This window comes from Coturnix japonica, chromosome 2 (assembly GCF_054131305.1).
Source record: "Coturnix japonica strain WE chromosome 2, WE-NBRP24, whole genome shotgun sequence".
Lineage (NCBI taxonomy): Eukaryota > Metazoa > Chordata > Aves > Galliformes > Phasianidae > Coturnix > Coturnix japonica.
Genome location: NC_140664.1, coordinates 39,140,000 through 39,428,357, shown reverse-complemented (window position 1 = coordinate 39,428,357; position 288,358 = coordinate 39,140,000). Strand labels below are relative to the sequence as shown.

The 288,358-nt window shown below is 39.0% G+C and overlaps 7 protein-coding genes, 3 long non-coding RNA genes and 1 pseudogene across 23 annotated transcripts; 5 read left to right on the top strand and 6 right to left on the bottom strand.

Annotated features, from left to right (window-relative positions):
- Window positions 1-11,863: 11,863 nt before the first annotated feature.
- LOC146761781 (uncharacterized) lies at window positions 11,864-16,940 on the top strand. Its single transcript, XR_014943700.1, has 3 exons — window positions 11,864-12,026; window positions 16,400-16,486; window positions 16,818-16,940. It is a non-coding gene; the product is annotated as an uncharacterized LOC146761781 (long non-coding RNA).
- A 13,704-nt stretch (window positions 16,941-30,644) lies between these two features.
- Window positions 30,645-54,136, top strand: LOC107310132 (desmoglein-4-like). The gene is made up of 16 exons (XM_015855495.3): window positions 30,645-30,830; window positions 37,239-37,274; window positions 37,626-37,754; window positions 38,978-39,133; window positions 39,257-39,404; window positions 40,009-40,172; window positions 40,479-40,613; window positions 40,788-40,973; window positions 41,168-41,427; window positions 42,419-42,561; window positions 42,706-42,921; window positions 43,929-44,525; window positions 46,479-46,627; window positions 47,128-47,188; window positions 49,354-49,562; window positions 52,172-54,136. The coding sequence occupies exons 1-16, from the start codon at window positions 30,783-30,785 to the stop codon at window positions 53,141-53,143; spliced, it is 3,609 nt and encodes a 1,202-aa protein (XP_015710981.2). The 5' UTR covers window positions 30,645-30,782; the 3' UTR covers window positions 53,144-54,136.
- Window positions 54,137-64,993: 10,857 nt separating this feature from the next.
- Window positions 64,994-86,334, top strand: DSG2 (desmoglein 2). The gene is made up of 15 exons (XM_015855483.3): window positions 64,994-65,251; window positions 69,610-69,645; window positions 70,216-70,350; window positions 71,034-71,192; window positions 71,441-71,585; window positions 72,800-72,960; window positions 73,749-73,883; window positions 74,030-74,215; window positions 75,143-75,402; window positions 76,200-76,342; window positions 77,009-77,236; window positions 78,245-78,475; window positions 79,468-79,595; window positions 80,693-81,046; window positions 83,575-86,334. Exons 1-15 carry the CDS (start codon window positions 65,198-65,200, stop codon window positions 84,538-84,540), a joined length of 3,321 nt encoding a protein of 1,106 aa, XP_015710969.2. The 5' UTR covers window positions 64,994-65,197; the 3' UTR covers window positions 84,541-86,334.
- On the bottom strand, window positions 85,317-105,203 carry LOC146761779 (uncharacterized). 2 transcript variants are annotated; one of them, XR_014942590.1, is made up of 3 exons: window positions 105,131-105,203; window positions 87,063-87,171; window positions 85,317-85,606 (listed from the first exon to the last, which is right to left on the bottom strand). It is a non-coding gene; the product is annotated as an uncharacterized LOC146761779 (long non-coding RNA). The 2 variants fall into 2 exon arrangements; XR_014942589.1 differs by lacking the exon at window positions 105,131-105,203 and having other exon boundaries at window positions 87,063-87,312.
- LOC146761780 (uncharacterized) lies at window positions 88,319-88,672 on the bottom strand. Its single transcript, XR_014942591.1, has 2 exons — window positions 88,555-88,672; window positions 88,319-88,471 (listed from the first exon to the last, which is right to left on the bottom strand). It is a non-coding gene; the product is annotated as an uncharacterized LOC146761780 (long non-coding RNA).
- Window positions 105,204-106,337: 1,134 nt separating the features above from the next.
- Window positions 106,338-113,541, top strand: LOC107310113 (transthyretin). The gene is made up of 4 exons (XM_015855457.2): window positions 106,338-106,438; window positions 107,204-107,343; window positions 111,303-111,438; window positions 113,253-113,541. Exons 1-4 carry the CDS (start codon window positions 106,370-106,372, stop codon window positions 113,358-113,360), a joined length of 453 nt encoding a protein of 150 aa, XP_015710943.1. The 5' UTR covers window positions 106,338-106,369; the 3' UTR covers window positions 113,361-113,541.
- A 1,922-nt stretch (window positions 113,542-115,463) lies between these two features.
- Window positions 115,464-121,593, top strand: LOC107310114 (transthyretin-like). Its single transcript, XM_015855459.3, has 4 exons — window positions 115,464-115,564; window positions 117,044-117,174; window positions 119,313-119,445; window positions 121,266-121,593. Exons 1-4 carry the CDS (start codon window positions 115,496-115,498, stop codon window positions 121,371-121,373), a joined length of 441 nt encoding a protein of 146 aa, XP_015710945.2. The 5' UTR covers window positions 115,464-115,495; the 3' UTR covers window positions 121,374-121,593.
- An 822-nt stretch (window positions 121,594-122,415) lies between these two features.
- B4GALT6 (beta-1,4-galactosyltransferase 6) lies at window positions 122,416-147,071 on the bottom strand. Its single transcript, XM_015855456.3, has 9 exons — window positions 146,654-147,071; window positions 134,351-134,467; window positions 133,577-133,690; window positions 131,428-131,552; window positions 130,915-131,031; window positions 129,427-129,614; window positions 128,544-128,666; window positions 127,649-127,750; window positions 122,416-125,932 (listed from the first exon to the last, which is right to left on the bottom strand). The coding sequence occupies exons 1-9, from the start codon at window positions 146,766-146,768 to the stop codon at window positions 125,785-125,787; spliced, it is 1,149 nt and encodes a 382-aa protein (XP_015710942.1). The 5' UTR covers window positions 146,769-147,071; the 3' UTR covers window positions 122,416-125,784.
- A 16,290-nt stretch (window positions 147,072-163,361) lies between these two features.
- Window positions 163,362-164,697, bottom strand: LOC107310135 (KH domain-containing RNA-binding protein QKI pseudogene; annotated as a pseudogene).
- A 31,694-nt stretch (window positions 164,698-196,391) lies between these two features.
- Window positions 196,392-229,561, bottom strand: LOC107310103 (opsin-5-like). Its single transcript, XM_015855446.3, has 6 exons — window positions 229,252-229,561; window positions 211,527-211,614; window positions 208,769-208,931; window positions 207,573-207,700; window positions 205,469-205,803; window positions 196,392-198,315 (listed from the first exon to the last, which is right to left on the bottom strand). The coding sequence occupies exons 1-6, from the start codon at window positions 229,258-229,260 to the stop codon at window positions 197,704-197,706; spliced, it is 1,335 nt and encodes a 444-aa protein (XP_015710932.2). The 5' UTR covers window positions 229,261-229,561; the 3' UTR covers window positions 196,392-197,703.
- A 10,255-nt stretch (window positions 229,562-239,816) lies between these two features.
- On the bottom strand, window positions 239,817-288,157 carry TRAPPC8 (trafficking protein particle complex subunit 8). 13 transcript variants are annotated; one of them, XR_014942583.1, is made up of 31 exons: window positions 287,858-288,157; window positions 282,164-282,358; window positions 279,116-279,199; window positions 275,471-275,560; window positions 274,245-274,419; window positions 273,702-273,855; window positions 272,137-272,224; window positions 271,147-271,394; window positions 269,525-269,640; window positions 268,275-268,425; window positions 266,937-267,037; window positions 265,524-265,629; window positions 263,918-264,049; window positions 262,628-262,852; window positions 260,533-260,641; window positions 259,639-259,833; window positions 259,328-259,458; window positions 258,292-258,366; window positions 257,539-257,634; window positions 256,387-256,544; window positions 255,491-255,933; window positions 254,437-254,584; window positions 253,196-253,292; window positions 252,364-252,432; window positions 252,216-252,256; window positions 250,737-250,922; window positions 250,083-250,184; window positions 244,297-244,344; window positions 242,859-243,004; window positions 241,220-241,309; window positions 239,817-240,868 (listed from the first exon to the last, which is right to left on the bottom strand). XR_014942583.1 is itself a non-coding variant. In XM_015855462.3 (31 exons), exons 1-31 carry the CDS (start codon window positions 288,012-288,014, stop codon window positions 240,634-240,636), a joined length of 4,422 nt encoding a protein of 1,473 aa, XP_015710948.2. In that variant the 5' UTR covers window positions 288,015-288,157; the 3' UTR covers window positions 239,817-240,633. The 13 variants fall into 13 exon arrangements, 5 of the variants coding, with proteins under 5 accessions (XP_015710948.2, XP_015710949.2, XP_015710950.2 ...); XM_015855462.3 differs by having other exon boundaries at window positions 257,539-257,665; XR_014942581.1 differs by lacking the exon at window positions 252,216-252,256 and having other exon boundaries at window positions 257,539-257,665.
- Between the last annotated feature and the right edge of the window lie 201 nt (window positions 288,158-288,358).

Below are 288,358 nucleotides of genomic sequence, written 5' to 3'. Positions count from 1 at the left end.
ATAAACTAGTGGGGAAAGATGAGAAACATTCACAGTCAGAGCAGAGCAAGACAGCAGAGCACACAAGGATTTCTTCCCCTTCAGTTTCTCACAGAGTCAGCAAGGTTGGGCCAACATTTGGCCATCATAATACACAGTTGAGTGCATTACATTAAACCAACATCAGCTTTGGTACAAGCTAACATGCTGGGAGGTGAACTGCCACACCTGAGGAACTGGTTCACTATCACACTGGTGAGCAGCCACAGGCTGTGAGATGGGGCCGGGCTCCACAGTGATAACTTTCTAAAATGTCTCCACATTTATTTAAGCATGAGCTGTTCATTCTTCTTAGAATTGGCTAATACTAGCTAACAAAACAGGACTGAGTAAATATGGGATTCCAGCATAAACTTTATTTTTCATTCTGCATAAAATCACAGAATGTTCTGAGCTGGAAGGGAAGCTTTTGCTTTGCCCTAATTGGTTTGACTGTCTGCAGGATTCCCCTTTGAGGCGTGGTTGCGCACAGCGAACTGTGGTTAACTAGACCACGCTTCATGGCCCCGCTTTATGTCCTCTGCCTCACTCCATGCTGCGGTCACACCACAAAAGCACACAGAAATGATCTCCAGGCCATGCTGCAGGCTGCAGATGAAAACTTTGCAGCGTTCGCAGGAGGTTCAGATTTCACCCTGGCATTTTTGAAAATAGACTAGGAATGCCAGGGGTGAAATGATTTAAGATCATGCCATATTTTATTTCCTTATGTGGTTATAACCTCCAGGCAGTAAATACAGTATGCTCTTCTACTGGGTTGCTTGAAATAATTTTTTTTTTTGGCTTGTTTGAAAAATTGGCTGTGTACAACACAAATGAAACATACATGTATATAAACATGAAGATTGCTAATATTACTGCAAGTGTAAGATTTCCCACAATGCTAATCAACTACCAATTTATATATATTTAATATGTACACATATATTATATATATATATATTATACATTTTATATATGTGTATGTATGTATATATACATATATATGTATTTATTACTGAGTATGAGTCATTTATTCCAGAAATAATTCTAAATCATTTTGGTACTAGAGAAATTACTTTCTCCAGAAGTATTTCCATGTAATCAGATATAGAACAGTGATACCATTTTATTGGGTCATTTAGGACCGATAATGCAAGCAGAGTACATAGGAGCACCTCACCTTCCTAGTTCCTTAGGGCATACTCCATCTCTGTGCTTTCACCAGGGGGGCACACAGGTTCCCAGCCAGCCTGCAGCAGCACTGGTCTTGTCCCAGCCTAGCAGGGCACCATGTCAGAGCACAGTTGTTTCTCATATCAGTCTTGTGGGAATCTTCTGAGTTTCAAGGTGCTCTCTCTTTCAGCTCCAGTCATATAATTCTATGAAAGATTTTACTCCAAATGTGGTAGCATATTCTCTACAAGCTGAAGTCCAAGATGGCTAAGGGAACAAATATTATCAAAGAAGAATCCTTCCTGAGTATGATTGAACTTAGGAGATTAGAAACTGTCAAAATATTCTAGAAAAATTATTTACTTATTGGCAAAGAAGATCTTTTATTTCAGTCTAAGAGGTTGCTCTCAGAAAAGAGTTAATTACAACTAAAACTTCAGTATCACAATATTACCTATTTTTTTCACTAACATAGGAAATTAGTTTAATACATAATAAATCATCTTGAGCCAAGCAGGAACGCCATCACTCACACTTACTTCATAATCATGATCATGTTATATGTCATTGGCCACATTCACCATTTAGACAGGAAATGCTTTGAAAAATAAAAAGGAAGATGTCTCCAGAACAATTTAACTCAATTTACAGTCTTTCAAAATCTTTTGCTTGACAGCAGAGTGCTGCAGCCCTTATTCAGTCAAAATGTCTTTCACAATTAAACACTCTTGCTTCTGTAGTCATTTGTCCATGTTGAAAGTGTGCAGAAAACAATTACAGTCATAAAGACATAAATACATAATTGCTACTTATTGTTTTATAAATAACTGTAAAAGTAAAGAGTGTAACTACTTAGTGGAAAGCAACTTCTGGGAACAACTATATACACATTGGGCCTTGTATACTTATCAACTACACCCTTTTACATCAGCATAATACTACTGATTTTTTGAAAACAGCTCTTGATAGAATTGATATTAATGAAGTGAATTGAGAAACAAGCCCGCTCACCATTCTTCAAAATTTTAATATGCATGATGAAATACATTGAATTGCATAACAGTTAAGCAGAGAAAAACTTGCCATGACTATTTTCTGGTATTTTCTTGGACTGCTTTATTCAGTCAAAGCTAAGCAACAGGTAGTATCTTGTTCTGTATTTAGAGCCTCTACACTTCTGTCTTCACTATCTACCGTATCATCAACATATAAAACCACAACAAAACAGGTGAAAAAAAGTTTACCCTTTTCACTGTTTACGTTTTCCTAATGTGTTTATCATTTTCCTGATTACTATTCCCTCAAAGATGATATAAAACCCAACTCTGATTTGAAACGCTCACTTGTCCTTAATGTGGTAAAATGAAAACTAGGAGGAATGATTTAGCAAAGTAAATCTACCTCCAGCCAGTTTTACCCACACTTATTTATCTTCCTTTTTGCAGAAAACTAAATGAAAGTAACGACACTGCAATGAACATTAAACAACAAATGTATTCCATCTTCAGAAAACTGTAAAGTCTAAAAACAAGTTTTAAAAGTTTAGGATTCTTTTTCCTCCTTTTCTTCTCAGAGGCATGCAAATATGTAGCAGTCCTAAACAAGGCCAGTAGATACTCAAAAGAGCAAGGAATGTTCTGATCTGTGTTAGTGGAATGCTATGAAAACCAAGCTGCAACACGCATGGTAATGTATAAATGCTAGGAGCAATTTACTGACATGATTTCCATATACTCAAGCCCACATCTACACACACACATGCAAAATATACATTCAATTTTACTTCTACAAAGCTATGAAAGGGAACAAATTCTGTTCATCATAACAACAGTGAGTTTGTCTTCCCTGTTATCCATCAGCATATATAGCCTTTATAATTTTAAAGAAGCAAGTATTTGCAAGTATCTCTATACAAAGGTAAGGTGATCTGTAACAAAACAGAGGAAGACCCTTTTCCATGCAGTTTATGAGCTTCCCTTATTCCCACAGCATGGGTAATGTACCTCCCTAACTTTCCTTCCTTACATTTTTCTTTCCTGAGCCACCTCTTCCACCCCTCCCTGAGAAGCAGAGCCCTCTGAGAGTACCACTGTGGTTCCCTCAACAGTCATAACCACCACAGCCCTTCCAACTGCTTGACCCTTTCCTTTCACCATCACAGATAAACACACCACTCTGTTCATAAAGCTGGGATTGTTTAGCCTGGAGAAGACGAGGCTCAGGGGAGACCTCATTGCACTCTACAACTTTCTGAAGGGAGGTTGTGATGAGGAGAGGTTTGGCCTCTTCTCCCAGGCAACAAACAGGACCAGAGGAAATGGCCACAAGTTGTACCAGAAGAGGTTTAGACTGGACATAAGAAGGAACACTTTTTCTCAGAGAGTGGTTGGACACTGGAATGGCTGCCCGGGGGGTGGTGGAGTCACCATCCCTGGCAGTGTTCAAGAGGAGTCTGGATGAAGAGCTACAAGAGATGGTTTAGTGGTTTGCTCTAGCTACAGTAACAGGAGGACAGTTGGACTAGATGATCTGTAGGTCTTTTCCAACATTATGGCTCTATGATTCTATGATTCTTCTTACAAGAGATCTAAAAGGGAAGGAATATTTATATCTTAAATGTAATGAACTGGAGATGACATTTTAGCAAACCTTTCAAACAGCAGTTATCACATATGGTGCATATGGCGGCAATGTTGAGATGATTAAACGATGTTAAGGTACTGTATACTTGTACTGTGTAAGACAAAAGAAACATTGTTTGTCCAGTGCCGTTCACAACTTCTTCATGAAATTTGTAGTTGTCACAGATATCACTGGAAACTGATTAGTAAGGTATTCATAGCTAGCAGCCTCATTTAATGCCACTTTTTCTCTCTTTTTCTCATAATTCAAAATGTACTCGCTTTATGAATTTGTCACAAATGCATCTCAGTGTAGACAGCTTCCTGATTTATGTAAATCAACTTGAAAGCAGAAGCACAAATAAATTCTTTATCTGCATTTAACATTATTAATAGAAATAAAGATAATTATTTATAAAAATGTAAATAATATTTTGGTTCTAAGTTTTTTTGTATATTCATATCCTTATCATTTTCTTCCCATGAATTCTTATATAAAAGGTGTTAATGTTGGATTAATTATCAATGAGTTTAGGGAAAGACAAAAACATTTCCATGTAATTACAAAATATTTCTTCTTATTAAATGATAGTAAAAAAATAAGAAAATAGTAAGTAAATAAAAATTGCTGTTATTTCACAGGTTTTTTTGACTGAACACATTCCATTTCCATCTTCATTCGCACTATTTTTTCTTAAATTTGCACACTAGAAATGACAAGAATTGCTGTTACACCTTGGGTATACTACTGCCACAAGAAAAACTACGGTAAATGATAGAGAAAAGGGCAATAGTTGAAAACTTATGCTACAACCTTTCTTTGAGAATAAGAAGGGCAATTATTTGGTACTGATACAGTAGGCATGTATTTACACCACCAGGGTTTCTTGTTTGCTCTTGAAACTGACTCTTCAAACAGGTATCTGCCTCAAGTTCCTATCAAGGCAAAGTAGTTCGTGCCTGATAGCATCCTCTCCTTTTCTGGATCCAGTCCAATGCATATTGAAGTCATCAGAAAATAAATAAATACATAAATCTCTGGCTTGAGCAAGAGGTTAAACTGGGCTTTCTTGGGTTTATGGTATAGCCCTGGGTGAGACACAAGCCATCTGTCCCATGATTAATTTGTCTGTTTGCTACCTTTCAATATTACAGCAAGCCAAGTTAATACTGCATTTGGAGTGTGTAATTCTTTTATGCTGTATTTCAAGGAGTTCAAAGCAAAGTCTTATTTTACGTACCTGTGTATAATTATAAAACTGAGATCATAATACTTTAGAAGCAGATAAAATCAGTAGGGTACAAAAGGATATTACAAAGCTGTTGTGCTATGCTTTTTTTCCTTCCTACTAGATAATTAACTTTCTGTTTACTGTATTATCTAAAGTAAGGACTGTGTAAGATGGTGACTGGCTGACAAAGAGTAATAGTAATAATATTCATGATATTTACATTTTTCCCTTATGATGTTTAAAGTTATGATACATGATACATGGATGACACAATACTGCATTATTGTTTTTTTTTCTGGTTTTGTTCTATAAAGAAAGAAAGAATTAACTGCATTTCTGATATGAGAAAAAATATCATAAGCTAAGGTTTTTCTATCAGCATGCATTCATTTTTAGGCAGGAAAGCTTAAATTGTTGAGCAAATTCATAGGAAGATTACATAATAAAATGTGAGCTTACAAGTCTTCATTTTGGCATAAACAAAGGACAGCAACAGAAAAAGCGAAAAAAAAGAAAAAGTTGCAGAAACAGCTTGAAAATCTTATATTCTACATGCTTTTTCTATATAAGATACACCATCTGTAGTGGTTCTGAAGGAAGCCTAGCTCACTAATTATCAGATATAGGCAGTAAGCAAAATGTGTTTAAGGCATTAAACACAAGCTAAACACATGTGATTGCTACTGTTATCAAGTCAGAAAATAAATATTTGGTAATTTTTGAATGTCTTTCCTCTTCATACAAAGATCACGAAAGATACAACTTTTGATATCCTGAAGGATTTTTAATATTTCAGAAAAATATTCATCAGGAGGGGGTTTCTTATGAAAAAATGTTTGCAGACTAGTTGTTAACTTGTTGATTGGGGTCTTCACTATGATGTTACAAACCCAAGCTGAATCCATATTTTCAGAAAATCAGACAATTCATGGAACCAGGCTTGATAACCAGTTAGTATTTAATTGTTTTTACAAAGTGGACTGAGATTAGAGGGACGTGAGAAAATAAGCAAAGGAAACATTTAAACTTTGTTTCCAAAAACCCACTGCAGGTGTCCTTGTGAATTCCTGAGATGCGCTGAAGGTGGGTAATGGCAGGAGACTGAACTGACTAAATGTGTGTTTACTACATAAATACAAACTTCTGAGCTTGGAATTTAGTTTTGTTCTGCAGAGATTTGATCAGAAGTTGATGGATGCCTTATTCTAAACCAGAAGCCTGTATTTGATCAGATTAATATTGCCCTGTGTGGAACAACCATATCTACTCTATTTCCACTGAATACAGATGGTGACCCTAGATATCCTGCGTTACTCGCTCAGGTGCAGATGTCACAGACATGAAAATTTGGACTGAATGTGAATTGAATTTTTGTGACATTCATTCATATGTTAGACAAGTCTAATAAAAGGGCCTGAGTAAGGTACAGTATAAAATAACCAACTAAATAGGCTACTTTCTTGGAACATGAAAAAAAATGAGATATTTCTTCTGAATTACTCAAAGCAAGGTCTGAAATCTCACTGTTTTACATTCTTGCAAACTGTATTAATTACAGGTCTACAATAGTCAATATTCTACTGCAAATAGTATTTAAGACTTTGGAAGATCCTCTTTTCATTCAAAGTACAGTGCAGGATTCGTTTGAAAAATCTCTGATAATTCAAAGGAATGGAAAAAATATCTTGTTCATTTTAGTCCCACATCTTTGTTTGCTAAAGCTTGCACCTCTAAAGAACATTTGAACATCTAATCCTTTTGAGCCATATAGGGAAATGTATAAGCAGAGCTGGAGTAATTTAAGTGGGAGTTATCTTGCTTTACACATTCATAATGCTTTTTGCTATCTGCTTAACATGGCACATGTTTATCTGGCCCCTTGGCACATTAATTGAAGCAGCCTTAAATTGCCTTTGAATTTTTTAGCCTTACAACATGAAGGTTAAATTCAGAGATGCTAAATAAGATAAGTAAGGAACACAGTTTGGATCTTGAGAGATTTACATGCCTGGAAATTAGATAAATGCATTACTTCCAGTGTTATTTCATCTCACAACTACAGTTATTTTAAATTTACATAAAACTTAATTCCTGAAGGTGGCAGTATCACAAGCAATTCTATATATAGCCTTCAGTGCATGCAGAAATCCATAACATCACCATACAATTATAAGTGTTAATTTAACAGTAGTGCAACATATGGCCTATGAACATGTATAATTGAGAGTACATTCTGTGCTAGCATTAGGTTAGAGGTCTTCACTAGGAATTTTCAGTAACTTTCCTCTGAGATGTAAAACATGAAAAGAACATCCTTTTCCTTTGATGTCTTTTAGCAGTTCATGCCACTGTTCTTCATTAATTATCATAAGAATTGTATAACAGAAATGGTGATTTTTTAAAATACTTTTCCCGCCCAAATCTTTGTTTTAAAAAGACTCTTTTACACAAAACATACATATTAAAAAGTCAAAACATAGGTACACTCTGATCTCTGTTGAAAATCTCTGTGCCTCTTCAGAAACTAAAATGAATTCAGTAGTTCTGAAAGTGTTTTTATTTTACCTTACTATTCATAGTCAGTAGCTATGTCTGTATAGGTGAACTGAAGTGAACTTTAAGTGAACTGAAAAGAGCCAAAGAGAGGAAGATGTACAGGCCACTCCTGCAAAGAATCTCACTCTGTCCCCAAAGGAACATCAGCTTGACTCCATTTTCCTCAGAAAATGAAGGCTCTTTGGAGAGGGTGAGTCCAGCTTTTCCTGCATGGAAAAACAAGGCAAACCACTTCATGCAAGCTGGCATTGCCACATGGAGGTAAAGCAGAGTGTGGGCATGTTTCCAGGTGGTTCCTCCCAGAAGAAAAAGTTTGCATTATTTCTTAATAATGGCTACACTGGAATGCTGCAAACTAGCCCTCAGTTCATCCTCGCCATCATCCAGTATGTGCAGTGCATTTTCCAGTTGAGCAGGACCTGTTGCTACTGGCACACAGGCCTCTCTCTCCTTCTCTGATCCGGAGCAATGGCCGCCAGGTGGAGGTCAAGGAGAGGGCCCTGTATCCCCTGACCCAAAAGGCTTCCTGCTCTGTCACAGGGCATCTCCACAAATCATAGATTTTTAAAGTAGAAAAGGAGAAAAATGCCCAAAAATGTTTAAACAGCGAGAATTATATTTTTAAAAATAATAAATATTTAACTATTTAAATAATAAATACTTACCTGCTCATCACATGGTTTCCACATTAAACTCCTCTGGAGGGTTTGCTTGTGTCTTGCTCAGCCTTGCCTCTGTCAGGGATTAGACAGAGAGCTTGTGTTTCCCTCATGTTGGAACCCAGATTCTCTGCATTTCCATATCCTCCATCATCTAGCACTTCCCAAACCTGACTGAACTAGCCTAGGTGAGTCCCACGGGGCAATACTTCAAAAGACTTTTTTCTGCTTAATGTTAGTGTTACAATTTACCCTCATTATTTTTAGCTCTTACAGAGAACATTCCCCAGTTTAACAGATAAGCCAGGAAGACTTTAGATAGCTCTTTGAAACTGTGTATTTAACCTCAGTAAAGATAGTTATTGAACATTATATGCTGCTACGGCATCTCCAAAATCAGCCAAGCTGAAAATGACACCGGTGTTAGCAGTCTGTTATTTTATTGAGGTGTCCCTGATGCAGCTTGTTTTGAATTGTGTATTAAAAAAAAAGGAGAATAGCAGTTCTCTCTGGCACAGATGCAGAAATCTACTGTACTGCCTGTGGCCTCAGTCCTACCAAGGCTGAATTAGCTCATCTCTGCTGTGGTTGGACTATAGCTGGTATTGTGGCTTGGGTTTTGTTTTCACTGGGGCCATTATGCACTCCAGACATGCTTGCAGACTGAGAAAATAAAGTGATATGTTGGAGTGTATTGGAAAGAAAATGGAGGTGGCTGAATAGTATTACTTCAGCAACAGCAAGTATTACTTGCATGCCATTCTGAATAATCACCAGCATAAAGAATAACGATTACAACAAGAGTCAGAAAAATATAACACAGAGCAAAAGTTAAACCAAATGGTAATGAATCCTGTGATCCTCCACTAACTCTGAAGTAGACACAGTGAAGTCCTGAGTATAATCATATATCTAAACAAGATAGCACCCATATGAGGGAGAGTCCCCTCCAGACTCTCAGGAGCACAGCTTGTCCCAAGCACCCTTCTTGCAGAGGCAGTTAGTCTGTCTCCTGCCCCGTGGCCACTCTTCCCTGGTGACCATACCAGAGCAGGAATCCCAGTTCTGTGCTTCCTTCCACCCCTTTTTCTCTGGAAAGCAATACTTTCAAGAATCTTTTTTCCTAATTTCTACCTCTAGCTTCCATCCAGGTTATGGGTGTGTATGCCATATTTGTTTGCACGCCATTTACATCTAGCTGAACAATTTAAAAGTGATTTTTCTATCAGGGAAAATGTCCATGCAAATTTTACACTGAAAGCACTGAAGCCTCTCCAGCATTGCTATGAAGATTAAAAGGTAAAAGTCTTTATCAAAAGATAAATGGAAATGTACAAAATCTTTCTGTCATCAGTAGAAAATTTCACCATTACATCCTGTTTCTGTGCCTCCAAAAATATTCTGTGTTTTTCTGACAATATGGAAGTGGCTGGAATTCATCACAGAGATTTTCTTCAGTCAAAATTATTAACAGCACCTGATGTGCATAGACACTGGAAGTGCACGTCTGTGCTTGATGATCTTATACATGTAAACAGATACTTTCAATGAGCAAATATTTCATTATATTAATTTACAAAGACCAGTGTGTGCTACACAGGGGTTTATGTGTCCTAAAGCATGTTTGCACTTCTGCTTTTGTGTAGTTTACGCAGACAAAGCCTCTAAATGAAGCGTTTCACTTGTATCTGGATTTCCGATTGTTAAGTAGATATTGGGCCTTCATGGGAACCAAGAGCTTCAGAAAATGTTTTATAAATCAGGATGACTTGGATTGGGAGTTTACTTTGGCTTCTGTCCAAGGAGAAAGATCCAAGAGAGCCAATTACACCTCCACACCCAGTTAGAAAGTCTGCAGGTATTAAGTTGTTTGTTAAGTAGAGTCATTGCGTTAGTAATTTTAACTGTGTTTGTTCTTTGCGGAAGGCAACAGGCTTTTCCAGATCGTTTCAAAACATGGCCAGGCAAAACTTGATCTTATTAAAGCTAAGTTTCCACACAAGCTTTTGCTTCTTCCTTCTCTGGTCTTCCCTATACTTTCCAACCAAAATTATTAATATAAAATATTCTGTAAACTATTTATTTTAACAAATATTTATTTCTTATAATGCATGAGAATCCTTTATTTTAAAGAGAACAAGAAAATTCTCAGTGTCCACAGCAGATTCCTTTGCCTCCTTAGCCTGTCTTTTTATGGTTATTATTTTACTTTTGCACCTCTCTCTTGCAGAAAAGTTCTGCTAATCTTATTAAAAATAAATAAATAAATAATTTTTAAAAAAAGTAAGAAAGTAAAGAAAGTAAGAAAGTAAGTAAGAAAGAAAGAAAGATGCTTGCAAAAGATCATTAAATCAGATACATGCTCATTAAGCTTCCTTAGACTACTACGCGAAATGTTTCAGGTTCACTACTCAAAGCTGAAGCTCAATTCTGAACAAGCCTTTTTATAGATGTGTGGTCAAAAAGTAAAGATGACCAAGTAACTGTAGTAATAATCATATGTTTCAGTTCACGCTATAGTACTATACTAGGAAAATGCTCTTGGAACTTCTGAATGAGTGAAAAGGTTTAAAGCTGCTGTCTTTCCTCTGCAATAGCAATGAAACTTCCTAACTAGCATCAGTAAAGTGCAAGACATGCTTCAACTCACAGAGTTATAACTGAGGGTAGAGTTTAGTTCAAAGGATGTTATACCCTACAAGCCTAGCTTGTTCCTCTGGCTCAGTGAGACTTCTTATATGAGGAGGGAAAACAGGATTTGGTTTTGCAGAGGGAAACATTGCTTGAACTCTTACCATATTAAACCACAGTGTAATCCAGACGACGTCTGTTATGCAGGAGTATGCAGATCTTAGCAAGAGTAATCTTCCTGGCAGAGAACTCCAACGCAATGCAGTGACTTCAAACCTCCCATATATTATGGTTTCCGCAGACTACTGGCATATCTTGGTGAGAGGTGCAACTGTAACAATTGGATGCACAGGAATTGCAGGCACAACTCTCTTCGTTTACATTTGCCTTGCTTACCTCTGTGAAAATTCTGTGCAGACTGCTGTCTTAGGGAGCTCAGCTGCTCCTCAGGCTCCATAACTGTTATCAACACAGGCTGAGGCAGTCTCTGCTAGCTCTCTGAATGACTCAGATTCTCATGCCTATGTCTCCAAATATGCTCAAAAACAACATATTTCAACTCACATACATTTTCTAGGTTCAGCTGCCATTGCTGTGGATTGTGATTCATTTCCAAGTTTGACACACACAGATGCCCCTTAGTTGAATTTTTTATCTGCAATTGATGAGATAGACCTTCTTTTGCCTTGTTTTATCTCTGTAGAATTTGTCACAAATTCAACCTAAGCTTGTTTGCAATAAGTGGATTGGTAACATTCAAACATAGAGTAAGCCTTGGGACTTCTTTTTCAGTCAGTCCTTCAAACGCTTTGAAACTGTCTTATGTTCAAAGCAATAAAAGACCTGTGGAGCACGGGCTCAATGGAATGTGTGGTATTCATTGTCTCTGGAAGCTTACAAATCCTTCCTAATGAATCAGAGCTACAAAGTGATGAAGTCTTTCACATCAGAAAGAAAGAGGCTCAGAAGACAAAAAGCCTCTGCAGTTACACAAGTTACTCAAAATCTCAAGTTCACCAAACACAGATTTACTCCTTCAGTAAAATGTTTTCCTACCTAGACATCAGCACAGTCTTTGACACTGTCTCCCACAGTATTCTACTGGAGAAGCTGGCATCCTGTGGCTTGGACAGGTACGCTCTTTTCTGGGTAAAGAATTGGCTGGATGGCAGGACCTAGATAGTGGTGGTAAATGTAGCCACAAGTAGTGTTCTCCAGGGCTTGATACTGGGGTCTGTTCTGCACCCCCAGTAAGTTTGTAGATGACACCAAGATGGGAGGAAGTGTCAATCAACCTTGGGGGTAGAAAGACCCATCTGAGGGCCTGGACAGGCTAGATAGCTGGGCTGAAGCCAATGGGATGAAGTTCAACAAGACCAAGTGCTGAGTCCTGCACTTTGGCCACAACAATCCCAGGTAATGCAACAGGCCTGGGGCAGAGTGGTTGGAAGAATGTGTGGAGAAAATGAACCTGGGGGTTCAGGTGGGCAAGAAGGCCAATGGCATTCTGGCTTGTATCAGAAATAGTTTTGCCAGCAGAGAACGGAAGAGATCATCCCTCTATACTCAACCCTGGTAAGGCCACACCTCAACTACTATGTTCAGTTTTGGGACCCCCACGACAAGAAATACATTGATGCCGTGGAGCGTGTTCAGGGAAGGGCAAAAAAGCTGCGAAGGGTCTGGAACACAGGCCTTAAGATTGTTGAGTCTGGAGAAGAAAAGGCTCAAGGGTGACCTTATCACGCCCTACAACTTCCTGAAAGGAGGCTGTGGCAAGGTAGGAGTCAGCCTCTTCTCCCATGTAACTTGCAATGGGATGAGAGGGAATGAATTTGAGTTGCAGCGGGGAAGATTTAGGTTGGATAGTAGGAAATACTTCTTCTCCAAGAGAGTGGTCAGGCACTGGAATGGGCTGCCCAGAAAGGTGGTGGTGTCTCCATCCCTGAAGGTGTTCAAGGAACATTTAGATGCTGTACTGAGGGACGTGGTTTAGTGGGAAATATTGGTGATAGGTGAATAGCTGGACTGGATGATCTTAAAGGCCTTTTCCAACCTTGGTGATTCTCTGATTCTATGATTCTTAATTCCAGAATAATTTATAATAACTATAGAAAAGGACAGTATTTTCCATTTAATAGATAGGTTAAGCACAGAAGCCAAAATGTGAATATATTCTTGACTCCAGGTTGCAGAGGTAGAGTAAAGGGAGAGGGAATGAGGCATGAGTACAATGAAACCATGCAATTTTCCTTCTCAGTTTTTGGAAGAAAGGTCATTCAACATTGTTTTTATCATCATACTATGCAGAATAACTTTTCTAAGTGGGTAAATACATTTAGAGTAGATTTCTTCAGAGAGATGGAAAGCCAGCTCACTGTAGGCCTCTGTCTGATGCTCTGACATGCTAAATTTTGTCACTCTGCACTCCCTCTATAGTCACTGGGAGGAGATGAGCGTCTCCACCAAGGAAATCAGATCTTGGACGCTCTGATTCATCTTCCACAGGTGATTTCCTCTCTACTGACTGAACAGGGAGTATGTGCTCTTACTTGATTTTCTCAAGTTAGTTGCATAAAGCTGAGGGAATAAAGGATTCCTCCAGACTAGCCAGGGTATGCTAGTATATTTTTCTCTCTTTGTTCTTCCTCCTGGAAAGCAAGTTATGTTGAATTTGTATTTAAATACCTGTATTTCTTTCCGCATATGAAAGAAAAAGAAAAAAGAAAAAAGAAAAAAAAAGAATGAAACAAAAAAAAACCAACAACTATGAGGCTCAGGATGATATCCTTTTTCCAAAGAAACAGTTAGAATGTTTTATTATTATTCTCAAAAGCAATGAGACTTTTAGGAGTGCTTTGTGGTCAGTTGACCCCTTTCCTCTTTAGCCATAAATCAAATGCTAGAATTTTCAGCCTTACTGATGTGCCTAGTTTAGATGGTAGGAGTGAAAAACCCACCTCCTTGTCAGATGTATTCGTTGCTTTTCTGGGTTGTTGACTTTCTGCCTTTGGGAAGAAGGAAGATCTAGGGATTGTTCTTTGAATGTTTGCATAAGAAGAAAAGGAGAAGGGAGAGAAAGAAGTCTGTGGCCCGCTGTGTGGGGAAATTATGGAGAGTAGAAAGAAAATGGCATAGGACTGTTTGGTTATGGAGTCTACAGTCCTCTCGTCAATCATTCCTACAAACAAAACAAGTTACTTGGAGTTTGTAAATAGTTGTTGTGCAGCTTTCTCACTTCTCCACTCTCAAAGTCTACTGTTGGTAGTAGATAATCGGCCATATAGACATTTAAATTGAATTGCACAGTTCAGATGCAAAGAGAACAGAAATGTGGAGCTCTTGATTAAAAGATGGAGACTGCAGCTGAGGAAAAAATCTTGCAGTTGGGGTTGTCTTCTCCTAGAAGGAGAAGAGATTCAAAGAAAAAAGCAAAGAGTAGTCATTGCAGGAGCTGCTGATGTTACTGCTTGTGACATGGAGAAGGCCACGTGCCATAAATACTTGTGTGAGGGGAAGATTTTGACATTAGAAGACTCTAAACATGATAAACTCAGAATCTGGATCTATATTCTAGAGATAAACAGTCTATACGAACTGTGCAAATTTTTAAGGTGGAAATACAGTACGTATTAAATAAATAACCAAGGAAAGTGATGGAATACCCAGCAAACAATGTCTTTAAGTCAAGACCATGCATTTCTTTGAATTATGTACACTAGTTATATTTCTGAATTCTGTACTTTCGAATCCATGGCAAATTCAATTATTATAATGGTTTCCTCTAGCCTTAAAAAAACATGCACTTCTTGCTTTGGTGTAGCAACCTAACACAGCAGGTTGAGGGGAGAATGAATTTATCACACCAACCTATACTACTGCTCTTCAAACCACACCCCAAAGGAAAGGTGATGGAGAAGAAATTGGTGCAGTAGGTTAATGAAAGGCAACAGTGACCAATGCAAACAAAGAATTCATCTATATTGTTCTCTGTCCTTGCACCATTCACCAAAAAAAAGCAACCATGTGAAAAAGCTTGTACAAATCAAATACAAAGCTTGTGTACTACAGATTACTATTTTGCAGATATTTGAAAGTTTTCCAGGTCTCTTCCACCTCTGTAAAAACTGGATAAACCTGCAATGCATACTTTTCTGGGATAAAGAATCAAATCTGGAGACACTTAGGAAAATGCGGAGGTTTCAATGATGTATTCTCAACTAATTTTGAACTTACAGCAAAATCAGTTTTCAAAATGTTAGTTTTCTCCAAGCAAATCAGAAATTCCAAGTTTGTGCCAACAACTATAAATACATCATTTTGTGATTCAGCTACTTCTAGAGATCAGCAGCAAAGGGCAGCAAAAGTAGAATCTGTAGTGCAGGCTATTTACTTTAACCTGATAAATGTGATAAATCATGACTGGAGTTTAACAGGATTCTTAGAAACATATTCAAGAAAAAACTATTTCAGCTCTTAATCTATGCATTTCAGTGACCCAGGTTCATAGAAGAAAAATGACAGCCTGCTTTTTGCTTTCTTAATAATTTCTGTACTAAACTACTGGCCATGTGTATTTCTCAGCAGTTTCCAAAATCCAGCTATACCAGTAGTGTTGGTTGCTTTATTAGCCTTCTTATATTTTTTGACAGCGGCTAAGAAGGATATTAGGTTGTTTGAAAACGTCTTCTTTATGCAGAAAGAACCAACACCGTTCATAACACCCAAAATTCCCTTATAAGCTTATTGTAGGTGCCTAGTCTCATTATACATAATATTCAGAATTATTTATCTTAGCATAAATTTTTTCTTCGTTTACTTTTTACAAAATTTTTACATATATTTCTTTCTCCCATGTTCCTTTCAAGTCTAAAATGTCTAAGCAAAGGAGTGGGAAGCAAAGGGACTATCTCTTGTAGGCAAAATAGCATATTCCTGCATAGCATGCAGGATTGTATGCATTGCTTTCTCACTCTGTAGTTAACCTAAAGGCAACACTTCACTGCAGCATGCCTATTGCTCATGCCTCTCTATTGCTCATGGCAGACTTGCACATCTCTGATACTCAACTGAAATGGCAGATGAGGCATTCTGACTTGTTGGAGTGCTGCTTATCGCCTCAGATGTGAAGTACTGAAACTATTTATCAGTTTCCCCAGTGACTGGTTGTTTACCTAGGTGTGTGCCTGTACTCAGTGCACCATAAGACCACACCTCTCTGTTCTCACCACTCTCATTCCCTGCATAATTATATGTGCACTGTCATACTCTTGAGAAACCAAGTAGACTTTTTTTTTTATGGTTGAGGCATCAATTTTATATCTAACAATGACAAAGATGTTTAGCGCGTTTAATCTTTGCTTCTTCTGACAACATCCCTTATTCATCACAGCCATAAAGGCATAAATTATCAGTAATGATTTTTATTTTCAGAGCAAACTGCTAGTGTTAAATCCAAAATTTGGAAACTTATGCTTGTTCTTAATACTTGTCTTTTCCATCTTAGCTTCACTTTCTCACCCTATATGCATGAAGAAACCCAAATGGTTTTAAAGTATCTTGAAAGACCAGTAAGAACAATCATTGGTCACTGGTATGTCTTAGATTTTTTTATTGTATTGTGTGTGGTATTGTTCTCTTCAGGTCTGTGTTAAGTACATTCCTAGCTGAGGAGTACTGTTGCTGAAATGATAAATGGAGGAGTAGGAATGACCTCATCTGAATTCAGCCAAATAGTAGACAATATTGTCTGAAGTTACACAGATGTCTCACTATCATTTGGCAGATGCAAGGTATTCATACGTTCTTATTACTTCCATTAATTTCTAAAGATATGTCCAAGTTCACTGTCATATTTTATGCATGCATTAAATTTGACAGAAAATCAGTAATAACACCTGAAATAATCTGTGTGTCTTTCATAGCAGTGAAGAGGGCACCAGAAGTGGAAGCTCAAGGGCTTTGCAGAGGTCAGAGAGGTGAAGATCCCAGAGACAGGTGTTTGTGCAGGACATACACAACGTCTGTCTTCCTGAAAGAAACCTCCAAAAAATACCATAGGATTCAGCAGCAGTTGATGCTACTGAGGATGCATGGCAGGCGCTGAAGTAAGCGGTCCAGTTTGGGATTTGTACAACTCTAGCATGGACCACTTTGTCTAGCAAACATACACAGGTTGTTGATCAAATGGCATCAGTTACTGTAGACCTACTGGCTTCATTCAGAAAAAAATCTTCCCTATAGCTGTAACTCTTCATACAATGTTAAAGGCAGTGCTGCATTGACAGAGATGCATCTTTCCAACACTTTAAGAATTTGGAGTTCAGAAGCACAAACATTAGTTCATGTTCTGTGTATTCTGCAAATAAATTTTCACATCAACATTTTTCCACTGAAATAATAAAAACAATAAGTCTTTAAAGGGGAAAAATAACTGCAGAGGGAAAAAAATTAAATTAAAAAGTAAGAAAATATTGTTTCATGTTGAGGTCTAATCACTGTTTTTTTCTGGATTAAAGTCTCTTCAGAAGTGCAAGAATGTAAGCTGCCCAGAACTGGAAATAAGTGAAATATCAGGAAACGTCTTCAATTGTCAACTCATTTTCTCCCCCTGCTTCCACTGTCACATACTGTGTGTCTCTGAGTAGGAGAAGAGCTTCCTAGATTCAGGATGGCTGGAGACTGCATGGATCCAAACCTACTGAAATTAAGTTAAACTATCAAGCTGAGATTCGAATCAGGGGTCAGCTGCAAAACCTCAAGAAAAGGCTAAGAGTGTAAATGGCCTAAATTACTTAGCTGCCCAGAAGGGCACCCAAGACCAGCTTATTTCTCGCCTATCTCCAAAGAACAAATCCCTGCCGTGGGCACACTACTGTCTAAACCAATTCCTCGATTACCCAGATTGACAGGTAGAAATGTATTTCTGCCACACTGTAGTGGAGCAGGTTTTCAGTTCCCTTCACATCTGTATGAGCAAAGGAAGCGAGGTAAGAGGAACATCTCACTCAGTGAACAGGGGCAGATTGTCATCTCTAAATACCGGAAGCTGTGGTGGCTGTGGCAAGTGTTATCTGGGAAAACTGATGGCGCACAACAGAAAGAAAGGATTTTCAAGTGACATACTGAAAAATGCATTATTTAAACTGGAGAGCAATAAGAACTGAAACTTTGTCAGAGGGACAATATCTTTCTTCCATGTTATGTTGACCAAACTAGAAAATTAGTCTGCTGATCAAGAAGAAAAAAAACACAGTTTATTTTGAAATGCTAGAAGGACACAAGTAGAACACAGAACTATGTAACAAACCTAAATATCTGCACTGTGTACACAATTAATGGAAATTAATAGGTGAATGAGTATGTAAGGAGTATTTAAAAAGAGAAGCTTCAGTAAATGCCGAAGCAGCTGTTTGCTTGCACAAAATTTCATTTGCACTATGTAATGCTGGTAATTGCTTCCTTCTAATTAGACTTGTAATAGGTACCCAACCCAGTCTAGATGTTCTTCAGCGACTTGTCTGAGATGTCCATGGGCCAGATTGCAACAGGAGATAACATGACCAATAGAGCAACATGCAACAAGCCTGTCTGTAATTAAATGACCTGTGCAGGGGCTGTCACATCTTCAGTTCATGTACAGTTTGTAACTCAGGCCCACATAAACCCCTCCTGACTAAGTGTCCATCCAATGAAGGCACTAGGGCAAGAAGCATAAGGTTAGAAGCTCAGTCATTCTGACTTCCAAAACAGACAAAAGGAGCCATCTCTGGAGACTCGTCTTAGGACTGTCTTGAGTATGTGACACACTACTGACTGTATATATTCATGATGCTTAAACTAGGGGCGTTCTATGTCTCTAGTCTTCAGATGGATATTTATACTTCCTATTTATACTCCCTTTAGGAAAGTTTATCCACACAGCAGGCCTGGTAGGCTATGGGAAACAAGTTGCATCAGTACCAATAGCAGAGACTCAAGCCAAACTTACTAATTGCTGTTCAGTGAGTGGTGATCCACTTCAGGCCTTATTTCTTGGATTCAGAAATTTAAGAAATCTCCACCATCTGTTCTTCAGTACAGCATTAGCAAAGCCCAGCTATGGTGACATTTCCACATTTTCTCGTACAGTGTTTAAATGCCCCTGTGATAGCTCAGGAGAATAAATTACAAGTATGATTCACATAATTTTGGTCTTCATGGGTCCATATTCAAACCTTAGCTAGAATTAAATGAATTTGAGAAACAGATCTGTCCTACAGAAGTGAATTTTCTCTCACAGGACTAATCCCAAAGTTCAGCAAACTCAAAGATATTCCTTCTTGTGAATTCAGTTTGGGGTCAGTCACTTCTCGGAGATGAAAAACAGAATACAGTATGACTGGAGAGATAAAACAAGCCAATCTTCATTTTCAGCAACATACCATATTCATCCTTAATGGTACATAATGACTGTCATTTACAGGAAAGGCTGAATCTTGATTAAAAGAGAAGTTTAAAAGTCATTCTTAGAAGGTATGCGCTTCATTTTGTTGTGTAGGTCCCCATCGTTCAGTAGGTTGACAGTGAATGACATGGACAAGGCAACTAATGAACAGCTACTTGTTGCTTCTTATAACAGAGTGCACTGAGTGAAATAATCAGTCCTCATGTTTAAAACAACATGAGGAAGAACATTTTCACACTGCACATAACTAAATCTGTGGAACTCATGGCCAGAGGATGTTTAGTTGGTATAAAAGTGCTAAAATAAATTAATGGAAGAAAGGTACATCAAATACAATTAGACATAGCTGTATGGATGCAATTTCCAGCTCATGAAGTTCTTAACCACCAATGACTCTTTTCTGGGTGTTCCTTTCTGAACTTGCCTATTATACTAAGAAACTGCTGCTGGCCACTCTTAAAGTTGTTGTTTTAGAGGAAATCTTTGTCTGCTGTCTACAGCTAGTGATGCAACACATGCTTATGTCATTATCTCCACTTAACAATTCTATTAAGACATCTTCTCACAAATTTAATACTCAACCATAGAAAATGCAAAGATATCTGGCTAGATTCACTATTTTATAATATTTGTATGAGCATTTGTAGAAACAGTTTGGATATTACTAGTGCTCATATATAAAAAATAAATAAATAAATAAATAAATAGCAATGCTATTACATTAAAGGTGATACATAATATGTAATGTAAATAAAATTTAAAACACTAAAACACACACTCTCTTTTACCCAATAAACAAGAATTGTAACATCCTAAAATATTTTGTTGGCTGATGTGGAAACCCGTGATCATTTCATGAAAAGCTAATTGTTGAAATTGAAAGAACAGGGGACACTACCTAGGAATTTCCAGTATTTACCACTGGTTGCAGAATATTAAAATGTCAGTTCTCCCTCTTCAGAGGGAAAGGGAAATAATCTAAATTTTACCCAGTCACTTTCATGTCCAAGGGCTATTTTTAAGTAAAGCACTGTATTAAGGAGATATATTTGACTTTACTGTTTCCAATGGTGATATTTTAATAATGATTGCTGAACCATATGGTCCCCACTTCCTCACAACCTCAGCATTCAGATACAAGTTTCACAATGAAGGTCTTCTCTGAGTACAAAACATGAAATGCTCCCAAATGATTTGGAGAGGCAGGGCAGAGCCTAAAGCATAATCAATGTAGTAAACAGTAAAACAGCAAAAATATCCAAGCAAACAACTACCAGCTACTTTCTTCAGGACCCTGGTTCACACTGGAACAAAACTATATTCAATATATATTTTTGCTACTTGCCATACTATTCACACAAAATTCACTACCTGAGCAGTCAGATTAGACAAGAAACAGCACATTTTGCTTGTGACCCACATACCTGCTCTGAACTATCAGTTGAAAATAAGTGATCACACTTCCAGTAGTGTCATGACAGCTGGTTAGTTAGTGCTGTGGAAGCTTCATCAAAGGCAGTATGTGAAGACCACTGACCCTGCCTCACAGCAGTGTGTATGAATACCCAGCCATTGCCACCTAAAATCTATACTGAGATTTCTGGAATCACCCATAAGCATATGCCTTTAATTAGAACACAGACACATGATCCAGACATAAAGGCACTGCTTTCCTTTCCCTCATTTGTCCTTCCTTTCTCCTTCCCAGGAAGATGGACAGAGAAGACAGTAACCTTGCTAGGAGTATCCACCCAACGAAACTTCCTACTCCATCTTCTCTAGCTCCATCACAGCAAAAGCTGGAAGAAGAGTGTGCCTCTCTGTATCTCACATACATAAGGCTTGCAGGTTCAAAAGATGGCCAAAGCCATAGGTAGGCTTGGAGGAAGAGTGATTCTTAAACAGCGACAGAAATAGAGAAAGATGGGACAATATACCAGATAGCCTAAGTGAACACTTTAGTGCTAATTAAAACAAGAAACAAGAGTGCATGAAATAATAAGTTTAAAAATCATTATGTTCTGAGATATGTCTGATGTTAGCCAGTGGAGATTAGGTTAAAATGTCTTTTAAATTGCATCTGAAAACCCTGTCAATGTCTCCTTCAAGCTGCTGCCTAGGGTTAATGCTCTTCTAAGGCAGGGCATGTCAGTGTAATCACAGATGATTAGCTTTAGTGTCACTCCTGACACACAGCCCTCTTCACACTCATCATCTTCATCAGTTCCTACCTTCAGAACTCTCTCATCTTCCTATACTACTCAGCAGTTTCTCTTTGGCAAGAATGGAAAATATAAATGAAAGAAAAACTAAATGAGAGCACTATACTCCATGGGGTTGTTTGCCTTTAGGTATGTTAAGCAGTAAGGCTGGAAAAATACAACTCTGCTCAGGGTTTGGACACGGGGGATGTTTTAGTACAATCTATTTAAATTAAGTTGGGGAGTTAGTTTACTTGTATGAGTTCAGAAATTCGTTCCTGGTTTGTTCGGAGCTGATCACAGGTTTGGTGTGTAGATACTGTGTGCCCAGGCCTGCTTCTGCTCTTTCAATGCTTATCTTAAGTCAAACCTGTGGAAAGTGATACCTAAATTTTCACCACCTAAAGAAGATTCATCTTTAAACTACGTAAGCGTATGGGTTCATGCTTTAGATTGCCAGGCCTGTATTTTCTTTTCTGTGACTAATGAACTTAGATGCTTAAAATCATATTTCTTTTGAAGAGATTCTGTGATCTTGTTACCCAATATGTTTTTCTAATTAGTAGCTCTGTTTTTTAGCAGCACTAGGCTGGTTAAGCTTGACATGATTTATAGTCATGCTATTTACTTAGATGCTAGAATATGATTTTAATAGCCTATTATTCGGTCCTGCCTGACCAATCTTTTTGGTTTTTTTTGTGACAGTCTAACTGCGTCAGTGGAGAAGGGAAGATCCACTGATGTCATCTGTCTGGACTTCAGTAAGGCTTTGATATGGTCCTCCATAACATCCTTCTCATGAAATGGGAAAGATACAAATTTGACAAGTGAACTGTTCAGTGGATGAGAAACTGGTTGTGTGATTGTACTCAGAGAGTGACAATCAATCTCTCAGTGTCTATCAATGGATGGAGATTTGTGAAAAGAGGAATCCTTCAGGGGGCAGTACTTGGACCAGTGCTCTCTAACATCATCAGTAATATTGACAGTGGGATCGAGTACACCCTCAATAAGCTTGTGGATGGCACCAAGCTATGTGGAGTGGTCAATATGTCTGAGCAACAAGATGCCATTCAGAGAGACACAGACAGGCTCAAGTAGTAGTTGAAAATCATGAAGCAGATAAAATCAAAGTGCAAGGTCTATCTGGGTCTTAGCAGCCCCCACAGTCAGTAAATCTGGTGGACAAAAGGACTGAGGAACTTGGGGGTATTGGTGGATGGGAAGCTGGATATGAGCCAGCAGTGTGCCCTTGCAGCCCAGAAAGGCAACACTGTCTTGGGCTGCATCAAAAAAACGTGGCCAGCAGCGCAAGGAAGATGATCCTGCCCCCTGCACTGGTGAGACCTCACCTGGAGTACTTTTTGTGTTGTGGAGTCCTCAGTACATGGGATATGGACCTGTTAGAGCAAATCCAGAGAAAGACCACATGTAAGAGGCCATGCTTTTTTGCATTACTATCTCAAAGTTTGCTGAAATGGACAAGTTCAGGCAAGTCCTGGCCAAGGTTCCAGGGCTCCCTTTGTCTGAGACACACAGGAACCAAGGTTCGAGAAATCCCTTTGTTCAAGAGATGGACAAGACCGGGAGCTACCAAAGGGAGATAGGATGCAGATTAATGGCCCTAAGGTGGTCTTTTTGTGTGGGCCTATCTCAAGGAAGATGGCCATCTCCGAGGAATTCACATGACTCTGACCTGAGCCCTCCAGAAATGTCACGAAGGCTGGGAAGAAGTAGGATAAAAAGAGCACGTACAAACCCCGAATTTAGGTTTTTCTGACACCAGATGCCTCACTACGGAAACAAGGAGGTTTTCTGTCATCAAATGCCTCTCTACATGAACGCCTGCATGCTGAAGATGCCTGCATGCTGAAGAACCTTTTAGGTTTTCTAGGTATCTGACCTCAGATTCCTCCACCGTTGTCCTACTGCTGCCTACTGTCTCTTCTGGGATTGCTGCTCGAGACTCTGCTTCGTGAGACCTCGCTGCCCGAGACTCCGCTTCTTGAGACCTCACTACGTTGACCACCTTCTCTGCGTTTCACCGATCTGCTGCTTGCAGCCTGCTACACTGCTGCTGCTCTCCCCTACGCTTATTTTGCCCCGGACCAACGTTAACAATGTGCTACGGGACGCTGCTGCATCCAGGAGGTGACTATTACCCGCTTTAACGTAATTCTTGCTCTTTTCTACCTTTTTCTATTGCCTACTTTCCCTTCCCCATCACCCTAATTTTGATATTCTTCGCTCTCCCTTCCCCATCCCCTCAATTGTCTATCATTTCTAATAAACTGGTCGGATCAACATTTGAATGCTCTTCTTCTTAATCTCACGCCGGGCATAACATATCAAAAGAACCTATGCCTCACTCCTAAATTGGAGCGAGACACCACACAAATAGTCCAAGGAACGGAACACCTCACCTACAGGACAGGCTAAGAGAGCTGGGGCTGTTCTGTCTGGAAAAGCTCCAGGAAGACCTTCAATTATACAGCCTGGAGGATGTTCAGGGGAGACATTATCACTTTCTACATCTCCCTGAAAGGAGGTTTTAGTAAGGTAAGGGTTGACCTCTTCTCTCTGGTAACAGTGATAGAAAAAGAGGTAATGGCCTCAAGTGGTGCCAGTGGAAGTTCAGTTTGGATACTGGGAAAAATCTCTCCCCAGAGCAGTGAGGCAGTGGCACAGGCTGCCCAGGAACATGATGGAGTCACCATCTGTGGAGGCGTTCAAGATGTGTGAAGATGCAGCACTGATGAATATGGTTAGTGGTCACAGTGGGGATGGATTGATGGTTGAACTAGATGATATTAGCAGTCTTTCCAACCTTAGTGATTTGGTGATTCTACAATTTTATCAACTTTGTGCTTTGTGGATGTTGTGATGTAGAAGAAAGTCAGCTTTACACAGACAGCACAACAGAGTGACAAGTTTGGCATATGGTCTTGGGGAGTGCTTTGGCTGTGTAGCCTGTGCCCGGGAGCTGGTAAGTGTTACTATGCTCATCACAGCAGACAACTGCCAAGAGCATTAACAGTGACTTCAGTGGTGGCTATCCATCATTCAGAATGAGTCATGGTAACCAAATGCAGGCAACAACTTTCTGCAGCTAACCCTAGATGCTACTGCAAGCCCTAGAGTCATTGAATTTGACTTCACCAGAAGATAGAATTCACTAATAATAATATACATATATATAACAGAATATAAATAAGAACTTATGAATTTAAATGCTGTTCTGCTACTGGTCACTCCGAAGGTTTGACAGAGAAGGCAGACATTGTGTCCAGAGTTGGCAATATCATGACGGCATTCTCTAATCAGTCCCATTTCAACACACTCCTTTTTATTTCCTCACTCCTACTCCTTCCATCATGTTTATTTTTTCTAGTTTTGGTGTAAAGCTGTCTTTCTGATTAGGTTCCACACACATTTTCAGCATCTCAGAAATGACAGTGTTATCATCACACTTATTGCTATCAAGAGTTATTGGCAGTAACACTGAGCTGGAATGAATAGCATGCAGAAATCATCTATCCGAAGGAAGCTAAAAAAAATGCCTCAGACACAATCCAACACAATCAGATTTTAATATCCAATTTTTTTATCCAGACAAATGAATTGATAATATAATGCAAATTGACATTATTCAGGCTGATAACAAGAGGTACTTCCCCATACGAGCAACAATTTTTGTTAGGGATGTCTTCTTCTTGGGCTGAGATGGATGTTTAACTGTTTAAAATGATCGTTACAAGAGAAGTCTCTAGTCAAAAAAAAAATTTATCAGCATCAAAATTGATCCTGCTGATTTTGAAATGTGATTCTCAAAAAACATCAAAACCACAAGTATGCAACAAAAGATAGACCTTTATATTATATGCAATGCAGACCGTCTGTGTGCTTTACATTGCAAGCAGTTCCCAGGAGCTACAGCTCTATAAATTTAAAATAAAATATATTAGAGGTGAGTGCATTGTCATATGCCACCTGTCACATATCCTAAAATGTAACAGGTGAGATTCTTCCTGTCCCTGCTTTGCTTGTTTCAGAAAAAGTACTTCATCTTTCCATGCCTCAGGTTTCTCATATTAAAATAGGCCTAATTGTGTTGACTTCCTCATCCACTGCTTTGAAAGAGATAATGGTACTCCTCATTTGCCTTCTCTTGGGTATATGTATGCTACTACAGAAACTCTGTTCTTTTACCTTCCATGTGGGACCTAATATGGCATTGATAAAATAATTTAATTGTATGTTTCTGGTTACCAGAAAACAGACAATTTAGGAAAGTCTTACACCAGCTTGTTCTGTTAGAATAGAGGTCTATATTGATGTAGGAATGGCAAATCTTCCAGGTAACTTATGGAGAAACACACATCCTCTAATCAAAAAAGTAATGCCATAGTAGAAAAGTTTAATTATTTAGGTTGTTGTTGAAGGTGGAGTAGGGGGGTTGTTGTTTGTGGTAGGGTTTTTTTTATACTTCCCACACGGTAGACTTTCACTCAAGGCAATGTCTGAGAACTATTTCAAACTTCAGTTTTAGGGTGTGTTTTTGTGGTTATCTCACGTAGATCCAAGCTCTTGCTGTAGCCTGAAGGGGCTGTCCTACCCATCCTCTGCCCCTGGTTTTGCAGCATTAGCTCTTCCTCTCTGCTATCATCTGCTCTGAGGTCTATTACCCTTAAAAATTGCACAGTTTAAGCCATATAGGAAATCTGAAAATTATGTGCTGCCCGTCAGACAAGGCAATATATATATATTCTTTACAGAGGTGGATAATGCAAAATTGTATTAATGCGTATATTTTGTTCAGATAGAAAAAGAATATGAAAATTTTTAATGCAAATTAATAAATAAGAAAACATTTATAGGATGTGATCAGTACTATGCAACTGAAGAACAAATATGTATAAATCAATAATGGTGCAGTTAACAAAAGCAAAATATCTTAATTTAAAAATTCAGTTAAATATCCACATTATTCTGCTCTATATCAGTATAATAAAGTCATCGTGAATTTATGACTAAGTTAGTTCAGGGGTTAGCATCCAAGACTGTGCTATGCTGGATTTTAAAGGTGCTTTTAATTCTTTTCATGTATTTTCCCCTTAAATTCTCCTCTTCAGTTAAGGTTATGAGCTTAAGTCTTAAAACACTGAAAAATTAATGCTGGGAATGTGAAAACAAAACACCAACAACATAGGTTGAGACTCGTCAGAGTCTGCTGGCATTATCTGGAGATGAGCAAACTGTTAAGACTGGAGAAAAGAAGGCTCTGGGGATACTTCACTGTGGCCTTCCAATACTTGAATGGAACTTATAAACATGAGGGAGAACAACTGTTTACAAGGGTGTATAGTGATAGGACAAGGGGGAATGGTTTTAAACTGAGACAGGGGTGGCTCAGGTTATATATTAGGAGAAAGTTTTTCCACATAGAGGGTGGTGACCAAGGTTGACCAAGGAGGTTGTGGATGCCCCAGCCCTGGATGCATTCAAGGCCAGGCTGGATGTGGCTCTGGGCAGCCTGGTCTGGTGGTTGTTGACCCTGCACATAGCAGGGGGTTGAAACTACGTGATCATTATTGTTCTTTTCAACCATTCAAATTCTATGATTTTATTATATGAAATGCTTTCACTCCAAAAGAAAGGTGCTATTGTACCAGAGATGTAGAATGCTTAAATGCGCTCTGAAAAGAAAACATAGAATTTCACTAGCTAGGCTACACTACTCAGCCTGCCACCATGTTTTTTCTGAGTTCTTTAGTATTCCCACCTGGTAACATCGTCACTTGTCCTGAAGGGAAGGAGCTGCAGACCAGCTCTCCTTGAGAAAGGCTTTATGCAGTATCCACACTGAAGCAAAAGCTGGCAACAGATTTATGCCAGTAGGAATGCCTTATCTGCAATTCAGTAATCTCATCATCAGTGACTGCTTCCTTCTTCATGTGTGACACAAATACGCAAAAAAAAAAAACAAAAAACAAAAAAAAAAACCACCTTAATATAGCCTTTTCTTTTGTAGCCATATCACATCTTATGGTAATACTGATTCTTCAGAACATGTTAATTTACTTTTCATTCATTTTGCAAAATGATATGTAAGGTGATCAATTTTGTTCAGTTAAGAGCACTACTATAAAGTTAACAATCACAAAAACTGTTTGAAATTTGATGAAGTGAAAATTTTAGTCACGTTTTGCCATCAAGATGAGATGCAAACAGTTGTACCATTTAAACCATTCATTAAGAAAATGTATGTGGAAAGGCACAGGTCCAGAGCAGAACTGCATTATTGTTATTGCTGCTTTTACATATATTTTACACCATTAACTTTTTTGAGCATCTCCCTCTCAGTGGGTACCTTACAGATTCTGTACCTTTTTGTCCACAATTTACAGAAGAGCTCTCTTACCACATTACTTTAATTGTTCTCATAAAATCAAAGTATGAATAATATCAACATTTCATCAGAATAAAGAAATATATCTACCTTTTCCATGATTAAAGTATTTATTATTACTTCATCATGCTCTTCTTTGTAATTTCCTCCTCTTTTTTTCTAGGTTAAGCTCGTTTTTGCTCTTGAACATTGTGCACCTTGGGAAATGTTAAAAAAAAGAAAAATGGCTCTACAACGAAGTATGAAAATAAATTATAATTCTGGGTGTGAAGTAAAGTAGCTTTTTTGAGTGCAAATCAGATTTATTTGTTTTGGAAAGACTCAGAGTGAGTGCTGAATTGGAGAGGACAGTGACTGACCATTGACTGGGGACTCAGTCACTGCTGACTGGGAGCAAGAGCTCCTTGTTCCCCAGCTAAGGGGCATAGGTGAGTCATACTGTGGACTGAAATATCAGTTTCTTTATTCCCAAAGGGTTACACCAAGTGGTTTAAGATTCTCTAAGGTAGATCAAATCAAAGTGCAAGTTCTTGCAGCCCCCCACTACCAGTAAAAGCTGGAGGATGAAAGAATGGAGTACAGCCCTGCCGAAAATGACTTGGGAGTACTAGTGGATAGGAAGCTGGACATAAGCCAGCAGTGTGTCCTTGCAGCCCAGAAAGACAACACTGTCCTGGGCTGCATCAAAAGAAGCGTGGCCAGCACTGCAAGGGAGATGATCCTACCCCTCTGCTCTGTGCTGGTGAAGCCTCACCTGGAGTACTTTATCCATATGTGGAGTCCTCTGTACAGGAGAGACGTGGACCTGTTAGAGCATGTCCAGAAGAGGGCCACAAAAACAATCCAAGGGATGGAACACCTCTCCTACAGGACAGGCTAAGAGAGCTGGGGCTGTTCAGCCTGGAAAAGAAAAACTCCAGAAAGACCTTCAACAGCCTTTCAGTATATAAAGAGGATCTATATGAAGGAAGGATACAGACTCTTTAGCGGGGTCTGTTCTGATAGGACAAGGGGAAATGGTTTCAAAGTAAGAGAGGGGCGACTTAGACTTAGATTGGGTGTAAGAAATAAGTTTTTTGTGTTAAGGATTGTGAGTTACTGGAACAATGTCCTTGGAGGCACTCAGGGTCAGGCTGGATGGGGTTCTGAGCAACCTGATGCAGCTGTAGGTGTTCCTGTTCATTGCAGGGGTGTTAAATTTGATGGCCTTTAAAGGTCCTTTCCAAATCAAAAGGTTCTATGATTGCAAATTTTTTGGTAATTTTTTTTCTTAAAATATATTTTGTAATTGCAATGTGCAAATTATACTTGTTTTTTTCTTAATCTGATTTGAAATGTCATATGGCCAATTTTTACACTGAACAATCATTCTTATTTATCCCCTCTGGTAGGTCCATGTGCACTATTCTTCATAGCGAGGTATGTCACAGAGAGATATGGTGTAATAGCAGGTGGGGTTTCATTTATTATTGTATTTTTTTAATTTTGCTGTAACCACCACTGTTGTTTAATACATTTTATTATTATCTGTACATCAAATTAATTTTTCTTGTAATGAAGAAATTTTCAGGGCAAAGATAAAACTGTAATAGAATATGCATATATTACAGTTGCAAGAAATAACTTATATTCAGTGATCAGAATGGAAATACAGAACTGGGAGGAGCATAAGACTTCATCGCAGGAGATGCTGAGTAACCCTGGAGGTGCTGAGCTCTGTTTTCCCATCTTGAGTTTGGACCTAGGAGATGCCTCGCTCCTCAATGGGCTCAAGGAGCAAGAGCATGCTAGCTATATTGTACTTTTGAAAGCTGGAGCTTGTACCCTCCTCACAAGTCCACTGCCATAGTGAATATTCACATTTTTTTCCCTCTGGTGTGCCAGGAGGCAATTACAAAGCCTTCAGTGCAGCAAAAAGAGATTCACTGCTGAGTAAAAGTTTCTTCATCCCTCACGTACTTGTTCCCATGCTATCCCAAATGAGTCCCGAAGTGAGTACAGCCTCCCTTTGCTCTCCACCACCAATCACTTCAAGCAGCTCTCCCGGTTCTCTGGCACAAGGAGTGTGTTTTTCTGTCTCCTCCATGTCAGCAAGAGCACAACCCATAGGAAAGGAGAGGTATGGCACGCAAGTAATGAAAGCAGAAAGCCTCCTTTCTCTGCCTCTGAATGTTTCTTTGGTCCAAGGTGAAAAACACTTCTCCAAATAAATATGTTCATTTTTTTAATGACAAAAAAGTGCTTGAAGTACTGCATTTCTGGGGATAATGTGCATAGAACTGACTCCTTGCCTGACAGTAAACAAATGAACATGTATTTTTAACTCAATCATTTCTTAAAGTCTATATTCCCCTACAGGAATATTCATAAAGGTTCTCTGTTGTACTCAGTGTAAGGAGAAAACTGGCAAATGCATTCAAAGCGAAGATAAGTTACCATTTTAATGATTCCTTATGTTGTAATTTATAAATCACTCAGTATCTTCCTCGCAAAGCTTGCCTTCTGTTTTTAAAACGTACCCTTTTGTATCTAACAAAGGGTTTCAGTGCAATAAGCATTAAGGTGTGTCTCTTAGCTTTTACCTGGAAGCAATAATGATGTTGTAAAGCGTTTCAGATGAGACCAGCCCAGGATTTGGGGGTGGGGAAAGACACTCTGTTATACCACATCTTCAGTGCTTCCTTCAGAGGGAGGCAGAGACACCTTGAAAGGCTGAGTATAAGGACATCTACCGAGTGCCTTTTTACATAGACACCAGAGTGGGGGGGGGAGGGAAAAGGAACAGGCTTGCAACCATAACTCAGTTGGACTTGTATCCAAGAAGTCAGATGCAATGGATTGGCTCCCTCACCGAACAGCTGCTTTTCTGTTCCTCTTATTGGTAAGTCAAATTTTACAACAATATCTCGAAACTTTGTCATTGTACTGACTGAATCCTCCTCAGCAGCCCATTACATTTCTAGGTCTAAACTAATAACGCCTCCCCCTCCCCACCAGAAAATCTTGTGAATTTAGCATGAATCTCATTTTAAATCTCATGTCTAAAGATTCTATAAAAGTAATTTAGGTTTTCATTAAATGCTGACAAACATTTCTTTTGATTACAATTTCTTAGTCTTTCGATGCTTAATATATAAGTTTCCATATTTAATGCTTGACTTTTCAGGAGAACATTGTTATGGGTATAATTTTAGGAGTCCCTTTTAAAAATAAAAATTACCTGATAATCTGACTGGATATTATTTTGTTCTATGTCTATGTTTTTTCTTCAATTGAGAGAAGGTGAAGAGCAAATACGTTTTTCTAAACTGGATAGTTTCAGAACTGGATGAATCTTATGGCTATAATCAAGAGAAAAGGATGATGAAATGTAGTGAAAATTATATTTAAGCAAAAATCAAGGCTTTGTCCATTATTTCACACTACAAAGAACTCCTACCTTGCAGTGCGCGTGTGTCGGGGCAGCCATGTGCAGAGCAAGTGAATGCATGATGAAAGTGTCACTCCTTAGATTTGTTTTTCTTACTGTAGTAGGAAAGTTGTGGCTATGGTGAATCAAAATAGTTGTACAATGTGTTCATCAAGGCATGGAACTTACCGAGAAATGACTTAAAGGAATTACGGTCGCCCTTTTATTCCTGCATTGTGGGTTGTTTTTTTCGTTTTTGCATGGACTTTTTCATTCATTATCTGTGCTCCTCATTTAAATTCAGGTAGAGCATTAGGGCCCTGAAGACTGAAAAGGATAGAATTTACTATATTGTTATGTTTTCCTGTGGCTTTTGATTTACATAATGTATTAGTTTGTTAATTCTGTGTCACTGTCACCTCTGGGGCTGTGGTGGTCAGGAAAAAAGGGGTATGTTTTTGTAGCATACAAAAACCTGAGACTTGCTTAGAGAAGGAAACCCATGGGTTGTATCTTGCAGGCGTCAGTAAGGTAGAACTACCTCATACAAGGCAGCTGCCAGGAAAACAGTGACTAAACTTGGCAAAAGCAGCTGTGGTTCGGATGCGTTTTTACTTGTATAATGAAGCAAGCAGGTCTCTGAGATTGGCATGTTGCACATCGTGCTAACAGTGCCAGATTTTTATATAACATCAGTGAATATTTGTTTACTCAGTTACCTGATGTTACTTACCCTGAATGGGTTAAAGTTTAAAAAATAATTTCACTTTTGCTCTTTTATCTTTTCTCTTCAACTCTTCAAAATTTTCATTCTTTCAGTGTATTGTTTTGATTCTGACTGATTTGGGATGTGTCAAGAAAAAGGAGTAACCAAGAAAACTGACACTATGTTTGTCAATGAGTATCAAATATTCAAACTCACAGAGGAAATGATGGTTGCTCTTATTGTGTGCTTCCGTGAACAGCAGTGGTCCTGGTGGCATGTATAGAGTAATAGTATCTTTCAGCACCGTAGAGGAAAGTGATGAACAAACTGTAGAGATTAAGTATACTATGTAAATTGTTTTAGTGCAAGACTGAAAAGCAGTCTTGGCTTTTGGCTTGTTTAATATTTCATGAAAACTATCTGTCTTAGTATGTGACTTAGTATATGGTTAATAACATGTATCAAATAAAAAGTCTGTGGAGTCATACACATTTTAGCACACTAGTGCACTTTGGAAAAAAAGAAAACTTACCAGCTCTGAAACTAATAATTCTCCATATGCATTTCACCATTGGTGGGACTGATTCTGCAACCCCTGCTCACATGACTTCAAAGGCATTATTCTCATGAGTAAGGGAGTTCTCTTTGTGGTACTTGCGCCGACACGTTTTATGGAAATAACCTGTTTGATCAGGTATGACTCTTCTCCTGCCAGCCATCATGTGACAGCTAATAATTTTAAATTCACCACATCTCTCATATGCACTTTTGTCTGGCTATATTTTCCCATGTCTTATCTATGCTTTATTTTCCAGTTGTAAGGCTCTAGTTGCACCTCCGACTCATAAGCTGAGCTGTACTTAAAAATATTTAGGGGCCCAAACTTCTCCACTTCAGTACTTGTGTACCAAACATCTGTCAGGGTGTAGCCAGGAAGCTGTAAGCTACTCTGAATAATTAAAAAACAAAATGTTGTAGAAATTGAAAATAAAGCAGTTCTGCATCAGAAGTATCAACTAAGATGAACTTCTTAAATCTGCAGTTACACTCCTGAGTAAAAATGGCTCCTAAATGGCATTCAGAGCTAGAGTGTTAGCTTAGAGACTCTAATGTGTCTTAGAGTGTTAAGATATATTAGAATTCTGGCTTAATTGATAACTTTTATTGAGGAGAGCATGATTAGAGCACATCTAATCTGAAAAACTAAAATTTGAATGATAATGGCTTACAATGTCCATCAAAATCATTTTTCTACTCATTTTTCTAAAGGTTGGGCTCAGTTACTCCACAGAAATTCATTATTTCTGTATGACTTGTCCTCTGCCACTTTGCTCAGTAGGCAAGAAACAATGTCAGTGGAAACTTTCCCAAAATGGTCTTTTCTTTGAGTAAATACATTTAAAATAAATGCAATTTTGGAATGTATTCATCTGACTGACATGAATATTATTACATTTCAGATAAAATGAGAACGGGATCCTTTTGTGCTGGTACAGTACAAAAACTGACTTCATATGCTAAGGCAGAAATAAACAGAAACACCTAACTTTTGCAGAATTACAAAACAAACTGACAGAAAAGTCATCCCCCCAAATTCCCCCTTAAATCCCCCCTTAAAGCGCATTCACTAGTGACCTGCAAAAAAACAAAAAAAAAGAAAGAAAGAAAAGTACAGACAAAAACTGATCATTCTTTTTATTTAAAAGTTATCAAATAGCTTATTTTTAAGATTAGATTGAGTCTTATATTTCAGGTTTGCTTGTCATATTTAACATGCATATGTTGTCTTAAACGAGTGCAGAACGGATAATGGGAAGGGCTCATATTTCAGCTCTTTGCTGGTCCAAGCTTTGGCTGAGTAAGACGTAAAAGTCTCAAAACGCTGACACAACCAGAGCTACCATGGCACCCTGATGAGTCATATAATGTATGTGAGTTCTCAGCACTCCTCCCATCACAGCTAGTAACAATACCACCGTTGACTTCAAAGAGTGAGAAGGAGATCCAATATGAATAATGCTGGGAAGATGTTAAAGGCATGTTCAGTCATTTAGATACGAGTAGGTGGAGGAGGGAGGATTCCATAAGTGTGTATAATATAGCTTGGCAGTCAATTAATGATTAGTTAATTTGTGTTTGTAAATTACTTTGAAGATGCAAAGAACCATGCACATCCTATGGGCCTAATTCTGTTCCCAGTTACATCAGAATAAACCTAGAATAACTCCAGTGTGACTCTAAGGCACCATCTCCTATACAAGGTTCATCATAATAAAATACAGGTTTTCAGGCAGACTACTATGAGAATGATTGTCACAATAAAAATGTCTTAAGCTTGCATTTCTCCCAGCCCACACCAGAAACAGCTTGTGCAACAAGCCTCAAGTTTCTCTGCATTTTTCAGGGCCAGCACATCTTGATTTCTTGCTGGTCAGCTTGCAGTCCCAAGGTCCTCAAGATACATCCCACATATTTCAGTGCCTCATATTGTTTTAATTGTCATTAATCACTGAATCTCTGGAAAGTACAGAATGCAGACAATCAGATATTAGTTCAAAAGGGACATTTCTTCACTGTTTAGAAGAGTACCAAACTAGCTTGCAGACAGATGGCAAAATGTACTTCTTCATTGGAAACTACACTGGAAAAAAAAAGAGTTTGCATGACATAGAGATGTTAAACATTGTCAGTTGGAGTTGAGGGGAGCCTTCTAACTGCTAATGAATGGAAAATATTAGGAAGGCAGGAGATTCTTCAGACCTGGATCATGCTGAATAGAACTGTGTAAGTTTAGCTGATGAACCAGGCAACTTCATCTGGTGTCTGTCTGCCCTCAGTCCTGAAACACAGCAGTAAGAAAGAGAGTTGCTGAATAAAGACATCGAGTTTGTTCGATCAGTATTTTCAAGAAACATCATAAACTGTACTGAGGACTCTGGATTCAAAACCATCAATATTTCTTTAATGATTTTTATATTAGCAACATGTTGTAGCAGGATTTTTTCCTTCATCAGTAAGAGACAAAGCTGGAAACACGGGGCCTTAATTTAAAATTGCCAACTTTACTGATGAATAAATTATTGGAACTCCCATTATTGGAACTCCCATCATTGGTCCTCCAGTGGATGAAACTCCAGTGTAAAAAGGATATTCTTCATTTCTTGGAAGCAGAACTTCATATAGGCTAAATTAGGGGGTTTAATGAATATGCATGTCCTTAAGGAAGAGAATTCTATTTTTTCTTTACAGAGACACCCAACACAGCTTTTCAGCTAGGCCTTTTAAGCACAAAAGTGACATGACTGGATGTGAGATATCATTTTCACTGTTAAATAACAGAATATGCCATAGGATGCAGTCAGCAGACAAGATTCACTGGCATTGCAGTAGAAGGTGTATACCCATAATTTTCTGGGTCAAAACAATTGCTTGCATGCCAGAAAGGATTTCAGCCTAAGGGTGGAGAGGATTTTGCTGTACTTGCCAAAGCAAGCTCTGTTATGACAGTGCGATCAAGTGATATGAAACGTTGAATCAGTGCAATTTCTGGTGATTTTATCAGTCAGCCTCTCTGGCAAGGGTGTAATCAGCACCTTCCACTCTCCCATATTTCCCCAAGCCACAAAGGGGATTTAAAAAGTACAGGCTTTAGTTACTACCAAGGTGAAAGCACCCCACAGCTTAAATGGATTCTAATACTGCAGACTGCCTTCTCCAAGATGAGTAATGACTGCATATGGATGCTAACTGAAGATTTACAGTCACCAAGATATTAAAAGCTATACTGATGTGTTTAACACAGCATGAACCTGTCTATTTCCTTTTCAGAGACCAAAAAACAAATGTAACAGTTTTCCTGCAAAGTTATTTGCTTAGCAGTTTGTGTCAATATCATGCTCAAAGATACGAATGAACAAAAACAAAAAAATGTACTCCGTGGGTAGTCTCATAAATATCAAGGTACTATATGCAGCAAAGAGGCAGAGCCACATTATAAACTCCCTCCTTCACAGATTAATTTCATCTCACTTGATTGCATGAAAAATTATTTTAACATGAATTAAGAGAAGGATGGTCTGTGCCTATCTTCCAGTCTTGAGAGAACAGCCTTGCAATATACTTGAATTTAGGAAACTCCCATGACATGAAGTTATGAAGAAGGAAAAGTTCATAGATTATATCCACGCGATGTCTGTCCTAAAATACACAAGACAGAATGTCAGTCAAAAAAATAAATTAAAAATGAAATGAAATAACCAAACTTTACTGAGAACCTATACAAACATGGAAAATTGGTAACTGGAACCATTAGTCACAAGTTGCAAGAAAAGGCAAACTCTGCAACGACTTTTTGAGTCATCTAGGTATTTTGTTTCTCCCAGCGATGAATGAAACAAGCATCCAGTCCTGCAAATCCATGTTCTTCACCTTTCATGATCTGAAGAAAGCAGAGGTAGATCCTAAACCTAAGCTCTGAGGAGATACGTAGACTAAGTGAATTTCATTTTCACAGTTTATTTTGGAAGAAGGTTAATGAAATTGTGCTTTCTTTTAAATTGTACTAATCAAGAAATTGCATCTGATCCTCTGAACTTTATTTATTCAAGCCTTTAGGTATATAGATAGACCTCAAATCAAAGCCCACTGAACTCCAGGGAAATCTGCCTGTCTACTTCAGCTGTCTTTCCATTATACTTTAACCTCAAGAAAGCTTTTTCTCCTTTTTTTTAAATTGTATATTGAAGCATTTTAGGTCTACTGTGGACTAAGTGAGAAAAAGAAATTATTTAGAATAAATCTTGCCACCATTACTTTCTCTTTTTTTTCAGCTGAGATGGCTACAATCTAAAAATCCATGTGAAAACTGCATTTTGGTATTAGGTATAACTTGAAATTTGCTATAGCACATCTCTTCACAGTGCCCTGAAAGACAAATATAATTCTGAATGTATTAATTTTCAAGGAATTGAAATGATGGATATAGGAAAAAAAAGAATAAACAGTATAATGAAATTTACAGAAATACTTCAGCTGTGACCTAGATAAGTTATTGAAACAGACCTCAGAAAACATACTACTCTGGCTCTGCAATTCTGCAGTGTACAGTGTTTGGGTTCGAACTACTGCATTTTACCCTGCATTTTTCTATATTAATCTTTTTATCATTCTTGCAGGTACTCTTGGATTTCAGCACAGGATTTCATGTAGAGGTAATAAATATTTCTTTAGAAACTGATTTTTTATATAATGAAACATAATTTAAGAACAACATGGAAAATACTAAACAAAGGCATTTCTGAGCTTGAAGGTTGAAAATATGTTTAAATATTAAAAAGATGCAGGTAACAACATGTTCATCCCCTCAAAAGAATTTTTCCTGCACTGGAATACTTGTAAAGTATACTTGTACAGTCTTAGAGTTTGGGACTCGTTAATGTATTAAAAACATATATTATATAAAAATATATTTATTCCTACTTGTTGGGGGATGTTTTAAATATCTGAATTACTTTAAAATATATGAGGGTTGATGGTCACACGACACTGTAACTCTATCAAAGGTAAAAGAATGGAATGGAAATGGAACGGCGAGATGGAAAACATTCAGAAGACAAAAACGTGAATGGATAAAATTTGCTGCAGCTTGTAGAGAAGGAGAAGATAATTCTAAAAGGAATCCAATTGCCAAAGTAAGTAGAAAGCATAGCAGACGTGTTCATTGCCAGGGAAGCTTTTTCTAAAGACATGCTGATAAAAGACATTTAAAAGCACATTTGCTTAGACTAGTCAAAGCAAGGAACGTAGAATAAAAGAAAGGTGACTAAGAAATTCCAGCTCAGATGGGACAGTCGCATAAGGCAAATGCACACAGCTGCTGAGGATTCACCAAAAACCTCCTAGAACACTGCAGTCAGTCCTCTTCCTGGAGAGCTCCAACCATAGTCTCCTTATTGTGCAGTGTCTGTGTAGTATAAGATCAAGGTATTTTTTTCTCTCTCACACTGAGTAACAACTTGAGTGAGTACAAGTTCATGGATGGTGCCTGATTCATGCAGACAACAAAGAGCTTGGGCTCCATGTTATAAGAAGGGCATAAAAATAGTAGAGAGAGTCCAAACAAGGGCAACAAAAATGGTGAACAGTCTGGAGTCCAAGACCTATGGAAAGCAGCTGATGTCTCTTGGCTTCCTCAGCCCACAGCAGAGAAGCCATGGGGAAAGACCTTATGGCGGCTGCAGCTCCTGACAGGATGTGGAGGGGCAGCGCTGAGCTCTGCTCTCTGCTACAGCAAGGCCCATGGGAATGGCATGGAGGTATATAAACGAAGGCCACCAAAAGTCCTTCCGAAGAAGGACCGTATGTATGTTTTCATTAGTGCATTGAAATGGCACGGAGCTGTGTCAGGGGATGGGGGATTAGGGAAAGGGTCTGCACCAGAGAGTGGTGGGTATGGAGCAGGCTGTTCAGGACTGTGGTCATGGACACAAGTACTAGACTTTAAGGAGAATTTGGACAAAACTGATTTTGGCTGGTGTTGTGTTGGATTCAGTGATCCTTGTTGGTCTCCTCCAGTTCAAGATATTCTGTGATTTTATGATTCTATCCTCTCTCCACGATAGTGTCCCTCAGGAGGTACATATACAATTGGAAGTTTCTCTGCCCCAGCAGCTGCACTTCACTGCTAGGAGCCTGAGAAAGAGAAATCTTGTCCAGTACTCAAGCACAGATGTAGCTGTAGGCTGATTGTTTCGTAGAAAAGACTTAACTTTGTTCAATCGATTGAATCTTGCGATATGTGTTTGAGAGAAAAGCTGACGAAGAATTTTTAAGAAGACTAACAGTAGGGAAAAAGAGCACTGCAGGTGTTCTCTGTAAAGTTTTCAGTATAAATTACTATTATCTATTATTGCAGATTCGATCAGACTGTGAAGAGAACAATCCAGTCACATACAGCATCTCTGGAGTTGGAATTGATCGTGCCCCTTATGGAATATTTGTTATTAACCCAAGAACAGGAGAAATTAATATAACATCAATAGTGGACAGGGAAGTGACCCCTGTATTTGTCGTAAGTACACCTTGATTTATTCCCCTTTTTAATGATGGGTGTAGCTTGGAATAGGAAAAGCACAAGATTGCTGCTTTTCTTCCTTTGCTTTTGGTTTTAAAATGAGTAAATATCTTTACCTAGATACGCTGTTTTGCAAAACACTCAGTGACCGGTATGGATTTGGAACCACCTCTTGAACTTCGAGTCAGAGTTCTGGATATAAATGATAATCCTCCTATATTTGCACAATCAGTATTTACCGGATCTGTTGAAGAATGCAGTATGGACAGTGAGTAGCTATGTTATGCCTGTTATGGTAAAGTCAGTGAAGAATCCAAACTATAGTTCATATAAACCTGGTTCCACTTCAAATATTTGTATTTGCAGCCTAAATGTTGCAGCTGAAGTAGAATATTAATAAATAAGTCCCTTATTAAGCACTTAAAGTTTTAATTATTGGAATCATATTGGGATTCAGGGGATACAGGAGAATAACACTGAGTGTGTTACACTTAATTGTGGTTAACGCTCATATTTGACCTAGAAATTTTCATTCTTAACTGAGGAGATTTCTTATGTGGTTATCTACAGGCTCAGTACTCACCAATTTTGCATACTCTCTGTGGTAACTTAAGGAGTGTCAGCAAAAATCTACTTTCTTTCACCTAACTTGAGGTTTTAATGTATTTTGAATTTATTCACATTTCATCATAATCAGAACAAAATTAAGCTGCTGTTTGTCTTCATAAATGTCAACAATAAGATAGCATTCTGTCATTTTTTATGCACCAGGTATTTAGCACCATCATTTTTTTTCTTTGTCTTTTTCCCTTTAGGAACAAAGCAGATTTTATAATTTGGTTTTAATTTTTCATATTTTTTTTTATTCACAGACACACTGGTAATGAAAATAATTGCATCAGATGCTGATGAACCAAATCACTTGAACTCTAAAATTGCCTTCAAGATAGAGAGCCAGGAACCTTCAGGCCAGCCCATGTTTATTATGAACAAATACACTGGAGAACTCCATCTAGCAAATTATCTTGACAGAGAGGTACTATTTCTATTTCCCAAGCCAAATGACATGATGCTGTTGTATATCTTTAAGTGTGATATGATGCCAGGGCGCATGGGAGGGAGTGTTTCTTTTACAAAAATAAATAAATAAATAAATAATAATAAATAATTAAAAAAAAAAGAAATAAAAGAAATAAAGTAAAATGGAGAAAATACATGTTTTTATATGTGTTAAAATGAAACATCAGAGGGAAATTCCTGTATGAAAAAAACAGTAGCAAGACAGCAGTATTTATAAGATGAAGAGATTCTTTTAACAGGATAATTTCTTTTTCTGTGACAGCAACACAGTAGTTACACTTTGGTTGTGAAGGCATCAGACCGCGATGGAGCAGCAGATGGAATTTCCTCCCTTTGTAGCTGTCATGTGAAAGTTATTGATGTCAATGACAACTTCCCAACTCTTGCTCAAAGCTCTGTAAGTTCTTAAAACCAAAAGCATTGCGATCAGAAAGCACAAATCCATTTCTACTAAGCTATTTAAATTTTAATTTATTTATTTTTTTAATATCGACTGTGGACAGGACATTCTTAAACAAAATTATCTGTGGTCAGCTATCATTGCTAAGAAAGTATTTATCTGTCATTCCAGTTTTCAGCAAGTATTTCAGAAAACTCACTCAGTTCAGAAATTCTTCGAATACAAGCTCTGGATGCTGATGAAGAGTTTAGTGACAATTGGTTGGCAGAATTTTTCTTTATATCTGGTAATGAAGATAACTACTTTGAAATTGTTACAGATCCAGCTACAAATCAAGGAATCCTCAGAGTAATTAAGGTATGGATAAGTATTGCATTCAGCTGTTGAAATAATCATATTAAAATTGTTTTAATTGTTAAAAATAATAATAATAATAATAATAATTAACAGCTCTGTCAGTCAAGTATTTAAAATAGCATAGTTTGAATGCTTTAAATAAGTTTGAAGTCCAGGAAGTTTTGTTTTCTGTTTTTCCATGTTTTCTTTTTTAGGAACTGAATTACGAACACATCCCAACCCACTCACTGAGCATTGGTGTCAGGAACAGAGCTGAATTCCACCATTCTGTTATGTCTCAATATCAAGTCATTGGAACACCGCTCATAGTAGAAGTAAAAAATGTGGTTGAGCCGCCAAGATTTAACCCATCTGCAATAATCTTATCTGTACCACAAAGAACAAGGGTGAATTATGTTGTGGGAACATACACAGCCTTCGATGAGGACACAGGCACTACAGCAAATAATGTTATGTAAGCTCTGTTCTACATTACCCCTCAGATGGAAAAATTCTTCAAGATTACAATTAATAAGTAATTGGTAATCTCTATTGCAGTTGAAGAAGTAGGAGGACTGTTTACAAAGAGTATTTTAAAAACAGCAGAAAAAAAAAAGCTTAACAGAATAATAGAGTAGTATATTTTTATGCTATGATTGCTCATATTTCCCAGCATACTTTTCTTAGCTTTGTAAATGAAACAAAGATATTATTCTTCTATCAATCTGCAATTTAAATAAATCTTTGTGACCTAACGTAGGAATATTCTTTTTGTGAGATCTGAAACATTTACTAAAAATAGAGAATCTGACAGCATCTCTAAACAAGACAAGCAGTAAACCACAATAAAGGGCAATATTATAAAATCAGAATATAAGTCACTATTGGCTCACTTCATAGTAAAAATAAATAAATTGATTTTGTATCTATTTCTGCTGAAATTCAGGACAGTTTTAATAGAAAATTTGTTTTTAAATAAATATAGAAATAAATGCACCCAAATTAAAAAAAAATTAAAAATAAAATTGAAAAGTCTTCATAAATCTGAAAAATTATTAGCAAACACAACCATAGAATGTTATCGGAAGAGTCATGGATTTAGCAACTGATAGTATCATGAGTTGTATCAAAGCTTTACAGGATCCAAATAGATTACATTTACTTTTGGATTATCATATCACTTTTAAAATCTAATGGGCTCTATACACTTCCTTTATTACTGGTTATTTTATGGTGCACCTCTTTTGACATCTAAAGAAACCTTGTTTGAATAGGGTGAAATGCAATGGCATCTAGCATAGCCTAAAGAAAAGTTTTCTGAAGTGACAAGTATTATTTACAAAATGAATGTGAAGTAGACCACTATATCATATGGAGTCCATGCTAACTGAAATAATTTATTCCACTCAAATAACTAGGTCTTTTATTCAACTTTATTCTGAATATTTTTCCTAAAATAAATACAGATACAGTATAGGACGTGATCCAGGTGCCTGGTTCAGAATCAATCAAAACACTGGGGAAATCACATTAAGCAAAGTTATTGACTGGGAATCCACCTATGTAACAAATGGGCGGTACACAGCAGAAGTTCTGGCTATTACCAGAGGTAAGAAACAGATTTCTGAAACAAAACAATTCATTATATATATAAATATATATATATATATATGCAATTCCATGTTTTCCCACCTGAACTCATTGTTTATATTATCAGTATTGCCTCATGATCACAAATACCTTCTTTTTACAGGGGTTCCTCGATATACTGCCACTGGAACCATTGTACTTACAATGCAAGACACCAGAGACAACTGTCCAGCTATCAATACAGAATTAAGGAAAGTGTGTATGCATTCCCCATCAGTGATTATCACAGCAAAGAGCATAAATGATCAGTATGCCCTTCCCTTTACATTCAGCATACATGGTGAACCTCAAACCACGTGGATTATCAGATCAATAAATGGTAAACTTACATTTTATAACAGTATATCATAGTAATAAGCTCCTATCTGAGATAACAGATTAGGATACATTTTACAAGCAAAAATGTAAATTAGTCATTAAAATATATTATTCTCACTTAAATGTGATTCTGTGTTCATATGGATACACAGAGAAAATGCACATGTATATATATTAATGTTAGAATTGTATATGTATTAATGTTAGAATTGTATATGTATTAATGTTAGAATTGTATATGTATTAATGTTAGAATTGAAGGAGAATCATCACATGCATTTCATTTAGTTCTCATCTTTTAAAGGAGATGAAAAATGTGCCAATCAAAAGAAAACAGCAAAACTCTGCATGAGTCTAACTATGATAGGCAGTTCTATTGGTCTAAACCCTATGAGGCAATTCAAAAGCAATAATTTGACACCTTTTTATTTTTATTTTATCTAAGAAAAAAGTAGATAACAATATATTTTTCTAAGTATATGACAAGACTATTATGTTAATTTATTAGAATAAAAAGTTCTTAGCCAGTCTTTTTTTTTATGAGAGCCTTATGAAAATGTCAAATAAAGATTACAGGTTTTGCAGTTCATGCTGCAAATTCTTCTTGTTTATATCTCTATGAAAACACTTCAGTCTCTGAGCTTATCCAGTTTCCTCAAAGAGGAGTGAAATAGCTAATGAATTCATCAAACCTCATACTTCACTAAATGAGGAAAATCATTTGGAAGGTGTAATAATGTGCAGTAGCATCATTTATGTTTCTGAAGTCAAAAATTGATGACTAGACTGATCTAGCTGAAGTTTCCCAAAACTGAAAAACATCGGCATAGATCAAGATCATATTTCAGCTTTGAATAAGTACTGTCCGTGCATAAATAACTTAAGATCTAATATAAGAATGAAGAGCAAATCTAATGAAGAACTTACTCACTAAAAATAAAAAGATATTTGCAATATTTAGAGTCAACACCTTAATCTAAACATTTTTCTTATTTTTCCCCCCAAAAGCTTCCTCTGCAGAATTAATAAATCAGAACATGGACTTTTACCTTTACAAGATCTCTATCAGAGTAAGAGATAGCCAAGGTCGAACTTGCTCTCAGCCATATGTGATTCCTCTGCAAGCTTGTCGATGTGACAGTCGCAATTACTGCAGCAATGGGGCCACAAAAATAATTATCATTGGAGGTGGTGGTGGTAGTGCTGGTGGTGGTGGAGCTGGTGGCGCTGGTGGTGGTGGAGCTGGTGGTGCTGGTGGAGGTGGTGCTGGTGGTGGTGGAGCTGGTGGTGCTGGTGGTGGTGGTGCTGGAGGTGGTGGTGCTGGAGGTGGTGGTGCTGGTGGTGGTGGTGCTGGTGGTGACGGAAGCCAGGGTGGTGGAGGAACGGGACAAGACTATGGTGGGACTGGGTACGAAGGAGGTGGTGGCATGGACTCCTACACAGACACTGACACTGGTGTAGACACTGGCGGTTACGACACTTATACTGGAGGCACTGATAATGATTACGGCAGAAATGAATACGGTGGATATGCCCAAACTGGTTCTACCACACTTAGTGGTTCTGCCATTGGCCTGATGTTTCTTGGTGGATTAATATTTGTTTGTAAGTATAAAATTAAGAAAATGATTCTATTAACTGTTTTAAAAGTGTATATTTTCCTTATGGCTTTTTTGGTCAGTTATTTACTTGTGAACTCCCATGGTCAACTCAGAAGGAAAAAAAAAAAAAAAAAGTTTTATATAAGAATATGTTTATATATTCATATACTACATATATATATAAATTTCATTCAGAAATAATGATTCCCATCCTAAAAACTTAGGTTTTTTTCTTATGTATTATTCTGTTCTCAGACCACTAGTCAGGGTCAAAATATTTAGCAGAAGATTCAGAAGATTCTGGGCAAGAGGTGCTTCTATTACTTTACATCATTTGTAATGTTGTAATTTGTTCTGTAGTTACATTACTAAAACAAATGGATCAAGTCAGGTATGAAAAGATGCAAGGCACAAACTTCCTTTGAACTTTAAACCAGATTTCACTTGTAGAAAGACAAAGCTCATTGGCTTAATTTTTTTATTTTTTAATTTTTTTAATTAAAATTTAAATATATATATATATATTATTTTTAATTTTAAACGTTATTTTTTAAAAATTAGTCAGTGTTACTAAATAATACGTCTGTTAAAAAACAGTAATGTCTGTGATAACAGGATCAAAGCAGATCATTCATTCATTCATTCACTCGCATGTCCCGGTATTTTTGAAGAAGCATGAGTTTAAGGGAGAATAATGAGTCAACCTAGATTTTATGCAACATATGAACTTCAGCAATTACTTCCCAGGCAACCACAGTCATTCATAACTGTTCTTCTTTCGTGATATGAGTATCAAACAGTGCAGAAACACTGACTACAACAACTATGGAGACCTGATTTTTTGAGGAGGGTAGTCATATTTGGCCTTGGTCTCTAATTAGTGGGAATCAACATACAAAATTTTGAAGTTGTAAAAGGCCATCTTATTTGTAGTTCCCATGTGGTTAATGTTACAGAACAGACTACCCTTCTGCCTTCAGAAATCTCTTATAGTCAAGGGTCTGAAATAAATACATCCTTATTAATGAGGTGTGAAGTAGCACTTCGTGCACTGTATAGCCCTTTCTCTTTACCAAAGAGAAAAGTTTGGTATATTTTGTTAAAGTGAAAGTTTTAGATACTTTAGTTAGTTTGCTGTAGGCAGTTGTCTCCCTGCTAACTCTGAAGGAATACTAGGTTACTAACATAGTTATCTAGGTTAATGGGCTAAACACAACCACAGTGAATATCACAGCCCTTTCATAAAATGAGCAACGTTTTTTTTTTTGTTGTTGTTGTCATTTGTTTGTTTTTTTATGGTAGTTTTGAAAGGATTCAGCAATGCACAACACTAGTGCAAGGAATAAACATAATACATCGCATTGAGAAACCTGACTCACTCTGTCTAATCATTGGTTAAAACTGGGATTTGGAGTTTGTATTATCTTTCAAAAAAACATCAAGTAAAGGCGATGTGGTAATGCAACAGGAGAGTTAGACAAAGATCACTGCAGCCAGACAGACAGCTCTCTATTTCTATTGATTCTCTTCTAGTGTGAATTTCTTTTCAATTACAATGTCTGAAGAGAAAAACATATTCATCTGCATCAAGTATGAATATCATTGAATGCTATATATAGCAAGACTGGTTTTGTCTGTTTAATTTTCATGCATCTGCATCTTATGTTCATTCAGTTGAGGTAGAGCAAAGTCTGTTCCCAGGCATATAAGCATAAAATTGGAGTAGCAGCTCTACTCCACCCTAATTTTGTTCTACTATAAATAAAGGCAAAATTATTCTGAGTACCCAAATTCATACATTTTCAAAAGCAGCTAATGATTCTGAAAGCTAGACTTGCAGGCTGCTTAGTTTGAAACATTTTAAAAGAGACGTTTCCAAAAGTTCTTGGTCACTTGTAGCTATTTCTATGAAGAAGAGATTTCCTAAATAGCTGTTTCCTGTTTCTTTCCTGTTAAGTGATTCCAATTTTGATGTCAATGAGTGATTGTTGTGGCTGTGGACCTGGAGCTGCAGCTGGAGTTGGAACTGGATTTGAACCTGTACCTGAATGCACAGAAGGTGCAATTCATCCATGGGGAATAGAAGGTGCACAGCCTGAAGACCGGGTCAGTACATTCTGTGTTTCAAAAGTTCACAGTAATTTGTGTTTACAGAAAAGATTCCATTTGCCTAGAAGCAAGAAAGGGATGGTAACACTTTGACATCTTCTAAAAGAAGCCTGGCATTTTCAGCCATTACCAGGCAGGCATAAAAGGTGATTGATTCTTAATTAATACTTGCGGATGGAACTTTTGTGCTTCAGGTTGTAATTGGTTAGCATGGCCCAACAGTTTGATTTTGTTCCCTCAGCTGAATAATAACTGACAAGCTTTTCAAATGCAAGGTAGGGGTAAACAACAGAAACCTTCTTCTCTAATCATCTTTTACATTGACAGTGAAAAACACTTTTGGTCTTTTTTTTTTTTTTTTTTTTTATGAGCAGTAATTCATAACTATCATTGATAGTTCAGACTGGTAATTTCTTCTTAACATGATTTGCAAAGTCTTGTTTTTTATATGGGAATTTCAAAGTCATCATTCAAGGAATTAAAATATTGTTTTCCAGGATGTCTCACACATTCTTGCCCCAACAACAGCTGCTGGAGGTGATTTTGGTGAGCCTTCTGGTAAGGAGATCTTAAGATTTTCAATGTTTACTCTTGTTAAGCTATCTTTCAGTACTTCGTGTCCTCTGGCTTAAGGAGCACACTGCTTTCACAGCTACAACCCAGCCCTTCCAGTCTTGCCTCCACTGCTCCTAATCAAACTGACACTACTAGGATTTCCAGCATGCACAAAGTATCTGAGGTTTGAGCCCTGAATATGAGCAGATTCATTTCTGCAAACTACTTCCAGCTAGTAGATGGAGGCTCTTTTCATTATAACAATTTTAGAAGAAATCAATCTCAATACCAAATTAAGAAAATTTTCTTTTATAACCTACTGGTGAAAGATTAATTTCTTCCCAATTTCCAGGCTCTGCTTAGAAAAAAAGGAGAATAGGATCTGTTGAGTAGCCAGTTAATTAACTGCCTAATTGTGTGCAGCTTAGATATAGAACTGGCATATAACATAACAAATGAAGTGCTTTTGTGATAAGGTTTCTCCTGGAGTTTGTTATCCTTAGAGAGTAAGTTTCCCCACTCCTTTCAGTAAAGATGCTGGTACACATCCATTTTCTCCAGCTTCTGATAGGAGGACACTTCACTCTGCAAGCAGCAACTTCTTTGATGAGTAGATTGGCCAAAAATGTTATACTCTAGATATAAAGATAGGAGAACATTTAGGGTCATAAATGGGAAATAACAGTCTTTGTTCTCAAGGAACTTTTGCTGCTGTGACAGTTGAAAAGTTTAAGACTTTCACCTGTGATTAACTTTATTTCCACTGTTCAGTATTGCTATATTGCTACAGTGTGAGCCCCAGGTTCAAATTCTACCTGCTGAGACCAAGATTAAATGAAAAAAAAGAAAAATAGAATTTGGCCTATATTTCTTATTGTAAGTGTAACCAAGACTATTGTTTGCAATGGCTTTGTATTATATTAAACGGTAATATTTAAGATCACATTTTCATTGCTATCATACATGAAAAATTACGGAGAAGATAAAATTCTGTGGGTATGTTCTGGTTTAACCCAGCAGGTGACTCACCATCACACAGTCATTCAGCCACTTTCCCCTTCCCAGTGTGATGGAGGAAAGAATTCAAATAAATAAGTAGAACTCACGGGTTGAGATAAAACTGTTCACTAAGATAAAGGAAAATAGTTATAACTACATATATATAAGTATATATTACAAGTGATACACGTATAATTGTTCACTGCTCCTGACTGATGCCGTAGGCATACTCATATCCCCATCAGAACTCTCCTTCCACATGGTGTTATATGGTATGGAGTATCCCTTTGGCCAGTTTAAGTCAGCCAACCTGATTCCATTCCCTCCCAGCTTCTTGGGCCCTTCACTGCAAATGACCTTGGCTCTGTACAACACTGCTTAGCAAGAACTATAAACATCATCATTATCAACATTGTTATTCTCCTAGAATCAAAATATAGCATCATTCTAGATTCTCTCAAGAAAACAATTACATCTCAGCTGAAACTAAAACAGTATGATTTTATAATTTAGTGTAAAGTTTATTTTCATTCTTCATTATTAACATCAGGTATGATCAACTCTTGTTCACCTGAAACTCCATTAATATTCTAACAACTAGAAAATGTTAAAGGATTTACAAAGCTATTTCATAGAATCATAGAATCATAGAATCATAGAATCATAGAATCATAGAATCATAGAATCATAGAATCATAGAATCATAGAATCATAGAATCATAGAATCATAGAATCATAGAATCATAGAATCATAGAATGGCAAGTCTTAGATAAACTGACTTTAACTCCAGAGGGATTATATATATAGATGCATATATTTGCATAAATATCCATAAGCATTATCTTATTTGCTAACGCAAATCCCATGGTAGTATACACATACATCAGAGAGAGAAAGCTCCCCTTTTACACAAGTCAATCATTGATCTTTTAAAGCATGTATGCTCAGCGTCACAAATAAAATCCAGGTTTTAGATGTCTTCTAGTATGCACTTCATTTTTATTGCAGTTTCAATGTTTGGCACATCTGTGTAGAACTGTGTCTAAAATTAATCAAAATACCTTTAGATGATCAGTACTGTCATTACAATCCTTACAAAAAACAACTGACAAATTCTGCAAAAAAATTTGACAGAGCACAGGAGGAATAACTTATTTTCTGTTTGCAGATATATATACAAATACATATGGAGGTGGAGGAGTAGTAGCATCTGGTGTGGAAGAAACTACAGGAGTTGGTTATGGCACTGGTACTGGTTATGGAACAGCTGGAGGAATTTCTGGAACCGGGGAAGCAAAAGGATCAGTTGGAGGAACAATAAAAGAATATCGAGAAGGAGGGGTGAACATGGCTTTCCTAGACAACTACTTCTCAGAGGTAATGACATGGTCTTTTTTGGGGTTATGTCTGTGAGACTGTTGTTACACTATCCTCCAAAAGTGAGACTGTGGAAACACAAAATTGTAGAATCGCAGAAACACAGAATCATGGAAACATGGGATCATTTATGCTGGAAAAGACGTTTAAGATTAAGTCCAGTCATCAACATAACACTACCAAGTCTACCACTAAACCATGTCCCCAAGAGTCACACATACATGCCTCTTAAATACTTCCAAGGATGGTGATTCTACAACTTCCATGGAAAGCCCATTTCAATTTCTAACTATAGATAATTCAACTCTACTGAAACTTCCATGATATATAACTGGTGTGAGAAGTTAACGTATTAATACAAAAACAAAACAAAACAGGATATTAATAATACTGCTTTGGAGTTGTTGCCATAGGAGTCTTAATTACTCAGTAGGACTCCTTTTTGTAAAATTGGTGGAAACACTGTGGCTATTGGCAAGTAATTAAATTATTTCAACTTAATAAGTGACCATCAAATCTATCAGTTTTCCGCTGTTTTTCGTCTATAATTAGCCTATACACACAGATTTTACATGATTAATGGGATATATTTTTTATGATCAGCATGAAATACATGTAAGATGCAGTACTTTAATCACATATAAAACTCAAAATCATATAAAACATTAACATCTAAGAATTAATGTATCTCAAAATCTATGCAAGATTCAATGGAGGAAATGAAATAGTAGTCCTGAAGTCCTGAGCATAGATTTCATAAAGTCATAGAATCGCCAAGGTTGGGAAAGATTTACAAGATCATCCAGTCCACCCATCCACCAAGCACCAATATTTCCCAATAAGACATGTCCCTCAATACAATACTGTCATGTTTCTTGAACACCTCCAGGGACGGTGACACAACCACCTCCCTGGGCAGCCCATTCCAGTGCCTGACCACTCTCTTGGAAAAGTATGTCTTAATTTACAGCCTGAATCTCCCCTGATGCAACTTGAGGCCATTCCTTCTAGTTCTATTGCTGGTTATGTGGGAGGGGAGGCCAAATCCCACCTCAACACAACCTCCCTTCAGGTAGTTGTAGAGAGTGATAACGTCATCCCTCCTCTTCTCCAGGCTGAGCAATCTGAGCTCCCTCAGCTGCTTTTTATAACATCTGTGTTCCAGAAGCGGCCCCCCCCCCCCCCCCCCCCCCCCCCTCCTGGCCCCGGTTTTGTTGCCCTTCTCTGAACATGCCCCAGGGCCTCAATGTCTTTCTTGTAGCGAAGGACCCAAAACTGAACACAGTACTTGAGCTGCAGCCTCTGATCTCTTCCCTGCTCCTGCTGGCAACTCTGTTTCTGATACAAGACAGGATGCCATTGATCTTCTTGGCCACATGGGCACGCTGCTGGCTCATATTCAGCTGAGCATCAACCAGTACCCACAGGTCCATTTCCTCTGCACAGCTTTCCAGCCATTCTGCCCCAAGCCTGTAGCATAGCTTGGAGTTGTTGTGACCAAAGTGCAGGACTCAGTACTTGGTCTTGTTGAACTTCATCCCATTGGCCTCAAGCCCAGCAATCCAACCTGTCCAGATCCCTCTGATGGGCCTTCCTCCCCCCAGGCAGATCACCATTTCCTCCCAACTTGGTGTCATCTGCAAACTTACAAAGTACACTCAGTGCCGTCATCCAGATCATCAATAAGTATACTGAGGCCCCAGTACCGGACCCCTGATTTCTCCAAGACTGTGATCTACACAGCTGGCCTAGGAAAACTATGTATTAATTTTCTGCTTGCCCCACAAATCACCCCTTCTACTGACAGTTTCAGTCTCCCAGCTCCCTGCCTCCTCTCCCTTCTGGGCCTCCACTTTTGTCTTTCTCTGTTTTTCAACCTCACGCCTCTTTAAATTCTACTCTTTCCTTCTCTCTGTCCCCTTTATGATCATCCTGTCATCATCGGTTTCATCTCAAAGCATCAACCTCTTTCCTGCTCAAAATGGATTCTCCACTGGGCACGCCATGCCTTTCTCACTGTGGTCAACACTCACTGACCTTCCCCCTGCCCATGTTTCCTTGCTGCTCTCCTTGCTACCCTACTTCAGTTCTCTACCTACTACTTTGTCTGGACACAGCTGCCCAAGAAGGGTGCTCCTTTCCATCCATCCCACAGTGAGACATGCTGTCAGAAAACCGATACCACCATTCCTTGGCTGTCTTGTTTAGCTCTGTTTGTGTTATCCTCTCCCACCATTTCAAAACTTTAACAAAGGATTCTTTTTATCAAAATAAAAAACACTGGATAAGATTCTGGGAGCATGAAGGCAGGAAATATCTAGTAAAATTATTGCTAGGATAAATTTCTTTTATATAAAAGTCTCAAGTCTCTGCAGTAACTTTTTAATGAAATCTGAGATATTAAGTGTTTTCAGAAACAAGAAAATATGAGTAGCAAGTAGTAAAGCTTATTTCAGGGTCAAAAACATTTTGATGGTTTTTCTTTTGTCCTGTGATGTTCTTTTTTAGTTAGCTTGGCCCTACTGCAATAGGGAAACCTCACTATGGTTTCAGCCATCATTGTTAAAAACTTGACACTTTGTTTTCTTTTCCATTTTTGCAAACTACAGAAAGCATTTGTGTATGCAGATGAAGATGAAGGTCGGCCAGCAAATGACTGCCTATTAATATATGATCATGAAGGAATAGGTACTCCTGTTGGCTCTGTTGGTTGCTGCAGCTTTATTGGAGAAGATACAGATGAAACATACTTGGAAACTTTAGGACCAAAATTTAAGACTTTGGCGGAGATCTGTCTGGGCAAGGAGATCGAACCATTCCCTGATGCAAATCCACCTTGGCCGGGCATTAACGTCAACTTTCCCAACACTGAATGTGACCTAAACCTCCCACCACCTGGAACCACAATCCTTGTCAACGGATCTGCACCTATGGCTCCCCCAGTTGGCACTACCACTGTTGTTACTGAAAACACCTATACGTCTGCATCTACCGTACAGCCCCCACGGCCAATGCCTGATCCTTTGCTCCATGGCAATGTGACGGTGACAGAGACCTATGCCTCCGGTTCTCCTTCTCTTTGTGTTGATCCACTGCGTGCATCCAATGTTGTTGTAACAGAAAGGGTAGTTGGTCCTGCATCTGCCTCTGATTTGCGTGGCATGCTAGATATCCCTGATCTTACAGATGGGTCCAACGTAATTGTCACAGAAAGAGTCATTGCACCTAACTCCCGGCTCCCAGCATCTCTGAGCATTCCCGATTTGGTAGATGGGTCAAATGTGGTGGTGACAGAAAGAGTGTTCAGGCCTGCCTCTGGGATGCCAGGCAGCTTAATAAATATACCCTCAGAGTTATCCAATGCCCACAATGTAGTGGTCACTGAGAGGGTAGTGTCAGGGTCTGGGATGAGCAATGTGACAGGGGGAGGACTAGGAGGAGCCAGCCTGGGTGGACTAAGCAGCACAGGCCAAATGCTCAGTGCTGACTGTCACCTTGGTCAGGCAATGGGTACTGCATCCCCTGGCACTTCCCGGAGAAGAGTGACAAAGTACAGCACCGTGCAATACTCCAGCCAGTAAGGCTCCTGTCAGCGCACCTCCTCAGTGAAATTACCACTTGCACCAATAATTATTAGCTGCCACCCACCAAGAATATTGTCATTATTTATAACTAGCACACAGCACTGAAATTACAGGGATTCATCCTTGAGTAAGGATCTCAGAAGGATGCCCTGTTACAAGGTCAAAAATTGTCAGTGAGAGGAAAGTTGATGTTAGGTCTAAATTTTGCTCTCTCTCTGCACAGAGCTGTAAGCACGTACAAACAGGCACCAATGTTTTTGGAGAGAGATCAGATTACTAAGCAGATCCGTGAGAGGGGATCTCTGTGCGCATGCAGTATCAGCATGAATTAATGTAACATGGAAGAGTGTTAAAATACTATACTGCTCAGCGATCTCCCACTGCTAGCAGATTTAGGTTCATTGCTCCTTACTGGCAAGACAGAAAAAGATAGCAATTTAAAATTAGTCAATACAAGACTAAAAAAGCACTTTCAAATGTATCACTTTACTTTTCATATAATTCCAGGTGCGCTGCAAAATGGCACTTTGAATCATTTGTCACCAGCAAAAGTTAAATGTAATGATCATATAAACACAATATTTTTTATAGCTTACTAAAGTTCTCAGTGAAACTCACAATCTTTCATGACCTTCTGTGTTGTAAATGCTCATGACCATGAGTGTCACCAAGAATTTGCTGCAGCTGGAGCTGCAATGTTGATGCTATAAACGAACAAGTTGCTGGCTTCATCTTTTTTGACTACCATTACACTTTACTTAAAACTAGAAGGACCTTGGTGATAAACAAGAGCATTTAGTTGGATTTTTGTGCTAATCTATGACTACCATTTAAGTCTCCAACACAATGTTATTTTACGAGGACTATAACAAAACATGCCATTTCTCTTTTCAAATGCTGCCAAGAAAATAAAGTCATATGAGCTTTGTGATGTGGGGAGGCAATAGCAAGTATTATAATACTGATAGTGGTAGCTGAAGATCTTCGTGAAAAAAAGAAAAAAGAAAAAAAAAGAAAAAAAAAAACCTTGGGAACAACATGAATTTGCAAACATGCAATGCGGAGAATTATTATTTCATGTGTCAATGTGTTTTGCATTGATATTTTAAAAGTGTATTTTAATGTGTTAATTGAAAAAGTCTTTTTGATTCTATAATCTTAATTAAATCTGGCTTTTATTTTCCCACAAAAACAGCTCTAGTGGACTCTGTTATTCTAGCAATACTTTAACATACTTTACAATATGAACTGAAGGAGCAAAATACTGAAATATAGTACCTATCTCATCTTATTTCTGTATCATATGTATAGTAAGCATAGTGTATGCAACATCGCTTCAGTGTAAATACATTATAGTTATATGGAGGGATTGGCTTGTTTTGCTAAATCACCAGATCAGTGCTTTTCCTCAAGTTTTGCTACTTCAGCTTGGATGGACAGGTTAGTGAAAAGCTGAAGACTTGTCTGTGAACTTTCCATTCAACAAAAAGAAGAAATTTTCATATCCAGATTAGCCCATGTCAGAACTAGACGACAAGTTTCTGAGTTTCATTTCAGGAGCAAACTATTTAAATGATGCTTTCAGAAATGCAACCAGATCTGTTCTCAAAGACAAGATGCAGAGTCAATGCTACAGCCATTGACACCAGTGCTCCCCAGGGGCCACTGCCAAATCCAAGACTACCCTAAGAAAGGGCTCTTCCAGAACTTCAAGCTTTTCCTGGAAGCAACTGAGCATGCTAAATACTCTCTTCTTCGTATCTGAAGTAATGCTACTTCCACTTCATCCTGTAGCCTTGATTATCACTAAAATTATGTTGACTTCAGTGGAATTATTCTCTTCTATATGTTATTAACTACTGAAAGAATGGTTTCTGGAAGTGTTCTTTAAGTAAGGAAAATAGTTGCTAATATATAAAGCTGTATGTTTTGAGATCTGGATATTACATACAAAAATTCACTAAAATGCTGAAAAGATCCATTTTGTTTCACTAAAATCCTATTTACATTAAAACAACAAGAAAAAACAAGTACTTCCAATGTTTAGGGCACTCTGTACATTTAGAAAGCCTGTGCAATGTAGCCAAAGCCCATCTGAGATATTTTTAATGTAAAAAAATATATATTTTTTGTAAATATTTCCAAAATCATGATATTCAAATAAGAAATATATTTCCTAGCTGTGTTCCAAGGTTATAAATTCAGATTCCAGAAGCAAATGCCGAATCCTTTGTAGGTCCTTTACAGTAATGTTGTGTGAGGTTTGGATGTGCAAACTAACTCCGATTGCTTGCATGTTTAGAAGTAGAATGGGAAGAACAAGTACCAAAAATACTTTTCTTAAAGCACAACTTATGGTTCTGTAGTGGTTCTCTATTTTCTAGCACTGTCTTTTCCCAACTTTTTAAAAGATTGTTAGATTGTTATTTAATAAAAATTCTCAGAAAACAAAAATCTTGCTTTTTTAATATTTTCATGATTGGCCATGAAAAAGCAACCAAATAATCCCACAGTGCATTTCTGAATATTAATTTCTATTGCTGCACATTTTTTACAGGCTTTCTTAGAACTGTTTTTCTTAGTAAGTCTTCGAATGTTGAGCTTACTACAAACTGGAAAAACAGTGCAAAGATGTGAACAAATACGTTGTTCATTAATATTCAGCACAAATTCTTTTTCTAGTTTATTATTAAAAACAGCAAATAGATTTATGCTAACTAACTGACAATAATTTAGCTTCTTTTTCTTCAGCTGCAGTTTAGAAGCCTGTTTGCTGACTGGCTTTAATCTTGTTGTTTAATAAAATTAAAAAAAAACATGAATGGATTTTAGGAAAGAAAAATAACATATAATAGTGATCTCAGTCCTGCTATAAGCCATTCAGCAAAACACTCCTAATAAAGTATCAGCAGCATGTCACACAAAGTCTATAGCTTCCTTGGCAGCACAAAAAGCATATGGCAGAGGAAGCAAATAGAGCCACAAGCTGGGGATCTCAGTAGATTATTGTCTTGGGAACACTCTCTCAATCAAAACTGCCATCTTTGATTTTTTTTTTTTTTTTTTTTGCTCTATTCTGATTTTGTTGTAATAAATAACACATGCAAGCTGCTGTGAGCAACATATTGTACTACTTGCAAGATGAAAAGACCACTAAATCTAAGCAAATATCCAAAAGTTCCTACAATTTTGCTTGAATTAATACAACTACATAGTTCAGATGTTCCTTCCTACTGAGTAACCAAATGCATTTTCATTCTATTTAAAGTACAGTGCAGTGTAATTGTGTTTTTCATAAATAAAAATATTAGTTTTGCTTGTAAAAATCTCTGAATTACTCTGAAAAAATATAATAAATGATCATGTGAAACATCATATTTTGAGTAGACTGACTTGGAATTTTTTTTCATCAATTAGTGGAAAATGTAGTTTTATTTAAAACTGAAGTTTTGTGCAAACTATCCATTTTTAGTTTTCTTTCAGGAAAAAAAAAAGAAAAAAGAAAAGGAAAAAAAAAATAAAGGACTTAAAAAGTCGGGGCATCTTAAGGTAAAATTATTTCATATGTCAAAATGGTTAAGATACTTTAAGTTTGCACAGCAAAATGTTTTTTCTCACATCCCACTGGAATTCCAGTTGCCCAAGTAATCATTCTCTGTATTGTTCTTTCCCATTAGATGGCCTTCCCTGTAATACTCATCTGTTCCTCATCTCTGAAACAGTGCTTCAGAAAATCTGTAGATCAAAGAGAAGAGAACAAAAGACACTTGAACTTCAGTATATGGGCAGCCCAAGCCCACATGGACATTTGCCCAGCTGAAAATGCAAGTGGAAACCATTGAAAAGACAATTTATGCATTCTAGATACAAGTCATAAATGAAGACCCAAACACAGCCTGCAGTAAAGAATCTGGACAAGGAATTACTTAAGGTGATTTCTTAACTTATGGTTTTATGTGTCGGAGCTCAACTTTCCCAGCTGAATAATAATAGATTTCCTGCCTAATGTCTCTTTTGCCCACCTGCACCACTGACTCTCAAAAAGAAAATAGAAATATGAGGAAGAAGCTTAATTAATTGCAAACCAATAAATATCATTATTCTTCCTCATGTTCAAATGCACTTAACTAATGATGTTCTTACTTTCTTGTTTTTTTCCTCCTGATTTTGAAATACTAGGAAATGCTGTGGCAGTTTTCAGACTTTAAATATAAATACTTATGGCACTATATTGGCATGAATCAATTTTGTAATTTATCTCTCATCAAGGAATTTTAAGCTGTTTCATTACTGCCAAGGGAACAAAGAGCAACAAAAAGATCAAGTTTGTTCTTCTTTCAACTCCTTAAATAATATTTATCCAAACTGTGGAGGAGTGTTTTGTTTAAGGACTGTACAAAAATAGGAACATAAAAATTGAAAGGCCAGCCCTGTGTTACCATGAAGTACCGTCAGTCCACATGCATAGATTTTAGTATTTGCTCATCTGGAAAATTCTTCTCTGAACACACCACCAAGTTAACTCACCACCATGGGTGTACATGAGGTGCAAAGTTAATCACAGAATCATACGAGCTAGAAAGGTCCACAGTATATCATATCAACCCACTGCTAAAGCGGGTTCCCTAAAATAGGTTGCACAGGAAAGCAGGCAGGGTTTGAATATCTCCAGAGAAATAGACTCCACCCCTTCCCTGGAAGACGGTTCCAGTGTTCTGTCATTCTCTAATTTTTACCTCAAGTTCACGTGGACCTTCCTGTTTGCACCCATTACCCTTAGCCCTCTTGCTGGGCACTATTGAAAAGTACCCAGCGCCTTCCACTTGATTTCCACCCAGTAGATACTGACAAGTTCCCCTCACAGTCTTCTCTAGTTTAGGCTGAACAGTCCCAGAATACCTTACCTCTCTTTCTTTCTTTTTTAATTTTCTGATCTTAATATGTACGTATAGCAGATAAAATACAAAGGATATGAGAAAGAATGGGCTTGATGAATTTAAAAGGGGGATGTTGCAGAAAGAAAAAATCCTCTTTGCTCTCTTTCCATATGAGCATTTGGTGAATTTCAGACACTGAATTTTACTACAATTGTATTTACTGATAACTAATTTCAGGTGAAATTAGTGTCAGTTTAGAGCACATGACATCATAGAAGTTTCTTTTGCTCTAATTCTTTTCAGGTGATCTCAGCTCTTTGCAGCTAGCATGAGCAGGGTTTTGTAGGGCTCTTTATTCCTGGAGGGCTGTGAACTCCAGTTACTAATTCAGTGCAGGCACTTGAAAAGTATCAGCACTAAACAAGTCAGCCTACAGTGCAGATAAACTACCAGTACAAATAAAAGTAGAGCCAGAGGTCAAAGCTAACCTCTCTGCTATACCATCATCACTGTAATTTAATGAGAGGTTTTTACACATAGATGGATGCTGTGATGACTCTAAGAATCTCAGTTAAACATATCCTAGTGCATCTCCTGTGCTTACTGATTTGACAGACTTGCACTCTCAAACAAACCAGCTGTGTGCTAAGACTATATTTTTCAGCGAAGTACTCTGATGGTCTGTTGTACATGAACAAAACTTTCAGATTGCCTTTGGGAAGTAAAACATAAAGGAACCTTCTCTGTTATCATACCCACTTCCTTGAAAACTAGCAACTACACTTCAGGATCTCCATTAGGTGATAAAAATTGCCAAAAAAAATAGTTGAGTTTATGTCCTTACACTTACAACAGGAAGTCACCCTAAACACTGTGGATTTGAGGGTTTGCCTTTCTTCTAATTGTCAGTCTAAACCTCAGATCAGTTAACATCTGGTTTCGTGCCTGTACTGTTCTTTTAAAACAAAACTAAGACTTTGGTTTTGCTAAGCCAAACACTTATAATGTTACCTGATGAATTAGTGTAATGGTATACACAGTAAACTTAAGTGTATTAGCTTATGTATGTGAATCATGGCATGAGGAGAAAAAAAAAAAAAAAAAAAAAAGATCAAAGACAGTTTCTTTTTCATGACCTGGAAATGTCACGTACCTATATCCACAGTTCTACTCCTTCACTGTAGTGTTGAACCATAGCAGCTAGCACTGGACCTGATATATTACAGTAAGGCCAAAAGATATGGTTTCCACAGTGCAAGTGAAATTTTTCACAGCAGTCTCCTTCCTAACTACAGTCCACATTTATAGCAATGATGAATGTCCAGGGACTTAAAAAAGAAAGAAGAAAAAGAAAAAAAAGAAGAAAAAAAAAGAGAGAGAGAGAAAAACTAATATGTCCACCAGCTGCACAGCAGGATCTTGAGCAATACCTTGTACCTGCCTAAACATTGTCTGTTATGTAAGTTTTCCAGAAAGATAAGTCACAGTGCCCTGAAAAACAAGGTCTATAGGCACCTTTAGAGCGGGCTGGGTTGCTATGCAGCTGGGAAACAACAGGAGAGTTGTTCTGCCACTCCTTGTTTAACACACATAAAAGGCCTTGTATTTCAGCGCTGTCAGGCAGTAACAAAATGCCCGTGATAAAGGCAGGAATCTGGTGCAGGCTGTCACAACCCAGCCAGACCTACAGCTCAGCAGGATTACTCACTGCTGCAGCTGCCGCACCTGGTGGGTTCCACAGCCTGGCTGTTAGGAAAGGTGAACTATAAAACTGAAGAAAGGGAGGGTTTATTTTCAGTGACTACAAGGCAATGAACAGCATAAAATTTTGTATAGAGTGTGGCAGAACGCAATGAGAGTCAGAAACAGGATCAGTGCGCGCAGGAAAACAATGGCTCCATTCTGAGTGTGAAATATTTACTCAAAGCACCAAACCCTGGAGCTAATATACTTCTGTATTATTTTTTTCTACTTTTATTTTTCCCACCAAGGTTGTGCAAGCACATAGGAGGTGGGAGCTATCAGGTATGGGACTACTGATGCCAGGAGCTGCTAGGGATTTGGGATACTTCTCTGCAACATGTACATTTTTTCACAGAATCTACAACACCCTAAACATATGCCTCATCTCTGGAGGCACTCAAGGCCAGGTTGGATGGGCCTTGGGCAGCCTGATCTGGTGGGTGACAGCCCTGCCCAAGGTCCAGGGGTGGAGCTGGATGAGCCTTGAGGTACCTTCTAACTGAAGCCACTCTATGATTCTATGATATTTGAATAACTAAATGTAATTTTGTTTCATTTATGTGGAGCCTTGATGCACTACTTTCTTCTGGTACCTTTTTTCCAGCTGAGTGGAAACTGGGGCTCTGGTACAGTAAAGAACCTTTAAACAATGCAGAAAAGTTTCGGGAAATAGCTTCAAACAATAGGAAAGATTTTCATAATAGTTCAACATGAATCACGATGAGATTTAAACATTTATTTGCTGAGGATATACGCTGGATTTTCCACCTTAATCCTGCTTGCTAAATACTACACTTGGGTCATGTGATTGGATCTCTTGACTAAAAGAAGAAACTCAGCTTTTCTATGGGGGAAACAAAAAACATCTACTTTTCAACAGCAACAGTAGGATCACCTCTGCTTTTGTAAGAGGCAGAGCTTGCCCTTGTCCTCCTCCCCAGCCACTGCCTGGCGCTGCTTCAGGGCGTTACTCAGCACAGAGGGAGTGGCAGCCACACTGGGTGAGTCACCAAGCCTCTTGCAAAGAGGCCATAGGTGAGACTATACCTCACCAGAATGCTTGGCTGACAATTACCAGCACTGGAAGCAAGCACTCCGCCTCTCTGGGAAATATGTGTGTTGTTTTAGAAGATAATTTGTTCAAACCCTACAGAAAGAATGCCAGCAGACTTCTGTACCTTGAGAAAATAGCACCTGATGTACATCTTGGAGAGCCCCTTTCCTGGGCCAGCACTAAAGGGCATGGTTGCTTTTAAGGTTTTAAAAGCAGCGGTGAATTTTCTTTGTTCTCTGGAGCCTGTGAAATTTGAACTGCTGCTATCTCCAGAAAGAAAACAAAGATCTAATGCTGCATGGATCCTCCCATGCCTGCTGGCTTTGGGGTCAAAACTGTGGTGGGAGGAGGACAGTTTTGCAGCTGCCAGTTTAAAGTGGAGAAAAGCTAGAAATTCATCTTCAGGGGGATACTGGCACAGCTAGGAGCTGTGTTAGAAAAAAACTGGTGCTGTCTGACACTTATTTCAAAACATCAGGCATTTTACTTGTGTAAAATATGAAATAGTTTTCCATTCTTTTTCATGATGACTGAGAGTCTTGAGGATGTGCAGGGCATGTAGGTAACACAGATTTCTACATTCCAGTGATATAATATACAGAAGAGTTTTTGGTCTTGCTTTGGGCAAGTTGCTTGGGGAGATTTCCTTTTAAAGGAAATCGGTGCTAAGGATTTTTCAAAGTAAATTAAACTAACTTTTTATTCCATCCTATCAGCATTCAAAAATGGTGAATCAGAGCATCACAGAATCGTAAAGGTTGGAAGGGACCTCCAGAGGTCATCGAGTCCACCCTGCCAAAGCAGGTTCCCTACACCAGGTCACACAGGTAGGCATCCAGGCAGGTCTTTAATATCTCCAGAGAAGGAGACTCCACAACCCCCCTGAGCAGCCTGTTCCAGTGCTCCGTCACCCTCACCATAAAGAAGTTCTTGCACAAATTTGTGCAGAACTTCCTATGCTCCAGTTTCTGTCTGTTTCCCCTTGTCCTGTCTCCATGCACTGTTGAAAGGAGTCTGGCCTCACCACTTTGCTCCCCACACCTCAGATATTTATAGACCTGGATCAGGTCCCCTCTCAGTCTTCTTTTCTTAAGGCTAAACAGACCCAGTTCACTTAGTATTTCTTCATAGGGGAGATGCTCCAGGCCCTTCACCATCTTCACGGTGCTTCACTAGACTCTTTCCAAGAGATCCCTGTCTTCTTTGTACTGGGGAGCCCAGAACTGGACACAGTACTCCAGATGAGGTCTTACCAGGGCAGAGTAGAGGGGGAGGATCACCTCCCTTGACCTGTTGGCCACACTTGTTTTAATGCACCCCAGAATGCCGTTGGCCTTTTTGGCCATGAGAGCACACTGCTGGCTCATGACCAGCCTATCATCCACAAAGACACCCAGGTACCTAATCACAGAATCACAGAATCACAGAATCACAGAATGACCCGGGTTGGAAGGGACCTCAAGGATCATGTAGTTCCAACCCCCCTGCCTAGCAGGGCCACCAAACATACACATTTACTAGATCAGGTTGCCCAGGGCCCCGTCCAACCTGGTCTTGAACACCTCCAAGGACGGGGCATCCACAACCTCACTGGGCAGCCTGTTCCAGGACCTAACCACCCTTCTAGTAAAGAACTTACCCCTAACATCCAACCTAAATCTTCCCTCCTTCAACTTAAAACCATTTCCCCTAGTCCTGCTATTATCAGCCCTTTCGAAGAGTTTACTCCCCTCCTGGATGTAAGTTCCCTTCAGGTACTGAAAGGCTGCAATGAGGTCACCCCGCAACCTTCTCTTCTCCAGGCTGAACAAACCCAACTCCCTCAGCCTGTCCTCATAGGGGAGGTGCTCCAGCCCCCTGATCATCTTTGTGGCCCTCCTCTGGACCCTTTCCAAAATTTCCATATCTTTTTTGTACTGAGGGCTCCACACCTGGACACAGTACTCCAGATGGGGCCTCACAAGAGCAGAGTAGAGAGGGACGATCACCTCCCTATCCCTGCTGACCACCCCTCTCCTGATGGAGCCCAGGATCCCATTTGCTTTCTGGGCTGCCAGAGCGCACTGCTGGCTCATGTTAAGTTTCTCATCTATCAGGACCCCTAGGTCTTTTTCAGCTGAGCTGCTCTCAAGGACAACTCCTCCCAGCCTGTACAGGTACCTGGGGTTCTTCCGGCCCAAGTGCAAAACCTTGCACTTTGCCGTGTTGAACCTCATTAGGTTCACCCGAGCCCAGCTTTCCAGCCTGTCAAGGTCCCTCTGAATGGCATCTGTTCCCTCCACCGTATCAACTGCACCACTCAGCTTGGTGTCATCAGCAAACTTGCTGAGGGTGCACTCCATTCCCTCATCGATGTCATTAATAAAACATACCTAATGATTGTGAATATACATTTGCTAACACTTCTTTAACTGGACAGACAACCAAACACTGTTTCAGAACTCCACGGAGCCAAGTGAATGATTAAGACAAAAGCTGCAAATCAAGATTCTTCTCTGACAGCCATCTGATGTACTGAAATGCTTTCAAGTCACACTTAAGCATCAGACTAGGATTGGAATCTACTTCTAAATCACCATATTAGAAGTACTATAAATAAAGGTTCTGTAAGACATTCTCCATGTCACTTATCTTAAACAATAATTACTAAAAGAGAACTCCACTGTTTGGCTATTAGCTGTGCCTGTCATGTTGGTTGATAGATCTGCCCAAAACTGCACACCTGCCCCTAAACTCTTGTTCAACAGCAAGTGTTCTTCATTAGTCAACAGTGTGCGTAGACAGCCAGGAAGGGCAACTATATCCATGGGAACCACGAAGCATAGCATTGCCAGGCAGTTGAGAGAAGAGTTCTGCTCTACACTGCACAGGTGTGGCCTCACATTGACTAATGTGTGCAGTTTTGGGCACTACAGTACAAAAAGGACGTAAAACTATTTGAGAGTGTCCAAAGGAGGGCTACAAAGCTCATAAAGATAGGTCTAGAGAGTAAGGTGTGTGAGGAGTCCCTTGGTTTGCTCAGCCTGGTGCAGAGGAGGCTGAGAGGTCTCACAGTGGCCTGTAGCTCCTCATGAGGGGGGTGGAGGGGTAGCTCTGAACTCTGCCTTTAACTCTGACAGTTAAAGGGCCTGAAGGAACAGCATGGAGCTGTGTCAGGGGAGGAGCAGCTTGGTTATTAGGAAAAGGTTATTTGCCAGAGGATGGTGAGCATGGAATAGGCTGCCCAGGTCATGGATTCAAGCTGTTGGAGTTCAAGAAGCGTTTGGACAATGCTCTCAGTCATGTGGTCTGAATTTTGTGTAGTCCTGTGTGGAGCCAGGAGTTGGATTCAATGATCCTTATATGTCCCTTCCAATACAGGCTGGATATTAGGAAAAATTTATTCTCAAAGTGGTGAGGCTGCCCAGGAAGGTGGTGGAGTCATGTGATGGGGATGGGTTGATGGTTGGGCTAGGGGACTTTGGGTGTCTTTTCCAACCTTAATGATTCTGCAATTCTATGATTCTATGATTCTGTTCACCACACACTGCTACAATACATAACAGGGGAACACAGTGTATTTACTGTGAGTGGTGAGGTGTTGGAACAGGCTGTCCAGAGAAGCTGTGGATGCCCTGTCCCTAGAGGTGTTCAAGGCCAGGTTGGATGGGGCCCTGGGCAGCCTGGTCTAGTATTAAATGTGGAGGTTGGTGGCCCTGCCTGTGGTGGGGGGGTTGGAGTTTCATGATCCTTGAGGTCCCTTCCAACCCAGGCCATCCTGTGATTCTGCGTCATTGAGAAGACTACAGTAAGGCTCGTTCCCTGGTAAGCATCACTAATAGCTCTATGACCAGCTGCTTCCAAAATTATTTTTGACAATCGAGTGTGATCTTAGAAAGAGCAATCAGGTAAGCACCTCCTATAACAAAGGATGTACAGGAAGTGTATTTATTTCTTTCGCAATCGTGAATTATCAGTTATGTCTTTGTCAGCATCAATTAATGAGGCGTATCCTCTGGCAGATAGGAGTAGGAAGTATATAGCTGGAAGCACGTTAAAAAGAGGATTACGGGAATTGTCAGAAGGCTGCGCTAAAACATCTCTCCGTCTAATTTTCCCACGAAAATTCACATTCTCCTATCATTAATTTATCGGTCGGTTGTCAGAATTTCTTTGCACACCTCCTCCTTTCTCGACGGGGCGGTGCCGGGGGCTCCCCGCGGTCTAGCCGGGACAGGCGGGGCCGGGCGGGGCGAGCCGGGCGATACCTGCCCCTCTCCCCGGTTTCTCTCCCCACCCACCCGCGGCTACTAGCGCGCCCCTCTCCGGGCCGCCTCCATTTCCCTTGAGGGCCGCAGGAGGTGACCCCGTCCCGGGCGCGGCGCGCAGGCAGCGGCCATGTCTCGGGGCAGCGCGGCGGCGGTGCGGTTGCTGGCACTGCTGGTGTTGCTGGTGAGTCCCTTTCCGGGGTGGTCCGCACGGTGGGAGCCGGGAGGGAAGCGTGGGGGCTGCGCGGTGTCCCGAGGGTCGTGTGCGGGAGCGGGGCGTGGGGCTTCGCGTCGAGGCTTTGTAGCTCTTAGATTCGCTTCCTGGGAGGGAGGTGAAAGGGAAATCTGAAAGTTGGGAAAAGTCGGGAAAAGCGATGAAAACGACTCTTCTGTGTCTGGAGATGGGTGGGTTTTGTCTGGGTTCCAGGAGGTTTAGGGGAATTGGTACAGCAGTCATCTTTTTGTTCAGTGAACTATCTGTAAACTGCATTACCTGTTGGGAGGAGCTGTGCCAGGAGGGAAAATGGATTGTATGTAACGTTTACTGGCAATCTTAGAGAAAAGAAACAAAACCATTTCAAGATACGTGGGTTTACCTCTTTCATGGCTTCAACCTTTAGGCCTTTTGTCCTATGGAATAGCTTTCCATTCTAGAAGCAAGTTCTGAAATGTACAGAGACTTAAGAAAGCGTGGGTTTGATTTGGGCTATAGTTTTCTGTCTGTTTCTAGCAACTCCCCAAGAAGCTTTCCTTGCCATCAGAGGCATTACTGAGCAGCTCACTCTCCCTGCCTGGTGAAACACCAGCAAAGTTGGGCGGCCGCTGCCCAGGCAGGGTGGAGGCCAGGCCTGGCCAGGAGCAGGGAGCTGAGCAGTGCTCAGGAGGGCTGCAGGGAGCTGGGCAGGATTTCTCATGCTTCAGGTCCCAAAAATGGACAGTGGAGACCTGTTGCCTTACAGTTTTAAAGCAGGATGTGATATTTCAGTAACTAAAACTGCCCTGCTTGGTTGGTGACAGGAGAGAGAAGAACTGTGGGGTGTTCCCTTTTTGTGTGTGTATTCTTGCGTGTAGTGGTTTTTAATCAAGATGAACCGATTGTTGCGGGTGAAAGTAGCTGCTTCTGTGAGCATTCAACTGGAGTCACTGGTGTCAAAAGACATGCAAACAAGACACTGATAACTGGAAAACACAAAGAACTGACTAAAAAGCAAAATGCTTGCAGAAAAAATACAGGTTCTTCCTTTCCTGTTTTTCCTGGAAGCATCTATTTGTTGACTCTGTTCCCTCAGTACCCGTGGTCTATATCCATAGCATCAGCCCTGAGGACTGTATGGAGGTCCCAGCAGCTTTCCCATCTTTACCTCTGACCTTTTTCTAGGAACATCAGGGTATGCCCAGTGATGGTGCCTGTAGGGTTGGGACCAGCGTGGATCATGTCCAGGGCACACACCTGGAGCCATGGCATTGTCACATAGGCAGAGCTATCAAGGGTGATTGCACTAGTAGGTGGCCATTGTGTCTTCAAAAGAGGACATCTTAAAAAGTGTTCTGTATGTGAGTGAGAATGGATTTGAGATTCTTTTTCCTATGGGTGTTTTCTTAGGTTGTACATCCTTAATATTTGATATTTTAGACATCAGGCTGGATATGATGAAGATCAGTACAGAATACTTGGAGTCACTATTGTAATTTTACCATCAGTAGCAGTTTATTTTCAGAATTCATAGGAACAATATCAGAAAGCCAGCTGTATCCCATGCTGTATGAAAAGAAGCATAGCCAGCAGGGTGAGGGAGGTGATCCTGCCTTTCTACTCTGCATTGGTGAGGCCTCACCTGAAGTGCTGAATCTAGATGTAGAGTCCTCGGTACAGGAGAGACATAGACCTGTTGGAGCACATCCAGAGGAGGGCCACAGAAATGATGTAAGGGATGGAGCACCTCCCTACAAGGAGAGGCTGAGAGGGCTGGGGCTGTTCAGCCTGGAGGAGAGAAAGTTCTGGGGAGGATCTGGGTGGATGAGAAATTTTATTATATGTGAAAGATGATTGTCATGAAGAGGGAGTTGTGCTGTTTCCTAGTTACGTTATCTACGTGACAAAGAGAGAGATTCAGCTTGTGATTAAGACATTTCAGTGTAGCTGTTTTGGTGTCTGTTATAGGAAACACATGCAGTGGATGTAGGATGCACATATTTGATTGGATCAAACTGTGCTTCTGAAGCAAATCTCCGGAGCGTGTCAATCTGACCCTTTGAGACTGAAACTGTCCTGAGAGATGTTTCCATCACTTCTGTGGCTGTTTATTCCATGGTGTCAGGCAAATTCTAGTCTGAAGTAAAGCCCACAAAGCTTTACTTTGGCACTGTTATGCTCTCAGCAGCAATGCTGTGATCTCCATCACTAGTTTTTAGAAACAGGTTAAACAGATGTTAGGCAGCAGATGGATGTTACTCATCCTGCCCTAGGGCAGGGAGATGGACTCAGAGATAACATCCAATGTCCTTTCAGCCCACTTTTGTAAGTGTGCAGGATGTCCACTTTCCAGTGGTCTTCAACATGAAACTGATCTGCACAACATGTGACAAGACCACATTTATAGGGTTTCTAGTTTCATAGCAAAGCAAATAGGCGTACACACCTTGCTTACTCATTCTGCATCTTTCCAGTATAAAATGAAGCTGTGTGTTCAAAATCTGTCTCTTCAGTCACTTCCTTCCCAAGACATGAGCAGGCATTTGTGCAAGAGCAGCCTTGAACTCCCTATACATGTCAGTCACTCCCTCCTTTTCCCCTGCTGCCTCACCCATTCCAGCTGCTTTCCTGCAATATTTCATTCCATTTTTCTTACTTCAGGCTTCAGGTTTTCTGACTAATTTTCTGTAACAATCCAATTGTCTTTTGCCAATGCCTTCCCAGCTCCGTGTCATCAATGGATTTCATCAGTAGACATCTGGGTTTTTGTACTGAGGCTGTGATTCACACCAAGTGACAGATGGGGGTTTTCCCTACTAAGCCACTTAATAGAAGGCAGTTGTAGTATATTGAAAAATTCATCTTCCAGATGTATCTCTTGCATCTCAAAAATGAAATTGCCATTGTTAAACACCTATTTTAGATCTCTTTAAACTTCCTTAGGGGGTTGCCTATAGACCACAAACTATTATAGGTTAAAAAGCAAAGAACCAAAATTATCTTTTTTAGCAAGAGAGCAGAATGCTTGAGGCTCTTTTATAGGACTCTACTTCTAATGACTAACGGGATTTTCTATACTTCCTTGATGGCTCTTTTATCTTAGTCCACTGAGATATTTGCAAACTTCAGACACTTTAGTTTACATTGTGGTTTTCAGGCTTCTGATACAAAGAAACTGCTCTCCTGCTACTTTTCCCAACCTTGTCCACTGCTGTGTAGTGTTGTGTGAGAAAGAGAGAATGAAAATATTCTATCAAGCTACGATGTAGCAATCAATGTGAGACTGAAGGGATGAATAGTGAAAGCCCAGATAGCAGTTTAAAAACCAATCAAAGAGAAGATTTAAAGTTTTTAACATATTCTCAGTGGCCTGGATGAAGGGATAAAATCCACCCTCAGCTAGCTTGCTGATGATACAAAGCTGGGTGGAGTGGCTGACACACCAGGAGGCTGTGCTGCTGTTCAGGGAGACCTGGACAGGTTGGAGAGTTAAGCAGAGAGGAGCATTATAAGGTTCAACAAAAGCAAGGATAGAGTCCTGCACCTGGGCAGCAATAATCAGGTGGCCAGCAGAAAAGAGAAAAGTGATGCTCCCCTTGTACTCTGCTCTTGTGAGGCCACATTTGGAGTACTGCATCCAGTTCTGGGCTCCTCAGCTCAAGCAGGACAGAGAATTTGTAGAGTCCAACAGAGGGCCACAAAGATGATGAGTGGCCTAGATGGGAGAAGGCTGAGACACCTGGAACTGTTTAGCCTGAAGAAGAGAAGACCTGGGGGATCTTGCCAATGCTTGTAAATATCAAATGGTTGGGAGTCAATTGGATACAGTCATGCTCCTTTCAGTGACAGAACAAGAGGCTAGGGACACAAACTGGACCACAGGAATTGCCACCTGAAAGTGAGAAAGGTTTCTACTGCAAGGATGACAGAGCAGTGGCACAGGATGCCCAGAAAGGTTGAGTCTCCTCCTCTGGTGGTATTTAGAACCTACCCAGATGCCTGTCTGTGCAACCTACTGTAGGGAACCTGCTATAGCAGGTAACTAGATGATCTTTAGAGGTCCCTTCCAAGCCCTGTGATTCTATGGTTTACTGACTTCAATAGAAAATCACTTCTCTAAGCCTACTTTTCCTTAGGCCTTAGGTCAATAAAAATCACCTTTGGAGCATCATGGAATGCAAACACAGAATCTCTGATAATTTGACTGAGGATCCAATTTCTTACATTTAACAAGAGGCACCTAATTGCAGTGTCTTGGGGCATGCATAGCTATCCAGGGCGCTTAGTGGATAAAGAAATGTACTGCTAAAGTGACACTGAATTAATAATTATCATGACTTTCATTACAGATCTGTCTCAGTTGTGGAAATGGACTCCATTGGAAGGTAGGAGTTAATGCTTTTCTTTATAAGTGCCTGAAGGCCTGAAGATGGATCTGGAAACCAGCAGGACAGGAGGAGGAAGAAGTGTCAGTGGGAATGAGGGGTAGCTGGCCAAGGATAGCTGAGACAGTGAATGGGTTTCTTATTGCATGTATCATGTATTACAGAAGAAGCTGAGTACTGGTCAGTATTGATGGGACACTAAACAGCATAATAAGGCAAAAATAGTTGTCTACAGCAGTATCAGTGGCAAACTTCATTCCACATCTGGTGACAAGCACTTAAATCTGCCAGAATGGGTGTATTATCAGCATACCCTGGTCGTGTGAACATGCCTGTGTATTTAAACCTTGTGCTTTATATGTCTGTCTTGATTAAAAGATCGCTGTAGTTTTTCTCTTCAAACAACTTCAGGAATGTATAGTTTTAAATTGTGCTTCAGAATGGTAGTACTGCTCTGTGATTTCAAAATTAGTATTGTAACAGTGTATAACCTGGACTAGCACAGCAATAAAGCACCGTATCTTAAATGACCAGATGTTATGCTGACGTTTAGCTTTGTTTTTTTCACAGATTTACAATCGAAGTGGCAGGCATGGCGCATCATCTCATCCCAACAGCCCAGTCAGACAGAAGCGAGAATGGACAGTCCCTCCTGCTTTCATACGGGAAGAGGAAGACAATTCCTATAGGAATCCAATTGCTAGAGTAAGCCCCAAAAAGAGATAAATACAGAATACACAGAGATGAAATTATAAAATAAAGATGTGGCTGCCCTAACCACAGACACAGATGTTTCTTTAATTTTAATGAACTATTGAATACTAGTAGAAGACTGGCACATTTCATTCAGTTTCCTTCTGAAGATGAGTTACTCTTGAAGCCTGATTTGACTGAGTCTCTCATCTTTTCCCACTCAACGATTTTCTTAATGCTTTTGGAAATGCAGTTGTTTTTGAATTTTTTTCACTCTACCACCCTACCAGAATTACTCAGCTCTGGTTCAGGTTGGCTAGCAGCTCCTAAAACTGCTGGTGGTGATTGGACAGAAGGGTGTATGTGGAGCAGTCAGACTCTTCCTTGAACTTGTATGTCATCCAGCTTTCTTTGTCCAAGTAGTCAGAGTTTTCTTCTCCCACAGACCTCTCTGTTCTGTGGTTCCCAGCTGTTGCACTGTCTGTCACATTCCAAATCTCCCTTGGACTAGATCTTCAAAGAAACCACATAACTTTTTCTTCTCCTCTCAGCATCTACGCACTGTAAACAATGTAGAAAAACTGTATTTAATACTAATTTTTGTTTGATCATTATGAAAATAGCTAAAAAGATTGTGTCTTTTTAAACATGGTTTTATTTACCAATTACTATTTACTCTATCATGTTCCTCCTAGATACATTCTGATCTTGAAGACACAGGGATCGTGGTAACTTATACTATATCTGGTCAAGGAGTTACAGAACCCCCTTATGGACTGTTTGTTATCAATGGAAAGACCGGAGACTTGAACATCACAGGGAGGGTTGACAGAGAAAAGACTCCAAGGCTATTAGTAAGTTGAATATTAACTTTACCCTCATAAGTGCTCTTCTTTCCTTTTTTAATAAAAATATTTATTATTTCAAGAAGTTTTAACATTTCTGGACATATATATATATAAATGTGTGTGTTTGTGTATATGCACATATATATAACTACTAATATTGTTATATATAATGTTGCTATATATTTAAATTGTATCCGTACTCACATATATGTATTACAGTCACTCATTTTCTTATTGTCTCTGAATTATTTCAGTTGCGAGGTCATGCTCTAGACAAGACAGGAGCAAAACTGGAAGAGCCAATAGACCTCCCAATTAGAGTTCTAGATATAAATGACAATCCTCCAGTGTTTTCACATGAAGTTTTTGTTGGTTCAATTGAAGAATTAAGTGAAACAGGTAACATTTTTTTTTTTTTTTCTAATTTACCTTTTCTGAACTCATTCAGAAAGTGAATGTAGCCATTGCAGCAGCATATCTGTAGTAACAATAGTGCATTATCTTGCTTGTGTAGGACAGGTTATCCAAGTTTGAATGCATGCTTTTATTCAGGGCTGAGTTGTACAGTGTGGTGAAGGGAAAGCATGTGCATAAAAGCAACAGAGAATAAGACTTCCTCTTATGCCAACTTTGTTTTTGGGTCAAAGCTGCCATCAAGCCAAGGACTGTAGTCCTTAACTAGACACTGCATGGAGAATTCCATCCATCTTCTGTCCTAGCAATTCCAGCCTATTTTGGAGGCACTCAGCTCTGCTGTGCTTAAGAAAAGTTCTCCTTCATTTAATAGTCTGGAGAAGCACTTTAATATTGAGAGAGAACAAGTTGTTGTCAATTTTCTTATTAATGACAGTAAACATAAGAACAGGTCTTGGTGCAATAGACTGTTTCCCAGAGTAAAATGTACTAATAAATACCTGATACTACGTCCATTTCAATGCCATGGTAATCTGAAGATAGAAATTACTGACCATCCATTTGTTTGGGGTATTAAGTTCCCGCAGCTGCCTTTCAAGTCAGTAACAGCCGTATGGTAACTGTCTCTCTTCCTGAATTCCAGCTGGTGCTCAAAGCCAGGTAATAGTGCTGGACATTGAGGTAGGCCCTTTCCAAGTAAAATATCCTGTGTCGTGCACATAAGGGGCCTGCAGCATGGGGGCTACCATTTATTTTGAATTAAGCAGTTGGAGGGCATCAGTCAGTAAAGAGCAGATGTTGTATTGATGTTCATGTACAAAAGTTGTCCAGCTTCCTTTAGGATGATATATGAAGGAAACGCAATTTACTGTCTGAATAAAGTTGCCATCTTCTTTATACAGTATCTAAAGTTTTCTGTCAGAACTCTTGTGAGAGTTCAACTCGTTGGATAGTTGTGATGAATTGAATTCTACAGCCTTCAGATCTGTGTTGATAGGGTAATTTTTGTTTGTGATTTTTTAACATAAATTGTTTTTCAAGAACACTTTTTCAGCTCTATTAAATTAGCAGAGGTAGGGACATCAGAAAATTGTGCATTGCATCTGGCAGCACACTCCTACCTGTGGCATTACAGTAAAAATACTTGCCAGTGCATGGCAGCGTAACCAAGTATTGTATTGTGTTGTGGTTTTTTTCAGGTACAATTGTGATGAGGTTAAATGCAACGGATGCAGATGAACCAAATAACCTGAATTCCAAAATTGCTTTCAGGATCATTTCCCAAAGCCCAAGTTCTGCATTCAGTATGAATAAAGATACTGGCGAGGTTCGAGTAGCAGCAATAAACCTTGACAGAGAGGTAAAAAAAAAAACAAACATTCTCTGTTGATAGCATTCTTCTGGTACCTGTTATCACTTCTCACTTTCCTTCATTCCAGTTGGGTTTAAAGGACCATTCCTTATCTGTCTAATGTATGTTTTCCAGTGGCTTTGGGAGGGGATGAGGTAAAGCTTGCTTTCACCCTGTCTCTTTTTTTCTCACAATGCCAGTTGCTGGCTGTTGTTTTCTGTCCCGTCCGTGCAGCTGGGCAGCAGTTACATGACACAGGGGTGTTGTTTCTTTGCTGGTGTGCCTGTGGGTAGAACACCCAGATCACCACCTGTAAAGCTGCTGGTTGAATCTAGACTTTTGTAGACTGCTGTACAAATCAGGTCCTAAAGGATAAGTGATGGTGCTGCTGTGAGTGTGTCGAAAGCCAGATATTGTTGGCAACTTTCCCTATGCTTGCATGTATTTTCACTGGCCAGCAGATGGTGATCTTTATATTAGCTCTCAGAGGCTGCAGACACCATCCTTTTCTTAATGTGCAGGTATTGCTGCATCCTCTTTGTGGCTACTGAAATTTTTCCACTTCTGTATTTGAGCACAGTCTAACTCTTTGGGAGGAAAATGCAAAACTCCCAAACACTTTTCTGAGACTCAGCTTTACTCCAGTAGAAAGAGCTATGTATATGATTTAGACAGATGAGTTTTAATTGGCCATTGCTTGAGAGATTTTGACAAAATAAGGCACAGGTAATACAGTAAGGCAACACAGATTTAGACTAGTTTAACACTTCTTCATTTTTCTTTGCTAATTATGACAGACACAAAGTAGCTATTCTTTGGTGGTGGAAGGGAAGGACCGTGATGGTGCAGCAGATGGGAATAGTGCTACATGCTCTTTAGAAATCAAAATTTTGGATGTCAACGACAACCTGCCTGTGCTTGAAAGTTCTGCAGTAAGTACATTTACCATCATATTTGGTGTGTTCATACACTTGCTGGTATCCCGTTGCTTAAGAAAACTTTATGCAGAGTTCCTTCTACTGATGAAATGGTGTAGATCGGGACACCTTTTTACATTTAAATCTTTTTATCCTTGCAGTTTGAAGGAAGCGTTGAAGAAAACAGAGCGAATGTGGAAATCATGAGAATAAAAGTATTTGATAAAGATGAAGAGTTTTCTGATAACTGGTTGGCAAACTTTTCATTTGTCTCTGGTAACGAAGGTGGCTATTTTCGTATTGTAACAGATACCAAAACAAATGAAGGAGTTTTGACTCTTGTGAAGGTTAGTGTATTCTTTGGGGTCTTTAAGTATTAGAGTAATTGATTCCCTTAATAGAGATTGATGTACAAATTACTCACAGTTCATAAATAAACTACAAATGTATGTTGTGGATGCTCCTCTTATATTTTTTGGTAATTCTATTCTATGCTATAGTAATTCTATACCAAATAATACTTTTGTCACCCACATTCTGTGTGGTGGCAGTATGTATCCAGTCAAACAGAAATCCACAGATCTTCCTTGTTGTTGGGCAGCAGTGCCAGTAGCACATATGCTGTAATCCTCACCACATTTTTGCTCTCCTTGCTTGTCTCAGTTTATTTATTTCCCATGGCCACAGGGAACTGCAGGCAGCACCTACTCTATGAGCCATGGCTACAAACTGTTTATTTTATGGATTTCCTTGGAGCTTTCACTCCTCTTTAGTGACAGGAGCTGAAGATGCATAGTATTCTGAGTTCTATTTTTTTCTTCTACTCTGGTTTTCTTATCTGAAATTTGGAAATTATTAGAAATAAAATAATAATAACAATAATAGTAAAAATAATTATTATAATAATAATAAAATTATAAGCATTACTAAGTAACCAAATCATTAAAAAAAAAAAAAAAAAAAAGCAGAATAATTCTGAGTAGGGATTCACTAAAGGTAAATACAAAATATATATGTAGGATTCGTTGCACATACCTTAGACTAGTTTAATAATGTAACGTAATACCAGTTGTGATGTCCATGGAAAAACAAGGAGTAATCTTAATGTACTCTTGAAGAGATGTTTTGAATTGAGAGTAACATGCTGAACTATGTTTTTTTCCACTGTGGCATCCTCCATAAGCATCATTTGAATATTGAACATCTGGATGTTGTCTCACTATCAAATACCATCAAATTCTGAGGGATTTCTTGTTTGTTTTTGATTGCTCTAGGCATTAAATTATGAAGAAATGAGAAGCCTAAACCTGGGTTTTGTTGTTACAAACAAAGCAGAATTTCACAAATCCATTAAGAACAGTTATAAAGCACAAACAATTCCAATCAAAATTCACGTGATTGATGTGAGGGAAGGCCCTGTATTCCCCGGTGGCACAAAAATTATTGAAGCGAGTGAGAGCGTGCGAGTGAGCCAGGCCATTGGACAGTATCAAGCCCTTGATGAAGACACTGGAAAAGCAGCAGTGAACATTAAGTAAGAATAATTTTATAACCCTCATGTTAAAAACTACATCTTACTGTAGAAATGTGTGTATTGACCTGAAGTAATTTCAATGGCAATCTGTTCTCTCCTACGCATAATTCACAACCAAAAGAATACCGTTACTAACAGTATTCTATTATGCAGAAAATGACTGACTTGAAAATCTTACTTATTTTCTTCTAAATGATGAGTGCTTGTGCTGAAATTGTCCATATTTACATGCAGAAACATTAGGAAGGAGTATATAGAAACACACAGAAGTTGGACAGAAAGGATATTAGGGTAGATAAGCCTGCATATGCATTCATGTGGCTGTTTTTAGCTTTTGAATTGTAGCTTGTCTAAAACATTGCTGAACTGCCTTTACAGTGGCATTTAGAAGTGGTGTGAACCAACAAATGTATAAAACCAACTCTGGGTCCCTTTCTGTTATACAGCCTTTCCAGGGGGCTGCTGCTCACCCATGGCAGGGAGGAGGGTCAGGGGAAGGGGAGCATCATGGCCAGCAGCATGCTGCCTCTTGAGTGGAATAAGTGTTCTCATTTCACTCAATAACATTGCCACACCTGGCAGGTCCTGGCTGCTTTGAAAGGAAAAAGCAGGTTTCAACATCCAGGGTAGGTTTATAATCTAAGGTTAATAGTTGAAAGTAATTACAGTGGCAGCAGCATCAGAGTTTGGCCTTCACTAACAAAGAGTAGGCATTGTGTGAAACTGTTTTTAATTCCGGTCGTTGTTCTGAACTTTATAAATATGTGATATTTATATTTTTGTGTGTTTTTCATCAGATATATCAAAGGAAGAGACCCAGCAAACTGGATCACGATAAATTCAAAAACTGGTGAAATCCAGCTTGCTAAAAACCTTGATTACGAATCAGCTTATGTAGTAAATGGTACCTACACTTTTACCATGTTGGGTGTAACTACTGGTAAGTTTAGAAAGTTCTGTTTCTGCATTGCTGGGTCAGGTGTCTTTTGTAAATTTCCTGGGTTGTTGTTTTGTTTTGTTTTAGGGCTTAGTTTGTATTTCTATAGCTACAGTTGGTTTAACCTCCCTACCTTCAGCTGCCTAAAATTTAGGTACCCGGTGCAATTTCCAATAGGCTCTGTCTTTGGAGGAGGGACAAAGGCAACTCTATGAAATAGGATAAGCCTTGGACTGAGTTCCCAGGATGGCTGTTTCTCTTTGTGTGGAGATGAACTTTTAAAACAAGTTTTGTGAAGACCTAGGTGGAAACAGTCAGTATCTCACTATGATAATAAGCAGATTTCAAAGTCCTACATTTTCTGGAAACCTTAGTTGGAAAGCATCTCTGAGCTTCTTGTGTATCTAGTTAGAATTCTTAGTAACCTGCTTGTTATTGTGTAACTATGCACTAGAAATACATTTTTACATTAAGGTAGTAAAACAACTTGCCTTCAGAAGAACTTTGTTAACAGGTTCATTGACATTAAGGATGAAACACTGCTCCCATAAACTCATTTCAGGCATGTTTGTGTTTTGAAAAACATTAAGTTTTTATTATTATTATTTTAAGACAAAATTTCTGTACTTATCAAATACTGATTTGATTTTTCATATTTTGTAATCTTAGATGTTCCTGCGAAAACAGTCACTGGCACCGTTGTTGTTCAGGTTCAAGATGAGAATGATAACTGCCCAATTATTGAGAACTCTGTACGGACTGTGTGTTCAGATGCAACATTTGTTGATGTTACAGCTAATGATATAGATAGTTACCCAAACAGTGCTCCCTACAGCTTTTCTGTCATTGATGAGCCAGAAGGAACAGCAAGAAACTGGATAATTGCATCCAGAAATGGTAAGAAAAAATATTTTGAATTACTTTCAGTTCTCTGGAGTTCTACAGGATCATTGTGCTTTGCTGATCTGAATAATTCAGCTTGGTTGATCCAGACAAAAAATAATTCACACATGAAATCACATATGAGGACATGTTGCTTCTGTTCTGATGCCTTCCCTCTATCGGCTATAAAAATAATCATGTTCTGGGGCCTGTTGCCTTCCCTCAGCTGGACCATTTTAATCTAGCTTGATGAACCTGCTATATATAGATCATAAATCAAAAATGATTTTAATGAGTATTTCAAAACTAGATTAGCATTTTCTTCTTACTTTGCTATTCATATAAAGCTGGGAAACACTTGAAGGGACACTTCAGGTAGATTGAAGGCACCAGAAGATACTTTTTCTTCTCATATTGATTCTTGTCATCCATAATCCTACAGTTTAACACTGCAGAGCAATCAGTTTAGGACTGAAAAAGAAATCTTACCTTTCTTCACCCTGCTTGTAGCCAGCCTAGCAGCCATTATAGAGATCACAGCTTTTCAAAACAGGTTGATATTGACCTTCCTTATCTCAGATCTCTTGGGCACCTCTTGCCCACTCCTGTCATAGACCTGGCATGGTAATATGTCTACCAGTGGCTTACAGCAAGTTAATCTCCTAAAGACAGAAATAGATTCTTGTGAGTTCAGCCTGTAGCTGACTGGATGAAGTGATGGATAGTGCTCTGTAAGCAATAAGGCTATCTTATGTGATCATCTCTGCTGGTGCAAAGCTCTCCTGTGATTATTTGAGTCTTCAAGAGAGCATGACTAGTTTGTTACCAGTATAAATTACCCAATTAAATAAAAAAGCACGTATGTTACCATGAGTATAAATTTAAGCTGGCTTGAATTGGTTGGTCCTAACTGGAGGGAGCTTGTTGGGAATTTGAGAAGGTTTACAGGAACTAACTTTCTGCCCACTCATTTTGTGTTTTGTTTTGTTTTTCTTTCTCATTAACCCCACCCTTCTGCTTTAGCCACCAGTGTACGGTTGGTTCCCCAGAACCTGAAGGCAGGCAGTACCGAAGTCCCCCTCCAAATACAGGATTTCCAAGGGTTCAGTTGTGCTCAGCCACAATCCCTGCAACTATATGTTTGTACATGTACTGCTGATGGTGGATGCAAAGATAGAATTACTGGCAGTGGGTCAGCGTTCCTGGGACCGGGAGCAGTTGCACTAATCATCTTGGCGTTTTTGCTTCTGCTGCGTAAGTAATCATTTCACGTTATGTCAGAAGCACCACCACAAATATGGTCCACAAAGCACCAGGGAATAAACTGTTGTGCTCCCTGTTTTTTATTTATTTATGTGCTCCCTGTATTTTATGTAAACTGCTAGGCTGTGTGTAGTCATGGCAAATCTCCAGTCAGTTTTTGTAATATCAGCATTATACATTCAGCATTGAAGTTAATATGTACAGCTTGTAATATTAGTTTATAATGTTATAAATAATAGGTGGGGAAGCACTAAGGAATCCTCTTAGCGTTTCCCACACTTCCCTTTGTGAACCCTAGCTCTTCCCACTCAAGCCACAGCACTCTCTCAATGTTTTTGCTAATTACAGACCCAGGTCCGGTTCCTTAATCTGAGCAGTACATGATGTGAGACATCGTGTTGGTAAGACAAGGTGGAAGCTGAAAAATAAGAGAAATGCTTGCAGTCAGGGTATGGCCATATATACTAGTACTGCATTTGAAAGGGCAATAATTCATTGTTGTAGTAGCACTCTAGCTATGAGAAAACAAAGTTAATTCCATGGAAGTATGTTTTCCATCTGAAACTGAACCATTTTGAGCTCTCCAGGTAACTGCTGTAAATGTGACTGCTCATGGGTGTGTCCCATATGGAGGTGTCTTGATCTACTTAGTAACAGAACAAGAGTTAGAAATGCTGAGGTTGTACACTTTGAGAGCTGGTTTTGCTATATGAGATCTTCAGTAGCAGCATGGACAAATGGATGCACAATCATCTGCAGGAGTAACAGGTTCATTGTCAGTTTACTGTTTAGAAAATCATCACTGCGTAAGTTTCCAGGAAATACCTTAAGCTTCTGGGAACTTGGCTGCAGTCCTTATTTGTTCCTATGATCTTCATTAACTCATTAGAGACGTATTTCTGGCCAGACTTCAGTATTGGCTGTTAACACATTTTGACCCTAATCAGCCCATCGTTAATGACAAACATGTGTTTCCCTTGCAGTTATTCCGCTATTACTGCTGTTGTGTCCGTGCGGTTCAGGAGCAAAGAAGGGATTTGCTGCAATACCGGACTGCAGTGAAGAGATGTTGCGTAAATGGAACAGTGAAGGAGCAGCTCCTGAGGAGAAGGCAGGTTTTCCCTAATAGCATTTCTCTTTGATTTCTATCCAAGTGCTCAGTTTTGCACTCTTCTCTACATAATGAGCTAATGTTTTCAACCTGCACAGCAGATTTTAGCCACACATGAATATTAATTAAAGTTAACCCCATCAGGCTCAGTTAAGGGTACATGGAAGGGGAATTCAAATAGCAGCTCTAGAAACACCAACCATAGTGTTAAAATCCCAAACTAAAGGCAAAGGAATCAAGCACATGCTGATAGTATCTGATTAGAAGATAAAGTATGGGAAAAGCATCCGTGCTATTTGCATCTGCAAGCCTGGAATGTTCACTGCCTGTTTGGGAGTGAACGGTAAAGCAGTGAAAGACCAGATTATAAAGCTTAGCTTCCCATCGCCAGTTCAGAGTTTCAGGTTGCATGCTAAATTACTTTCTTATGTGCTTATCTTCATAAACAAAGGATTCTTTTAAAAAATAACAATAATATGATTTTAATATTATTGCATATTTTTTAAAAGGCAGAAAAAAAACTTCAGAATGTAGAAGGAATGCAACAGAAGAGAGCAGTGAATGTTAGAGGTGTTTCTTCTCTCTTTTTCTCCTACACAACATGACACCTGCATGTTTTTGTGTGACAATAAGAAGTGAGGTAAAAAGCTTTGATTTTAGGGCCAGTGCTCACACCAAATTCTTGATGAAAGACTGTGAACTTGGCAGGGAAGCTAAGAAAAGAAGAAAGGGCCAGGTAGCACAACAGGGACAGCAGGCAGTGCATGCTCCCCCAAAGCTGGAAGGCTGAGCACACTGGAGTTTCACAGGTCTTTTTCTTGTTTATTTTTCTTCCCCGCTCTTTCATTCTCAACCCTTTGAGTTTTAAGAACAATGTGGAAACACTTCTGTGATCCTCCTTGGGAACACAGTCGTGGAAGCTGCACCCTCTTTCAGGAAGCTCTTTACTCTGCAGCAACATGAATCAGTACAAATTCGAACACGTCCTAAGTCAGCACCCTCCCAGGTTCCACCCAGCCCCGCTGCTGGTTTGGTGAGCTCCATATGCTACACAGCCCAGCTTTCATGTCACATATTCATTCGTGTTGTTCTTGCAGTCAATGCAAAGTGTCATGCTACCCACTGCATTGGGGAACTTGAAAGGAGCAGCTGGAGGAGCAGGAGCGGTAACTGCAGCAGCGGCAGCAGCAGGAATGAGTGCAGAGGAAGCTGCAGCAGGAGCAAGTAGTTCTGCCTCTAACATAAGAGGGCAGAGCACGATTACCAGGGAAGGATGGGAAGAGCAAAGACATCTCCTTTCTAGTACTGATTACCATACCAGATCCATGACAACTGGAAGGGCTGAAGGCATGAAAGCTGGAGAAGAGAACATGGTGGTGACTGGAGGAGGCGTGGCAATGGGATCTGCAGGAGCCATGAATGAAGAATTTTTAAGAGATTACTTCACTGACGTAAGCATATGACCTGAGAATAACAGTGTATTGGGATTTATGCTTAGCATTATGAAATGCTTGTTATGTTTTTGCAAACATGAATGGATTGTATATATGTAGGCAATCCTGATGATGGTCAATGCTGTGTGTGTGGGCCATTAAGAACTTTTGAGTTAAGCTCACGTGTGGGATGTAGACCTTGACAATGCTAAGTTTTGTTGTATCTTTGGGATCTCCAGTGATGAGACCTTTCTCAGGGTTTGAGATCCAGAATACTTAGCAGTGACTGAGAAGCCGTGAAGAAGATGACATGATATAAGTACTGGGGACTAGGGAATATTAACTGTCCTTCAGGGAGGCACTGGTGACTCTTGATGAGTCACGGCTGCAAACCTTTCACAGAGCAAGTTTTTGAAAGATAAGCCATAGATGTCAAATAGTAGAGGGTGGGTCTCCAATTTAACGATATCTGATGAAGTGGTGCTGCATTTGTTTGGGTGAAAGGCATTTCACCAGAAGCATATCAGGTGTATGTTGCAATCCCCTTTCTGAATTATTTTTTTTGTGACCTAGCCACTGAACAATAGGATAATCCTATTCATTGCAACTATTCCTCTCTCTATAATACCCATTATTAGTTCTTAGGCTGGTGAGCTACTTACAGGGAAAGCTCCACTTCTATATACCAGAGAGTGTAGAGATTGTCCTTCACCTCTACAAATTAAACATTTTCAGTCTATATAGCTGACTGACGATGGGCTGGGCAGGGAGTAGCTGTGCAGGTTTGAGTCACCTCAGGCTAGGGAAGGATCTGTGTATCTCCTGTGTGTTCTGACTACTGAACTAGGTGAACAGACACAACGGTAGCAATTCTGCTTTCCTTCTACTCATTTTTCTTCTGAATGTTAAGACATTCTGTGCATAGCTGCCTGCTGAAGTCTTGCAGGAGGTGCTTAGTAAATGTTATACAACAAGAGGATAAGAGGTTAGTTAATATTGTAGTCCCTTAGGTGGCTAAAATCAGGTGGCTAAAATACTTCAGATACAGCATTAAAAATGAATGAGAAAAGAGTAAAGAACAAACTAGAAAAATATCTGAATCAATTAATTCTGTGTTTGTGCTGATTTCTTTAGAAGCATCTCTAATAATGTGTCTACTCCCAGGATCAAATGCAGATAAATATATATAATCAGTTTGGATCTGGATATGTACCACATTACACAGATGCCTGAGCTAATATGCACTACAGTACTTCAAATGTGGCAGAAGAGTGGGTCTGAGCATGAGCCAGCAACCATTTTAGTAAAGCTGGTTCAGCAGGCCTACAGGGATTGGTCACCTTCACTCCTGCAACTGGAGCCGCTGCAAGAACGTACAAAGATTTGTGCCAGCATCAGCAGCAACCCAGTTGCAGAGCAAGCTCAGTCTGAAAGCAGCAGCAACAGCAGCCCAATTGCAGATATTGCCTTCAGGCTGAGCTTGCCCTTGAAACAGTACAATCAGAACTTGTGGATCCTTCTTGTTCCAGAGTGATCTGGGTAGAGCCAGTGTATGCTGGAGTATGTTCCCAAACATACCAAACTGTTTAACTCAGTAATTTGTTCACTGTTTGGCTCCTTGGGTGTGATCCTGCAGGCTACAAAAGTGAAAAGAGCCATGACAGGCGATGACATGTCAGCCTTTTCTCATGAAATGTGCTCTTAAATGTTTGATAACTCTCAGGCATGGCACTGGCACTCTCCCACAAAGACCTAGTTACAGGTGAGAGTCATTCACAGAACCAAAATGTGAGTAGACTCTGAGAAAGGGATAGTATCATAAATGGTTATCTGGGAGAAATAGCCACAGATGGTGATGTACCAGAGGCTTTCCATTAAATTCCTAAGTACTCTTTTTTTCTTCTCATCACTTTACTGTCCAGCTCAGACTAACTTCAAAAAAGCAAAAAGCAGTTCTAGGCACTGCTCTGGGTTGGTTGATGGTTGCTGTTATTATAATCCCCTTGACCAAGCATTCAAGGCTTGTGAAGGGCTTGGAGAATATGCTTTTTGAGGAGTGACTGTAGGAACTTTGGCTGTTTAGTCTGGGGAAAAGGAGACTGAGGGGAGACCTCATTGCTCTCTTCTGATACCTGAAATGTGCTTACAGTGAGAGTAGGGTTGTCTCTTTTCACAGGTGACAGGATGAGGGGAAATGGCCTCAAGATGCACCAGGGGAGGTTTAGGTTGGATATCAGGAAAGACTTCTTTACAGAAAAGGTTGTGAAGCACTGAAATAGGCTCCCCAGGGAGGTGGTTGAGTCGCCATCCCCAGATGTGTTTAAAAACCGTTCGGATGTGGTGCTAAGGGACATAATTTAGCGGAGGGTTGTTAGAGTTAGGGTAGTACGGTTAGGCTGTGGTTGGACGTGATGATCTTTAAGATCTTTTCCAACCTGAGCAATTCTGTGATTCTGTGATTTAATGATTCCTGATTTTTTTTCAAGTTTACTATGTCTTGAAGTGCTGTTAATGAACTGTTGCTTTCTTTTGCTTCCCATCTTTAGAAAGCTGTCACTTTTGCGGAAGAAGACGAAGCTCAAGCTGCAAGGGACTGTCTCCTGGTTTATTCTCAGGGGGAGTCAGGCTCCCCCCATGGTTCCATCGGCTGCTGCAGCTTTATTGAGGGTGACCTCGATGACCGCTTTCTTGATGATTTAGGAGACAAATTTAAGACTCTAGCAGAAATATGTATAGGCAGACGCATTGACATGAAAGACTCTAGCTCCAAGAATGAATCCAATTTTGGTGTTAATGAGCAAAAGGCTTTCAGCTCCAAACAAGCCTCTGCCTCAGGTGGCTACTTCTCACCCAGCCCATCAGCACAGGCAGGAGGTGCTGTAGGATCGGAGACCGTGTCCCAGGAGGTGATCATGGAGACAACCTCCTCATCGCAGTCTGGGCAGCATGATGTCCAGACCCTCACCACACCCTACACGGAGACCAATGTCACCGTGACGGAAACGTCTTATTCTGCAGGGGGCCCTACCCGCTCACCTGCTGGCTTTTTAGATCCCCAGTTTAAGGAGAACATAGTGGTGACAGAGAGGGTGCTGGCCCCTGCCTCGAGCTTGAGGGGAATGGTGGAAATCCCCAGCATGCCCTCTGGAAACAACATGGTGGTTACAGAAAGGATGGTGACATCAGAGGGCCCTGGGCTAGGAGCCATAGCAGTTCAGGACCTCCCTGACTCAAAGTACGTGGTGGTGAGGGAGCGGGAGACAGTGCTTGTGCCCAGCACTGAGCAGGGCTCACTGAGCTTTCCCACCTTGTCTGAAGAGCAGAGCATGGTGGTGAATGAGAATAACCTCACAGGCTCAGCAGGGCCTGGTAGAGCTGAACAGGTGCTGATCACGGACTCCCTGCAGAGCCAGGCAGGCTCTACCATGGAGGGGGCACCTCCTGCCAGCTCCATGCTGAGCAAGTCCTCCAGAGTCACCAAGTACAGCACAGTGCAGTACAGCCGCTCCTAGTCTTGGCACCTTAACTGCTGTGTGCAGTTTTCTGCAGGCTTTGTATTGAGACCTGGATTTTGTAGTGCCTTAAAAATGACACTGATTTGCATGTAGTGTCTTCTTCAGTAAGGACTGTGGTCAAGAAGCTAGCAAAGAAATCTACTACTATTATAAAACATTGACAATGTTTTTGAAGTGGAACGATGCAAGATATGTATCTTGTCTGCTGTTTTTGTAACTATTTTGCTATGTACTTGCTATTTTTATTATCAAGGTAGTGTAATAATATCATGCAACTACAAGCATAATTGTGGCAAAGCAGAAGAATTATAAAATCTGGTGACTGATGGCAAAGCACAAATTAGATTTCTGAGCTGCTATTGAGTCTATCTGCTGAACCCTCCTCCCCACCCCCCCAGGGGGCATTGATCTCACCACATCTTCCATCTGTTACCTTGTGGATCAGAGCAGCTCCCCTAAACTGCAGCTGCACCCCAGTGAATTCATCAGAAATCCTTCCTGAGGAACCCAAGCTGCCAAAGTCCTCTGGGCAGCGGTCTCCTAGAGGGCTGTCACAATTTCAGTTTAGAAGCATCTGTACCTTAAGCAAGCAGTACTTGCTCTCTTTAACCTCTGTGCTAATATGCAAGTAGCAAAAAGAGCTGAGAACTGCTTTTCTTCAGTGGGTTTTTCATTTATTTTTTGTTGTTGTTTCAGTACTTCAGTGTAAAATTTCCATTACTTGGCATAGATGTAGACAGACATGAGAAAATAAGCATTTGCACTGCACCATGAAGATTTTTCACTGATTCTTAATTGGTCATTTAATAATGCACGAGAAACAGAACTTTCAGCTTTAGGGACAGAGATCCAATCAATGACTTCTGCTAGCAAAGTTTATGTCCCTTAGGAATCTGCTGGATCTGATTTATAAGTGCTATTAATTGAATTTTATTTCTATCTGTGAGTCCACAGATACAAGTAGAGGAATGAGGCCCAGTGCATGTTTTTGCAGTTGCGATGATTCCAGCCTCAGAACTGCTGCGGCCTCTGCAGTGCTGTGTCATGGCAGCTGTCATTAGCTCTAAAAGGAAAATAGAAAAGCTCCCTGTAATTTTGCAACACTTGACATTACTTTTCTTTCTATTAAGTCTCTGGTAAGAGAAAGTACTGTAACATTTGGCACTATGTATATATGCACACATATTTATTTGTTTGCAGTTGGAGACGTTTTAATGTGACTTTTATAGCAAAAAAAAAAAAGAAAAACACAAAAACAAAGCCTGTCATACACTACTTATGTTTTATCAGTGTAGAAAAGTATTGGATCAGACATTACTACTATGTATATCTCATAACTGTAAAATCATTGAGGTACCTCGAGGGTAGTGCAAAGCCCATGGACTGCAGAGCTTTCTGGTTGTTGTCTCCATCTCTGCTGAGTTTTCACATCACTGTAGGTTATGTTTTCCACTGTGTTTTATTTGAGGGGTGAGGCATAAGGCGATTCAAACACATAAACATACAAAGTACGAACTGTGACTGTGCTCCTCACAGTATGCGTAAGTGTGTTGCAGTGGAGGATTACTTCAGGCAAGTCAATGCACTTGCTTGGACCTGTTGCTTATTTATCACTTAAACTTTATTTTTTTTTTATTTTCAAAGTACACATGTCTACTTTTAAGCATGCAAGCAGTTTTAAGTGGTAACCCATTGTTTTCTCTTGGAGTCAGAGAGAGTGAACTTACCTCTGATTTTTTAATGGAGAGCTTCTGTATTTTTATGCAACCTGAAATAAAGAACTTTACCACACTTCTGTTCTTCCTTCACTATTAGACAGCTACCCGGATGAAGGCAAGGACTTTTCCACTGCAAATGCAATGTGTAGTTATAACTAGTTTTGGGATTTCCCAAATAGCCTGAAGGAAGATCTTAAACATGCAGATATAGTAAAAGTTTCTTTCACACTAACTTACAGGCTATAAGGGGGGGGGAAGCCAAACATTCATTCTGCCTGCTGCTTAAAAGCACTGAATTCTTTAAATATACGAGCAAGATAACAGCAGCCCCTACACAGATTTACTGGGCTTTTGAGTCATACTCTTTAAATTGATTTACGCTTCTTGTACACATGACATGGCACAAGATACTGTCTGTTTTATAGTTGCCTAAAGCTGAGGCCCAGAAGGGGCTGTAACAGTCAGGAACGTGGAAATTCCAACCTTACAAAGTATTGTTTATTTACAACTTTGCTTGCTCGGTAATCATCACAAATGTGCTAGTGCTGTAACAAATCCATTAGAGTAGATTCATTAACAGTGACTCCTGTGGCAAGAGATTACTGGTCAAAAGGAAGAACAGGCTTGTTACTAATAGTTAATTTTCATGTTGTGTTGGGGTGAGGTAGAAGCATTTTTCTAAGAGCTTTTCATTTGTTTAGACTTCTACCTTTCAGTCAGAAATTCCAGTATGTGAGGCAGGAAGAGTTTAAATGAGTGTCCATTAATATTGAATAGTGAAGACAAATAATAAGCACTTACCATTTCATCCAAGGATCTCGAGTGACTTCATAAATGAAATCAGTTTTCTCTGTCATTAATTACAGTGACTGTGGAGAGCAGTGGCATTATGTCTACCACATCTCATGCCCTTTAATGGAAAACACACCAAAAAAAACCCAACTACTTTCATCAACACTTCAGATCATATCAGCATGTGCAAGTGCTGGCAGAATATCCATCTGATTAAATGCATCTTTTAATGGAGCTGTGTTTTGCACATGGTTATGGGAAGAATGCACAGACTCAAATTAATGGAAGTGCCTGGTTAGTATCCAACTAGTAGGTAACCCTGGGACTGGCCCTAGACACTTATCTTCTGGCTTCAAAAGGAATAATCATGTCTGTAATTTTCTATCTAAAAATAACAGCACAGTTAGGCAAGGGCTGAAATACCGGAGTGACAGGGGCTGCATCTACGCTACTCTGCACAGAGTTATGTTTCCTGCAAAACCCTACAGAGCACACCAGGCTTCACAAGCATGACCCGGCATGCTGCAGTGAGGGTGTAGCCATGCTTCATTGTTTGCTGGGGGTTCGGCCATCGTCCACCATCAAAAACTTAAAGCTTGGTCGTGTTATCAGCAGTAAATCATTCAAAAGACAAAAAAAATCAGCTGCCCTCCCCAGGAGGCTGGCCCTGCTGGGAAGCATTTATGGTCTTGAAGAATCCAAGCAATCCATCACTCCTGCAGCACCCTGGTAGCCGAGCTGCAGATACTGGTTGTCCCCTTCACTGGCCTCTTTACCCTCCTGGTGGCCTTTGTGATTGCCCTGTGCTCAAGACACAGTCATATACATCTGTTCTTCCTGCCTGGTGAATGATAACGGGGAGCCTGCCCCTGCTCCTCTAGTGGAACCAACCTGAGCAGAAGACCTGTCCACCTGGACCTGGTCTGAGCTGCATTTCCCCAACCTTGCCATGCTCTGCCTGCACCCATCTCAGCAGGAGCCCGGTGCTGTGCTGTGGGATCAGGACCTTTTCTTCAAGGGTCTGAACACCCTGCTCTGCCAGCCTGGGATGTTGCAGGTGAAGAGTCAAGGGAGAGCACAGCAGTAGTTTCCTGAGGCAAAAGGAAGTGGCTTGGGAAGGTAGCAGTAAAGAGAAATGGAGGTTCAGTTCTCTGAAGAGAGAACTATCATGCTGAATGAAAAACCTGGGGTGGGGCTCATGCTGCTGAATAAGCCATGCTTCAACCCTCCCATGAGAGCCTCTGCCAAGAAACAGCTACACAAACTCAGCCCTCATCACCCTTTAATCACACAGAGGTTTCAGTCTCCGGCTCTTAGTTTCACCAGATGGCTTCACCACATAAGCTGGTGCTTCAGGCTCTGGAGCAGGTGCAGGTGGTGGTGTCCCCAGCACATCCTATTCCTCAGCCTGCTGGCAGCTGAAAATCAAACTCAGGATGACTCTCCTAAGAGGTGAACAGATGGAAGTACAGGCTGTGCTGCTGTTCCCAACAGGGTTTACCTTCTGTAGCTTCTGTGAAGAGTGGTGTCACATCCGCAGCTCTCTGCTGCCTCCCTGCCAAGAAGGATAACTCCTCAAGTGCTGGAGGTCAGAGTTCTTTTGCACTCTGAGTGTATGTGGACAGAAGCTGTACCAGTGTTTGGTAGCAGAGACCTATGTCACCTCCCACGCTGAACTATGTCCTCATTTCTGCAGACAGAGAAAAGATCAGAGTAGAAGAAACCACAGATGTAATTTTAAAGCAGGGCAGGGGCTGGGTTTCTGTTCCCCTATTGCGCACAAGAGTAGTCCGTGGGGAGGTTATCCTACTTTTCTTATAGGTCCCCTCTCATGCAGCTACTGAGGCTGTAATGAAAGAACTGTGAGGGTAGAAGACATGACAGAAAATTGTGTTTTTATTTAATACTAAGAAAGCTTTTGATGTGCCACAGACTGAAGGGGACTTCCACAGTTACCTTGCATTAACTGGGGAAGCCCAGGGAGAGAGAGATATGCACTGTCCAGATGTTACAGTTAGGTCATTATTCACTTTCAGTTACCGAAGAATGTGTAACAAGTGATGGCACCAGTATTAAAATTTCCCTGAAACTCATTTCCTCGGGATACATAACAAAAAGTGTCTAACTGAATGGTGAGAATGTCTCCAGAAGGTGCTGGGTTCCATTCTGGGGAAGAAACATGCCCGGCCAACAACTGATTCTGCAGGAAAAGCTTATATCCCCTCCTAAACCAGGGCCACGCTGGTTTCTGACCTATGATTCAACTGTTTCATCAGATTATTTCTTTTAGATCTGTTATCTCTAGCAAATAAAACTCAGAGACGAGCTATCTCCTCCTGGTGATTAAGTAATGACCATGATTGATTTTCTGGCTAATGATTATCCCAGATCTTTGGTCTCCTGCAGGCCTTGAAATCTACCTACTCAGGCTGCCAGCCTGTTTGGAGCAGGGTGGGGGGTGCAGGCTGGTTGGGAACATGGAGCAGGTGGCAGCAGTGTAGTGCCAGAAAGGTGGGGCTGGGCCCTAGACCATGCAGAGGCAGAGTAGCAAGGCTGGGACATTGGGCTGGAAGCAATAGGCCCCATGTACAGCCTCCTGCCATTGCTGCCTTCTCCAGCAGCCCATATAAGTCAGGTTGATGCCTTCCTCACCTCCTTTGACTTCTACAGTTCCTGGAAAAACTCCCAGCACTCTCTCTCTAATGTGAGCTGGATTATTTTTTTAATCTGCAAACATTATCATTTGCCTCTTTCTTCTTTTCTTGATACAGAAAGAAAATGCAGGGCAAGGAATTCTGTACTTACGGCATTAGGTTTTAATTGGAGCCAAGTCATGTCTCCCAAATGATGCATTGCACCTGATGTAACTCTCATCTGACAGCACAGCTCATGCTGGCAGGGAGAGAGCTGCTCTGTGTGAAAGAGAACCCACCCTTTTGCCATTTATCATCCTGCAATACACCCGACACTTTGTCCTGCAGCCAGATAGCTTGACTTGTGCAACAACGAAAAAGACAGAAGGCTTCTCAGAGTCTTAAATCTAGGCCTCAGACAGATGCTGACAAAACAACAGGAACATTAAAGACTGGGACTTTCTTGTTATCTATCCATCCTGCCTTCATTTTGTGAACAAAGTATGTGCAAATTGAAGTAAGGATCCTTACAAATACTGGATTTTCAATACTTCTGCTAAGTTGGAGTGGGGCTGTTTCTTCTCCCCATACTCCGCCCAGCAGTAATAAAATATTTAGCATAAAGAAAATCATCACTGTTCAGAGTTCTTGAGGTATTTCATGCATCTCATCAAACAAACATGCAAATCAGACTGAGCATCAGGTGGCTAAGCGTGGCTTCCCCTTAGTCTCCTTTCCCCAGCATAGAAACCACACTGATGAGTAGTGCTCATGGCTTCTCTCACTGAGCTTCCTGTGCAGCGGACCAACTGCTGTAGCTGGAGCAGATAAAACATCTTGGAGTGGGTAAAGAGCTGGAGAATCTCTCAAGGACATGTCCTAACCAAGGGCAGGAGGATCGCTGTGACGTTCCTGTTCTTTGAAGTAATGAGCACCTAAATATTTGATGCCACATGAAACAAGTCCAAGCAGAGCGACCTCAAAGCATCCTTGCAGCTCTAGGGATGTTCTCATCAAAGAAAGTGAAAACAGTGGAACTGAACACAGGTCTTCCCTTGCATGAAGATTTCCCTTCTTACTTGAACAGAGGCCATTATAAATCCTGCTCGGTTTTATGGTTCAATCCGTTCATAATACTCCATAAAATAATTAGTGTAAAATAGTTACAGAGAAACACTCAGAAAAAAAGTAGTTGAGCACCTGTTGAGCATGAAGCCTCATGGTATTAGGTGCTGAGAAAGCAGGCACAGAAAAAACAGCCTCTTAATTTTTGCAGGCATGAAGACATGAAGATGTGCAGTTAGCCCTCCAGTGGTAAGAAAGTCTTTTAAAGGAGATATTTTAGCAAGCCATTCTGTGAGGAATGCATGCTGCCCTGGGAGAAAATTCTATCACAAATAACAGTGTTCAGTGCGAGTGGAGCTCACTCCTCCAGAAGGCACCATAGCTCAGACGGCTCTTTCTTTCTCTCCCACATTTACCTTTTCCTGCTGTGCTCTAATGCAGATTAAGAGATCAGGAAGAATTGCAATACTCCCCTGTGCCGTCCCCTTGACAAGCGAGCTCTGTTCTGCATTGTTTGGGGGAGATGGACAGCTTGAGCTATCTGAGTGCATTAGATTTCTTTATGGAGCATTAGGAAAGAGCTTTGGGCTTTCAGAGAGAAGGGAAACTGCCTTCAGCATTTAGTTTTTTCTTTCCACCTTGGTGACTGTATGATCCTTAGTTTTTATGGCTGGCTCAGTCTGACACAACAGATAAGCTTCTGAATCACAGGAACAAAGGAATGTGTGGCATTTTCCCTGGTGCAGTTGAAAAAAAAAAGAATTGGTTCATTATATTTATTACCACTGGATGAGAAGCTACTTCCTCAGAAACACCATCAGCTTACTGTATTTCTTCAAACAGAAGCATTAACATCATTCTTTCTGGGCAGAAAAGCAAGAAGTCTGAACCCAAGGGAAAAGCCCCTGAAGCCCAGAGCTGGTGCAGCCTCCGGGAGTGCAGCAGAGCCCATCACACCCCCAGCTCCCTCCTGACCCGACCGGAAGATCGAAGAAAAGGCATTTCCCTTAGGGCCTCCAACCAGAAGGTGGCAGCCTGCTGCTGCTGCTTCATGCCCTGCACCTTCCCTGCAGGCGAAACGATCTAGTGATCTTGTCAAGTATTGCCTGAGCAATGACTCCAGCGGCAGCTCTCCATTCCTCTTCACCCTTCTGCCTCACGTCTTTGCGTGGCTTTACACTGAGGCAGCGCTACAGTGTGCTGGGCTTATCCAGGCAGTCCACAAAGCTACAGGGGGAAAAAAAGATATCCCAGCATCCCAGGTCACAGTGTGATGGTTTCTGTGTGACTCTCCCTAGTTTGAATGGAACGATTTATCAGTGACAGCCTTAGAAAAGAGGCCTATCATTGTCCACAGGGGTACTGATGCTTCATCATGGTTTACTTCATGTTTTCCTCTGTATCTAGGTAAAGGCACCAGGATAGTCTGGTCATTCCTTTATCTTCTGTTCAAAGCTCAGTCTGAGATGAAAAAAGTGAAACTTGCCTTAAGCTGGAGTTTTATGTTTAGTCATGGCAAGCATATAGAGAAATTACAAGGTCAGGGACAGTACTTGGGGAGCACTGATGGATGGCAAGCTGGATGTGAGTCAGCAGTGCATTGTCACAGCCTAGAAAGCCATCCATGTTCTGGGTAACATCAAAAGAATTGTGGCCAGCAGGGCAAGGGAGGTGATCCTGCCCCTCCTCTCTGCTCTGGTGAGACCTCAGCTGGAGTACTGTGTCCAGATGTGGAGCCCTCAGTACAGGAGAAACATGGACCTATCGAATCACAGAATCAGTAAGGTTGGACGAACCATGTAAAATCATCTAGTCCGACCATCCATCTACCACCAGTGTTGCCTTCCTTAGTACCACATCTACAACTTTCTTGAATAACTCCAGGTACCATGACTCCACCACCTCCCTGAGCAGCCCATTCCTGTACCTGACCACTCTTTTGGAGGAAAAGATTTTCCTAATATGCAACCTGGACCTCCCCTGGCACAATTTGAGGACATTTCCTCTCATTCTATTGTTGGTCAACTGGAAGGAGAGACCAACCTCCAGTTTGCCAAAGCCTCCTTTCAGGGAGTTGTAGAAAGGGATAAAGTCTCCCCTGAGCCTCCTCTTCTCCAGACTCAACAATTCCAGTTCTCTCAGCTGCTCCTCTTATGAGTTGTGTTCTAGAACTCTAACCAGCTTTGTTGCCCTTCTCTAGACGCACTCCAGGGCCTCTGTGTCTTTCTTGTAGTGAGGGGCCCAAAACTGAACATAGTACTCAAGATGCAGACTCACCAAAGCTGAGTACTGGAGTACAATCATTTCTCTGCTCCTTCTGGCTACACTATTTCTGATACAAGCCAGGATGTCACTAGTCCTCTTGGACACCCAGGCATGCTGATGGTTTGTGTTCAGCCAAGCATCCACCAACACTCCCAGACCCTTCTCTGCACAGTCTTCCAGCCACTCTGCCCCAAGCCTGTAGCACTGCATGGGGTTGTTGTGGCCAAAATGCATGATCTGGCATTTGGTCTTGCTGAACTTCATCCCATTGGCCTCAGCCCAGCAATCCAGCCCATCCAGATCCATCTGTAGGCCTTCCTACCCCCACGCTTATCAATGTTTCCTCCAAACTGGGTGTAATCTGCAAACTTAATGAGGGTGCACACAGTGCCTTCATGCAGATCATGAAAAAAGATATGAAACGGCAAGCTCCAATACCGACTCCTGGGGAACACTACTCATGACTGGATGCCAGCTGGACCTGCCAGAGTGCATCCAGAGAAGCACAAAGAAAATGATCCAAGGGACAGGACATCTCCCAGATGAAAACAGTCTGAGAGCTGGGGCTGTTCAGCCTGGAGAGGGCTCCAGGAAGAACTGAAAGCAGCCTTTCAGTACCTGGAGGGGAGCTATAAGAAGAAAGGAAACAGACTCTTTAGCAGGGTCTGTTGTGACAGAACAAGGGAAATGGTTTCAAACTAAAAAAGAGGAGATTTAAACTGGATATAAGGAAGAAGTTTTTTGCGGTAAGGGTGGTGAGGCATTGAAACAGGTTGCTTGCCCAGAGAGGTGTTCTGGAGACACTCAAGGTCAGGCTGGATGGGGCTTTGAGCAATAAGATCCAGCTGTGCATGTCCCTGTTGACTAAAGCAGAGTTTAATTAGATGACCTTTAAGGATCCCTTCCATCTCAGCTGAGTCTGTGATTCTCTGATTACTCATCCTCTCAAAACTGGGTATTCTGACAAACAGTCAGCTGCAGTCATCCAAGTCATTTCTTCTATTAGGACAGGCTGAGAGAGCTGGGGTTCTTCAGCCCAGAGAGGAGAAGACTCTGAGAAAACCTTTATTTTGGCCTTCCAGTACCTGAAGGGGGCCTACAGGAAAGCTGGGGAAAGACTTTTTTAAAGGGCAGGTAGTGACAGGACAAGGTAAAATGGTTTTAAATTGGGAGAGGGAAGATTTAGACTAGAAATTAGGAATAAATCATTTACTATGAGGGTGCTGAGGCACTGGAAGAGGCTGCGGATGCCCCCTCTCTGGAAGCATTCATGGGCCAGGTTGGATGGGGCTTTAAACAACATGGTCTAGACATGGCCTATGGCCTATAGCCATTGGAACTGGATGATCTTAAGAGCCCTTCTAGCCCGATCCATTCTATGGTTCTATGATTCTATGATTTAGATTTCTTGGGTCCCAAAAATGTAGATTTTGAATACTCTGGTCAAAGATAGAGTTCAGGCTGGAGCTGATGAGTCACAAAGTCTGTAGGATGACTGTAGGAGCAAAATGAGAAAGTGCTCTATTTTTGAAGGCTATTTTTCCTCCTTCCAGAGCAAATTCAGATGAACAATCCTACCTGATACTTTTTCTTTTTCTTTTTTTAAACAAAAGTAGACTGTTCACATGAGCAGCAGTCAAAGCAGAGGCTTCACATCACTCAGAAATACACACTGGTTTCTCTTCTTGTTCTTTCTCTGCTTTCCAGCATGTCCATATTGCAAACTCTAGAGCAGTCCCTGAGCACTGCTGTGGCAAGATCAATTACACACATTCAAACTGAAATCCCCAAAAGCCGTGTCTCAGAAACAGGCAACAGAAGAAACTCTTACCAGGAAGAAAGATAGGGAGATGCCTCCTGTCCTCATTCAAGGTGCTGTGCAGAGCACAGCTGGCAGCTAAGAATGGGGAGAAATAAAATCTAATTCAAGACTGGAAGGGACCCATAACATTCACATGAAAAACTTGTCCTAGGGTAGGAAATGCAAAGTGAATGTTTGCCTTGTGCTTGATCAGCTGCTTTGCACATCTTAATAAGAGGAGTTCCCAATTCTGGGCCATCAACTCTTGTAGGTGGCTGCTGAGCTGAAACTCAGTTCAGCAAAGCCAGAACCGTTACCTCCAGAGAGAAACTGCACCCAAAACTATGGCAGAGGCAGGCAGCAGAACTACACAAAAAAATAAATTGAAATAGGAAATTTCTCAAAGATGTAAGCAAGTAGGAGACCAGAAAGATCTGAGCTCTCTAATCCATTTTACTCACTCCTTCCCATTTTCTCCCAAACCAGACCATTCAGAAGGGTAGGATCTTACTCTCTGAGACCTTCAAATAGCAGACACCATTCACACAATCCATCAGGGTGAACCACCCTCAGACACTGAGGCTTGAGGCTGTTAGGGACCTGAATGGACTCCAAGGACAACAGATCTGTGGAGGGATGAGGGTGGGGCAGGGACATGGCAACTAAAAATCAGTTCTCAAGTAAGTAAATGAAATGTGTAATTACACAAGAGCACTGAATAGAGATTTCTGTTAATCTGTGATCCCATAATCAGCTTTCGTTGCCACTTAGCAACAGAATTGCAAATTGGGGACAAAAAGCCAGGGTGACTTAACATTCCTGTTTTTGTTTGGGAGAATGGAGAAAATGTCCCCCAGCAGGCAGAGCAGCATTTTCAGGTGCAGGCTATATTGTGCCTTTCATCTCCATTATTCAGAAACCTGAATTCCAATTTGCCTAAAGTCCAGCTCTGCTGGGCAAATAAAATTGTTTATAACAATTTTTAATCACAGTAACACAGGATTAATTCAAACAAATATATCCGTGGACTAGTGTTAAGGTCATATATTGTAAGCAGGAGAAACACTGAAGGGGCTTGTACCAGAAACTTATCTTTATTGCCCAACAGCAGCCCTCACACCTCCCACATCTGTAGGGTGCCACAAGAATGGTAGGGGAATGGCACAGGATGCCATTACCCTGTGCCTTCAAACTCTATCCAGGCCACTGGTCTTCATCATCCTACCCTGAGAGACACCCATCCCCAGAACTGTAAGCCTACCTCAGCTCTCTCCTAGACTCCACTATTTTCTTGAATGGCACTAAAAGTTCTTTACATCTCAGCTTGATTTTCAGTTCTCCCTCTTACCTGTTTTTAATTTTTCTTCTTCCTACCTTTTTATTTCTCCTGTGTTTTTGCTAATGGGCCTGGAGCAGCCTCACATACTGACATTTTTTTGCATTGTTACTACAGATCTGGTCCAACAAGGCAGACAAAAGACATGCTATGAGGTGCCTGGCAGCCAGGCTCAGGCCATTTGTGAGCAGTTGGTAGGACAGCATGTCCTGTTTGCTATTCAAACCAGAGGCAGATTCTTCCTCATAGTCCAGCTCAGATGTCTGTTTCCTTGCACGTAGCCTGATACTCAGAGACAAGGCTCCAACTTCTTCCCACCTTAAGCATTGTGCTCCTCCTGTACTGCAGGAGGGATGGGCCCCTTTTCCCACAGTGCTGACCAGCAGCAGAGGAGAGCAGGGAGGTATCCCAGTCAAAGGGCAACAGAATCAACAGTTAAAATGGAAGTTTCATTTAATATTTACATTTTAAAAGGATTAACTTTCACCAGGTTTGTTTATCTTTCGTCAAGGACATGTTTGCTTTTTTTTTTCTTTTTCATTTTTACTGTACTGTTTTGCTCCAAAACTGAACAGCCAAGACCTTATTTTATGCCAGACACATTCACCCAGTTTAACCTACAACATGACTCTCATCCAAATTTCACTGGCCAAACTAACCACGGAGGCATATGTCTGGCCATAGGGATTACAGGAAGTCTTAGGTCCCCCTCAGTAAGGAGATAAGAGACTGGTGAGTAGGAAGGACAGAACTGGGCACTCTGCTCTTTTGCCTCTTCCTCTTTGAGATGGTTGGCCAAAAGAGAAAGCCAGAGGAATTCTGGCTTTTCAGGCTATGGTTTCACAAAGCAAATGCACCTGTAGATGTTACTGGAATACAAAGATATTTTTATATAGGGGCTTTCACACATTTTCCCCCAACTTCTGCATGCCAACCCTGCATTTTCAAAATAAAATAAAAAAAAAAAAAAAAGACAAATTGCTCAAAAGAAAGGAGTGTGACAAGCAATTACACTCTTCTGCTATTTACAGCCTTCCTCATATGATGGTACAAAGGAGCAAAAATAGTACATGTTCCTCTTTTTATATGATTCTCTGTAATTTGTGGAGGAAGTTCAATAGACCCATCAAGCTGATACTAATAACGAGAAGATCTGCAGTTCTGTCTGTAGTCAAATATTTCTCAGCTAACAGCTGTAGGCTGGTGTGCTGGTGTTATTTGCTATTTTTTTCTCTTCTTAGGCTATGCTTCTTTCATCGTTATTTCAAGATCTAAAGCACCTACCTGCAGAGTATCATCTTAAAGAAATGCCTCAAATTAGCTTCTTCTCTGTCACCCAGCACCCAATAACTGACAATACCAAGCTCACAGGCAATCATGGAATTGTTTGAGTTTGAGGGGACCTTTAAAGGTCATCTAGTCCAACTGTCCTGCAATGAACAAGGACACCTACAGGTACATCAGGTTGCTCAGAGCCCTGTCCATCCTGACCTTGGATGTCTCCAGGAATGGAGTATCCATCACTTCTCTGGGCAACCTGTTCCAGTGCCTTTGTGCAAATTTACTTTACAATAAGTAAAAAACTTCTTCCTTATATCCAATCTATATCTCCCCTCTTTTAGTTTGAAACCATTTCCTCTTGTCCTGTCACAACAGGCCGTGCTAAAGGGTCTGTCCTTTTCTTTCTCATAGCTCCCCTTTACATACTGAAAGGCTGTAATCAGGTCTTCCCAGAGCCTTCAATCATCAGTATAAGGCAGTAGTCAGTAGAGTAGAGAAGTCTTAAATAGAGGACTGAGGGAATCTTTTAGATTAAATGGGGGAAAGCAGAATACAGACATTGTCCAGAGTAGGTCTTTTGTCTTCTCTGCTGATGAAGAATGTTGACTGTCAAGGATGGATAAGGATTTCAACCTGACACTTCAAAACTTTTTGAGGGTTCCAAGGGATCCAAAGGACTTTTGGATACACTTGACAGTTACTTCAGACTGTGTGGCTACGTAAAATGTGCTAACTATTCTGCTTGGTGTGGACAAGCTTTCAGCCTCAGCTTTCTCTGGTCAAAATGAAAGAGGATTAAAATTCCTTTGAAACACATTCAGAGGGGAAAATCACAGATGAAGAGGATTAAATGAATTTAGTTTACCCGCACATAGTTCCCTAAGCTAGTTTCCTGTGGCTCTGATATTATGTGCTTGTGATGGAATTTCAGGAAAACATAAAGTGCTGTGCACTTTGTTGTGTATCAGCAAAGGGGCATACAGAGTGAGTAGCACCCACCAGTTGCCTTTGGGCTCTGCAGGAGCACTGGAGATGTCCAGAGCAAGAGTGATCCATGACTTACAGTCTTGTCTGTGTTGTTAGAGGGGACAGTACAACAACCATGGTCTAAATGAGAAGGACTTCCAGGTCTTCTGGGATGACATTACTCAAGTGACACTGAGTTCTTCAGATATTTTGAAGGAACAGACTCTACTTCTGAAGGAAAAAAAATGTCCCTAAAAGCAAAACAAACAAAACTTTGTCATGTTTCACTGGTAAGTTCTGCAGTACAGTCTGCATTACAGAACTTAGAGATTTTGAAGTCAAGCAAAAGGTGCTTCCAGCAATTGAATATGAAAGACTTGTGGACTTCTACTGAAGTCACTGACATATAGCATTCAGTGAACAACATCTAACGTAAGTGACCTTTGGACAGCTCCACTACTAGCTCAAATTGCTGTAAGCAAGAAAAAGAAGCCTTCAGAGAAAATTGCTAGAGACCTCCATATCACATGAGAGCAGTCAGTGGGAATAACACCCCAAGGTAGCTCCATGCTCACCCAGTGCTGCAGATCACTCTACGTTCACTGTTGTTTTATACACAATATTTAAAATCACTATGTGGACTCACATTTCTTAAGCGAGATGTAGGAGCCTGGAACTAAAACTGTCTACCCCTCTGACATGGGCACAGGTCATCCTTTCATATCTCTAGCAGAGATCTGACTGATTGCTATTGCTTTTCTCCCTGGGCATTACATCCTACATGATGCCCAGGGAGTCAAAGGTGAAAGGCGGCTTCAGTTCTGTTTGCTTTTGTTCTGAACATAGAGCATGCCTCTGCTTCATTACTGTTACTCATAAAGATTCCTTGGATATAGAGTAAAATGGAACTGTTTCTCAGTAATGGTATGTGGCTGTACCATGCACTGTGCAGACCAAGAAAAGGAATGTACATACTCTCCAGGCAGAACAGGCACAGACACAGATCAGAGATGAAATGCATAACCCACATGCAAAACACAGACCTGTAATTGCTGTGACTGTGAATTTAGAGCAGCGGTGCAACAGTCGTACCTGTAAATTAGTTGAAGCCTCAGCAGCTGTGTACTTTATTTGCTACAGGAAGTGTTCTGAATGTAGTTTAGAGATTATTTGTCCTTAGCGAGGGTTGCACTGAACTACTGACAAGCTTGTACTCTACAAACTTGAACATCTGTGTGCTCCTGGATTATAACTTGGTCTTCCAACATGGCTGACAGTGGGTAAAGGGGTTATAAGCGCAGACTGAAAATATGAACATGTAGCCTCTGTTGGTCCATTTAAAGTGGCAATCTGTGTATGCGCTAATGTAAGGTATACAGTACTTCATACAGAATGCCCAAGGGAAAAGAAATTGTGTGTTTACGTATGCTGACAGTGATAGGACAAGTGGGAATGGTTTTAAGCTCAAGGAGGGAAGGTTTAGATTGGATGTCAGGGGGGAATTCTTTACAGAGAGAGTGGTGAGGTGCTGGAACAGGCTTCCAGGAGAGGCTGTGGATTCTCCATCCCTGGAGGTGTTCAAGGCCAGGTTGGATGGGGCCCTGGGCAACCTGGTCTAGTACCAGATCTTGAGGTTGGTGGCCCTGCCTGTGGCTGAGGGGTTGGAACTTCATAATCCTTGGGGTCCCTTCCAACCCAAGCCATTCTATGATTCTATATGAAGACATACACAAGCTGTATATTCCCTTATGGTGTATCAAGACTTGCTTACTATTTAACTTCCTGCTAACTTGTGTAATCCATAACATTTCAAAGTAGGTACAAATGACTTTTCTCCTGCGCTGTATAAAACTATCACAGTTTACTGGCAATTTGGGCACTGGAATGGGCTGCCCAGGGACATGGAGGAGTTACAGACCCTGCAGGTGTTCGAGGAACATTTAGACATTGTGTTGAGTGACATGGTTTAATGAGAACTATTGGTTATAGGTGGACAGTTGGACTGGATGACCTTGTATGTCTTTTCCAACCTTGGTGATTCTATGATTCTATGGATCCCAAAGCTACTCATATTTTTTGCAGTATTCCTTCACCCTGTATTTCCCACCTTATTCAAAGAGTTAGCTTTCACGTCTGCTGCGGATATAACCAGAGACAGGTTTTGGCTCAGGTGAGCTTATCTAGGAGCAGTGACCTCGAACAGCTATCAGCTCTTTTTCTTTACTTTTCTTCTGCTTACACATCACACTGTTGCTGGTTCTGCAGCACTGGAATAGTTCTCAGTCCTTCCTCAAGAATGTTTCTCCTTGAAATGGTATAGTACACTTTGTTCTTGTCGAGGAAGTGCAAAAAACAAAAGGCCAGGAGTTATTCCTGTTTCATACATAATGTCCCTTATTTGCCTTGTCATTACCCCTTTGCAGCATTTTTTTTCTCTTTCTTTCCCCCCAGGAGACACAGGGTTGCTTCTTCTCAGCTCCATTTTCATACAGTATACACCTATTTTTTCCAGAACAGTAGATCCAGTAAATGCATTTGGAAGCTGATGCAAGTGTTCAGTGAAGCCCATAAAAGAAACGGGCACCCGTCTGTGAGACAAAATGGGGCAGGTCTGCAGGAGGATAAAGGGGCTGGGCAGCCCAGGACACACAGTAGAGCACAGTAGGTACTCGAGCTACACTTCACTTCAAAGCTCCATACAGATGAGTCCATGCGACTCTCTATAATGATCTCCACAAAAGAAAAAAACTGAGTAATTTAAATGGCACTGTAGGACAATTAGGGATTGACCAATGGCTAGTTTGGCTTTGTGCAAATTTGAAGAAGCTTTTGAAGAGCCTACCCAGGTGGACCTGCATGCTGGAAAAACAGGCATTTCCACACATCTATTTGTATTCAGGTACCAGAATGAAGTGTCTGGGAATAAAGCCTTAGACTCAGCATTTTACAATCTTAAACAGCAAGATGCAGAACGAAGTACACATCAGTAATAGCTGACACAGGACCTTCAGTAAATATATAGGTAACCTAAGAAAGATTGTAATTTAACCCTACAGAATGTTTCTAATGGTTATAATTGGAATGGGGAAGAGTTTCATTGCCAGCAGTGATCAATAATTTGTGGAGATTCCCTTCAAAATTTAGTCTAGCAAAGGCACTGTGAAACTTATGCTCTCTGTAATTGCCTTTTATGCTATTGAAAACACTTGCTTCATGTTGTGGATTTCCTGTGTACCTTTTACTGTAAGAAGGGGACTAAAATAAACGAACAATTTTCACTGCTAACAAAGAAATTCACCTTTAAAAAACATGGATCTCATGGCAAGTTCAAAGCATTTTTCAGCAATACAAGAGTTTAGGGCACTAGGGTTGGCACAAGGATCATAAAGTTAGTTTTGTGCGTAAACTGATAGGGGGTTTATTTTTGCTATCAAATGTCTAGACTGATGGATTAGTATGCAAACATGAATACATACTGAAGTTGAAGAACAGAAGCTTATTTTAGAGGAAACTAACAAAGCAGCAGTGATCAATGCCCAGCCACCTTGGAGCTGAAACACTTCAGAGTGAAAGCCTGCTATGAGAAGGTGTCAGGTGAATTCAGAAATCACAAATGCCCCAGAGCAACCATCATCTGTTTCGGTGTTTCACTTTTTTAGACATTGGGTTATGTCTAAGGATCATCCTGGGATGTAACCTTGAAACAATCAAAAACTGGGATTTTTTACCTGAAACTTAACCCAAACCATTTAAGTCATTGGGTAATAGGCTAATTGTGTTTCGTGTAGTGTACAAGGTAAGGATAATTTTCTTATTTTTGTATTTCAGTGTGGTAGTATTTCCTTACTTCCCATTTAAAGAGCCAGTGTTATGAACAAAGCAATTGGAGAATGACCATTAAAACTCTAAACGTAGACACATTCCCTATACAGAATCAAAATGTACAGCAGGCTGACAAACATGCACTCACCAAACAACTCTGAACTCAATTTTTAAAGCAATTCTTTGAAAATTGAAACTCGGGCTCATGCACGAATCTCTCTGAGCACATTTTTTAATCAGAAAAGTACTGTTCCTGGCTCTGCAGAGTGGAAAAATGGTGCATCATTAGCAAATAGCAAAATCAACGGAAAATCTCTCACTGACCTCAGCAACACCCTGATGTGCCAGAACTCAGCCACTGCAATTCTGTGGCAGATGCCTGGAGTAAAACCTGTTCACAGAAAATCACAGGCACACAGAGTCTGTTTTCCTTTTAGAATGGTGGCCTTGTTAATAGTTCTTGACTCTTGTTCACAACGTTCAGGCAAACTTAATCAAGAGGTAAATCTTAGGTCTTCCCCCTAAGTATTAATGGAAGATAACTCCAGAAAAGTGGGGGCAGGGAAAAGGGCCATACTGAAACCTCTATTCTGTAGAACATGTATTTTTTTATTTATATTTTTTTTTAGCTCAGAAAACCATTACTTTTTTAGAATCATAGAATCACAAGGTTGGAAAGGACCCACAAGATCATCTAGTCCAGCCATCCTCCCATTACCATTGCTACCACCAGCCACTAAACCATATCTTGTAGCTCCTCATCCAGACACCTCTTGAACACTGCCAGGGACAGCGACTCCACCACCTCCCTGGGCAGCCATTCCAGTGCCTGACCACTCTCTGAGAGAAAAAGTTTTTCTTATGTCTAATCTAAGCCTCCTCTGGTACAACTTGTGGCTAAAAATGGTGCCTCTTCTGGTACAGCTTGTGGCTGAAAAAAATGCTAGGGAAATTTATCCATCTATCAGCCCCTTTCCTCCCAATATCAAATAAGTGCTCAAAGTCAGCTGCACCATCCTGTCTAAACATTATTCCATGTTGAAAAAGTTGGCTTACTAAATAAATTCAAACAGAAGAGAACAGAGCAGAGAGTAAAGAGATTATCTGTGTAAAATAAACATAACTGTATGAGACTATGCAGGAGTGAGAGAAAGGTATACTGTAAAGCAGTTAGAAAAAGCTTTGACATAAACAAAAGTATTAGTGGGACATGTTTGTTCTTGACTTGAATGCTGTAAAGCTTCCAAGCAGGGAGCATACTTTCTGTAAAAATAGGTATTAATTCTAATTCTTCAGAGATGAGCTTCAATTGACTTGGAATTCAGATAAGCTTTAAAGTATTTACATATTTGAGGATTATCTTTTTTTTTTTTTTTCCACAGCTTGGGGTGTCTCATAACTCTTGGCTTCCATAAGACCATGGTTACCGCGTACACCACAGACTCTGCCTTTCTCTCCTTCATCTTTCTAATCACTCTGCACACTTGTTCCTTCTTCTAGGTTCTGAGTACCTTTCAGCCTCAAATAGCCTCTTTCTGTCTCCATGTTAGCTAAATTACCCTACTTTTACTTCCACACTAGGATTTCTAAATATCTTTCTTTTGAGGTTTCTTCAGTGATTGCATTTACTCTCTCCCTGCAGTAGGGCTTTTATGCTACTGCCCAACTCTAAGGCTCTGTGTTGAACCCCTTTTCTTGTGGCACATATCCTACTAGCAGAGGCTCTGGGAATTGCCCACCTGTTTTCTGCTCTTCTCTACTGCTTCAGAAGGCTGTTTGCTGTTAACCCTGCTTGCTCCTCAATACTCGGCTTCTTTTCATTTCCCTTATAAGCTGAAAATATTCTGCATATAAACTTCAGACTCCCATTACAGAGAGGGTGTAGAAACAATAGACAGCAGTCACTTGTAGATGCTCAGCAGTTACTCATCTCCTTTCTTCTTCTCCACCCTACAGTCAAGTGTTCTGATTCTTGCCCAAGGTAGTAAGATTTCATTAACTGAGGTGGGTACATTCTATAAAATGTTAGAGCTCAGTCGGATCCAGATGTCAAAAACTCTCCTAGTACAAACACACATGCAACCTGGATGACAGCAATTTTGCAGCTATGTCCTTTAAGAACTACCTCTCCCTTCTCCATTTAAATACAGCCAAGTAAGAGCCTCTATCTGTGTTTGTTTTTTTTTTTGTCTTCATTTCTTCTGACTCCAAACAGATGTCTTTTTCTTTCTACTAATACTTCAATATATATTTATTCCACATTCCAATATCTTCCCATACATTTTGTCAAAACTATTTCACCTGCAGTATTTATGTTAATATGTTGAGTCTGACAATAAAAGGATGAAGGTCTGACTATCATTCTTTTCACTAGTCTATAGTAATTTTAAACTAGGTTCACATGGGATTTTAATAGAATTTTGTATAAACTCTAGATGTTCAATGACCTTCCATACTGGAGAAATATTAAAGGCATTTACCATTTCACAGAGAATCACAAACACACAGAGTTTCAAAATCATGTTTGGAGTTTTCTATGCTTATCATCTGCTTCAAAAAACAGCTACCAAAAAATGAATGTTTTGAAAGAGGAAACTAAAATAGATTATGCAGACAGATGAAATATACCGTCCTTTTAGACCTGGTTTTTCAGAAACTCCCATCTTGAAGTGAAGCCTATTAAAAATAATTATAATTTTTTGAGGTGCAAGCAAGCTCATTAGCTCCTTGACATTTTTCCCTTGCAGAAAAGCAGATAGCAAATGAGAGGACAGTCTGCTTCAACTAAAACAGATCATTTATCTTTCTGACATACAAAGTTTTACTGCTTCAGAGAAATACTTGCAAACCACAGAGAGTGAAGTAAGCAAATAAAGCACTGATGCACTGATCTAAGAGCAGTATTTACCTCTCCAGTGCCTGAAGACAACTCACAAGCACTAGGCTGCAGCATGATTTGTTACTGCTTGTCACCCTGCACTAACTTCTGTGCATGGAAATTGAACATAGAATTCTACCTACGTATCAGCTTGCTTTGCTGTAAGTCCAAAGGGCAATTTGATCTTGGTTAGGAGATTACTGTAATATAGATTTTTTTCCCAAAAAACAACTTTGCTTACAGAGAACAGACTACAAAGAGGCATGTGAAAGCATTAAAGCCTCTGAAGAATACTGCCCATAAACTCTCTCACCTTTCATCATGATCTTACCAAGGTTAGGAGGCAAAATTGTTTTTGTTAGAATATTGTGAAATGAGAACTAGATTTATCACCTCCAAAGAGCAGAAATATAAATCCAGAGTTCTTTAGGACATGGGAAGAAGGAAATGCCAAAGGAAAAGTTCTTTCTCATTCAATGAGCACAGACCACACAAACAAGTTTTATGTAATACAGCTGAAAAAAAAAACAGCTATCCCATGCATATTCCTCCAACAGCCATCTCCTTTCCAATTTATGCTGGGGCCAAATTCACCCCTGAAACTGCTCTTATCAAAATGTACATTGTAGAGCATAACAATGTCTCTGCCAGGATGATAGCAGTTTGACAATTAGATCTTAACTTAAGCTACTGATCTCTGCCATTTGGCTTGGCTTGGTGTGCCATGAGGAAAGAGAGGACTCCTCTCACTTTACTTAAACCTCTATCTTCCCAAGGGGACAGATCATTCTAGGTCTCTTTCTAGTGACAAAGAGGAAGCTTCAGTGTCTGTCTGAAAAGAAGGCATGATGAATCCTTGGGAACTTATGAATTAAGTTTCGAAAAGAAACATTGCTCCTTTTTAACAAGCAGAATCAGACATGGGATAACCTAAACTGGTTTGAATTCTAGGCAAGGAAATGTTGCTTACATTACTTTGTGGAGGGCTTTCTACAAGTTTAATCTCCCCAGGCAAGGGTCATGTTTGTGTCCGTTACTTATTCTCTTTACTCTAGTGATCCTGCAGTTCTTCCATTGACTGCAATGGCAGCGTTATTCATGGACTGTCTCTAGGATTGGACTGTTTACTAAGCAAATAATCAGAATCAGCAGATTTGTAGTCATATGGGCACCCAATAAGCAGCCTGTTTTCTTGTAGGGTTGGGTATAAAATCCCAAATCTGATCAGCTCCTAGCTGTTGGCACCACAACTCGCTAACAGCAAGCAGAATGGCTTTTCACTCTACTCTTCTTGTTTTCTTAGCTGGACTGGTATTTCTCTCTGAAGCTGCACCACTGGTGAGTCTTTTTCTTTTTAATTCAAACTCAATCATTACGAGAATGATAACCAGTATTTTCTAGATAACTAACATCTTCCTCAACTACGAAATTCTGCAACCATTAGACTGTCCTGAAGCGTTATTTTACTACCACTTTTTAACTTATCCTTTCTTTCACCATTTACTTATCTATTTTATAATACTACAAAAGGGTCTGGCATATGGGAGACATGAACTCTGTCAGCTTGTGACTCACATCCTATATCTTCAGAACAGAGACAGCTTCCTCCCCAAACAAGTGCTTCTCTAAAGAAATTTAAATATTTTTTAAAGCATAACTAAGAATTTATTATAGTGTAGCAAAGTTTAAGGCAACAACATCCTTTCACTCTTAATGGTATTGTAGGTATTATTTGTTGGTTGCCTAGGCTAACATACTCTGCCTGAACTTATAATAAATTATTACTTCATTATTTGTGATCTCGCTAAAGGTATCTTTTCTAAAACACTTTTTCCAGGATTATATGCCACTGTAAATAGTTATAAGATTGTGCGTTTATGTATGTGTGTAAAATAAAGTGATCTGTATAAACAGCAAAGATATTCTTCTGTAAGAAAGTGTGGAGGACAAAACAAACTGGGAACTGGCTTTGTACACCACCTGGCAAAGAAATTCCTTCCAAGTCAGCATCGATTCTGCAATAAGAATCCACCTAGTCTTTGAAAGAAGGTTTTTGCAGGGCTTGTGAACAGCTCCTTTACAGCCTCTCCTGCTCTCCCCCAGGTCTCCCATGGCTCTGTTGATTCCAAATGCCCTCTCATGGTGAAAGTGCTGGATGCAGTCAGAGGAAGTCCTGCAGCTAACGTAGCTGTTAAAGTCTTTAAAAAGGCTGCAGATGGAACCTGGCAGGACTTTGCTACTGGGTAAGTTATTTATGTGGTCTTACTGAGATATTTTTTCAAAGGACCTTGAATAAACAGAAGAGAAATAAAGGGAACAGAGCTCTGATGTTTTTTGTTTAAGTTTTCTATCATATCACATTATCACCATTAACAGCACAAGAATTCTGGTCTAAAACCCATCAGATTCAAATGGAAGATACCTGTCACTGAAATACATACAAGTTGCAAAAAAAAAATAATAAATATATATATATATATATATATATATATATATTTAAGATTCTTGTCATACCTTTGTAGGGGTGTAGGTTTAATAAACATATTTTACTCGTTGCTTCAGTGCTATCTTTCCTTTCTATAAAAAGAAAAAAAAAACAAAAAAACAGAGGGATATAGTTTTCTGAAGTTCAAATGCCTGAATACCTCATCAATTTAAGTTTCAGTGTAAGAATTCACTAAGTAAGGTTTTTAATTAGGAGAAGTTTCTAGCAGTAGCAGGATGTCCAAGTACAGAATGACAAGCACAAGCATGGACAGCAGCCACTAGAGTATTCAGCACTTCTAGTAGGGTTTTATAAGCTTGATTTACATAAAAGATGCAGAAGGAAATAGAAAGGACTGCAAGGAGAGATACGCCTTTCTTCATTTGAAGGGTCTCTTTCATAAAACTCAAAACAAGAAAAAATCCCCTTTGAAAAGGAGAGAAAAGTTAAAAGGAGAAACAAACACTTTCAATCCCAAATATGGGAATAATTACTATGAGAGCGGTGAGGTGCTGGAACAGGCTGCCTAGAGATATTGTGGATGCCCTGTCCCTGGAGGTGTTCAAGGCCTGGTTGGATGGGGCTCTGTGCAGCCTGGTCTAGTATTACATAGAAGGTTGGTGGCCCTGCTTATTGCAGTGGGGTTGGAGCTTGATGATCCTTGAGGTCCCTTCCAACCCAAGTCATTCTGTGATTCTATGACTCTATGAATGGTAATATAGGAATAAATGACCCTCAGAATAGGCTTATTTACTTCAAAAGAGAAAACCAGACTCTAAAAATGGACAGATTGCTTTCAGGGGAAGTGGAGACAATGCTATTGTTTTGTTCTTAAAAACAGTTTGTGCGATTGTTAGGAAATCCAGATTAATTTGCGTGTTTCATCAACAGGTTTTGAATATGTAATATGAAATAGAATCCACACTGTAATAAGATAAATGCAACATCAGCATTAAGAATCATCACACTGTGAATTTAACAGTATTGCTCAGTTTGCAAGGCTGCTCTTAAAAAGCTCAAGGAGACAAATTGTGTGCTTGTTCTTAGCCTTTGTTCTTTCGACACTTCCCATCACAGAAAGTCTGAGAAAAATTATATTATGTGTTCAAATTATTTAAATAGGTACAAAAGGAGATTAAATGCAGGCAAGAAAGAAGTGAAAAAAGGAACATTAAACCATCATTTTTTATTGCAGGAATAGATTGTGACCTCTTCCTTGACTCGCATCTTAACCGCGGCTGCTTTCAGTGACACCACTGACTTTAGCTGAAAGCACTTATTTGAAACAGTTTTTCACACTTACTTGTGATGTTCTTATTCTGGAAAAACAGAGTTTATCTTTAATAAATATGTTGGAAATCTGAATGCAGTCAAGGAACACAATCTGTAACTGAAGCTGTCAGGTTAATATTCTGAAGTTCCAGGTGGATCTGCTAGGTACTGTAGAAGTTTCCTTTTGTACAGATGCCCATAGAAGTATTTTGGGGGGTTTGTTTGTGTTTGTTTATTTGCTGTTGCTCAGCAAGTTTTAGGAAATCAAGCAAACGCACCTCGCCACTCGCAAATGTGGATAATTAGTATTTTGAAAGCTTGGAGGAAGTTACCGTAACAACATCTGATTTTATGAAGAGGGTTATTAAGAGGCCAAAACATGCACGAAAAGCTTATGTCCAGCAGAGACACTCTCTGAGGAAGGCCAGAGGGCACAGAGACATGGAAGGCATGTGATCTGTGTTCTATACGAGTTCTTCCCGTGACTAGCTTTGACCTTCTTACTCCTCACATGTTTTAGGAAATCTAGGCCTTACAATGGAGTTCAAGAGTTCCATTCATCAAGTATTTCCCATGTGACCTAGGTTGTGAATCATCAAAGAAAAAAAAAGTCACAGCGTATTTCACATAGATACAAATGCTCAGACAGAAGTACAAGTGCTGTTCAGAAGGAATGACTCGAACTATTTTGCTACCAGGACTGATGGCAGGGAGCCCTCTGCCTTGTGCTAATCCCATCCAGGATCTGAATCACATACTGTCCTGTTGGATGCCACTGCAACAGTAGCCCTAAACGTTTTGTTTGTGAGACCACTGGCACTGAATAGCTACGCTGTATTAGCTAATTTTCTTTTTAAAGTGCCATGAACTCTTGGCAGTGAAGAAGAAACTTATTTTCAGCTTTAAAATTCAGCATCCAAATTTATTACCCAAACAAAGAAATTTTGGTTAGATACCATTTTTGTTTTTAACTGGTTTGTGTCTTAGCTATCCAACTTCTAAGCAGATATACCTGAAATGCTAACTTGCACTTTAAACACTTCTGCAGAATTTCAGCAGTTCTGTTTCACAAGTTTCACATGAGCATTCACCAATGAATTCTTCAGCATTTGGCCTTTTGCCTTTTCTTAAGGCAAGATAGATGAAGGTTGGAAGTACTAATTAAAGAAAATGTATTGACAAACTTCTTGGAGCCATGTTTCAATCAGGGTTTGTCCTAATACATGTTTAGTCTTCCTTGGATATAGTTAATTTTACGTGGAATAGACTTGTGCTCTGATGCTTTGGTCAGTCTTTAAAATGCTAGAGTTGGAATCCCTTCTTAATCCTTAATTTATCATAACTTTTTTTTATTCACTATCTCTAACTGAAAAGACAGTTGAGTTGGAGGAGGTGGGGAAAGAAAAACCGAGACAGCACAATGGTTTCTTTCTATGATAAGAAGCTGTAGGTCGCTATGAACTCTCTCTCTTTGCCTCCTAATGCACTTCTGTCCCCCTTATAGAAAGTTATTCCTTTCTGCAGATTGGGTAGGTTGTTCTTCATGTCAGGGTTTTAACTTTTCCTTCAAAAACATCAAGTGATTATGAAATGTAATATATATATATATATATATATACACACATATATATTTAGTAGGAAAAAGTAAAATAAGATATAAAGATTGGGGGAAGAATATGAAAGAAGAGGTATAAAAGGCGTTTAGTAGCTCAGTAGCTGTCATACAAAGCCTGGTCTTTTTCAGACTGTACAATGCAAAAGCAGCTATATTTCTTTTTGTTTCTGGATGTCATCCACCTGGTATTTTCAATAGTCTCTTTGAGCAGGGAATTCCTATTTCTCATTTACATGATGACCTGTGGAAGTAGTCTCTGCTCTTTGACCACTGCACTGTAACACAAATTACCAAAATCCTGTGATGCTGAGTTGCTGTTCCAAGACATTAACATTCAAGGTTATATAAAAATCTGTCAGGGTTTAGATGTTAAATCTATAGTCACAGTGTTAATATCTAGTGAATAAAACCATTTTCCACTAAAATCTCTTTTCTCTAATTATAATTTGAGGTTTGGCATCTTGCCTTTTATCATGACAATCCTTTTCCTAAGCCACTGACATTTGGTTCCAGAGAGCACTTGGTACAAGTTAAATGTGATATTAAAACAAGGGCCTTAAATATAATCCTGCCATAGCAATAAAAGTGGCCAAAAAAAGTAAAAGAAAGACAACCAACTTTAATTTGTGATATACATGAATAAGTTGGTAGCAGAGACAGGTTTTCCAACATGGAAGTATACACTACACAGAAAGGAATTCTTTCACATGATTAGAAATCATTCAGTGTCAAATTTGGCATCTGTGCTGTCTAGCACTCAACACTGACTGTTTCTGCCTGGCAATTAAATGACAATAAAAAATATTTATGTAGATATTTTATCATTTCAGGAAAACCACAGAGTACGGTGAGATCCATGAGCTCACAACAGAGGAACAGTTCGTAGAAGGAGTATACAGGGTTGAGTTTGACACCAGTTCTTACTGGAAGGGACTTGGCCTTTCCCCATTCCATGAATATGCTGATGTAAGTATTTGAGAACACCCGTAATATCTATATAACATGTAGTGTTATCAGCTGGACACAACAAATTTGATCTCTCAACACCCACCTGAATTCTAGTAGGATTGTTAATTACTGAAAAAGGCTGTTCTTTTTGGCTTGTGTTTAAATAATTCTCAGTCCTGAAGTATGCAACAGAAAAAATAGAGATGTTGAAAGATGGAAAAAAAACACCATAACGGGACAGAAAAAGCTTCACGGTTATCCAAATTCAATAACCAGCCAAGTGGTTTAAATATGGCTCACCCCTTCCATTGCTTTAACTCAACTTTGACTTATTTTTTTAGAGTGTTCTTTTTTATGACATTCAATCAGTCCTTCCTAAAAAAAAATAAAAATAAAAATAAAATTGTTTACATTCTAGTGGCTTACTCTGACATCTAATTTCAGTTTCTCTAAACATTCTATTCAGTGTTCTGGAACAGTTACAGAATTTCTCTGTAAAACACGCTAAACTGCAATTTTAAAATCAGTGGAAGGCTAAAGCAGATTACCAAGGCCCAGACCTATAGATGCCTGAGGAGCAAATCAAGCAGTTTAGGTCAAACAGGCAATCCTGAAAATATTCCTGAATCATTTGGATACTGAAGATACAGACAGGGCCTAAGACTTTCACCTCTGAAGGTGCTTAAAGGCACATGGTTGAGATTGTTCCAGTTAGGTTACTGAGGATGCTTGCCTTAAATTTAGTACTGTAGCTGAAAGGAGGTTCTGATGTGGTGGGTGTTGACCTCTTGACCCATGTAACAGGACTAGAGGGGATGGCTTCAAGTCATACCAGGCAGCGGAGATTCAGGTTGGATGTTAGGAAACATTTTGTCACCAAAAGAGTGGTCAGGCACTGGGATGGGCTGGCCAGGGTGCTATTTGAGTCACTGTCCCTGTTCAAGAGGTGTTCAAGAAATGTTTAGATGTTGTAATAAGGAACATTGGTTTAGCAGGGAAATGTTAGTAGTAGATGGACAGTTGGATTGGATGACCTTAGAGATCTTTTCCAACCTTGATTATTCTTCAGTTCTATGGTTTTGCAAGTCATTCCACTGTCCTGGGAAGTGGACAAAGTTTAACAAATGAGGAAAAGGCAACTGTAGCCCAAAGTCCTCACATTCCATCAGTTTAGAGACTGGCAGGATGGCTGTAGGAGGGAGCTCTCTAGTTCTCGTATGTAAGAAGTACACCGTGGATCCGAGGGTAATTCAAGTATTAGATTAAAGAAAGCCAAAGAAAGTGGGAGCTGAATCCTGTTGATGTCATTATTTTTCTGGGAGCTGGGTATTCCAACTTCCAGGAAGTAACTGGGGGAGAAGCAAATATGAATTCTTTTCAGACAAGGGTCTTTCTGCTCTTGCAGGTCTAGCAACTCAGTTCTTGCATTAAAAACTGTCCCATCACCATTGCCTGCCTTGTTTCAATGCAGATTTTGTATTTAAGTTAGTGTATTTCACCTCTGTTTTTCTTATTGGTTGGTTGAGTTACCACCCTCTCATCCTCCTACTCCACATCACAAACTAGAAATGTGCATGCCTGATTCAGGTGCTAGGTGTCTCTACTGAGCTTCACTGCATGTGAAGCCCTTCTGGGACCTGAGTCCAAGTCCCACTAATTTCTTAGTGTTCAGTGTTTCGAAGTAGTGGTGAGCATTTGTAAGGGTGAAACTGCTGACCCAGCAGAACTGGCAAAGCAGTTTGCAGCAACTTGTGTATGCTTCCTAATATTAAATGTTAAGTTAGATTTGAATACATGTTGTTCCTTGTGGTTACAAGTTTTCTCTTTTCCAGGTGGTGTTCACTGCTAATGATTCTGGCCACCGCCATTATACCATCGCTGCTCTCCTCAGCCCTTTCTCTTACTCAACAACTGCTGTTGTCAGTGATCCCCAGGAATAAAAATGTACTGTCGATAGATATACACCCTCCTCTGCTAGGACTATTGTAGGTTTTTAGGAGGAAGGTTTTTCCTACTGCTCACACATATCCTTTTGCTACATTAGTTTTGTTGTGTTTTTTTCATTTTGTAACCTGGCAAAAATTCAGATAAGTCAATAAAATGTAACTTCTTTAAAACAGATTCTATTGGTGAAGTTTTATTATGTCCTAAAGTGTTACAATTTGTGTTCAAGTGCAAAGGACATCTGAAAACAGTGTGTGGCACAGGGAAGAACATTAAGGCTTGATTCGGTTTTGTTAAGTTCTGACATCTTGAAAATAAATAAATGAATCTCAGCAAATGCACTGGTTCAAAATAAGACAGTTCTGCTATATTAAAAAAATAATAATAATAAAATAAAAAATCAGGCAAACATACTGAAAACATGAAACTCATTCATGTCATTCAGTTTACACACAGAGGATATGGCCCCACTGTCAACTAGGTCATATGGTAAATAGGACAAATTCTGAATACCTAGCATCAACACAAACTATATAGAAGGACTCCTAGGATATAAAAATGTAGGGAACCGAGCTAAAATCTGTGTAGCTTTACTTACAATTTCAAGGCAAACTTTGCTTATTTGATGAGGAAGGATTGCTGCTCACTGAAACTAGGAAGTTATGAAGCCTCCATCGTTGTAAACAGCTCTGCTCTTTAATTCAGTTGACTGCCTCTAGTAAGTCAAATTTCTGCCCATAAATAAATAAATAAATAAATAAAAATTAAAAAAAATCCTAAAATGGAAGGAAGCATTACCTTAATACTATTATCAAATATTTTAGAAGGACAAGGTAAACTGCGGAGTGACTGTGGTTCAAATAATGTTGTTGATGAATGCACCCAAATGCTTGAAGGCTCTAGCAGTGATTTCTGTAGCAAGAAAGCTGACTGTATTCACAATATCCAGAAGCAGAGAAATGTTGTTTAATGGGATTACAGAAATAACATAGAACATTACTGAACTCAGCCATTCAGAAGCTATCAGCACTAATCTGCTACTGACCTTGGAGCTAATCTCTACATAGGAGCCTGCTGGGATGACTCTATACCGAGAGAATTCACAAGGTTACAAAAGCCTTTAACATTTTGCTATTTGATTACTTTTCTCCCTGATTTCTGGACTCTACCGCAGTTACACAATTCTAGCAGACAGTGCAAACAGTTTCAAAACAGCACCCATCTAAAGCATGAATGCCATTTCATGGAATTCTGCAGGTTTCTGGAGCTTGAAAACACATAGGCTTGATTTCCAATGGACTGTGACCAGCCTTCTGAACAAAATGTAAATATATTCATATCATAGTCATTAAAAAAAAGTTAGTGTCCTTACTGGGCATGTAGGCATCCACAGGTGTAAAAACAATCTCATTTCTGGAAATAATATTTACCTAAAATGAAAAAGAGACTCCTTATGGGGGTTGATGTGAAACTACACAGGTGAATTTCTTAAGCTGTATGGAACGTAGGGAACAACTAAAGTAACAGAACTTAAAATGCTGTTTAGCTGTGCTCCTGAAATGGGCATGTAAGTATCTAATTATAGTGCTAGAAACCAAACACAGTATTTTTTCTCCATGGGAATACATAAGAAAACTAGTAGGTCACGCGTACAGATTTACCACATAGATAAATTGCTTAATAGATAAACATGAATAAGTTGATTACGCCACACTGTAAGCATAGAGAAATTCCCAATGATATGGAAATTCTGAATTATTACTTATATTTTTCTTAGCTTTATGAGACTTCAACAGAACTATTGTAACTATCCTTCAATGAGAAAAGAAACAAAACAGAACAGACATTGCTTCCAAGAAAACAGATTGCTGCAGTTAAGCTAAGCAATATTCCCTATTCCTACAGGCATTAACAGAATAGACATATTTTCACAGACAAGGTTCATGTTTGTATGGGTTACTTATTTTCTCACTATTTACTAAGTAAATAGTAAGAATCAGCATGTTCAAAGTCAGATGCTTTTTTTTTTTTTTAATTGATAAGCAGTCTTAGTCTAGAGGCCTTGATATAAAAATCACAGATCTCATCAGTTCCTACTTGCTGCCACTGAGAATTCCTAGTGATAGCCGCAATGGCTTTGCACCCTCTATTTCTTGTTTTCTTAGCTGGCCTGGTATCTCTCTCTGAAGCTGCACCACAGGTAAGTGTATAAGGATTGAAGCTGAAGTCCTTCATACTGATGTAGTCCCAGCCTTTTTTTTTCCCCTCCTCTCTCTTAAATACTACAATTAGTAAGTGAAATATTCCATTTTATTGCAACTATTTCAATTTTGTGGTATTACTGATTGTAGTTCTCTCTTACTGCACTGGTCCTTCTTCTCCTCAACAGGGAGCTTTCTGATTAGAGAAGTGGTTCTTGTTACCAGACGCAGAAACTAGATGAAAAAACATGTTAGAAAAGAAAGGGAAAAAAATACTGTAGTCACTATGCAAAGCCCTTGGGCTTCTCAAAAGGGAACTGTAGCACTTATAACACAATGAACAAGGTCGTGAAGGATTTCAAAGCAGTTCTGGCAAGTTCTTGCAGTCCTAGTGTTCCTTCCCTCATTCATTTTAGCTGCATTAGCTGAGGAGAATCTGTACTGGAGTAACGTATTCTCTCGTTCTTTCCCTTACTGCTGCCATGCAGGAAAGAAGGAATCTCAACACTCATTGATGCAAACCAACTCACTCTTTCATATGGATGGTGGTATAGATACATTCTGATACAGGTGTGACACAGAGTGGGACTCCTGAACCATGGGATATTCAGTACATCACAGAATGAAAGAGGGGATGTAGAGGGCTCAAGTTTTATCATCTACATCATGATTCCTTTTCCAATGATTAAATGGAGATCAGTGATCTCTATTTTGAGCTGATCTCTGATTGACATCTCCTACATAGCTCTGTTTTCTCACTTTTCACATACAGAATTAGGTAATGGAAAGATAAAGCCTTGATTCAACTTTTCTTTTGAGAATGTAAAATTTTAGTCTATAAACATCATGCTTTGTTGTGAATGTGATTGGGAGGGAAACTATCACCACCCCATGGCTGAAGAAAAGTTTCTCTTCTACCTACACCTAACTGCCCGGGGATGAAAAATCTAATCCAAAAAGGCACAAGGGAAGACTCAGTATGTGCTAGTTATCAAGTTCACAGCTGAATTAAGATAATTCTTCAGTAAGATGACTAGATCAGAAGCCACCAAATTCAGAAAACTTGGCTCAAGTCACCACTCCAAAACATAAAGGAAAAGTTACTCAATTTTTAAACATCCCTCCTACTTTTGATGATTTGATTATTTTCTGTTTGGGTCACAACTGGGTTAAAAATTATGCTGAGAATGATGCGTATGTGAGCCATCCCCAGGGGAAACCAAAAAGGCATTTTCACACACATCCACAGTGACTCTATATCGCACATGACTTGTTGACTCCCTACAGCTGCTGATATCCTCCTCCTTGGTCCCACTGTCTCCAGGCTCCAGTAGCCTTCAGGCTGTATTTCTGAGTACACAGTTTTGGTTTTTTTTTGAGAAGATGGTATATTCGGTAAAGCTAAAGAGTAAGACTCCTTACTGCTTTATGATACCCCACCACCTACAACATAAACAATTCTCTCTCCCTACCTGAAGGGCTCTTCTGATTCCAAGCATCCTCTCTTTATAAAAGTTCTGGATTCAGCCCGAGGAAGTCCAGCTCCAAATCTTCTAGTTAAGTTACATAAAGAAGTTGAAGATGGATCTTGGGAACCGTTAAATTCAAAGTAAGTCCTATCAAAATATGAAGTGAGAGAAGGGCAATGGGAAAGCCAAGAGTTTCTAACAAATTATTTATTTATTTTTAATCAGAGAGAAGACATACTATTGAATGAATTACATTTTATTTGCTGCAGGTTGTCTTTTAACAATACTACAGTTTCAACTACCAAAATAGTTTTATAATGTAATTTTATTACAAAGCTTCATCTTTCTTTTTAACACTCACAAATGCAGTGCTGCATTATTACCAGAGGAGTCAAACAGACTCTTTTTGTCTGAAAATAAGACTCTGATCGAAAATTCTACCTTTATTGGTTATTTTTCTTCTTCTCAAATGGGCTTTCATATGCTACAACAGTACAGCTTTAAAAAGAAAACACAGCAATGGTTTTAAATGTATACCACATAATAATTGATAGCCTCCTTGATTCTGAGGAAAAGTAATCAGCCAACATGAGAAAATCCAAGATATTTGCAGAGCCCCACCCAGGACTCTGTCAAATTCTACCTAAAAAAAGGTGACACGTGGCTCATACTTGCAAAAGCTGACATACTGCAGGAAGTATACCAGGCACAGATGGATTTGTAGAAAGCTCACAAGAACTTGTATGTAGGTGACTCTTTGGTGTAATAGAGCAGTGAGCTGGAAGAAGCAACAAGGCTCTCATGTGTGCCCTTAATAAACATAGCAACAGTGAAAATCACACATTTCCACAAGTAGGGGAAAAAAAGAACTCTATCTATTCATGTTGTCTTCGTTAAATAATTTGCCTTCCACAAATGACGTAGATTCAAACGTATTCTGTCACTGTAATTGTATGTAATTTTCCATTAAGAAAATGTTCATCTTAGTTACTTTCAAGTCTGAGCTCAGAGGCTTAATTTAAAGATATAGAGCTGGACAACTGGATGTTAATCAGAGCCTTAAAACATGATTCATGTTGAAACAAAAGTGTATGAAAAGTTGTGATAATACTAAATCAATTTCTCCAGTCCTGTTCATTTATAAGAAATGGAATGTTAGGATGGGATTCAAAAATTACTATTCTCAATTAAATACGTGTTGGGTTTTAACTGAGAAAGCTTATTAAACACTTATCTAAACATAATCAAGCTATGACAAAGGAAAAATATATTTGAGTAGATTAAAAAAATATATCCATCAACTGATTAAAGAACATCTCTCAAGAAGCAAATGACCTCATAGCTATAAGCTATACTGAAGTACAAGTTCTAAATAATGGTGGACAGTGGCACAAATAACATTCCATTCTTCACTTTTTTCTGCATTCAAGCTGAATAAAAGATTTGCTGGCTGGAACATTATGTTGTGATTTGTGACTACTGAAAGCAGGCACATAACAGAACTTAGCTGCAAATAACCTAGTCCGTGTGAAACCTAATTTCATAGAACTTATTTCATCATAATCAGATTTCAACCAAGAGGTATGTTTGAGAGACAGCTTTCAATATTGTTTCAACATCTCAATTTGGCTGGTGTTCCAAGGTGTACGGTTTCAAGCCAGCCCTATACCCTTAAAGCACCTTTAATTTGAATAACATCTGTTGTATGAAGAGAGAAAAACAGCCAATCACCAAAGACAACAAAGAATCCTGTAAGACTACACTTTTGGCTGACCTACAATCACTTCCAATAGTAGATTCAAAGTTTAAAATTGCTGACTAATTAATACTGATAAAGCAACTCAGCATATTTAAATAAGAGAAACAACTATGAAAAAATCAAGAGTTGACCCTACTCACATAGTTAAGTGCATCACAGAGCTTTTGCATTGCTTACAGCACTAAAGCTTTCCCTGCGAGTGAGTTCATTTAATCAACTCCAAGACACTGCCAAGAGCCTATGAACAACTATGCCAACATTTGGCTCATCCCTAAACCATGCAGAATAAGTGACATGGCAGGCAGCCATCCACTGCTTTGATTGTGGAAACAGTAAATGTCACAGTAAGATCTGTAAGATAAACATAATACAGATGTACGTAAGTCATTACAGATCAAGGGAGGTATTCATGACATTACTTAAGCTACACAACATCACTTAAGTTCAATTGCTAAAAAGCTGAATTTTTAATGGGCTTTTTATTGAAATCTAAAAGTGCATTCTTCTGCCATTACACAGACTAACCGATGAAAATGGAGAGATTCAAGATCTAATACCTAAAGACAAATTTGAAGGGAAATACAAGATTGAGTTTGATACAGACTCTTACTGGAGGAATCTGGGCTTGAACCCTTTCTATCAATATGCTGATGTAAGTATTTATTTTATTCTGTATTACAGTTGCAAAGAATAAAGATATGCAATATCTAGGATTCAATTATTACACATGTTGAGCTTTTTGCTTTAAAGTTTTAGCATTAACACTTCAATACTGCAGTCTCCAAACATCCTGACAATGTGCTCATGACAAAACATAGTTACCAGCCTCCCCATTATTCTCACTGAGCTCTTAGATGCATTACTCAAAGAGGTTTTCAATTCTGCTTCTGCTGAAGTCTAGTCTCTTTCTGAGACTCGACACTTGAGAGAAGAGTAGACTAAGTCTACTGGGAAAAGGATTTTTCTGCATTTTAGATCCAATGTTTGTACAGGTGCATATGCAGTTCATATTTCTAAAAAAAGTGTGAACTGTTTTCTGGATGCTTGGATCCCCAGTTTACAACTGAATGCTGCATGGGACAGATAAACTGTTTAGGTAATGGTGGTCCAAACCAGGTAGCAACCAGCCCCAGTGCCTTGGACTCCTTGGAGACTGTCCTCTTCCCCTTTATAATATCAGCTCCTTCATGTGTTCCTACATGGCAGTAACAACAGCAGATCTGTATTAGTATTTTGCTGGACTGTGACAGATCAGTAAGCGCCAATAGCTGTATGGTTTGCAATTGCTGCTCAAACATCTACTCCACTCCATCTCTTTGGAGAAAAAGTAGCAACCACCCAGGATCCAGCTTTGTTTTGGCTTCCCTAAAATGGGTAAGAGATAACATTCTTATTCTAGACAACGAATGCCCAGCATTAGCAATCTTACTGTCTGCGATAACAGAAATAAAAGAGATAAGATTTAAAACACACAAGTGAATTGATTATACATCAAGATAACATTAATTTCCAGTCCAGAACACAGACATAAATTTAATAGAGAATTCTCACTTCCTTTCTTAAGAATAAACCTTTGTAGGGATCACGTTTTCTTCAGTTCATTTTCAAATAATATGCATGAATTTTTACTACCAACTCTTTCCATTTTCATAAGCTTTTTTCCAATTTACACTGAAAGAATCACAAGCATCACAGTGCTAATGAACTGTTTAAAAGGTTTACATTCTCTAACTCCTATCTTCACTCGGCACAAAATAATCAAATAGTCTAGATGGAGGAATCAAAGAACAGGAGATAAGCTGGTGGAGGAGATGGTTAAAGGGCTGTTGCAAGTAACTCTCCTACATGAGGTCATTAGTCGTGGCCAAAGGACTAACACAGTCCTGCATCTACTAGAAACTCAAGATTAAAGAAAAGCGTAGCTTCGTATTTTAGACTGAATATATTTGCTGGTAACAACGTTTAATTTTGTTCTCAATATTTCAGACTTAATAAGAGCAATAAAACTGCTCAGATAGTTGAAAGTGTACTTTAAAAGAAAAAAAAAAAAGAGGAAAAGTAGTCAATGTAGCCCTTAAAAATGAACAAACCTTGTCATCTATCAACATCAACAACGAAAACTCAATATGGATAATAATTGTTTGATAATTACAAATAATATTCTTTAAGTTACTTTTATGCTTTTAACAAAAGTTTTTCCACCAGCGGAAATGCGTGATGAGAAGTTTACAAGAAGAGAAGACCTGATCTAGTAAACATGGAAGTTTCGTGGCTTTGACAGGCAGGGGGGTTGGAACTTCATGATCCTTGAGGTCTCTTCCAACCCAGGTCATACTGTGATTCTGTGAAGATATGTCCAAAGTTTTGCAGGAGCTCAGATTAGACAGACAACTACAAAGGTTTCACCTATACGTAGGCTTGTATCTAGGGATCGCTTCTCATTTGTCCTGTATTTATTGCTTCTTTTTCTAGGTGGTGTTCACAGCGAACGATGCTGGTCTTCGACATTACTCCATCGTTAATATCATCAGTCCCTTTTCTTACTCAACTGCGGCAACAGTCAGTGAGCCGATGGAATAGAAACTTGACATTAAGCGTAAAGATTTAGATGTGTAAACTAAAGTTTCCATAAACTCTACGAATAGTTTCTGTCTGTGGTAACAGATTTAGAATTTGCATAGCTGTTCCCAGAGTAAATCACTGACAGTAACCGTCAAGTTGTTTATCTCTTTTGTTAACTTTTGGAAGATGTACTGACTTTGTTTTCAGTCACTCTTGGGAATAAAAGCATTCACAGAAACACACTGAGTTTATAAAAAAAGGTACTGACCAAAGTCTTCTGTGAAGTCAATAAGCAACATTCTTCAGAAAGAAACTGAACAAAGTGTACCTGAAAGGTATCTTATGGTAAGTGAGCACAAGGGAAATGTAAACCACTTGCCATCACCTATGCCTTATTATTAAAGCCCACAGTGGATGAAATCACATGGGGCCACACACACAGTAAAAATAGCTTTTGAGTGGCAACAAGGGTAAATAAGAGAACGTAAGGATGCTACAAACTCAAAAAGCCTTTCCTGCTCCTTAATGTAGCTGGTAACACTTTCAAGGAGAATCTCTATCCACTACTGTAGAAAACTAAAACCATCAAACACGCTTGAAGTTATTTTTATATTGTCAGAAGATGCATAGAGTTCTGCAAATACCTTTGCCTTCAATTTAAGTACTCCCCAAAAAAAACTATTCACATACCTCTAGCATTCTGACACTTATCTATTAATAACTGTAAGATAAAAGGAAAAGGTACATAGGACAACTGTTTCTTCCTAAGAAAATCATGAAAGGAAGCTTCCTGCCTAACGCCGAGAGATAGGGTTCATTCATGTTTTTCACAATATCGTAATTCATTTATGAGGAAAATTACTCTTAAACAAGAGCAGAGAAGAGCTATTAGGAGAATTAACAGAAGTCATCCCACCACAGCCTAGCCTGATTTATTTGCTGCCCAGTTTCCCCTTCCTCTTCCTGTTATTTCAAGAAATTATGTATTAAAAAAACAGCATTTTATAACCAAAACAAGAGATACCTCTCCAGAATACCTCAGAATAACCAAACCAACACAATCTTTAGAACATTATATTTCATAAAAGACAATGATAAAAAAAAAGTACAAACATTCTTATGAACAACCAAAAAAACTCCAAAATTATGATAGTACACAGGAAATTCCCAGCACGTGTTTCAGTGCATTTTTCATTAAGCTTATCTTACACACCTCTACAAATAAAACATTCTTAAGTACACTTCCTCTTGCTGATAAGCAGCGGGTGCTTGTAATATTTTAAAGTAACTGGCTCCTTAGTAACCCACTTCAACGCAGTCATTAGTAAATGCAGTAGAAAAATAGACTGGCAAGATCCCAGAAAAAGGAAATTTCATACATTTTTCAATATATTCTCTATTCTGAAATGGATTTTATATTCTCCTATTTAGTTTTATACTGTGGAAAATGGGCTTAAAAGTATCTCAGTATATGAAGCAGATTCTACTGTTAATATTTCTGTAAAATTTTTACTCTCATTTGTAAGACCTTCAGAATCCCATAAAAATAATTCCTTTCTCCTCCCTCCACATTAGCTCCTCAAAGAGAAAATGCTCTTCATTTACCTCATCAGCAACACAAAGAACAACACGCTTGGCCTCACCCCACATTTTACAAGAATTATGAAAAATACCAAAAGGAATGTACAGAACTCTTAGTTCTGCATCACATTTATTTTGTTTGAAGGCACTGTTTAGGTTAAAATTCAGTACAGAGTAGTACCGAGCTCAAGCAGATGCATACAAACATTATTTTGATGTAATTTAAGATGGCATCTTTGAAAACTTATCAACAAAGTGATCAAAGTTATTGAGAGAGGAGTGTTGGTTAACATTTCATAAGGTAATATTCATCACTTTGGGGTACCAGAATGCAAACTTTCCAAGAACTCTACTATGTCATCATCCATTCACATCCTGGCTTAAAAATCATACTTTTCCTAACACCAGACATGATTAATCACTTATAGCTGTAAAGTTATATTAGCTCAGCCACAGCAAATGTGTACATTACATGTACGTGTATCTATGCATATATATGTATTTGAATGGTTCGAAATTGCATGTTTCACAGAACATCTACCAAGTGGGCACAAAAGCATGTTTCAGAAAACAGGACAGACCTACAGTGCCAAAGGATGTTTGGTAACCATAGGTGTTGAATTGCAGGTGAACTTTCTACTGAAAACCAGAAATCACTTCAAAATTAACAACAATTTAAAATTTATTCAACAGTTCTTAAATAATTGTTTTAGACTGTTATGAAATAAGACCAATTTTATTTTGAAGATGTTGATCATACATATATTATCTCCCTTTACCCATATGCTTCAGAATTGCCTATACACTAGATTATAAAAAAAATATCAGGAGGTGATCTAACTTTCAAAAAGATGTTCTGTTCACTTTGTACTTTTTGTTGGACTATATCATTGCTAGTGCAATAATAATTAGATAAATGGGTAGATTTTAGGGTAATTCCCATAAGGTTTATCGTTTACAGTTGTTCTCAAGTACTACAATTAAATCACTACATTTCTACAAAATACTTGGGACATCTACAAGTAAAATCCTTATTTTACCCTAAGAAAGACTAAGAGCAAAATCTGCTGCTGGGATGTCAAGGAAATAAAAAGGGTTTATGGCAGACAAAAATATACATAGCATCACACTATTCATGGCAGCAGTTCAGGAAACCAACACACAGTAATGAGTTAGTATGTTTTGTCTACACTCTTACAGAATACTCAACAGAAACAATCCTATCCTGCTTTCCATTCTTTATGTGAGCAGAAGCCAGCCTTTGGTTCCTAAAGAGATGAATAACTGTGACAAACAAAATAGTTCAGGAAAGCTGAGTCAATATATTTGCATTAACATAGAAAACAAATGATTCAATCCTTTTCCTTAGTATTAAATGAAGGGTGTAAAAAAGAGAAATTAGGAAAAAATACTTAACATTACAAACAAACAGATAATAGGAAAATAAGATATGTTTTTCATTCTAAGCCAAGGAGAGAGGCTAGTTACTCATACATTTTACACCACAAAAATAGAGAAACAGACAGGACCAATTCTTTGTGGAACTGTGCAACCTCAATCTCATTCGAAGTCATAGACTTGAGGATACTTAGTGCATCATAAAAGCATTCAGCACTGTACTAGAATAGGCCCTTAAAAAGCTATATTGATTAATATATCATAGGTGGAATTTTAGAAAGCATTTAGCTTAATTTCAGTTCCACTTACACAATCATAAGTGGAACAGTTTGACCCACACCATGTTTCTGAAAATCCCACACTGCAAGAATTAGAACTATGTTTTATTATTTCCTTAAAAATCTAACTTTAATATTCTTCCAATGAAGACACATTTTTGGCTCTTCTGATCTTGGAGGAATAAAAGTGCTTTTCAATAGTATTAAAAAAAAAAAAAGACAATACCAAAATACTGTATGCACCCAGACATATTGTTTTATCATTAAAATCCCTGACACTGACACCAGTGGCACACATGGAAACACTTAAGAGTTCCTGTAGATCATAGTATGTAACAACCACGAGATTTTCCATAATACACATGCAATAGGCATATAAATATGATTTAGATGGCAGGCAGGGTATTGTATAATTTTGCTGGCAATAAATAAAATTAAAAGCTTTCTTTTGAGAAAGTTCATATATGAAATTAATTCTTCTATATAGATATGCATGAGGCCTAGAGCTCAAAACTAGTATAACAGTTTACAGTCATAGCTGGCCAACAATTAGTATTACCTTCATTTCACATAAGGTATAACCTTTTTTTAAGGATACTTAGATTTTTCATTTGTTCTTTCATGCTAATAAAAACATTCCCATAGAATTCAAACAAGAACACATCCAAATATATACTGAAGCATAAAATACTGAGCAATTTAAAAGCAATGTACACACATTAATTTACATCACGTATTTACAAAACACATTTTAAAAAGGAACAAAAGCATTCATTTAATAAGTACAGGAGGGCAGAGTGGGAGCACTTTAATATAAAAATGTCCTGGAAGAAGAAGGCCTCTACTTCCAGTGAAGCTAGCAAGTCTGTTTTCTGCAGATTATTTAGCTGAGTGATTAAGATAGAGAACATGGAGAATGAAGACTTGAACAGTAGTCTCATGCTGTAAACATCTGAGTGGTAGCTGCTGGCTTTTCTTTCTGAACAGAATGCATGGCGCATACAATCACTTCACTTCTCATCCCAAATATGCATCATCAGATGGACAAAAATCCCTAATTCTAAGACGTTGATTGTTGTGGGGTTTTTTTTGTTTTGTTTTACAGTGTCTTCAGTGTCTATTAATACCTTCCAGTGCATTAAGTTTACTCCATGCTTGTCACAGCAATTCCATCAATAGTCTCTAATAGGAGCAAGTTCTGGCATAAGATTAACAGTTACATTTTTATACAATCTACTGACAAGTATTTTAGGAGTATATACTAAATTGTTCAACCCATCAATATACTGACGTTCTCTGGAATACCTCAGAAGTTTATATCTGTAGAGAGAGTAGGAAGAAGAAAAACATGAGAAAGATTTGCAAGAAACCATTCAATTTTTGGTATGATACAGTAACAGTCACATTAGTTTGAAAGACTGCAATCTTTAAACCCTGAGACTATCTTTCAGTTTCTTGAACTCACTAAATTGTTTACCTGAAGTTTAGAAGTCTGCCACTTTGGCTTTCTTTTTTTTTAAACACTTGAACTTTGTGTATGTGTGCAAGTGGATCTCAAGACCATGTTATAAGATCAGAGGTGGATGTTAGTGGTATGGTAGAGGATGGTGAACCTTCCATGCCAATATGTTTTATTGCCACATGGCATGTGGTAGGAGAAGGGCAGTCTGACAAAACAGTACCTGACATGGAAATGCATATGGAATTGAATTCCTCCATGCAGAAAAACTGACACCCCTTGACATTCATTCATGTTTGCTGAACATTTCCAGAGACCAAACAGTGGATGTGAGCACAGTTAGGCTGCTGTCAGTGCTAAAATGCACCAGTGACAAAGACAAGTCATGTTTCAGATGGCCATGTGGATTTTTATGAGTATGATAGACAGGCTCTTCTTGTTCAATGCTGGCAAAAATGCCATTAATGGCAGAAACTAAGTTGAAAAATAGTGATTAGTAGCTGAGAATCTGCTCTATCAAATAGCATTATTGTTACTGTACCTTATATGGAAATCATGGCTTTAATTTTGGAGCAGTTCACACATGTTTTGTAATTCCAAATTAAACTCCTTTTTAAAGAACATTCAATTTCTTCACTTTTTTTTTTTTTTTTTTGCTATATAACTCAATATAGAGATAGGATCTAAATGCCTTCGCTGTGCATCAGCATACATTTAAAATGTCCAAATTTCTTTACATTTGACGCTTCAGACTCCTGCATTTGCAAACATCTAATTTGCAGATATTAAAAAGCAGTTTTTCCCTCCTTGGTTACTGATATGTAAATTTAGCTTCTTATAGCATACATTTACTAATATCTACTGTATCTGTACATTTTCAGCTTTATTCATTATTCTTAATGAATGATACTCAAAGGGGGAAAAAAAAAAGATACCCACTGATAGCAAAACTGAGCAGGATTTCTAGTTATTCATAAACACATACCAGAAACCCTTTATTTTGTGCTTCACATTGCAACTTAACAACAATGTAGCTCATCTGCTATGTTCTGGTTGCTGTTCTAGTCTAGGTCAGCCAGAAGCATTTTGTGTAAGAAAAGAACCACAAAACACAAAGTTCAAGTCCACACAATCAGGAAATGAGAAGACCTTCACCTCAGAATACAATGATATATGATAGAAGAAAACAGCCCTTGAGGAGTTCTGAAGTCTGTTTTCACACAAGTCATTATCCCCAGCTGTGCTGCTTCCTTATGCAGAATGTCTAAAATCAGCAAAGCAGTAAAGCACTTCCAGCACTAACATCCAAACTAAAAAATAAACTTCCTGCATCAAAGAGCAATAACATCCTAATACACAAACGATCTCTCTCTCACAGTTAAATAAAAAAATAACATAAAAATACCTGAACACAACACATAATATGTTTAAAAGACATGGAATTCAGCACTGGAGAGGGAACAACACTCACAAGCACTGACTGCCTATTTGTACATGCAGAAGATATTGTATATACATATATGAAGAAACTTTACATCTTCTGCTGCAGTGTTTCATTAGTTTTTAGCTTCTCTTACCTTCCTAAAAATTGGACTTCACCTCTGTGATGATGAGGAATGGATTTGTATTTCCCTAAATCACCCTCTGGTCTTGTTACATTGTACCCAGCATAGTGAACTCTACAGTGGAATAAACAAAAAAAAAAAAAAAGGCATTTTTGGATAAGTTACAGCAAAAGTGAAAACTATGCATTAACTGTTTTAAATCTTAGGTTTTCCGTTCACTGACATTCTTTCCCTTAAAATATCCCTTCTGTCCCAACAAATAATAATGCTGTGAAGAAAACAGTTGAGCGGGAAACATTCATCGTTGTATGTTTAACACACAACAGGATGAAAAATATGAGAATAGTAAGGAAAGGAGAAAAACAAATTCTTCTTTTAGAATATCCCCCTCCACACATGAACTCATGTTTTAAGAGCTCTATCGGAATTTACAGTTATTTATTGTGAGCAGTTAGTAACATGGCAAGCACTGCTGTCCATTATCCAGTTTGTGGCCATCAATAGGGATGCAAATTAAGTTCCCACTTGCAGTATTTAAGATATTAAAGATACTTGAAATTCATCCTTACTCTACAGCCTGTAAGTTGGTATTCTGTAATGCTAGCAGTAGGAACATATATTAAAAGAAAAAAGCTACACACAAAGGACTAGGAGGATTGATCCTGATTTACTTTTTATACCATTAACTGTTGTTATATCTGTTATGTGTTTTAAAAAAGTCTCTCTTAAAAGTCTGTTATATATCTCCAAACCAAAAAGGCCAAGAAAAAAAAAAAGAATATCATACTCATTCTTTTAGTCCTTGGAAACAACAGAATCCGCCCATCTAAAACAATCAGATGATTGTTCAACAAGTACTGGATACTACAGAACAATCAAAAAGATATAATAAGTACTGAACATTCACCTGTTCCAAAGATCATCATCTTCTCCACCCCACCCCCAGAAGGCATTTGGAAATCCATTAATCTTCTTGAATTGTTCCACCGTCAGTCCACTTACACCACCAAAGAACTCATTGTATGGAAGACTGAAAAAGAAAGAGAAATTTCGTAATCTTATCTGGACTTAGATAAGTAGTCCTCTTATTGAGAAATACCTTTCAATAAAAGACAATGAATCCATAACCGAGGACATGTACAGAAGTCACTAAGAAAAACCGACTCACAGATCGCTGGCATTAAGTAATACACGTTGAAGTCACAAAATGTTTACAGAAGAATTAGAACTGCATGAAAGGCACCCTTACACTGTAGCTGAAATCTGTAACATGTCTACCACATATTTCAGATATGAAAAGTATGTACAGAGAGCTGAGTATTTGGGACATTGTTATTCCACGTAACTGGAGTATGAACCTTTTAATGATCCATACTGCACATGATGTTATGATGTGGAATATTGACAGCAACATTACAAAACCATGACAGCTTCTTTCTTTTCCAGTAAGCATACACTAAGTACTAGCACATAATAATTAAGTAATATGCAGTCAACCAACAAAAGCAACCACTATTCCTATGTAATATATACATATTCACACACCAGGAGACTTATGTGATTCCCAGTCTTCAAAATATGTCCTCACTATGAGAAATAATCAAGTATCAATAATACTGTGAATCTTTAGATACATTCTTCACTCAGCAGTTGCTACAGTGAAGTGTGTTTTAGCCAATATTGTTTCAGATCTGATTTGTTTCATCTACTGGATTTACTTTTGAAAGAATTACATACGCTTCAAGAATGTTTAAGACCCAGAAACAATGTAGATAAAGCTAATTACTTACATGTACATGTATTTGTCCAACTTTGCTGCAAAATGACGTGGCATTTCTCCACATCCATAATAATTTCGGTCATTTTCGGGTAAGTGATCCACATCATGAAATATTATGCAGTCCCAGACAACGTCCTTCATAGCCTCCTTGAAGCCAACATTAAAGAGCATTGCACGATTAAAAGGTTGTGTACCTGTCTTCAAGCAGCAAACAAGGAAGAAGGAGACATACTTTCAACACCAGAGAAACACGTCACATTCCACACAAAAAGAAAAAACAAGTATTCACAAAGGTACTTGTTTTTCTATAGTTAAACAGAGGAACGGCTCTGGTTAACATCAACTTCATCAACTGTACTTTGTAGTTTAGCAGTCTGAGACAGCTTTCCACCTTGCACAAAACATAACAGCACTAGCAACCTACGGCATTTGATCAGTACAGCATGACACTACCAGTTAGCTGAAATACTTTGATAACAAAAACTTCAGATACTATTATGTAATTATAATTAACATCATCTTGGAACTTAATTCCAGTTTCTAAGAAACTTTAGTGAAATTACATTGAAATTCTTTAAATTACACAATTTAAATCTCTGAATTTCAGTTTTGAACAAAGGAGACAATATAGCCTACAAGACCTATTCATAAAGCAAATGCATTCTACATGATTTTTAAATGATAATTGACAATCTTCGTTATTTTTTCCAGTTGTCACCTGAAAATCCACATAAGATGAGCCATGAGAAATAAGTCCAGTAATATCTTCAGATATTGACCTATCTACTAAAGCCAACTGCACAAATTCTTCCATTAATCTCAACTACTTTGTTCCTTCAGTGTAACTTGCAGACAATTTTGTTGGCTGTTTTATTCCCCCCACATCCATTCCTCTCTTTTTGGAGTCTCTTAGTCTCTAGCTGCCTTTATAACTCACTTATATTAACCAGATAGCATGCACATTAAAGCTATTGCCTTTGAATGGATTTCATTAAGCGCATATTGTAAACTGACCTTCTCCAAATGGCCATTTCCAAACCTTCCACCATAAAACATAAATGTAGGTGCACTTTTTTTTTTGTCTTTTTGGTTCTGTTTTGTGGTGTTTTGTTTTTGTTTTTTTAATCTTGAAGACTCAAAAAGACTATAGATCCCAAGGAGCTGTGTTATATTATCACTCACAGAATACTAGCCTGTACTTGGGAAAAAAAAAAGCAACACTGGCTAATCCTTAGGACTAAGATGAACACTGCTTTTTCACTTAAAGAATTAGAACATAGAATCCTTAGTACTGGAATAGACCTGTAAAGGTCATCTAGTTCAGCTCTTCTGCAATGAACAAGGACAGCCAAAGCTAGATTAGGTTGCCCAGAGCAAGCATAACGTCAAGCATGTTTAACAGTTCTTAAATTCTTGATTCATCCAAACCTTGGTAAAAGTGTCAGATCTCCTTTAGTAGGGAACCCCAAAGATTCATTTTTGAAGCAAATATTGTTACCTGTTCAACAACATAGAAGGCAAATTCCAGCCGCTGCTTCTGCAACATCGGTATCAGGTGCCGGAAGAAAATTGGAAGATGCTCATGACGATTACGAAAAGGAACAATGATCGCCACCTTCAAAAATTTATATACAAGTATTAAGTTAATATTTTTTTTTAATTATAATGTTTTATTTATTACAGATGAACTATTTTACCACGGTACATATAAATAGGCCCAGTATTCTAAAACATGTCATTTCCATTAGGAAAGCAAGTTCAAATTTTGCTCAATAAATTGCAAAATAAAAGTTGAATGTAATTTTCATTTTGAGTGACATACACATTGGACGAGTTTATGCCTACATAACAAAGTGTTTAATTACAGCTCATAACACACCATGTTTTCAACAAGCTTTTAGTCTTTTTGAGCACAATACTTTAATATAGTACATGTAATATAAAAATGTAGCATAAGACTGAGTACTTGCAATTGAATGCAAACAGGAGGAAAAAAAAGCAGACACCTCACCTTCCATCGTGGCTTACAGTCTTTGGGTTTCCAGTGTCCTCCTGGTTTAATGTCTAAGTCTTTTGAAAACAGTTGCTGAATTTCATCAAAACTAATTTCACTCATATTTACATCAATAAGGCCTCCTACATAGAGGAAAAAAAATATTAATTTCAATTATGATGACAGTTCTAACTCTACAAAGTATATTACAGGCAACTAGCAATGGGACCATAAGGATTACCTAGTTCCCAACCCTCCTACCACCAGGTCACATCACCCAAAGTCCCACACAACTTGACATTGAACTTCAGGGATGAGGTACCCACAATTTAGAATAAACACAAACCAGAAATACTTGCCCACAATACAGTATGTATAAAGAGATTTTGACAGTCTATAATGGATTCCACTATAATAAGAGAAACTGTAATGTAATTGTACGAAAATGGCAAATGTAATTCTGGACCAGCTGTTATATTAAAGACAAGGTCATTACTTGTCTGGTTTCTTTCCCTAGTCCTGTCAGGGCTTTAGCTGGCCATGACACTTTAAAAGGAAATCAAATAAGAGAAAAATCTACAGTACAAAATCAAATATAACAAAAGGTCAAAACTTCATATTCTAGAAAAGCTGAAATAATTGGTTTAATCTACAAAGGAGAAGACTGAAAAACTTTAATTCTTTTCCAAAACCTAATCATTTGGTGTACAGATGATAAACTCTTTTCCAGGCATCAAGGAGAATGACAAGGAGAAATCCAACTAGTTAGTGCAGGGACTGGAGGGAGTAAACACAGGAAAAATATATGAAAAAGCTCAACTATTCACTTGATGAAACATTAGAATGTACCAGTTCTGGAGAATTACCTCCTCTGAAGATTAATTTTTAAATACCAATAGATTTTTCTGATTTCTATTAAAATGGTTAAGGTATATTTAACCCCAGCATACCGAGGCCGAGGCAATCATACTAAATATCCAGATATGCCCTACAGCTCACTAAGAGCCAGTTCTTAGACTTGCAGTGACTTTTGTGAACTATTAAGAAGTTGAGATGGCCTTAATATGAGAGTTTTATTTCATGTAACTGAAACAACTGCCCTGCTTTTCATTTACCTCTAAAGTCTGCATTACAATTATCCTGATAAAATACTCTTTCACACTGCTTCTACCCTGAAGGAGAAATGCATTACTCCAGTTATGAACTAGCACAGCAGTGCTCAACCAGTATGTTGTAACCTGAAAGACTGAGTCACACAGAAGACACTTCTTGCTCTCATTTCTAGAGCTCATGTACTTGGGACAAAATGGGATTTTATCATACTCATTCCAGGAATAAAAACTTTGAAAATTGAATTCAGTCATGTGAAGAAACGTAGTTGATTTCTGTAACAACCTTAGACTATCAAGCAGGTTGAAATATACATGATTCAAGAAGCTGTTTTGTGACTGACTCAGGGCTATTCATAACAACCAAATGATGAAACATATCTTTGTGCTGTAAAGTAACTTATCCAGTGAATTACTTTCTGGCAAAATTATGCTTTTTTAGTAAATTCAGCAGGACAGACTAAGTACAAATAAAGAGCATGATATATATTTTAAAAAAAAAAAAAAAAGAAAGAAAAAAAAGAAAGCAAATAGTAACAAGACAACCTATAGATAAATTCTGCTAAGTACAGTCAATAAGTTTGAGAAGAATGGCAAAATAGAATGCAAGTCCCTACTCTGGCCATTGTAAATACAAATCAGTGCAAACAAATTCATATTAATGATCAAGATTACCTAGTAGAATCCAGCTGAAACATCAATATCTGATTTGCCTTAATGTCTCCATTCTGGACAGCAAACTAACCCAGAAGGGCAACAGTTTAGCAGAAGCCAACAAAGTTTTGAATGAACTAAATCAGCAGAATTCAACTATAAGATTCTTTGAAAATTTCATTAGAAATACTTGTAATGCTTATACGCATTTCTATATCAATATGAACATCATGCTGTTTCTCTGATTACTTACATTTTGTGCTGTTCGAACTTTCTTTACATCCCCAAAGTAGGATAACTAAAATATTTAGCATTAAATTCTTTTTTTGTATTAAAATAATTACAATGTATTTTAAATACAGTCCAATTGACTACCTAAGCATTAAGACCAATATTAAACTTACTCATGTAAGGCAGTTTCTCTGGACAAGCCTGGTAAGGAGAGTAAGTGAAGTTTTCTGGAAGATACATTGTTGTTTGAGCAACACAGTCACTAGAATTGTTTCCTTCAGGATAATCTTAAAAAGAAGAAATATTTGTGTAAAAATGTAAGCTATCTAGTGATTCTGTATCATATTGTCACATAGTTTACAACTCTGACTTTGTAAATACAAAGTTCCTTGCAGCAAGATTAAAAAAACATTCTACCACAATAACAGTAATTCGTTTAAAATATCTGGATTACAGCTATGACATTTTCCCTGTTTAACTGATAAACATTAACTCCTCCACCTTCTCTACAGTCACCAAAAAGTTGGATGTAGTTCTAGGTTTTCATAATCAAGCTATGACAAAGAATGACCTGGGTTGGAAGGGACCTCAAGTATCATGAAGTTCCAGCCCCCCTGCCTGGCAGGGCCACCAAACTTCCAGATATACTAGATCAGGTTGCCCAGGGCCACATCCAACCTTGAACACCTCCAAGAACAAGGCATCCACAGCCTCTCAGGGCAGCCTGTTCCAGGACCTCACCACTCTCCTAGTAAAGAACTTCTCCCCTACCCTCTTCCAACTTAAATCCATTTCCCCTTGTCCTGGTATTATCAGATCTTTAGAAGAGCTTATTCCCTTCCTGCCATATATATGACATAAAGGTTTGCTTCTGTAGGTGTCCCCTTCCCCTCTCCTCACCCCAAAAAGCTCTTTTAAAAATGAAATTCAGTAAGAAATACCCTTACCTGTTCCATTCAGTGTTGTATTCTTGTTAGTATACAATCTGATCATGTGTCCTATTGTTTTCACATTCTCTCTCAGCATTATACCACGAGCTTGCACCATGAAGAGATATGTATTTGCTGATAAAACAAAAAGCAATTTTGGTTTCAATTAAAGTAAGGTTTTTTCAAAATTCTTCTAACATCCACTTTTAACATGCTCTAGTATTTGCTACCAGGTCTGAATTCATAGTGAATACTAATAATCCAGAATGAAGATCCACAAAAAGTAAAATTTAACAGCAGTAAAACAAAAACAAAATAAATTCAGTGAGAGGCCTATTTAAAAGATAAAATTATAGAAAGTCAGTATGTGTTTCATATGACTCTTTTCACTTCAGCTTACAAAAAGCAATTAACAGTGCAAGGAATCAATTGTACTTAAGTTCTCATGTGCAGATACACATCCATCCATCTCAAAAAATACAGGGTACACATTAATACATACATCATAAAAATATAGGACAAAAAAATCTATAAATTTTTCAGTCCCACAGAACTATCCCCTTTTAAAATTATTAGTTAGCACAACTTTCAACCAAAATATACTGCTATTCATTCATTCATTCCTAACTGCTGTTTCATTATAGAATTGAAATAAACTACTGCCAATCAAAATATTAATAGTTGATAATTAGATATAAACTATTTATTCTAAGCATTAAGCATGAATAAATCAGCATTCAGAGTAACTATGACACTCACTCATAGCAGCAATAGGTAATATTAGTTTGTCTCAGCTTTACAGTCAAAGCCCCAAATCTGAACTCAATATAATTGTCAGTCCTAAACAGAAAGCAAGTAAGTTGTTAAAGGGGCTGCATTTACATCTGAGTAAGCAAACATGTATTCAGGACTCAAAAGAGCTCAAAAAATAATGTAAAAGAAACCACTTTGCAGAATGATTCTTAATCTTGGGAGCAACAAGGATCACAAGATCATCTACTCAACTATTTAAACTTCAGTCATCTCAACTATTTGAAGTACCCATTAATCCAGCAGATATTAGGCTTGCTGGAACTAGTGACCTACTGCAACCAAACAGTAGATGTGAGTACATCGAGGTGGTAAGTTTCAGCAGCACCAACAGCAACATCAAAGACAAGCCATGTTCCAGATTGCCATGCACAGCTGTCACATGAAATGAAGAGTTCATCCATGTGAACTGGATAAATGCCAGTATTTGTGTTGAAAAATACTGTTCTGCAGCTGAAAATTTGCTCTATCAAATAGTGTTACTAGGCACTTAATATTTGTTGTAGTTTCCATGAAAATAAATACAAGGCATTACTTTTGAAGTGAATAGTGTAAATGAATCAGTTGAAGTCTTCTCACAGCATAATACAGGAGAACTTCTTATAAAGGGCAGGAGAGCATTTCCAAAGGAAAATATGATGACCAACTCTATCTCATTAGCAAATGATACTAACCAACATCCACAGAGATCTAAATACCTGTGCTACCTTTCAAGAAATAATATTTGTAAAGTAATGTTTTTGGTTTTAGTTAAAGAAATGATAGGGAATTTTATCAGCGTTCAGAAAGCTCCTCATTAACAAGGGAAACTACTACTTAGCAGCACATTTCATGTGCAGTGCATGGTACCATTGTAGTTTTAGTAACCTGATGCTAAGTATTAAGTACAGAACTAAGATGAAGACCTTGAAACAAGTCCACAGGAAAGACAAGAGGGTAATAAGAACTGCCTTCAATTCCTACGGGAAACTTTATTCTAATCCAAGTAAGAATGCAAACACAAACCCTGATTCAACAGATTTTCTGCCAAAGCATCTACAAGCTCTCTTTCTTTTTTGAGGGAAATTTGCTTCTCTTGAGGAAAATGAAAATAAACACACCAGACATTTGTGACAGACAATGCTAGATAAGACATTTCTATATGAAGTAGTCACAAAAATACAGTCAGAATCCCAAAAACAATCAGGCAAATCCTGTCGTCAGCCTTGGCCTAAATTGCTCTTGCTAAGAGGAAGATTGAGCCTTGTCATGTCTAAATCAATATATCAGGGAAGCCCAGTTCAACACCTCACATTCCTCATTCATTTGCTTGACAAGCCATCGTTCATTTCTACCCAAACACATAAACAAAATGTAACAACTTCCCTTCTTTGCACTTTTTACATTCTTCATGCCAGCTACATGGGATCCTAGCCAAAAATTAGTTACAAAGATTACAAACATTCCAGCAGTTGTGTGTTGTACCAAAGAATTCCTCACAAGAAAGGTAGGCAGGGCTCAGTTTCTACTACAGAATTCACAATCATACTCAAATCTTCCACAGTTTAACCCCTCCCTTACACTTTCCAACAAAAAGGCTCTTCTGTTGCTGAATAACATTCTGTGTCAATGCACCTTTCATAGTTCAGTCCCCCTGAATTGCATAGATGGTCTGCAATAAACCACAACACCTTATCTTAACATAATATCCCAGCTGTCTCTTTCTTATGCTCATCTCTTTAAACATGTACAGGAGGACAGAGCAGGAAAATAAAATAAAGCAGTAGCCAGCCTCCAAACTGAAGTACGTTGCATCTTGCCATTGCCCGATCAAGTTTATATTCTGTTGTCATTCAACAGCCTCTCAATGAAGAGTGGATGCATGAGTTGCCAATTAATTACTTCAAAAGCTAAAAGCACCATACGAAACCTTAGTCCTAAAAACATAGCTGGTCTACTAGCAGAGGTTTCTCAGTAAAACTCTGTGAAAAAGAGGCACAGGTTACACCTCATACTACCAGCAGTGACAGCAACAAAGTATTCAAGATAATACTCAACAAACAGAAGCTTAACAGAAAAATACATCCATCCTCCTAGTGTGTTAAGGAAATAAGACAGAGCAGAACACTCAGGGTTACAGTCTGACAATTTTCCACAGGAATCCTCTTTTCAGTTGCCAGTGGTATTTCAACAAGGGTCATCTCCCTGAAACAACAAGGGTCATCTACCAGAAACACTGCCTTTGCTGTCATGATTTCCTTCCACTATTATTTTTCCTGCCTTTGCACCAATCAGCATGCTTGTCACACTGCAAAGCAATGAACAAACCAGCAACTTTCAAGTAACCACTCACAATCAGTTTTCTTCACATTCTATTTTATATATGTGGTCAAACAGCAAGTCAGAAATACAGCTCTCCAAGCTCAGTGTGTAGAACCCGTACTGCCACACAGTGTACATGGTTATGAGAAATGCAGTTCAGATATCAGACAACAGGCCCATAACGGACAGTCTGGAATAAGTACTATACTAAATGCTCTATCTAATCCAACTGCAGGGTAAGCTCATACCTGAAATAGATGGATCATTTTTTTCCTTTTACATCAGGCAGCTTCCTATTATTTAAATATTCACTTGACAACTACCAAAACTATTATTAAAGCAAAAAAAAAAGTACTGTTCTCAGATCATTCTCCATTAGGGAATCAATCTTCTTCTAGCACTACACTGAAAGTTAAAGCACTTTTCACAATGCTACATAACTTAATCAACCCTCATCATAGAAAAAGCATAGAAATTACTTCTAGATCAAAGCTAAGTATTCTGCACACATACACCAAAAAAAAAAAGCCAAAACAACATGCTACACACTTAGAAACAATCAAGATTGTTCTCCACTACAAGGAGAGACTAAGTGAACTGGGTCTCTTTAGCCTTGAGAAAAGAAGGCTGAGAGGGGATTTGATCCAGGTTTATAAATACCTGAGGTCTGGGGGCCATAGTGGTGAGGCTGGTCTCTTTTCAGTAGTGCGTGGGGACAGGACTAGGAGTAATGGGATGAAACTTCAACATAGAAAGTTCCGCACGAATGTGCGCAAGAACTTTACAGTGAGGGTGACAGAGCACTGGAACAGGCTGCCCAGGGGGGCTGTGGAGTCTCCTTCTCTGGAGATATTCAAGACCCGCCTGGACGCCGAGCTGTGTGACGTGGTGTAGGGAGCCTGCTTTGGCAGGGGGGTTGGACTCGATGATCACTAGAGGTCCCTTCCAACCCCTACAATTCTGTGATTCTGTGAAGATATTGCAGTGTACAGCAAAACAGTTCAAGCTGAAAGTAGAGCACTGACTAATATTCTGAAGAACAGGAGGAGGAAGATAGAACTGATTATTTCAGCAAAACAGTCAGAAAAACATTAATGAGATTACAAACTAGGATTTTTATGATGCCAAAGAAGAAAAGAGTAAAACACATGGAGATCATAAATTTCATTTAGAAATACAGCTTTTATCATTAAAACTGAGAAGAAAAAACGAAAGGGAAAAGTCTTACATAACGATTCCACAGGACTTGGCAAGAAAAGTAAGGGCCAAATATTTGTGTAAGGGTGGTGAGACACGGGAGCAGGTTACCCACAGAGGCTGCTGATGCCCCCTCCCTGGAAGCATTCAAGGCCAGGCTGGATGGGGCTTTGAGCAACCTGGTCTAAAGGGAAGGTGTCCCTGCCTATAGCAGGGGGTTGGAACTGGATGATCTCAAAAGGCCCTTCCAACCAAAAACATTGATTCAAACAACACAACAAAATCCAGCAGAATCACAGAATTATCAAGGTTGGAAAAGACCTAGAAGATCATCTAGTCCAACCATTACCAATACTTCCCAGCTAAATCATATCCCTCAACACAACATCCAAACATTTCTTGAACACTCCCATGGTCGGTGACTCCACCACCTCCCTGGGCAGTGCATTCCAATGCCTGACTACCCTTTCCAAAAAGTAATACTGCCTAATGTTCAGCCTGAATATCCCCTAGCACAGCTTAAAACCATTCCCTCTAGTTCTGTCATCCATTGCACGAGAGAAGAGGCCAACCCCCAGCTCACTACAACCTCCCTTCAGGAAGTCATAGAGAGCTATAAGACTATGCTATAGCTATATGCTCTCTATGCTACAGAGAACAGACTGAGAAGCTCAGAGTGGGGATACCTGATAGAAAATCCAGAGACACTGCAAAGTTAAAATGCAATGAACACTGCTTCTAAGGTAGATTCAAATGTGGATTCAAGTGGGTTAACAGAGAGAAGTCAGCTCGTAACTAATCTCACAGGGACATTTCTAGAACAAGTCTCACATGGACCTCTTCTCATCTCAAGGTTATACCATATTATTCTAAGCAACATGAGAGATATAAATACACTACTGGCAGACTTCATGAATGGCAAATCAATCAAGTGTTAAACTTGAAAGCATTCAGATTAAATTCTAAAGACCAAACTAAATATATAACAAATATAACTCAGCTTGAAATGGCTTCAAGTCAAGAATTTAGGTGCTGGGAATATTTTACATGCTTCAGCACAAGGATTTAAATCACATGTAATAAATAATTTTGCAGTAAAGATAACCAAACTAAGCTAAGACTACTTTCCTTTCACAAATTCAAATCTACCAAGAACACAGATAAAAAAAAATCAATAGCAGTGTTCAAATTCTACAGGATTTTATTGTTCAGTTTAAGTCATATAATCACAGAATGGCCTGGGTTGAAAGGTACCATAATCACCATCTGGTTTCAACCCTCCTGCTATGTCCAGGGTCACCAACCACCAGACCAGGCTGCCCAGAAACACATCCAGCCTGGCCTCGAATGCCTCCAGGGATGGGGCATCCACAGCCTCCTTGGGCAACCTGTTCCAGTGCGTCACCACCCTCTGTGTGGAAAAACTTCCTCCTCATATCTAACCTAAACCTCCTCTGTCTCAGTTTAAAACCATTCCCCCTTGTCCTATCACTATTTGTTGTTAATTATAAGTTTTTAAAATACACGCAACAATCAAAAAAGAAGAGTAGGCCTTGAAACCTATTTTTGGCCTGATTTATTGCTGAACACTTAAGATGAATTTTCACTGCTTGTAATTTAATAATAAATGAACACTTATTTCATTGATATGGTGAGACTGCTTTTGAGTTTGCATATGCATACACGTCCTTGTAAGGAAAACATATTAGAAAGGCACAGATCACATTAATCTGTAAACAATACCAACAACAACTGCTATTCCTGGAGGTTAACAGAGATCATTCATATGACACAGATGGGCATGTCTTTACCAGATACCACAGAGATGTTTCAGTGGTGATGTTTTCTCAGTACTCCAGACAATGTCTGTACAGTTGCTGTCACAAAGAATATGCCTAATAGATGAGTCCTTTGGCTCCAAGTCTCAGGACTGAATAAACATCAGTTATCTACTAAGCAGAACCAGTAAAAAAGGCAATTATATTGGTCAAAAGTCTCCACGTAGGGGGTGAAGAACAAAACCAATCAAATATTTTTAAGTGCGATACCCAAAACAATCTTCAATAAAACTTCTAACATGCTCTATATGGAGCTGGATTCAATGAAGCTCCCCTTGCACCTCAGGATGCTCTGTTCAGTCCTCCATCACCAGACAATTAGCTGCTGATACACATACATACATATATATATATATATATACACACACATGTTATATATATATATATAACATCTCACAGAATCACAGAATTGTAGGGGTTGGAAGGGACCTCTAGAGATCATAGAGTCCAACCCCCCTGCCAAAGCAGGTTCCCTACACCAACCTATATATATATATCTCAAGTTAAATAATGCAGTAGCTAATTCTGAAACAATTTCGTCCAACTAAAGCCTTTGATAACAGTTGAACCTAAAATCACTGTGACATAACCAGCAGCACACTGCGATTGCATCAGCAACAGCCTAGACTTCAGGTCAGTAGTACTGATTCTACTTTGTACAGCAACTTGTGAGACCATATTAGCATACTACAACTAATACGGGTATTCCAGTAAAAGAAAGAATTTAACATACCAGAGCAAGCCCAGAGGAAAACCTCCATGATGGAACAGGTAATATAGAAACAGAAACTGAAAGAAATGAGTTTTTTCAGTGCTAACTGGAAATGGCTACGAGGAAGGTGCACCTCTGGTGTCTTCAGTCACACAGTGAAAACAAAGAATATGGAAGTGAACACTTAGTAAGCTAGACAGAAAAAATACACAAGGCAATGGACACAAGACAAAAAGACAGGAAATTGCAATAACATTACAGTTTTCTCAGGGTAGTCAAACACTGGAACAGGTTGTCCAAAGGAAGCACTGAATCTCCTTTCCCAAAGATATTTGAAACTCAACCCGACATGGCCATGAGCAATGTGATCTAGTATGATCTGCTTGCAGCTGGAGGTTGGATCAGATAACTTTGACAGGTCCCCGCCAACCTAAATTATTCTGTGATCAAACAGCAAGTCTTCAGAAACATCACAGATGACAAAGATGCCAGGAACACAGAGGCTGTATCTGAAACTATGGGCTCAGCCCCTGGAACCATTCACCAGCAAATATTTATCTTGCCAATCGCATTTTCGGTTCTTCCCTCCATTTCTGGACAAGCTGAAAAGGACTGTATAGGCTTTTCCTCTTAGGAAAATTATTTCCTAATACTGAACAGGGGAAGGAGTAAAAGATATTTAATATATCAACTTGTAAGCTGAAACCAATGGAGGTGTTTCAAAGTTCTGCCTAGCTAGGAAGCCGCTCCTTGGTTAGAAATGACAGAGGAGGTTAATAGTAGCTGTGTATTTCCTCAACAGTCTCATTCCACTGTTCAGGCTTTCAAATCACCAAGGTCAAAAACAGACTATACCTTCCACAATCCCTGCACTGCTCCACACCCAGTTCCCACAGGTACTATAACATCATTACATTCAAGCTGGCCAAGGTACACTGCAGTTGACTACTGAGAGTCATAAGATACTGCTGGAAGTATTCTGCTGAATTCAGAAAACAAACAAACCAACCTGGTGATATAAAATAAAAAGTGGTGAGTAAGAGACTGCTGTATAAAACCAGTTACAATGCAAGAGATTTCAGCTTTGATGCTGATTGAAAAGTTGAAAAGTAAAGTACAAAAAATAAAACTCTCCGGTAACTCTCAGCCTGGCTTGGCAGCGAAACAAAATAAGCAAATGCTATTTCCTTTTCACCACATCCCTTCATCATTGTCTGATTCTCCTCATCTTTGGAGATATTTCACAATGTAAACTCCAAACTAAATGTGTTTTGAATAGCTGTCAGCACTAGATATTAACTATTCAAGTTGCTGTCATCACTCCTGTTATCAGCAACACTGCATAAGAGATTCCTGCCAAAGATTCCAGCTCTGCTGGCTTCCTCATTCTCTATGTGCAGGACATATTTGTGGTAAATATTGATGCATTTGGAACTTCCAGTGACGTTTCAGAATCATGTGCCACCTTCATTTATTAGCTCAAAATAAGCAACTTCCATTTTAAGAACCCAAGAAGGAGCAGAAAATGAAGTGGTCATCCTGGAGGAGTGGTGCCTGTTACTTGCTTCCATCAAATATAAGATAATAGTACACAGTCTTATTTCAACACTTAAAAAACCTACTTTCCAGACATTTAAAATATTGACTACCATTTATTTTACCTTACTGTCCTATCTCTCTAGTCTTTGCTTTAAAACACCCAACCAATTTAAAAGGAAAAACAAATACGAGAGAAGACCAGGAGGGGAATAAACTCTTCAAAAGGGCTGACATGGGGAAATGGTTTTAAGTTAAAAGAGGGAAGATTTAGGTTGGATGTTAGGGGGAAGTTCTTCACTAGGAGAGTGGTTAGGCCCTGGAACAGGCTGCCCAGGGAGGTTGTGGATGCCCCGTCCTTGGAGGTGTTCAAGACCAGGTTGGATGGGGCCCTGGGCAACCGGATCTAGTATAAGGTGTATGTTTGGTGGCCCTGCCAGGCAGGGGGTTGGAACTACATGATCCTTGAGGTCCCTTCCAAGCTGGATCACTCTGTGATTCTGTGAAGACAGTTTTCCTCTCTCATTAGCATTCAGAAGACTGAAGTGCTTCAGTCTCAGTTCTTTTGACTATCAAAAGGAGACAGGAAGCACTGAGGTAAGGTTGCAACCATCACTACTACACCCCACCCTCTGCTCTTATATAAAAGAGGGGAGAAGAGGTGCGTGAAAAACAGCGTATGAATGCTTCTCAGTAAGGCCTGAATTTCTGTGTAGTGTGGAATATTACACGTCTTAGTCTCAAAATACACAGTGGTGACTGAAAACCTCACACCTAAATGCTCTTCTACATCTCATTATTCTGAAATACGCAGGAAAATAAAAGCTTTATTTCTCCAAGAACTAATATTCTGCTAGGCCTCTATAAATAATAATAGAAATCAGTGGTATATGTATCATTACTGCACAAATAAAAGTATTTAAACTTTAATGTTTTTACTTATTTCTAAAGGAAGTGATTTAGATTTTTCCTCTGAACAAATTACCTGCATTCCAAATTCACAAAATCTGAAGCTTCACTTTAAAAGAAGTATCAATGTTATCATTTAACGGAGAGAACATGACAACAAGCTCTTCAAAAACTCCCCCAGTGTTAAGGAATTCCTTGTGTGGACGTCTTCTCCTTTTGATAAGCCACAAATTGTGTGCAAGAAGGAAAGTCCATTCCATTAGACCAGTAAGAACTAAATTCTCATTCAGTTTTTGTCATTTCAGGAAGCCACTCTGCTACCTAATATACGTACTCTTCTCACACAACTGGGAAATCAGCTTCTCCCTCTTTTCAATTCCCACCTCCATTAGGAAGAGAAAACACTTCTGTCTTCCCTTCTGCCATGTCCTGGATCTTGAGGGAGAAAGTGTTCTGATGAACCAAGAATATGTTCACTAGAACACATCTGTACACAGGGATTATGACAGATCACAGATAGTTATAACTACAAAATAAAGTTCTATAGATGTCACAATATCACAGTCTTGTACGAGTTGGAAGGGACCTTAGAGATCATCGAGTCCAACCCCCAGGATTCGAGCCTCCTGCGTAGCAGAGCAGCACTTCTACCACTTGCACCACAGGGGGGATTCGAACCCGGGCCCTACAGTGTTGCAAGTGGCATTCCTACCACTGTGCCACCTTCATTGGCTTTGCTTTAAGTCTTACAATTTTTAATTCATAGTTATGTATTCATAAAATTCTGCCAGCTGAACTTCAGTGAGCAACCTTCGCCATTCTTTACCTCCTTGTGCACAACCAACTTTGTGTAGTGAGATAGCTGTATCTAAATCATAGTGGAAGGGAAAAAGCATGTACTGCAATTTGAAAATAGCACGTACATACCACATGCAATTATTACAGGAATCACCTGCCTAAACTTCTTTCCTTCACAGAATCACAGAATGACCCGGGTTGGAAGGGACCTCAAGGATCACATAGTTCCAACCCCCCTGCCTGGCAAGGCCACCAAACATACACCTTTACTAGATCCGGTTGCCCAGGGCCCCGTCCAACCTGGCCTTGAACACCTCCAAGGACGGGGCATCCACAACCTCCCTGGGCAGCCTGTTCCAGGGCCTAACCACTGTCCTAGTGAAGAACTTCCCCCTAACATCCAACCTAAATCTTCCCTCTTTTAACTTAAAACCATTTCCCCGTGTCCTGCTATTGTCAGCAATAGATCTTCCTTAGTTCCTATTTAGAGATTCATCCAAGAATACGGCCAGGATGGCTGCCAGTTTTAAGACAGAAATCTATCTTCTTTCTCTCCTTTGTACACAGTAATATTTCCTGGAGCAAATCCTTGGGAAATCATCATCACATCTGCAATCTGGCAGATGTGGATTACCGGTGTAAAACTTTCCTACTGCCCTTCCCTTCAATATTTTATATATTCACTTCCCCAATAAGAGCAACACAGAATGGCAGGATTTTGAACTTTATACTCTTTTATACAGAGCAGCAGACCAGCTAACAGTAATTGGAAAGAGCTGCAATGTCACAAACTTATCTAACCACTACTGAAGTTTTTCTTTATTGCAAAATGAGACTCGATGGGGCTGACTGTAACACATACACCTGAGATTACAGTTTAAGTTCTTTATTTTCTTTCATATTGATTAGGCCTGAACAACCTACCCCAAGAATTCTTTTGGTATACACTGCTGATTTCACTTCACTTCTGGTACAAAGAAAGCTGCACAAGTATCTAACCCAATAGCTAAGCAGCAAGAAGTCAAGAAAAATTGCTAGAGACTGTGAAACTGAATGTGGTACTACACAAGTGCTGTTTAGTTAAGAAGCAGGTGTACTTCTAAGACGCCCAGCTAAGAAGCAGAATATCAGTGATGAAGAAAAATTCCAGGCTGTCCCCAACCAGCTCAGCTGCCCAGGGCTCCACCCAGCCTGGTCTTGAGCACCTCCAGGGATAGAGCACCACAACTTCTCTGGGCGACCTGTGCCTCAATGCCTTCTGAGTGAAAAAACTTCCTTCTAACATCTAACTAGATCTCCTCTCTTTTAGTTCAAAGCGGTTTTTCAAAGCGGTTTCCCCTTGTCCTATTGCTATTAGACCAGAAACAAAAGTGAAGCTGAACAGCTAGAAGACAGCAGTCAGCAGGACACAATCATTGCAAAGATTCAGCCACCTGATCAGGGGGTATATTTTGCAGCAATGACTGCAGAGAGGATTTTCAAGCACTGAGAGAAGACAGAGAAATGACAGGGAGACAGCTTTACAGACAGGGGGGTCCTGACAAATCCAGAGAGGTGCAGGAGAAAGCATCAGTGTTCTCTGGAAAAAAGAGAATATAGCCTAGCCAAGAGACACACCACATAGCAAAACACCACAGAGCATCACACACAGCACTTCTTATCTCAGGAAACACAAGCCAGTTCTGAAGGACTCATCCAGTGAGGAAGAACCCTGGAACAGCACAAGTAAACTAAGAACACAGCACCCGACCAGTTCTGCTGTTTGTTTCCCTATAAGACCCAGAGCTGCAGCTGTGTTATGCAGCACTTCTTACACAACTCATCTCCCCACTGCAACAGTGATTTCAAAGGTAACAGTTAATCAAGTGCAAAGCTTGTGAAGAGACCCCACTGACAGAAGAAAACGAGAAACATTTTAATTGATTCACGCAGCTACTGCTGCCTTAAAAAGATGAATTCAGGCAACTCCGCAGCTCACTCCTGGCTCCTGCCGTTAGCTTACAGCACGGCGAGCAGCGTTTTCACCTCACTTTCCCGGCCTGAGAAGCAGGAATAGCACTACCCACGTCGCGACGCCAGATGAACCTTCTAGAGCGTCGGAAGGCAGCACAACAAAGATGCAAGGTTAGCAGCAACGCGCCCGGCCCCGCACACCCCCACAGCAGCGGGGGTGCTTGAGGCCCGCCTCCCCTCCCCCCACCCCAGCGGGCCGGCTCTCACCTATACCGGGGGCCACGTAGATGAAGTAGAGGCAGGAGGAAGAGAAGGAGAAGAAGAAGATGAAAGCGAGCATGGAGCGATTGGAGACGCGCAGCGCCTTCCGGAACACGGGCATCCTCCCGCCGTCTCAGAGCCGCCCGCTCCCTTCAATCCCGGCACGCGGCGGCCGCGCTTCCCGCAGGGCGACGGCGGGCTCCTCCCATGGAGCGGCGAAGGCCGGGGGGCGAGGGCCGAGCAGACCCCCCTCAGGAGGCCCGCGGAGCCGAGCAGGAGATCGGGAACGATCCCCTAGCGCTGCCGCGGGGCTCGGGGGCCGCTTCCGCCGCTGGGAAGCGCAGGCGGCGGCGGCAGCAGCATCCCGGCTACCGGCGGACACGCACCTCCGCGCCCGGCCCCTGCAGCCGCTCGGCCCCGCCCCGCCGAGCCCCGGCTACTGCGGCGGTTGGAGCGTGCGCGTGTTGCGGCGGCGGCTGCTGACTGACTGCAGAACTGCGGCGGCGAGCGCGCACACAGCGGAGGGGGCCGGGGGACGGTGGTGATGCCGCCGTGTTATCGCTGCTGCTGCTGCTACCGCGGGCCAATGGGACGGGAGGGAGAAGGGAACCCAGCCTCCCGATTGGCTGCCGCTCCGGCTGGAGCTCGTAACGCCCGGGCGGGGGCCGTGATGGTCCTTATGTGAGTCACGTGACGGCAGGGCGGGAAGAGCCGTTGGGGCTGCGCTCCTCAGTGTGGGTGCTCCTCAGTGTGGGTCCCGCCCGGCTCTTTGCCGGGGGTCTGCTCCTCTTCCTGCTTTAACCTACAGCCCCCGAGGGTTGCTAAGTGATAAGGGGCAGCGCCATTCCTCCCCACAACGCAGCCGCCAAGGCGCTGGCGGGCAGCTGGAACAGCAGCAGAGTCGGATTGCGTAAGCATCCAGGTCTGCTGCTGGAAGGTGTTCGGCCCCGTCAAGCGTAGGGTGAGGAGAACGGAAACACGGAATTGCTGCCCGGTGTGGACAGATGTTGAAATGTTTCTCTCAGCAGTACACACTAACAACCTGTAGCCATTGAGGAGTTTCCTAATTGACGCTTTGGTGAACAGCAGAGATTTCCTATTAATTGTTTCCATGAGAGAATGTTGCTCTGCCAGTTCTGGAACAGATTTGTGACTAATAGTACAATCTCTGAATCATTAAGGCTGGAAAAGACCACTAAGATCCCCTAGTCCAACCATCAGCCCATCCCCACCATGCCCACTGACCACATCCTTCAGTGCCACATCCACGCAGCTCTTGAATGCCTCCAGAGATGGTGACTGCAGCATCTCCCTAGGCAGCTTTTGCCCCTGCCTCACTGCTCTTAGGAGAAATTTCTCTTCATATCCAACTGGAATGTCCCCTGGCACAACCTGAGCCCATTCCCTCTCATCAGTCTCCTGGGAGAAGACGTTGACGCCCCACCTCACCACAACCTCCTTTCAGGGGGCTGTAGGGAGTGATACAACTTCTCTGAGCCTCCTTTTCTCCAGACTGAACAATCCCAGCTTCCTCAGCCTCTCCCCATCAGTCTTGTGCTCCAGACCCCTCACAGCTGGCATAGCCTTTCCCTGGACACACTCCAAGGCCATAATGTCTTTTGTACTGTGAGACACCCAAAAACTTAAACACAGTATTATAAAGTGTGTCTTCACCAGTGTTAAGTATAGAGGGACAGCTGGCTCTGGCTACACTAGTTATGGTACAAGCCATAATTTGATGAATGTTGTTGCAATGTGTGTCAGATAGATGGACAGGTTGAATAATTCATTTTGTCTGAAATGCCTATAGCAGCTGAGCAACTTGATTTATGTCATTTATTTTATAGAGCAGAGTATAAAATACAACACTGAGCTATTTTATACATAGTTTAAATCTGGAGCTTCAGATACAGATATAGAGAGCCCGTATAAACATGAACTTAATTTCATGAAGCAAAAATGTACAAACATACTATTTCTTTCTGCCTTGTTTCTATGGCATATTAAATTAAAATTTGCCATGCTTCTCTTGTGTTTCATTTTCATTAACGTTTTTTATATTGGTTTAGCATTTTATTTTTATTTTTTTCTGTACATAAGGCCATTAGAATATCAATACAATGGCAACTTGAAGAATCCAGAGTCTTGTCAGATATAAGAGTGAGATCCACTCGAGTACTTAAGATTAGCCCAAACTTTCATGTGGAGGAACTATATTAAGTAGTACTATACAGATCACTGGCTGTGAATAACTAAAAGCAAGTTTCAAATGTTCAGCTCAACCTTACTAATTTTAATTGTACAGGCTGCTGGGTGCACTTTTGCAAGATCTTAACTACCACTGTGATGAGCACAAGAAAACCTTGGAATAATAAGGAATAAATACCTTAAACAAATAGAGACATATGTGGAGGAACATAAAAATGGAATTTTAGGAGATAGACATGTTGTGTTAAATTGAATCTCCTGCAGTATCCTGCAGCATGACTCACACACAGTTGAGGTAAATTATTAGGTCCAAGTACCTGCTCTGGAAAGAATTCTTAAAAACTCTCCATCTTCTTATAGAGAAGGGTACAAAGAACCTGCAAAAGCCAAGCACAAAGCCATTGCAAATAGACTCTCTTTACATGTTAAAGCTAACATGCTTTTCAGTCTTTGGAGACAGGAACTTTTACTTTTTTGCTCTAATTGAACAACAAAATGAGGCCAAACTCAATAAATTGCATTAGGTGGGTTGGAAATTGCTACATGTCTGTGCTACTCAGACATGGAATCTATTTCAGTGACAACCACAAACTGTTGTGGCTTTATAATGGTGGGCATAGGGTACTGTGAGACAGCAGGCTGAAGGAAATGCCAGAAAACATTGAGTTTAGCAGAAGAATCTTAAAGTGCTTTCCTGCTGAGTGTGAAACCAGCTCCTGACACAAATATCGTGGATCTCTGTCAGAATTTTGGCTATTTGAAGAAGTAGAAGATGGTATTTTGCTTAAATCATTAGTTAGAGGGTTACAACAATACAGGTACAAATGTGCTGTCTGTTTAACATGCAGTTCTACATTCTGCAGCACTAATTTAAAATCTGTTTGCTTGTTGTTTTTTCTCCTGGTAATTTACTGATGTATATTCCTGTTATTTCTAACCAGCATTTATTGAATCAAATGTATTCCCATCATTAACTATTAACTAGCTATTTCTATTTTTCAGTGTAAATACGTCATTATGTTTGTCTCTCCACTCCGATACACATTCCTAACAACCGCCTGTTTCCTTCCTCTGTATTCTGACTGAGACAGAAATACAGCATGACCATCACATCTTTTCTTGTTGTTTATCTGTTACAGACACTTTTTATCAACAATAGAGTAGTAAATCAGTACTTAAACCTTGCAGCTTTTGCATTGTCTGCCTTGTTTCTGCAAGCTTAGTCATTTATACCAACACAACTGTCTCTTCCTTATACACAGCTTTTAAAATCTAGTTGTCATATTTATTTGCTTTCTAGTGAGTGATGCTTTATCTTCTTTCTCAGCAAGGCCAGTTCTGGGCTGTGGTACATTGCCCATCAACATGAACAGTGCTTTCACACAAGTTTGCAAGATCTCTTTCCACTCAACAAATGTTCCCCAAACTTTAATTTTTAGCTTTGCTCCTTGCCTTTTTTATAATCCCATTATTAAATCAATTGTCAATTTGCAACAATAAAGAGAATGTGTTGGATTTTTTATGGTAAGAATACATTGGCCATGAAACTTATTTTTGGGTAATTACTATCTCTGAGATCTCTATTTGAAAATTTGTTTGCATGTTGTAGTTGATACCATACCGAGAAGAGCTTATGCAAATGCATCCTCTCACAAATGTGATGAAAAAAAATATCCTTTATCTTCATCATTTCTATTATCTTCACACATGGTGACAGATAACAAGAGTTCACATTTCACTCATATTTAATTTTTCTAGTTGATTCTGATTTTTTAGCTTTTAAGTAGATACAGATGCCATTTCTTATTAAAAGCCTCCTTGACAAGCTTAGTAAAGAGTATGAAAGGCAACTTTTTCTAATGCTGTTCATCTCATCTTAAGTCTACAAGCATTTTCCATTGAAGAACTATCCCACACAACTCCTTACACAACCACACAGAGAAATAGCTTGATAGCTTAGTTTTATAGAAGGGTTTCACTCTAGGATCTCGTTGTTTTAACAATGCAGGTAATCCAAACTAAAGATATTTCTCTCAGTAATAGTTAAGAATCAGGAAACAAACAAACAAACAAACAAAAAACATTGTGGAGTGAGTAGTTGCTTTTGAAATGTTCATGTTAAAAATCAGAAAGTTGCATTGTTAAGATAATGTCAGGGTGCTATCTACAGATCTGATTTTACCCATTATAGGGGACAGTGGGCCAAGAAGCCCCAAAAGGGGGGAGGTGGAGTTGGGGGCGGTAAGCAGAAAGGGAACAAAGAGGGGGAAAAAGCAAACAAACGAACAAAAACAGTGGCAACGATCTAAGGAGGAAAGTTAATTTAGTAATTAACAGCAGAAATATAAATTAATTGGGGATGAAGCTCATAAAACAAATAAATGGGAGTGAGAATGTCAAAACAATAGGCCTCACTCTAATGCTAAAGGGGAGACAGCCAAGGAGCACACACTGCAGAGACTAACAGTAAAAGAAAGAGACAGTCTCATGACTTGCTGGTAAAACCCAAACTGTTTTCTCCAACGTGCTCTTTACATGTAATACAGGGACCTTATCTCTCTCTAGATTATGTAGGGACCTGGATTCGGTAGGACCATCTTGACTGATAGATAGGTAGATAGGCATTGACCAACCAGGTGACTTCTCCCAAATGTTTCTCTCAGTGCTTAACTGTTCCACACCCACTGCTTTCAACATAGTTTTTAACAACCCATTTTATTGTTCCATGATCTTTGGCCCAAATATTTAGAAGAGAATTTTTGAAATGAGTCCCATTATCTGACTCAGTCATTTCTGGGGTGCCATGTCACCACAGGACTTGTTTCTTGAAATCTAATTTGATGTTTTGGCTGGTAGCACAGGGTACAGGATATGTTTCAAGCTACCCACATAATGCTTACCATCCTGGGTACATGGCAAAGCGATAATCAACCTGCCATATCTCCCCATAGTTATACTTTTGCCATCGCCCTTCCTCCCAGAGAGATTTTATCATGTCTTGTTTAATTATGGTGCGTATGTCACAGTCATGTATAACCTGTTCAATTTTCATTTCCCTAATTTCACAGCAGTGTCTAACAGTAGATATTAGGCAAAAAATTTGGCAGTTACACAGTTTTGGGAACAGGCCCGATTCTGTTTGCACAGATATCCATCCATTCCACAACAGACCAAGAATGTCTTGCACTTTCATTTCTGTAGAGCTGAAATTCAATGTCCTGTAGGTTTCATGAATTTTATACTTTGATTACTCCTGTAATAAGGAAGTCTTCCCTGTCTTATCTTTCCATTGACAATGTGAATGTGCTCACACAGTTTCTCCAAGTCGTGCTGGAGAATGTGCTAATTTTTTTTATCACTAACAAAAATTCTGTAGTATTAAAAGGGCAAATAAAGGAAAATAAACTATTCATAAGAATTATTTGTGATATACAGATGAGTATTTCAACTATATCAGAAGATGCATTTCACAAAGTATCATATGTCCAAAGAAGTAATTGTTGTATCTTTACACAGCAGTTAATTTTATGACTGTACATGCCTATTATTTGCACACATAGCACAGATCTGAGCTGCAGAACACATGTTCTTGTGCAGTCCTCTACAAACACTAGTTGGAGCATTTACATAGATGGGGAAATGCCATCAAGTGACTTTATAGACTTTATCACATAATTAAAAGAGAGTAGGAAGTACATAAACTAGATGCTACAGACTCTACTGTTTTTTTAAGGAGCCTCAGTTAACTATGCTTTGTAATTAAAGGAAATACCCAGAATCACATAATCAGTCATTGCTTTGGCATAACTAGTCTTAGCTAGCGTTACCATTGTATATTAAAAAGTGACTTTAATTTTTAATATAAGAGATTAAACAATTTCAGTGCTGTGGATATAAGCATTTCTCTAGGCAGTAAATAGTCTTTTGCATTATATCATTTGAAAAGGGAGTGTGATCAAGGCTTCCTAAGAGAAGACTGCAGGTAAAGTTACACTCTTGGACTGCATCCCTAACCTCACTTTTAAAGATGTAATTCAAGTTTTAGAAGTCAGAACATAAAACTACATGATGTGATTTGGCTGTTAATCACTGCAGTGCTGATTTCTGGAAGGCTTTGAGGACTTTCTGTTCATGGCTAAAATCTTACCCTCAGAGATGCAATTCCTTTGTATATATAAATAGAAGCAATCTGGTCCCACTCTTTCTACTGCAATTAGGAAAAAAGCAATCAGAATTTGTTAAACAGAATTCAGAGGCAGCAGTCTTACATCTTAGAAGACAGATGTTTCTACTGAAATCTCATTTAGAAATGGCACAAGTCACAGATAAGTTGAGCAATGTTTACAGTTGCAATTTCACTGCTTTATTCAGCTCCCAGTACAAGCTTGGTCTAGTTTGTGAGATAGTGTTTAAATAGTCTAAACCCTCCTAAGAGCTGAAATAAAGGCTATTGTCCTCTGAAGAATTCTTTGATCTTACGTAAACCTAAATTATAGAGTTTAATGTTTTTCTAAAATATTGCTTTGCTACATGTCTGATTGTAGTGTACAAAATGGCAGTGCTAAAAATGAATAAATACTTTCCCACTAATACAATCTCATTCAAAAGAAAGTTGTTTACCAACAGTTGTGTAAAGACAGTGATAATGACCATTATTTGTTACAGCAACATTAAGTTGTTGCTTATTGTTCTAACTACAAAATCACTGTTTATGTCCTTATAACTTAGTTAACCAATAGTTTGTTATAATAATAATAAATCAAAATCTATGTAAAGTGACTTTCCAGGGTTGAATTTCTCCCAGATCCGAGTGAAAAGTTCTGAATGCAAAACAAAAAACTAGAAAACAGAGCTCTCCCCGGCTTGTCACCTCTCCTGCCTCCCAAGACAAAAGCTGCAAGGCCATTTGGACATCATTTAAACGATCTATATCCTGAAAAAGAAATAATAGCCTTTTACATCACCCGCTTACTCAGTAGTAAACAGCTGAAAAAGCTGGAGCTGATTTCCTAGAACAAAGGAAGTTAGAAGGACGTTGAGCTGTTAAGCTATGTGCCAACCTCTGCAAATTCCAAGAACTGCAGGTGATAAAGTATTTCTGATGAAAGTATTGAAGATTCAAACAGTATTATGAAATCTGCTTGAGGAACTGAGAAATTCAGAGGCATGGGGGAAAGAAAGTTAATTTATCATACCTGGTACAACAAACACCCAATGCTTGGACTTGCAGAAGTAGTTACAAATTCCAGTGAATACACCCAACATTCAAGTTATTGAGTATCATTCGGAGGATTAGCACCTGTCTATCTTTGTTTCTTTGTTACCTTTTCTTCCCACGCTCTGACACTTGTTATTATACTTAGAACAACTTAGATTGACATTGAACTCAGCACTTCGCCTGTTTGCACACTGTTTTCTACATATATATATATATTTAATTACTGGGTACCAATACCAGTTTCCAGCTGATTGCCATTAAAATGATAATGATAATGATAGTAATGAGAGACCATGCACAAAGCAATCAGCCAACACTTAAATGGTTGCCCAACATATATGTGGTCTATTAATTAAAATTTCTAATTATTTTATTTTCCTTTTTGTTATTTAAGTGTTTTTCAGTGGGCTTGATGTGATATTTGTACTTTCATAGATTGTTTCATTTTTACTGCCTAGCTTTCTTCTGTTCTCTTTCCTCAGTTTCTTTTTCCTTGTGTTGTCTTCAATACATACAAAAGTTAGCAAATAAATGTATGTATTTACGGATACAAAAGAAGCATTTAAAAATAAATAATCCCCAAACTGAAAGAAAATTAATTACTTATAATTTAAAATATTTGTGGTTCAGCAGAAAACAGTTTCTAGCTTTAATTTCCTGAAAATCATTCTTCCATTGTAGTTATTTCTATACACACAGTGGCTTAGTTCAAAATCCTTAGCTGATGATTTTAGAGCTCCTTATGTTCTGCCAAGTTTAGAAAGAGTTCAGATGACCCAAATGCCCTAAGAGGGGACACCAACCTATCAAATTTCCAAGGCTGCTCTCATTATCCTAAATGCACAAGGGATTTGCAGAAGGGTAGCGATGAAATTACTCTCTTACTATCATCCAGTGAACTTTATTGCATTTGTATTCACAGAAGTTTTATTGACATATCAGGAATTAAATAGCAAATAGACATTTTTCAGTCTTTCATAAAGAAAAATAAATCCCATTTTCAGTGGATATGTGCCTGGTTGCAGGCTTTTGCATTTGGGAAACTGAGTGAACTACAACTTATCAGTCTGGAATCTTACAGTAAGGTTATAATTACTGATTATTATTAATAATATATTACTATATAACATGTATCTATAATTATTATTAATCATGCATTATTAATAATAATTATGTTGATATTATATTAATAATAATTGTTATTACTAGTTTCCCTCTGGCTACAGAAGCTAGGAGTGCTCCAACTAAGTAATCATTTTCATACAGTGCAAAATGAAATTTCAGGGTTTACTGAAACAGTGGATAGTGGTAGCAAAATATTAATGTTTGAGGAAAAAATGAGTCACACTCAAAGGAGAGAGAGATAGGCTAAATGGTCTGTCTGATTTTCTGGTTACAGTAATCCCCAGCCTGCTGACCACAGAAGCTATGGAGTTTCTGTGTCATGGGGAAGCAAATGTAGCCAGGCTCTTTCTTGAAATAGTCCTTCAGTCTGGGGCAGCATCACAAACTAAATGAATTACATCTGTTTGGATGTGGTGCTCAGAGATATGATTTAGCAGAGGGTTGTTAGAGTTAGGGTACTATGGTTAGGCTGCGGTTAGACTTGATGATCGTTGAGTTCCTTTCCAACCTGAGTAATTCTATGATTCTATGAATCCTGGCAATTATGGGCACATAAATTGTCAGTACAAATAATCACAGCAGGTTAATAAAGCAAATAAACATTCTATTGTTTCTAAAAGTAAAATAACATTTGAACTCTGAACCTAAAATTGTGAACGATTGACCACTTTTCACATATAAAGGGAGCTGCATGAAAAAGTTGCCAAGACACATAAATATAGAAAAGCGTAACTGTTATTTTAATAGCTTTATTTAGGATAATATAAATTAAAGACTGCAATTAATATCCAACAACTAAGTTAATTAATTAATTAATTAAGTTTTGAATGGTGAGGTCACTCTTAAAAACAAACAAACAAACAAACAAAAACTTAAAAAGAGGAGGTATGTCTAAAGCTCAACTTTATAATCCACACTACCAAATTTGTAGATGTCTGGACAATAGGAGGGCTTACAACAACTGGGTACACATGCAGTCTTGTTCCAGGTGAATGCAAAATGATAAGTAGGACTGCACTGAAGGGCTAAGCCAAGGCACATGACCTTGCAGTTTCATGTTCCTGCTCTATATTCTGTGCAATTGATTAATAACAGTGTCAGTGCCACTGTATTATTCAGAAATCTTTTAAAGTGCGAAGCTCAGATTCTCAGTCTCCTTCTCACTTTTGAGTGATCTTTGTGTCTAGAGTCAGATCTATTCAGAAATCCATTGATGTGTACAAGCATACATGATCAAATTATGATGATAGAGAGATGATAGTATTTTCTAATGTCCAGCCTGAGTCTCCCCCAGCTCAACTTGAGGCCATCCCCTCTAGCCCTATCACTAGTCCTATCACTCCACTTACTGGAGAATCGATATTAGAAGAAACCCTTCAAGTTTCTGCCACAGAAGAGTTTGTTCCTCTCTACTTCCAGTCCTGTCTTTTTGTCTCCTATGGAACAAGATATTTAGGCTTGCCTCATTCACTTACTTAAGGCAGTTGTCCATACTCTGATTTGTCTTTTTTCTAAGCTTGGAAGTCCACAGAAGGAAGGAGTGGAAGGACCACGCATAGAAACTGCATATAAGTATCTACTACATCCATTCTGTTATTGCACTCTTTCCTTAGCTAGGCTGCCAAGGTTAAAGTCATCTGAGGCTTAGGCTGAGAAAGTGAAATAACTCAAACGACAATTTTCAGATGCTACTGTAGTTGTTATTCCAAAATTTCATGAAATAAGACAGAAGCTTTTCATATGTGAACACTAAATTACTGGCTGCTAGGGAGTAACACGTCCACCTTTTATTCTAGAAGGATCTGAGAACATGTTTTTGTTTGTTCTTGTTATGGTAAGAATAATGTGCAGTCAGATGATAAGCTGAACCAGCACTGAAAGCAAACTGATCATCTCTCACTACATACAGGAAAGGACCACTGGCATATAAGAACTTCCCCCTCCCTCCACCTCTTTCATTAGTCATAAATGTGCTTTCAAATCTTTATTGGTATCTACTGATATAAAAACTGACTGCTGTAGAGAACAAACAAACAAAAAACAAACAAACAAACAAACAAAAAGCCATTATATATTGCTATGCAGAACTACAAAATCCATTTTGTGCTACACTAATGGGCAAATGAAAAGTGGAAATGTTTATTATTGAAATAAAGTGGCAATAAAACGTGTTTTTTAGTCATTTTGGAGCTGTCAGTTCTCAAGTTCTACTTGCAATGCATTCAGATCTTATCAAGATGCACAGTAAGTACATCAGACTTGCTGGTGATTCAGGTCTCATTTCCTCTGTTCCAGATGGCTTGTCCAGCAAGGGAAAGACAGATAGCATCTGATATTTTAATGGTAGGTAACTCAGAAGGGAAGAGATTTTCACTTGTATGTGCTGTTCTGCTTGTTGATGCTTCTGTTTGTTGATTTGTTTGGTTGGTCATTGGTTTGGTGGATGGCTTTGTGGTTTTTTTTTCTCCTAGAAATGATCTGTGTTGCTGCAAGACCAGTTAGTGTTCTTTTAGTCATTTGCCCTTATCATAGACAGCATTTAAGTCTCAGACAATGGTTGAAAGGTCTGTAACAGTCTCAGTCTCTCAGATTCATTCTTTTGCTCTCTGATAAGATTACATTATTCCAGTCATAAACAAACAAACAAAAAAAAAACAACACATGAGCAAGGCAAAAAAAAACCAACAAATAAACAAAAGACACCCACATTAGTTCAGATTTTAAGTTATCCAAATAAAATCTTTCTTTCTACATCCTACCTAATCAAACTGTTTATTCCAAGAATGTAAAAAATTACATACCATAAACCATTTGCTGCTCTCATCTCACAGTTTTATTTTACAGTTCACTGAAAATCATACCCTGAAGACTTTTTGTTTGTTTGTTAAGCAAAGTGCCTTTGTGCGGTTTCCCCTAGGGATATAACTAGGATTTCATGTGTTGATGCACTACCTGAGGATACAGCACTGGACCAAAGTGCAGTTCCCCAGCTCCAATTGCTTATACAGTGTGTTATGCCCTAAGAGACTATTGCTAGCTTACTGTGCTGTGTAAGAAGTGCCTGAGGTCCCTAGGTTTATTCAGCCCATAGCAGAGGAGCTGAGGGGAGGCTTTATGGAGCCCACAGCTCCTCAAAGGGAGCAGAGGGACAGCGCTGAGCTCTACTCTCTGTGACAGCGACAGGACTTGAAGGAATGGCATGAAACTGCATCAGGGGATGGTCAGTCTGGATATGAGGAAAGGCTTCTTAACCAGAGGATGTTGGGCATGGAATAGGCTTCTAAGTGCAGTGGTCACAGTGCCAAGTGTTGGAGTTCAAGAAGCACTGGACACTGATTTCTGATACAGTGTTTGGATTTGAGTGGTTCCATGTAGAACCAACCAGAAGATGGATTTCATGAACTTTGTGAGTCCCTTCCAACTTGAGATATTCTATTATTCAGTGAAACAGAAACCTGTTTCTTTATCAGTAGTCAGTGTCTGCTGTTTCTTCAGTTTTTAAAATAATAAGATTTCTTTGTCTGAATAGAAGGGTATAGTTTTTAAAGATGGAAAGAGAGAAGAAAAAAATTTGGTCATCTCCATTTCAGAAGGCTTCCCAACAAGAAATAAAAAATCTGTGATAGAGATAGTACTAAAATGTAAGAAGAAATAAAATAAAAGAAGGCAGAAGAGGAATGGACTCCTAAATAATATACCCTGCTGTAGTTTTCAGCAGAGATAAATATAATATTTTTCTGCAAAGCATCAGGAGAAATAAGACATCTATCTTTCAGTCTACAGAAACTGATTGAGCACTTATATTAACATATTGCAGAAATAGTAAATAACCAGGAATATATATATATTTTCACTCCATTGTTTCATGCCACCTAGTTCAATAAGAGAGACAGAAACAAATACCGAGTTTAATATTATTATTCAGCTTTATCATGCCTTTGTCACTTGCCTCTTCTAGGAACAGGGCAATGAATTTTCACATTTCTGATTTTAGACATCTGAATTACTTAAATATTTAATATAGAACAGGATAACTAGCTTTCAGATCACACACTTCCCTCTCTCTCTGCTCCTCCCTCCTTCTCCTTCCCTTTCTTTCCTCTCTCACCTCTCTCCTCCTACGCCCACCCTGTCCTCCTCCTGCTCTCTCTCTTCTTTCCTTTCTGTTTAGGATTTGTAAATGTCATTTTTAGGATTTTCTAATAGATAACATACGAACATCCTACTTTTTGAAAAGAATGGGGCAAGGATGAAAGACAATTGAAAACAAGACAAAATAATTTCTACACCTAATTTGGATGACAGTGGCAATGTGTTGTATATTCTAGGGCTAGTTCTATCAGCAGAATGACATTCTTATGATCACAGGATCTTTTGTTCCCTTTATGTCTGTCAATTGCTTTGGGTTGGTCTTTCTCACCTGCTATTAGGATAATGTGGCACAGTTTCTGTAAGTGTGTTTTATCTTCTGCGTGTATTTTGTTGCATTTCACTTCCACATTTCACTGTTCTCGTGAAAGTACTCATGGTCACAGGTCACATACACATCAAGACACTCTAATTACCAGGTGACTAAAGCATAAAAGACATTCTTAAAGTACATAATGGGAGTCCTTTGCAGCAACTGCCAATTGTTAATGATCCCACACAAAATGTCATTAAATTCCAAATATTAATGATCCCTTGTAACCTAAGTAACTCATTTTAATTATATCTGCAAGAAAAGAAAAGTCATCCTTTCAAAATTAACTGTAAGATATTATTCTTAGTAATAAATTACCCTGGAAATTAACTATAAATATCAACAACAGAAAACTGAGTGAAATTCTGGAGCATTCAATCTACCAAACATTGTCCCATTATCTTTTCTTATTATAGCCATTTTTTTCCCCAATGAAACCAGAATTCCCCAAATGTGAATAACTAGAAGACAATGGATACTTCATTATGTCTTTAAAGATCTCGGATATATGATTTGGGATATTAAGGGCATTTGAAGTATTATAATAAATTATTATAATTTATAAGTATTATAATAATACTTATATATAATTATAGTTATAATTATAATAAAATAAGGCAGTACTTACAGGCCACCTGAACTGAATTACAAAGGAATGATACAGATTATCTCATATCAATATTTCCTAAAATCGTGTTGCTAATCTTAATTCCTTGGAGCTTTATAACACTTTATGACATTTATACTTCAAGCATTTATCATTTAGATATTATGTCAAAATATCATTCATCCACATGTATATTTACTTCTAGTAGAGATCAAATACATACCTAGGGATACTGTGTATTCTGAGATGAAAAAATATTCACTAGACTAGCCAGTCTAGTATTGCATCCCCCATGGTGAGGCCTGCTATTACTTGACTCAGGAAGTTGTTGTCAGTGTATTCCAGGAGCCTCTCAGATTACCTACAGCTCATCATGCTACTTTTCCAAAATATATCTGGGTAGTTGAAGTTCCCCAGCAGGATGAGCGTTTGTGATGCCTCCTGTAACTGGATGTAGAAGGCCTCATCAACAGGCTTTGATGATCAAGTGGCCTGTAGCAGACACCAATGAAAAGGTTTCCTTTACTGCCTCAGTCTCTAACTGTCACCCATAGGCTTTCAGCTTGTTCATGACTACTCTTTAGGCACAGCTCTTCACATTCTATTCCTTTCCTAATGTAAATAGCAACACGCCCTCCCCTCCTTTCTAAACAGTTTGTTTTTCCCATTGCCTTCTCTTATTGCCTCAGCTGCCACTGCTTCATCACTATAGGATTTTGTATGTGCTGCAGAGTTGCCATCACCTTAAAAGTAAAATCACAGGCACTAGAAATGACCCCACACTTTTCACGTATTTATTATATTCTCTGAAAGATGAAACCATCCTTTCTCTGGAAAAATTTCTCGTGAATTTGGGTTTGACAAAGACAAGTTTGCTTCAGTTGCAAAGAGAGTACAGGTCATCTTTTAATTTAAAAGTAAATAAACTGTATGGGCAGAAGTGGAAAGTATGGTGGTATTGTATGGACATGTCCATCAGCAGGCTAATTCTGGGGAAATATGTAGTGTTACTTGGGACTAAAGATGGAGACAATCAGTGATTCAGAGAGTTAATACACCTTAGTGGACACCTCTTGTTAGCTGAAGCTTATGAATGGTAGTTATAAAGCAGTGCTTAAACTAAGCCACAGCAGTTCTGAAAAGTACAACCAAATGGTCGTGGTAGAAGAGACGGCAAATTGGCATATAAACTTTGATGGATAAGTTAATGAGCAGAGTAAGCACTGGTTATTATATGAAAGTGGAAGATGTAATTAATGTTCCAGTAGCACAGAAATGTTCTAGCAATTAAGAAAATCCTGTGATTTTAAGGCATAATGCCAAATGAACTAATATGATTTTGTCTAGAAAATTAATCTGTGTTTCTTTTTGTATATTATCCATAACTTGTTACTGGGCATTGAAAAGCTCCTGATTTAGACATTCCCAAGGACTATAGATTTGAGCACTGCTTATCCTGAAGGTGACGTATTTGTCCAGAGTCAACAATCCAGTAAACTCCTTCATGTTCAAGCTCCACAAGTTTGCTCCTAACAGTGGTGTGGATAGATATGTGAATAGTTCAGAAGATTTCTGAGGTCAGTAATATTATTACTCACACAGTTATAGCTGTTATTTATATTAATTCTGTAATGAGATGATAACAGCAACATTTCACAACAGGATCAGTTAAATTTTCTCTTACCACCCATGAAAACTTTGAGAAGAATATTTCTTAATTTTATGAACTCAATACTGTCACCCGTTCTGTAAAATAACACAAAACAAAAATTATTCTGCCTACTAAGAAGATTAAACATTGTTCATAAAGGACCTCGTCAGCTAGGACTTCAGTACATTTTTTGAAGTTAACACACGTAATAAAAGATGTCGCGTTGGTTACATAACTGGAATATTAGGAAAATCAGCCTCTGTTCAATATGTTTTCTCAAGTATATTTTCAATAGTGCTGATACAGACATAAAATCAGGCTATGTAAAAAGATGTGTTCCTATGCTTTTCTTTGGATCTTCCTCATTTCCAAGAGTAAATCAGCAAAAGGAACTACAGAAAAGCAATTATAACCCCTTACCTCCCCAAGGGAAGTGGATGTGAAGTGGTTATTTTTATCCTCTGCGATGAAGTCCCTTTCAACTGACTTTGGAAAGGGAAGCTGGTTCTGCTCCCCAGCTTGTGCAATACTTGGGTTTGTAATGAGTGAGCAGCTGGGCCACTGGCCAAAAGAAGTGGAAGTGTTGCACAAGTTGACTGCTATAAGAGCAGTCATAGAGCACAAGATTTCAGAAGTGATTCTAAATGCACATCTGATAAGAGGGAAATTGAAACTTCATTGTCTCTGGAGGGTACAATTCCCCCCTTCCCCCCACCCCCCTCCCCCGATGGTTCTCTCATAATCAACTGCATGAAGTAGGAAATATATCAGTTAATTTCGTCAGTAACCTCAACCATTTTGAAAATAGCAGCAGAGAAAGAGACAGGGAGAAGCACTGATGCAGAAGTTATTTCTTAGTCTGCAGTATTCATTAATATTTTGATTCATTTTTGTTCTCAGCCAGTTGAGTAGAATGCATTTTATTCCTATATAGTTTCTCACTACATGAATTTCCCTTTGTCTCCAGGTTTCACTTACACAATTTATAGCTTCTGAGCCAGACATCTTTTTTTTCACATCCATCTTGCACTGGGGAGCTCCATTAATTTCTGTGGAATTACTTCCAATTTCAGATGAAAGAAGAATGTATCCTCCCTTCATTTGCTCTATTTTTTTTTTTATTTATTTTTTTTAAAAACATCCAATTTGGCAGGCAATATAAAAAAAGGCTGCAACTTCCGCCCTTTGAGGGCACTGGTAGTGGACTAAACAGCATGTCAAATTTTGAATACTTTTTTGGAATCCCTTCACCAATGACATCCCTGACCAAAGGTTCATGCATGATGCATCATCACACAGTACATTCAGAGAGAGCTTTGACTTCTTTTTTGAGAAGAAAAATATTCCTAGAAGTCTCTCACAGTAACTGCCACTGTCATTGGTAGTTAAGGGACATCTGTCTCCATCTCATGAGAGGCCTCCTTACCGTTCGCTTGGGGTGGGACGCTAGAGGATGATCAGTGCGAAGGGATGAATCGGACCTTATTGCTTTACTACTATTCAGTGCAGGTTCTAGAACCACTTTCACCCAGACAGGAGAACACAAAAAAGCGGAGTTGGAGGACAACAATTTCTTTGTCTGTTTTGTTAGATGGTAAGACGAACGGACAAGTGCCCCAGCTCGCTAAACTGAAGACAGGCAAGCAAAGGCGATTACCAGTTAACTGATCAGCAGGCAGGCATGGTCAGGTCATCACTGGGTGAAGAGTTCAGAAGTCAGAAGGTCATAGGTTAGTTGCCGGTGGTGGCTCGGTCTGCGGTCACAATCCTTTGGTAAGGATGGACACGCATATCGTGCCTTCAGACTTTAGTAGCCACCACACCTAATACACCACTAGGTTCAATGGGATACTCAAGGATTGATGTAGCTGGTGCCAGCGTGTAGGGGTACTTGTATGGGGTGTAAATTAAACCAGCATCGGGTCCTGGTGGCACTATTGCAGCGGTGGGATGAGGAGTTCTGTTTGACATGACAGCGGTTTGTATTAGTCTGATCAAAGGCATTATGGTAGGGCCAGCTGGTGTAGGAGTACGCAGGGCAGCTGGTGGGAGAACAGGTGCAGGCCCAGTAATGATCCTTGGAGCCTGGGCTGTTGCTGCAAGAGAAAAGGCAAGGGCTGGTGATTTGATGTTGGCATCTCTGTAGGTGCCATTCAGAATTGCAAGCTCCATCAGCTGCATCTTTTTAAGGCTGTCTTCTCCTGCTGCAGGTATCAGTAACTTTTTCACTTCTTCAGCAGCCCTCTTCAGTTTTATTTCTGCTCTGTTTTGAGCATCCTCCACAGTGATAAGTACATGCAAATCTTCATTCAGGTGTTCCGAGTTGGGCTTGCCTCGGTTCTGTTCTTCCTTCTTTTTGTCTCTCATTGAGCCCTTCCCTCGGACCATTATCTTGCATCCTGTTTCCGCCTCAAGCTGTTTAGCTGTTAGTTCTCTGGGCCCAAGGATTCTTCCGACAAAGTTAAAATCTGGATATTCTTTTACAGGTGCATATAGTTTCTCTTGTAACTGGACAATAGGTCCCACAGCATCTGGTAATTCTGCACTTCTCTGTACTACCATTTAATGTGCCATTATACATGTCTTTCCGTACTCTGCTAATTTCTTCGTCCAGCAGCCACTCGAGGTGGTTGAAGATCCCGCAGAAGTTGGGGAGGCTGCTCATCAGCTTCTTGTTGTTCATCAGCTGCATCAGGTAATCGGGGCTCGGCTTCAGCTTCTCCTTGGCTTCCTTTTCCCCAACCATATTCCAAGCCCGCGCGCACAGGCCTGCAGCAGCTCCACCGAGCGAGGCAACGGTGACATGGGGCGCCCAGCGGGATCGGACGGACCGGCGGGGGAGGGGCGGGGCAGGGAGGGAGCTCCCAGAGGAAGGAGGAGGAGGAGGAGGATTCCGAGCTGCGAGCACCACGCTCCCGAGTCCGAGGGGCCGGCGGGGAACAAGGAAAAAAAAGCAAAGTCGGAGAGACCCCGCTGTGGGCGCGCCCTCCACCCCTGCCGCACGGAGTCATCGCCGCTGCCCATAGCGATTGTAGCATGGGCAACAAACAAGAAGAGTTGGAAGCCATTGTGAGGCAGGCAAACTATGACCTAATTGCCGTAACGGGAACATGGTGAGATTGCTCCCATGACTGGAGTGCTGCAATGGATGGCTACAAACTCTTCAGGAAGGATAGGCAAGGAAGGAGGGGTGGCAACGTGGCCCTCTGTATCAGGGAATGCTTTCATGCGGCAGAGCATGCAACTGGGGACAATGTGGTTGAATCACTAAGGGTAAAGATCAGGGGAAGGGCTGATAAGGCAGACATCCTGGTGGGCGTCTGTTACAGACCGCCAAACCAGGATGAAGAGGCAGATGAGGTGTTCTATAAGCAGCTGGCACAAGCTGCGCGGTCACCGGCCCTTGTCTTTATGGGTGACTTAAACTTCCCTGATATATGCTGGGAGTACAACATGGCTGAGAAGAAGCAATCTAGGAGGTTCCTGGAATGCATAGAGGATAACTTCCTAATGCAGCTGGTGAGAGAGCCCACAAGAGGAAATGCTCCGCTAGACCTGCTGTTTGCAAACAGGGAAGGTCTGGTGGGAGATGTGGAGGTTGGGGGCTGCCTTGGACAAACTCACACAAGACACAGCCTCCACTCCCACTGCTGCCTTATTGAGTGGGCAGTGCAGGCAGCCCTCAAACACTGACTACCTCCAAACTAGGTGCTCAGGACAGCTTTCCACACCTTCTGTGTTGTGTGAACTAGTTCCCGCCCTCCCTGATCTCTCTTTATCCACACAGCAAATAGTTCAAGGTCAGTTACCAGTGATAAAGAGCAGGCAGTGTCAGCTCTGCCCCTGGTGAGTCAGGAGCCCTCCCACAAGCTGCCAGCTGCTAGCCCAGGCACAGCACTGCTGCCGGCTCCAAAAAAACTCTAAAAAAAAGAGCTTTTCTGGACATTTTTCTTCACTTTTCTTCACTTCAGTTCCTTCCCCAGTGCAGTTTTACCTGCTTGAAGCTGGTCTCTGAAGCAAAAGCTGACTGTCACAAGTCCGTGGATCCGGCTGAGATTCATCCAAGAGTGCTGAAGGAACTGGTGGAGGTGAACGCTGAGCTGCTTTCCATTATCTTTCAGCGCTCCCAGTTAATGGGTGAGGTTCCGGAAGACTGGAGGCTTGCCAACGTGACTCCCATTTACAAGAAAGGTTGTAAGGAGGATCCGGGGAACTACAGGCCTGTCAGCCTGACCTCGGTGCCAGGGAAGGTAATGGAATGAATTGTCTTGAGGGAGATCACGTGGCAGGTGTGGGATGACCAGGAGATCAGACCTAGCCAGCATGGGTTCGTGAAGGGCGGGTCCTGCTTGACCAATCTGATCTCCTTCTACGATCCTGTGACCCATCTGATGGATGAAGGAAAGGCTGTTGATGTGGTCTACTTAGACTTCAGCAAAGCCTTTGACACTGTCTCCCATGCTGTTCTCCTACAAAAGCTGGCAGCCCGTGGCTTGGATGAGTACACTCTCAGCTGGGTAAGGAGCTGGCTGGAGGACCAGGCTCAGAGAGTGGTGGTAAATGGAGTTAAATCCAGTTGGAGACCAGTCATGAGTGGTGTTCCCCAGGGGTCGGTGCTGGGGCCTGTCCTCTTCAACATCTTTATTGATTACTTGGATGAGGGCATTGAGTGCACCCTCAGTAAGTTTGCGGATGACACCAAATTGTCAGGGAGTGTTGATCTGCCTGAGGGTAGTGAGGCCCTGCAGAGGGATCTGGATAGGCTGGAGAACTGGGCCGAAGCCAATGGGATGAGGTTCAACAAGACCAAATGCCGGGTTCTGCACTTTGGCCACAACAACCCCAGGCAGCGCTACAGGCTTGGGGCAGAGTGGCTGGAGGATTGCGTGGAGGAAACAGACCTGGGGGTACTGATTGATGCTCGGCTGAACATGAGCCGACAGTGTGCCCGGGTGGCCAAGAAGGCCAATGGCATACTGGCTTGCATCAAAAACAGTGTTACTAGCAGGAACAGAGAGGTAATTGTCCTCCTGTACTCGGCATTGGTGCGGCCGCACCTTGAGTACTGTGTTCAGTTTTGGGCCCCTCACTGCAAGAAAGACTTTGAGGCCCTGGAACGTGTTCAGAGGAGGGCTACGAAGCTGGTGAGGGGTCTGGAGCACAGGCCTTATGAGGAGAGGCTGAGGGAGCTGGGATTGTTCAGCCTGGAGAAGAGGAGGCTCAGGGAACACCTTATAGCTCTCTATAACTTCCTGAAGGGAGGTTGTAGTGAGCTGGGAGTTGGCCTCTTCTCTCGTGTTATCGATGACAGAACTAGAGGGAATGGTTTTAAGCTGCTCCAGGGAAGATTCAGGCTGAACATTAGGAAGTATTACTTTTCAGAAAGGGTAGTCAGGCATTGGAATGCACTGCCCAGGGAGGTGGTGGAGTCACCGACCATGGGAGTGTTCAAGAAGCGTCTGGATGTTGTGTTGATGAATATGATTTAGCTGGGAAGTATTGGTAATGGTTGGACTAGATGATCTTCTAGGTCTTTTCCAACCTTGATAATTCTGTGATTCTGTGATTCTGTGATTAGAGCAGAGAGTGGGAGGTAGCTGTGCAGCTGTGTGTATTCTGCAGGCTCTTAAGGAAACATCTTCTAGTTTTGTCTAACATACTGAGATAGATTTGAATTACCAACAATATTATCACTCATTTTCAATAGAAATTATGGAGATAGAGCTGTGCAAGGTATGGCTTTTGTAATTGTACGCTCCTCTTTGCCAGAGAAGGCAGAATCATCATATGAGGAACGGCTCATCCCACTTACCAAAGCTTATCTCTCTTGTATCCATAGTATATCAGAGAATCAATATTTCTCAATTCAAGTTTGCTTGTTTGACACCCTTTACTAGTCAACTCAGCACAGAAGCTAATTCCACTACCAGCCATAAAGGAAGCCTATCAGCTCCCATGATTGTCCTCACATAATTAGCTTACAGATCTTGACTACATCTGAATGCTGCAATTTTGCACAAGGATTGGTTTACTCATTACGCTGGAATAAAATTTGTTCATTCCCAGGCACTGTAGACCACCCTGCTTTTTCAGTGAAAAGCCTGACTTAAAAATCACATTTGCAAAAACTACCTCTATTCATAGGGATTTACATGCTCTCCATCTGTGTTTCAGCAAAGAAAGGCCAGAGCATTATAACTACTCAGATGGGAAGAGAACAGGACAGAAGTTAAACTTCCTCTTGGGTGTATATTTTGCACCTAAGTATAGATGCTCTGAGAAATACTGAATTAGAATCACAGAACATCTGTCCAAATCCCAGCATGAGCATGGCTCAAGAGCTAATTATAAGATGAAGCTAGGGAAGCAGCTTGATCTTTGGTCAAATTAGACAAATCTATGTATGCTGTGAATTTAATAAGAATATGTTTCCTAAGAAAATTCAATTCAATTGTGGTGTTTTTATTTGATGTGGAATATAGAAAGTCATATATTAATATTTTCAAACTGTATGAGATGATGATTCTGTGAGGCTTAGTGTGTGATGCTTGATAGCAATAGAAAATCCTGTAATATCTGTGAACATTTTCAAATGGCTCCCACCTGAGCTAAGAAAATGGAAAGTCATGATTTAAGACAACTGCAGCCAGGCAGCTTGCCTGCCTATCAGGTAGAATAGCTTTACAGTACTGCAGTGGTGTGGAGATGATCTTGTTCACTTTCTTAAGAATGAAAAAGATATAAAGGCCTTTAATGCATAATGTGTAAGCCCAGGATATTAGCAATACCTTGCAATAACTTAGAATTCTTGTAATAAGCATGTTCCATACCAGTGAATAAAAACAGTCCAGGACATGAATTTCCTTCCATCTTAATATATGTAGATGAAAATGCAAGAAGATGAAAATATGCAATAAAACAATGCTTGACCAGCTTCCAGTAAGTGTTCAGATAGGACATTAGGTTTACCCCAGATTCAAGGTAAAGGAAATAAATTCACACTACATGTTATCCAGAGGTAACTCAGACAAAGTCAGTCATTCCAATACTCTTTGTAGCAGCCAAAAACAATAACATTATATTTGTATACCCTCGTGCAGTCTAGCTGAGTTTCACAGGGCACTGCAAGGAACAGAGACTGACTCATTTATCACGCCAGCAATAATGTCTAGCAAATTTCCCACCCCACTTTGGAGCTGGCTGTTACCTGACGTGGGGCAGCTGCCAGACTCTGCTCATGCAGCCACCCCTACAGTTCCCACATGCTCAAAAAGACCTTGCCACAAAATACACAAAAGCCCAATACAGCAGCAGAGTTGTGATCTCCATACAATTGCACCTGCTGTAGCAAAGATGTCATTGCTGTGACATAAGCACGGGATACATGCAGCCAACGTGTTATCTTTGAACTCAGAGGGGACTTGCTACCAAGCAGACCTCTGCCACACTCCCTCCTCTCATTCTGATGTTCTCATCACATGATTCAGATTGGGTAAAAATAATGATTACTGAGATGAGCCATCATGACTAGGCTTAAAGATTAGGAGATATACATACATCTCCTAATAGACATATATGTCTAGAAATCTAAAAGTATCTGGTGGCTTGTAAATAAGGTTTGCAAGTTTATGAGAGCTTCTTCATATATTCTTCTTCGTACTTTAGAAGAGCTAGATAAGGAACCAGAAAAAAAATTGTGAAAAGATTTCCAGAAATGATAACAAAGAAACAGTAACATTTTTGTCACTGCAGATGATGATTAGCCAGAGATCAATTCCCTAAAAGACATCAGATGATTACCAATTTTAATTTTCATTTAAAACATTTGTTGATTAGCTTGCCACAATATCGGGTTGCTTATGAGTGCAATGCTGAGCACAGGGATGAGCTGAGTGCCTGTGATTAGGTAGGTAAAGGAACAAAATGTCATGCTCAGTTGCAGCATTGTTTTGCTTCTGTGTTTCCATAGCCTTACTCTACATCATTTCTTTATGTTTCATTATCTAAATTAACTCCCTGCGGAAGCTGTCCAGTGCATGCAAATGAGCAGCTGAAAAAGCATTCAGAATTTGTGCAGACAAAGTAGGCATTAGTAGAGAAGAAACATGTTTGGTAATCTGTGTGTAGTAAGCATTAGAAAGAGCTTTAGGAAAACTCTTGATTGCTTGTCAGTATCCATATCATCAGGCCTCAGTATGCTGTGGGAAACAGCTCCCGTGTCTGCTTCAGTAAAGCTCAGATTTAGGGTTGCAGAACAGAAATTTATTCCAGAATGTTTTTACAGAAAATGTAAGAGTCTTCTACCCTCACCCTTAGCACAGAACACTGTGGTATTTTTTCTATGAAAACCTATCAGATCAGACCCATGCTATCTGACACTGACATTTTCTGACCTTTCCTGTGACTGGTTCTCTGTAAGCAATGCCCATACAGAGTGAAGCTAAACACTAAAATACAGTCAGTCCCAATGTATTCCTTCCAGACTTTCAGTTCACATCTCATTTTCTCTCTTCCTGCCTATTCATTTGTAAATTCTTTGTCTCTCATACACTTCAATGTTCATTGCTGTCATTCATGAAATGAATAAGGGTGAAAAAAGATTTTGAGTGCACCGACTATACATAACATTTATCTGAAATACATATTGGATCTCCAGTCATGCTGTGTGTGAGTGCATGATGTTGAGCATATTTATCCTTAGTGTCGCTGGATGCAGAACCTGAATGTTTTTCTAAGCATTTGCTAAAGCTGGTTTTCACGAAGGGAATAAATTTAACCTGAAATTACTGAAAAGACAAGAGAGCAGTGGTAGTCTTTGTTCACTGAGTCATCCCAGATCCCAGACTGTGAGAATGCTGGTATCAGTGCCACTGTCAGTGATCGATATCCCCACACATTAAATGAATAACAGGAGATGGTGACATTTATTACAGGACAAGACTAATGATGTATGATCAATATGCTCTGCAGATCCAAAGAAGAAAAGCCATTTTACACACTTAGAAAGTTACGATATGCAGTGCTGGTGCCACAGCTACCTTCTAAGCACCAAGAGATTTTCCAGAGACTGGGAATTCTGTTCAGTCTTTTTTCAAACTCATATGTATTCAAAATAATTTGAATATTCAATCAAAATCTTTTTCCCTGCTTTCAGACATAGAACTGAGGCTTACCTCTTTATCATCCCTTCCATTTGTTTCTCAAATCCCCAATCTCAACCACTTGCAGCTGTGTATCCAGAATTAGACGTGGAAAAAAAATCTTTGCATATTCTTAGAATTAACCAAATACAAATATTTTCCTATTAAAATTAGACTTGGATGAGATACTGTATGAACTCTTCCCCTGTTACACACTGCCCCGTGAATGAGTGGAACAATTGCATCACACAGGAGAGAACCACTGGTTATCATTCATAGCTGGAGTTTTGTGTCTCTATCAAAGTATATTTTCACAACATGGATGAGCTTCTGTTCATAAACTTCCTTCAGGGGTCTCTTAACATTTACTTCCCTGGGTAGAACACATATAAAAGAGAGATGTTATTTCCTGAATGATAAATCTGTATAATAGAGTGGGATGGGGTCTTAATTTTGAATTCCCAGAGTATCAGTGACATTACACATTTTACTTCTTTTTCCCTTTATACCCATGCCTTTTTTTTTGCCTTTAATTCAGTGATTTTCCTTCCAGTTTCATTATTTCTGGATTTGGTTTGCTGTTATTTGTATTTATGTCTTCCTTTACAGTAAGTCTTTCATAAGGAGGCAGCAAAGAAAGAATCACATGAATCACAGGAAAGCAGAGTTTAGTTTTGTGGGTTTGGCTTTGGTTTTTGTTTTCTTTTCTTCCCTATTTTTATATCAGCACTAGAACCTGAACTAGTCACTAGATGTCATTCTAACCCACCAAATATCTTCTTTGAAATCAGGCAGCTTTCTATCATAAATGCTACTCACCTGTACTTCGAGTTTCTATTTAAACATAAACAGCTACTCTAATGCCATCTCTATTCAATGCAGCTGCAGCTAATTCACTGTTCCAATGTTCTAAAAGAAGAAAAAAATATCTATGATAAAATTGTTGGAGCTGAATGATTAAGAGGAAAAGCAACTCATACATTAAATTGAGTTGTCTGCTGAGACTCATTAGGTTTTCAGCCACTGAGAGCTCACAAAATTATTTGTAATCTCAAAGAGTTTATGAATTTTAACCTGTTTGAATATAGTATGGAAATTCATACTGAAAATGCATTTTTCACTATTATTTTGTTACATCATCAGCCATCACAGAAAATCGTAAGAGCAACATTATACAACTTAGTTAACCATGATAATATTTTTAAGTAGTCACAAGAAACAATCCTCATGCAGAGTCTTTTTTGTAGTAAGTATCATAGAATCATAGAATCATTGAATTACCCACATTGGAAAAGACCTTGAAGATCATCAAGTCCAACTGCAGCCTAACCATAGTACCCTAACTCTAAAAACCCTCTGCTAAATCATATCACTGAGCACCACATCCAAACGGCTCTTAAACACAACCAGGGATGGCGATTCAACCACCTCCCTGAGTAGTATGTAGTTCATTCTCTTTTCAAATTCTGCTGTCAGAGGAGGTAAATCCCATTACATGGTGCTGCATTCCGCAGACAGAGGGGGACCAGGCACTGACAGGGACATAGTGGCAGAGAATTCCAGAGGATGTCTGCTTTTAATGTACTGGAAGAGAATTCTCTCCTTGCTGTCTCCTTTTGGGTTTTGATCTCCAGAGTTCTTCCTGTGCTTGCTGATATTTTAATGCTGGTATTATGGTTTAAAACACGTTCCAGACATTAGAAGTTCAGCTCATAGCCAAATCCAAGACAGGTACGAGAATAGCTGGTCTACTATTATTGTGTTTACACTTTTTTTTCTGTTTCCTCTTTCCCATTCTTTCATTCTTCATTCATTTCCCTTTGAAGTCCCCATGGAGCAAGATGGCTATTCTCCAGTAACATCTATTCAATACTGCAGTTATTTAATTCCTCGGATTTCCCTCTTGTTGAAACCTTACCTTAAGCTTCTTCATGTGACTAGATAGACACTCTTCTTGCAGAACAGTAGCTGGAGTATTTGCTGAAGAAATTCCTGCCCTAATCTGTTACTGACTCCTTACTGGAAATTGTTCCCAAATCCCCCATTCAGTGGAAGGAAAAGTGTAAATCCCCATTTCATGGTGATTAAAATTACTTAGATACATTCAGCTAACCAATGCAAATAATCTGTAATAACCCAGCTGATTTTGACTGAAGTAAACTAAGCAAGATTCTCAGAAGCATTTCAGTAGAGACATGGGAAATAGCAGGGGAAGGTGAAGAGTAGATGAGGGTAGTCAAGGTTCTGTCTGATACTGAACAAAAAAGGGAACAACACATGAAAAGAAGAGAAAAAGAAAAATTAAAAAAGAAGAAATAAATAAAAAGACTTCTTGAAAAAGTATTTATATTTTTTTTTAAAAAAATTGTAAAATGCAGTTTAATCATAAAAAACAGCTTGTTTTATACATCAAAAGTGAACTGAACTCTGCCTTCCTGATGAGGGGCCTGGTCTTTCTGGTAGGAAACATCTCCATACAAACTGAAACAGTCTATCATGCAAAGGGAACAAGGAATGATCTTAAAAGCCTCATTATGACCTTTGCTCTGTATGCCAAAAAACAGTGGCTGGTAATAATCCACATCCCATTTGGTGTGCAATACTCTTGGTTGAACCACTAAAATATTTCAGATTTGCAGCTGGATGAGGGTCTCAGAGTTACAGGAACGATGTTCTGTTGAGTATACTTCTCACATTGTATGCAAAAAGGATTAAGAAACACAAAGTTTAAATGTGAAAACCATAAAGAAGAAAGAATGCATCCTTCAGATACAGTGAAATGTTTTAATCTCTGAGATTAAACTATCCTCTCAAGAGCAGTTATCAGAAACTAAACAGGAATCAAAGAGATGAATTGCATAATTCTCCAATGACAGACAGTTGAGTTGTTTCAACATGTAATGCTTTTATCTGCCAACCTCTGTCAATTTAATGTTGGCAGTAAAATGATTGCACTCTGGACACCTCAGTCACAGCAATTTAGAGAAAATATTGCAGAAATATCACATGCTGAACAGACAAAATGCATAAGTGTAGAGCTACTTAAAAAGATGATCATCATTTCATGCAGTAACCGTGGCCGAGGGGCAGAAAAAGAACCTCATCCTTTGGGGAAGAGAAACTATCAATATAATTCAGGACTCTAGCTAGCAACTGTAGGAGCATCCAAAATATTTTTCTCTTTGAACCTCCACATAATTAAAGCTAACTAATCATTAAATGAATTCATGTTCCATGTGCGGGATCCTTCTATGGGTCCAGGTTTCTCTGCCCTGAGCCACTTTTACATCCTTGCTACAGAGATGCTTCTGGAGTATTTGTAGTAATACAGTTGTGTTCAAGAAATTCAGTATTTGCACAAAAAAGAAAAAGAACATTCTTACATTCTTACACATTTAGTTCTTCTGTATCCCCAAGGTCTACAAGCAGCTCAGCCTTGCTATAAGCACAGAAGGTAATGGCATTATTTTCCCAGGCAGCTGCTGTAAGTCTATGCTTTAGGCCAACACCACCTAGTCTGAGAGATGTAGAAAGAACTTATTTCTCTCCCTACTTCTGGCAGATGTAGCCATGTCACCAGAAACTTCATCTTGAGAACAGAATTTCTAACCTTGTACATAAGCAAGGATTTCCCACATTGTCAGTATTAGATAAAGAAAAGGATAATCTCGTTTAAAGGTTTGGGACATAGCTTGAAGGAGATTTCATTAAAGTATATATCAGCTTTAAAGTACATCAATTTTAAGTGGTTGTTTTTTTCATTAAGTGTGAATCTGTGTATGTATGTGAAAGCCTTAGGACATCCAGTATTCTTCCTGTGTACATAGTACCCAGTCATCCTCTTGGGCTACGTGCATAATTGCCAGAAATAGCATTATTCCTCATTAGTGAACAGATGAATAGAAGGCGGGTTCTAATAACTCACCTAGGAGTATCCTGTCCTGCTCTTAAATTACCTTGAGCCCTGTTGCCCGTGATCATTATGCAATAGCTGCAGCCCAACGGGCTGGTGTTCACTTGTATAGCAGTGAGCTACACTCAGAGTATGTATTCATTTTGTTGACTCACAGCAGTAAATTCATACTTTGGCTTGAGCATGAAGATTTTTTCATTAAAATTCTGACTTTCATTAAATTACCACCTGAATAGCAATGCACTAGTTGTTTTTTTGGGTTGCTTTGTAGTTTGGGGGGTTTGTTTGTTTGTTTTGCATTTATTAGAAACTCAACATCGTAGCTTGTGCAACTCCTTTGCTCCCTTCTGGAAATCCCTTACCTCATCCCTCCTCTACTTCTCATTCTGCCTCAACTTATCCCTTAAATGAGAAGTTCTGAGTTTCCTAAGTCTCTCTTTAATTATGCTCCACCTCCTCATTTCCACTTGATGGATATGCTCCTAAACATACATTAGATAGAAGCTGTCCATACACCCTCTTCTGCATTTTCCTTCTGAAGTCCTATGTTTTACTTGAGCTGTTTCTAGAAGACATCTAAAAATACACCTGTTCATTTTCAGGTGAATATTTGTAGCAACTTTGTGAAAAAGTACAGAGTAGCTTTTCCTTTTCATACAGTAGAAAGTACAACCAACACAGATCTTTCTCAACTTAGCTAGGTTACTGTTCACGGTTATGCAATACAAAGAGGTCAGGCTGGTTTGGCTGGACCAGTGTGTAGCTTTATCCAGAGATGGTGACTCTTTGATTTAAGGCAAGCAGATAGTATGTTGGGAAGAGCCTTGTGACAGCACAGCAGGGCAGTGGTTAGAGGGTGAAGTTCACTCTAGGACTGTGATACTCCAGATCTTGTCATAGTACAGCCTACATGACAAATGGAGGAAGAATCTCAGAAAAAAAAAAAAAAAAAAAAAAAAAGAACAAAGCAAACAAAAATAGAAAACACCACCACAACAAAACATCATTTATTATCAGAGCAAAAGAAAACTTACTTGATGGCTGGGAAAGAACCTCTAAAACCAAGAAATATACATTTGATTCTGTGTGTGTAAAATAATCTCTATCATAATAAAGAGTATGAACCTTTATAGTGCAGTTATTCCTTTGCAAAACGTGTCTTCAGCTTTCCTACAAATTATGTGTTTAACCACTGACAGAAGGAAAAGGAACAGTTTACTCTCAGGTAAATTTTAGCCGTGTAAAGATACCTGCAGCTGCTACTACTCCAGCACTGAATTGGCTCTGACAACAAAAAAACCTCAGCCCTAATTTATCTCAGAGTTTCAGGTTTCTTCTACTGCAGCTAGAGGGAATAATTGCTGTTTGTCCCCACCCTACAAGGCAAAACTGGGTAGCCCGATACCACCCTGCTGAAGGCAAACCTCTATGTAACTCACTGTATTGGCTATCAGACAGGACATAGGCTTAAAACACTGCTAGTGTCCACAGAGCCCGAAATTGTTCATTTGAGGGGAGGCCTGATGGCGGCTGCAGCTCCTCACAGGGATCGAAAGGGCAGTGCTGAGCTTCGCTCTCTGTGACAGCAACCGGACCTAAAGGAACAGCATGGAGCTGTGTGAGGGGAGGGGCAGCTGGGGCTTAGGGAAAGGGTCTGCACCAGAGGGTGGTAGGCATGGGCTGCCCAGGGCAATGGGCAAGGCCACAAGTTCTGGTGTTAAGGAAAGGTTGGACAATGCTCTCAGACATTGGGTATGGATGGGGGTGGTTCTGCATGGAGCTCAGAGTTGAACTCAGAGATCCTCGTGAGACTCTTCCAACCTGAGTTATTCTATGATTCTAGATCAGCTGAAAATTCTTTCAGCTCATTTTGTGGATTTTGCACTGGGATCAGCTCAGGGTGCTGTCACAGGCTGATACAGGTGTCTGGTTTCTTACTATCTTTAGGAAAGGTCTATAATTTCCCACCTAAGAGCACTACCTAAAAAACTGGAGCAGACGGCATGTCCAAAAATTCATAACCCTAAATGTACTCTCAGCTGTCTCTCCACATCTTGTCGTGTCTCCTTACAGTGAAGCAGAAAGAGTGACAACAGAATGAAGTATGGAGCATGGACCTGAGTGCAAATGTAGTGGTTTAGACACTGCAGTGCTTTAGACTTTGAGCCATTTGTCTTCTCTTCAACTGAGTGGAAGAAGACTGAAAAAATACATTTATTCTGCAAACACCAATTTGAATTTTTAAAAATCCAGAAAGCTGAAAACTAGAGGCTTTGGTTCATGGGTCTGTAGCTCAAAATTAATTGCTAACACTGCTACCACAATAAGATCAGTTAATTAAGGCTGCCTGGTTCCTTGAGCACTAGAGGACATGATAATCTGAATTTGCCGTTTGTACGCCGCAACGTACTGAAAATAGAAAATAAAAGTTACACATGACAAAGTATTGATTAATTGTCTCCAAAAAACAAAAAGACTAAATGGCATTAGCCAATTATACACATCTCTAAAAGACAAACTCGGGGAAAACAACATTTCCTTCTGTTGCAATTTCATTTGGAACAGCAGGCTGTGCTCCTGAATTAATTTTACAGCTGAGACACAGCTAATCCACAAATAAGCCTGTTACAGTTGGTGGGCATAACAAAAGGGATGCTTGCCAATAAGTGCACATGACATCTGAAGCTTGAAGACGTTTTCATGAGGAAAAGTCTGTTCGTTAATACATTAAAACTTTGTCACAAAGTCCCGCATAAAATTGTATCTGCAGAAATTCCATAACTGGCGCAGGTTATTGTGAAAAGCACACATTCAGAGAACGTGTGGAAAAAGGCGATTCACACTACTGACACTGATTCACATTATGTGATTATGATTCACACTACTAACATTGCATATAAAAAAGAGAAAATGCTTTAAGTGGTTCCTTCCATGTAGAGGACTAAAATTGAGATTGACTAATTTTGATTTCAAAGTTCTGATACTGGAATAAAATTTCAATACTCGAGCAGGGTAGATTTTCCATTTAATCAGAACTGAATGTAGAACAGGAGAGATTCTGGCATTTTGAAGTCATTATGTTATCTGTTGGGATAAGTACATGCTTGCAGGGAGACTAGAAAGCTGTCCTGCATATACTTACTCAGGTTGTTAAAGGTAGAGGGGGGGTGGGTGTAAGAATTTACTCTGGAACACCTGATGGTTTTTAATTTGCAAGAAATAAGTGGAGTTTCACATCTGAAAAAGGAGAAGTAGCTCTGTTCTAGGGGCAGTTCCCTTCAACATTTTTATCAGTGACTTGAGTGTCTCCTTAACAAATCTGTTGATGGCACCAGACTGGGAGGTTCTCATCTGGATGTTCTATCACTGTCTGATAAATACAGTGCAAACCAGGAGAACAAGCATACTACATGAGTGTTATCACTTACTATACTCAGGCAACATCAAATTATTTTTAAGATCCATAGGCCAATTCAATGTGCTGTCCTGTCAAGATGAGGAAGAAACAAGGAGACAGCAGCAAGGAAAAGTGCATCTGTCACCCAGCTCTTGTACGTGCCATTTTCCTAATTAAAATGCCATTCATATAAACACTTGAGCACATGCTAATTTAGATAATGAGTTTAATAGAATGATTCTCATGCTTAAAAATTATCAGCATAATGAAACACCTTGAGCTAGATCTAGTACTCAAAGAAGGAAGTAGGAGGTGATTTTAAGAAGTCAGTGGTTATCACTTACTCCAGGAAGAAGATTTCTGTGTTGGTCAAACACGCAGTTATAAATCCTTAGAACAGATTAATTCTCAGACTGTGCAACTAAATTTGACTAATCATAGTCTTGATAAAAGTACATCCCACATCATTTAAGGAACAATATAAAAATATATAAAAATAAAAAAATATTAAAAGTATCATAAAATTTAATGACAAGAAGGAAATTCCCATCGTATATGAAAATGAATTGCCAATACCTGTCCGTAAATTGAGAATATAATGTTAATTATTGAATTATACTTTATACTGTTAAACACAGTGGCACAGAAGTGAAAAACTAGAACTTGAAATGTGCTGACTTTTGACCAATAGTCTGCAAAATGCAGATGTAACTGTGACCCAACTGTGTAGAATGTTTTGATACTCCATCATGAACTATTACAACTGCTATTAAAATCAGTGTAAATAGTTGGGCTATAGTTTTTGCATTGATTTGACCATATTTGCTATACAATCTGCAAAATTTCTGTTAAGCTCAAATTAAAACAAACAAACAAGTCCCTAATACTGTAATCTCTACTTATGGATAAGTTTGCATTAGATTTATAGCTGTTCTGCTTTGCTTCAGGCTGTAAGACAACTATATTCTTCAATTTCCTCTCTTCTTATACAGCAAGCATCACAATTTGTAGTTGAAAAGTGACTTTTTTGGGCACGTGGTACTCCACAACTGATAGGACTACAGCAGTATCTTGGAGTTGATCATTCCTCTGGCTCTCCATTGGCATACTCTACTGCACTACCACCTGTGGCACAAGCAAAAATGCACTGTAAAGAAGGGCTCAACCCTATCCTTTGTCTTTCAGCTTTTTACAGCACGCTGGTCTTCCATTATTTCTCATTGTGAAAGAGACAAGAAAAAACACCATGGGAAGATCATGTGAACACTGTTGCCAAATAGCCATCAATTTATTCTTCCTTAGCTATCAGCTCTGGTAAAAAGTCCCAGCATTTGAAGATACTGGAAAATGAGTAAAAATCTAGATTAGAATTAAAACAGACTGAGAGTGTTTCATGAAAGGAGAAGAAATATACTCCCTAGGCCATATATATGAGCTGACTATTATTGGCCTAGTTAGAAGATTTATCTGCCTTTGTTCCTCTTATACAAAAAAACAGAACAGAACAAAACAAGAACAAAGAACATTTATCTCAGTTGAGACTAGTGCCTTCTCCCCATAGGAGCATCATCTAGGTATTCCTTGCCATCTCAAGGGTGTGTTGCAAGTAGAACTTGAAGCAGGAACAGTACACTGCACAGTAGAGGTCTGCTGCCTACACCAGTCACTAACAGCAACCTAAAAGGTTTCATATCAAACAAAATCTCTAAACATTTCATGTACTAATTCACTGAAAAGACCAAGTGCCTCGTGAACATTTAGGTGGTCAAAAGCCTTCAGGATGAAGTTTCAGAACAAATTTTGTAAATTGAATAAACCTTTTCCCTGTTGTGGAAAGTAGCTGAATTCCTCTCTCAGGATGTGAGTCTTAACTTCCATGTTGCTTACAATATCATAAAATATTACTCATTCAGTAAATGCTAACATGTACTTCCTTCCACATCAATAAGATGACATGGATGCAGCTACACCTGCTCAGAATTCAAAATGACAGAAACTGTTTGTCGCCTGTTACTTTTTAAAGCTTTACAGACTCTCTTCCCTGGTCTTGCTCACTTCCTCACCAGCAAGTGATGCTCTTTCATGGCGCTTAAACCCTGAAGTGAGAGAAGCTTTGCAGCAAAAGAAGCCCTTTGACCAGAAAAACTCTCTCATCCTTTGTATGTGGTTCCCTCAATCCTCAAGCAATATCTAGGTTTAAATCAGCCTTTGCTCTGTTATGGATGAGAAGAAAAGGGTTGTTCCATTTGTGAACACTCCAAGCTGTCTGTTCATCATCAATATGCAGAGGCCATCTGCACAGTATATGCAGGTCATTTAAGCACTGGTCAGAAAGGACTTTCCAGCATAGAAGCAGCCAAAATCATGCTCCTGAGGGGCTTTTAAGGGTAGTCTTTGAAAGTCTACTTACAGATCCAGCCTTCAGTTATGGGAAAAAACTGTGCAGTGCAGAGTGGATTTGTACTATAGAGAATCAGTAATGTACTTCCGGTGAGTTTGGATCTCTCAGGATTCCAACAAATAACCCTTCTAATAAGCCCCAACAGACCACGATGCAGGCAAGGCTAATTGTGCTTTCTCCATTTCAAATGTCAGGATAAGAGGGGTTCAAATATTGTAAGGGTACCATGTGCACCATAAACCAGGCTGAATTCAGTCTGTTATGGCAGCAATACTTCAGTACAGAGAAACTGGACAGCAATTCAGGATCTGTATTTGTATGTTCCTGTATTTTATTCAGAAAAAATATTAACAACCTGGAGAATCTGAATTTCTAACAAATGCTAGCTTGTTTCCAAAAGCCAAAAGAAAAAAATTGCAACATCATCAGAAAAGGATCCCACAATTTTCTTTAAGTTCACAGTCACTGATACACCATTTTACTAGCCTTCCATTGAAAGGCCTCACACTTATATCTTCTGAATTGAGAAATTTGGAAAAAAAGATAAACTGTAGTATTTGAGGTATCATAGTGGTAAGTGCCTTGTTAAAGAGATTAAAAAAAATGCCAGACTCATTCAAATTCATTGAATGACTTTCTCATAGAAGCCAGAGGAACCACTGTTGCTCTGGTTTTTAGTGCTGCATAAGGTAAAATGGTTTTGCTATTCTCCTTTACCCACTGTCTCTATTTCAGAGGTCAGCAGTGCTGACTTTTTGCTATCACAACAGCTTTAAATTGTATCTATAATATTTCCTTTCATTTTTCAAAACAACTGACAAAAAAACCAGTACCTTCACTATCAGCATCTAGCTAAATAAAAAGTCTCATCAATAGTGCATTTTCCAGTTAGCTGCCAAAAGGTATTGGTACATGTCTTACAGTTCCTCAGCTTCCAACCGCAAATGGAAGCACTGTTAGAATTCTGGCTTTCTGCCACCAAAGGGAGCACTAAAACCACCTGGTCATCCAGAGTACCTCAGTTTATCAGGAGAACTCCAATCATCCTTCCGAAAGACTGTGAAACTATTTGGAGAACATAAAATTCTTGTGAGAAAAATGGTGCGAGTTCATCATATATTAACAGCTTTCTAGACTGTTAGATTATCATCATTTAATTTTGTACAAGGAAGCTGTAGGATATATTTGGTGGGGGGGGGGAGCAAAAATCAAAACAAACTGAGACTTAGAAAAAAAAAATAACAGCATCTCCCACTGTTTTCTGGCTGGCATCTTTTTCAGACATCTCCCAGTTTGCAAAAGCAACTGTGTACTAAATTCAGCTTCAGGAGTTTCTATGTATTTTTTTCCTTTTCAGGTGAACTCTATCTGAACTGTTGCTTGTAAAGAGCAGACAGTATTGCTACAGCTCATAGTTTTTCCCCTGAGGAAATCAAGTGCTTTTTCTTCTTTTGCACAGGTTTCTCAAGCAAACTGTCTTCTCCACAGACACTCTATGGCTCTATGAAGCCATAAAGTCAACCAGACTCAACTCCAGATGTATGTAAGAACTCAGAAGAGCTTTCTCCTCCTTGAAGATTTAGACTGCCAGAGCAGTTCACTACAGATTTTCAGAGCATACAGTTATCTCCTCCTCTGCTTATCCCTACAGGTAAAACGCACCACAGGAACCAAAGCCTTATTATAGTAATAAAATTAAGTAGCACACAGATACTGAGGGAGAAAACAGAATGCAGGCAAGAAGAGTGATTTTTGACATTTATTCTTTGAAGAGTTACATTGGACAAATTTCAAATGGAGAAGTTAAGAGCACAAATTGTGCTTTTCTAAGTCCAAACTAAGCAGTACTTTCTCTTCAGGAAAGAAAGTGTAGGATTATGAACGTTTCCAAAACCAGATTTAAAGACAGCATTCTGTTTGCTATTCATTATGCTAATCCTTTCGTTTTCTTTATTTGAATTCCCATTTCAAATTTTATTCCTGTCAGTCAGATTTGGGATATCACTGTATAAGCAAAAAAAGTTGATCTGGTGAAGTTATTTGCATATCAGAATTGTAGACTGGGCACAAAACTCAAGCACTGAATTTTGATCTAGGGGAACATAAAACTTGTCAGCAAGGAGTAAGATAAACTTAAGTTTAGTTTCAGCTACCACTGAAAAATATTTTTAATAAATAAATGCAAGATTATTTGCCTTAGAGAAATTGGACCTCTGATTAACCAGACTATAGAAAGTGTTCTTGAGCAAGAGAGTTTATTTTAGTTCAAGACTCCTAGATCTTGTCTTGTTTAGGATTATTACATAGTTTATTATTCAACACTGTATCCTTTCACCTGATAAGAGAAAACTGTGTGATGTGGTCAGTAAAAGTTATAGGACCAACATTTATGTTCAAACATGGTACCACTGTCTGCATATACACACCCTCAAGAGGCAGTGCTCAGTGCTTTTATTATTTTAAATTAATTTATAGTTTTGCATAACATTAATTTAATTAGTACAAACACCAGTAAGTCAAACAACTGTAACGGGTAATTATGCAATTACACGTAATTACTTCACTGAGATGAGTTGTAATGCAAGCGTAATTATTAATCTCTAAAGCCAGAATTAGAGCAATGCATACAAGCACTGATCTGGTCTTATCTAGCCATAAGATGGCATAACATGATTGTGTTGTGGCCGTACATGAAGACAGAGCCGAGTAGCTGCGTGTCAGTTTAGAAGTATGTGCAGAGATTATTTCAGCATCTCAGAAACACAGTGAAATTTTTAAAGAGCCCCAGTGGCCATTTCACTCTGTTAGAGTATAGAGACAAAAGGAGAACCAAAATGGTCCCAAGCTTGGTCCCCACTTTCATGAAAGAATGTAAGTGCCAAGAATTGGTACCACCTTCTGTCAAGAGGCAATTAAGATTAATGCCCCTTCAGCCATATACTGCTAAATTCAAGCATTTCTCACTAGTATAAGTGACCTCCACCTGACACAATTGTTCTCAGCCCAGAAAACATTGCAGTCTAACAGAAAAATGGTGCAGATCCCATCACATTAGAAAACATGGCAAGTTACATTTACCTACTTAAAACTGATGCTGTGCTGATGTGAAAGAGCACTGGAAATGCCTCTTTTTGTGGTTAAACATAAGATTTGCCTTCCTGAGAGGAAATTTCAGTGGCCCATTTAGGAAAATCAAATCCTCATTGTGCATGAGACAGTTATGAAACGGTTCCCACGGAAGTAGGAAGTGCTGTTTTCTTCCTGGTCTAACTTGAAAATGTGCATCTTGAGTGTGAAGAGGGAATAACAGGACCACAAGCTTAACTTAATAAAAATGGAGGAATTGCAGTCTGCTGGCTCTGTGTAGAGCTACTCCCTTTGCTTCCAAAGCAGAGCACTAGTAGTTGGAAAGGGGGACTGCGTTCTGAAATAAATGATGTGTACTACAACCACATTGAAGGTAAAGGAATAAAGCCCTGGATCTGGTCCCTTCTGTCAGCTCAGGCTGCAGGTGGTAGCTAAATATCTGAGAGTGATGAACACTAACTTCTTCAGCTCTCTCAGATTGTCCTGGGAAAACTTACTTGCTACAGCTCTTAATTTGCATCTCCCTGTGAATACAATAAGGAGGAAAACTGATGTTATTCTCTTCATCTTCCACAGCAAATCACAATTCAATACTTGTTGTCTTTAAAATACAGTCTCAAAGTTTTTAAAATATTCCTGCCAGATTACTTGGATTAATCTATTTAACTCTACTCAAAGTGCTCAGTTATAATCCTCTCCTATAAAGCACATGTAAAAATTGCTGAAGCCTACTGAAAGATGGATTTTAAAATGTGTCAGAGTAACGTCATGTAATAACAAAGCACAACCACCAGGTGGAGACATAAGCCCCTCGGAAACACCATTGGCATTTCCATGCCAACTCCAAGAGCTTAGCATGGGAAACAGAACGAAATCTTTCAGTAAAGCAGAAAAAACTGAGTGGAGGACTCTGATATTTTATTTCCTTTCCAACCTTGTGATTCTATGATTCTATATGACTGTGAAGAGGAAAGGGACCTGGGGGTGCTGGTCGATGCTTGGCTGAACATGAGCCAACAGTGTGCCCAGGTGGCCAAGAGGGCCAATGGCATCCTGGCCTGTGCAAGAAATAGTATGATCAGTAGGAGCATCCCCCTGTACTCAGCATTGTTGAGGCTGAATTTTGAGTATTATGTTCATTTTTGAGCTCCTCACTACAAGAATGACATCAAGGCCCTGGAACGCATCCAGAGAAGGGGAAAAAAACTTGTGAGGGATCTGGAGCACAAGTCTTATGAGGAGTGGCTGAGGGAGTTGGGATTGTTTAGCCTGGAGGAGAGGAGGCTCAGGGGAGACCTCATTGCACTCTACAGCTTCCTGAAGGGAGGCTGTGATGAGGAGGGGCTTGGCCTCTTCTCCCAAGCAACAAACAGGACCTGAGGAAACAGCTGCAAGTTGTACCAGAAGAGTTTTAGATTAGACAGAAGGAACCTTGTCCTCTCAGAGAGTGGTCAGGCACTGGAATGGCTGCCCAGGATGGTGGTGGAGTTGCTGTCCCTGGCAGCGTTCAAGATGTGTCTGGATGAGGAGCTACGAGATACGGTTTATTAGCAATGGTAATAAGAGGACAGTTGGACTAGATGATCTTGTAGGCCCTTTCCAATCTTCTGATCCTATGATTCTACATCTCTTTTCAGAATTTCAGTTTACTACTGAAGAATTTGACAGAATTTGGTTTATGGAGGAACAGGGATGCATACGATTACGTATCCAAACTTGATTATCAGTGGAGTCTATTGCTGCCCTTCTTAGTTTTCATTTCCTACTTAGGTAAGGACAAAGAGAGAAGTAGCTGAACACAATTTCTTTCTATACAAGACAACAGCTTCTAATGCAGCGTATAAAATACACATTGTAAATGAAAATTTCTTAAAGTGAAAACAATTTCATGAAAATTAGCAGAATAATAAAAAAAAATTGTTGCTTAGAAATTAATGCAGTTGAGCTCTGTTTGGCTTTGTTGTGCGTAATGTCTAATATTTTACTGATAATGATCAGTTAAGCTGGCAGGAAAAAAGAAGGCTATTTCAGATTAGGAGGAATCATAGGACTGTTAGATAAATGTTTCTTGGCTGGCTCCAAAAAAGTCCACTGAAATCAATGTAAATATTCATACCGACCTTTGGATAAGGTCTGTTTGAGATCTTAATGAGTTGGTTCATTTTATTGTAACAGAGCTTTGGATAAAAGACTTCTATATCTTCTTAATAACTGAACAGAAGACTCAAACTAATCCTTGGCTTTAGATGAAACTGAAATGCATTCTGATTTGTGTTTTGAGCCCTGTCTTCATTATATATTTTGCTTTTGACTGAAGACAGGCATAGCTAATTTTTATCTGTGATTCTTAAGATAAGATGCAACCTCTTGATGGATTCTTCTTCCCATCTTATCATATACTCATAACAAATGCTTAACATAGCACAAGGCAAAGATCATCAGCAGAGCAGGACCTACAGGTTTTGCAGAACACGAGTTACAGTTATGAGATAATTAGCCTAAATGTTCCTTTCATAAGGAACTGCAATATTATCTCCATATGGCAATACACAAGTGGCTATTCTGGCAGACTCGTGCTCTCAGAACTAGCTACACAACACGAAGTGTGTCAGTGTTGCTTCCAGACACAAAAATAACAACTTCATTAAACTGAACTGAGATTAAAAGCTTTACTGGAATATTAAATACAAGGGGCAGAATTCAGCAACTATTTCTTTACCTTCTGTTCACATTCTACATGGGTCTCCAGTTCTTTCTTTGCTGCAGCAATGGAAACAAAATTTATTGCTTTTTAGCTGCCAGTGTAGCTTAGATGTCAACAAATTTTGGTACTTTTTTCTTGAAATGAACAAATTACTCAGTCTATGAAGAACTGTAAAACTTTAAATGAACAAATCATCTAGAAGCAGATAGCTAATTAAGTGCCCAAGCCTCATTAACAGTCAGTATTTGTCTAAACAACAAATATAGCATTAGGAGAGATGCTTTATACTAATTTAAATGTAACCATTGACAGTGATATATTTAGAGGAGGAATATATAACACTCAATTACAATTGGATTAATGTTAATCTAGAATAAGAAAGCATTGCAGATCATTTTAGGCAAATTTAATTTGCCATAGAAATGTAACTTTGGTTTAAGTTGTGACCATTCTGGGCAGAAACAGAGAAAGCACCAGTCCTCTCACAGAGATATGCAGGCTCTATGACAAAACTTCCTGAACTAAAGGCTTTTCCATGCACTGAAATGAACTCCATGTCTCAGGTAGTTGAGCTACACACCTAGCAAGAGGGGTTCTCACAGGAAAGACGCATTCAGAAGTGGCCTCCATAGGGGATAAGATATTTCCAAAGATATAAGCTTAATACTGAACCAGTTCTTTCTCCTTCCCTCTTACTCTTTTAATGCAGCTTCTAAGATTTCTTGGCACAGCTGCAACTTTCCAGTACTTGTAAGATCCTCACAGGTGCTATTTTCTGTGACATTATCAAACAGCTTGTTGGGTGCAGCTCACCTACTGCAGTGAAAACATTGTCACAGTGTTAAATTAACCAGCTGAAGAGGGGGCAGTGAAATACAAATAGGAAAAAAAGAAAAATCAAGTGAAAAGAGAATTATTTTCACCGTAGATCACAGAACTGTAGATTAACCTGGGTTGGAAGGGACCCATAAAGATCACTGTCTCCAATTCCCGGCTCCACACAGGTCCACTCAAAAATCAGACCACGTGACAGAGCGCTCCTTGAACTCCTTGAACTCCACCATTTTGGCATCGTGATCACTTCCCTGGGGAACATATTTCAGCACCCGAACACCATCTGGTGAAGAACTTTTTCCTGATATCCAACCTGAAATCAGTGATGACTAACAAAAGCAGAGCAAGAGAAGTATGCAGGTGTAAAATGTCTCCAGGAAATTTGGATATGTTTATGGGGAAATGTGGATCCATTCACTGAAAGCAAAGCTACTTTCTTTGAAGGATCTGTCTTCATTGCTAGACAATTCTTTAACGCTACAGGTCATACCCCAAAATTTCAGCACAAGTCTTCAAAACCAAGAATTCATGTCCTGCAGAAATACAGATAGACATATTGTTTCCTAATGATGAAAAAGCAAGTGGTTCATACATACTGTGTTGAAAGTTTCAAGATCAACATTACATTTATCAGAAATTCTGAAAAGTGACCAGAAATATCGGATAAAATACCTGTCCTTCATCACTTCTAGGTTACAAAGACTTGAAGGAACACAAGTTCCATGTTAGTTTATTAATACAAAATAGATATGCAAGAAGTCTAAACCAAAAAGAACTGGAAATCAGTAGTTTAAATCTTCTTGGTGAGTAGTATTAAAAGCGTCAAAACCTGACATGTTTCTTTAATATGATAAATGAGTCACAGAATTCATAGATCTGCATCCAAAACCCTCTAAAGTTCAGTCACATTAAATCTTATCTAGAGACAGTGAAATTAACTACAAGAAAAATGTCTTCTGACAATGGCTAAATACTAACTTGGCAAGTAAAACAGCAGTAACCACTGCACTTGGCTTCTCCTGCTCCCATTGTGAGCATGCTTATAAACACCTTATTTTAGTACAGAAATCATCATACATTAATTAACGTAAATTAGGACTGCATTATTTTAGGCTAATAAATTTCTGTCATTCATCTAAAAATAATGACCATAATGATTAAAAAAAAGTAATGAATATATTAAATTGGAACGGTACAATTCCCAGTTTACTCAGGTTTAACACCAAGTCCCATGGATTCTCAGTTTTAAACAATAACACACTCTGACCTTGATCATCTTTTAATAAACAAATGAATCAGATTTTCTTTCCCCACAAGGCCCTTGATTTTCAAGCCTGAATGGGGAAGTAGATTTCTAAATATCTTTATTGCAACTAACTGAGGTCATGTGTACAAAAAGACACCCTGAAGGCTCACAGGAAAGAATGGAAGCATTATGGAATGTTCCTATTTTCATTCTTGAAGTCATCAAGAAAAAAAGAGAAAAGCTAATAAAAATCTAAGCAGCAACAAAAAGATCCTAGAATTCTTCCTGCTGTTCATATAATACTTCTTAGAAACGTTATTTGCCTCCTTTGTGCAGCTTCATTACTCTGCATTTACAGGATGATTTACCAGTCATTCTGGTGGTCAGTGACATCTGATGTAGATATTTTTAAAGTTAATTTATGAATTATATTATTAAAGACCAGAACTGTCGGTGCTCAGTCAAGTTCGAGAGCTCTCTTAGTTTCTTGTAGCATCAGAATAGTCTGTCTTTATTGTGTTCAACATACATCTTACATATCATTCACTTACAAGCAAGACATTCCTGTTCCTCTAACAGTTCCTCTAATCAGTTAATTGGTCCCAGCTTCTCCCAAACAACAGTGATAAAGGATGAAAGGTTCCTTAAGATTAACAGGATCAACAATACATATCAGTGGAATCTCCTGTCTACCCTTGGACGCAAGCAGACACTGCTTGCTCTTGTCTCACACTCTGTTCCTCCATGGTTTCACTGTGATAAGGTCTATCAAAGGGTCTGATATGCTCTTTGGTGATTTGCTCACAGTTACATCTTCCCCCACACTGAACATCCTTCGAAGACTCTTCAAATGAAGACTGTTTCAAATGAGCGCTGTTCTCTGAAAGTTTTTGAGTAAAGCAAAGCAGCATCTCTGATGACCCTCACCCTTTCCTTGCTGTCAGATGATGACAAGGCTCTACAAAGAAGATGACACTGCTCTACTTCCTCTCACTGGAAAAGCCTTTTGTGACCTTAATGCAAATTAGGAACTGGAACAGGAAAGGAAGCTTTACAAAGTGGTGTTATCTACTGCACAGATTATGGGCAACAAAACATGTGCTGAAAAGAAAAAAAAACTTTCTTAACTTCAATGACCAACCCTACTGAGATTGTAGCAGAAATAATCAACAAACAACACGCAGCTTCAGTCCTGCTGGCATAGATGAAAATATTCATCTACATTATGTGCACTCAGTGGAAGAGACAAGATTTGCAGAATGGGTAACTGGTGCTACCTATCACACATAATAAGGAACACAGTCCCCTGAGTCCCACTAAAGAAAGAAATCTAAATAAAGCAATCTAAAGAAAGAAATCTCCCAGTAGCAGGACCTTTCTTCTGGAATCACTTCAGTGCACCTTCCATGCACCTCTGTGGAAACTGTGTCCAGGAGACAGAGTACAGGTAGGGAGTATATAATTTCAAATCAGCACAGTGAATCCTGACTGTTCTCTTTACATTAGAGACCTTAAGGTGTTGCAAACAATGTAAAGAAAATACCTTGTTACCAGACTTGTTGTGATGCATTAAGCACCTAAAGCCTGCTTGGTTCCTTGTCTGAGAAAGGAATACCCCCATGCTGTCTGACACCAACCCCTCACTTGCCTCAGCCAGCAACCCTTCCTCTCACTGCTTATTTCCCTCTTGAGAGAAAAATGTCCAAGGCCCTGGGGGAATTCTTAGTGTGAAAGCTGATGTCTCTGCCTCCAGAAGCAACTCTCAGACTTGAATGTTTATGAATTTAATCAAGCAAGATTTGTAACCATGTTTATTGTCTACAGTGCACTGGGGAAAGCACTCCTAATGACTCTATTTTGCTAACACAAACAAGTTCTTTAATACCACTCTGAAGCTGCATTTCAGAGGCTCTGTAAAGTCTTGTACTAGGATCAGAGACAGAAATGTCCCAAGTAACTCCTCAGCAGGCTGCTCTATACATTCTTTTGAACAATTTCAAGGCTCTAAGAGACAATAAATAATTAAATAAATAGATAAAAAGGCCTTATTTTCCTTCAGCATCAGCGACACTGACAAGTGAGGAATAGATGGAAGTGATTTGTTTTACGTGAGAACTCACTGCCACTAGGTATGATACATAGCATGATAAGTGCTATGATGGTAAAATCAAAGAACATGTCTCTTGCTCCCAGGCATGCATATTCTATCAGAAGACTTACTTGTGAATGTATGACTTCCTATAAGTTTGTCCCTGCAGATACATAGATTTTAAGGTTACTTTTTAAAAGTTTTGCTTTCAATATATTCTCAAACTTGAGCCTGCTGCCCAAACATTACACTGCCAGCATTCACTACACAGCATAAATAGTGAGAAGTGACAGAGTCATTTAAGTACAGCAGTACTGAGGGCTGACAACAGTTATTTGCCTGGATTAACAAACATTTACCACTAGTAAGAAAAGAGGCCTGCATTTCAAGACAAGGATATGTTTATGGTGGGACAAAACAATCATACATATGTATATATATGAAGAGAGAGAAAAAAAAACAACAAAGAGCCGCTTTGCTACACAGGAGGCTCGAATCCCAGGGGTTGGACTTGATGATCTCTAAGGTCCCTTCCAACCCACACGAGACTGTGATACTGTGAAATGATACACAATGCAATTGCTCACCACCTGCTGACCAACACTCAACCAGTGGCAGCTCCCCATCTTATCACATCAACTCCAGTCCAGTTTTATAGTTTTTCCACCTGGTGTCACATGGAATGGGATGTCCCTTTGGCTGTCCTGATTCTATCCCCTCCCAGCTTCTTGTGGATCCCCAGCTCCTCACTGCTGGGACAGCATGAGAAGATGAAAAGCTGAGATGTCTTTGGCTCTGTGCAGCACTGCTCTCTTACTTTCCAGGAGGCTGCACTAAATAGCAGCTACTCAGGTGTGATCTGAAGGTCATAAATAACAGTCTTAATTGAACATGTGACTTATTTAAAAAATCCACCTTAGTTCTCTGTGTCTCTTTCAATCTGCAAGGTGTCTCATGGCTGAAATAGAAACAAAATACTCTGCATAACTCTTAGCTGTAAAACCTGGGTAGAAAAGAATAGTAACATGTATACTTGCAGGATTATTACTGCCATCATTTTAAATACTTGAGATTACTCTTTTCTCAGTAAGCTTATTATATGCACCTCAGTGCTGCTTGATCAGATTTATAGTGTTACATTTTGTGATACATCTGCTACAAAAATAAGAAGCACGTATAGAAGCTATTTTCACAATTCACTGGCAAGTTTTCTGCTTTTGGAGTAACTTCTACTCTGCATGTAGAAGAGAGAGTGGGAAGGATAGAAGAAAAAGAGAACAAGTTTTCTCGTTCAACGTATTCAAACCACTAGAAAAGACAAGTTTGCTAGCATTGGATCCTGTTCTATGAATAACTTCATTTATATTGAATGTACCTTAAGGCTACGTGATAAAACACAAAATGCATCAATGCAATCAGGCCACAAGCACACTCAGATCATTTTTGTCTGCATTTTTATTAGCCTGTGAAATGCGCTTACCAGATCTGCAGATATCTCTGTGCAGCTCCGCTCCAGACCCATGGTCATACCATCTAGAGTTTTTTAGCACAAAGTCATCACAGCTGCAGGACACCCTAGAAAGTGAGCTCAGCATACTTTGCGAAGGCCAAGTTTATTCTACCTTCTTCTCTCCAGGAGGGAGGGAATGTTAAGCTGACTCAGAATTTTTCTTTCCCCACACCCTTTTCTTTCAGGTGAGACATAAGAGTCTTGGCTTCCATGAGGTTACTAGTAAGGCAGCTAAACAGTACCAGCTGTGATGATTTGAGCACTCCTCTCTCCAGAGAAGACAAAGACCTGTGCTTTATTTCACACAGTTCACCTAACAGCCGTGAGATGATTGAGACTTTTCTTTCTCCTTACTCTCTTGTGGAATGAGGTTTGGGCAGCTTAAGTGGTTATCTTCTCAGATTAGAGGTACTAGTTTAGAAGAAGAACTGGGCACAGTTATTAGGAATATATTCTGGGAAACCACCGTGAGGGAACATTAACGTTCTCTGGCAGATCCTGGTTGTTCCATCTTTCACTTTCATCTCTGATGTGAAAAACTGCTCTTGAATAAACCATTCATCGATCTTTTACATATTAATATAGACAGCTCAAGCTATGAGCTGTTTCAAACTACCTAGCAGAATGCTACAGAGTTAGGTTGTTTTCACACTCAATAATGTATTTAAATGTAGTTAAATAAAAATGGAAGTCAGAAAAACTGGTGTGAAATTGCTCTTCATTTGAGCAAAGTTCATTAAGACCTTACTGTGAGGGAGCATTTACCAGAAGGAAGAAGCTGGACAACCGGGCTTCCCAGGGAGGTGGCTGAGTCACCATTCCTGGATGTATTTCAAAACCGTTTGGATGTGGTGCTCAGGGACAAGATTTAGTGAGGGGTTGTTAGTTAGGGTAGTATGGTTAGGCTGTGGTTGGACTCAATGATTCAGAGCAGACCTTGGAATGATGCTGCTGCAAGGTGCAAACCTCCATGCAGTTCTACTACCACAGATATTCTGGCCCAGCACTGTGGCTTTTGTAGGAAAAGATAACAGGGAAAAATGCATTGCAGTCAGGACTGGACCTTAATATCACAAATAAAGGTAAGAACTGAAATGAATAAAATATTTTAGGAAGAGCAATCAACAGATGCGTCACCTACATCAGGCCTAGCAGAACAACTCCCAGCACCTTCACTCTGGACCAAACAGCAAAGGCAGTTTATGGCTGGTCAGACAAACAAAGCTGCTTTAATCCCAGCTATGGTGAGCTGCAGTGGGTGAACCATGGACTGAACAGCGTATAAAAAGAAAAGTTTTTTAAACTGTGGATTTAGCTAGTGTTTTTAAAACAGCATAGTTGTTTTCACTTCTGTATGACAGCCAGTACACCGGCTGTGACCACAGCCCATGGAGAAGTTGTCTGTGTTCATGCATGCAGAATCAGAAAAATCACCTGTCAAAATGATATGATTTCCCTCAAACAGCAGGTGATGAGCATTCAGCAACAGCCCTGCCTCGGCATGAAGCCTGGTAGGAAGTAAGAGTGTCATAGCAGAGAAATAAGATAATTGAAAAGGAAAATATTTCAGCACTCAGGACTCCTTATGCCAGTCTCTCTGAACTAAATCTCAACAACTGACTGGCAGACGGTGTCTGCCAGTGTCTCTCTGTCAATGGAATAGGTTGGCCCTGACCCTCTTCAGAAAGTGAGACACATCAAACAAAAGACAACAAGACTCATCCTCATTTCAGCTCACAGCTATTAATTTTACGCTGTGACTCCTCTGAATAACAGATGCATAGCCAGAACTGTTCCTGGATTCCAAGTGATGGGTGACCAGTTTCCAGCACCTTGACTGCTCTAATTACACTGACAAGCCTCCTGAAATCTCTGCTGTGGTCCTTCAACTGAAACAAAAATGCAGATGATTCTTAATAGCGTCTGCTGAGCTGTGAGGAAAGAGAGGATTAATTAGTTGCAGTTCATAAGACAATAATATTAAAATCCATGAGTAACTGCAGAGTGCAATTGGCATTAATGATGCGATCACTGCAGCACTTGAAGGACAGGATTGGTCTCATCTATTTCACATCTGGAATGAAATATATTCATTGTATGTAGATGTTGGGCCACAGGTTGGCTGGTTTGTAGCTCTGCTGCCTTGTGCAGCCACCTGCTTCAACTATGGGCTGCCATACCGGCAGAAGAGCATCACCTTTACATCTCTGGGGTCCTCCAGCCACTTGCTCCAGAGCATCCATCCTCACACTGGGGAGAATTATGTCTCACTCTGCTCTTAGGGCTCATGAGGTGTCCTGTGAAGGAGAGGTGTACCGTAGACAGAGCAGGTTTAAGCCTTCCCTTCCTCAGTCCACCCTCGCTTTGAGCAGGGTGTCCACCATCAGATGCAATGCAGACACACAGCTGCTGTCCCACAATCTGACCAAACTTCAGCATTTGCTGACCATTGCCCAAGGAAAAAGGGTTTGCTACCACCCAAGTGGTGTAAAATACTCTTCAGATTTCAGAATGATTGAGAAAATCCAAACCTCACACCTCAATTTGCCGTATTGAACAGTTTTGACAGTTCCAACAGAGCTTTTGTCCCACAAACCATTCTTTGATTTGAGCCATTTCCCAAGCACAGCCCCAAACTCACTAGCTACTGTAAGATCAATCCACTGCAAGAGGTAAATACAGAGGGGGAGTAGAATACTGCAGTCATGGAGAGCAGGTGTGCAGGTTTCCAGCCACCACTGACAAGCTGACAGTGCTCAGCCCAGGGCCACAATCTCTGCTCCGCTGTCCTCAGCTCAGCCAGCTGAGCCCCCCACGAGCAGTCGCTCAGCCCTTTAATCCAAGCACAGAAGGGGTTTACACTTGGTTTTTGTGCGAGGTTTTAGCTGAACTGTGCGCATGCAATGAAGTCACATTATATGTTAGTGTGCAATCTCTGACTTTCTGCATCATAGAATCACAGAATCGTTAGGGTTGGATGGAACCTTTAAAGATCACCCAGTCTAACTCCTTTGCAATGAACAGGAACATCCACAGTAATATTGGGTTGCTCAGAGCATGATCCAACCTCACCTTGAGTGTCTCCAGGGATGGGGCATTCACCACCTCCTAAGGCAACCTGTTCCTAGGCACCACCCTCACTGTAAAATCTTTTTCCTTATATGCAAAAGGATATAAGGATCTACATTTCCACTCTTTAAATCTGAAACCATTTTGTACTATTACCACAGACCCTGCTGAAGAATCTGTCCCCACAACCAGCCTCCCATCAGCTGGGAGCAACTTTCTGGCTCCTCTGGTCAGGAGTAGACTTAAATGTTGCTGAACAACTGAGTTCTCCTAGAAAACCAGTGTCTTTCATCTAAAAGCAACCTAATTTTATCTTTAAAAATAAATATTTTATTTTCAGTTCCAATTCTCCATTGACTCTTCTATCAGACCTTAACGCTTAATATCAGAGAGCCCCTGAAACTAGAGGCATTTCATTTACATACACACTTACCAGCAGTAACTTGTGAATAACACAGAAGAACAGGTGGGAAAATCCAAAGACAAGAATGCTTGAAAAGCTTACTGGAGATTGCAGTTGCTGTAAAGAAAGCTACTCAGACAAGAGAGAAACCTTCCCCCATGTAGAGAGGGAACAGTTCAAGTGCAATATCATTCCTGGTATCTAAGCATATGGGAAATTCATTGCAAAGGCATTACATTCTTTCCATTAACTTATAAAAGGAACTGGAATGGATTCTGTAGCAACTCTGAAAGCTTTACAGTTTCTGGTCAAAGCTGAATGTGACCAGTTACACAACTGTTTTACTCTGTACAAAGAGCTGATGGAGAGTCCAACGTGAATGTGGAAAGATATAGGTTTTTTTAGTTTTATTCAAGTAAACTAGAGGGCATTACGTAAAATATGCAGTACCATATTTCCCAGGCTAAAAATGTAGCATCTCACAAGAGTCAATCTTGGCTTCCACTATAGGGAATGCTGAACTGAAAGTGACTCTAGGCATGGAGACCCTAACACTTCCCTCCTGGCTTCTCTGTGTAGTTCTATTAGAACAAAAAAAATGATATCTGTCAATTAGATTAATAGCTCGAAATATTATCTCACCATGAATCTAAACAGGGCCACAGCTCAAAGAGCAGTCATAGACTAAAAAAATGTCCATTTATTTCTGATTGTTTTAAACAGCTGCATATTACAGCTGGGATTTCAAACATGTGTATAGAACCCAAGCACACAGACCCTCAACACAATACAGATTATTGTGGGCTTTTTTGCCCTTAGATAGTGTGACATTTTTCAGCTTTGCAATGAGACATCAGTTTAAGTCTCCAAACATGTGACTTTGTTGGTGAATCCTCCAGAGACTTATTCACATGTCCAACTTTGTGCATTGACGTCAATGGGAATCCATATAGGAAGGACCAAATGACCTTTGAACATCACTTCCAGTCCTGTTTTGCACTGATCCTCCACGGGAAAATTTCAGCATGGCCTGAAGTTCTCAAAGCTGGATCCTATGTCACTGAGGTCAGAGACAAGTTGCATTGATGGTGCAGGGATTCCCGCATGAATAAGTTCCCACTTGGGTCCATGTATTTTAGGAAGCCTTGGAGAAATCACACACTGAAAGGACTTTCTAAGCATTCAAACTCCTGCTGCCTTTTCTGATTGCTTCTTCTTGGTCCTTGAAGAGATGGTACTTTTTACCATAGAGAATGTCTTTTCTGTAATGCCTTGAAAGCCCCTGCACTAGATTCTTGCCCGTTATGATATTTCTGGGCCAGGTCTTTGCCATCCTAATGCTGATGTCCAATAGGGAAAATGGCGCATAATAAATAATGTTTTACAGCAACTTCCTCTCAAATTACAAAAAACAATCTTCAGATTACAAGATATACTGTGATTTCATTCATGTGGAATGTGGTCAGAACCTGCCTGTTCATCTCTAATCAGCCTGTGACTCCCAGGAAATACAAGATGTGGTCATTTGGCAACCCTTCTTGGAAACGGGGCATTTCAGTTGATATTCACCTTTTCAGCTGTTATAATAAATAAAACATCGTGAGATCATTCATTTAAAACTCTACATTGAGTTATTTGTCCTAAACATATGGGATACATAAAATACGCAAAATCTAGAAAGGGTAATAACTCCACAGAAAAACTCTCATTATTTGGTGTGTTCTCTTGAAAATGGAGTACACAGAGGTTGCAACACGCACAGAGGATTTCTCTTATGTAGTGTTTGCTGTGAATATATTTATCATGATACACTTAAGTCAGCATGGTGAAAGTCACACAACGTTTATAACATGTCCATGCTGTAGAATGTGTCCCATCAAAGAGGAGGAAAATAGCATAGAAAACGGTATAATAGAAGGGCTTTTCTAAAGAAGTTACATTCATAAATCCAGCATAACAACATCACTGCCAGATTGTTTCATATAAGCAGCTCTAGAGGTCTGTAAATGTACAGCTCACAGGTCCTGCTTCCAAGGTGATTTCCAAGTTATCAGGTTCAGTGTTTCTTTCTTTCTGCTCAGCCACCTTCGCTGAATTCCTATTGCCCTGGGTCACATTTGCTTGGAGGTCATTTTCCAAGGACTCACATTCTTGAGGGTGGCATCCCATAGTGCTTAACCTCTCCTGGCAGCATTCTGGATAGCTTTTAAAGCATTCAAAAGTATGACTACCCTTTTCAGAGGGAAAATAAGAACATCCTTCCATAATCGGAAGAGCATTACTGCTGGACTCATTTTTGCTCTTAAATGTTCTCAGGCCAGTGTTGAAAGTTGATCTGTAGGTCTGCAGCTCCTTGACACAAAAACAACACCTGACACATAACTTTTGAAGAACTGTGAAATCTTTGGCAATGGTACTTCGGAAATTGGGTTTCAGAAGAAGATGGATAACGGGATTGTAGAGAGTGGAGGACTTTGCAAAGACAGCTGGAATAGCAAAGGCTAAAGGAGGAATATTATCTATCGATCCAAAAGCTGCCCACATGGCAATGATGGCATAAGGGCTCCAAGCAGCAAAAAATCCAATGCACACAGCAATACTCAGCTTGTAGATGAAAAAAGAGAGAGAGAAAGCAGTGAATTACAAAATTGCATGGATAAGAAAAATAGCTGCTGAAATAATATATGCAGTAAACACTACCTGTTTAGTCCTCCCAGTATATCTCAATATATCTCAACTGCTCTTCAAAGATGTACTTGTCTGGCAACTGATTTCTGCCTGAGACTTAGTTCTGATTATAACATCCACAGTTAAAACACGTCAGCTCTTACATTCTATTTTCTCTTCACTAAAGTACCACTACAACTCTTCTTACAAAAAAGAAGCCAACCTAAAGAAAAAAAAAAAAAAAAAAAAAAAAAATACCATTCTGAGGAAACTTTGCAATGTTGTTTGTACCTACTTTCTCATTCACCATCAATGCAACTTTTCCCGGCTAAGGAAAGTCTTCCATAATATTTTTGTTTGCGCTCAACTGGAGTCATTTGCAGGCATACGACAGCCAAAAAGCAGATTAATTATGAAGGTGAATCAAATTCATGAATTTAAATTAACCTCTACCTCAAAATTACGTGTCCTACTAAGCTTTACCAAAAAAGCTTGACAGAGGCATTCAAAAATATATATATATCAAAGCTTTTTGGTATAAATTATCACAGAGATGCATAAAATGGAACTATAAATATTGACTCTGTGGTAAACTCCGGGAAATCTAAACTAAACTGTAAGCTTGTACAGTCAGACCAACATACAGGGCATCATTCCAAGCCTGTTTTATAAGTGAGGTATGTGTACATTTTAAAGACAGAAATAAGAATATTCATGATTCTGAAGGAGCTTCTAAAGTCCATGTTTGACAAAAGTACATATTTACAAACGATAGTAGAGAATGCATTCTCTTTAGAGTAGTATCAGATCAAAATGAGCAGAAGAAAATGCATAAGGGACGTACTTTTGTTTTCAGCTGTTAATTGTGCCACCTGCCTGAGCTGCCTTCTGCAAGTGGGGGTAAAGAGCTGCTAACTAACTCCATTAACTGCAAATCCAACACTTTTCTCAGTGAGACTCTGGCTATAGATTAAAGGTTGCAAAAATTGTAGGTTTTCTGATTGAGAGAGGTTACATGGTTGTGAGGCTGAGACAGGCTGTGAGCACTAAACACAAGGAGAAAACATAAGACTACTTTAAGGCACAGAAGGACACTCACGACACTATTATTTTCTCCCTGACTTTAGGAGTTTCACAAACTTTATTTTGCAAGAAGAAATTTAGGGTGATTATCAAGAAACATACAACACAAGTTTGATGAGGAATGTCTGTGGTGCGTAATGGTTTTGGCTATCAGCCTAAAATCTGCTCATGATTTTGCAGATGTTCCTAAGAAAAAAATTCACTACAACAGTTGTCTGGAAGAAATTTCCCTTTCATTGGTAATAATCACCTGTTCAGTTCACTTGAAGTCCAGAGCTAAATATGGCAGAAATGAGAAACAAGATAATTTGATAGAATAAGGCTAGTTAAAATAAAGATAAAAGCAAACCCATATTACGGGATTAACTTGATTTTTCTTACTGTAGTGTTCTAGTTCATTATATTAGCTGAAGGTCTGGTTCTACCTGTGGAAAAGCCAGTGCCATGTGCATCGAATTTGGGATTCTGAACAGTCCATGTCCAGTATAAAAGGCTGAGACAAAAAGCAGTTTCTGTGGTAAGCAATATGCCTCGGCCTTTTAGAGTCACATTAAGAAGAAATGGATATTAGAATTGATTGGTTCATTTCCCAGATGGCTTATTTATGGCAGCAATTAATCTTCAGGATTGCAATAGGTTTAGCTTTGTTTCTGTGAGAAGGCATTTGGCATGTACTTTCAAGGAGCTCTCAGACAACTTCCCCAAAGGCATCAGTACAGCATTTAAAGCAAAGTGAACATCCATCTTGCATAACATTGTCTATCCAAAACTTCTGTTCTAAGCCAAAGCCAGTCAAGGTTCTATACAATGTCAAAGGAAAAAGAAAGCAAGTGATATCAACCAAAAATATATGTCTAAAATAAATCTGATGGATGGTTCTCGGGTCTTTCACTGTCAAGTTTGAAGCTGAACTTAAGACACCTAATTTTAAGTGAAATGAACCTAAACAAAAGGAACCCTATTCGAGATAATTGAGCATATCAACAACACATGTGCATAGGTGCATCCAGAAAGAGACTCTGTTTTTATTATATTGTTATACCACTGACTGAAAAGTCTAGAATTAAAAATGAAAGTGCCTACACAGTACCTGATACTCTCCCCACAGTAAGAAGTATGAGAAGTGAGCTAACCAGTGATGCCAGCATGAGATGGGTAAGAACATCAAGATTTTCATGAGCAGAATAAAAGAGGAGGGTTTTGGTGAGGCAGTTATAAAGCAAACTTGTGAGCAATAACAAGAAATACAAGGAAGGACACCTTAATGCTTTTGCAGGCAAATAAACCCACTGTCACCATTGCCACTGCTGAAATGCACCACCCATCATCTCACTGGTGTGGTCTCCCTAAAAGTTCAGCATTGATGAATGTCAAAGGGTGATTTTTTTTTTTCACATGGAGGATTTCAGTTCCACATACATCCTTCTTCCATATCAGACACCATCATGTCAAACTGCACCTATACTGCCATCTGTCACACAGTAACAAAATGTAATGGAATATTGGTGGGAAGGTTCAAACCCTACTGTCATATCACCAACATCTGCCTCTGACATACTGGACCAACATAATAAAATTAGAGGCATTACTTATGGAGTAGCCCCATAGATAAGGCCAGGACAAAGCCACCAGAAAAATACTTTTCCTTTCCCTTCCCTTCCCTTCCCTTCCCTTCCCTTCCCTTCCCTTCCCTTCCCTTCCCTTCCCTTCCCTTCCCTTCCCTTCCCTTCCCTTCCCTTCCCTTCCCTTCCCTTCCCTTCCCTTCCCTTCCCTTCCCTTCCCTTCCCTCTCCCTTCCCTTTTACAGTAGTTGCCATGGGTGAAACTATTCTGCTGAGAATAGGAAGTTGTTCCTACAAATTGTTTCTGAAAGGGCATGTGGAACTGTTTTCAAAATCTGAGATTTGTCCAAATGTGTGCTTATAAACAGCAAATTAATTCCTTTGATTCAAATATTTGTATGCCTCAAGGGACTATTACAATCTCTATTTCTTCTTCTGCAAAATAATAAGCCAGAGAGCCAATGCATTGCTAAAACGGAGGAAGTAGAAAAATATATTAGAAATTCACGGTCAAGTTCTGAAAATTCATGCTGTGAATTTTACTCCTCCATTCAATCAACAAAGCACCAAATAATAAAAAATAAAATAAGAGTGGTAAAATACTGTTACTGTACCATGACTCAAAGAAATAAATCCCCACCTAATTCATAGTGATGTCTGTTACCAAACAAGTCAATGAGCCTCTTTCCAATGATCACCCTTCTCTCAGGGACTTGGAACAGACTTTTGGCTGTGCTGCTTTCAAGCAGCCTGGCATTATTTTGTATACCTTTTATTTTTTACTTGACATTGTCTCACAGTATCTGCTCAACTTCACAGTGCTGAGTTGTGCATGATGATGGCAATTCTTCATCCGCCTTGCTAAAATATGATTAAAAATATTCTTAATTCTATCTAATTGCCCAAATTATTTTGGTAGCTGCCTATTTTTTCTTAAGTGAAAGTATTTTTTCTTAATCTTCAGCACATACCTTTTAAAAAATATGAGTGATATGCTCTCTCCCTTACTGAGGCACTAACACATATTGCCTGCAGCTCTCAATAGAAGTGATGTGCTAATATAGCCTAAGCTTTTTATTTAAAATGCACACAGCAGCTATGTATCTTCAGTAAAATCCATACTTCTTGCTTCATGGTCATTATGTGGATGGACCGGTATATGGAATCATTATGTGCATCATGATGAATGAAATACAGAATAAACACAGCCTCCTTTTTCACTGCCCTAGGGCCAATGAAAGCACAAGGGTGAGAAGAATAAGTCTTCTGCTGAGGAGTTAGTGCTAAATTTAGGGCCAAATCCCCTCATTATGGCTTACACCTGCAGAACTCATCTAACCCTGAATGCTGGCCTCACCATTTTTCATCAACATATAGAAAGTATAGAGATGTCACTGTATCATTCTTGTAGTGTCCTCTTCGAATACCAGGGAGCTGTGCACCCCAGAGCAAGGTACAATAAAGAGTGGCATAAACAGCATGTCACACACATCCATGAATTACTCATATAAGAGCCCAGATAAATGAAATCAGCTTTTCCTGAGAGGTCTATAGCTTTCTGGAAGAGTTTCTTCCATTGGTTGGATTTGTTTTCTCATCTGAGCCATGCTTACATAGGCATTTAAAAGCACCTATTTTCAAACCTTCCACTAGTAATTCCACATTTTAATGCTACAGAAAACTAAAAGCCAATCATAAATGTGATTGTGTATATTACCACAACAGAATCACAATTTCACCTTCTCTCCAAATGAAACGCCTGTATTACATCATACCAATCCTTAAAATTAAGACAAATTCAGCATTGCTTTAGTAGGCCAACCATGTTCTCCCATGCTTGTCAGAAAGCTGACTGCCTCCACCTCAAATCAATACAGATCATTCAGCCAAAAGCATAATTAATGCAACTATATGTTTGGTATTAAGACTGTGGCTCCATGCAGGTTCTCTCCTTTCACAGCGGCAAATCCAACATTTAGAAACAGCATGCTGACCACTAGTCCTCAAATGGCTTCGAAATGCCTGCGACAAAGTGCAATGTTGCTGCACCTGACAACTAAAGCATCTGTTTAAAGCAGAGAAAATCAAGAGAGGCATTGAACAGCCGAAGCATACCTTTAACTTCAGGCGTAGACTTATCCACTACAATGAAGCATTCAAGCCTGTGATCATTTATTTTAAACCATAGGCCATCTCTGAAGAGTAACATTTATCCAATTTGATTTCCACTGTATTTAACACAAAGTCCATAGCTCTCCCCAGCTGTAACTAGCAGCAGCTTTTGAGTTTGTAACAGCGGATGTGCTTCCGAAGAGTGTAATACCCTCAATTTTTGTGGTAAAAAAAATCGATTAATGATAAATAATTTAATTAGAATTTCTTAAAAAGTACTGTAGAGGCCCAATGTAAGCCTACCTAACATCTATGATGTGTATATTTTGTTGTTTCTCAGTCAATCATTGTATTTCATTCTAAGAGCAAATTCAGATGCTGTTTCCTCAATAAACAATTTTGAATTATTATGAAACAATGCAAATTTTTTCAACCTTCCAGCCTTCCAAATGATACTTCAGTATTTTAAATCTTATGTTTCAGATCCACCACAGATTACAACCTCAAAGAAATAACAGTTATGTGCTATAATATTTACCCAGAGGCGTACACAAAGTCTAAATTAGAACAAAAAATTGAACACAACTTCTGGGCCAAAGGCCTATCTCCTTGTGACTTTAAAGTTAGTGTGCTGTGGAGTAAGTGGAGATTGTATTTGGACACATATTTTGTGAGATGTGAAGTTACATTCCCAGTGTTTTTTCTTGTGCAACATCTAGGTGGAACTTGGATGTGTTTCTGAAATTGCTTAATCCCAAGGAACACCTGAAGAAGTGGTAATTTTCTGCATCTCAGCTTGCATTCGTAATACTTGTCTACTTTATCTGTATGCCTAAGAGCCTGCTTTGTCCAGAAACTGGCATACTTACACACCTGTGAAGAAAGCAGATGAGAAGTGTCCTCTGTGTGCATTCTAATTGATATTTACGGTACTTTATAATAATAAAAGCAATTTGAGTAGTTAGCCAACCTTGTAAACTCATGAGAACAAAAACACTAATAGCACTAGACATCTTGCATTTGATTTTCTAAAAATCTTGCTGTTGTCATTCCAAAGTAGCACAGAAATAAGCCTAGCAGACAGATCTTTTAATGCTGCAAGTTCACTAGTAATAATGAATGTTACACGCATCTTATTGCTCTTTTTTAATAAAAAGTATTCAGCTACTACTAAAACCAACAAATACACTGAAGTAGAACTGAACTTGATGCTATGACCTAGCTACATTAATATGGCTTAGAGAAGAGGTAGCAGTAAAGTGTACAGAGTAATACAGATTAAAGCAAACTGCAGGATCCTGGGAAATGATTGCAGTAACAGGGGAACAAACCAGTGACGATTACTTGGAGCCTTGAAGAATGTGCTTTGATGCAAAAAGTATTTATGAAGATGCACTGTTCTATGACTTTTGTCCTGTGTGCAGTTATATACAAGTTAATTTGATTTTTTTTTCATTTTTAAAAGTCTTCAATGATAATGAATCCCGCCAAATTCCTGTAACTGGGCAAACAGAACGAACTCACTCAAAATCGTCATGACTTGCATAAACAATGGTTCCTTAGCTGAGGCTGAAACTCACTTCCACACAGGGTTCCCACCTTTCCTTCAATCAGAGGGAATCACCAGGATTTTATTGAACGATACTACTAGATGCACACTTTGCTGTCAAAGACATCTGACAGAGTCCCTACTTATATTGATTTTAGAGTGTAAATAGATATACTTGTGTGTAAAATGGTTTTTGGAAGTCTACTACAAAAGGGACTGACTGTAAAGCTTTAAGAAAATTGACTCAAGGGAGATGCAAAATAGTAGAAGCTAAAAAAAATACTGATCATGGGAGACCTCACAAACATGGAGAAATTAAATATTTTGGGAATATCAAAAAGACAACCTGAACACCAAGATCCAGAGACCATTAGAGATTCACTGTAAAGAAATGTTTCCTAAGCTTATCTCTGATATCTGAAAAGGCAGTCATTTGTACTGTAGAATACTTCCTTTTTCATTTACTGTTTCTAATCTTTATTCCATTTTCAATCACATCATTTAAAAGTCCAGATTTTCTACAGAAGTATTCCAAATAATTTCTTTGAGGAAAAGTACTAAAACTCAATCTTTGCCAACAAGGAAGCTCTGTGAACTTAATTATCATCATTTAGTAATTCATTTCTATGGAGAAAAACTGCATAAGACAATTCTGCTTTCTGAAATGAAAATATAATAAGGACTGATTTTCCCTTCTTTATTTTCTTCTCCAGAATTTTTTGTTTCTTGGATGGTGCTGCCCAATTGCAGCAATATCAGTTTGTCAAAGACTAACTTTTAGATACCTTGACAGTAATGGTTTGCACGTTGTTTATCCTGTTGGGACCAGAGACATGCTGCTCCACAGCTCTCCTGGATTCTTTCACCGTTACCAGAATAAGTGAGTAGGAAGTGACAATTACTCCACAGGGGAAAATAAAACAGAAAACAAAGAGAACAACAGTGTAAGACATAGACAGGACGTCTATGTTGGTGGATTGCCAGTCAATGCAGCAAGCTGTGCCATAGGGCTCCTCTCCATATTCTCCCCAGTGAGCAAGGGGTGAACAGGCAAATATTGCTGCATAAGTCCAAGCACAGACTATCAGTATTTGTCCATGTTTTCTCCTGAACCTGTTGCCTGGAAGACAAAAAACAGTCAGTGAAGACCAACACACAGCAGTATTGTAAGCTCCATTTAATTGAACAAGTCAAAGATAGATTAATACGCCCTTGTACCACACATGGAAAATTTCCTTTTACTTTTTTCCTTCTCTCAGGAATAATCCTCTGTAACCTTCTACAGATCGCTTCTCAAAATATTGCCTGCAAAACAACTAAACCCAAGAAATTGATCCACGGAGTTGACCACTACACTAAAAGAAACTCTCATTCCTTTTCCTATCTGAGCGAGATATTGGGTTGGCTTTTTGTTTTAAACATGAAATTCCAGCATTTTGAAGAACAGGATGTATTTTTGCTCTGGGCTGATTAGCACTCAGAAGTACAGTGGAGCCTTGCTCTACAAGTAGGACTCACAATGGACTGAGAACGCCACAGCTGCAATACAACTGGACCATAACAAAGATAAGTTTGGGCATTTTTTATGGACTCAACTTTTAAGCAGTCCTTGGCTAAAGTAAGCCTAAAGGAGGAGAGTCTTTATAAGAAGTACATATCAGGATTACTTTTCTCTTTTTTTTTTTTTTTAAATAAGGAAGCAGGACAAAGGAGTAACAATACCCTCCATTCAAACAGTAGTTTAGAAAAACAAAACCCTCAGCAGAAATGTATTTCCTAACTTAGGTTTAATATTATTAGTAATGCATAATTTTAGGAAAAGAAAAAAAAAAGAGTTTTTACTATAATAAAAGACTATATTAAAGATTTATGTGAATGCTTCAGAGAAGACTTTGTTTCTCTGATCTTGCTTTCAAATTTCCATTAAAAAAAAAAAAAAGAATAAAAAAAGGGATTTCTTATAGAACTATTTGGAAACACTGCTGAAATCTGAGCTCTTAAGTAGAAATGTAAAGGATATAAATAAATATATGAAGATATTTACTAAAACAGAAGTCTGTATTTGAAGATTGGCCTATGCTGTGCTGAGAAACAAGGGTAAAGGTGAGAATTAGATTGTCTTTAAATCACTATTAGCTCTACATTTCCCTACATTCATCTGCTTGCTTCTCAACCACAACAGAGGGCCTCAATGTGACAGAAAAGCAAAAAGTATTACCTCTAAAATGTGAGACTTATAGAACACAAGGGATCTGTTGCCAGATGAATGCTGTACTAGAAAATTTAATCTGTAGAAGTATTTATATTTGATCCAAATTGTTCAGCTGCTGAATCAGCATTTAGAGTTCCTAAAAACAATCTGCATTCCTCAGATGGTCAGAACCATTCACTAGCTAGAGATTTTCTCTTAGATAACTCAGACTGTCTGCCAAATCTTGCTGATCTTCTTAGTCTGACTTTTTTTTCTTGATTGTGAAGTTCCATTAACAAAGCAAGGATGTTATTTGGAATAGAGGTTGGCAGAAAGATGAATGGCACCAGTTGTTAAATCAACATAAATCTAAATGAATAAATATCTAAATGTAGCTATGAACTTCGAAAGCATTCTTTTACTCAGGCTAGTCCTGTTTTCAGCTCTGATCTCTTATTTCACGCCACCAAATTGTCACCCGGAATTAGAAGAGATTAAGAGTAATTATTTGCACACATATTTATGTGAGATGTGCAATAAACCTTACAGTTAGATCTTAATGATCACAGGAAAAATGCATTGTTAGACCAGATATAAAACAGCTCTGCTATAAAAACAGTCTCAATGATACATAACTCGGAAATGACCGTCTATGTCTACCTGAAAAACAGAGATCTTAGACAAGAACAGTAACTTACCATAAGCTGGAAAGCAAATTTTGAGGCAGCACACAACACTCAGTAACGTCAGTGTCGAGAGACTGCAGATCCCAAAGAATAGGCCACAGAATGCATAGAACAGGCAAGTGTGTTTCCCATACAACCACCTAGCAAATAAACAGGAAAGTTAACATTTAGATGCTATCATTCTTTTTAAAGCGTAATACGAAATTGTAGAAATACATTTATAGCTGTTGTCTTAAAAATAAACCAATAAGCCTGCATTATTAAATGATTTGCTGACTGGTGATCAACTACAGAAGAGACTCTCAGCAGAAAAAACTTGCAGTCAGTAAAGTGGTCACATCTTCCTTTAGTGTTATGATTCGCACTCAAGAAACAAAGCACTGTTTTAATGATAAAGATTCTGAAAAGAAAAATATAAAACTTCTCATCACCAGTAGGCCAAGGACATAAGTTAACACTTCTTCAAGTATTTATTTTCAAGTTATGTTTCATTAAAACCAAAAGATCTTCTTGTGAAGGTTTTCCAGAGGAAGAGAAATTTTATCTGAATCACTGCATCTCCTCATTTTCTCTTCAGAAATACGCAACATTTGCAGTAGTAGCAATCAAAAGATAGTGAAGACAGACTCCACTTAGCATAACTAGCAATATGTTAACCAAGCTTTAGAGAAGACCATGAAAAATCAGATGTGGAACAGTGATTGCTGATTGAACTCATGCAGATGAAGAGGACAGAAGTGGGAAAGGAATTGAAAAGCTCTAAATTCAGATTGTTGGCTTAAAATATTTATTTTAAAATTTAGGCATAACAAGTACATTCAGCTTTATTTTTGTGCTACCAAATTTTACCACACAAATATAAAAATAAAAATGAAAAATAAAACAACAAAAAAAAGGAAGCATTTCACCATCACTTGAATATTACTGCCCATGAGGAGTAAGTGCAGTACGTACTGGATGTTTGGAACAAAAGCTTCTCAGCCTCTCAGCCCTGCAGAAATCCAGACGATAATAATCTCAAATAGACACAAACATTAATTAACACCAACAGCCCATTAACTGTTATTAACACAGCATACTCCTCTCAGCCCCTCTAGTTAATTTCAACCATTTCAACAAGGGAAACAGCAGTAATTTAGTCTTTCCCACTGGCACAGAGCTCCAAAACCTGCAGAGGGTGTTAAATATCATGTGCATAGTGAACAAACCTGTGTGAAAGGCTGGAGGTTACAGCCAGTGGGTACAATGTCAGTGTCATTGCAAGGTCACTGATGGCAAGATTAATAATGAAGTATTCTGCTGGTTTCAACAAATGTTTTTTCTTGTAGGAGATGTATAGAAGAATACTGTTCCCACACAAGGAGCATATTCCTGCAGAGAAACATACAACATGGATTTAGAATGGACTATAGAATTTAGAATTGAATTAGCTTGAAAATAAGGAAAAAGTTTCTTATGACTCTGAGCAACCTGATGTAGCTGTAGATGTCCCTGTTCATTCCAAGGAAGTTGGACCAAATGATCTTTAAGGGTCCCTTCCAACTCAAATAATTCTATGAAACATTAACTTCATCCATCTTTTATTTTTCTTAACAGGAATAAAATGTTACCATAGTTAGCATAGTTAGCCATTGTAGTTATTTATCAGATGAACTCGTTTCCTTTATTCTGATTGTTACTTTCTCATCTTTATATTTCAATTATTTTTAGAAATATCTTATTATCCTTCTCATTTTGTCCAATCTCTCTACAGAGAGGTAATCTCTGTAGAAATATTGGATTACAGATAAAGGTAGCCACAGGCCTTTAATTGAATTTTATCCACTAAATTAAATGACCCATCAAAAAATGTTTTACTGTTAAGTCGGACAAGTTACTCAAGTAATGCTGCTATAGTGTTTCCCCCATTTCAGGTCTACAGTTCTCCATTCGGTAGCCCATCCTTTCTCTTTGAGGCCTGTCAGAGGTGCCTATTATAGATTGTAATAGTAACAGACAATACAGCGAGAATGTTAATACATGAAAGAGAAAAACGTAGTTAAGTAATGTTTATACTAAGTACAGGTGCAACAATTTTCTCTGGGAGTACCACCACCAGTATGAGACTGCCAAGAAACATAAGAAATCTACAAGTAGACAACAGAGCTACAACATTAGACAAAAGAGGACAAACAACTCGCTCTCTACCTTTAAACTAGCCACTATAACCTATGAAAATTAGGCAATTTCAGAAGATGAGACAGCAGCCAAAAAGCAGAATTTTAGGAATACATAACGAAGGGAAGGATCTCTTAATTAATATTGTGTAAAGCTAAGACATTGAGAAGAGCCCAACTGCTTTTGTGGACCTGTTTGTTCTGGCTTTGGAAGAAATATCATTTTACTTATAGAATGTAGGTAAATGTAGATATAGAAATTGAGTTTAGCAAGTTGCATAGATACCTACAACACATATCATCATTGTCTCTTTACACCCACAAGAGAATACTCCTTGTTTAATCACACCCTCATAGAAAAACAATAAGTAATTTTCCAAAAGTTCTATGGACTGTGTTATTATCTTTTAAATGAAATGTCAGACTAGCAAGTTATATTAGGAAGTGGGTCTGAATTCATCTTCATTGCTGATCTCTTTAAGTCGTACCTTTTGAATTCTAATTCTGGAACTGCACAAAAATTTTACAAACAAATTTATAACAATATTTTTGCTGGCGTCAGCAAACAGTTCCAAGTACTCAATCAGGATCAGGCCATTTTCTGTAGTCTTATGCACTGTATCAGTTTTTTAAGCTCTTTAGAGCTTTGAAATGACTGACACAGTAGATGTTGGGGAAATCCTGATAAGTGATTCAGTAACCTGGATGTGGTTGTTTACCACAGGATTCAGAACAAGAAAGTTAAAAAGAAAGTTCTGAGGAACACCATGTTGCATGAGTAGCTGAGCAGCTATGAGGGAGGAGGTACATGGAGTGGGTATAGATGAAATCTTCACTCTTTTACCAGCAGTTATTTGTTGTTGATGGCTTATGGAAAATAACAAAAACTGAAATAAAGCTACATTGGAAAAATTCAAGTCTATCTGGCAGAAAAAATACAGTATGATGCTTCTGCTGGAAAATTACTTTATTGTTAGCTGAACCAGCTTTGCAAACTTGGGAACACAAACACTTCAAGAACTTCTCCCTCTAAATTGATCTGCATTGTCTGGTTGGTCTCCTCTTGAACTCTAACAGGAATAAGTCCTATACTCAAAGTTTTCAGTGTTTAAAAAATGTACTGAAGAACTCGCTAATATTTGAAACCATTAAGATGCCAATATTCATTGACAGCTGATAGGATATTAAAGACACATCCACTTTTTGTTGGCATATTTATCTTGTATTTGTCCCATACTTCAGGGTTAATATTAGTTGTCTTCTTTCCTGTTAAGGCATTCATTTAACTTCAACATATTTTTTCATCATCTTGCAAAGCACCAGATGGCAGCCATGCTTTGTGTCCTTTGCCAAGTTGTTGCTCTCCAGATGCTAGCGTTGCCTTTCCTTTCCTCTGACTTGTAACTTATTGACCAATACCATTAGGACTGAACCTGAATTTTTTTCATCAGTTGGACCAGGACTATGGAGGAGAGATTTGCCTCCTCTGTAACAGCAGAGCCCATTTCCCAGAAATCTCACTTCCTAATGCAGTGTCTGTAAACACTGGCCATAAGCTTGATCTTTCTGGCATCCAGCCTACCTGTCCAGTTTTACACACTTAACACTGAATGCAGCTTTTGTTCCTAAAACAAAACAGAGGATAAAAACTTCTTAATGATGTTACCCCGTGATTTTCCCCCCTTTTAGACTACAGAGAAGCTTATCTCTTGTCAGAAACAAATCTGACTTTCTAAGTTGTTTATTTCTCATTGTTGCACCAAACATAACAAAAGCTCTATAGACATATGTATCATAAAATCAGGCTTACCAAAGACAATATAGCATGTTCCAACAACAATATCAGCTGCTTCTGTTATTTTGGACTGGAATGTTGAATTAGCAAAAGATGGGTCCATCTGAAAACAAAGCCAAACAGGATACGGTATTAGAAATGTAGTATAAAAGCAAATATTTGCAAGCTCTCTATAAGTTTACTCTGGTAAAGGACAGGAAGAATTTCATTTTATTTTTTGAATTAGCAGTTAATTTATGTGAATAAAGGTTTGAAGAAGGCAGAGTTGGGCTCCTTTAAGTTCCAGGACAAGAGGCAATGGCTACATACACAAGAGGACCCCTCAGAATATCTCAAAATTTGAGAACATCACAATAACGCAGCTGAAAATGGTAGCACTTGTATAAAGTGTCCAGAAAGGAGGCTGTGTCACAAGTCAATGGAATTTGTTCAACTTCCTCTCCTTTGCAAAGAGAGTTACTGTCAACTGTACTCATGATGGTCTGAGAGACATACTGGCATAACTCAGAAAAATACCAAAATTAACATCTACTGTCATCTGCTATTCCCGTATTCCCTTAAGGAGTCTGCTGTGGGGCCAGCCCTGTGACCCAGTCCAGACCTTTCTGTCATGTGAAGTAGCTCAGTACCAGCAGGAGGGGACTGACTTGCGTATTGAAATACTCTTGCTAGACAGACTCAGCTACCTAAATGTTCTTGCATACAGGGCTTAACACACTGTCTAATTTAAGGAAAAAAGACCAAAGATGAAGTTTTCTTCTAGCACAATATATAGGTATATATATGTTTTCTCACAGGCAGATTATTGTCCCTGTGGTTCCACACAACTCCTTACCTCCTCAACTGCCCTAATCCAGGGCACTCCCACTACTGACAACAAAGGGCTACATGTTTCTTCACAAGGTATTTCATCATGAGGAATGTTAAGGCTACTGCACAGCACCACAAATGTTTATACTCTAATCCTTTTGCCAATATTTCTTTCATTCATTAATCAGAAACACGAAGATTTCACATCATAAGCCTCATCGTTTCCCAGTTGCCACTGCTGCTGCATGTGACTGCCCTCAAGAGACAGTAACCAAAATAGCAGTGGGATGTTCAGCTGCTTCTTCCCTGAGGCAAACTCTTCACAAGGAAAAGCCAAGCTCCTGCCAGAGATTACTTCTACATTTCCAGTGCTTCATCCTAACAAAAGCAATCTTGATATTTAGTAAATGAAAAGGCAATCTACCCTTATAAAACATAATTCTTCAGCTAATTATGAGCTCTTGAAATCTACTGAAACTCTTGCTTTTCCACTGTGCTTTATGCTCATTCATCAGAGCTAGATAGTCTTAGATTTTCTTCATATTGTTTCTATCACAGCAATACTGATAACCAAATCACACACTGAAAAAAAGGGAGTTTTCTTCAGAGTGTTCATCTCTGGCTGGGCTGAGGCAGAGCAACATTTAAGCCACAGCACTAATATAAAGAAATAACAGAAAGAATTTTTCTTACTCTTTTCTTGACTTTAGATCTTCTATCCTCAACAAATCACAATTTCCCTACATATTCAATGCTTTTATCTTCCTCTGCGCTGTACACAGTAGCATAAAATGCTAAGCAAAAGCATGAAAAGTATTCAACAGTTTGCGTAATGCAGCAGGAGGAGGTTAAAACTGACAGATGATGAGATTTTAATAACTTATTATTAAATGTAAATGTATTTGTGGTAACTGGTAGGTACTGTTTCACATGTCACATAAAACAAGGAGCATACAAAGACCTTTACCAACAAACATAAGAACATTTTGGCTTTTTGTCATGGCTACATTCACAAAGACTTTGGATGTTGTAATGTGTAAAAATGCATTACACTTTACTTGCTTGTAGGAATAAACATTTCTGGATACAGATTTCTATTCACTAATTTTGTTCACCCACATTGCCACTGTAGCATGCAGTCATAACATGAGCTGGCTGTGCATTCATGCATGGATGCACTGAGATTCTATTATACATTATTCAGCCTTATGGGGAATTCTCTTGGAAATTAACTTGTTTTTCACTCTGATTATAAAAGGCCATATTTCTGGAGCCCAGGATTAAAATCATGCTCATCTCCAACATCATGTCAATCCACTGTCTATAAATAACATTTGCTGGAAGGACTAATTAGAAGTCAGAGAGTATTGTGTCATGTGTGCAGTAGATTATCCACAAGTGTATGAGGGCTAGATCTGCCAGAAAATACAAAGAAAATCAGATATTACAAATCAATAAATCTTTTTCTTAAGTTGTCCAGTGCCAGCCAATATGCCTCCACTTGTCCTTCTAACATTAAAAGCATCCATATGAATCAAATACATTAAAATGAGTAAAGGTCTACAAAGAGAATGACCACCTATGTAAGTCTGAACGAAGTGTGGCAGAAGCAAAAATCCCTAATCTCCAGTACAAAAATACTGCTACTTTCCAAGGACAACACAGAAAGTAGAGAAAATCTGTTGTGTACTTCCATGTGATTAGAGTAATCACCCACACAGTAGGGCTACATCAAATTTTCCTTTCCGAGTTGTAATGTAAGATGACCACAGTAACAAGACAGTTTACTCCATACTGATTTCATTGGACATTGGACAGACAAGGTATAAAGTACCCAAAGTTTCCACTGAACAAAACAATGCTTTGATTCAGGAATAAAAGTGAAGTCAGTCAGAAAATTTCACAACTGAAATTAACACACAATTAACTATGAGTTAATTCCTCGCCGGATTTAAATTTGTGTAGCCCACACACTGTAATCAGTGTGTGCACATGGATTACATACTGAACAAAGATGACAATTTAGTGACAAGATACAGAAGTGCTAATTTTGTCTCTCAAGAGGTCATAAAGAAGATTATTTGCTATATCAGCTGGTCTTCTAAGCTGAACCCTGCTTTCTGAAGCTTTAAAAAGAAATTATCATTAGTGTATTGCTAGAGAGACCTGACTAAGAATTGAAAGTCTGGAACAATATCAATTCGGGGTCCACAAGACGAAAAGTCTCATTGATCTTAACTAAGGTCACAGGTATCCAGGTCCAGCAGGATGTATTTCCACCCATCCTTGGTGAAATCATCGCTATAATTCACACAAATACACGGTGCTTCCGATAACATTTATGTTTTGACAAACTAGGTAATACTGGAAGAGAAACAATAAGCAGGGGCTAATGAGAAATGTGACCTCATTACAACAGGCACGAAATGCTATCCTCAAGCACATTCACTAGAGCAGCATGAAATGTTTCCGACAAAATTTTATGAAATGCTCTAGTGAACCTCAACATGGATATTCTTCTATTCATTTTTTTTTATTGAAAAATATGCAGTTTCCTTACTCTTATGCTTAATAAACAACAACAAAACAGGAAATGAAAAAATGGAATATGTTGAGTTTAAAAGCACATTACATATGGAGGTCAAGATCTACTCCAGCTTTTTTTTCATTAATAGCAGAATGCTTTATTTTACTGAAATCATTAAACAACTCGACATGTTTCAAGTTTTTTGTTAATTTGGTGTTTTCTTGTTTTTGGGTTTTTTTCCCCATCACTGCAAAATAAGCTGGAAAAATTAGCTCACAAAATTCTTACCTCAAGGCCTGCAATTCACAGAGACTACCCATTATAGGGACTTACACTCTGTGGATGACTCAGTATTTGCAATTTGATTACCTGAGAAGTCTCATCCCTCCCTGCAATAAATGCTTGTAGTAGCAGTGGACTGTCGGTTCTGTTTTGTTGGGGTTTTTTTTCTGCCTTTGCTTTAGCAGGTGGAACAGATGCCACTGTATTTATTGCAAGTGATTAATGACTCTTGGAGTCACTTACTTCTGCATCTGCCAGCACCTCAGATGATCAGCCCCTTAGTACATCTTAGGAACTTACAGATGCGTTTTGACTGCTTCCCTTTTCTTCCAGACATTCATAGACTGGATGGGTTAAACAAGATGAGCTGCTGCTCATGCCATCTAAGTAGGTAATGTGATAAATTCCTGACAGTATTTAAAAAATTAAATGAAATTACAGACACTTCCAGAGTATTTCATAGTCACAGAGATAGAAAAAATACCTAGAATTATTACTAGGTGCTTTAAAAACAAAATTTAAGATAATCTTTTATTTGCCCATTGAGCACAACTATTAATGTTCCTTATGATTATTCAAATAATGAACTGGTCTGCATTTGCACCAATATTTTTATTTACTGTAAAACAGAAATCTGCATCATCTGTACTGTATTTGTTTATTATGTTCTCAGTGCAGTATTTCCTACTGACAGTAATAAACTGACAAGACAGGGCAAGGAAAGAGGCCTGATCTACATGGGCTCTATTTCTTCCAATTTTCTCTTTTTCAGGTAAAACACCCCCTTGAATTATGGTTATTTCTCCTCAGCTTCATCGTGTATTCTCCCCATTGCCTTTTTTCTTCTTGCAATCTATTTGTAATGTAGAATTTACTAGGGAAGTCACATCCTCATATTTTTTCCAGTTATTATTTTCAAAACTTCTTCATGAATCTTGCTTGAATAGGAGGAATTGAAAAATAAATGCTTTGTTTGTTTATTGGTTCATCAGGAATCTGAAGATAAAGCACACAGACAAAAAAACATTGCAGCAAGACTATAGAAAAAAACACCTATGAATCTACAACAGGAATGTTCCATGCTCAGAATAAGGCTTTTTAATATCAGTATTTATATAGGAGTTAACTCCTCATCTGATTTAAATTTCTGAGGCTCGCACACTGTAATCAGATGGAACCACCAGCCTCCAGGCTAATCTTATGAATTACAAAGTATAAGCACATTATCATTTCTGTTTGCAGACGCTTTGAGATTTGTATCCTTTGTCAATGTTTTCTAAAGGTTAATTATTCTCGGTATGGATTTCTTTTACATCTTTCTTTTCCCCTAATTAAAATGAATTTGTCTAGCGTTAACTACCAATCACTGACTTGCAATTCCAATCTCTACCACTGAAAGAAACATCTTATATCAGGAATCTGCTCCCCAGGTATATATCTGCAAAGTACAATTAAGTCACATTCATCATTGGGTTTACATAGATTTCTTAATTATCTTATGAGGGAATTTTTTAATCCCCCCTAAAGCTTTCTCTGGCTTTTTCTCAGTTCTTCAGCCTGTATTTCTCTTGCTGTGGGACAAGGATTCTAACTACAAAATACCTTCAGGAATGCAGTACCTATTTCTATACTTAGATATGCAAAGCTTTCTTTTCAGTAGGAACTCATTGGTCAAGCACAAATTACCATTGCTGTTAAGCCTTTTACTAATATTTTGGACTGCTTGATTCAACATTTGCCTTTGTATCTGACTGATCCATCTCAACAGATCTGCAATGAAAGGGAATATAATTAAGTTTTATGGATGTCAGACTTTCATCAGCTCCACTGATGTCCAAGACTTCACTTTGAGCTGACTGTGCTTTTTGTGACAAAGCCCTTAAATTCATCTCATCCAGCCCTGTGAGAAACCTGCAGTCTTTATGTGTTTCAAGACAGAGAAGCTGTAACTTAGCCTCAACCAAGATGCATACTGGAGTTTCTGTTATTTTTATACCAAATCCTGTCTGAAAAGTGATTCCAAAAATGGTGCAGTATTTTGTGGTTCTGCAATCAAGAGATCAGTGACACTCTGGACTCCTCTTTATATCTCTGCGAGACAAGAATAAAAGTGAATACACAAATATAACCATCATATTAGAATTCTGTATCTGCTTTAAAAAGGTGTTAAAATGTTGGAAGGCCTTATAAAATATAGAAAAAAAGAACTTTCAAACTGGCAGTTTCAGGTGCCACGAGACACTTTGACAGCCAAGCCGACAGCAAAAAAAAGATCCAAAAGATGCTGTTGGAGAACTCAGGTATGCTGCTCATCACAGCACTGCCCAAAATATCTGATTTCTGACTAAAAGATCATTCTTCATCTTAACTCCCTTTTTTCTGTTCTGTGTTTTTCCATTAACATTATATAACTTTGCACTATGGCACAAAAAAAAAAAAAAATTATAAAAAAAATGCGCCAACACCAAGCAATTTACAACACCACACATATTGGAACATTGATGTTACTTAAAGCATCACTCGAGATTTAAGACAAAATAAAATAAAACTCTTGCAATTTCACAGAAGCCACTAAAATAAGACTTCAGAATACTTGGAAAGTATTTCTCATATATATATTTCACAGAAGGCAAATGGGCTAATTAGGAAATCCTATGAGTACTTAGTACAGCCAAAACAAGGCAAAACTATTCATATTAGAAAATAAATCCATTGCTGATATTGATAGCCCTAGCAAGAATAAACTCAACTTTGTGCTGAGCAAAGACAATGCATGGTTTGTTTCAGAGACATTAAAACTTGCTACAGTCCAAAAGCATAGCTCATGGGGGCTGTGTTACTTGATAACATTAAGTGCCCGTGGAACAAGGGAGATGTTAAAAAGTGAACACATCTCATTGTTAGATTTTACTTGCCATAACAATCAAAGAAACATTTGACCCATGAATTAAGATAATCTATCCACTCTATAAAGAAGCACAATACTGTATTACCAAATAATAGAAATGTCTGTGACAGCAACATTATCAATTTGCAAGCCTACAGTAAGATAAAATTTGTGTACAAAAGACCACAATAATAATAAATCATAGATTATTTCTGCAGAAATTTTGTTCTGCAAGTACCATTCTGAAAGCAAACTAAGGGGAAAGACAGTAGCTACACGTTCAGATTATCAAGGCATTGAATGATGCCTTCTACAGAGGTGGAAGAAGTATTATTTTATCATAATGTCACATAATCTACTGATGTTTAATTTAATTAAACAAAGAGACGTCACTCAAGACACCACACAAGATAACACTGATTAGTCTTCACTACAGCAGGAAGACTTGGTTCCTGAACAATTTCCACAGCACACATATTTGCATTCAATAGCAGTCCTCACAAATGACAATGGAAAATAAAGAAAATATCCCCCTTCCCCTGCAAAATGAGAACAGACCAGGGCAGCCTTGAAACTGATGTTTTCCTGAGTTGGCAGGTCTAAGATTTACAGATCTCCAAATGCTGTCATTTTAGGAGTACCTTAAGTTAGAAATTGTAACAGAACCTTTCCAGCAGCTAGGAAGGACCTACTGAGAGTAGGCCCCAGAGTTTCAACCAAAGGACGAATTCAGAGTCACCATTTCTGTACAGACGTCAAGAAACATTTTTTGCTTCGAACTCACCTACTGATCACACACTAAGGGAAGGGAGAGCTTTCCCAGCAAAAATATTTTGGAAGGAGCTACTACTTCAGTGCCCAAAGTTAAAGCAGACAGAAACAAAGACTGGTGGAGCTGCATGATGAGACCACACGTGACTTTGCGATGCATGACAAAGTGTTAAAAAGAAATAGGTATAATAACATGGCTGTGCTCCAAACATTTACAAAGTCACTGTTTCTTTTTTTGAAACATCAAAGACAAAAACTATAGATATTTTTGAGGCTACTGTGGCTCTATATTCTTGCCAGTGTTTGGAATGAATCACCGAAGGAAAGGAATCAAATTAAAAATAGGAGAAAAAACACTTTTGTGGAAAAAAGAAAAAATAATAATAAATAAATGTTCAGGAATGTGCTGAAGGGATTGGTCAAATAACATGCATTCCTCCTTCCCAATGGACTCAGGGCTGTATTGTGATACTCACAAGCCATTCTTGTTAAAAAGAACTTACGTTGCCTTCTCCTCAAGGACCAGAGGAGACCTCCCAGCTTGTCTATAATGCCAACTAAGTTACTGTGACAAGAACAAATGAAAACAAGAGACAATAAATTGTAGCTTAGAATCACCTGTTCCATGATTTGCTTGAGGCACAACAAGTGGATTTCTCCAATCCTAGATAGGTAAAATGGAAAAGGACAAAGCCAATGCTGTTTTTTCTTCATTCAGCTGAATGGAGGCAAAGCAGATTGTGTGATGCCTGTTTCCCCCTTCTACAGCATAAAAACCCAAACATTAACCTTAACTTCTTTACTACTTGCTTCAATAATATACTTTCATGTTTGAGACTCCTGCATTTGTTTGCTGTTAATTATATACTTACAGTGCCAGAAGGATTCCTGAGTATTACAATCCTCCTTCATTCATCACTGTGATCTTCTTTATGCTACACACTCTTTCTTGCACTTACTGAATAGTTTGCTTAAGTAAAATGGCAAAAATACCTTTTTGTCAGGAGTCAAGTGATGTGTGAAAAAACGTCGTCTTTCCACTCTGAAAGAGAAGCACCCTAGCAGCATGTCAGGTCTTGCTCTTATGGCCTTTTAAGTACATCTAGCCTTCATTTTTGTAATCAAAATTAATTTATTCCACCTTTTTCATATTTGCACTCAGGACAGATTTTCTTCATGAGATTTTATCTAACAGTAACTCATGCTCCACTGTCAGTTCTGCCCCATTGCATGTATAGTTCTGCTTAAAAGCACTACTCTTTCATAAATGTAGAAAGTCTTCTGTCACGCTAAAGCTGATCTAGAAAGTCAAATATCTCTTCTGTTGTTGCTGCTGTGGCTTAGGCAGGAGGTCATGCCAGGGAAGTGAAAGCTTCACACAGATGGGGACCATCCTCAAATTTGTCCAGATCTTGGTGCAAGGCCTCTGCCCTCAAGGGAGCCAGCCAAGGCCAGTAGGCAGTGGCTTTGACTCTAGCTAGTCAGCCAAAGCAGGCAGGTAGGAGCTACTGTGCCAACCAGCCAGCCAAGGCAGGCAGGGCTGCAGTCCCAGTCAGTCCACCAAGGTAGGCAGGCAGAGGCCACAGCTCCAGCCATTCAGCCAGCCAAGGCAGGTTGGTAGGCAGGGGCCATAGATCCAGCCAGCCAGCCAAGGCAGGCAGGAAGGTGGGGACCTTGACACCAGCCTGCCAGCCAGCCAAGGAAGGCCAGTTTAGGAAGACCCAAATTTTAATACTAAAAAATGCTTTCCTGCACTACCAATGTTTATTTTGTACTCATTCATTTATATCAATTTCAGTTTGGCTGGAATGTTTATCTAGCACTGTCAGTGGTTTATGGTCGGGCTCTGCCAAGTTCCATGACTAGCAGGTGAGGGAACATATGGACACACAACCTGGGAATGGAAAAAAGGGGAAAAAGGACAGGAAGATGGGTCTAAAAACAAAACAGAGGCAATGATCTGAGGAGAACAAAGCTAATTTACTAAATAAGATATCAGAATGCAAGATAACACACTCTACCACAATATAATACAATATAGTTAGAACAGAAGATAATAAATCAAATATCAAATGAGAGCATCCAAGAACTGAAGGCCTTACTCTAAGTAAACCAGAGTGATACAGCACATGCAACAGAGATGAGCCAGGCGATCAAAAAGGAAAAAGGGGGGGGAGGGATCTCGTGATCTATGAACGGTTTTTATCTTTACCTCCAAGCAGAAATTGTAACAGAACAGCAAACAGCCCTGTGGGAGATGTAGTGTGGAGTTCTTCTCTTTTGGGACAGGTACCTGGAAATGGGCATGAACACCTTAACTCTCAGTGCACCACATGACGTTATGATGTGGAATACCAGTAACCAGAAGTCACAAAACCATGACAGTCACATACATTACTTGAGCCTCCTAAAAAGGGTGATAGAGGCAATTATTTCTATGAGTGACCAGACTCTTCTTTTTTTCATAAAGCCCAGCAGTGAATATCAAATTTAAAAAAAAGTGGTGCACAACCACTTTGTTGCATATTCCCTATCATGCTTTATTAAACACTGAGATCACAAATTTAGTTTTTTTACTCCTCTATACAATTCCCTCAGAACAAAGATAAAAGCAAAGTAAAAGCAGTAACACAACTGCATAAATTACCAGGGGAATTACACCAAGGCTTTGCCATAGCTGTACATTTCAGCTCCATCTTTGAGACTCTACCCCAATTCTTAAAGAATCTCCTTAGCCTGCAGGGGTGAGATGTAGCCTTTTTAGCTCTTAGCAAAGTAAATCTTCCTACCCTTGGGCAGATGGGCACTTCCAACTTGGCGTTGTCTTCAAACGTACTGAGGGTGCACTCAATCCCCCTGTACAGGTCATCAATAAAGTACTAAACAGGACTGGAATCGGTACTCTGACTGGCCCCAATACTGGGAGCTGGATTTCATAGAATCATAGAATCACCAGGGTTGGAAAAGACCTAAAAGATCATCCAGTCCAACCGTTCACCTACTACCAATAGGTCTCACTAAACTATGTCCTTCAACACAACATCCAGTCTTTCCTTGAACACCCCCAGGGTCAGTGATTCTACCACCTCCCTGGGTAGTCCATTCCAGTGCCTGACCACCCTTTCTGAGAAGTAATACTTCCTAATGTCCAGCTTGAATCTCCCCTGCCGTAGCTTGAAACCATTCCCTTTGGTCCTATCACTAACAACATGAGAGAAGAGCTATAAGGTCTCCCCTGAGCCTCCTCTTCTCCAGGCTGAACGTTCCCAGCTCCTTCAGCCTCTCCTCATATGGCCTGTGCTCCAGACCCCTCACCAGCTTTGCTGCCCTCCTTTGAACACACATTTAACTGCATTCGCCACCACAAGTAATAGATGAAACTGGTAACCTAGTAATAGCATATTCAAATAATAGTTCACAAGACATTTGAAAGAACCAAGAGCTCTCTTAATTTTTTCCCACTTTTACCTTTAAAATTTTACTGGGGAAAAAAAAAAAAAAAAAAAAAAAAAAGGTATTACCAAGTTGCAATATTCTAGGATCTAACCAGCAATCCCCAGAGCTAATAAAATAGTCACAGTGGGAATAATCTTGGTCCTGCTGCATTGAGCATTACACTGACATCAGCAAGGTCAGGACCTCCTCCTCCCACTCAGCTGATGGAAAACCACACAAAGTGATTTTTATTCCTATGGTAGTCTGAGATATTACATGTAATTGCTTGACAAATCTGTAACAGCTGTCTAAAGGTTGTATATCTGGGAAAAAGTTAGATTATTTGAACAAAAATAACATTTTAAATGTAAAATATCATCAGGAATTTACTGTTGAAGTCTGGAGGATGACAAAAGCATTATCTACCATGCTTGAATCCTGATCACTATTGACAAGAACTATTCTTGACAGTCCTAACACTTATTTGTTGAATTCATATATTCAACTCTGATAGGCAAAAGGGAAAAACTGACTCAGCCGCTGATAACAGAGAACCTGCCATCATCACTCAGCTATGAACAAGCAGAAATACTGCCAGACTAGTTTGTAGTTCTTACCCAGGGCTGAGATGCTGCACATAAAGTGCAACCACAGCATGACAGGTTGATGCTCCTCCAGTCCATTTCAACATTCCCTTGTAAACAGTGAAACCTTTCAGTTTGGGTTGATACATCTAAAAGCTGACAAAATACCTTTTAACGTCATAAAAACTGCATACAACCTAGAGGAATTACAAATTCAGTCATGTAACGCTGTCTTATAACCTTCAGTACATTGGAACACAGAAACCCTCAGACACATCATATTCATTAGGACTGTTTGCCTGTTTGCACAACTTTTCACTGAAGAAATATATATAATATATACTATATATATATATATATACACACTATATATATATACACACACACACACATGTATATGTATATGTATTATATATCTATGTATATATATATATATACAAAAAGATTCTTGTTTTATTAAAAAGGAACTTATTGCTTTTGTCAGCTCTGATAAGAATTAATATTTTTGCAAGCCAGAGGTACCTGTGTGCCAGAGAAACACTTGTAGTGAAGAGAGAAAGGCTCTTAGCATGAAATTCACCCAGTCTGTTACCCTCAGCACCACTCATCTACACAGCTTCTTAGCATCTTGCACCTCCCCAGCACCTTGGCATCCCTGGAGTGGAAGATGTACTCCATCCAGTGCTGGGCTGCAGATGAGACCTTATGTCTCTGAACACATTCCCAGTCAGTAACAGTGACTGAGACAGCAGAGTGGGGAGGAAAAGAAAATATTTTCACAGCTGTCCTTTCAAATAAATGTTGAGCTTTCTCAGATCTCACCTCTTATGTCTGATCACAGACAGATCATCTGCCCTGCAGACCTATTGCCAGGGCAGCCAGGCAGTCTCTATGGGAAACAGTATCTACTGGTACAAAAATATATATAAAAATAAAAAGTTCCGCCAAACATTCAAATTTTGAGATTTTCCTTGGAAAAAAAGAAACAGTTTTGCATAAAATTTCTTCAGAGTTAAGCACACAAGCAGGTAAATGAGAAAAACAGTGTTGAGTCTCTGTTTTCTTTGCTTCATTGGTACATTTACCTCACTAAGCAGAACATTCAACTCATATTTGTTTTGTTTGGGGATATCTACAACTTATAAAATTAGGCCCATAAAAATGACTCTAGCTCATTAGCTGCAGATAAGCATTAGTCACCCTGTTGTGGGAACAAGAAACAGAATGCCTATACTTGGAAGAAAAAATACTGCTGTAATTGGATGGCAAAAAAAAAACCTGCTTTTCAGTGTCACCAGAGTTAATCTGGTAGGTTCCCAAAATTGTCGTATTTCTACAAGACACCTATAATTTCACTGCCTCTTAACACGTTGTACAGTTGAAATAATACAAATATAGTCATGAATGTAGTAGGAAATAGATAGCCAGAGGGCATCTAAGGAAAAGACTCATCAACTCTGAGGCCTTCAGTCAAGATGGAGGCTCACTGATGTGAGGCTCGCCACAAGAACTCCACAAAGGAGAGATCTCTAGAAAGAGATGCTGCCTTAGTGGTGGTCAGCCCTTAAATGGGAACTGGGAGAGGTGGAGTCAAGCTCCACCCCCTCCAGGAGCACAGCTGAATTACCTTCACCTGTGCTCTCACAGCTGACTCATTGCTTGCCTCAGATGGTTAATCAGAGGCTCAGGCTGTGATCAACAGTTTCCCCCACACGTGTAGATACACATTTTTTCCCCCCCACATACAGTCAGCTCATGCTTAACAAAATAATGGCAAAAAATTTTTATTCAGATTGTGGTGTACAGATATTCCCACCTCTTCTCTTTTTTGTGATGAAAGCATTTGAAATACTCTTTCGTCTTGAGTAACAAAATGAATTCTCTTAGATTTTCCACCATCTGGGCATGCACAACCACATGGAAAAGAAAAAAGGAGTTTCAGTGCACAGTGGAAACTTTTTCAGGGTAGTTCTGAGCTACATCACGGAACTTGTGCAAATGGGTGCCTTTTTACCAATTGCTTCACAAACAGCAGGCACGTTTCTCTTCATGATCAGAACCACCAACAACACACAGTCCAAATGTCAGCTACCCTGGGCCTTTTGGGTGCCACACGCTTAGAAAATGCCAGGAATACACACAGCTTTTGGAGATGGATCAGGAGCTGCTGTATGCACAGATGGAAAATTCTAGCTTTGAAGTTAGTCATCTTCAATCAACCACTCTTTTTTCCTTTAAAACATTTACACTAACTCTACGTAATCCCTTTATCCAGTATAAAATCTTTGTTACATTGGCACTGCTCCTTAACCGGCCGAAATTCAGAAACTTTACATGTGTTTTGGTTTTTGGGGGCTTTTTAAAGTCTATTTATAAAAGCTGGAATCTCTCTGCAATCACTACTGGCTTTGCAAGTAGGCAGTTTTATAGATTTTCCACTCTTTCAGCAAGAGTTTTTTCCTCCATACATGTTTAAAAGAGATCATTAAAAGACACAGCAGGTTGTCAACACAAGTACCTCCTGCACTGATCAGATCCCCATCTTTCAGCTGTTAACAGTGCTGATAGACAAACACTGTGTGGAGCTCTGAAAGCAGGCAGAGTCCTTGCCACAGCTGCGTCAAAGCTCATTTTTTTTCTCTACAGCAAGACATTTTAAAGCTTTTTTATTAAAAACAAACAAACACACGCACAAAAAAAATCCTTGTCTAACTCACAGGCCATGTTAGTTGTCAGCCGTTCTTTCCACTCTGTTATCACCGCGTCTCAAAAGTTTGCCCATGCCAACACTATCAGTGAGGTGAGACTGAACTCTGCAGTCAGCAATGTCGTCTGCTCTTTATATAAATGAAATAAAAAGGGCACACCAACATCCACATCACCCCTTTTATTAACCTTGTACAGTAAGGATGAGCTTCCTCTGCACACCACAGCTCTGCCAGGAAGGTCCTGAAATGCAGGAGGATGGGAAGCACCATGAGGAAACCTCACAACTCTCAGCAGGGATCTCATATAATCTATGTAAAATCACAGAAGTCATCATTGAAAGATACTTGAAGTAAGCAGAAACTAACCAGGAAGCAGGTCCAGCTCAGAGGTCCATCCACAGCCTAAGACCAGGGAATATGTACATGAATAATGGTTGCTTCTAGAACCTTCATAAATCTAGCATTTTGGCCACTGAAAGTAGTAAACAGAGGATACTGAAAATGGGAAAGGGGTGGGAGTGGTGCTGCAAGCAAATTTCTTCATCTTGTAAGCAGTTCTTTCCATACCTTTGATCTTTACTGCACCTTTCCCAGCACTATTATGTAGTTTGGGGGACACGGAGACCATAATCACAAATAGTAACAAGATACGGTCGGATTGCAATGAAATAATCATGTTGGTTTTCAGACCATGATAGCTATCCACAGTGCTTCAGAGTCAGTTTTATTCTCATCATTTATCATTTCCAAATGAAACAAGAAAGGTTGTTCTGTCTGTCTGCCTCCCATTCTCCTCCCAGGATTAATCCACTTCTGAAAGGTGTGTCCTCTTTCCCTACCAGACAAAACTACACTCTTCTGAAACCATCTCATACTTCACTGGTTGGCTTGGTACCAGTATTCTATCAGAATTACCCATCACAGTCTAGGGTCACATCTGCCTTTTCTATATCAGCCCCACAATCCCTTTTTGCATCCTCTCCTACAGGGGAAGAAATGTGGGTTTACTCCCAAGAAGTGATGTGCCATCCACCCACAGCTGTCTCCAGGCTGCTAGCAATACCCAACCTAGCCTTTGTTGTTCTCTACATTAAAATGCATTACCTCTTTTTAGACAGCTAAAATGTACTCAGGCCATAACATTCTCTTTCTAAATCAAAACTGCAAACTTCTAACGCTCAGCCCCAGCAAAGCCCTTCTTCTCAAATCAGCCTTTCCTGTTCTGCTGAGTTTTCTCCAGAGTACATCTGCTTTATCCTTGCGATTTTTCCTCATTTCTTTGGAGCTCATGGCTGCTTTCTTAGGGCTTTCTTCAGGTACAACTTTCCACCCATCCTTGGTGACAAGGAAATATCCTTCCGTGTCTGTAGGTGGGTCACAGCTGCTCTCACACTATGACTCCAACAGCACTTTAAAGCCTTTGTTTAACTACAAATACTCAGTTTTCCACTTCAAGATCTTTACGTATATAATCAAGTATTTCTGGTCTCTCTCATTTACCTCATCCAGAATCTTGCCAGGAACGATTCTTTCTAACTGCATCCTTTCTTTGCCTGCATTGTCTTCAACTGTTTCTTTCAGCTGTCCCTTAATTTACCTTCTTTCCTCCTGACATATTTTACATTTTTTTTCCAATCGCACCATTTCACATGTTAAAGCCAGATACAATGATCACATATTCATCCTATTTTCTCCCTCATATTGTGCTATTAAAACCTCTTATTGGCTATAGTATCTTCATAACATAGGACTCATACAAAGCGTATGGAATAAAGGGCAAATAACCCCTACTCCATGAGCTTCCCCATGGGCAGCTGTAATAGATCTCCCAGATCTTCACAGCATCAGGCTCAAGGGCATTTGCTGCCTGAAGACTCTTTCCTATGCAGACTAAACTGTGTGACTCGAGTGACTCCTGACTCAGTGCCATAGGGAAACACTACAGAGTGCTAAAGGGAACACACTGCAAACCTACATTAAATCCCAGAATAAATTTTGAGCAAAATGAATCCCTTCAGGTTTATATTTCCTCCTAAGTGTTTCCCTAGCTATTTCTTAAAGAATTACTGCCTCAGTTTTGGAGGAGAATGGTTGGGCAAAGAGGGGAAGGAGGGTGTAAATAATTCTGTGTTTGGTCACCTCAACATATGTATTCAACTACCCCAAATAATTATGCTCTACAGAACAGTTTCCTTCCTGTTTTTCCTTTTGCTCTGTTTTACAGCCTGGCTTCTGTCCCAGAGTGCAACGCTAGCAATTCACAACCTAAAACAGCTGTTTATGAGGGTGTATAGTGATAGGACAACGGGGAATGATTTTAAGCTAAGACGAGGGAGATTTAGGTTAGATATTAGAAGGAAGTTTTTCACACAGAGGGTGGTGACGCACTGTAACAGGTTGCCCAAGGAGGTTGTGGATGCCCCATCCCTGGAGGCATTCAAGGCCAGGATGGATGTGGTTCTGGGCAGCCTGGTCTGGTGGTTGGTGACCCTGCACGTAGCAAGGGGTTGAAACCAGATGATATACTGTGGTCCTGTTCAACCCAGGCCATTCCATGATTCTATGATAGAAGAGGAAATTGATCACTGAACATCCTTGCTGCAGCCTGTGCCCAGCTGAGGCCTTGCGCACTTGACACATGCCAGGCAAAGTTACACATACAGAACTGTTTTCCTCCTTACAGTCTACTTCAGAGCCCTGAGAAAGTTTGCATAGAGCAGCTGTGCACAACTCCCTCATTTCTCACCACCACACAACAGAGATCTTGCTTCTCTATGCAGAACAAAGTTAGAACACATTATCCCTTTCCTGTAAGACAAGTTGCAGCAAAAGTGAAGTGAGACATGAGTGTTAGCATAGGATCTGAAAGATATGGTAGTCAAAGCAGCATGGAATAATTTAGCAATATCACTGGTACAGTCTTGGCATAAAATGTGTACCTGAACCCACACAATTGTTAACTGGGCAATGACCAATTGTTCCAGTACAAAGACAAAGCCGCCTCTACCTGCACAGCACCCTAATTCAGAAGTCACATACTTTCTGACTGCCACAGAAAGGCTGACACTGGCCTGCAGACAAATACCAAAAACAGTGATATATCTGTGTACAAGAATAAAACAACAGGTCAAAGCATCACCTATGAGATCACATACGACAGGCTGAAGAATCAGAATCGTTTGAGTTGGAAGGGACCCTTAAAGGCCACCTAGTCCAGCTCCCCTGCAATGAACAGGGACATATAGATAAGGAACAAATCCATATCCAATGCCTTCACTAGTCAAATGTCAGCTTCCCTAACAAATGCTCAAAGACTCAGAGAAACGACTTCTAAAGCTGTCGCAGGCAGCAACACATTCAAAAACAAAATACTCAACACCACTGCCAATAGAATAAATTACAGTGACCCTTCCTCCCAACCTCAGGAGCATTCCATTCATGCACTCCAGCCTTCTGCTACCAACTCATTTTATATAGACCGTGAGGTTTTCAGAGAGTACACTGCAGATTTTCACTCTCTGTTTTCAGACACATCAGAAGAAACAACACCCACAGCCCAGCATTTGGTGTAAGCTGGACAGGTAGCAGCCTACGTGAAGTCAAACAGTTTTCCTGCAGTTCCCTTTATCCCGGAGCTGGTGTACCAAACCCGGCAATGCAAACAAACAAATAAATAAAAGGATGGAGCAGATGGTAACACAAAACATCTGTTTGAAAAGTTCCGTCGCTCCCGTACCTGTATCATCGATGCCACGCGTGACAGCTCTGAGTGGTGATAAACCCCCTCCGACCCCCGTGCAGCAGCACCTGTGGATCCAGCGGCGGGGCGGGCAAGAAGTAACGAGGAGGAGGTTTGGGGTTCCGAGCTGGAAGCCGGGCAGCCCCCAGGCACCCGCCGCCCCCCGAGCCGCCCCTAGTGGGGCTGACCTCGGGCTGGCGGAGCCGACCCGCGGCGCTGCGGGAGACCGATGAGGCAGCGCTCCGCTGTGCGGAGCGGTTGTGGCCGTGCGGCTCGTAGCCGGCTGCAGGGATGTTCCGCTCCTAAAGACGCATGACGCGACTCTTGCGAGGCAAATCTGTAGCCGTCCCTGTCTCGCTGGGAGGGGAAAAGAAAGAAAGAACGAAAAAACAAACAAACAAACACACACAAAAATAACCAAATCTCGACCCTAAACTCCACAGCGCTGGAGTAAAAAAAGAAATAAAAAGCTAAACCAAACTGAGGCTGAACCACAGCCTCTTGCAGGGAGTCTTATTCCACCAAGCACCCAAGCAGCAGCACCGTGGGGTCTGCTGGGGACAACCTCTTTGGGATTCCCCATGCTCTGCAACAGGCCACCAGGTCAAATACAGCAAAACTATGGTAGTAACACACACACATCTAGCAGCAGTAAAAATGACCATGCAGGGGATAATGGAGGGGGTCTTGTCTACCTCATCTACCCCACAGAATCATTTCATGGTGTCACAGAATAACTAAGGTTGGAAAAGACCACAGTTATTATCTAGTCCAACCACCATCCCAACCCTACCATGCCCACTAACCATGTTCCTCAGCTGCCACATCCACCTTCAGGGACAGTGGCTGCACCACCGCACCCCTGGGCAGCCTGTTCCAATGACTGACCACCCTTTCTGAGAAGAAACTATTCTTAATATCTGGGAACCACTCTGGTTCTTCCAATTGTATCAGCTGCCTCCAAGATACCACCACCCTCTGAACATCACCTTGCAGATACCCAAGCACTTTCTTGCAACTGTTTACATGACACCAGCATGCTCACCAGTTTTCCTCCATGCCTCCATACATGGTTTTTCCAGACCCTTTTCAGATTCCCCAGTCTCTAAGACCAGTTCTCCTTAGCGTAGCAGCACTTGCTCCTTCCAAAGAGAGCTTCTTAATCTCTGCAACTGTAGTGGCTGACTCTTGCTTCTCCATATTGGACTTTAGCAGGCAGACAGTAACATTTGGATGCTCAGGCTGGATATGAACAGCAGTTATTCATCCCCTCATGAAATGAATGAAGCAGGCCAAAGGCAGGAGCGTGTAGGTGGTTTAAGTCATCAGTGTCAGCATTTGTGGGATACCAGCCAGAAGGGCAGGTGGGCCTCTGATGTGGAACAGTTGCCTTCATCCTTCACACTCCTTTAGGAACTTCACAGACTTCACTTACAATCAGCCCTCAGCAGCACATCCAGATACGCGGGCAGACCTGCACAGCTCAGCTCTGCACTTTCAATCCTTTTATTTATTCATGTTGTAGAGTAACAAGCCTTGGGTAGTGTTTGCTGTTGAGAGGATCTGTGACATCTCCTCTGGATCTTAAATAATTTCCGAAATAATTAGCTGGAAGTTCTGAGTCCTTATTCTTGGAGAACGTGTACAGATAGAGAGGAGAAAACAGAAGACACATCAGATCCCCCAGTGTGGCTCATGTCACAGGACAGCTACTCCATATTCTGATGGAGTGGAGCTGGGTTTATCTGAACAACAAGATGATGTTTGTTGCTGGTCTTCCAGTTGGCCATGGATAACCTTACTTCCTTGTAAATTAAATGGGTATTTTTCCTATGTTTGTAGATAATTACTTACATAACTGACTTTCCCATTGTCCTAACTTGAGGCTCCATTTTCTTGCTGACTTCCACTTCATTCATGCAGTGCTAATAGGATCAAAATCTCCCATCCATGTGTTCCGTAACCTCCAAGAATAAGATGGCGTAGACCACAAAATGTTTTGTGTTTTAGACTCTGATGTGATTTCTCTCATTTAGTACATTTACATTTTTCAAATGCTAAAAAGAGGCCTTAAAGAGAAACCAAAGAGGTATCCACCTTTCTTCTGCTGTTAAGATGTACTGATGATGCTGCCATTTTATTTTCATCATCTACCTCTGCTGGATGCATCGATGTTCAACAGAAACAGTAACAGAACAGTCTTTCATTTACTTGAATGATTTTACCATAGTTTTCGCCAGCTGAGGATCCATCTCCTGCCAAATGCAGCAAATGATGAGACATCTGGCATCTGAAGTGGCGATTTTCAGATTTGAATAACTAGACTGTAACAAACGACAATGCGTTACTCAAGAAAGAGCAAAAATAACACTGCGTACTCTATCTTTGGAAGCAGTTCAATGATCTTAAAGTTGGAGATCTGAACTATTAATTCGGGACCTTCCTTCTGTGCCCACAACACACAGACAAAACGAAAGAGAGCACCATCAGGCAAGGACTGGAAGATTTCCCTATGGAATATGTGTTATTAAGATTTAATTAATATAATAAGTTAAGTATTTTTAATTATTTAGGTGGCCAGTTAATGTCAGAGGATACACAATCAAACAGAACCTACAGTGTCATAGAGAAATATACATTCCTTGTGAAGAACAGGTATAGCAAAACGCCTTTTCCAGACTAACTGCCAGAGGCTGTAAAGATCTGCAATTAAAAACAACATTCACTGGACAATTGTGTTAGTAAATACAAGGAATTTTGTGGATATATATATGTATATATTTTAATTTATTTTGCTTTACTGTGTGGAGAAAATTAAAGATCCCTTTTGTTCTGTAAATTTAAACTTAATAGCTTTCTCATTCTTTCTCGGAAAATACAGATCCCATATTGATCATGTACATACTCACTGATTTATATTTAAGCTACTAGGCCCTTAATTTCATTCTTTGGCTAAAGACATTATTGAACTTGCACATACAAACACAACGTGAAATGGGCCTGACTGGTTCTTTGCGTATCAGATTGTATACATCCATATGCATATGTTCTTCACAAGAAGACTGAATCAAAATGAGCATCATCATTTCAGGCAGTCGTTCAAATGTGTTTCTACTTTTGTAGTGAAGCTCAGAGTGATCTATAGATCCTTTCATTTTGCTTTGAGCAATGTTGCATCATACCCTCTAAACAATAACATCTCTGTATACAAATAAATCTTGAGCTCAGCATAGAACAAGTCATAGTACTATTCCTTCTCTAAAAATAATACTAAGTACCAACAATTAAAATCAAATACGAAATATATAACAAGAATCTATTAAAGATAGTTCTGTTTCAGAAACTGCATGTCATTAGCTCTACCTCTATGTTCTTAGCATAATAAAACACAGGTCATGTCTCTTAAAAAAGGAAAAAGGCAATTAAGGATAAAATTACAGCATTATCTAAATACCTGGCTCATTAAGGTGTTCTTAATCTCAGCCTCTTTCTTGCACCTTGACTAGAACAAGTGTTGTTACCATCACTTTAGCATTTAACACGTGGATTGGAACCCACAAAAGAAAAAAGGAAATTATATCAAAAATGAAGAATTACATGCAGATAAAAAAATCAAGTTGTTAAGAAGAAAGAAAGAAATTGCCAGAGGGAGAGAATTACCAGGGCTGCACATTGCTCCAAACCTTGAATATTTCAAACCAACTTTCATTGAGACAAATCTCCCTTTGAAAAAAGTTGAACCAAAGAAACAACTCAGAATTTCCTCCTCTTGTTGCTTGAAGAAATACAACAAATATCAAATCCATTTTATAAACACGGGGACTCTGTTATGGGCATCCAGTGTCAAACCACAGTAGTCTGTCAGAGTTGTTTTTCCTTGACAGTTGGACCAGATGATCTTGGAGGTCTTTCCCACCCTTTGTGATTCCATGATTCATGCAGAAAAATAGGACCTTGAAATGATGTTACTGACATTTATTCTCCTCAGCTGGAAAGCAGTGTCCACTGCAGGGTTGTCAGGGTTGGATCTATTTCTCTTTTCTGTGTCTTTGGAAACGCTACACTGATGGATGCATCTATCATGTGGCTACTGTGTAAGTAGCAGCATGCTGAAATTGTATCATCATTCCTAAGAAGCCAGACCTGACTAAATCCTCCTAACAAGAATAATTACCTATTTAACTAACTTAACAGCCTACGGCAAAGTACAGGATTTTTTTGCTAACATATGTGGTGCAGCACATTCATAACAAACAGCCATACATATTTTCAGGAGACAGTTTTATAAAGTAAACTGCTCAAACTAATTGAGATTATGGAGAGTACATTCCCATTTTCATTTACCACCAGTCATAGTAGCAGCTGAGGGACATGTCGGTGGGCATGGTGATGATTGCATGATGGGTGGACTAGATGATCTTTTCCAGCTTCAGTGATTCTATAAGCTCTTCTAGCAAGCATGGGTCCCAGGACTGCTGTCCCATATGCTCCCAAGCATCGTAAAGATGGTGTGTTGGTGGATACAGCCGGCTCATTTCAATATTGGCTGAATATAAGATCAAGATCTTGAGCTCTTGTTTTCATGCTCTGGTTAAATGCTGCTTGGCACTGCAGTGGTGCTTCTGCAAGGCAAGCATCTTCCTGTCACTCGGTATTCTTAATCACACTGAGATTCAGAGCACTGACAGCTCAGGCACAGCATCACCTCAGATAAAAATCTGTTAGTTTTAAATCTATGCACTTAAATTTACAGATTTGCATTGTATATATTACGTTCAAGACAAAAGAAAATAGGCAAAAAAGGCCTCTTTTTCTCAAATGCCCCTCATTTCTCTGAACACCTAGCAGTCAAAGTGAGGAGAAAGACAGCAACTTGTGTAGCAGAGGCATATCAGCTTGCAAAGGTCTTCAGTGAAAGGAGTTTAAACATCTGATTCTCTATTCATTTATTCATTAATTCCAGGTTGCAGAGGAAAAAAAATCTTTACCTGTAGAAAAAAAAAAAAGAAAGAAAGAAAAAAGAAAAACAATTAATATTCCGTTTCCTTGTAATCTTTTAAGGCCTCATTATTGAAAAAATTTTCATAATATTTCAATCTATATATCTAACTAAATGGCATTTCAACAAGATCTGCTTTAATTTACATCTACACAAAAATAAAGCAGTTTAATAGTGCATATAGTGTAACTGAGAACAGAGTTCATTCTGAATGCTTAGGGCTCTCTTGACCTATAGATAATCAGAGTGGATTTGAAAAGCAGCCAGAAGCAAAACATGAACCTCTGAGGCATCTCCCCCTGTGGTCTGGAGAACAAAACTGTGATCTTTAAGGACAGATGTAAAGAAGAAAAACTGTATTAGTTGTGATTCCTGAGCCACGTCCCTTGAACACGAGTGATGCATTCAATCCCTTCTGTCATAACAAGAAAACATTCTGGGGTCCTCTTTCCTCCTATTCTTTCTCCCAGGCAGAACCAGAAGTGCTTTGGGCCACCACTGCCCTTTGCCTTCTACAGCAGCTCCCTCTGGTTGCCCAGGGCTGTGCAGCAGGGGGAGATGCAGCAGTTTTGTTTGTTTGCTTGTTTGCTTTTAATTTGTCTTGTAGCCACAGAACTTTTGGTACACTCTCATCGTGTTTTCAAGTGTAAGTATTTATTTTCTTGCTCATAAGTGGCTTTAACTTTCCCAGCAACCTCCCCAACACACACAGTGTATGTTTGGAATCCTAGGGCTTCAATATACCTAGCTCTTGAGAGACATTTAAGGACTGTCACCAAGTTACTTCCTCCTGAAAGTAAAAGTCTGAATTTAGGGTGGTTTTTGGGATTTTGTGGGTTTTTTTTAGCAGGATTATCATTGTTCTGGTGGACACAGAGTAGAGAAGGACGTGGGGTGTACCGCACCTACTGTAACTTAAAAAGATGACAACCCAAGGGACAGTATTTTTTCATTTTCATCATGCTATTTATACATTCATTTCTAAATCTATCAAAGCATCTTCTTTCAGGTAAGCTGGTCTGCAGGCAGTCTTCAAAGCTGCCATGCTGCTGCCCTCTGAACATCAGCAAATGCAAGGGATTCGCCCCTAGTCACCTCATGAGACACGAAACTCAGACTCACAGCACTACGGTTGGAGGCTCTCCTAAAAGAAGACAGCGATGCTGCACTCCAACTTCAGTCTGTATCACATCCTTCTTTATGCTAATTTAATTGTACATAAAGAAAATCAACACCCAGAAGCGAAGTTGTACGCTGCAGCTGTACTCAGACTATGACAGAGAAGTAACGGAGGAAGCCATGCTACTGAAGAAAACCTCCTCTTCCTTTAAGAGCTCCTTTCCTCAGCACATCCTCACCTGAAACCAGCCAGCCATTCCCACTCCAAATGCCAGGCCTGTCACCACTTGACTGTCACTTGAGGCAGCCCTTAACCCAACAACTACCAGGGACATGGCATGTTGGCCCTGGTGGGCAGTGGGGGCTGGGCTGTTGTTCTGCCTGTGGGACAGATAGGAAGCTTTGAATTGCAGCCACTGGCATCAGATGTACTCGGTACATCTTGGCCTCCAGTGGAAGCTGGTAAGCAGCACCCACATGAGCTACCACAGTGACAGCCCCCTTATCCAGCAGCACCCTTGTGAATCACTTGGTTCTGGTAGGGAGTCAAAGGTATCTGTGTACCGGGGGAATCATGTTTTCATCAGTATCAATGCTTTTGAGAGCAGCCTCTCCCAGAAGAATTTGAGGTCAAATAAGTAGTAATAATAATAATGCCTTTGGTGACAGTCAGCAATTCCCATCTGGTAGCTTTCAATGTATATACAACAGAAATGAGACTTACATATGATGGAAACATCAGATATATGTTGATACATCAGATTTCATATAAATCTGGAGCAGCATCATTTCTCTGTGTTTGATGAGGCTGGTTTCCATAATGGTATGGTCAAGGGAGAGCTGTCCTCTGTTGCTGTGGGACCTCCAATACTGATGGCTGTTTTGATGCGGTTGCCATGACTGTGCTTATTGCAGCGTCCTGCCCACCTACAAAGCAAATTCAAACTTTAAAACTCTAACCACACGTGAAAAAGGCATCTTTCAGGAAGAGGCACTCAGAAATAACTTCAGTTATACAATCAGACGTTGCACATATGGGCCACAATTTCTCGTTAGAGAAAACATACAACAGGATGAACAGATAAAATACAACTTTACAAACCTGGGACAAATCTCTTCTGGCATATTATAAAAATCCTTGGGTGCTTATTCTTGAGCTATAGGAAAATGGTAAATATCAGGATGGTGTCACTGCTGACTTCATTATGTTTGAAATGCACGGAGCGCATAACTATGATTATCTTCCGACTGCATACGATGCCAAATGTTTCCCTCAACCTCAAAACTGGATTTCTTTGCTAGCAGAACAAGAGTTGGCAGATGCACGTACTGCAAGCACCAGAAGAAACTATGTGAGCTGTAAGAATAGGAGCAGGCCTGAGAAGTGGCCCTCGGTCAAATATCAGATTCTTTGTGATAAAAGTAAGAGCATTTTCCCTCCACATAACGCTTTGCATATTTTTAAAGCCATTTTAGTGGATGCCTCTTACAGTCACTGTGATTCATCCATAGCCTTCTCAGTATATGCACACAGTGTTTTTCCCATGAGCTATCAACAATTTTAGGCAGCGCTGGCAGGCAATCTGATTTTATTTGCGATTTTGACAAGATACTACATACAGCATTGATCAGCCTGAAAAAAATGAGAGCCACAAAAGGCTCAAAAGCCAAAGTAGTTTTAATATTTCTTTGTTTTAAGGTTCTGAGGCATCTAATTACAAAGTTCCCTTTTGTTTAAGTCAGCTTTGTTGTCATTATACGTACCTCATGGAGAAACCAGCCGTGTTCCTTTGCTAATCACTAAGATCAACTTTCACTGTTTTGAAGCTGTAAAGAGTTCACTTCTTGTTTTTAATTTGTTAACCAGTCTTCTCCTTTCCCCCCCCTCTTATTCATCATCCTAAACTTGTCCCTGACCAAGTGTAGTCCTACCGCTTCACCACAGAGACAGTATAAAAGACTTTCCAATGCAAGCATATGACTTCAGAAATATAACACATTGGTAAGAATGAAGGCTCTGTGTGGCAGATCAATTGTCTCCAAACTTCCAAACTCGAAGTTGTAACCAACTCACTCAGAGAATACAGCTTTTCACTTGTGCTCAGTGGCAGAACATCACATGTCTAATAAATGTACCGTGAAAGCATTTGGTACAATTTCTAAATCCATCATACAGATGGACTTAACGTACTTAAAGGAAATTGGTAGAAAATATGAAATGGTCTAAAAAAGCCATTTTGCCTCTAAATCAGCTAATTATCGCTATGAGTTTGTAAAATATGACTTTTTGGCATTTATTGCTAGTTAAAGCCTTACTCTATTAAATTACATGTTCAAAGAAGATTTAAGTAACATACTTGAAAATACAGATATTAAGAATGTGCTTCCATTACAAGCAATTTAGATTGCAATTTAAAGCAGGCTATTTTTCTTGTTTTAATGTATGAGAGCTTAATTAAAAAGTTAAAATGAGGCAATCAGTTCTGAAATTCCATAACTATATCAACATTGTCATTGCTTTTTGTTAGGTTATTTTTCCTTTGTTTGGTGGGAATTTTGTGTTGCAATTGGTATTTAAACAAATACGGAGTTCAAGGAGAATATTATACTCAGCGTTATTTCTACTATTTGACAAGGGATTGATGCTCGACAACAGAAAATACTCTGCACCTTGCTCTAATCCCATAGAATCAAAGAATCACCAAGGTTGGAAAAGACCTCTAAGATAATCCAGTCCAATCAACCACCTACCACCATTTTCCTCATTGATCCACGCCCCTCAGTACATCATCTAAATGTTTCTTGATCACCTCCAAGGACAGCGACCCAACCACTTTCCTGGTCAGCCTGTTCCAATGCAATGCCTCTCTTTCTGAGAAGAAATTTTTCCTAGCATCCAACCTGAGTCTTCCCTGGTGCAACTTAAGGCCATTCCCTCTCATCCTCTCGCTAGCTACACAAAAGAGGCCAACCCCCAACCTCATCACAACCTCTTTTCAGGCTGCTGTAGAAAGTGATAAGGTCTCCCCTGAGACCTTCGCTTGCTCACAGAATAGTTAAAGATTTTATTTTGTAGTAAGTGCCAACTATAATGAACCAACTCCAGAACTGGCACCTGACAGCCTGAACAACAAATTTAATAGATCTTCAATATGAATATAAGCCTCAAAACTTCTTTATGTACTGCATGTTGTCTCCCTTCACCTTGCCCTCATGCTGCTCAGTTTCTTTCTTTTTACTTAGTTTCACTAAACTTGCCCCCTGCTTTTTTCTCTGGCACACTTGTTCACTTCCACATGCCTTGCCTGACTGACAGCAATCACCCACATCTTCTCTTTTATAATCACTGCTATGAGGTTTTAACTGCTTTACAAGAGAATCAGGAATACAGAACCTGCTGCCTGAATTACTGAGGAAAGTGAGGAGAAGCCTGTAAGTGAATTGGTTAGCTGCAATGCTGTGAATGCCATTTATTCATATACACAACAGACCCAAATACTAGTGTTCCCTCTAGAGGGAAGTGATGGAAAAGGAAGTGATGCAAAGCATAAAAGCCATCAAATACATGGTCTGATGTTCTCTCCATTCCCAAACTATGCCTTGAAAAGTTGCATGCTAAGTCCCATTCACAGCCTATTGAATATATTGCAAAACCTGCAAGGTTGAATCAGCTTGTACTACTGAGCTTTTCCAAGCTGAGTAGTATGAATAATGCTACTTCTGCCACTGAAGCATTTTGAAGAAGTGCTGAAAACACATCAGCTTTGATTTAAAACATCGCAACCTTTGCTGTTATACAATATCTACCTATTCTGTTAAAGAGTCAGTAAAATCCAGAGTCGTTAAGTATGACTACAGAAGGTCACCAGCCATGACCAGCTTCAAAGACTTCTCAGGAAGTTTTAAATCCAGGAGACAGTCAAATAGTAGGACTGGATAAGAGTTGAAAAAAGTGTCTAGAAAGCTTTTATGAAACAGTCAATCTGCCTCCAGACATCACTGTTGTCCTACGATGGAATCTTCTTCAGCTGCAAGATATGGTAGACAGCCTGAAGTTTAGGCTTCATTAGGTACTTCAGATTTGCTTGTACTCAGGTAATCCATCATAAGCCACATCTCCTAACTCTTCACTGGTTTTGCTGTATTTGATTGTTTCACACAGCAACTATTACTCAAACTAAACATGTCTGTCACATACCAACTGATATTACCCAAGCAGGATTGAGGTTTGCTCCCAGCAACTAAGAACTCAAAAGGCAAACACAGCAACTTCCACAACTTCCCCATGTGCTCCAATGCTACAATTACAACAGGAAAAGAATTTCACCTGAGCAAAAAGGATGAGTATAAAATAGTACACAACTGAATTCTCATACAAAATCAGCACCTGTAGATCACAACAGCCGTATAAAAGGGAAGCAAAAAATCCAAAGGCAACACTCCATACAGTGAATATGATGTATGTTTTATTCTATTTACAGTACATTTGTTATAAATATAATACATTTCTTGAAAATCTTGAGTAGATTTTATTTTTTTTAAAACAGATCAATTGTTATAGTTACATAATAAAGCAAGTGACAATTTAAATGACAATCTCATGGTTGTGAAATAGTGCATTCTGTGCTGAGATGAGTGAGAAAAAAAAATACTCAAACTGGCTGAAGAAATTCTTTTTGAAGCACTCTAGGTGGGACTTGTATGTAAACCTCAAATGATCACCAGTTTTCATAAATGTGAAAACTCAAAACAAGTTTTTAAACAAAAGAATTGAGAAACAGCTTGGAGACACCCTATTGAACTTCACAGTAAGGTTGGGATTTATTATGACTAACGGCTTTTGACAGGAAAAAGCCAGAGAGGGGTTCCTTCCTGAACCATATCCTAATACAGCCACAAATATTAAACACGCCATGCTGGAAGTTGTAGCAGCAGCCAAGCTGCGTTTTTGATAGGGCATAGGACATAGAACTATGTTCAGATCTGGAGTTGAAGATTACTTTGCATTATGAATATCTTAATTACCAGAGAAGAAATACATTATACAAAAGGATAAACGTATTTTCAGTCCAACGTGCGTTGCATTGAGAAACAAATTGACAAGTCTGAGTATTTCGCTATTTTCTTTTCTACACAATCTCTAGTAACAAGTTAGATGTTCGAGGTGCTATTTCAAAAAACTGCAGCAAAATGTCAACCAGCGATATAAGAAAAGAATCCCATTTATTTTGTCTTTTAGTATGTTTTTTTTCAGGAAGTGGTCAAATATTATTGATAATAATCAGTGCAGGCATAGAGTTCTGCTGACTTGTTTCAAACAAGGTAACTTGGTCCACTAGCTTGGCAAATACTCTGGGGGTTCCAAGGTTATAAACACCGGTATGAACGAAGCAAGCTTTTAGCTGCAAGCTATAGACCTCCTGGCTTTTCAGTTGAAGCTTGTACTGTGTTTGCCCAAGCCACGTGAAAGATCCATGGATTTCTAGTGCCTCGGGGCTGAAAAACAAGATAAACATTATTTCTCAGCATCTGAAACATATCAGCACTTTATACAAACCCTTTATTTAACCTCATTGCAAAATTTCAGAGGGTACTTTGTGTCCATCATCAGCTCCTTACAGAAGCTTGTTTACATTCTCTGAAAACTTCCCAAAAGCCAGGAATTACAAAACTAAGTTACTACTCCAGCAGTCTTCAGATGCAAGAGTGCAAACTGTCAGCCACCTCTAGAATCCTGGAAGCTACCAAGTCTTTTTGAATGCCTGTCTACAATAATTTCCATTAAAACTTGAAAGACTTCCTAGAACTAAGAAGAAAAAAAGGTTTTATCAACATAAATGCATTTACCTTGTTGTTTTATGCCGCAAATCAATCATCACATCTACAACAGCCTGGGAACAATTGGAAAGTAGGAGAGTAACAGGTACCAGACACAGGCTGTAAAGAGAAGTAGTTACACATCAAACAGTGCGTATGTTTAGTGTTAATTTAAGCCCTCATCCTGAGTAGAGTTGATAGATATGCTTGTCCACAATTAGTATGACTGTTTTTATAAATAACCCTGTAGAAATCACAGAATCACAGAATCACAGAATGACCCGGGTTGGAAGGGACCTCAAGGATCATGTAGTTCCAACCCCACTGCCTGGCAGGGCCACCAAACATACACCTTTACTAGATCAGGTTGCCCAGCGCCCCGTCCAACCTGGTCTTGAAGAACAATCCAAGGTATTTACAGACAGCTGTATTGTTGCAGCTGAAATAGTTATTTATGCAACAAGTGATTAGTTTCACTGGAAGCCCTTACCATTGCTGAACACTTACATAATTCTAAATTTCACCAAAATGAAAAGAGCTACTAGAAAATAAGACATGAACTTGTTTCTGGAATGATGCATACTTCATAACCGTCATTAAATCACGCCACCTTATAAAATGTTGAAAATGTTAAGATTCTGTTAAAAAAAATCCTCTGTTCACAACTTATATTGTCAGAAATTTAAGTAAATGCAAGTGTAACGCAGCAGAGTTCTCAGAAAAACAACTCAAATCTAAACAACTATAATTTTAAGTATAATTCATTTCATGTCTGGAACTTGAGAGTTTGTGCATATTTTATTTTTAGAAGAGTCCATGATTTTACAGTTTGAACCTGATTCATTCTAGCAGTCTGCTTTTCAACAGGTCAGTTCTGAGATTCTTCCAAGAGACAAGACCCAAGGAACTTAAACTGCTATCACTTTCATTTCTAAATGAAGTTCCAGCCATAGGTCCAATTATCAAGTCTGGTACTACAGACGTAACAGTTCTTAACCTTCTAGTATTCTGCCTGGCTGTTCAAAGTAGTTATACTGCCTCTTCCTTTGAAACTCTGTGAAAATACACACAAACTCAGAACATTTATTTTGCTTTCACTGTTTGATAACAGTTGTAGTTAAAACTGCAACCGCAAACTGTAATACCGCAACAGGTATTAACACAGGCTCCCTATCACAGAATCCCTAGGAAATTATTCAGTCAACTACTGAACACTTCAATGAGGAAACTCCATAAACTCTCGGCATCTTGTTCCAGTGCTCTGTCACATTCAAAGTAAAGAAGTTCTTACGCACCTACAGAAACTTCCTGTGCTCCAGTTTGTGCCCACTGTTCTGTTGCCGGGCACCACAGAAAAAGAGTATGTCTCCATCTACTTGATACCTGTCCTTTAGCTATTTAGAAGCACTGATACAAGTCCATCCCCCCAGTCTTCTCCAGGCTGAACAGTCCTAGGTCTCTCAGCCTTTCTTTATAAGGGATGTGGTCCAGGGCCCTTACCATCACTGCAGCCCTCCACTGGACAATCCCCAATAGCTCCCTGCCTTTCTTGAACTAAGGCATCCATACTGTTTTATCTTATGCATTATGATCTATGTTGCATCTCTCAGTAGGATTTATGTCAAATTAATAATATTCCAAAAGACTATAAATAGAACACTCTGCTAACCTTTTTTGGTGGAAAGAGTGATTGAAAGACTCTGGGTAATGAAGACTCGTCTTGATAAGATTGGAAAGCTGCTCTGGTGTCGGTCTTGCAGGTGCTGGTGCACTTTCAGGTCGAAAAAACTTTAGGAGTGCTGTTTCTGGTAATTCCTGGAATAAATTCAGAATGACACTTAAAACACTGAAACAAGACACTATGAAACAACACAGGAAATCCAGTCTCAGAATTTACAAATTTTTAATTATGAATGGCAACTTCAGGAACATAAGCACCATAAAGCTTATATTTTTTCCAGTTTATTTTGTATTTAAGCATGCTAAATGAGAAGTGATATGACTTCTGTTACCTTCTTTTTTGAGAGGTTTCACAGTTGCATATATCACAGAATTATAGTGATTTGCTGGGATTTGTTTTGTTTTTAAGAAACAGAGATAGCATTTAGACAGCTCCCCAGTTCAACACTGTATCTTAAAAAAGTCTATTACCTACACTGGGAAGTTAATAAAACGAAAGCTAATAGCCAAGGTTTCTAGACAGATCCACAGGAAAAAAACAAACAAACAAAAGATTTATGACAACATGCTAAAAATGACAGAAGGATTTTAAAAGGCAGACTATCTTACAAATTAGATTTGCAAGAGTGCGCTATACAAGTTGCCTTTCCTCATCCCCAGCTGAAAGCTCAAGTAAAGCACAGACACTACTTTGATTCTGCTTGTAAGATGAGGATGAAACCAATCTCTGAAGCAGAAGAAATCAATGGCAGAAAAATGCAACACCAAATGCGTCAATCAGGCTGCATTTGGTCCAACATTACAGCATTACTCTGTTGAACAGTGTTCAACATAACCTATTTTTCAAGCAGGATTTACTGAGGAAAAAGCCTTATGAACCTATTCTGCAAAAAGTCCACCTTTAGGAAAAAAAACCTCAGCAATCAGCACTACTATCAAAGAGAGTGAAGGAAGGCTTAAACACACCAATAAGTCAGTACACTGCACAAAGTGATATTTTTCAGTTAACACCGCCATATTGTACCCTGTAAGTTGAAGATAAATTGTACAGACGACAAAACATGACTCTTAACATACACTGGACTCAATGAAATCAGCAAACAATCTGTAAACCTTTCCCGGGAAACTAAACCAATCAGGTTTCCAATCACCCCTGCAACTTTTTGTTATTGAAAAGAAGAATAGTTTGAAATGTATGAAATACATTTTCTCCAACCCAACTCATATTACTTTAATGTTTTAATAAATTTGATATTTCCTCCCTACCTTATGGGTACCTAATTTAATGAAAATTAACAAATGACAAACACTGGCTTCTAGAGGTCACATCAGTTGTGTGTTTGTTGCTTTTTTTAATTTAACTCAAACTCCCACTTCAACCACATGCCAACATCCTACACACTGTAATGTGCCCTAGAGTGAATTACCTGTTCCAAGTCCTCCCAATCAGAACTCCCGAGTATTTTTTTTAAACCCTACAAGAGACAAATACGAAGGTTTATCTCTACAAATATACAAAGACATCATGAAACACAACAGGAACATTCACTGGTGAAAGTGCAAAATGCTATTAATATTTCACAGCCTTTAGTTCTAACGCTACTTCTCTGCTGAAGGACTGGAAGGTAGAAAGATTAACCATTTACTGTAACAGGTCTGAATTTTACTTCCAGTCACCCTCCATGTGTCAGAGTCAGCTAACAATGTCTCCTTCTCCAATTTGAGCTGCTCAATGTCTAGTTTTTTGTAATTTATTTATTTATTTTGAATCTGGAATGAGGACTACAATAAGACATTTAACACATGATTCTCTCACCTAATACTTCAGGAGAGAATTGAGCACTTTCAAATGGTAACCAAGATCTGTGAACAGATCAAATAGCTACTTACAGACATCTAATAAAACGCTAAGTTTAAAAATGCATTAAATTCCTTCCCTACTTTGGAGTTTCACAAATTGAATCAGGGCTACAAAAAAGATGCCCATATCCACTGGGGGACTTGTACCCTCCCTTCAAAAATGCATCAAGTAAAAACCTCAAAATAGTCATCCATTTACACTTAGAAGTAAAGCTAAACTAAAACTTGAACGGGTTGCTCAGTTCCTAGAACACCAAATTAAGTTTTGCCTTTAAAAATATATGCTAAAAAACCCAAAGGTTCTGAGACCTAAAGCCAGCCTCTTGACCAGTTACTTAGGTCCATGGAGGCTTAGCAAGGAGACAGCAAGCACCACATATTCCATATAAGAAGTCCATAACAATGTTCAAGATATTTCCTTTAAAAATAGTTTAGATGTAATTGGAAAATCTCATCCATACATAAAGGTAGTGGCACAGACAAGTTTGACTGGAATGTCAAGATATACAGCAGCATTCAAGTTTGTGCATTTCTTAATTGGAAGTATGAAATAGACAGTAACAACAGAACCACACTGTTCCCACAGTAGTCTCCCAGTGGCTACAAACTGTACAATTTGTGCTAGTAAAGCTGTTTTTAGAAAGCTCTTTGTTGCCCACAGCCATCATCTATGAAGGCCATAATTCAAACATATGCACCTAAAATAAAACACAAGGTCGCCGTTCCAAGTAGAAATGGAAATGGTATATTCACATGTAATCATTTTGAAGAGTGTTAGGAATATCAGATAGCCTAAAATTTTTTATTTAAAATATAATCCATACCATAACTAGGTCAATGTGCTTTTAAACATGATCAGAAGAAAAGAAAACATTAAATAATGTTTTGAAGTATAGAAATTGAAAACCAAACTCATCCACCTAAACAGATAAAAACCTTGCAGTTTTAAAAACATATCTGTATCCAATGACAGAAAATCAGTGATCTCCAAAGGCATAGTTATCACTGCCATTATCAGAAGGAAAGAAGTTAACATTATAATTATATACTGAACACCAAGTTCAATATAACTTCACACTGAATTCCTAGCTGACAAGATAGAGGGAAAGGCATCTACCCATAGTGACCTAGACAGGCTTGAGAGGTAGCCCCATGTCAACTTCATGAAGTTCAACAAGGCCAAGTATAAGGTCCAACATCTGGGTCAAGAAAATCCCTGCCTATTGCAGAAGGATGAGCTTAAAAGCCCCTTCCAACCCAAATCGTTCTATGATTCCTATGGGAATAAAACAAAACGTGCATTTGAGCTTGCAGGTAGAGTGTTTACAGAATTTCACTTTACTTTTACAGTTTTTAATGCAGATATCAACGGAAATTTTAGCTAGAAACATTTTAAGCCTTCCCTTAAACCCACTATCTTGTGTTTTATGGAAACCAGTGGTTTCATCTTGTCTTTAATCAAGTACTCTGACATGCAGTGCTGTTATGGAACATGAATAACCACATCCTGCTGCCTATTCCATGTCTCTGGTTGCATGCATTAATGTGTTCCACAAAAACCAAACAGAAGTTACCTGTCCTTGCACCTCAGTCTTAACATCTTAGCTTAGAAACCTTAAGATGGTTGTGTATCAGCACACCCAATTACCAATCCACCAGTCCAAAGAACTTGAGGAATACGTCAAAGAAAAAAAATCTAATGCTTCTCTACTACAGATGTTTACTGAAGCTTTTTTCTCTGACTGGTCCTAGAAGTTCATACAGATTCAAACCAAACCCTTAGGGGCAGGCAAAGAATTAGTCTCAGAGAGACAATAATTGACAAAGCAGAAGTCAGTAAGTACACAGAAACGAACTCCCCACAAAATTAAGAGCAAGTTACTTGAAGAATTCAGTTAAGATTGGAGTAATTGCTCAGAGGGCTAAAATAAACTAGAACAAGGGAAGCGGGTATTGTCTTATATTTTCTCCAAATATATTATGGGACCATTGGTAATTGCTACACTGCCAGAAGCAACAGTCCTTTTGCTGGTTACTAAAGCATGAAGAAAAATCTTCCCCGAGTAAAGAATAAAAAGAGTCAAAGAGCAACAATAACAAAGGAAAATGCAACAAGAAATGCAGAGCAGTGACACTTGCACCCTAGTTGACTCCACTGTTCAGAATCTGCAGATCTACTCTGCAGAACTGAGCAGCTCTTTATTGAACTGTACAAAGTAGTAGTAAAAAACATGCCTCTCTATCTCCCTCTACTGTCTAATGCTCAAAAAACAGATTATTTCTATGTCAGTCCAAGACACCCAGGAACAATCTAGGAACAAACTAAGCCCGATGACTAGTATGTAATAAATGCAGATTTACAAAGATGCTGTTTGACTGTTGGAAGTCTGAAAACATTAAGTTAGAAGTACAGTTTGAATTTGGGATTTCCTTCATCCCTTTTCACTGCTTTTGTGACCTTAATTCAAGAGCAAAGTATTTCAAAGAGAATACGCAAACACGAATAGATAAGTATGTTATTTCCTCCGCACAGACCAATCTAATCCCATTTTAGAGATTCTTTAAACTCCTTACTTGACTCACTCCACATATTTAACTGCTGCAAAGTTCCCATCATTTATAATACAAGAGAATCAACTGATCAGAAGCAACTGGCATGGGTCTATAAAAGACAGGTCCTGCCTGTCTTATCTAATTCCCTATAAAAAGCTGAACTGCTCAGTAGATGAGGGAAAGGTTGAGGATATTATCCGGATATTAGCAACACATTTGGAACCATTGCCCCCAGTTTCTCCTTCAGGAAAAACTGTCTGCTCACAACTTGAATAAGCGTGTAGTTTCCTAGGCAAATTAGTGGCTGGATGGCCAGGCTCAAAGAGTCATAGTGAACAGAGCTCAGTTCAACCACTTGCCAGTCACCAGCAGCATTCCCCAGAGCTCAGACTTGGGGCTAGTTTAACAATTTTATCAATGACCTGGATGATGTGATCAAGGGCACCCTCAGTAAGTTCCCAGGTAGTTAAGTTAGGACTGCTGATCTGCTTCAGTGTAGGACGGTTTTGCAGATAGGCATAGACAATCTAAACTGAGGAGTTGCCATGCAACTGGCCATTTAACATTGCTAAAATGTTGGGTCATACCACTAGCAGCATATGCTTTGTAAGACTGGCTAAACAGTTGGCCAACAGAAAAGAATCTGTAGGTTCTGGACAACAGCAAACTGATTATAAGCCAGCAGTGCTCCCAGGTGGCTAAGAAGGCCAATGGAATCCTGACCTTCATCAGAAATAGCTTGGCCAGAAGGACTAGTAAAGCAATTACCCCCTCATACAACACACTAGAGAGACCAAAGTCTGCAAACTGTGTAGAGTTTAGGGCCCCTCACTACAAGAAGTGTGAGAAATTACTCAAATGTCTACAGAGAAAAGGAAAGCTGATGAAAAGACTAGAAAAACTATTAGGAGTGGAGGTAGGAATTGGGATTGTTTAGTCTGGAGAAACAGCAGCTGAGGCGACACCTCACCACTAACCACAATTACTTGAAATGAAGATTTAGTAAGGAGGGTGTCAGTCTGTTTTCTCAAGTCACAAATGACAGTAAGTGATCTCAAGTTGTACAAGGGAAGCTTTAAATTAGAAGTCAGAAAGAATTTCTTAATGGAGAGAGTGACCAAGGACTGGAACTGGCTGCCTAGGGAACAGGTGCCATCTCTATCCCTGGGGCTATTTGAGTGATGCATGATTAGGGCAACAAGGGACATGGTTTAGGGATGGGATTTGGTAGGTCAGGTTTACGATTGAGCTAGTAATCCTGAATATCTTTGTCAACCTAGATGATCGTAAGGTTCTACCTTGTTTTCCATCTCAGTGGAATTTGTTTTCTCTCCTGCCAAAGTGAGTATATAAGAGTTCTCAGTCCTCAGCTGTCCTGAGATTACAAGCTACTTAAGTCCAAGTTCAGACTGAGCTTTGGTTACCATGAGGATGTAGCAATTAAGCATTTCCTAAAAACAAAACAAAACACTCTCCTCTTTATAAACTAGATTTTCTGAAAATTGGTTCCTTACACTTAAAGCAAATATATTAATCAATGCAGCTTCTATGTGCAGTTGTAACAAGAATGCTGTCTGGTCTCTATAATCTGTAAAACAGTAGCATTCAACCCTCAAAATGAGCTGCGAATACATCCCAGCCGTTTTTGTTGCTGGTGGCAGGATTCATTTCACTTACTCTGAAGCAACTGAATTCAATTAAGACATCTAGTATTTAAATACAGTCAGCGACAACAAAAAGGAATGCAAATCCCTATCCCTAGCATGTCTAATGTTCAGTGCCATGTTTGCTTTAGGATGCAATTCATTCCTATTGCTTCTCTCCCTAATCACTTGCTCGAATCAGACCTCAGTGAGATCAGGAGCCGAAGTTCACAGCATTCTACTTCCTAACTTCAGATACTTAATGTTATTGTTTGTCCTATGTACATCTTAAGAGAGGAAAGAACACACCAGAAAGAGCAGATGTAATTAGACTAGTACAGTAAAATAATGTTCAGCACAGCTTGAGTTCACACATGCAAAGTTTTTTGCTGTTCCTTTGATAAGAAAAAAAAATTCCTCTTCAGAAATTCCACCTTGATTTTCCTTTTATCCTCAATAGGAAGTTGAGCTCAAACTACCTGTCCCATCCCATCTATTCCATAGTGCAAAAGGACCAAAAGGAAAATCTTGCAGTGCTGGTGAAGACATAAGGAAATTGGCACCAAAGCAAGAAAACACAGCACTATACTGGTTAGCAAAACACTAGACGTTTTCTTCTGCATATTAGTCATCTTAATGCAAAAATTGTATCTAACATACATATTTTTACACCAACCTATTTTTAACTCCCACATTTATTACTATTTCACATACCAAGATACCCACAAGTTTCTTACAGATGTTAATTTCCATACATAAGCAAATAGGCTATAAAAATTTAACATGAAATAGTAAACTATTAGTTGATATATGCGATGAAACTCCCAATGCCTTGCTACTTGCCCCACTGTTTCCGCTCTTCTGTTTAAGGTACTACAACAAAGATATTAAATCAGAAGTCGTGTAGAATAATTTTAGTTTTGTAACTCTTAAAATAATTCCATCATTTCTCTATTAACTTGACATAAAACCATTAATAACTTTTTAGATCTAGCCTGAAATAACAGACAACAGTTAACATAGCAACTGAATAGTTGCAACTTACTCAAGCCTTATGTTATATTTTACAAGAAGTGGCTCCACTTATTTCCATTTACAAGAAAGCACATCAAGCCCATTTGGAATGAAAAAAGCACTCTATGAAAAAAATAGATTACCTGCTTCTGGGGAAATGAAAACGCCTCCTTCCCAATTGTGTTAAGGGCAATATGATGTTGGCCTTCCAAGATAAGCTGCTTGTTATCTTCTACAACATATGCCTACAAAATATAAAAGACAAAAAAAAAAAACTTTTACAAACGATAAGCTTCTTAATACAGAACTACTGACTTTCACCAGAAGTGGAAGATGAGTTGTTCAAATGCTAGAATGACTTAAATATTTATGTTTACACTTCTGACTTTCCAAGCATACACAAAGACTCAGGTTCAGATTACTAACTACCATAGGTATTAATCACATTCTCAGTAATGTGTTCTCCTGTTTTAAGCAAACTGTGTCACATTCTTACAATCCTTTGATAGAAGCAAGCTTAACAATTCACAATTTTCAAGATTCTGCTTTTAAAAGCAGAACATTAAGAAATGGATACATTTAGGACACTGGAAAAATCATTTAAGTATGGTTACTAAAATAACAAGTATTAAGACTACCTCTCCTTACCAACACTTCAGTTCATTAGTCTGACTTTATACAAAACTTCATATAACTAAGTATGCTTGAACATTCCGGGTGCCACATTATACTATTTTATACATCATTTTCTCCCTACTTCCATAACCTACTTCTGTAAAACTTCAACAACAACATACCTTCCATAGTACTACAATGTTCAAGTCCACTTCACTGCATCTTTGTATCAATCTGACTGCCTCATCAAATGACTGCTTCACAGCCCTTTGAGAAGCATGAGTTTGAGATTGCACATGAGTTCTTCTCAATTCAGAGGATAAGCTTTGAAAAAAGAAGTCTGCACATGGACTGGCTGAACTTATTATCTGCAAGAAAAAAAGAAAAAGGTCTCAGAATGGGATGTAAGCTGACACAATTTTATTCTTTAACAGAAATCACAGTATTTCAGTTCCATTATCAAGCAGTTCTCCGCAAACTGAGAGAATGCCACACATTTTGGTTACTATGTCCACCCTTCTTCCTACATAGAAACACCTCCAAGGAAATGTAATGGAATACAGCTACAGGCCTAAAACCACAAGGACTGAACTTAAAAATAAGGTCTTCACTTAATTCCACCAGAAATGCCACTACATGATCAAGTATGGCAAAGAGAGTTGGCATGTCACTTCTAGGCTAACTCACACGCAAATCATTATTGCTGTAATACTTTCCTCAGGTTAGTTAACTAGATAAATTTACCAGAGTTAGGAATGCACATTTAGCTAACAATAACAAAGACCAGAGACTGAAGAATATATTCCGCACTGTAAGTAGTGCAGCAAATAGTACTGGGTCATCACTTGTGCTAAGCATTTCCAAACACCACCAGCTCCATAGTGAGCTTTTGGTATTAAAATTAACAGCAATGTTAATTGGACAAAACACAGTGAGTAAACTTTAGGTTCCTAATCCCTCAATTTAGAAAGTGTAAGGCATTTAAGAATATACTGTTGTAAAGCTTAATTTCAGCAGAATACTCGTACTCAATGAGAAAATTAACTACTTTTGGCATAACTTGCTAGAAAGGACGGACCCCTCCACAATGCCCCAGGAGAGAACCTTCTCTTAGAAGAAAGTTGAAATCCATTAGAAAAGCTTAACCACATTTTTTAGTCCCAATCTCTGTAGTCCTGAACTCCAAAATCTGTATGCTTATAAATTAAATTGTAGTGAGCAGTTTTTCTTTGACTTTCAAAAAGGCAGATGTATATATTGAAAACAAGTAATCTAGTACTGACATCCGCCTAACCACATCCACTGCCTTAGTGTAGATTTCTGAACTGATACCAGTGCTCTGTTTTCTCAAGTCTTGGAAAAGCATTCTGTGTATCAAGAGTAACCTGAAGCTTTAACTTATAAGTAATGAGATAATTAAGAAAAACAAAATTCAGATTTCTACTAGATAGCTGCTCTTAAGAGTTGGAAAAGAAGGAAAAAAGCTAGCACTCCTAAGTGCACTCATAAAAGACTTCAACTGTTGAGTCAGCGACCAAAAATATCAGATTATCCTATAATCTTCTTCATAAAAGGAGAGCTAGCTGTGCATGCTTTTACATCTAAGAAGAGGCTTTCACTAGGGTAGTTGTACAAGTATGTAGTTGCACCAGTTCACTTGCCTGTTCATTTCCAAAGACGATGTCTGCAAATGTGTAATTTTCTAAGGGATAAGAAAAGAAAGCATCCTCTCAGCATCATGACAAGTCTCAATTTCAATATAACATTGACTATTTTTTCAGAAATGTTATCATATTCAGGATCACCTACCTTCTGAGTTTTTGCATCTCACTGCTTTAAAGCACAACTTTGCTTTCTCTCTGCTAGCAAGTTTAGTGTCTGAAAGAAAAAGCAGCACTTTTTTTTTTGCCCGTCAACATAATCACACGGAATCACTCATTAACAAGTCAGCCTTTGAACGTCACAGAACCACAGTGATCACACTGAAGTACTGTATCTACTCAAGCAAATAATCTTCTGCTAACCTATCTCACCTATTGTAGAGCAAATGCATGCTGTAATATATAAAGGAGACAGACAGAAAAAGAAATGAAAAATGACAAAAAGTATGTCTAGTTCATCTAGTTCACCTTCATTGTTAATGCAATAAGACAACACATCTAGACTCATTTTTAAGCAGCATACATGTGAAGATACCATGTTAGATAACAGTTAGAAGCTGACTTTTGTTGCCTACTTTTGTCTTTTCAACAGGAAACAATTATATTAGCTAAGGCAGGATACACAGTACTAGCAATTGTGGAGTATTTCTAGTAATAGAAGTGCTTGTCAAATATTCTACTGATCAGTTAAATGCAATGATGATTATAAACAAATGAAAGGAATGCTGTGAAACATTACTCCTGAGTGGCCGCTTATCAAGACAATCTAGACATGTACTTCTCTACACCACCTAAATAATTTACTTGTAAACTAAGCTCATTGTTTAAAATTAAGGTTTAGCTTTTTCACTTTAATATGTTCAAAAGGGACATACAACTTTTACAACTGAGTTATTCTTGAAGTTCAGCTCCTTGTAAAACTAGTTTCCTCATCAGGCAGAAACTGGACTTGCTGTCCTTCAGATAATAGGGATACACACCTTTGTCTTCAGAGATGTTAACAGATTTTTGAAGTTTCCAGTGCTTACTATTACTTGAAACCTGTACTACGTGAAATTCTTTAACACCAGTCTCACTCTAAGAAGGAAATTAAAAAAAAAAAAAAAAAAGAGAGAGATGTCAGATAAGAGCAGTCATAATTGTCAAGTTCTTCATTGCAAAGTAAGCATTTGTCACAAAAAAGCATGGCTAGAAACTCCATTTAACTCCTCATTTCAAACCATGTGCAATATAATACAGAAGAGAGATAAGGGGGGGGATCAAAGACTCACTATGACATGGAACAATCCAAGAAATTTAATTCTAGTGAATTAAACTACACAAAGAAAGAAAATCCCAAAGAAAAATTCCCCCAAGATCCTAAAACCCAAGACTTCAGGATTTTTATTACATATATACACATATGAGGAAAAACAATATTCAGGGTTGGTTTTCTTTCATGGAAAGGAGGAGTCAACAGCAGAAAATTAAGTTCCACAGTGCGATCTGCAAATTAGACAAATGCACATTCTTCCTCCTCACCTTAGTAGCTGAAGAAAAAACAGAGCATACACAACACAAAATGACAAATCAGCTCCATGATTCTACCACCGTTTACACATTCAGGAATTCTAATAAGCAGTACATTTGATTACCTTGCTTTATGGTTGAAAAATCAAAACAAACTTTAACCAAAAAACGTTGAGTACACTTGAGCTAGCATGGTGAGAAAAACTAAAACACTGTTATCTGCTCTGCTAAGTCAACAGACAACAACAGATATGTCTGCGCTTCCATTATACCTGCAAAAATTTGTTCAGGAGTTCTACTAAATACAAACACAGAACGTTCCCTCAGATGTCACTAATTCTACTGAGGGTGTGGCACACAGGGCAGCAATACAGACTGCCTCATTCAGGTCTATTTTCAAAGTCATGAACATTAAAAACATCCATGACTTTGGAATAATCTTCCAAAAGGTACTGAAAGAAAAAGGCTTGAGATCACATACATTTAGGGGTAGAGACAGTTATACAGCAGATTCCCAGAGTGTTCTGATACATAGCTTTACTGTTGGAAAGAACGCACTAACATTAACTGGAATGATTAAGTATGAAAGGCTTACTTAATATTTCCAGTCAAAGCAATAGTTCAAAAAAAGCTTTAAACATTGGTTCCACTGGAGACATTTATACATACACTGACCTTAAGAACACTATCACTATTAAAATTAAGAACTTACAGTATTGATATTTTCTACATCCACAAACACCAACATGTTATCCCCTCTGCCTTCTTCATCTTCAAGTGCATTACTTCTGCAGACAGTAGCTCGAATATGCAGAGACCGGCTAGTACAAATAACTGCAGTGTGCCTTAGTACTCTATGACTAGGAAACAGGAAAGAGAGGAGAAAGACATTCTGAAGAACCAAGACTGATGTCCAGAGCACCTCATCAAGTCCACCTTTCACATTTCTCATCAATATTAACATTGTTAGACAACTTATTTCCTCAATCAAGACGACATTCTTCTATTACACACCTCAAGCACCATCATCCTGAAACTGTATTCTATGACATTCCCCATCCTGACCCATAGTTGCATTCCTCCTAGTCCATGCTGCTACTTAATGCAGGCTAAGGAACATTTCTCCCAACAAACAAATCTAACGCGCATCTCTGTAGCAGAATTACCCCCAGAAAAATATATAATTACATTTATTAAGTCTGCAACGTGTTTTCTTAGAAGGCTGAAAAATAAATAAAGCCTGTTTAAACTTCAGCTGTAGCTTTGAACCATAACAACTGTAAGGTAGTCTTGTAAAAACAGTATAGAAGGGTTAAGAAGGGAGGAAGAGACTCTTCGTTTCTTAATTTATCCGTTTGCTAAAACTATGCTATGGCCTCTTTGGTCTTCACTTTTCAGACCAATCAACTATTTATTCCAGAATCTTTTGAGAACTAGTTCCTCAGAAAAGTTCTCCTGAGCCTTCATAGCCTGGGACAAGGGTGGAACTTGAGAATAAGTGAAGTTCAATTCACTGAAAATACTGTTAGCTTGTGGTATCAAACTCAAATGCCCACTGTCCCAAGAGTATTCCATAAAGTAGCCATAAAACAGAGTGTAAATCAAACTTCACGTATAACTCCACATAGAAATCAGATAACACTGTATAAATATTATTTTAAAATTACAGACAAGCCACTTGAACATCTCAGTAAGTTTAAAGCTCATGTTTACGTGGTTATTAACAGCTCAATGAGAAGGACGAGAAAGAAAAGTACAAAACTTACCACATCTTTGAGTGTCTTTTAATACTTTCATAGTAAAATAAGAAGTTTATTTCATGAACTCCTTCTTCATCTGGTCCCCGTAACCACATTGGCAACTGCACTGATGCCCCAGGAAGAAGAATCGAATCAGGAAGTGGGACATGTATTACCTCAGGCTGACCTCCCGTGCCAACCCCAAAGTCTACAGAAGAAGCTGAAGATAGTAGTGCTGTACGCACAGAGGTAGGATCTGTCACAACAGTCTTGTAAGCACTACAGTTCTCAGAAGCTGAAGGACTTAGTGGCGTTAGAACAGCAGTATTTGCACCAAAAGTAAAAAATTCCGGATGCTTGGACACAACTTTCAGCGCTGTAAGAGGACACTTGCTTACATTCACAAACTCTACATATGCTTTTCTGATTTCTCCACAGAGAAGTCCTGTAGGAAAGTTTATAAAGAACACCTGTATTGGAGAGAACAGGAGGAAAACATTCTGAGCAACGAACCAAATTACAAACAGGCATAAAAAAAACAACTAAAACACTTATAGATTAGTGCTGTCATTAACCAGGTAGATCACTTTAAGAAAAATCACAGTTTTAATTAACCAACTTGAAGTATTCTGGACTTACAGCAAACAAACAAAAAGAACACATTTGCCCCTTGCATATATCCAATAGTAATTTGGCTATAAAAGTCACAAACTAAACATTCTAAAGGGACAACTTTAGAACAACAACGATTGGAAGGCTTCAAGTTTCTCTTGGGAAACAAAACACAGACTTGGCACTAACAGGTCATAAATTAGCATGAAAAACTTAAATGTTAACATGGTTTATGAATTTGTTGTTTGAAACACTGTAGCTCTAGATTCAGCCATTTGTTCAAACCTGTGAATAGAAAAATTACTGCGTACCTCCAATAAAGGCATTTCTTCTGTAATAATGGGATCTAAACGTCGGTCAGGTCCATACTTAATAGATGTTTTCTCTTCTTTTGTGTTATTCAGTCGAGGCCCTTGGATTTCTAAGTCTTGTCGTCCTCGTACAGATAACCCATTGGAGACAAATTTCCCTGAAAGAATTTTTATAAGCCTTTTTTTTTTTTTTAAATACCTCAAGTAACTTTTTCTAAAAAGTGATCAAAATTTCCTTTTTTTTTTTTTGTCACTGTGGACTGATTAAGCATCATTACTAACAAAGAACTACAGTGACACAGCATGCATTGTTACTGCAAGTTAAGAGTGCCAAATACATGTTGTAAACTAACTCTGCCCTCTATAATTGCTTACAATCCCAGCAGCTTAGAAAATAGGAACACCAGATTGAGTGGGAAAACTGCTGAGTGAATGTGATTAATTAATTTAATTTTCTAATTTCCAAGCTAGAAAAAAAATAGCATCAACCATTTCCTTTCAAAAACAGACCACCATTCTTCAAATGATTTTTATTCCAGAGTTTTAGCCATAAGATTTCCACTTCAGAGATAGCTAATCAAGCTTTATTATTTTTCAGACACTTTCAAGTATGTACTTTAATTCTCTTTTAATCCAAAACCAAATTTCCTAAAGCGTCAGATGAACGTCTTTAAAGCAGATTAAGCAGCATGCAATTAAAGCCTTTATACATTAATATAAAGGAAAGAAAATAAAAACAAAAAGAACTACTATCAGTTAAATTTACATGTGGCTATTTATACCAAGAACTTCAGCGCCATACTGAGACAGAAGTTGAAAAAGCAGGGGGGAAAAAAGATAAATAAATGACAAAGGATTCAAAAGTTGTTACAGATATGCCAGATAGAATCTTTGCATTTTGATTTAAAAGTTTCAGAATTTCCACAGATTTAAAAGTAGCACAAGAACGCATCTGGCAGAAGTTATTTCCTTTCTCATGGGATTCCTACAGGTGTCAACTTATTACTTTTCTATTCCAGTTATTTCCCATTTCTTTATCTGAAGACAGACCTTGCAACATAATAGTCAAACATTAAACAGGATTTAGTTCTACTTCTTGGAATCCACAATCTCCCCTTTCCAGAGACACGCTCAAGGGAACAATGTACTTACCTGACTGTAATCCAATAGCAGGATCTATCCCATCTAATGTCACAGTACCCTGAACAGTGCCAAGATTATAAACGACTCCCAGAATATGTAGCTCCCCTGTTTGATGGGGAAAGAGCTTTAGTCTCGCCTGTGGAGATATGTTAAATTTTTGTTGTTGTTGCTACTAAAAAAGTATTATTACATTTAAACGTCCAATTATTTAAGCGAATCATGGCTACTTTTGATCATTTATAGTTGCATTAGATGCAACCACAGACAATAAGTCATTTATTGGGAAGTATCTGTTACATTAGGAAAGAATCCTAAGTTGTAACAAAAATGAACTTGAAAAGAGGCAGAAAATCAGAATTGGTTTGGTTGGAAGGGACCTCTGGAAGTCACCTTGTCCAACAACTCTGCTTAAGCAGGGCCCCCTAAAGCTGCTTGCCCAGTTAGGTTTTGAACATCTCTGAGGGAGACTCCACAATCTCTCTGGGTAGCCCGTGCCAGTGCTCTGTCACCTGCACAGTAAAGGGTATTTTCTAATGTTCAAACAGAAATTCCACATTTCAGCTCATGCCCAATGCCTCTTATTCTATTACATTTTCCTTTTGGATATTTATACACATGGATAAGGTTTAAAAGATCCAGTTGTTCACACATCAGTAACATTTCCTAAAGTTTACCATGAGTTCAGGTTGCGAGTCTGTACTCTACCCTATTTCAAAGTTTTAAAAACAGCTTTTTCAGTAGTGAACAAAGTATACTACTTACCATTTTTGTCTCCTCACTATTAATTAGAAATTCTGCTATTGCTTCTGTTCCTATCATATCATCATCACATGACCCCTGAAAAGAAAAACCTTTTCAGATATTACTCCTGAGCAGAAAAAGTGTCATTAAATACTATTTCTTGCAGTGTTCCTAGAACATTCAAGGAAAAAGAAAGCCTTTCTATTTCAGACAGCAGACTGGCTTTCCGAATTGAAGTAGCAACTGAGAGTGCAGCAAACACTTAAGAGAGAAATTCAAGACTTCCTGGTGATTAGAAATGGCTCAAATTTATATTTTCACTGATACACGAGTATTTATTGTATCATTACAGTAATAGCGTAGACCAGATAGAAGGGCAGACATATGGTAATCATTGAGACTTATTCAAGTGAAACCTCATGTGTCTAACCTGCAGCACGTCTACAATCACTACATTGTAAAAAATTTTGTTTAACAACCCACATTATTAACAATTTTACTGTAATACCCCATATTAAAATACATTAAAATCTTAAAAATACGGTATTTAGAAGAGTCCTGAAAAGAGATGTTTTAGCAATGTCAGTAATTAGCAGAGCACCCAAAATATTGAAAATATTAATTTTAAATTCCAGTAGAGGTATCTACATGTTCCTGAGTTACACCAGCACCATTCCTCAGAACACAGAGTCAATGCTACATTCCATGCATCGAGCGTAAGAAAGATTAGACAAAATGTTCCTTAATTCTGCCAGTCATTTCTGGTGGTCAAGGTGTCTATTTTGGCTCATTAGGTATGCCGCACATAGAACAAGATGTTGAAGTATTTTGCTTTGCATTAGGCCCTACAATACTCATTACAATGCTTTGTACCCCATGGATATAGGAAAATTTAAGTGATTCATAAAGATTCATAGTAGTTAACTTCCCTCCTTCCCCTCTTTTATTATATCTACACTGAAGTCAGCTGTTCTTACACTAAGAGAATTTGAAAAAGTAAACTGCATAAATGTAGTTGTCTAGTTTAGGTTGAAAAAGACAAAATTCTTTTCCTTACCGGATCTTTTAATGCTCCCTCATGTTTAGCACTTGAGTCCCTTGGCTGAAACTTCCACAGCAGTGAAAGGTCAGTCAACAGAAGTGGAATCTTCAGTGGGTTTCGGAAGGAGACTTCTACAGTTATAGGTTCTATTAAAGGAGTGAGAGAAAATAATGAAAATGAACTTTCCCCATCACAATCTGAAAGTTCAATAAACTCAAAGGGCCAACTGCATAAAAACTTTGATTTCAATCTACAGCACTATAGTAAACACTGTACAAATATAATCCAGAGATAAAGTGAGTTAAATGAATTAATTCCAGCTTTACCTTCTACCACAGCAAGTGGAAATCTGGAGTTATCTGAGTAGCGGTTTAAACAAAACTGTGTCGGTTGAAAGTTTGAAGGTATTGCTCCTTTGTTGGACACAGACACAACCTGCTCCTCAAGCTCCTTCCACTGTTGTGATGATTCTGAGTCATATTCCTGATCCAGACTTACATGCGTTGCTGCTTGCTTTTCACCTAGAAAGAATAAGGCAAGTGGTGGCACTCAACAGTTGCAAAAAGGACTGTACTAACAATCTGGTAGGTGTTGTTAAAAAATAATTATTTTCTCAGTCACTATCATTTCCCAGATTATTCAACTACTCATTGGACTGACAGATATTTTGAAATGCACATACAGAAGACAATACTGATGATTATTTGAGTATATTTTCATTCCCATTCATCCCATGATTTCAGCATGCTATGTGGCATACTCAGCTTACAATTAATTCTCAGCTTTGGCCAGCATTCAGTCCCACAGTCTAAATAAGAATTCCTACTCAAGATATTATACATTCAGGAATCATAGCATTTCAAACACTTCAACCCAGACTTGAAAGCTCATTTCTAGTACCAGCACTAGCACTTAACATTTGCTCAACATTATAAATCCCTTTCATGAAGTTCATCAAAAACTTGCATTGAAGGTGAGAAAAATAATGGCATTCAGCACATTTTCCTATGTAGATTTCATACCCATATAAGAAGTCTGAAGACAATTGGAAAGTAGTTACAGAGCAGTCACTGAGCTGAAGCTTTTGGTTTTGAAACCCTACTTAAGTTACCAAGCTACATTTGTTCTTGACGTAACAACAGATACATATATTTTTAAGATCTTGCATATGTGTACCTCCATAGATAAGAGATTTAAAGCTGTTAACAAAATTTTCTAACCTTCTGCTGGTCTTCGATCATGCCCAAAGAAAACACGTGTTGCTGAGCTGTTAATATATGGCAAAGGAAGTTGTGGTAAGGGACCATCAGGTGACAGCTGGGTTACATTCTGGAGTAAAGGAGGAAAACAGTGTCATGTCATTACATATATACCTGATGTACATGCTGCACGTTAGCAGTGTTTGAATGATAAGGAGACTGAGTTTTATGCAGTTGACATTTAAGTAGTAATACTTTTAATTGAATCATTTCATATTAACAGCTTTGAGAGCTCATTCTGCCTTGACACTCTTAAGTAATATTTTCTCTCAGAAGTATCTTAAAGCTCATGAAGTCTTCACAAAAAAAAAAAAAAAAAAAAAAATCTGAATCTGTCCAGTCTAATCATTATTGCAGGTCCATGGCTTTTGCAAGCTTAATGATGTGAGGCTTTACTAACACCAGACTGGAAAAGCTACGTTACTATACCTCCACCATTACACAGATTCTGAGCAAAGTTGACTTGCAGGCTTTAAATATCCAAAAAGGGTATCTCAGAAAGGGCCTACTACATGTTAGAATTTGTCATGTTTGCTATCTATAAGGTTTAAAAGACAGAGTAGCTACAAGGCTACAAGTTGTGTGAAGCTGCCTCTACTAAACACCCTATAAGGTATGTGCTTTATGCTGCAACACAGAATCACCCAGGAACTTCCACATTAACTCAGTTATTTCTCTTCTCACTGGTGACAGGTGACAGGATGAGGGGAAACGACCTCAAGTTGTGCCAAGGTAAGTTTAGGTTGGATGTTAGGAAATACTTCTTTACAGGAAGGGTAGTTAAACACTGAAATAGGCTCCCCAGGGAGGTGGTTGAGTCACCATCCCTGGATGCATTTAAGAGCTGTTTGGATGAGGTGCTCAGTGATATGGTTTTGCTGAAGGTTGTTAGAGTTAGGGTGCTATGGTTAAGGCTGCATTTGGACTTGATGATCTTTGATGTCTTTTCCAACTTGAGTAATTCTATGATTCTGTGATTTACTTAACACTTTAAGATAGATTAATTTCACTACAACATGGATATGGAGCACTTGGTAGTACCACAGGAGGTTGGCTGGATTCAACTCAGTTTTCTACAGCAATATGCACTCTAATCTCTTGCTGCTGAACTGGGAAGTGGCTGCCATAAAGCATGTTTGTGGACAAATAACTGTGTCTGTAACAAACACCTATCCCAAGTGCAGGTTTTTGTTATTACCAGCATTTGCAACAATTTTGTAGCCTGTCAGGTAAAAATTCAAGATATCAAAAAATCCAGCTTATACCAAATGCAATAAAAAGGTGGCATCCTCCTGCTGAGGCTACACTTCTTTGAGAGGAAAAAGAAAGCAAGACTACTGCCTATGAATTTGTTAGAGAAAAAAATGAATTTACATTTACCTGTAGGAAAAGCAATTCTTAGTTGTTTTTATTTTTTAAATCTACTCAGAAAATACGTCAGAAATTGTTTTCCTTAAGCAAACAATCAAAATGCAGCAGCTTTAAGAAGATCCACTTTTCCCAACTTTCAGTATCAATTAAAATTATGCTATGTGATAAATAACTGAAAGGTAGTTTATAATTCAAAAAACCTGCTACTGATGTGAAGCTTAACACTAGACATGGGAGGAATAGGGGATAACAGGCACCACAAGACCTATCAGGAACCAAAACCAAGTATTTTATCAGTGGCTTCAGCACATAACACACCTATCTAGTCTTTAGCAAAGATATACTATCAAAAAACTAAAACTTTTATAAGGAGATCAAAACAAAACAGAACCCATTCCTCTAAGGGAGATCTGTCACAAGTTGCAATTCAGCCATGAAACATTAAGTGAATAAAAACACATCTGAGGAGTCACACTAGCAATCCAATGGAAATTAAGTTAATGCACACATCAGATACAGCAAGTTGTTTGAAATCTAAAGGAAAAAAAGAACATACTAACTGGAGGAAAAAAAATGGCCCTTGCACAACACAGGTATGACAGAACATCATTCAATAACATAATACAGTACTGCTGTAAACAGAATTGCTGACCACTCTAGGAATTAAAAAAAAAAAGTTATTTACCTTATAAACATTGAGATACTCTCTTAAAAATGCTCCTTGCTGAGCTGGAGGTTGTTTACTGTCATTGATCAAAATATGCCTGAAGGCAGACACAGCATTATCAAGCTGGTGAAGTGTAAATGACTGACGACCAATAATGAAGTTAATATGATCTTCTGCAAGAGACCAGCCTTTTCCTTTATAAACCTGCATGGCTTGGCAGTAGCAACGTAAGGCATGTTTTTGCTACAAGAAAAATAAGATTATTAACCAAACATTGTAATTGTAGTGCCAGGAGGACCAAACAGCAAGTCAAAAGTATTACCAACCACACTATGCTAAGCATAGTGTTTGCAGAACTGTACCTTAAAGTATCTGGTCATTGTTAACTTAAACACAAAAGTATTGTTGGTTCCTACAGTAAACTGCCTACCTTGCACAAAGTTCATGTTTTTAAATAGTAGTAACAGGCAGCAAGTTAACAATAATGGAAGACTACTTAATAGAAGTGTTCTGTATTGCTTTAGCATAGGCTGCTAGAGGGAGCAGAGCTCTATTGCCAAGCTTCAAGACAGTTATGAAATGTATTAAATATAACTAACTGAACTTCCATTTTCATCCAACTAACATTCTTCTAAGAAAAGTAAGAAAATCCAAAGCAAGTTAAGCAATAGTCCCGCAGTACATACAAAACAAGATTACAGCTCCATCACTGAACTCTAGCAACTAATCTCAGTAGAAATCAAACAAGTTGCCTGTAGAGTATATTATGCGTTGAGTTTATCACAGAGTTAAAGCTGCGTACAGAGTAATATGAGTGAAAGCGGAAACAATTTGCATTGGTTTAATTGTTAATTGAGTCTAAGCAGTTGTAACTAGATGCCAGTTTGTTGTGTGCTAACTATTCATACACACTGACCTCTCCACTGCACATAGCTAAGACACCAGGAAAACATGCTAAATTTTGTTATTATTCCAATAGCTGTTAGCAAAACCCTAACTTCTACAACTCATTTGTTTCATGAGATGCTACTTCATAGGGTATGATACGTGATTTTCTTATTTAAGTGTAAAAATGTAACCCAGATATCAAAAACAAATCTCGAAATTTCAAGTCAGTGATCCTCAGCATCACATCAAAAATACAGATGCAAAAGATCAATGCAGACATCATTTTTACCTGATTACTGAGCTCAACACATCTAACAAACATAAAAACACCAAAAGCCACACATCTTTTCCTATAACAACATGCAGTTCAGAAGAAGTACAAAAAAAATGATATTTTCCATATGGAAAGATATTACTCACCTGTCCTGCTTTACTAAACCAATGTCCAGCCAAAATCATATGAAATGCAAACTTTCTGACCATGGGACTCTTCATGTTTATAAAGCAATGTGCTGCCTGCTCTAACAGAAGTGCATTACGAAGATCTGAATCCTGTTAAAAAGAGGAGAATTAGCCTCAAAGACAAATAAAAACATAAACATATCTGTAGTGTTGTTCTAATGCTAACAGGGGGAAAAAAAAAAAGAAAAAGCAGTAACTGCTATAAAATTGAGAAGCATTTTATATTTGAACATTCTATATACGCATAGAAAAGAAATTAAGACTAAAAGTATTTTTCCCTTTGTTACAAGTATAACCATTGTCATAACCAAATGTGCTTCTACTTCTTCTCCAAAGGAATTTATCAATCTGCTTCTTTATGAATGGCAAGACAAAACTTTCTTCCTCTTCAGTTACTCATGCTACAGCTTCTAACCCAAAGCATTCCACCTTTTACCCTCCCTCTAGAGACACTAGAAACAAAAACAGAGGATGAAATGTAGCTGTGAATTTAAATTACAAGAATTCCTTCTTATAGTGTACCACACTTCTTACCATTACCACTTTCTCCTCTCATGCTGAGACAAAGCTACATTACTCTAACCAATCCAATCAGGATCCACTTATCATGATTGAACTTTACTACTGTTAACAACAATGCCCAAGTACGTGTCTGGACTACAAATACACTTGGAGACAGCTTTACAGTATCCTATAAAGATTTCCCTTGTTTCTGCCAAACAGCAATGCAAGCATACCACATAAAATTTAAAGTAGTAAAATGGCTGTATGCAACTTGCAGTATTTACTTTCCTTACTTAAATAACATCTGTGCTCACATAGAATTTTTGGTACCAAGTTTAAGTTGGAAGTGCCAAAAATACAGCTACTACAAAGACACTTGAGAGAATGACTTACAGAACTAAGCAAATTTATTCCAAGCTTAATGAATTCCAGAGAAAGTCTCAGAAGTACCACATTTGGTGCAGCTGGCTACAAAGTCAGAATTAACTGCCAGTTAAGACTTTCCCCTCCAGCCTACACAGAAGATGCTTGAAAAAAGTGCAAAACAAATGTGATACCAGTAATAGAATAGCAAGACTCTTTGTGGACAATTCAGAGCTATTTCCATGTTTACTATAAACCAACTAATACTACAGAATCATTCAGGCTAACTTTCATCTACACAGTAAAATGAAAGACTCATAGCAACCAAGCTGCAGTTTTAGCTTTGCCACTTAAACTACTGGGAACATGTGATTACATGTGGAATCGTATTCATGAGAGGTCTAGTAAGCCACACTAACATTTTTAACCAACGAGTTCTTAAACTGAACTTAATACATACAAAACATAAGCAGATGACAAATGCATATTTAGCAGGTGTTTAAAGAGTTCAAGCAAACCACAGTGTGAGAGAAAAAAAATCCAAGTATTAGTTCCTTCGTCAGGAAGGTGAATAAGTAATTTTCTTCACTTCAGCTTTATACCTAATCAACAAGAATTAAAATGTCACCAAGAAGCACTTGGGTAGGAGGAAGACAAGAGTGGGGGGAAAAAAAAGTGGAATAAGCTACTCTTTTACCTCACTGGTTAAACGAATCAGAAGAGCAGCTGCTTCTGAATATTTGCTTTGACTTTTTAAGATTTCAGCACTAAGTAGTACGCAGCGTTCAGCCAGAACTATGTTCCTGAAGCAGAAAACAATAACGTTAATAAATATATCTCAAAAAGAAACTATGAAAAACTTTGCCCCTGTGAAACACATATTGACACTTGTACCATTAAGTTCATGATCCTACTATAAAAGGGGCATTTATTTCTTTTTCCATGTCAAAGACAGGGAGTGTTTTTGGATGCACTATGTAATATATATAACCCAGCCAACTAAATAATCTGACAAGAAATCAAACCATAAGAAACAAGTTTAATAAGTAGTCTGCTATAAACACCATACATCTCCTTCCCAGATAAGCTAACATATCTTACTCTAAGAGGTTATCATCCTCTGATTATTTATTTATTTTAGGGCTGGAGCACCTCCTCTATGAAGACAGGTTGAGGGAGCTGGGCTTGTTCATCCTGGAGAAGGCTGTGGGATGACCTCATTGCAGCCTTTCAGTACCTAAAGGGATATACGTAAATAGGGATACTCCTATAAACAGGAAGGGAGTCAACTCTTTTCAAGGGTAGATAATAGTAGATAATAGATAATAATTATCAACCCTACAAGGAGAGGCTAAGGAAGCTGGGGCTCTTAGGTCTGGGGAAAAGGAGGCTGAGGGGAGACCTTATCGCCCTCTTCCAGTACCTTAAAGGTGCTTACAGTGAGAGTGGGGCAAGTCTCTTCTCACTTGTGACAAGTGACAGGACAAGGGGAAATGGCCTCAAGTTGCGCCAAGGTAAGTTTAGGTTGGATGTTAGGAAGTACTTCTTTACAGAAAGGGTAGTTAAACACTGGAATAGGCTCCCCAGGGAGGTGGCTGAGTCACCATCCCTGGATATGTTTAAGAGCCGTTTGGATGTGGTGCTCAGAGATATGATTTAGCAGAGGGTTTTTAGAGTTAGGGTACTATGGTTAGGCTGCGGTTGGATATGATGATCTTTGATGTCTTCTCCAACCTGGGTAATTCTATGATTCTATGATAGCAGGACAAGGGGAAATGGTTTTTAAGTTGAGGGAGATTCACATCAAAAATCAAGGGAAAGTTCTTTATCACGAGAGTGGTGAGGTGCTGGAACAGGCTTCCCAGAGAGGCTGTGAATGCCCTGTCCATGGAGGTGTTTAAAGCCAGGTTGGATGGGATCCTGGGCAGCCTGGCCTAGTACTAGGATATAGAAGTTGGCAGCCCTGATGACCCTTGATTTCCCTTCCAACCCAAGCTATTCTATGATTTTACGGTACGATTTATCTGGCACTACCACTGTTTAGGGAAAGAAAGCTAAGCCACCAGGAATTTCATCTTTTCTTAGGCTGGTATAAAAGTAAACAACATACTTGCAGATATCTCGATAAGTCTGAATTGCTGTTTCCATATAATGAGCAGGATAAGGCCTAGGAGCTCCTGGCTGAAGAAACGCTGATACTGCTGCCATTTCCTACAAAGACAAGTAGCATAGTCACAACGGTTGTTTTCAACAAACTGTAAATATCGAAATGCTGAGAAGCATTAACAGCTACTAGCTCAAAATATCTAATCAATTGCTGACATTCACTATGTAGGGTGCACTTTTATAGCTGATAAAATGTTTAATGCAATAGTCTATTTATGTCTCTGCTTGGAATTAACCAGACTGCAGTATAAGTCATGCACGCTTACAGAAGATTTTCAGTTGATAGCACATAACAGTATGAAGAAACAATGATTAAGCACTATAAGCCCAAGAGTCAATTTCTTATTGTAGGAATAATTTTTCTGATAACACTGCACCTCTTTTAAAATGTTTTAAAATGTTTCCTTAAAAAACATTAAATTCTGTTTCCAAGGAAATTGTAGTTTTATTATACTCTAATAGCTCCCTTCTTACAGGGACATAATAGTAAAGTTCTTCTACAGCAACTAAAGATTTCAAGTTTCAAGATTTAATTATTAAGAGCTCTATCAACCAATCATTAAAAAATTAATATAACCTCTGGGATTAGCAAAATGCAGTGCAACTTCCTGTGCTGAAAAGATACAAATCTACATGTGTAGGACTGTGAAAAGAATGCTTTCACAGATCTACGAAGTAAAATCGGAGTTAACCAGACTGAAGTGCCAGATAACAGCTTCTCACAACTGTTAAAAAACTAGTTTCTTACTTTCCCTAGTGTTCTGACTTTTCATACAGTTAATTATTCTAGTCTCATACCTCCACTCACAAGGAGAATTCATGAATGAGAACGCTACTGCTGATAAACTACATTGTAAAGATACACCCAAAATATATCCAACAAAATTCAGTAATTAAAAAAAAGTACACTACCACAGTGAGAGATGTATTTGCCAAGAAGTCAATGTTTTGACAAAGTCTAAAAGCAGCACTATAAAATTATTTCCCACTTAAACTAGTCTCTTGTCTAATTATTCAAGAATAAGATCTATTTTTCCTGAACACTGCATTACAGATATTCTCCTCTCCATATTTCACATTTTAAGAATTAAATCTCCAATTTTTCCCATCATAAAATAACAGCTATCAGTCTTGAGAGCACCTTAGGACTTGCTGAAGATATAGCACGTTTAGCAAAACCCTTAAAGAACTGGAGGTGGACAGAAGGGATTTCACTTTGTTACTTTCAGACAAGTAGTAGATTCAATTATGAAAATACATTTAGGTTATATGAAGTACCAACCAGTGCTCCAGCTGCATAAAGCATTGCCTGATCATTTAAGAAGTCCTTCTTTGCTGTATGGTAACAGCTATAAGCAAGTTCATAGTGTTGCACCAAAAAGCATAAGTCCGCCATCTTCCGGATTTGAAGCTCAGGCGCTTCTGGGGGATACCTATGAATACAAATATTTGAATTTGAAGTCATAATTGCAAAAAATAGAGCAAGATACACTCCATTCTCATTTTGACTTCTATTCAAAGAAAAGGAATAAGTTCAGCATTGCTTCAACATTACACAAAAGTAACATATTAAGAAGAGTAAAGCTACTTCCTTTCTGCTATATTAACTGGTTACCTGGTTATTCAGCAAGTAAGCAGTGAAACAAGGTTTGCTATCCCACTAACTTTTAAAGATTCATTCCTCTGAATGAAGCACTACAACAAATATTCAGTTATCACTGAAACTGCTCAGTATTATTAGCTGCTAGAGCTAAGGAAATATGTAAAAGAAGGAAGAACAGAACTTTACAGTCTTTGAAATTAGCAGTAATTTGCTCGTGAACTTTAAGACAAAGCACACAAATTTAAGTTGTACACAAGTTTCAGGAATGCTGAGTTTGGATAGGTAGTGCCCAAGAGCTATTGAGATTTTGATGGTTACGATCAGTGAGCAAAAAGAGTTCTTGCCATGATTAGAAATAGTCATTCATAAAGAGAATTATATTAGAAAACACACAGAATGAATATTCTAGTAAAATTTAAGACATGTATTTAGTGCAAAAACAGCTGTATAAAGTGTGATATGCCCCTTAATCTACCACTAAAATGTACCTGCAGAAGTAACAGATTCAATACTCCACTGGGTTAAGTTGCATAACCATGTGAACAAGCCTAAGAACACCTATTGCATGGTGTTTGGCTTAAACAGAAAATAATTATACGGATATGTAAATCTCTTATAGGAGGCCACATTCTTCTGTTTATTAGTATTACTCTGAAAAAATATGTACTTTGTACCTTAGAGAGGCTCACTGTAAATATAGAAGAAAGATGGCTCAGTAAACATTTCGTCTTATCCCCTTTAAGTTCTTGCTACACCTCCATTATTCAAATATAGCCGTGGCACTTTTTATGACTTCACCACCATCCCAAGCCTTCTACAGTATTACTGCTTCAGTTTACTTTGCAGAACGCCATTATTACAGGCTTTCCCTAACAAGAAAGGGTGGCATTTCCGTTTTAGATTTAAGGGTAATGACTGAAACAACTTACAGCAAACCAGAAGTATTCTTCAGTTCATTTATGCTTTTCTCTGGAACCTTACTTCCACTAAACCATTTTTTAGTTGCAGAAAACAATGATCGACTCAAGCCTTTCCTGGATATTAGCTGCAAAGAGACAATGAATTAAAAGTACTATACTGCAAAGAAATACTAACATAAAGTTAAGCCCAACTACAAACCCAAACCCTATTACATTTTCCCAAATTGTGTTTTTTTTCCTTAAAAAGCAAAAGAAAATAAAAATCAATAAAACACACTACACCGAGCAAGTGAATCACCAACACAGACTGAAGCTGCAATTCACAGACGTAATGAACCGCTGTTGTCTAAAACTGACTATTGTTGCTGTAAACTTCAGGCATAAAGATCTCAAATCTAGATGATCTTAAAGGCCCTCTCCAAACTAAACCATTTTTTGACTCTACAACATTTCAATCAAGCAAAATAGCAAAGATGTAGATTCTAGAAAATACATCAATAGAATCAATTTTTGGTATTGGTTTAATCTGAAATCTACACTAAATATTATATGTCAAAAGAGAACATCCTTCCCATTATCATGTGAAGTACCTACCACCACACTGCAAACAGGGAATTACCACTTCCCTTACCTAATAAAGCTACATCTCTTAAAAAGGTAATTTAAAAACATGAAACATGAGCATCATGTTTTTTCCTGCAGTTACTAGGAATATATTACTACATTCCTACCCATAAGGCCATTTGCTACACTTTATTTCATTCTAAAACTTCCATAGTGTAAGATAGCAGCCAGCATAAACAAAATCCCAGAACTCTAATCAGGACAGCTGTGTAGTATCAACAAGCCAAACACTGAAAACTAAAGAACCAGACAATTCATTTAAAACTGAGAGTTCAATTAACAGGCTGATATTTGAGTACAAGTCAACTGCTAAATCCAGTAATTTGACTGTACTAATTTAAGTTAATCAATTGCTCCAGCCTTTTAAGACCAAATAGAAGTGAAATACTTACAAAAGAAAGGATCTTACTTCAATGAGAACCATTTTAATGCATGTCCTTGCCTTAATAAAGGCACGATATTAGGTAAGATACCGTACTTCCAAAGACATACTTCTAGGTACCACACTTCCAAAAAGCATAGTTTGAAAGATTAACTCTCAGCTACTGATATCTGAACAGAATTGCACGATTTAGGATGATCCATGAATTTCTCTTGGAAATTAAAGCCTGCAGCTTTTCTAGAGACAATTATTGATGGAGAAACACATCCTAGCTTTGGTGGCATGTTCAAATGTTGAAACAAAAAATACATTTTGGTCCTCATGCCAGGGTAGTCCAGTAGGAACAAAGAAATAATTCTGCAACAGCTCAGGCAGGCTTTCAAAATGAGCCACCTTGCAATTACGTTCTGTTGGTGCAGGTGCTGTTTTCACCAGTGTGTCTTTTGTCTTTAAAGAAAACCAAACAAACAAAAACTTGAGTCTATTTCTCTTCAATTTTCTTACAGCTTTTGCTAAGATCACTGAATCATTAGATGCACAAGGAAGTAATAATTTCAGAAGAGGCTGTTGGATAGCTGGAGTTATACCACTATTGATTTTGATTATTCCAAGACTAAATGCTGACCTGATCGTTAAGTTGCCGAATTGTCTTCTCTATATGGGGCAAAAGTCCCCTAAATGTGAATTCCTGTATGAACTGCCTAATTCGATCATGATCTGTGAGCGTTAAACAGGCACCATGAGGTGTTCCAGAGTTTGATTTCTTTGATTCCTGCAATGATGTGGTAGCCTTCACATAATCAGTGCTATCCAAACTGCTGCTGGGATGATCCAGTTGAAGGGGATGAGTCTTGAAGTTATTTGACAGGCCATCTATGAAAAGTATGAAACATCAAAACCCTCATAAATATTATGTTACTTCATTCGTATTTCTTTTGTGGTTTTAAACATCACTTTTTTAAACTTCATTTAGTGCTTTCACTATTCGAAATTCTGCTAGGAAAACAATGAAAGCATTAAATTCAAAGTCAAACATTCATGCAAAGACAAATGCAGCAACTGCTACAGTAGATACACTGGAACCAATCACTTCTGTATTCCTACTGAAAACTTGAATTTTCCACGCTTTTCTTTTCCTTTATAAAGAATGAAAAAAATTCAACTGACATCACAGTATACAAGTCTGGACAAGTCTAACACATCATATCATCTCGTTTTAATGAAGCATCTCATGAGGTCCACTCAAAATAAACAATCTAGTAGATAAATGACTGTTCAGCTTTGTGGACATGAGGTTATGCTTTATGCATTTAGAAAATGACTTTGTAATTACTTAATAACTACAAACATTGCATATTTTATCTTTTTTTTCAATTTCAGTTTATAGACTAATTACATTTATTCTATACCTTGATTAAGCTTCTAGACTTGAAACAATATACTAAATTACTTTCAAAAATTATTCATGAAGTTTCAAAGTTTAACACTTGTAACGTAGCACTACATTTAAGTGATCATCCTAACTTCACCGCCACTCAGTAGTGATTCCTATTGCATGCAAGGCAGCTCCATAAAAGCTATCACATTAAAGTTTGGAAGGAAGTTATAAAAGTACCTTTTATTTCATTATCTAAGCCATCTGATATCAAGTGATCAGTATTCTTGTTTGAAATGACAGAATACGGACAGTCTTCATAGCAATCCTACCAGAAGAGAAAAAGAAGTTAGGACTAACACAATGTAAGAACGTCCTTTAAAAAAAATAATGAATAAATAGTAGCTGTTAACATTAAGTTCACTAAGAAAGCACACTCAGATATGAAGATATATTCACTGAAGCAGTTTATTGAGTCCTCAAGATGTCATCCTATTGTTCAAGTTATAATCCACAGCAGATAAAGCAAGTACCTTCTAGTTTGCTCAAAATAGCAACAACATCAACTAAAGCAAGTAGCTTCAGTAACTGGCTGGAGCCCCTTACATAGTAATGCCTACAGCAGTAAATATATGCTCCCTAAAACAACAACTGAAAACAAGCTCAAAAGGAAAAAAACAAAACAAAACAAAAAAAACAACAGAACATGGTACAGTTGACATGGAAAAAAAACAAAACTAATTTATGGTGGAACATTACTTACTGGCCCTCTTAACAGCTTACAGAATGCAAATAGCTATGACTTACCAGTGCCAACTAGATTGGTAAGGAACTGAGTCACACATTTTTTAGTCATATACAGTTAGAAAAGCAAGACAGTCAAAAGTAAAATTTAGAAGGAATATTTTTGGTCTTGAAGTCAAAAATACAGACTTATGACAAACAAAAACCAACATTCTGAACTAGTATACACTATCATTTGCCACTCTTGCAAATGACAGACTAGACTTGACTACAAGAAATTACCACAAAAAGAGCCACATAAATGACAGGACAGTAGGAGAAACAAAAATATTGAAACTGAAGAAATTCATCAAAATGAAGGAATGAAGGGACAATTCTGTTTATCCACTGAAGGCAACTTCAGGCATTTATTACTTCAGTTTTCCTTTCATTCTGTTATTGCAGGTGCTCTACTGCTTCTGCATCCATTGCAGTGACTTTAAGGAGCAGAGAACAGCTCTCTGGAAGAGGACTCACCTTACTTCTCACTCAAAGGTCAAGTTAAAAAAAAGAAAAACTACATAGCTTGACTACCTATTAATCTACTTTGTAGGACCACATACATAAAACTAAAGAAAAATTTAACACAACTACAATCATAAAATCACCAAGATTAGAATAGACCTCTAAGTTCATCTAGTACAACTGTCCATCCACCACCAATACCTCCACACGTCCCTCAGTATAACATCTAGATGTTTCACATCTAGATGTTTCTTGAACACCTCCAGGGGTGGTAACTCCATTACATTCCTAAGAAGCCTGTTCCAGAACATGACCACTTTCAGAGAAGAGATTTTTTTCCTAACACCCAACCTGAATCTACCCTAGACCAACTTAAGACCATTCCTTCTTGTCCTGTCACTAGTTATGTGGGAAGCCAACCTCCGCCTCACCACAACCTCCTTTCAGGTCACTGTAGAGAGTGATAAGGTCTCCCCTGAACCTTCTCTTCCCCAGAAGAAACAATCCCATGGGCAATTGTATGCACCTTACAAGTCGTTTTTGAAACACTGCAATACCTGGTTCTGGATGGAGTTTTTCTGAAGGTACTGGCTCCAAGGGTCTGGTATCTGCTCATCTGTTCCTCTGTTAGATACTCGAGAATTTATTTTCAGCAAATAGCAACCCTGAGTTCCATACCTTTGCTTCATCTCTTCATAAATGGAGTCAGCTCTGAAAAAAGAAACAAAACCATCTAGCCTGTCTTGATATGCAACCAATTCTATTTTACCACAATAAGCTACCCTAGACTACTTATCCACAGGATTTAGAATAAAAATTCATGTTTTTAAACCGGTGCCTTACACAAGAATAAAACCAACAATCTCAGAACTAATTCAGTGAGCCAGTGAAGAAAGTTTCTACTTCAAGAAGCCAAGACTAATTACTTTTATATAACAGAAAAATTAGATTAAAAAAATACTACTTAAAGAAGACTGTCTTGATTACAGCATACAGATTAACAGACTATGCTGGATGTATGTAATTGCTTCTAATGCTAGAAGGAATTTATAAATACAAGCATTTGAGTCAAATAGTTTACCTGAAAACAGACCACCTACCTTTGCTCTTCACCCGAGCTTACATCATGCAATAACACATAGTACTTGAGTGTGTTTGGTATAAACCATTTTGGATAAGAGTATTCACTACTATGCTGAATTCGATGTTGTTCTTGTGACAGCTTAAGAAATTGCTCCACAGGCTCTGGTTCACTCGAAGAAACTACAAGCATACCTAAACTCACGTTAAGGACATTAACCAAAAGAACTCAGGAACAGTTAATGATGATAAAATAGGCAGTGGATAAAATAAACATTGACACATCCTATTTATCTTAGGCCAGTAAAACACAATACCATAACACGTGCAACTTGAATTCAACCTAAACCTCAACAGAAGCAGTATTTAAACAGTCATTTAGCTAACATTTGTAAATGAAACAAGAACTCTGTTCCAGCTCTGAAACAGAACCCTGTTTTTAATCTGATAAACATCAGCTAATACTTTACTTAATATTTCAAATCCAGATCAAACATGAAACCTGCTTCTTGTACAAATACAACAGATGTTCACTTCTAGCACACTTCATTTTCAAATGCTGAAAGATAATTTCCTTACAGTATCACCTGAGCTACAGTAACAGCCAGTATTCATAAACATTCAACACCTGCTGCATAAAAAGCAGATGCGTTCCAATTTTTACCTTAATGCAATTCCATTAGCACTAATAAGGAACAAATTGCTCTGCCACATCTGTTCACCAAACCAAAGACTTTAAATCAAAGATGACAAGAAGCAAGTTGTAGCTTTAACACTACCACAACATAGTAGTCAAGGGTCAGAATCATTTTTTTTGCCAAATTAATTCTGTATAAGATTCTCTCAAACAGCAACTTTTTCCCCAAGCAGCTGAAAGTTGCTTTTTTTTTTTTTTAAGCACACCCTTTCCAATCTTCTAGCACTAGCAATGCTATAAAAGGCTACAGGTACATCCCAACATGCAGGTCTTACTTGTGTTGACCAGCAGATACCTAAAGAGCTATAGCAGAAAATATTTTGGGATGAGTAAGTTTAAGTTACACATATAAGCTCAGAGTTCAGTTTGAAATATAAAGAAATGTGGGTTTTATTACAAAGAAAACCCCAGACTCAACAAAATTATCCTGTTCACTCAGACATATCAAAAAGGGTATATTTCAAAGCACTGCAGCAAAAAAAGCAGTACTAAAATTTCTAAGTCTCCTGCATTACTTGAGCCAAGGCCCGTGTAACACTCAAAGGATACATGCAACATAGTGGTTTAGGAACTCATGATCTGATGCAGGCATGGACTGAAGAAAGCACTCTCTGTAAGACTCAAACCAAGGAGTAGTAGCTGAAATACACAATAAAGTAACACCAAGTGTAATTATTTAGCCAAACTTCTGTTTAGTCATTTATAAAAAAAGGAAACATGAAATACTACACGTGAAAGTAAAACCTGCACACTGTAACAGTCAGAGTCTGCATGGCAAATAAATGAAGAGAACAATCTAAAAGAGATTTCAAAATATACACAAGGATAAAAAATTAACTCTTTGAATCAAATCCTGTGAAACTGAACAGCATCTTAAGTACCAGCTTCTTCAGTATTTAGGCTCACCTACTCAATTCTTGTAAGAACTCCTTACCACTCCTCTAAAAACAGAGGCTTGGGAAAGTAAAAAAGTTTCTCTACCATTGTATTTGCCTACAGTAGGAATGTTAACAACTGAGAAGAAAAGTTAAAAATTAACTGTGTAAAGGAACCAAGAATTACCAAAGCCCTATCCTGACAGTTTTTCTGAAGCTTTTTGAAAGCATCGTGACTTGGCTTGACAGCAGTCCTCTTCCTCCTCCTGGCTAAAATAAACAGTAACAGTTTAATTGTCAGCTGACCAAACCAAGATCCCAAAAGCTAAAAAGTTCAGGTATACATTGTGCCACTAGTGCCTTATTACATTAACACGGCACGTGTAAACAACCTTTCATAACAGAGACTTTAACATTTAAGAATACCAGCTCAAAGGAAGTGAAGCATGTCTCGGATATTCAAAGAACATAAGCTTAAGAATCTTGTCTGATTCTTCTCACAACAATGTAGCCATGAAATACTCCTTTCAGAACTGTTTTACTGTCACCTTAATTCTGCATCTCCTTTGCCTATGCAGAAAAAAAGACCCTAGAGATAAACAAATACATTTTTAATGACCTGACCTTACACGGAAAGGTTAGAATCCAGAGTAAACTCACCTGCAAACTAGAAAACAATAGCTGGTACAGAAAAATGCATTTAATTTCTGAAGATATTTGTTCTTCTCATAGGACACCAAGAATACATATTGCTTGATTCAACCACTAACCTCCTCCTGTCACCTCCCAAACCCTTAGTTTTCTGGCAGACTTCAACAAACTGCATTCAGTTTGTTTGTTGCAATTATCTTCTAGGTCACTAAGTTAATGCTTTTTGCTTCACTGTATGTTGTCCAGCCATCTTCTATCAGCTTCATCCACAGAAGAGTCAGGTATACTCACACCTCCCAACCGAACACAGTCTACTATTCAGTACTTCTCACATTGCAAGTAGACCAAGAGAAGGCAAATTTCTAGTGTTCACGTATCATCTTTCTAACTAACTTCTCTTTGATTTACAGTATAAAAAAAAATCTGGTTTTACTAAGCCTAATGTATGTATGTAAACAGATACATACATACATTTTCTCCCCACCCCCTGCTATTTGAATAAAGAAAAATACAGTTTGTTACTAAAACAAGCCACGAGAAAATGACTCGTGCATGTTTTTCAACAGTATATGCAATAATCAGGGTTCAAATCAAAGTTAAACCAGGCCCCACCTTAAGTACTGTGTTCAGTTTTGGGCACCTCAATACAGAAAGGTCCAGAGAAGAGCAAAAGGTATGTGAAGGGCTTTGAGAATGTGCCCTATGAAGAGAGACTGAAGGAACTGGGGCTGTTTAGTCTGGGGAAAGGGAGGCTGAGGGGAGACCTTATTGCTCTCTTCCAATACCTGAAAGGTGATTACAGTGAGAGCTGGGTTGGTCTCTTCTCACTGGTGACAGGATGAAGGAAAATGGCCTCAAGTTGCACCAGGGGTGGTCTAGGTTGGCTATCAGGAAAAACTTCATTACAGAAAGGATTGTTAAGTACTGGAATAGGCTCCACAGGGAGGTGGTTGAGTCACCATACCTGGATGTGTTTAAAAACCATTTGGATGTAGTACTCATGGCCATGACTTAGCAGAGGGTTGTTATGGTAGTAATGGTTAGATTGTGGTTGTACTTAATGATCTTTAAGGTCTTTTCCAACCTGAGCAATTCTATGACTAGGATAAAAATTACAGAATCACAGGACGCCTTGAATTGGGAGAGACCTTAAAAGCCCATCCAGTTTCAGCCCCATGCCATGGGCAGGGCTGCCACCCCACCATCTCAGCTGCCCAGGGCCCCATCCAACCAGGCCTTGAGTGCCTTCAGGGATGAGGCATCCACAGCTTCTCTAACTCACATTCTGAGTTAATCCAAATGTTAACTGCATTTTCATTTCAAGCTCTAATTTCAGTTTTCTCTTTCTGTTGAGTTCAAGCATAGAAGTTTAAGAAATATGACAGATCCACAAACAGGAATGCACTAAACCTATTTCTCATCCTTTCAAATTCAGTCTAGTAAATACAACTGAATTCCCTCAGCATATTCACAATAAAGAGTATTCACTCAGGGCTGTAGCCATTAATATTAGATATTTAAATAAACATGCACCTTACTCAAAATAAAAACCGCATTAGAGAAAAACTTCATACATAGTATTATTTATCATTACAGCAATGCACAGCAACACTGTCATTCGGAAACACAGACCTGTATGCTTTTTCAGTTTTCCAGTATACGTTTGCAGAACGTTAAACAAGAGGAACTGAAATTTAAGTAGCTTTCTAATTTGTTCAGAATTGTTAAGAAAGAAAACTGGTACTTTCTGTAGATAAATACCAGCTTAAGACTAAGAAGTCTACTTAATTAGAAGAAGCATTATTAGTTATTTTGTTTGGGTTTTTTGTTTGTTTCTTTGTTTTTTGTTTTTTGTTTGTTTGTTTGTTTTTTGTTTGTTTTGTTTTTTGTTTGTTTGGGTTTTTTTGTTACTTCACAAAACAAGATTAACTTCATGGATACCAGTATCGTGGCACATTCAGAAAGTATTCAGTAGCGCATCAATAAGACACTTCAGAAACAATAGTTATTACTAACTAATGGCACAAGCTTTACTATTGTTTAAGACTGAAAAATACCAAAATCTGACCATTTTATAGATCACAACATCAAGCTTTGCTTAAGTTCAGAGGTCAATAGCCAGTGCATTTTGGTAGAAACAAGTCTTAAAGATGTGCCACAAAACTTTCTGTTTGTTAGGAAGTCATACGCCAGAAAGAATATCAACACAGCAGAGACACACGTGCTCTGGTACAGTTAATAGATCAGCTTCAGTTTGCAAAGCACCACTATCTGGAAAGAGGGGAGAAAAAAAAAGTTCTATGGAGAAGCAGGAAAACATGTTTGAAATACAGAATTATTGACCATACACATTTCCATAGGACCAAACAAGGCAGCGTTTTCACAGTATCAAATCACTTCCCTCACCCCACCACTACGCACTCATAGGACTCAATGGAAAGGCCAAATGATTTAGGTTAACAGCAGCAGAAATTCAGTTAAAAGAAAAATCAATCAACCACCACCAGCATTAATTTATTTAATTTATTTATTTTAGGGAAAAAAAATGGAGGAATGCACATATACATCAAGATAAGTGCTAAACAGTTGTAGAAGATGATAAGAAGAGGTGGATGGAGCACATAGAGAAAGTAATGAAGGGCAATTTGGCACCAACCACAAAAGATACCTGAATAAACCGTGGATGTGTTCAGTTCCATCAAAGTCTCTTTCCAATTATTGTACCAGGGGACACTAGCTTTAACTGAGCGATCTGATAGAAAAAACACGGTATTATTACACTAAAATAGGTCACGTTCAAACATGCTATTGGTTTTTACGCTCTGGTAGCATGAAGAAGAAAAAAAATCTATATCGTTCAGGACCATCAGGGAATGAAGACATTTAATTCTAGATAGCTTAAGTCACAAACATTTCAGGCTTGTCCACATCTCACAATGTGAAATGGAGTTATATGTAAACAATTCTATCTTTCTAGTAGGAGCAAGCCACCAATTTCTGAGACCTCTCAGCCTGTGATAATACAGTTAAAAGGTTTGCTGCTGGATATTTGCCTCAACATTCTCCCTTCTATCTGTCATATCCTTGAAATGCCTAATGCCAGAGTTAGCATCATGATGCCCTAAACAAACACAGCCATGGAAACGATGCAGCTGAAAGCTTATTTGGAAGAAAAAGGATTCAGCCTTTAGTGGGATCACTTTCCTCCATTCTTCACATGCACCAGTATATGGGAGAGGCTTGAGTGACTGAAAGCAAGCCCCTTTTCAGCAATGAACCAGATCCATCAGTACAAGATCATGGAATTAGGTATTAAACTATTAGCAAATGCAACAAAGAGTTGTAGATAACTGAAACAATTCACCACAACATTTCCAATTTTTAATTTTTTTTTTATTTATTTTTTAACTCCAGTGATCCCAGCACAGGAAATACTCATACCTGGCTTTGTTAGACCATCTCTTTTTATACTCTTTCTTAATATGTTACACTTGATCATCATTAAAGATCAAGTAAATATATTTCAGTACTACCATCCTAGAAAACTAATTTACCAGAAGAAAAAGAGCAGCAAATTTGATCAGAGTATGTCACATTTCCACGGGGAAATTCTTGCTCATGTTTTGTGCTGAAGCCCTAAGGAAATGTACCACACAACTACAAAACCCTTACAGTTTTATGATTTTTGGTTTTCCACATCATAACATCATGTAGTACACTGGGAATTATAAAGTTAATGCTCCAGTTCCAGGTACTTGTCCAGAAGGAAAGAAGAACTACATTCCCCAGAACACTTTGCATTCAGAGAGGAGATAAAACCCCTGGAAAAGTCACAAGACCTTCCCTTTTTATTTTCTTGGCTCTCCTCCCTGCTGCTCAACATGACTGTACTTCACACCTCAGCATTATGGTGAGGCCATCAGTTCTCAGACACTTTCTCATTATATTTATTAGCTTCAATTCTAATTATATTGTATTATAGTGTGTTATCTTACATGCCGATACCATATGCAGTAAATTAGGTTGTTTCTCCTCATATAATTGCTGCTGTTTTTAATTATTTTGGGGTCCCCTCTTCCCCCTTTCCAGAGATGCAGATCTTGGATCCCTCCACCCTACTAGTCACGGAACCAGGCTGAACTAGCCCATAAACCATTGACAACAACTCTGCTTCTGTATTTCTGTATGATACTCAACAGATGATACCCTCTCTTCTTTTTGACAACCAAGCATAGAGTCTGTCTGAATGGAAATAAGAACCTAACCATTGAGAGACAATATGTGAGACTTATTTACTGCTGGAGCCTCAGATGTGATATGGAAAACAATTGGAAAGGCATTTTCTCCCAACACTACAAAAAATGGCATGATAAAGCCACAATCACTCTCTCCCCCTACTTCAAAACAGAGGCTAACAGAAATATTAAGACTAATTCTCTGCACTAAAACAATTATTTTGCTTTCTTCAGAGTCTTCCAGTCTCCAGAATTGCAACAGACAAAAATTTCTGTATTAAAACAGTAAGAAAATAAACCAACTTCTCAAAGAAGGAGGCATGAAAACCTGAAAACAGCTCTCAAAAATAAGAGTTAGTTCAGTGTAGGGAACCTGCTTTGGCAGGGGGGTTGGACTCAATGACCTCTAGAGCTCCCTTCCAACAACCCCTACTGTGATTCTGTGAGTTTTCAGAGCCAAGTCTAACTACTGATACATGAAATCAAGTTGAAAATGTATCTTATCACGTTAGGAATTGAAGTTGTAGAATTATGCATTTTTCATGATTAACATTAAAAAAATACAACATCAGTTACTAATCTTCATGAATTTGCTGTTAAAGAGAAAGCATGAAAACTGTCTTTTCCTATAAGACTCAGCTTCCTCACTGCATGCCAAACTATGTACAACTTCAAATCATGTACAACAAATGACTTATGTTTAAATAGTGCAACGCATACATGCTTTGAATTAAGTATGTACTCAAAGGCTTTAATGGATTAGGTTGCTAACTGGGAGAAATTTAATCTTCTCAGCTCTCAAGATCAGATCTCAATTGCTGTTATTCATTATGTCTTACCCTTGGAGATTGGGGGAAAAAATAAGTAAATAAAAATCGCTGCTAAACCATTCTTCTAATCATTTTGACAGTGAAATACAAAGCACTGGGTTCAACAGAAATAAAAAGTGTGAGGTAAAGATTCACTCATTTTTCCTAAGAAGTTCTTTTCCCATCAGCTGTTTATGATGTCTCTATGAACTGTAAGCATTAAGGCAGGAAGGGACAAGAAGTCTAACTTCAAAGTAAACCCATATATTACTCTTAACCTATTCACCCAATCAAGGGTAACAGGCTAGTATGTCAGATTTGTCAAAGAAGTAAAGATTTGCTAACCTGATAAGCTAATTAACAAACCAAACTGAGATCATTTTTTATAGCATGGCACTTTCACAGAAGTTCACAAGAACTACAACAGTGGAAAACAAATTTAACTACGGAATTATTAATTGTATTCAACTATTCTGCTGATGTGTATATAAAAAAAAAAGCCGAGACAATTTTTGTACTGAAAGCTGTACTTGATCAGAACTGATCAATCCTGAAAGTAACTTTAATGTATGCTACAAATGTGAAAGCAAGATTAGAAACCTTACAGTACAATCCAATTTGAATGCTGAAAAACATGGTATCATTATATCAAAATATGGTATCATTACTTACCACTAATGTTGAGATCATAATCTCCAGCTGTGATTACGTTAGCTACCAGTCCTTCAGCAGGCTGACTGACAGACACAACATCATTCAGAAGCTTTCGAATGGCACCATGCTGAGGTGGGTGAGTAATAATGTTGTTGACAGCAATCTTCAGATTTTTAATTATGTGAAGCTGATTATTAGGATCTCTCATGTGCACTGAAAGAAAAAAGATAAAGAGTACAGTTGTTAGAATATTTAATATAAACTAGCATTTCTCCAGCAAACTTCCTCAAAGTTTTCCCCATTAAACTTCAATATCAATTTAATAACTCAGTTGATAATAACCAAGCATCAGAGAATGGAGTAGGGATTAGGGAGAAGGAAGAAGTTACTTAATGGTCAACATTAAGTTCATTTAGACAAGCTGACAAAAAGGTAAGCGGAACATGCCTACACTGCTGCACACTCCCTTGTGGAATATACTTGACTTGCACTGAAAGCTTTTAGTAGATATAAGTGGAACGCACACCTCACATTCCAAGGAGTGGAATTAATGCTCATTATGATCATCTTGTAGGTTATCGTTTGTTTTAAATAACAATTTTAGAACTCTACTATTCTTCAAGTGACATCACATAATTGATTAACTTCAAGAAAGCATTATTGAAAGTTACATTTCCTGAGTGGTAAACTTTTGTTAGGTCAACTGAAAACAAACTCAACAGTAGCAATGACAGCATGACTCACCTTTAAGTGCTAGATTAAAATCAGAAGGAAATGATATGAACATTAAATATTGGTTTCAAAATTAGGCAGAAGTCTGCATGAAGTAGTGGATTACAGCACGCAGCCACAAAAACACCACAGGTAAAGCATCCATGGACATAATGTTTGTGCAGGAACCACAAAGAAATGACAAGTGTTTAAGTTAGTTCAGAGATTGCTTGACTAGAGAAAGTTAAGTAGATGCTTGCCAATAAACAGTACTCCAAAAGATAATTGGATTCACTATTAAAACGAGCCTTATGTTAACATCATACCATGGTTTATGTTGCCTGGGCTTTGTGTTACTTAAACCCAAAATAATTTCCTCTTTTTAAGAGGTACTTCCCTAACAAATCCACCAGACAGAGAATATTGTGAAAGAAATAGTCCCAAATCCACAGGAAACAAGCATCTGAATTCCAGCACCAAGCCCAAAGGACAAGTCATCAAAGTTCAACAAAATGGTTAACAAACAGGAATACTGCACAGAATGTTAATGTTGAAATAGCACACAAACACATGTATGTAGTTTTCTTTGTTTTCCACATATTAAAAGCTAAAATATCACAGGCAAAGATCACACTTGCTTCCTCTAATAATACAGAATTACTTTTAATCCCCACATCCCTGTTTTAGTTTTGTTGTTTTCTGTTTGTTTTTTTGTTGTCATTTGTTTCCTTTTTTATTTGCTTGGGGGAGGGGAGAATATGGGAGTAGGCATCAGAAGACCTCCCAGAGTCCTGAAAAGCAAGAAAATCAATTCACGAGGCATTTAATTTTTACACTTACTCGTACCAGCCAACCTTCCAGCCTAAGGTCTAGCTCTCTGATTCCTTCCTGAAAAATGACCAGGCTATAGTCTCTCCTCTAGATTACAGATAGCTCTACATTTTACCAGAAGCAATAGTTTGAGCTTCATATGGCTTGTAAATGCAGAACTCCATTTATAGAATTGTACACTTTCCCCCCCAATTGTATCAGATAGATGAATTATTAATACTCAAATTACTTACACTACAGCACACGACTGCTGAAAAGATTAAATGCGGGAGGAACCAGCAGTGACACAGGACTAAGAGACCAGTTTGTCTTTATCAGCACAGATATAAGAAAACTCATCCCTGCTGTCCCATCCTATAGGCACAGACATGGGAAACATAAAAGTGTACATAAAAGATATAGATTTTTTTGGCATACATACAACACTAGGGACTAACAGAAAGAACATAACTGGACATTCAGAATTCTTGCCTTAATCCCTAATAAAAATCAATTACAATATTTCATCTATAATATTACAATCTATTACAATATACTGTGAACTACTGAAGGAAATATATAACGAGATCTCAGAAAATCTTTTATTCAAAGTAATAACATGCACTAGAATATCTTTCCTATCAGAACCTGAAAAAACTCCAGCACTGGCTAAAATGCACATGAAAAGAACTTTAACATCAAACTAAGCTCACCAAACAGACAGCCTTCCCACAGCACTTCCCTATTAAAGGCTTAGAATCAGACAGCTATGAGAAGTTCCCCCCTTATACTTCAAGGGCAAAAAAATTCTTTGGTTAAAGAGTAACCAAAGCTATCTTGAAGTGACACTTGCTCCTTGAAGTATACACTATTTCTTCCACCAAGACAGCATTAGTTCCTATCACATTTTCACCATTAAAAGAGGTGCAATGTGGAACTACACTTGCCTATACAAAACGCATTTATTGAATCCAGCAGCAACTACCACCAGCAAACAAGGCAGATAAAAATACTGCTGCTTTCAGAATAAATGTGAAGGTATAAAATCTAAAACACGCTTTATTATTTACAAGAAAGTAAGTTTGGAATGTTGTTTTTGTCCAAAGTTAAAATTTAACTGGAAAAATTAAGTCGTTCTCTCATTTATCATTCAATATGTAATTTAATTACCAGCATCTACACTATGACGCTTAGAAGTGCTCTTAACTTGCACTCAGGATTTCCTAACACCACTACTTGCTTATGCTGATGTCGCCAAAAATACCCTTGCAATCTATCAAGTCATTCGGGGGCAGAAGTTCACCAGTAGATTAGTGCTGACCAGTACTTAGCATAGAGGCCCACTGCATCTATCTTCTGTTTGTGGGTTTCCGTTTGAAATCAGCTGATCTCCTCGGGCTCAGCAACAGCAAGAAGCAAATGGTTCAGTACCACCTGAAGAGCCAAACAGCAGTCAGGGCCTTCCCATCTCTTAATGTCTGAGGAATGAGCAACAAGTATGCAGCAAAAAGTCCAACTTTGTTCTGATGAACAGAAACTACTTTGCCCATAGATCAGGAGTTTTATTTCCTTCTCTAAGGGAGAGCTCTGATGAACATGCAGTCTTTGGTAAATTACAGAAATCACAGACTACAGAGAATCCATACTATAACTGGACTAAGAACACAATAGCAAAGCAGTGAAGATCCTTTTCAAATAACAGAAGAGTGCAAGAATTTATATAGGTGCACTGACAACATGCATAGATACAAGAGAGTTTATGTTAGAAATGCAGTGAATTCACCACCAGGTAAAGGACTAATAAGAAAACTACATCCTATTTCCTTCCTTATTAAGAAAATAAGTGCTTAAAACTGAAGATAGCAAAACAATCATAGGTAGTAAAACAGTCAAGTACACATGCACACAATCCCATATGCTATATGTCGCCTCTCTCTCTCAATTGGCAATGAAAAGCAACATGGGAAAATGATAATGCCTGGCCAAACCTACTATCACACAGCAATTCAAAATATCTACTGTTTCCAGAGTCCCACATGTTGATACAATTAGCAGCATTCATGCAATAGCGATTGTGCAGACTGCAACAATCCTGCTTCCCTGTCACTGGCAACGTTGTATTTAGAAGATAAGAGAAATTGTTTACCATTGTGCAAACTCTACAACAATTTTACTGCACTTAACAAGTTCTCTGTGTGAAGACAGCATTTAGTACCAATCTGCCTACCCTCACACACACACCACCTTTCACCACGAGAAGCTGCTTACTGCACACAGCAAAGCATCTTCCACTCAGCTGGTAGAGGAAGTAACACTTGGAGCGAGTAACTGCAATCCAACCAGCAGCGTGCTGAAAGCTGTGAGAGCACATACAGTAGGGTGGCCACAAACCTCACTGCAACCAGCTTCAGTGTATCAGCTCTCCCAACCTGGGTGAGGCCTTGAAAAGGGTATTTGTCACTGTTGGTTTGGTAGCTTAGAGAGAACAGTAAGGATTTCCCTTCTCACAAATTCCTTATATGACAATGGTTCAATTTATAGGTACTGATATGGCATAGGGATCCACGCTTACACTGAAATACTGAGGGCGATCGAGGTTTGAAAGCTCCTTAACTACTACAACAAGAGTCCGAACAAAAACAGTTACAACTGAGCAACAAGAAAACTAAGTGTCCTTCAGAATGAATGCTTTGCTTTGAGCGGTATGCCCAGTTTTGTTTTCTACATGCACTACTTATTACCAAAGAACCAAAACAGATGTTAAAGTAATTTCAGGAACTTCAAGGGCCTGAGCTTCTGCCTTTGTGGTTTTGTTTTTATTTAATCTGCACTGCATTCCATATAGCTCATGAAAAAAACCCACATTTATAGAGAAGTAGTGCTTAAATATAACGTTTCCAAGGCTTTCCAGAAAATAAACGCAAAATATCACATATACTGGCTTTCAAGTTGTTGCCATTCACTCAAACAATGCAAAACACATAGCTTGAGGGACAACAAAAGCCTCATCATCTTGCTGCCTTCTCAACACAAACCTGAAGTCTCTCTGAGCCAAGTGTCTGCCAAAAACCTAATCTGACAAAAGCCACTGCATTGCTGCACTGATGAGCGGTTCTGCAGTACTTTTCTGATAAACAGTGGACTAGAAAGCACAGATTAGATTAAGTTATTGCCTGTTTTGCGTATTAAGGAACCTGATTTTTGCTTCAAAGTGGTCAATTCCTAGTTTTACTGGGATTCTATATGGTTGTTTTTATCCACGGTATATAACCAATTCAGTTCCCCCTTCTGTTTACATAGCTCTCACTCACAGGAGCATCAACAAAGAACATATGACAAAACAACAGGTGAGAGAATCATAGAATGGATTGGGCTGGAAAGGACTCAAGGGGTCATCAAGTTCCAGCCACCCTACCACAGGCAGGGCTGTCAGCTGTTAAATCACAGAACCGTAGGGGTTTGAAGGGACCTCTAGAGATCATCGAGTCCAACCCCCCTGCCAAAGCAGGTTCCCTACGCCGGGTCACACAGGTAGGCATCCAAGCAGGACTTGAATATCTCCAGAGAAGGAGACTGCACAACCCCCCTGGGCAGCCTGTTCCAGTGCTCCATCAAATCAAGTACTAGACCAATTGTCCAGGGCCCCATCCAACCCCTGGCCTTAAACTCCCCTACAGGCGGGATATCCACACCACTTCCAGTAAAAAGCTTCCCCCCAGCATCTTATCTAAATCTCCCTACCTTCAGTTTAAAATCGTTCCCTCTTTTCCTAACACTGTCTACCCGTGTAAACGCCTTCCAGAACGCTGGTTGTGATTCCAGCTGCAAGAACACCCACTCCTTCTGAAGCTTGGTAGCAAGAAGGCACACGGTCAGAGCGCTATCTCCAAACACAAGGCAGACAGCAGCCTGGACGAACACACTTTAAAGGCACCATTCCCCTCGACCCTGTCGCCTTTTGCGATGTCTCCAAGACGCCTAACTTCCAAGAGCACACAGAACAGAAAAACAAAACAAAACGACAAACAAACGGATGCAGAACAGCCAAAAGACAACCCGGCCAGCCCAGTACGCCCAAGCCCCGCACCGGCAGGCAGGGTAATGCTGATCCTCCCCGCCCTGCCTCTCTCGCCCCCGCGGGAGGAAGGGAGAGCCGCGTCCGCCTTCCCCGCCCCCACGGCCGGCACCGACCTTCCGAGGTGAGGCGGCAGAAGGGCTTCACCAGCTCGGCGAAGCTCAGGTTGTTCCTGCGGGTCAGCCGCTCCGCCTCCTCGCTGCACAGCGCGGCCACCAAGGGCACGAACGAGTCCTGGATGAACTCCTGCACCGACTGCACGCACTGTGCCATCGCCTCCGACAGTCGAGGAGCCCGAGCCGGACCCGTCACCTCGTTCCGCTGAATTCCGCTTCCTCTCGCCGGCCTAACGCTCAGCAGGCGGCCCGCACCGCCATGTCGCGCCTCCGCCGAGCCCCTCGGGTAGCGCCCGTCCCGGCTGCCCCTGCGATCGCTCATGTGATCGGCAGCGAGGGGCGGGGCCGGAGGGGGAAGCGACGGTGGCCGAAGGGTGGTTAATCTCAGCCCCACACAGCCGGGATGGGGCGGAGACTTCCCCCATCCCGCTTAGTCCTGTGCTTCAGAACAGCACACAGATTACGTCTGGTAGATTGACATAGAAGAAACAAGCCCCAATC

Bases quoted from the DNA above. Each gene is read 5' to 3' on its own strand.
- LOC107310114 (XM_015855459.3), top strand. From the start codon at position 115,496: ATGGCTTTGCACCCTCTATTTCTTGTTTTCTTAGCTGGCCTGGTATCT. The intron at 115,565-117,043 runs GTAAGTGTATAA...CCCTACCTGAAG, and splicing joins TCTCTGAAGCTGCACCACAG to GGCTCTTCTGATTCCAAGCA. The intron at 117,175-119,312 runs GTAAGTCCTATC...GCCATTACACAG, and splicing joins TGGGAACCGTTAAATTCAAA to ACTAACCGATGAAAATGGAG.
- LOC107310103 (XM_015855446.3), bottom strand. The intron at 207,701-208,768 runs GTTTGTTCACTA...TTTATTTGCTAG, and splicing joins ACCTCCAGCCTTTCACACAG to GTGGTTGTATGGGAAACACA. The intron at 198,316-205,468 runs GTATCTAAAAGT...TTCATCTACAAG, and splicing joins TGCAAACCATTACTGTCAAG to CTGAGTATTGCTGTGTGCAT.
- DSG2 (XM_015855483.3), top strand. From the start codon at position 65,198: ATGTCTCGGGGCAGCGCGGCGGCGGTGCGGTTGCTGGCACTGCTGGTG. The intron at 71,586-72,799 runs GTAACATTTTTT...GGTTTTTTTCAG, and splicing joins TGAAGAATTAAGTGAAACAG to GTACAATTGTGATGAGGTTA. The intron at 78,476-79,467 runs GTAAGTAATCAT...TTTCCCTTGCAG, and splicing joins GGCGTTTTTGCTTCTGCTGC to TTATTCCGCTATTACTGCTG.
- B4GALT6 (XM_015855456.3), bottom strand. From the start codon at position 146,768: ATGCCCGTGTTCCGGAAGGCGCTGCGCGTCTCCAATCGCTCCATGCTC. The intron at 133,691-134,350 runs GTAAGGGTATTT...CTTCTTTTTAAG, and splicing joins TACAACACTGAATGGAACAG to ATTATCCTGAAGGAAACAAT. The intron at 131,553-133,576 runs GTAAGTTTAATA...TCCTCTATGTAG, and splicing joins AGAGAAACTGCCTTACATGA to GAGGCCTTATTGATGTAAAT.
- LOC107310113 (XM_015855457.2), top strand. From the start codon at position 106,370: ATGGCTTTTCACTCTACTCTTCTTGTTTTCTTAGCTGGACTGGTATTT. The intron at 107,344-111,302 runs GTAAGTTATTTA...TTATCATTTCAG, and splicing joins TGGCAGGACTTTGCTACTGG to GAAAACCACAGAGTACGGTG. The intron at 111,439-113,252 runs GTAAGTATTTGA...TCTCTTTTCCAG, and splicing joins CATTCCATGAATATGCTGAT to GTGGTGTTCACTGCTAATGA.
- LOC107310132 (XM_015855495.3), top strand. From the start codon at position 30,783: ATGGATTGGCTCCCTCACCGAACAGCTGCTTTTCTGTTCCTCTTATTG. The intron at 30,831-37,238 runs GTAAGTCAAATT...TCATTCTTGCAG, and splicing joins CTTTTCTGTTCCTCTTATTG to GTACTCTTGGATTTCAGCAC. The intron at 41,428-42,418 runs GTAAGCTCTGTT...AAATAAATACAG, and splicing joins ACTACAGCAAATAATGTTAT to ATACAGTATAGGACGTGATC.
- TRAPPC8 (XM_015855462.3), bottom strand. From the start codon at position 288,014: ATGGCACAGTGCGTGCAGTCGGTGCAGGAGTTCATCCAGGACTCGTTC. The intron at 269,641-271,146 runs GTCAGCATTTAG...GTCTCTTTGCAG, and splicing joins TTCGGCAACTTAACGATCAG to CTAATATCCAGGAAAGGCTT. The intron at 250,185-250,736 runs GTATGTTGTTGT...TATATTTTGTAG, and splicing joins ACATTGTAGTACTATGGAAG to GCATATGTTGTAGAAGATAA.